This window comes from Poecilia reticulata, chromosome 2 (assembly GCF_904066995.2).
Source record: "Poecilia reticulata chromosome 2, P_reticulata-male-v2, whole genome shotgun sequence".
In the NCBI taxonomy this organism is placed as follows: domain Eukaryota; kingdom Metazoa; phylum Chordata; class Actinopteri; order Cyprinodontiformes; family Poeciliidae; genus Poecilia; species Poecilia reticulata.
In genome coordinates, this window is record NC_088831.1 from 40651443 (window position 1) to 40939800 (window position 288358).

Genomic DNA, 288358 nt, shown 5'->3' on the forward strand with positions numbered 1-288358 from the left:
TACTTGACTTCTAGAGACAGGAGAGTAACACAGGATTGGTATCTCTGTTCTTAGTTAAAGACGATGCAAAAGCAGCAGAATTCAGGGACAATATCATTTGAATAGTGACAGAAAACTCATAACACTTATAAAAAATAAATGCTAAGGTTTTGGTTCTGTAAATGTTGATGTGAATACAGTGTTTTAGCATAAACACCTAATTTATGTACATTATCGTTGGAGGGATTTTCTTGCACATTTTTCAAAATCAGCTCTGTGGATAAAAGAAACAATGAAAAAGAACTCAGAAAGTGAAAATGATCTTGATACAATATCCAAAATGCTGATATGATGGGCACTGTTAGTTTCAGTTTACTCCATAAATTCATATTCCTTTTGTTCAATGTCTTCATGACTCCTAATTCTTTAAATCAAATTCAAATTCTTTAAATAGCACAGTGGCACAGTTGGTAGAGCTGTTGCCTTGCAGCAAGAAGGTTCTGGGTTCGATTCCCGGCCTGGGGTCTTTCTGCATGGAGTTTGCATGTTCTCCCTGTGCATGCGTGGGTTTTCTCCGGGTACTCCGGTTTCCTCCCACAGTCGAAAAAAATTGCCTGTCAGGTTAATTGGCTTCTCCAAATTGCCACTAGGTTTGAGTGTGTGTGTGCATGGTTGTGTGTCCTGTGTGTCTCTGTGTTGCCCTGCGACAGACTGGCGACCTGTCCAGGGTGACCCCGCCTCTCGCCCGAAACGTTAGCTGGAGATGGGCACCAGCAACCCTCCTGACCCCACTAAGGGACAAGGGTGCAAGAAAATGGATGGATGGATGGTTTTCTCTGTGTTAATTAGTTCTGTGTTGTCACATCTACCCCTTGATTGTTTACAGCTGCCCATTTGTTTCCCCCTGATGATCTCCCTGTGTATTTAAATCTACAATTTTCACCATAATCTGGATCCACCGTGTCCATCCTCACCATCATTAAACCACAAATCTTGACATTTATTTTCATGAAAAGAGAATCTTTTATTCTATTGAACCTTGATGATCCTGATTTCTAAACTATCAGGTTCAAAAACCTAAACATTTAATCTGTAAAATGGCTGTTTTACACTGATGACAGAAAGCAATGTCATGAACAGATTTCTTTATAAACTGATATCCAGAATAGCATGTATTGCAAAATAAAAAGATTTTGTGAGTTAAATACTTCTGGAGGAGTTAATTGTTTTGTTTTGCCATAATCAGATCTATGAACAGAAATATGGAGCATGAAAAAGAGCTCACACTTTTATTTATATATATACATATATATAACCAAGCATTACACAGACTGAGCAAATATTTATTGGACCTGAGCAGCGAAGCACTGTAAAGACCTATTGGAATCAAAGGATTTCTTATCTTTCTGTCAAGACATAGCATTTTGGAGGCTTAACATATTCAAAAACTCATCACACTTCACCCAAAATTGTCCCCCAATTAAAATGTTCTGATTTCAGTGGAATCGCAAGTGGGCATGGCCAAACTGCTCTACATTGCCCCTAACGTGAGACAGGACAAACCATAGGTCGTAGAGATCTGAAACTTAGTACGTAGGTCGATCGCCCCCAAATCAAGAAAAAGGAGGCAATGCCTAAAATGCACATTTTATCCCAAAAGAGCAAATTTTGGCAACTTTTCAATTTTACTAGCTTCAAAGTTTAACAAACTTCTCATAGAAATTTTGACCTATTGGCTTTGTTCTTGATCAGGATGCAGTTAAGGGGTGGGGATTTAAAAGTTATCAAAAATATTGAGCTGCACCAAACTCACTGATTGATCCTTGTCCACCCCCCAACAAGGTTATGTCAAGATGCACACATGTACATCTTGACATTACTTTAAAAAGTCTATAGGAGCCATGGCCTTAAACCCAACACAAAGTCAGCCATTTTTGATTTTTATACATGTAGTATCTGAGCCCAATAGGTTGAAATTACAATTCAACTCCGCTGCACCCCCCGGGTTATTCCAACAGCTATGTATCTTTAATACATTAACTGCTCTGCACCAGATTTTCTTGTGCATTGTCCCGGACCATGAACACATCAGTGTGTATCACCTAGTGGACAGGTTCAGGAACTGCACAAGAGCATCGACTGTAGTGAAGGGGTGGCTTTATTGGAGTTCCCGTGGTTGCCAAAAGGCCAGAGCAGTGCTGAGCTGCAAGGGCCTCCAATGCTGCTTGCAGCTTTAATTTACCTTGAGTTAGTCCCTATGAAAAATCAGAGAAATCAATAAATCACATTCAGTCCCAAATTCAGGTTTAATCAAAACATTCTGTTTAAATTTCTGAATTTAGATGACACCGAGTTACTCGGTTGTCAACCATGGTTACAGTTTCACATGTTACTCTGCATAAAAAGCTGTCTTGTTGAAAACACAATTCATGAGTCTGTTTTCCTGTAAAGCCTTTTCACTAAAACTAAGATGAATACAACAAAAGACTCAAACTGGCAAAAATAATTCAAATGCATTTCCAATCCTGCAATTTTTCTATTCAGTACAGATTCACTCTATAGGAACATTTGAAGCTTAATAAAATATTATCACTTTAAACTGCAGCTTCAAAATCTAAGTCTTTAGATCAGATTGTTTATTAATTGCTTTACCTGTTGTTGCCTTTCAGTCTTCTCACTGTCCTGTTTTTGTCTAAGTGAATGTGTTGTTCAGGAGTCACATTCGTCTTTAAATAAATGTTGTCTCATTGCTGGGGGGTTGAGGATGAGTGGGGTTTCTATCTTCAGCTTTTTGCACTTAATTCATCATACTGTACCCTGAATCTGTCTCTCAGTGTCTTAGTTGGACCCTCAACACAACCAACTGAAGCTTTTCCTACGATGGGAGACTCTTTGATCATCGCTATAGACTTTGGGACTGCATACAGCGGCTATGCCTTCAGTTTAACCTCCAAAGGAGAGGAAATTGATCCTTATGTGAAGGTCTGGGGTGAAGAAAATGGCCTGGAAACCCCAAGGACTCCCAGCTGCATCCTTTTTGATAAACAAGAAGAGTTTGTGAGCTTTGGTTATGTAGCCAAGAAAGATTACCTTTCAAAAAGGGGCCAAGAAGCGAGAGACATGTTCTTCTTTGAATGCTTCAAGATGGCACTCTATGACAAAGTGAGTAAAATTCAATTAATCATTAGAGGTAAATGAGTTCAAATAAAATTTATTCTATATTACTTTTCTTTCACCTAAATATCAGGGAATACAATCATAAGGCAGAATTTGTGATTGATTTATGTTTCATTTTCATAATCTTGACAAGTGTTGAGATTAAAACACAAACACTAATTATAATCACAATGTTTTAGGAAATCAAAAGAGATCTGATGATCAAAGCAGCCAACGGGAAGTCAATGAAGGCATTGAAGGTATTTACAGAAGCTCTGAGATTCCTGAAGGATGACGCTATGGAAACCATCAACTCCAATGCAAAAGGGAGAAAGTTCATTCCCTCTGACTTCACCTGTGTCCTGACGGTTCCTGCCATCTGGGATCCTTCAGCCAAACAGTTCATGAGAGAAGCTGCAACCCAGGTAACACTAAAGCATTTCACTCAACAGAGAATAGAAATTAGATTGTATTCATTTGAATATTTTGGATTTGCTTATTCTAAAAGAGACATGTTATTGATTGCAGGCAGGCATTGTATCAGAGGGAAATGAAGATAAACTAGTGTTTGCACTGGAATCAGAAGCTGCTTCAGTTTGGTGTCAGAAGCTTCCAGCTGAGGGTTTTATCACCCAGAACATCAGCAGAAACACCCTGGATCAGTCTCCAGGAACTCAGTACATCATCCTCAATTGTGGAGGTTCGGCTCTTACCTCTGTTCTTATGACTGGATGTTCGTTTAAATACAGAATTTAAACTACAACTGTAAAATTTCCCTGTTTTATTACAGATGAAACTATTGACATCACTGTTCATGAAGTCCTCGATGGAGGAACCTTAAAGAAGCTGCACAATGCCTCTGGAAACGACCTGGGAGGACAAAATGTAGACAGAAAATTTAAACAGTTCCTCAGAGAGATATTCTGTGATGGAGTCTGGGATGAATTTGAACAAAACTACCCTAGTGAAGTTCAGAAAATAATGTATTTCTTCACACTTTTCAAAAAGCGGGATCAAGATGTAGACATCCCCTGCTCATTTAACCTGGGAAGATTGGCTCAGACTAAAAAGGATATTGAAAAGTTCCTTGAAGGAGTTCAAGGAGCTTCCTGGAATGAAGGATCGATCAAAATCTCCAAAGAGAAACTGAGATCTTTCTTTGACGAGAGTCTGCAGGGGATCGTAAAGAGTCTAGACATTATTTTAAGAAGAGGTTACAGAATTGGGTACATTCTGTTAGTCGGGGGGTACGCTGACAGCCAGATTCTACAGAGGCGCATTACTGAGGAGTACATTGGTGAATGCAACGTTCTGTGTCCATTTAGGCCACAGGAAGCCATCCTGAAAGGAGCTGTGATGTTTGGGAGAAACCCAGCAGTTGTAACATCCAGAAAAAGTGCCTTCACTTATGGACTTGGTATAGCTCAGAGGTTTGATGTGTCAAAACACAGAGCAGACCAGAAATACACAAACCAAGATGGTGAGTGGTGTGACGATGGTTTCATGAAACTGGCAGAAATTAATGAGGATGTTGGTTGGAACTAAATCAAAAGCTTTAGTTTGTTTCCAACAAGCTCCACACAAATAACCATGATCTATTATTTGTATCGTACACGACATAAAGGTCCAAAGTATGTGAATGAGGAGGGAGTAGAGAAAATTGGTGGCTTTTTAATTGACTTCCCAAACACAGAATGTGGCCTGGATTGTGAAGTCAAACTGAATATCAAGTTCGGCTCCACAGAAATGACAGCAACAGCCACCGACATCGATTCAAGTGCAACAAAATTAATAGAAATTTGCTTTGGGATGAGTTGAAATGTGTCAGGCAGCTGCTGTCTCCTAAATTTACAAGAACATCTGGTGGTTTTCATGGTCATTTATCACTCTCTGTCCAAACAGGAAACAACCTGTAAAACAGTGTAATAGAGAAGCAACACATTGTAAAGTTTATATTTTAAATCAAATAAATGTAAGCTCATCTGTGATTTTGACTGCTGATCACTATGCCTTTAAGTCTTCCAATAAACTAACCAAATCTGTACATCTAAAACCTCAATGTCCATGTGTTTCAATAATACGTTTGCATCAACCATTTTAGGACAATAAAAAACAATCATATAAAATAATCACGGAAACGTGAAAAAACTGCTGATAGGTATTTTTCGACAACCTACGTAAAAAGAACCACAGACAACTTTTGTGAGTTTTTACCAAGCTTTCATGAAAGGATAAGATGCAGCGGACCGCTCCAGCGACCTGCCCACCGTGCGTTCTAGTATCTTCCAGTTTGAGCTCGTCTTTTATTATCAAGGAAAAGAGGGAGGATGGGAAAGCAAGATGGGAGAAACAAACTCCTTCTGCACACAGACAGTTTCTAAGGTAGGGAGTATTCCGGTTGATAAGAAGGCAGCCTTGGAAATATAATTTAAGGTCTGGGAAACACACAGTTAACTGTTTCACATGAGGACGAAAAGGCAGATGTGGCCTCCAGGTCAGCTTATACACACAGAAGGAAGTTAGAACACTTTAAATAAGAATCACAATAATCCATCCATCCATCCATCCATTTTCTTTACACCCTTGTCCCTCAGTGGGGTCGGGAGGGGTGCTGGTGCCTATCTCCCGCTAGCGTACCGGGCGAGAGGCGGGGTACACCCTGGACAGGTCGCCAGTCTGTCGCAGAGAATCACAATAACCTATAACAATATAATGTTGGGGTAATGATCTAAAGTATTAAATGCTTGATGTTATAAATGTAAGAATGATAACACAAACTAGAAAATTCCTGAAGAAATTTAAATAGGGCCTGCTGAAATGTGCATGTCACTTCAGACTCAGCATTCTAGCTACAGCTCACAATGCTGGACTTCCCCTTTGTAAGTATCAGGAACATTTCCGTCCAATACTGTCATGGAGAACTTGCTCACCAACAAAGTGCAATGACTGAAGCATTTACCAGGTCCATCACCATAATGCTATGGCTAACCTGTTTCACTTGCACATTGAAACTTTGTCCCAGACTGACGACAATAAGTTTTGCACATATGGTTCTCACTCACGGTCCAAAATAAAAAACGGTGGGTAATTATTTATTTCTAAAAAAATATTTCAGCCTTCATACTAAGGATTTTAATTCACACAAAAATTCAGAGAAATAATTTTATCTAAGCAAAATATGAATAATTACAGGCAGGGGTGAAAGTAGTTTTAAATTATTGGGGGTATTATGACAAAAAAAAAAAATTATGTAAGGGACATATTCCTCCATGTAAAGTGAATTTTACAAATCCTACACTTCACTAGCAAGGACCACGCCACAAACCTGTACGTTTAAAGATTTATTTCTGAATGCATTAGGGATGAAGGGGTGAGGGAATGAGGGGATGGAGGGATGAAAGTATGAAGGGATGGACGATCTTAATTCAGTCGTCTGGGAGAATGACGGAAGGCTTGGGATGTGGACACTCTGAGTGGGGGTATGTCTTCGGGAGGCGGTTCCTCTTATTTATTCCCGAGCCAACATAGGAGCCCCAAAAGTGTCTGATTTGAATTGAGATGAGAAAGGAATGGGTTGTGAAAATCACTGAGGTTATACGGATGCATGAAAGGGCTTGTATGGGTTGAGGATGGAAGAGATGAAGTAGGTGAGAGAAAGCGAACTGATCGGTACAATATCAAAAATATACAACCTCTTAACATCCGATGTGACTCCCGGGTGTTGAAGCAAAATGACTATTTTTAGTGTTTAACACAATTTTAACCTTTTAGAACAAATTTCTTAATTTTGAACAGGTTTCTGTTAGTGATTTAAAACTTAAACTATTGCTGGGTAAGTATTGAATAGAGATCTGCAGGAGAGTTTCTGCTCAGACCCCTGGGGTCTTATCATTAAAGACAGGAGGTCATACATTAACATATGCAGGAAGGTGGGGGACAGTATCACTTGAATTACTCTGAGAAAGGGAACTTTGGTCGGTTCACGTAACCAGGATGAGAAGTCTTCTAAAACCAACATCTGACATGGTGCAAAAAACTGAATATAACATAAAATGTTTTAAATCACTAACATTTAATTTGTTAGATACTTTTCTTAGTTATTAATAATATGCTTTGATTGAAAATTTTATTATCTTGTTTTAGAATTAAGTTAGTCAATGATGAATGTATTTGAAATTGTATTATTTCTGACTATATTAGAATCAAATGAAAATGTTTTGTTTAGTATTAGAAAAATACTTAGGTTTATGGTGAATGAATGTTTTAATTCTTATTTTGAATATCATATTAGGTTAGAAACAGGAATTGTACTCCATTATTTTCTGTTGATATTATCTATTGCTTTTGGTTTGATATCAGGACTAAACTTTGGAGATGCTGGGTGCAGAAGAACAAATTGGGTTTTTGGAGAAAACTTTTCATTGAATTAAAATACAGTATTAAAGGTTTGTTCCTGGCAGAGCAGAAGAGAAACCAGAATTTCACAGCTACCTGTGAGGTTCATTCATCTGTTTCTCTTTGCCCAGATGGCTGTAGAGCCGCAGGAGGCCGGATAGTGCAGGCACTTCCCAGGCCCGAGGAGGATCACCAATTCCAGGCAGGAGTGTGGCAGGAATTCTTGCCATGACCACTTCTACTTCCTGGAATTTGAGGCTTAAAAGGCCCGGACAGGCATAATACTCCTGTTTCCAGTGTCCTTATGTTGAGAAAAGGAGATTGCACCCTCTCCTTAAACTCACTGTTATATTGGCACAATAAATCCAATTTTCAGTGAGCAACGAACACTGAGGTTTAAACCCGATGAGGAAAACGGGTACACGAAGGATCAAGTTACAAGAGGATCACCGTTAACACATCTTCTCTCTTTTGCGTATTTTCATCTTTTCTTGCAAACTCTTAATGAACTTTCGTTTCTTTTTTGCACGTAGTTTTGGATCATTTCTTGACGAAGAACTCTTTTTGTTTTTGAGGAATGTCAAAGAAGAAAAGGCACGGGCTCTAAGGCTATTATTGAGTTCTGTAAAAAAAGAAATTTGTAATTGATTTTTATGTGTTCTAATTTCTTTTTCCTCCACAGCTTTGCTTTTGGTGTTGCTTTTTACACTGTTGAAGAATTGTAATTGTTATGATCATTATTGACTTGGTGATTAGTGGCCATCTTTAGTAAGTTTTGTGTACCTCAGTTATTTTTCCATTTTATAATTTTTGGGTGATGATTTGTAATGTGTTTTGCTTGTTTTGAAATAATTAAGTTATAGGATTTTTAAAAGGTTAATAGGTATTTTTACATTCAAATAGAGATTGTTACAAATTTTTGGGATACTTCAGGTGAGTATTAAATTACTGGACAGAACAAATCTATCATCTACAGGTAAAATAAGGAGTTTAATTTGAGATGCATAAAACTGCTAAGGGTAGCAGAGCTTGAAGAACGGTAAGATCTGTGGACGTGATGCTAGCAAACCTAGCTGTACTGACTGACACACACATGTTGCATCTGTGATGAAAAAAAGTTGTCACTCATGCATTGTGTGGAGGTGTTGACTGAGGTGTCGCAAGACAATGCTGTGACCAAAGCCTGCATTGATATGACATTCAGGAACCATCCAATTCTTCTGGATGGATCTTTACTGATTAAATTTATTTTAGCTCTAAGTATTTAATATCTAGGTGTTTTATGGCAATTTTGATAGGTAAAACTTATTTTTTTGTGTGTCACATAGCGCAGGGTGCTGGTCTTGGTCTTGGGTTGGTGGTCTTGACTACAACTCTGTTACATGGCTCCTTGGTTGCATATCCTCCCCCACCCACCTTCTTTCCATCCCCTTTCTGTTGGATTTCTTTCAAAATAAATACCACTAGTGGCAAAAAAAGTGAAGTTCATGTTATGTTAGGACAGGTGATGATGTTTCCATCCCTGAAATTATGATGCATAGAATCACATATCTAAGTCTAAACTATGTTACAGAGAGTAAACACAATAAAAACATGCTTTATCTGTGGCGTTGTTCATTAAAATGGCACATTTCTAATGTATTAAAATTAAATACGGTCGGTACACTTAATGATATTGTATTAGGGATTAGGTAATGCATTCAGCAAGTACTTTTACTTTTAATACTTAAGTATTTTTAAAAGCCAGTACTTTTTTACTTTTTTTTTCCCAAGGTATTTTTATTAAATTTTTCTGTTACACAAACATACAAAAACACGCATACAAAAACATAAAAAGTAAAAAATATAAAAATTAACATAAAGTGCATTCCCTCCCCCCTCCCTAAAAGAACACTAAACCCCAGGGCTCACTCTATCTACACACATAAAAAGAAAAATTTGCTTTACATGTCACAGTATTTGATAAGATGTAGGAAGGGAAACCAAATATCCTTAAAGTCTTCAAGCTTTCCTTTTGTTAAATATGTCAGCTTTTCCATCGCCAGGTTGTTGCTCAATAATTTAATCCATTCATTTATCTTTGGTCTTTCTGTGTTCCTCCACTTCAGAGCAATCATATGTTTAGCCTGCAAAAGGCAAAAACTCAAGAGCTTCTTTCTCTTCATAGGTCCTTTAAATCCATCTGGAAAAATGTGCAATAAGCAAAGTTTACTGTCCACTGGAACATCCTGTTCGATCAAACGAGAGATGTACATGATAACCTCCTTCCAGAAAGTTTGAATCTCAATACATTGCCACATACAATGGAAAAGAGTACCCTTATCTATATTACATTTAACGCAGATATCAGGAATATTTGAATTAAAATGGTGAAGTTTTACAGGAGTGATATATGTTCTAAATAGCCATTTGTATTGTAATAGTCTAAACCTTGTGTTAATAGTTTGCGTTTGTGCCAATAGACATGAGTTATTCCATTCATTCTCAGAGATTTCGGTTTGCAGATCAGCTTTCCAGGCTTGTAAATATGCAAGACTATTTTCTTTTGAAGCTAAAAGTAAAATATTATAAAATTTGGAAAGTAGGCCTCTACTCTGATTATGGTGAACGGCTACATTCTCTATGGTAGTGAGTGGAGGTTCAGACGTAGATTTTAGTGAGGTGAAAATAAAACTTCTAATCTGTAAATACTTAAAAAAATGCTTTTGGGGCAGGCTGTACTTATTTACCAGTTGTTCAAAAGTCATCAAAACTCCTTCACTATAAAGGTCCCCTATTTTATTTAAGCCTCTATTCATCCATATTCTAAACCCCCTGTCTGCTCTTCCTGGTTTGAATCTGTTGTTTCCCCAAATAGGAGACAGGTATGAGATTTTGGACACCTCATCTAAACCCTTATGGGAGTGGTGCCAAACTGATATTGTGTTTTTGAGAAAAGGATTTTTGGTGGTTTTTAATAGATGTTTAAGTTCAGCTGAGTAAAAATAGGATGTCAAAGGTAATGTTACCGAGTTGTTTTCTATTTGTACCCAACAAGGTATGTCACCGGTTGAAAAATAACAGGAAGCAGCACAGAGTTGCGCAGCACAATAGTACAATTTAATGTTCGGCACTCTAAGCCCACCTCGATCGTAGGGCAGATAGAGAAGAGAGAGTCGCAATCTGGACCGTTTATTGTTCCATATAAATTTGTTAAAGGCTTTATCCATAGAAGAAAAGAAGGAAGCTGGAATGTGTAAAGGAATGGACTGGAAAAGGTATAAGAACTTTGGGAGAATGGACATTTTAATAATGTTAATACGACCTATCATTGAGATTGGCATCTCGTTCCATCTTTCTAGGGAATCTAATATTTTCTGCACTAAAGGATCGTAATTTATAGAAACCATTTTCTCTATATCTCGGTCAATCTTAATTCCTAGGTAGGTAAAGCCCTCGTCGGTATATGTGAATTGTGTTTGTATTGGAGGGTTATTTCTGTTCAGCATTAATAAGGAGCTTTTCTTTTGGTTAACTTTATATCCTGAGAATTCTCCAAATTCCTTCAGTATTTTATCAACAGCTTGAACAGACTCTTCCAGATTAGCTAAAAACAAAACAATGTCATCTGCAAAAAGAGACAACCGGTGCTCTACATTCCCAATTTGAATGCCGGTGATCTCAGGGGATTTACGTATTGCCATAGCAAGCGGTTCAATGGCAAACAAGAAAAGAAGAGGGGACAGTGGGCATCCTTGTCGTGTCGATCTACAGAGGTTTATACATCTTGACAGTTGATTGTTTGTGGCAACTTTAGCCACTGGCTCAGTGTACAGTAACTGAATCCATTTTAAATATTTTCCTCCTAGGCCGAATCTTTTAAGGGTATCAAAGAGGTAACTCCATTCAATCCTATCAAAAGCTTTTTCAGCATCTAATGACAGAAAGGCATGGTCCATAGCAAACTGTTTTGCATACAATATATTAAGTAATCGGCGGGTATTGTGAAAGGCTTGGCGCCCAATAACAAATCCGTTTTGGTCATTTGAGATTAAATTAGGAATAAGCGTTTCAATCCTTCGAGCCAAAGCTTTGCATAGAATTTTTGTGTCACAGGACATTAAAGAAATGGGTCTATATGAGTCCATTTCTGTTGGGGGTTTACCTGGCTTCAACAAAAGAGAAATAGTCGCCAAACGTAAGGATGGGGGCAGGGTGCCTTTTTCATAAGATTCATTGAACGCTTCGAGTAGATGGGGCAGTAGTTTATCTGGAAATTTCTTGTAAAGTTCAATTGGTAGGCCATCGGGGCCGGGAGCTTTACCAGAATTCATGTGGCTTAGAGCCATTTTAAGTTCTTCAACACTCAGCTTTTTATCCAAATCTTTCCTACTCTCTTCTGACAGGGTTGGAAACTGAAGTTGGTCGAGAAAATGCTTCTGTTTATTTGTGTTACCTGAATATTGTGACGTATACAAATTTTCATAATATTTTGCAAATGCATCATTTATACTTATTGGATCCGCCAGATTCTCACCATTATTTGATTTGATTAAATTTATGGCCCGATTTGTCTGTAACTTTTTAAGCCTCCAAGCTAAGAGTTTTCCTGCCTTCTCACCCTGATCATAATATGATTGTTTTGACCACAATAGATTAGTTGCTATTTTGCTGGTAGTGAGCTCGTTATATTCTGATTTTAATAAAAGAAGTCTCCTATATTTGTCAGTGTCATTGCAATAATACAACTGTTCCTGCAATTCTTTGATTTGTTTTTCAATGTTTTTTAATTTATTTAAATGGATTCTTGATTTATGCCTAGTATAGCTCATTATTTCCCCCCTTATATAGGCTTTAAATGCTTCCCATTTTATTGATGCACTAGTTTGGTTTGTATTAAAATTGAAATACTCAGTTATTTTCTCTTCAAGAAATTCCTCAAACCCTTCAGACTTAAACCATTTAGCTTGAAATCGAAATGGCATTGAAGACCGAGAATATTTTGGTAATTTTAATGATAGAATAACTGAAGCGTGATCAGAGAGTAGAATGGCTTCATACCAACATTTTTGAACTGTAGATAATAGACTAGAAGAGACCAGAAAAAAGTCTATTCGCGAGTAAGTTTTAAAGGTGCTTGAAAAGCAAGAGTACTCTGTTTTATTTGGAAAAAGTTGTCTCCAAACCTCCACTAAATTCAGGTCTTTCATATATTTCTTGATGGTTTTCCTGGCTTGTTGGTGGGACATAACAGAACTATTTGAACGGTCTACTGCAGGATTTAAAACACAATTAAAATCTCCTCCAATTATAAATGGACCATTATAAGCTGACATGGTTAAAAACAAATGTTGGTAAAAAGCAGGATCATCACCATTGGGGGTATAGACACACAAGGTTGACCATTGTAGAGATTATAGTCCCACTAAGAATAATAAATCTCCCTTATGGGTCACAGTATTTATTTTTTAGTTCAAATGGAATTGATTTGTGAATCAGTATTATGACTCCCCTAGCATGGGTTGTAAAGCTAGAGGAGAATACCTGACCAGGCCACCTAGCTCTAATTTTATTCACGTCTTTTTCGACCAAATGTGTCTCTTGCAAAAAGCATATTGTAGTTTTCATCTGTTTGATCCTGCCCATTACTTGTTTAAGCTTGACCATTTTGTTCAGACCTCTAACATTCCAACTAGATATGTTAATCACAGGACAAACAGACATAAATTGTGTAATTGGAGATGTAAACAAATAAAGTACATTGGCCCCTTCCTATTCTCTCATTCAGGTAGTGTAAAGTCCACAAAAATACAGTATCCAGAGTGAGCCCTATAACCCAAACCTCCACATATTTCCTCAAACGAAATGTGGCGTTAACCCCTTCTGAATAATGAACTTGGGTTATATGAAACGTTGCAGCCACTAAGTGGGTAACGTAAAAGTCTGCACGCATAGCGATGGTCATGTATAGGTTGGCTGGGCTAAACAAAAAAAAAATGCTCTGACCAAAATATCAATAATTAACGTGAGATTTGCCAACATTGCAAAGTTGTAATAAAGAAATATTAACAGTGTTCATGCTTGCACATACAGAAACAAAACGTTCTAAGAATACAGTTACTTTATGGAACCATGCCAGAAAAAGAGCGGCGAATACATACTAAGTCTTGGAGCTGTCCTCAGTCTGCGAGCTTATTCCATCAATATACTTTTCAGCTTCTTCCACGGATTTGAAGATCCGACGTTTGTCATTATGTGTGATGATCAAGTGGGCTGGATACAGGATGCCATACCGAACTTTAAGGGCACGAAGCCGGATTTTCACGCCATCAAAGCGCCTTTGCAGCTTGCGAGTCACGGCCGAGAGGTCAGGGAAGAAGGTGACGCGGTGGTTCTTGTAGTGTACCTCCTTCATTTTCCTGACGGCTTTCAGAGTTGCTTCCCGGTCCCGGTAGCTCAGAAACGTCATTAAAACAACCCTTGGAGCCGCAGGATTGGAGGCAAGGGGCCCAATCCTATGGGCTCTCTCCACGCAGCGGGCCGAGGTGAAGTCCTCACCTAGTGTCTCTCGGAGCCACTTCTCCAAGAAGCCACACAGATTCAATCCCTCGGATTTTTCAGGCAGCCCGACCAGTCTCAGGTTGGAGCGTCTGCTCCTGTCCTCTTGCTCCGCAACTCTGTCACAAAGCACCTCCACTGTTTTCTCCAGTGATTTAACTCTGCTTTGAAGGGAAGTAACATCATCCTCTGCTTGTGAAATTCGCGCTTCTGTTTCCCCAATTCTTTCAGTGAGCGATTGTATATCCCCTTTGATATCCTTAATTGCTTTCAGCATATCAGCGGAATGCTTGTTCATATCCTCCTTCAACAAACTGATTGCTCCGAGAATATCACTGTTGGTCGGCGCTTCTTGAGCCTCATCCAAGTTAACCGGCGCTGCCACGTTAGCATGAGCTACATTAGCCGCATTCACTTGTGGAGTCGTTTTGGTCGGTTGTTGAACCGGTTTGGCATTTTTCGGTGGCATGATGCCCAGTAAGCGTTTTCCCGTTAGCAAAACAGGCGAAATTACCAATACTGGTCTGATTTACGGATTAATTTAGAGGATTTAGTAGCGAGCCATCCGCACACGCACCTTTCACTGAGACGCCATAACCGGAAGTCCTCACTTTTTTACTTTTACTTAAGTGCAAATGTTAATGTGGTAGTTTTACTTTTACTTGAGTACATTTTTGTCTGTGTATTTGTACTTTTACTCTAGTACATTTTTTAAGTACTTTCTCCACCACTGCCAGGATGAGAAGTCTTCCAAAACCAGTGGTGGAGAAAGTACTCAAAAAATTTACTTAAGTAAAAGTACAAATACACAGTCAAAAATGTACTTAAGTAAAAGTCAAAGTATCACATTAACATTTTACTTAAGTAAAAGTAAAAAAGTCCTGGCTTTTAAAAATACTTAAGTATTAAAAGTAAAAGTACTCGCTGAATGCATTACCTAATCGCTAATATCATTAAGTGTGCCGATCGTATTTAATTTTAATACATCAGAAATGTGCCATTTTAATTAACACTACCACAGATTAAACATGTTCTTATTGTGTTTATTCTCTGTAACAGTTTAGACTTAGATATGTGATTCTATGAATCATAATTTCAGGGATGGAAACATTTTGTCTCCTGTCCTAACATAGCATGAACTTCATTAGTCACATTTATTTAGAAAGAAATCTAACTGAAAGGGGATGTAAAGAAGGTGCGGGTGGGGTGGAGGACATGCAACCAAGGAGCCATGCAGCAGAGTTGTAGTCAAGACCACCAAACCCGAGACCAAGACCAGCGCCCCGCGCTAAATGACACAATAACATTAGGTTTACCTATCAAAATTGGTTCTCAGATTGATCTGAAAGATCCACATTCCCATAAAAACACCTAGATATTAAATACTTAGAGCTGAAATATATCTAACCAGTATCAATTAAAACTCACTTCATTCTGTTTTGCTTTCATCGCTGTGCTACAATCCGCAGAGGTCTCCTGCTATTCCTAGAAAAATAAGCCGTGGGCGGTTGCCCATATTGCATATGTCAGAAACCACAACTGAAACATCGCAATTAACGGTAAATAACGTTCAACTACGAACACTGTCCAACGGCGCAACAAGTAACTAAGCAGAATGAGCACCGTGACTGTTCTCATCCTCCCTCCCACTGCATGTTTGTGACCATGACAGGAGACCAAATCAATCAATGAGCAATGAGCATGCTTTGTGTTCATACTTCAACTTTTACTTATTCAGCGATTAAATGAATGTCTACCGCACACTGTGTACCGCAGTGTACACAAGAACAAAGAACGGCTCTCAGTGAGGCTTCAGATCCGTCCAGAAGAATCGGATCGTTCCTGAATGTCATATCACTATATTGCAGACTTTGGTCACAGCGTTGTTCCATATATGCGACACCTCAGTCAACACCTCCACACAATAATTCAGCGCATGAGTGACAACTTTTTTTCATCAGATGCAACATGTGTCTCAGTACAGCTAGCTTTGCTAGCACAGATCTTACCTTTCTTTAAGCTTTCCTTCCAAGTGACGCTAAAAGTTGGACGAAGTCCCACCGACTGTGAAAGCGAAGCGCTGCTGATTTTACATGTCGCCATATCAATTTATGCAGCGCTATTATATTATAGACAAACATCTTCTCCCGCTCAGAGGAAACCACTGCGCATGTCTGGAGCTCCGCGTGCGAGTAAAGGTGGAGCCGATGGGTGACAACAGACACTAAGTCACGTTATTGCTCGGATTTTACGGCGCCACCTTAAGACCCTGAACTTCACATTTTAACGGAAAAAAAACACAATGCGACTTGGATGTAACGAGTAACGCGACAGTTTTGTAGAAATGTAGTGAAGTAGAAAGTACAGATACTTACTGTAAAATGTAGTGGAGTAAAAGTAGAAAGTATCCATTATTAAATCTACTTAAGTAAAGTACAGATACACGAAAACTGTACTTAAGTACAGTAACGAAGTACTTGTACTTCGTTACTTCCCACCACTGTCCAAAACTAACATCTGACATGGTGCAAAAACTGAATATAACATAAAATGTTTTAAATTACTAATATTTAATTTGTAAGATACTTTTCTTAGTTATTAATAATATGCTTTGATTGAAAATTGTATTATCGTGTTTTAGAATTAATTTAGTTAATGATGAATGTATTTGAAATGGTATTATTTCTGACTATATTAGAATCAAATAAAAATGTTTTGTTTAGTATTAGAAAATACTTAGGTTTATGGTGAATGAATGTCTTAATTCTTGTTTCTAATTCCTAATTAGAAACAGGAATTGTACTTCATTATTTTCTGTTGATATTATCTATTGCTTTTGGTTTGATATCAGGACTAAACTTTGGAGATGCTGAGTGCAGAAGAACAAAATTGGGTTTTTGGAGAAAACTTTTCATTGAATTAAAATACAGTATTAAAGGTTTGTTCCTGGGAGAGCAGGAGAGGAACCAGAATTTCACAGCTACCTGTGAGGTTCCTTCATCTGTTTCTCTTAGGCCAGATGGCTGTAGAGCCGCAGGAAGCCGGATAGTGTTAATAAAATAAATTTAAAATAAGTTAGTTTTAGAATTTATCATGACTTGATTGAAATACTCTAATATAGTTTTAAAAGTTATAACTAATTCTGGCCTATTGACCTTTATTTTACCTGTAGTTAAAGCAGATTGTTTGTCAAGATCTCTGATCTGCTCTTTGTCTGGAAAACAATCAGTAGGAAGTTCTAGCTTTTCACACTGATTTGTGAAAGCCATAAACCACCATGAATTCGGAGAGTCTGCTTCTACCTTATTTAACAAAAGGTGTTTGATCTTGTAACAAATTGCAGGGACTTTCAAAATGCTAAAAGGGTCAGAGATGCCTTCCAGTTGGTCAAGTAGAGATACGCCTTATTTGAATACATTAAAGAGGAAAACACACCTACAGGTATAAATGTTTGTGCACAAGGGAAACAATTCAGAAAAAGCTGATTTATTTTACTTCTGCACCAGCTCTTTCTCCAAGGACGTCCTTGATATTTCTCTGTCTTCTTGTCTCAGGTAACAATGTTTGTATCTGTGTTTCTCCAGTTTCCTGTACTATCTTATACGTTCTTCTGATTGGATTAAATTCTGTAATTCTGTGACGTCAACACGCATTGTTGTGTTTCTGTCCCCACACGTGGCCACGCGAGAGAACCCGGGATCAACAGGAAGAATCAGAGCCAGATTTTTTGCTAAATTTAATTGTATAAAAATTCTTCCTTAACACGGGCTTGGCCATCTTCAAGCTACTTGGTCTGATGATCTTAACACAGAGATTGATAATGAAATGTGGCAAACTATTCTAGAACGCATTCACACCTCATCAATTTGTGCCCGACATAGAATTATTCAGTGTAAAGTCGTCCACAGAGCACACTGGTCCAAAAGCAAACTGGCTTGAATCTTTCCAGACGTCGATTCAAGCTGTGTGAAGTGTGGTTTGGGCCCAGCCACTCTCGGTCATATGTTTTGGACCTGTTCCTCTCTATTTCAATTTTGGAAATCTGTTTTTGACTCACTTTCTGTAATCACCTCGACCACAGTACAGCCATCTCCACTCACTGCTTTATTTGGGGTTCTCCCCAAAAACCAGTTACTGCCACCCCAACATGCTGACCTCATGGCCTTCCTCACGCTACTGGCTAGACGTATCATACTGATGCATTGGAAGAATCCTCTCCCACCCTCATATTCTCATTGGATAAAAGATGCCCTTAAGTTCATGAAACTGGAAAAAATTAGGCATACTGTCAAAGGCTCTGAAATCACATTCTCAAGAATCTGGTCACCATTTCTGGACCATGTCAGGTCTTTGAGCCCTACTTTAAACTACTTATTGATTACTGTTTCAGATACCTAACTTTAAAGTTTGTTGTTATTCTGATGTACAGAGTGGCAGGAGATGTTGCTTCTTCAATCAAAACAGGAAAAGCCTTAACAAAGGTTAAGGCATTAAGCCTTAACCTTAACAATCCAGTTTGTAAACCAAAGATAATAGAATTATATAAAGACCTCAGAAGGAAATGGCCAAAAAACAAATCTAGTCTGAAATCAAAAGGGGAAAAGCTAAACTCATCTAAAATCAGAAATCTGATGGAGGTATTGTATTTATTGATAAAATCGAACCCCAAGTTGCTTTTTATTTAATCTAAAAGTTTTTTCCTAAAATAATACTATTTATCTATTGTTACGACCCTGGGCCTTGTAGGCTGGGTTGCAGGTGTCTTGTTGTCCGCCTTTGTGCTCCTCCCCTTTGCAGGTGTCTCTGATCTATTGATTGGGAATGCAGAGTACTTGAACCTGGCTGTCTACGTTGTCTGTGTCGCCCTAAGCGTCCACTCTGCCGCTGTGATGTTTGGTTGCCAGGCCCCAGCTCCCCTCCTTTTGCACTTTTGAGTTTGTCTTTATTTTTGCACTTCAACACTTCCATATGCACTCATACAACACATCCACACATTTGCATTACACCACTGATATCCACAATCCATTGTTGTTTTTGTTAATAAATATTCATTAGAATGCACTTTAACCGCAGCATGGTCTATTGTTTTTGTTACGACCCTGAGCCAGCCGTTACACTATGTTTGTAATTTCAATGAATTTCTCCAGAAAGTGTTTAGCGACGCACAAGTTGAAATGAAAGAAAAGGTGAAACAGATAGATGATGTATTTGAACTGAATAAAAAAAGTGATGCAGCAAATTCAAAAGTTCTGGACCAAAAATTGTAATGTTAAATCTAAGTCATTCGTGTTGCTGCTAATTCAATATTATGCTTGTTACAGGTTAAGGAGTATAGACAGGTTAAGGAGTATAGACAGTTAACTATTCAGAATCTGCAACTCACAATCTACAGTGAGAAACAACAGGAATTAAAGGTTTGTTTTACTAAAAATATTCTTATGATGCTCTACAAAAGGACACCCAACAAATAGTGATCCTAGATAAATGTAATGTTTATTTGGAATAATGTGAATTTTTTTGTGTGTTATTTTTTGTACTTCTTCACTATAAAACCTCACACCATTACATCAATAAAACCCCCTGTGGGTGTGGTGGATTATTTGAGACATGAATGCTTGATCCTCCTCTTGAACCTGATTGGCGCAGTCCTTCCACCACATATGACGAATGGTACCTTCTACCTCGCAGTATCATTAAGTGTCAAAAGGACCAACAAAAGATTGAATCATCTCAATGTTGAAAGCAATTAATTTTCATAGTGATTAAGGGTGATGTATAGTTTAATTGCTTGAAATTGTGCAAGCAATTAATTTGTGTAAAATGCTACATTAGTTGTCAGCTTCACTTCTGTAAATTCAAAGTTTTACTAATGTATAAAATAGCTTTGGCATGTTTTTTCAAACTTAAGGATTTAAGTAGATTATCAATTATTGCAATACATGATGTTTCTTTTTATTTTCTGTTGTAAAAACTTTAAAAACTTTTACCAAGTTTTCACTTTTATAATTTCCTGCGACAGACTGGCGACCTGTCCAGGGTGACCCCGCCTCTCGCCCGGAACGTTAGCTGGAGATGGGCACCAGGAACCCTCCCGACCCAACTAAGGGACAAGGGTGTCAGAAAATGGATGGATGGATGGATGGATGGATGGATGGACTTTTATAATTGCTGCTATTGTTGTTGCTCTTCCAATTTTGTAGTTTAATATTGGCTGCAGCTTCAGGCTACTTGAAGGCTCTTTATAGTTTGCTGTATAATCATCTCATCCAAAACATGGTGATATCTCTACTGTCTTTCAAATAAAATGAACACTTCTGATTTATATTGAAAATATATTTTGTATGTCATTCCATACAAATCTTAGTGGTTTATCTTTGTGTTGGAAACCAAAGAGAATACATCAACAATGTTTTAGTACATTTTACTGTAGTCTTCTTCACAACAGATCCACTTTATATAGAACAGTTCAATAATACAAATTCCAAATATATCACATAAATTTTAATTAAATCCCAATTATAAAACAATTCAGTCAATATTAATTGATTATGCCAATTTATTCTTTGTTTCTTGTGCAAATAAATTTCACTGAATCCATCAAGTCACCCAATGTGCAGCAATCCTTCTGATGAAGTGAACATGTGACAGCAGTGGACAAGAAAAACCTCCAGTAGGTTTGCCTCAAGGTGAGTAGCCATTTGTTGTGACTGCCTGAGGTTTTAAAAAGACAGAGCACACATACACACTGATCACTGAACACTGATCCAGGAATACTTTCTGTGGTTGTTACGGCACCTGGCCTCTTGAGACTGTGCAGTTTTCTTTTTGTTGTGCAGGTACAGCTGTGACAGAACACCTTCCTGATTGGGTGCCTGAAGACTGCAGAGAAGCAGCGACCTAATTGGACCAGCAGAGGATTGCCAAGCCAACCAGACACTGATGAGGTCCACCTGCTTCCTATAAAAGGCTCCTGAAACCATTCCTCCAGGGGGTAGCTTGTAGGCAGAGAATTTGTTAAGCTGTTCCCCCACCTTTTATGTTTATAACTGCTATGAGCAGTTTTGAGACTTTTTGGTTCTTGCTTGTCCTGCTAAACAGTTTGACTTTTAAGCAGTTTGTTTTAACAAGTGTTAAGGAAGAATTTTTATATTACTGGTAAATTTAGCAAAACTCTGGCTCTGATACTTCCTTTTGATCCCGGGTTTTCTCGCGTGGCCACGTGCGGGGACAAAAACACAACAATGCGTGTTGACGTCACAGAATTACAGAATTTAATCCAATCAGAAGAAAATATAAGATAGTAAAGGAAACTGAAGAAACACAGATACAAACATTGTTACCTGAGACAAGAAGACAGATAAATATCAAGGACGTCCTTGGAGAAAGAGCTGGTGCAGAAGTAAAATAAATCAGCTTTTTCCTGAATTGTTTCCCTTGTGCACAAACTTTTATACCTGTAGGTGTGTTTTCCTCTTTAATGTATTCAAATAAGGCGTATCTCTACTTGACCAATTGGAAGACATCTCTGGCCCTTTTAAATTTAGAAAAAGTCCCGCAGTTTGTTCACAAGATCAAACACCTTTTGTTAAATAAGGTAGAAGCAGACTCTCTGAATTCATGGTGGTTTGTGGCTTTCACAAATCAGTGTGAAAAGCTAGAACTTCCTACTGATTGTTTCCCAACAGACAAAGAGCAGATCAGAGATCTTGGCAAACAATCTGCTTTAACTACAGTAAAATATATCAATAGGTCAGAATATGTTATAAATTTTAAAACTATAATTATGGTATTTCAATCAAGTCATGATAAATTCTAAAACTAACTTATTTTAAATTTATTTTCTTAACGCTATCCGGCTCTACAGCCATCTGGGCAAAGAGAAACAAATGCAGGAACCTCACAGGTAGCTGTGAAATTCTGGTTTCTCTTCTGCTCTGCCAGGAACAAACCTTTAATACTGTACTTTAATTCAATGAAAAGTTCTCCAGAAACCCAATTTGTTCTTCTGCACTCAGCATCTCCAAAGTTTAGTCCTGATATCAAACCAAAAGCAGGAATTAGAAACAAATAAGAATTAAGACATTCATTTACCATAAACCTAAGTATTTTCTAATACTAAACAAAACATTTTCATGTGATTCTAATATAGTCAGAAATAATACAATTTCGAATACATTCATCATTAACTAAATTAATTCTAAAACAAGATAATAGAATTTTTAGTCAAAACATGTTATTAATAACTAAGAAAAATGTCTTACAAATTAAATGTTAGTGATTTAAAACATTTTATGTTATATTCAGTTTTTTGCACCATGTCAGATGTTAGTTTTGGAAGACTTCTCATCCTGATTACGTGAACCGACCAAAGTTCCCTTTCTCAGAGTAATTCAAGTGATACTGTCCCCCACCTTCCTGCATATGTTAATGTATGACCTCCTGTCTTTAATGATAAGACTCCAGGGGTCTGAGCCGAAATTCTCTTGCAGATCCTCTATTCTCCTTTGTACTTTAAATACTTAACCCAGCAATAGTTATTCGGGTTTTAAATCACTAACACAAACCTGTTCAAACTTAAGAAATTCGTTCTAAAAGGTTTAAACTGTTAAACACTCAAAATAATAATTTTTCTCAACACAAGCTAGCTGCTTGTGTTTGTGAGGCTTGGTGCTCCCTTTGTGTGTGTGTGTGTGTTTTTTTCTCTTTCTTTCTTTTGGGTTATTTGAGTTTACTTTAGTTTAGACTGACTTGTTTGAACATCCATCCATCCATCGACCCATTTTCTGTACACCCTTGTCCCTAGTGGGGTCAGGAGGTGGCATTGCCTATCTCCAGCTAACATTCTGAGTGAGAGGTGGGGTCACCCTGGACAGTCGCCAGTCTGTCGCAGGGCAACACAGAGAGACACACTCACACCTAGGGACAATTTGGAGAGGCCAATTAACCTGACAGTCATGTTTTTGGACTGTGGGAGGAAACCGGAGTACCCGGAGAGAACCTACGCATGCACAGGGAGAACATGCAAACTCCATGCAGAAATACACCGGGCCCAGAACCTTCTTCCTGCAAGGCAACAGCTACCAACTGCACACATGTGCAGCCTCCTTGTTTGAACGTTTGTAATCAAATTTGTACTTAACAGTTCTTCAATTTGTTGTCATTTTCTTTAGTTTTAATTGGGTTAAATTGTACTGTTTTAGTTCTGTTAAAGTGTCTTTTTGTAATAAATCATTTTACATTCCACTTGTTTCTCTGGACAGATCTTTGCTACATCCCCTGAATCCCTAGTCCACAGGGGGTGGTAACGGTGTTGAAGGGAAAAGTAAAGTGTTAATTATGACCACATCTCATTTATTGGTGGGATAAAAATACAGCTAAACGGATAAGCTCTGAGTCAGTAATTAAATGTATACCAATAAAAAACAATTAGTTGAAGCAGTAGTTACTTCAATTGCTGTCAAAGGGCAAAAAACTAATTTCCAGGTCTGTGAACACCTGCGAAAATTGTCAGTTTCCAGCTCCAAGTTGCAGCGTTCATGTTTCTGTCAGAACCTGCTTTTAACACATAATGAACACAAAGAAGTGGTGGGATGATTCTAATTAGCATTTCAATTGAAAATCCCTGAACCACGTCTTTACAAGAACAGCTGCAACAGGCTGAATCTGTAATCCTTAAAATTTTGTATTTAAGTTGAGAGTAAATTTGTCACCAATGGTCACACTGGCTCATTATTTTACAGATCTGTGTAAAGTCAAACCCCTAGCCTTCCTAAAATGCAATCTCTGATCCACCAACAAGCACAGAAAATGTATCTTTAATCAGTCTAATTGAATGCATACATATTGCAACATGTATTTAATAAATAGTCTTATTTGTGTGGGTCTCAAGAGGGTGGTTGAGAGTCATCTAATATTTGCAATAACTGCTGGTCCTAGAATTGTGCCATGGCTCTTGTCACGGCTCTTGTCACATTAATCTGATTTATTAAAAAACATATATAGTCCTCCTATTTGGCTTAAGACCTGAGTTTTTGGGCAATTATTTAATCTTTAATTTGTGTAATTATTTACTTTTAATGAGGGTTGCACAGTGGCGCAGTTGGTAGAGCTGTTGCCTTGCAGCAAGAAGGTTCTGGGTTCGATTCCCGGCCCCGGTCTTTCTGCATGGAGTTTGCATGTTCTCCCTGTGCATGCGTGGGTTTTCTCCAGGTACTCCGGTTTCCTCCCACAGTCCAAAAACATGACTGTCAGGTTAATTGGTCTGTCTAAATTGCCTCTAGGTGTGAGTGTGTGTGTGTGGTCATGTGTCTCTGTGTTGCCCTGTGACAGATTGGCAACCTGTCTAGGGTGACCCCGCCTCTCGCCCGGTACGCTGGCTGGAGATGGGCACCAGCAACCCTCCTGACCCCACTGAGGGACAAGGGTGCAAGAAGATGGATGGATTTACTTTTAATATTTTTATGTATGTCAATAGTAATGTATTTAACAACAGAGAATAGCTGATAATCATCTTCAAATACACATAAAAAGAAGGTAAACTGGTAATGTAGATTTATTTGAAATCAACTATACACAATTGAGATTAATCTAAATTGTAGAGTAGTGCAGTCAAATTTAATTTATTTTAATTGTTAAATAGTTTTCTTAATAAACTTTTGGTCATAAAAGTGCTGAACACTTTTATGACCTGACTGTACCTAAACACATTTGCTCAGACAGTTTTCTTTTTTTTACGCGGTTGTCTAAAGGCAATTTTAAAGTAACCAAAAAACATCTTGGTGTCTTTGGGTCTATTTTTTGGGAAATAACAATTTGCTTTGTAACCAAAGCTGATTAATTGTTGTTGTTCATCAAATGGGATGAAGGCAGAAGTCTTTGGTGTGTCCTGTCCAAGCTCTTTATACCATCTTTTCATGATAGGATCTATTGTTTCTCTGTTATATATCTACCAGAACCAGAAGGATCAAACTCCTGGTTCTGGTAGATATTCGGTGAAATTGCTTTTATTGTAAGAACACATCCAGCTGGTTGTGGTGATGAAAAACATTGAAATTAGTACTATTAGTAAAATCTTTTCATCACACTGTTTTGACTTTACTTCAATTCCAGCTGTTCTAAATGTTCAACTGAAGGCATATCAACTGTTGGTCAACTCCATAGCTATTTCAGACTTACCTACAAACACAAGGCTATAAAAACAGAAACTAAAATGCAAAATCTCCAGCTATGTTGTTGCCTAATAAAGGTGAGGCTGAGAAAAACCTTCCCAAGCTTGTTTATCCAGTTTTGAATAAAAACATGCTTGACACATTCTTTACCAGATAAAAACCCAAGACAATTATGAAACATTACATTTTGTCAGATTTTAATACAAGAATTATGAAGAATAATCATAAAATATACATCAAATAAATGAATCTATGTTCATGTTGTTCTTAATTAAAGGCAACTGCAATGTATGGTTCTGGTGATGCAAAGCAGACCAGAACCAGAACCAGAAGACCTGAGATGTCTGGAAGGTTGATACAACAACAGCAGATCTCCAATGTGTTGTGGTGCTAATGCTAAACTGTTCAGTAAGAAAAGTACAACGTGATGTCTGTTAATGAACCCTGATGAGCCAGTTCCTGTTAACAGGTTACGATGACATTCATACCGCTGCACTGTAGAGATCTGAGCCACTTTCTTCAGCCAGCCAGTGTTATGCAAAGCTACAAGACATCTTGAATTCTGCCAAAGCATTTTAAAAAGTACAGATTTACACAAAATCAAACAGATTTTGCACATTCAACAAAAGAAAATTCCCTGTTTGTCCTAGCCTTTTTCTTCAAACATGCAGCAGGAATAAAGTTTGTAAGAGTAACTCAAACAATGTGTGTATTGTCGCCTTAAAATGTCATTGTATATATAGAAAACTTTTATAAATATGCAATGTCTAGTCTATTAACTTATTATTTCTCTGGTCATTAAATGTATGAATAAGATGCTTTAAAAATGGTTGTGTTGAGTTACACAACACAATGGCTGAAACAATCTAAATGGAATAATTATTAGTCAATGCTCAAAATAATCGCTATATTTCTCTTTAGTCTCTAAAACTGAAGTCTCCTCTCTAGTTTTCAGTTTCTCACAGGAACATTCTCAGATTATAGCAAAGAATCTTACTTTGATTAAAGCCATTTTTATTTTACACAACTGAACTGAAATTCAGTAGGAATGTGTTTACAACAAGCAAGACCAAACTCTGCTGCATTTTTAAACTTTATTAATCTTTAAAAATAATCTTTAGATATAAAATAAAAACAGAATACCTTATTAAACAGTGATTTTCAGCCACTCTAGGTGTACATCTGGACAATATTTATACAGAATTAAATCAATGTGTAAATAAGTATAAGAGGTATAAATAACCTTGTCCATGCCATGTCTTAGAAAAGGTAAAAAAGTCACCAAGCAAACCAAAAGCATTACTTTAACTTAATTTGTACATATTGTTTGATCTGCGATGCAAATATCACATGTGTGAATATTCCCTTTGGTATAAAGAGTTACAAAGTGTTCACAATATAACATATATAAAAAACACTTTATGGTAATTGCAGTTAGCAACAATAACAATCAAATATCACCAGTAACACTATAATTTCTCCAGAAGATAATCATCAGTATCTGTTAGCTCAGTGTTTCAATAACAAAATACAGTAAAATATATATGTTCAAATCATAAAGATACAGCTCCATACTTTAGGTTACATGTGATACACCTAGCCTTTATTATATTTATTTTCTTTTCAACTCTTACATTAGTTATAAAAAAGCACAAGAAGTCTCAAGGCTACAGTTTATAAATTTCTCCAAATGTTCTGTTGAATTCAGATTATGGTTTTTGAAACATTTCATTTCCACATGAATTCAAACTTGGTGGATGACTCAGAATCTGAAGTTAAGTCTTTAGCTTTTATTTTCATGTTCATGCAGTTAAATGTGATTGTTAGCTTAACCTCCCGACTGCGTCCACATTCAGTGTTTGGTGAATTAAGAAATAAACAACCTATTTGTTCTACTCCCTCCTCAGTCACATATTTTGGGATTTTCTTTAGTGTGCGATAAAAATAGAAGTTCATCATGGTCTGATCTGCTTCTATTGGATAAAAGGTGAACTCCATGGTTTTATTCAAAACATGTTCACCAACTTCAACTAGTTTTATGAAAAGTCCTCCACACCATTCACCATCTTTGTTGGTGAATTTCCTTTCTTTGATGTGCTTTAATTCATCAAACCTGTCAGTGACACCGATTCCATAAGTGAAAGCACTTTTCTGAAACTGTAGCCATGACTGGTTAGTTCTACAGCTCCCTTCAGTACTGAGTCTCTAGGTCTAGATGGACACAAAACTGTACAATAATCTATAAACTCATCAGTAATGTGGCTCCTTAAAACTTGACACGCAGCGTATTCCCCCATTAAAAAAATGCAGCCAATGTTGAAACCTTTGTTGAATATTTCTCTGACTTTATGAGTGATTCCCTGCAGGCTTTGAGCAAAAAACTACCTCAGTTTATTTCTAGATATGTTGATTAATCCTTCATCCCAGGATGCTCCTTCTACTCCTTCAAAGAACTTTTCTGTGTTTTGGTGTTTACAAGCTAGTGATGACAGATTAAATGGACAGATGACCTGAATATCTTCATCCCCTTCCTTTAAACGGGAAAAGTCATGCATCATCCTCTGAACCTCACTGGGATAGTTTTTTTCATAGCAATCCCAGACTCCAATGAAAATTTCTCTGAGGAATTCTTTATATTTTCTGTCCACACTTTGTCCTCCCACATCATTCACAGAGCATCTATGCAGCTCCTTCAGTTCTCCTCCTTCCAAGACTTCATGAACAGCAAAGTTAATGTTTTCATCTGTAGCAAACAGAGAAAGTGATCAACACAAGATTAACACTCTCAGTTAAGACAGAAAAACAAAACAAAGCACATCATTTCTAGTATAAGAGAAGTTCAATGATCTGCAGTTGACATGAACAGATGGGTAACTGATCTGTTCATCAGTCAGGAATCAACTATAGGCAGATGTTAACTTTAGTCAGTAATAAGGGCTGAATTAAGTTTAGCCTCCATCTCCAGAGGGTTTTTGTTTTAACAAATCCATTCATTTGAATCGAATCAAAATTCTTTTATGTGTAAAAACAGGATTTGTTTAAAATAAGGTCAGAAAACAAACTACCTTCAGCAATAATAACAATGTGTCGTTTTCCTGGAGATCGGAGATCCTTCAGATCTATTCTGGTTCCTGTGATGAAACCATCAGCTGAAAGCTTCATACACCAGGCTAAAGCTGCTTCTGATTCTAGAGTGAAGACCAGTTTATCTTCATTTCCATTTGTTACAATACCTGCCTAAAAGAGAGAAAAAAAATTTCTAAACATTTGTAAGTATGTTTATTTATTGTCACTTCAGCTTGTTAACATTATGTTACCTGAGTCGCAGCTTCTCTCAAAAAGGGTTTAGCTGAAGGATCACAGGAGTCAGGAAGAGTCAGAACCCAGGTGAAGTCAGAGGCTGTAAACTTCATTCCTACAGTGTTTTGCTGAATGGTTTTCAGAGCGTCATCTTTCAGGAATCTTAAAGCTTCTGTAAAAACCTTCAGAGCTTTCATTTCCTTTCCATTGACTGATTTAATATGTAGAGTCTTGGTTAAATTCTGTACATTAAAAAAGTAAAGTAATTAAGTAATTATTAATTTCATAGTAAAGATTTTATTCTGTAATAAAAAAAACATCATACTTACTATCCTATAGAGGAGCTTGAAGTAGTCAAAAAAGAACATGTTTCTTGCTTCTTTACCGCTTATTGATAAATAACTTTGTTTAGCTTCATAACCAAAGCTGATAAATTGTTCTTGGCCATCAAACAGGATGCAGGTAGGAGCCTTTGGGGTTTCCAGTCCAACTTCTTCACTCCAACGCCTTAAACATGGGGCAATTCTCTCTTCACGGCTGGTTATATTGAAGGCATATTCAGTGTGTGTTGGGCCAATCTTTATGGCTATAATAAAGCCGTCACCCATTGTGGAAGCAGATCCTTCTAGAAAAGATGAAGATAAAAATGAATGGTTAATATGAAGCCCTAACATATTTACTGTCTGGTAGTAAGCTCTATTGGTAGTAAGCTCTATTGGTAGTAAGCTCTATTGGTAGTAAGCTCTACTAGATTGCATATCTAGTAGAACCAGCAGAATCAAACTGCATAGCTACGATGAATTTGCTTCTCATTGGAACATCTCCAGCAGGTTGTGGTTTGGAAATAAACTGAAGAGCAAAAAGTGAACTATGTATAATAACTAAGTAGGTTTTTAAGTAAACATTTACCAGAATCTAACCAAACCTTTTCATTCCACTGTTTCATCTTTACCTAATTTCCACTTGTTGTAAATTTCAAACTGTAGTTATATCAACTGTTAGTCTATAACTATGTTAGACTTACCTACTCTGATAATATTAAAGAAAGACAGAAACCTGAACTATAAAGCTTACAGCTACGTTGTTATCTAAAGGTGGTGAGGCTGAAAAAGAACTACCCAAGCCTGTTTGTCCAGTTTTGGATAAAAGCTATCTGACAAAACACAGCCAACCTGTAAGAAACAGGAACACAAGAATCATCAATGGGCTGCACAGTGGCGCAGTTGGTAGAGCTGTTACCTTGCAGCAAGAAGGTTCTGGGTTTGATTCCCGGCCCCGGTCTTTCTGCATGTTCTCCCTGTGTATGTGTGGGTTTTCTCCGGTTTCCTCCCACAGTCCAAAAACATGACTGTCAGGTTAATTGGTCTGTCTAAATTGTCCCTAGGTGTGAGTGTGTGTGTGCATGGTTGTTTGTCCTGTGTGTCTCTGTGTTGCCCTGCGACAGACTGGCGACCTGTCCAGGGTGAACCCCGCCTCTCGCCCGAAACGTTAGCTGGAGATAGGCACCAGCAACCCTCCCGACCCCATTAAGGGACAAGGGTGCAAGAAAATGGATGGATGGATGGAAGAATCATCAATAAAGAAAACATAAAAATGCAAATACACAAAAACTGTTTCAGGATAAAAGTGTTGTAGTAGAACATAAAGTACTGAAATGATGACCAAGTTTCTGTTAGCAGCTTACAATGACGTTCATATGGTTGAATGTACGGGCTGCACAGTGGCGCAGTTGGTAGAGCTGTTGCCTTGCAGCATTTAAGGTTCTGGGTTCGATTCCCAGCCTGGGGTCTTTCTGTATGTTCCCCCTGTGCCTGAATAGGTTTTCTCTGGGTTCTCCAGCTTCCTCCCACAGTCCAAAAACATGACTGTCAGGTTAATTGGTTTCTCTAAATTCTCCCTAGCTGTGTGTGCATGGTTATCTGTCCTGCGACAGACTTGCGACTCATCCTGGGTGACCCTGCCTCTCGCCCGGAACAATAGCTGGAGATAGGCACCAGCAACCCTCACAACCCCACGAAGGGACAAGGGTGTAAAGAAAATGGATGGTTGGTTGAATGTCTGAACATCAAAATCTGAGTCACTGGTGTTAATCTCAGCCAGTAATGTTATGCAAGCACAGAAAGTGAACAAAATAAGCAAATACATATTTGTAAACAAATTCTGGTGGAACTTTATATTTTATCCTTACTTATTCTCTAAGATTTAAAAAAAAAAACAAAGTTCACATTCTTTACAAAACATTTGAAATTAAACGTTTGTAGTTTTCTTTGTTGCTTAACAGAAGTAAAACTTCTCAAAACTTCTCACTTTCCTAAAGTGCTTCCCACTTTAGGAAAGCTCAAAAAAACTCTTAGATTAAGTTCTTAAGAGCAGGAGACAGAGAGAGAGAGAAGTACTTGCATTATCATTGCTGTTACCTGCATGGCTATAATACAGTAAAAGCCTAATAAGAGCAACATGTGAAGACAAGTTAAGGTTGTTTAATAAACAAAATGCTTACGATTTGCGCGGAGTGAAGTAAGAACCATAACCATGCAGAAGAGGAAGGTTCCAACAGTGCAGGTGGTAATCTGACTCAATCCAGCCTCCACTGCGGAAATGACAGCCAAACCAGTCCTCCCTGAAAATGTACGTGACATGCATAGTTCGCTTTTAAGCTGCTTGCGAGCGACTATTAAAGTAAAAGTCTCTCAGTTCAGTCTTTACATATGTACCGCTTCAAAAAGTTTACTGAACGGCAGTGTTACAGTCTGTTAAATCTACAATAGGTGCAAAACCTCTCCAGCCTGAACAGTCTTTTGTTTTAATATCTTCCTATCGTTCTCATTAAAAATAAAGAAACAATAAACGTCATGATTATGTCTGTTAGTTTTTTTCCCCCCTTTTAACTTTTCTGTTACTTTTGGGGGTTTGCAACAGACACAAAATGTGAATTGTAATGTGTTACCCAAAGGCCTTGCAACAATCCATAGCTAGAAACCTTATTTAAAGCACAAAGAAAAATATAAATTAAAAAAAACAAACCTAAAATCATTGATGTATGGATCAATTTTAACTTTATTGAAGCCAACAGTATCGTCACAAATCCAGGGAAGTTAATAGAAAGTAAGCCTGTTGTGGAGCATTGACTGCAACTTCCGGAGAGAAGACTGGACATGAAATCAGAGCCAGGAGTGGTGAAATTGTGATGTGATGCATTTCAGAGTCAGATTTCTTTAATAAATTCAGAATTTTCTTAAATATAATATTCATTTTATAAATCAAATGCAGGAGGGGGGCATTGGATATTTTATCTAAAGAGTTAATTTGCTGTACATTTTAATGAATATCCAGATATTTGTAGTGGGTTTTCTAAGGCAAAGGATGAACAACTTAAATCGATAAGGTAAATATTTTAGCAACATTCATTCATTCACTGTGAGCTGGTGTTCATTCTGTGTATTTCACTCCACAGATATAAACTTAAAAGAACAGCAAAGTGAAACTGAGGCCAAACTCTCTCAGCACACCTAGTTTGACTCAATGATTTGGATACAAAATGTTTTCTTCTCTGAATCATACATGGTGCTCATAACTAAGTTAAAGGAAGTGAATTTCCCATCCATTTTTATGATAGAAGAAGCTGAGATTTTTTTAGGGCAAAGTTATGGAATAAAATCAGACAAACCAGGAGATTCATTCAGCACATACATGTGCACATTAAAAACTCCACCATCACAAAAAATCTCTTATTTCTTAATGCTTATAAGACTTTGATATGATTTCATAACTATTGATGTGGATTTGATTGTCTTACCAACTGGCATCCTTTCCTTTAACATGCAGATGTCTTGCCTGCGCATGTTAAAGCTCTTGGTGCTTTTCCTGATATTGTCCACGGCTTGAATATGTCATGATTTGGTGGAAATGAGGTGAGGACTGATGCAGGCAGACTCAGGATGACATGAAAAAATTAAGATGTTTTAATAATACCCAGAAGTAGACTCAGGAACACAAAGTATTGACAGACAGTGTCTGACAGAACAAACAATGAGGACCAGACAAGAGACAAAGACAACAGGTTGGTTTAAATACACAAGGAGGGTAGTCAGGGAACGAGAAACACCTGAGAACAATCAGGACAGGATGGCACAAAGACTCACAAGGGAACAGAACTAAACAGGCACAGAAAAACCTCAAATTAAATACACAGAAAACACAGATCACCACAGGATATTTCAAAACCAAATACATAAAAGCTTAAAGCACTTTTTAGTTATTTCTTTATTTTTCCAAATTTGAACTCCTTTATTTTCCCAATCAGGGTGACCTACTATGAAAAAAACAACATCCTTTTCAGGTAAACGTGACCTGGAGCGTTCCCATTGCCCACTTCACGATTCAAACTTCACAAACAACAAAAATATTCCCCTACAATATTAACACAAAACAAAATGTAAACAAGGTGTGAGCATTATTTTATCCCACTCCTCTGGCCAGAGTTTGACTCCTGCATCAATTTGTTCCTGGTCTTTATATCTGTTCATCGTAGATTGTTTCTCTTGGAACAAAGCTGCTGTGTCAAAGTGAAGACAGCAAAAACTAACTGGAGTTCTTCTCTTCCACATCCTTACAGATTAGTATTTATTAAAAGCTACCATTGCAGTAAAATAAATCATACATTTTAAAACAGAGGTCAAATATTTTGTAGTGCATTTTATAATCACTTTTCAAAATGTCATGTATTTTTTGTTCTCCCTGTTTTCTATTGATGGCTGTAAAACCTGACAGGAAACAAGATAAGTTTGACTTATTTTTGCGCAGATTAAATTATGAAGTGCAACTTCAAGGTAAATATCTTTAATTTCTGTTTCTTTACTTTGTTTTTCTTTCAAGTTTGTGAGCTGATTTTCATTTTGTTTGACTTCTTAGATCAGCTCTAAAAGAAAAGGACGTGAAAATTAAAAATTGGAAGGACAAGCATTATGTGAAACATTGTGTTTTTTTATTTGGATAATAAAAAGTTTAGTCATCTAAAAAAATATTTTGTTGACCGAAGCTTGATTTTAGCTATTATCAGATGTGATTCATTTTAAAGATCTTAGCTGTGAACACACAACAACTCAGTTTCAGAGTTTTAAAAAGAGAGATTTGTGTAAACAAACATTCATGAATTCATTTATTTGTGAGAAAGATTGAAGACATAAACAGCCAATAAACAGAAACAACATCACTTGAGGTAAATATCTGACTTACATTAAATTCTGTAGAAAAAACACTCAAAAAGTGTTTATTGTTTTATCTAACTGAAACAGTGTTTGTTTAGCCAATAGGTTTTGTATTAATGTAGTGAGTTGCTCATTGTACTCTACAGCTCCGCCATGAAGGAAAAAGAAAATGAAAAGGAAAATGAAGACCTCAAACGAATGTTTGTCACAGTAAATGATTTGAAACATGGAATTTGTTTTTATTTTTCAATGACTGAGTCGATGGGATTCATCAAGATAAATATGTGTTGGTTTTAAACAGAATAAAGGAGAAGGATGAACAACTTAAATTGATATGGTAAATATTTTTGCAACATTCATTCATTCACTGTGAGCTGGTGTTCATTCTGTGTATTTCACTCAATATATCTATGCTTAAAGAAAAGCAAAAGTACTTCAAGATGTTAACAATAAATAAACAATTTCTAAACTTTGGGAGTCTGATAGGTTTAGGTAATTAAAAAGTTAACTGTGAAAGTTTTCAATTTTTCAAAGTAATCTTTTCAATCCTTGCCAAAATAGTTTTAATAACCATTCATACAACAGCATAGCTGACAGTAATGAGGACTCTAAATGATTTACAAACTCAGTTAAATTATTTACCCTGCAGTTATTTGTGTTTCCAACAACTTGTTAAAAGTAGAAGTTAAATTTACACAGACAAGGGACTAAAACATCCAGCATGAGGCCCACAAGAAAACTGAGATTAAATTGAGGTTCCAAGTAATATCAGGACAGCATAGTGAGTCAATGTCTATCCTTTTCATGCATAATGGTCACTGCCGTGGATGGCTCTCTAAAAGCCACTAAAAATCTTTGTAAAAAAAGAAAAAAAAGAAAAATATTGCCTTAAAAAAATCTAACACTTTGTATATAAATCCTGACATAAAGGATCAAAATTTATGCATAAAAGGGTTATAAAATAAAATGGACACATGGTGTTGAAATAATTTTGACCCACTGATTTCATGGCAATGGAAGATCTAAGTTCAAATCAATAATCAAATTTCTTTCCTGGTCTTTTCTACTCGCAACATCTTATTTATTATATCATTTGTAAAGATGTGGCATTTACTAAGATAAAAAACCCAGATTCACCCTTTAATTAACTCTAAATTCTGACAGAACAACCAGCCAGAGTAAAAAATATGTTGGTTTGTAAAAACTAAAATAAACTTGTAATTTTTGTAAGGATCCAAGACAAGGAAGCTCCTCAACAAGAGCAACATCAGTTGAAGTAAGTATTTACTTATTTAAATTTTAAGACAATGTATTCAACAGTTACTATCAACTGTAAATGAAGGCCAAACATGTTCAGAAATCAGCTAACCTAAACAATGTGGATGTTCAATAGTAAATTGAACATCCACATGATTAACTGAGCAGAAATAATAAATGATATTGATTATTTCATCAGACCAGTGTTTGTTCAGTTGATGGTTTTGCATTGATTCAGGGTGAACTGCTCATGTTATTCCACAGATCTCTGAAAGACAAAGAACAGGAATCCGAAGCTCTCAAACGAATGTATGTTACATTCAGTGGTTTTAAACATGAAATTTAATTTTCTTTTTCACACCTTAAGATAAATAACTGTTGCTTTTAAACAGAATAAATGAGAAGGATGAACAGCTTCAGTGAACAAAGTAAATAAATAAATTATTTTAGTCACTCATTCATTCATTCATGCACTGTGTGCTGGTTTTCATTATAATTTTACGTCACAGATCTGCATCAAAAGAAAAGCAAAAGGAGACTGAAGCCTTGCTGCAAAGGTACTTTTTTGACACTTTGTTGCTATGAGACCTTACTAACACCTGTATGAAGGTCTTATTTAACATCTATGTGATGGTAAATAAATTACCATCACATGGAGTTAATGGTCTTTTATTTATGTCTCTCTATTCTACTGTCTAAAAGCAAAGGAAGTGAAAAAAGCAATAAAGAAACCCAAGAAAACTAAAATTCTGTTGAGCTCTACTGTCTTGAACACTGAAAAAACGAATTGTTATGAATGTTGTTAACTAAACGAGCCAGTTGAGGTGGCTCGGGCATCTTGTCAGAATGCCTCCTGGACGCCTTCCTGGTGAGGTGTTCCGGGCACGTCCCACCGGGAGGAGGCCTCGGGGAAGACCCAGGACACGCTGGAGGGATTACGTCTCTCGGCTGGCCTGGGAACGCCTTGGGATTCCCCCGAAGGAGCTGGAAGAAGTGGCTGGGGAGAGGGAAGTCTGGGCCTCCCTTCTGAAGCTGCTCCCCCCGCGACCCGACCCCGGATAAGCGGAAGAAAATGGATGGATGGATGATGGATAAACAATTTGTCTTCAAAGTTGAATGATCTCTACCTTGAAAAGATTTTTAAAACAGGACTTTTCAAGAGTTTGCCATTTTTTTATTTTTCCCATTTTCTTGAATCATTGTGGTTACATGGAATACATTCTGATGAACATGTCCACTGCTTTACAGAGTTCATGAGATGGAAGCTGTCAAGAAAACACGAGCTCATCCCACTTCCCCATGCTGGAGATTTGCTGGAGGTTAACAGAAACCCTTCCTTGGAAATGAAGCAGGAAATCCTCAGGATGTGTTGGAGTATTTGGGCTCTGAATGTTTTTGGCTCGGTTCCCTGATGGCGTTGAACAACCCGCCTCTTCAGCCTGACTGGGAGAATCACCCCCATCAATGAATAGATGGGATATTTTCCCCCAAAATATCAGAACTGCTTCTGACAATGAGTGAAATGAAATTAATCAAGAAACATCGCTTTCTACATCTTTAAATCTGTAAAAAAAAACTTAAGTGTGACAGCTTTAACGAATCTTAAAGCTGCACCTTTTAAATTCAGTTGAAAATAGATGTTTGTGATTATTGTTGTTAAAAACTTAGTAAAACCTAATAAGTTTGCTTCGTTGTAATTTTTAATTTTCATACCTTTTCTAAACATAATAAATTTAAAACTATTTCACTATTGTATTTATTTTGTGTATTGATCTGAGTTCCTGTGAATCTGAACAAGTTTTTCTCTGCTACTCTTCATTTGCATCTATTGTGCAGCATGTTGTCCTGTAGTTCAACTTAGAAAATATTTTATTTTAATTGAAGGGCTGTTTTATATACTTCTCTGCTACTGTTCATTTACCAACAGGCCATTAATTAACAGGTTGATTTTAAGAGTATTGCAAAAACATCCAATTAATCTAAAAAAATCTGGTTTATTTTCAATTTAACAGTGTGAATTCTAGAAATTAAACATGATTAGATTCTTTGTATGTGTTTGCAAAATGTTGAATCCTGAAAAAGAAAGGCAGAATAAAAAGGTTTGAATGGACTTTTGATGAAAATAAAAACTAATTTCAGTGGGTTTTAACGTTGCTTTTTATTGTGTCTGCATATAGATTTCACCAGTTCTTATCTATCTATCTCATTATAACCAGCAGTAGCTAGATTTCAAATAAAGAGCAAATAATTTAAAGAAAATGAATTACAGGGCTTTCACATGTTTGTGAATATTTAATATAATTATATTGTGTTATATAATTGTCTTAAAATGGTCGAAGTAAATAGAATATCTAAACACATGGACATTGAGGTTTAGATGTACAGACACGATTAGTTTATTGGAAGACTTAAGACATACAGACATAAGTCAGTATCACAGATGAGATTAAATGTACTTGTTTTAAAATATGATCAATGTTACAATTTGTTGTTTCTGTATTAAACTCTTTTACAGTTTGTTCCATGTTTGGACAAACAGCAGTGAATGACCATGAAAGCCACCAGATGTGACTTTAAGAGACAGAGACTGAAACATTTCACCTCCTCATAAAGTTGAGCTTGATGGATTTTGTTGAACCTGAATCGATGTCGGTTGCTGTTGCTTTCATTTCTGTGAAGCCAAATTTGATATTCAGTTTGGCTTCACGATCCAGGCCACGTTCAGTGTTTGGTGAGTCAAGAACAAAACCACCAATTTTCTCTACTCCCTCCTCATCCACATACTTTGGACTTTTACATTGTGTGCAATAAAAATAATGGCTCCTGGTTGTTTGTGTGGAGCTTGTTGGAAACAAACTAAAGGTTTTGATTTGGTTCCAACCAACATCCTCATTAATTTCTATGAGTTTCATGAAAACATCGTCACACCACTCACCATCTTGGTTTGTGTATTTCTTGTCTGCTCTGTGTTTTGACGCATCAAACCTATTAGCTACTCTAAGTCTGTAAGTGAAGGCACTTTTTCTGGATGTTACAACTGCTGGGTTTCTCCCAAACATCACAGCTCCTTTCAGGATGGCTTCCTGTGGCCTAAATGGACACAGAACGTTGCATTCACCAATGTACTCCTCAGTAATGCGCCTCTGTAGAATCTGGCTGTCAGCGTACCCCCCGACTAACAGAATGTACCCAATTCTGTAACCTCTTCTTAAAATATTGTCTAGACTCTTTACGATCCCCTGCAGACTCTCGTCAAAGAAAGATCTCAGTTTCTCTTTGGAGATTCTGATCGATCCTTCATCCCAGGAAGCTCCTTGAACTCCTTCAAGGAACTTTTCAATATCCTTTTTAGTCTGAGCCAATCTTCCCAGGTTAAGTGAGCAGGTGATTTCTATATCTTTATCCCCCTTTTTGAAAAGTGTGAAGTCATACATTATATTTTGAACTTCAGCAGGGTAGTTTTGTTCATATTCATCCCAGACTCCATTACAGAATATTTCTCTGAGGAACTGTTTAAATTTTCTGTCTACATTTTGTCCTCCCAGGTCGTTTCCAGAGGCCTTGTGCAGCTCCTTTAAGGCTCCTCCTTCTAGGACTTCATGAACAGTGATGTCAATAGTTCCACCTGCAACAACACATGAACATTTTACAATTTTAATGTAAATTCTGTATTTAAACGAACATCCAGTCATAAGAACAGAGGAAAGAGCCGAACCTCCACAATCAACAACGATGTACTGCGTCCCTGGAGACTGATCCAGTGACTTTGTGTTGTGCTTCTGGTTCCAGTGCAATCACCAGTTTATCTTCATTTCCCTCTGACACAATGCCTGCCTGCAATCAATAATATTACCATATATTTAAGAATAAGCAAAGCCAAAATATTCAAATGAATATAATCTAATTTCTTATTCTCTGTTGAGTGAAATGCTTTAGTGTTACCTGGGTTGCAGCTTCTCTCATGAACTGTTTGGCTGAAGGATCCCAGATGGCAGGAACCGTCAGGACCCAGGTGAAGTCAGAGGGAATGAATTTTCTCCCTTTTGCATTGGAGTTGATGGTTTCCATAGCGTCATACTTCAGGAATCTCAGAGCTTCTGTAAAAACCTTCAGCGCCTTCATCGACTTCCCGTTGGCTGCTTTGATCATCAGATTTCTGTTGATTTTCTGAATAATGGTGATCATGATGTTAGTTTTTTTGTTTTAAACTCAAAGTCTCAAAGTCGCTTCAAAAGAGGAAAGTGGTCTACCATACTTGATTTGCCCTACAAAGTGCTCTTGTAGGAGAAGTGCCAACTAAAACATTTTAGGTTGAAGCTTCAGCTAATCTCCTCTGTATAGGTTTCAGCATTGATGATGGTTACTGTAACAGTGAGCCACTAGATGTACATGCATTTGAAGTTCGGGATCTGAAGCCGAACTTCAAAAATGCTGATAATGTATGAAGAAGAAGCAAAACCTCCCATGAACTCATGTCATTCAACAATAGCTGGCTAGAGAACCATTATGAGTTTTGGAGTGAATGGAAGACTGCTTCATGAGGAACGGAAATGAACTGAAGAGTGGAAGATGGTGAATGGGCTTCAGGGTGAACCAGGACAACAACCTAACCAACAACCTAATTGTGATCTAGTATGACAGGCAGTGAACCTATTTCTTCATTTGTTGCCATTGAACCAGTGGGAAATGTTCTGCAATGCCCTGGATCATTTCATCAGTGACAAAGTGCTTAAATATATGTATGGAGTTATGTAACACCCATGAGATTGATATAAAACAAAATGGACCCATAGTGCTGAAATAATTTTGACCCTCTGATTTTGTGACAATGGACGACTTAAGTTCAAATCACTATTATTTCCTGGTCTTTTCTGCTCACAACATTGTTATATCATTTGTTAAGATGTGGCATTTACTAAAATAAAAAACCAGATTCACCCTCGAATTAACTCTTTAAACTTTGACAAAACAAACAGCCAGAGTAAGAAATGTGTTGGTTTGTTAAAACAAAAAAGAATAAGAGAAGAGAAGGAAGTTGTTCAACAAAACCATAAATTGAGGTAAGTAGTTGGCCAATTTTAATTTTAAGATAACGTATTCTACAGTTACTATCAACTATAAATGAAGGCCAAACGTGCTCAGATATCAGCTATCCAAAACAATGTGGATGGTCAATAGTAAATTGAACATCCACATGATTAACTCAGCAGAAATAATCAATGATATTGATTATTTCATCAGACCAGTGTTTGTTCAGTTGATGGTTTTACATTGATTCAGGGCGAACTGCTCATGTTATTCCACAGATCTCTGAAAGACAAAGAAAAGGAAACTGAAGCCCTCAAAAGAATGTATGTTACATTCAGTGGCTTAAAACATGAAATTGAATTTTCGTTTTCACACTTTAAGATAAATAACTGTTGCTTTTAAACAGAATAAATGAGAAGGACGAGCAGCTTCAGTGTACAAAGTAAATACATTATTTTATTCATTCATTCATTTATGCACTGTGTGCTGGTTTTCATTATACTTTTACGTCACAGATCTGCATCTAAAGAAAAGCAAAAGGAGAGTGAAGCCTTCCTGCAAAGGTACTTTTTTAACACTTTGTTACTATTAACCTTACTAAAACCTGTAGGAAGATCCATCAGTCTATGAAACTGATCAAGTTTAATATCCATGTGATGGTAAATAAATGACCATCACATGGAGTTGATGGTCTTTTATTTACGTCTCTCTGTTCAACTGTCTAAAAGCAGTTTTAGACAGTAAAATTGATGGATAGATGGGAATTGTGAAACGAAATTAATCAAGAAACGACGCTTTCTACATCTATAAGAATGTGAAAAAGCTTAAGTGTGACAGCTTTAACAAATCTTAAAGCTGCACCTTTTTAATTCAGTTGAAAATAGATGTTTGTGATTATTATTTCTAAAAGCTTAATAAAACCTAATAAGTTTGCTTAACTGTATTTTTTAAATTTTCATACCTTTTTAAACACAAATTCAAAACTGTTTGGCTATTATATTTATTTTGTGTATTCAACTGAGTTTCCTGTGAATCTGAACATGTTTTTCTCTGTTACTCTGCATTTGCATCTATTGTGCAGCATGTTGTCCTGTAGTTCGACATAGAAAAGATTTTTATTTAAATTTTAATTGAAGGGCTGTTTTATATACTTCTGCTACTGCTCAATTACCAACAGACCATTAGTTAACAGGTTGATTTTTAAGGGTATTGCAAAAACATCCAATTAATCTAAAACAATCTGGTTTATTTTCAATTTAACAGTGTAAATTCTAGAAATTAAATGTGATTAGATTCTTTCTATGCGTTTGCAAAATGTTGAATCCTGAAAAACAAAGGCAGAATAAAAAAGTTTGAATGGACTTTTGATGAAAATAAAAACTAATTTCAGTGGGTTTTGACTTTGATTTTTATTGTGTCTACATACAGATTTCACCAGTTCTTATCTATCTCATTATAACCAGCAGTAACTAGATTTCAAATAAAGAGCAAATCATTTAAAGAAAATGAATTACAGGGCTTTCACATGTTTCTGTGAATATTTAATATTGTGTTATATAATTGTCTTAAAATGGTTGATGTAAATATATTTAAACACATGGACATTGAGATTTAGCTGAACAGACACAATTAGTTTATTGGAAGACTTAAGACATACAGTGATCAAAAGTCAGTATCACAGATGAAATTAGATTTATTTGTTTTAAAATATGATCAATGTTACAATTTGTTGTTTCTGTATTAAACTCTTTTACAGTTTGTTCCATGTTTGGACAAACAGCAGTGAATGACCATGAAAGCCACCAGATGTGACTTTAGGAGACAGAGACTGAAACATTTCACCTCGTCATAAAGTCGAGCTTGATGGATTTTGTTGAACCTGAATCGATGTCGGTTGCTGTTGCTTTCATTTCTGTGAAGCCAAATTTGATATTCAGTTTGGCTTCACGATTCAGGCCACGTTCAGTGTTTGGTGAGTCAAGAACAAAACCACCAATTTTCTCTACTCCCTCCTCATCCACATACTTTGGACTTTTACATTGTGTGCGATAAAAATAATGGTCTATGGTTGTTTGTGTGGAGCTTGTTGGAAACAAACTAAAGCTTTTGATTTGGTTCCAACCAACATCCTCATTAATTTCTACCAGTTTCATGAAAATACCACCACACCACTCACCATCTTGGTTTGTGTATTTCTTGTCTGCTCTGTGTTTTGACACATCAAACCTATTAGCTACTCTAAGTCCGTAAGTGAAGGCACTTTTTCTGGATGTTACAACTGCTGGGTTTCTCCCAAACATCACAGCTCCTTTCAGGATGGCTTCCTGTGGCCTAAATGGACACAGAACGTTGCATTCACCAATGTACTCCTCAGTAATGCGCCTCTGTAGAATCTGGCTGTCAGCGTACCCCCCGACTAACAGAATGTACCCAATTCTGTAACCTCTTCTTAAAATATCGTCTAGACTCTTTATGATCCCCTGCAGACTCTCGTCAAAGAAAGATCTTAGTTTCTCTTTGGAGATTCTGATCGATCCTTCATCCCAGGAAGCTCCTTGAACTCCTTCAAGGAACTTTTCAATATCCTTTTTAGTCTGAGCCAATCTTCCCAGGTTAAGTGAGCAGGTGATTTCTATATCTTTATCTCCCTTTTTGAAAAGTGTGAAGTCATACATTATTTTCTGAACTTCACCAGGGTAGTTTTGTTCATATTTGTCCCAGACTCCATCACAGAATATCTCTCTGAGGAACTGTTTAAATTTTCTGTCCACATTTTGTCCTCCCAGGTCGTTTCCAGAGGCCTTGTGCAGCTCCTTTAAGGCTCCTCCTTCTAGGACTTCATGAACAGTGATGTCAATAGTTCCACCTGCAATAATACAGGGACATTTTACAATTTTAATGTAAATTCTGTATTTATGTGAAAATCCAGTCATAAGAACAGAGGTAAGAGCCGAACCTCCACAATCGACAACGATGTACTGAGTTCCTGGAGACTGATCCAGGGTGTTTCTGCTGGTGTTCTGGGTGATGAAACCCTCAGCTGGAAGCTTCTTACACCAGACTGAAGCAGCTTCTGGTTCCAGTGCAATCACCAGTTTATCTTCATTTCCCTCTGACACAATGCCTGCCTGCAATCAATAACATGACTGTCTCTTTTAGAATAAGCAAAGCCAAAATATTCAAATGAATATAATCTAATGTATTATTCTCTGTTGAGTGAAATGCTTTAGTGTTACCTGGGTTGCAGCTTCTCTCATGAACTGTTTGGCTGAAGGATCCCAGATGGCAGGAACCGTCAGGACCCAGGTGAAGTCAGAGGGAATGAACTTTCTCCCTTTTGCATTGGAGTTGATGGTTTCCATAGCATCATACTTCAGGAATCTCAGAGCCTCTGTAAAAACCTTCAGCGCCTTCATCGACTTCCCGTTGGCTGCTTTGATCATCAGATCTCTGTTGATTTCCTAAAGCATTGTGATTCTAAGTGTTTGTGTTTTAATCTCAACACTTGTCAAGATTATGAAAATAAAACGTAAATCTACCACAAATTCTGCCTATAGTCATATGTTCAGAGAACATATCTGCCTCTCAGATATATTGACTTCAAATATAATTATTCAGGATAATTTTATTTGAATAATTTACCTCTAATGATTAATTGAATTTTACTCACATTGTCATAGAGTGCCATCTTGAAGCAGTCAAAGAAGAACATGTCTCTCGCTTCTTGACCCTTTTTTGAAAGATAATCTTCCCTGGCTACATAACCAAAGCTCACAAACTCTTCTTGTTTATCAAAAAGGATGCAGCTGGGAGTCTTTGGGGTTTCCAGGCCAACTTCTTCACCCCAGACCTTCAAATAAGGATCAATTTCCTCTCCTCTGGAGGTTAAACTGAAGGCATAGCCGCTGTATGCAGTCCCAAAGTCTATAGCGATGATGAAAGAGTCTCCCATCGTAGGAAAAGCTTCAGTTGGTTGTGTTGAGGGTCCAACTAAGACACTGAGAGACAGAGGTACAGTATGATGAACTAAGTGCAAAGAGCTGAAGATAGAAACTCCGCCCAGCCTCAACCCCCCAGCAATGAGACAACATTTATTTAAAGACGAATGTGACTCCTGAACAACACATTCACTTAGAGAAAAACAGGACAGTGAGAAGACTGAAAGGCAACAACAGGTAAAGCAATTAATGAGCAATCTGATCTAAAGACTTAGATTTTGAAGCTGCAGTGGAAAGTTATATTATTTACTAAGCTTTAATCTTCCTATAGAGTGAATCTGTACTGAATTCAGGATTCTTAATAGAAAAAATACAGGATTGGAAATGGATTAGAATTTTTTTTGTCAGTTTGAGTGTGTTGTTATATTCATCTTAGTTTTAATGAAATGGCTTTACAGGAATAAAGACTTTAATGAATTGTAAGAGAACTTTTTATGCTGAGTAACGTGAAACTACAACCATGGTTGATAACTGAATAAATAGGTGTCATCAGAATGTTTTGGTTAAGCCTGAATTAGGGACTGAATGTGATTTATTGATTTTCATGATGTTTTCAGGAGAACTTGAAAATGTCAGACTTTTCTAAACATCAAAATCAAAGTAAATACATGTTTGCTCTGTCTGTGTAAAGTGCAGCTCTGTTTCATGCTCCATATTTCTGCTCATAGATCTGGTCATGGCTGAGCAAAACAATGAATTCCTCCAGAGGTTTTTCAATCACAAAATCTATTTATTTTATAATACATATCATTTTGGATATCAGCTTATTAAAAAAAAATCCCCTTTTGCAATAATGAATTTAATAAGATTCTGTTATCTTAGACTAACATTTTTGTTTTGTTTTAAAGGATTGGGGCTCTTCAAGACATTGAACAAAAGGAATATGACTCTATCAGGTAAATTGAAACTGACAATGCCCATCATGTCAGCATTTTGGAAAATGTGTCAAAGTTATTCTCACTTCCTGAGTTATTTTTATTGATTTTTGTTTCTCCACAGAGCTGCTTTGAAAAATGTGCAAGAAAATTTTAAATCTCTCGACTCAAGGTAAAGTACATAAATTAAGTTTTTATGCAAAAACACTTTATCCACATCAACATTTACAGATCCAAAACCTTGGCATTTATTTTTGATAAATGTTATCAGTTTTCTGTCTCTCTTCAAATGTTATCTTCCATTAATTCTGCTGCTTTTGCATTGTCTTTAACTAAAAAACACAGATACTGATCCTGTGTTACTTGTCTGTATCTAGAAGTCAAGTAAAAAGACAGTTGAAGAGACTGACTTGTTCTAAAACTAAAAAAAAAAACTCACACAATTTTTAAGGATTACAGATCATTTTTCCTAATATTCCATATTAAACCAGTGATTTATGAAGTTGAAAAGGTTGATGAAGAAAACTGGAGTCTCTGAATATGATTGAGAAAGATGTTTCATTAATTGAACATTATAATGGATAACCTTGAGCGTCCCCTTCACAAGAGAGCAGTTAAACAACAGAGGCTTCTTCAAATCTGCAGCTACACAGACTGCTACAGGAGCCTGCAGCCATCACCACCTACAACATTTCCTTTAATAAACCTGGATAATCAGAGCTCCTCCAGCATCTAATGCTCTAATTTAATTAGTAAAATAAACAAATAAATAATAATAATAGTAATAATACTGTATTTTACATTTTTTAAAATTCAAACTCAAGTTACAGTTTTGTCTCAACATTTGTGTAATTATAAGCCTGTTATCTCAAACACATCTTACATTTAATGAGGGGATAGCATAAGAGTAATAGTAATAGTTTTGTTTTTGCTTTTCTTAGCATTAATCAGGCAAAAGACGTCCAATACCATCACCAGCTTGGGATAAGGTAAATAAAGATCTATTTTTACTTTTAAAATCCATTCAACCACCAACATGCTTATCCCTTGTGGGATTACGAGGGGAGTTGGTGTCTATCTCCAGTGGTCAATGGGTGAGAGGAGTTGTACAGCCTGGACAGGTCACCAGGGCATCACAAAGACAGATAGGACAACCTGAGGAGTTTTTGGACTGTGATAGGAGGCAGGAGTACCTGGAGAGAACCCATGCATGCACAGGGAGAACATTCAAACTGCATTTTGATAAAGAATTTGTTTAACGGTGTTCCACTTACACATCCAGGATGCTGTAACTGATTTTTTTTTTAATTGCTCCCCTTTCAGATTTGTTTATTATGTTAAACATACGGAATATATCACATTAAAGATGAGAAACTGCTATTTTTGCTCATCATGAACTCCATTTTCAACGTAAGAGGAGTGTGTGAAATATTAACATTTACTGTATTTCTGCATGTGTGTTTATGTTGAACATGCCTCATAAACTGGCTGTAGTACAGAGATGGATTCAGAGTGAATTTAAATGGATTCACTCCTTGAGATCCATTGAATCTTCTTTCTGAGCCCTGTTTTTGTTCAGTGTTCTTTTTGCATGTTTCTTTTCCACAGCCCTGATCTGGGACAGGCAGAAGAAATGTTTAAATCAATATGGCAAAGGTACAACATACATCTTTGTTTCATTTATGTTTAGGTTGTAAGTGAACATGGCTGCTAGTCTTTGATCTATGAGAAAAAATCATTTTATGAAAAAATAATGCGTGAGGAAAATAAGTAAACAAAACCAAGTATGTAAAAGAACATTTAATTTGTTTCCTTAAAGAATTATATAAAAATCTATTTTATATAAAAACAAAAACATTCTCTGTAACTGTCATGACTATATGTTGTAAAAGTATCAATGCTTCAAAGAAACAAAATGTTTGCCAACGGATCTAAACCTTTAATGACCTGAGATAATTAATTAAAGCTCAGACCTAAATTCAACCTTGTGTCCTAATGTTTACTTCACCAGTAATGTGGTAACAATAACTGATGCTTGATCTGATCTGATTTGTCAATACTAACATTAATCTGTTAAATTAGGTTCCAAGAGATGACTGGTTTTCATCAAAGTCAACATACAAAGACATGGTAAGAATTCATCTATTTCCAGTTCTGAGATCACATTGACTTGATACTTTATTAGTTATAACCTGCTAGTTCTGGTTTGGAGCCCATATTGCCTTTGAGCTGCACTAATCAATTCAGTGAAGGAGTTGGTGTCAAAAAATAACATTCAGAAACTTGATAGCATCTCACAGTTGCTGTAAATTTGTTGGTTGTCCAACATGATGAACCTGCTATTCCACCACGTCCCAAAGCTGCTGTGTTTACTTGAGATTTGGTGATTGTGGGCGTCATTGGAGTTTATTGAACATATTATCATGGAGGACTCAAAGTTCATTTAGAAAATATTCCACATGCTAAAACACCACTAACAGTAGCAAGGTTGCTACAAGGCGGATTAGATCAATCATTTTAAATTTATGCCCAATCTGACCCTGCTACCTGAACGCCTTCGCTGAAATCAAAGTTCTTGGTTCTTGGTGTCCTGTTCTGATCTGACAGGAGAAAAACTTCATCTTTAAGGTTCTATACATTGTGTTAAGGAATAATATTCTGCTTATCTTCTTTGTAACAAGTGGTGACTATCTTTACATCATCTTCAAGAAGTCACCCAGTCTTCCTGTTAAAGAAAGCATTTTACATAAAAGTAAAAAGTTCCCAAACATTATGCCTCAACAAAAGGTCTGAAGGTGCCAATTGTTTCAAGTGTTTACTAAGGTTGGTTCAATTCAGTAACAGTTTTTGTTATGTATTTTACTTTACAGTTCTGATCTCCAGCAAACGAGGGAACACCTGAAATCTCTGGGGGAAAGGTGCTTTGCACGTAATATTATTATATATGTAAATAATAATAGTAGACCAAGAAGACTTCGAAGTTTGTGCAACAGGAAAACTTCCAAAACTTCTAATGTTCAATGTGGAAAATATTTAGGTAACATGTGTAGATAATGAAATCTACTAAAGCACTTCAACTTAAACAGCAAAATTTCTCTGATTATTATTATTGTTTTTTATAATGCATGACTATTTGAATTTTAATTATTCAGAAGTTTAAACAAAAAATTTTAGACTCTTTAATGCCCATCCACCCTTGTCCCTTAGTGGGGTCAAGAGGTGCTGGTGCATCTCAAGCTAACATTTTGGGTGAGAGGCGGGGTCACCTGGACAGGTCGCCAGTCTGTTGCAGGGCAACACAGAGACAGACAGGACAGACCCCCCCTAACCCTTCACACACACACTTAGGTAGAATTTAGAGAGACCAATTAACACACCACTGTGCAGCCCTCGTGAAATGTCATTTACAAATTATTGTCTCATCTAGCCCAATCAGTGCATTCCAGTTTAAACCAAGAAATATCAAATCAGTTTTATTGTAACCTCATTAAGAAATATTTATCTTGCGATGTAAATTTATAAATGAATGCCAAGCCACAGAAGCCTTCACATCAAATCTTCATTTTCAATCAGTTCATCCTTTCAGAACACGACTGAGGCCAGAGAGGAAAAAAACAATTCACAATCAACAGGAAGAAACCAGAAGCAGAACCAGAGCCAGTCGAAGACATCATCCTTCAGGCAATTCTTCAGTCGACAGAAAAGAGGCACAAACACTGAAACACAGGAACAGAGGTAATTTCTTTAAAAGTGAAATGAAGACCTGGATTGTTGGTCTTTGATTTAAAGAAATTTATACAGACTAACATTTGTAGGATTTGTTTGGTTTTTTTTTGTTTTTTTTTTTACATTTTTTCAGTAACAGATTATTCCCCCAACAGATCTGATATGAAAATGGAAGAGGAAACACATTTATGTCAAAGGTACAATCCATTCAATGCCGGGGGCGACATTAGTTTATTTTAATGTAAAAACCAGTTAAGAAGTTAACAGCCAATGAGAAGGTGAAATAATCTTAACATTGTCTGAATATTTACTGCAACCTTTGAATTCTTGAATTTAAGTAAAAACTTCACTAAATAAGAAATTATTTATCTGACCAGGATTGTCTTGACTAAAATTTGTGTTCTGAACAGAATTGATATGATAGAAAAAATTCAACAAGAGCAACATCAAAACATAAGGTATGTTTATTGTTTTATTCAAGAACATTCAGGCTCTAATTCCTCTTCATGTTCATGATTTATCCTCTATTTGATCTGAATAGGAATCTGGATGTTGTTGTCTTAAACTCAGGGCCATTTTTCATGTTATGATTTAATCCACAGAGTTTATTTAAATCAAGTTGAAAAGGAAATGATGGAAGTCCAGCACAGGTACTGTACACCGTTCTTTAACACTCAGGCTCATAAAGTAGGGACTCATTACATGGATATGTTGAATTATGGACACAGAGCAGAAATTAAAAATTTATTTGAGCCTGAGTTAATGAGAATCAAATAAATAAATAAATAAATAAATAAATAAATAAATAAATAAATAAATAAATAAATAAATAAATAAATGTATTCACCCTTCATAAATTGACTGTAATATTTATTTTTTCAGAATTAATCGGATTGAAATCACTCAACAACAAAAACTTTTTGAAATAAGGTAAAGTGATTATTTGAAATCATCTTAAGTATATCTTTTTATTACACATTTGGTCATTGCATCGCATTAGAAAATGTTCAGGCAAATGGCAAAATTTGAGTTTTCCTGAATTGTCGTTTTTTTATTGCTAATCACTGACCTGATGTATTTTGTTTTAAACAGATTAAGAGAGAAGGCTGAAGAACTTCAAGCCACCAGGTAAACATTCATCATTTTAGGAGAAGATGACTAAAAAACTAAAATTATTTATACCTCAGATACCAACAATGGAAGCTCCAACAGTGTCCTATAAGGTCTATGTATCTTTTTCAAATAAAATCAAATGTAGTTCCAGAATAAATGAACCACTAAGCATAAATGTCTGATAACAAGGAAAAGGTTTTAGTTTTTCAAGAGTTATTTTTTCATTTTTAGGTTTGCTCTTAAAGGAAAAGAAGAAGAACTGAAATATTTAAAAACCAGGTAGAGTGCACAGATTTCAAAGCAACAGGCTGCAGCTGCTGCCTGAATTGTTTTTATGATTAATCAGTTACTTGATGTTTAACCTGATTTATTTTGCCTTTTATCAGACTAAGCGAGATGAATGAAGAACTTCAAACCACCAGGTAAAAAATTATTAATCCATTCATTTTAGGAAGAGATAACTCAAGAAATTAAATTTATTTATAACTCAGCTCCTAGAGTATCCTCATAACTTTTATGAATCTTATTTTAAAAATTTGAATGTAGTTCCAGAATAAATTTATTTAATCAACCACTAAACATATAACAAGTGTTTTTAGTTTTTAAGTGGTACTTTTCATTTTTAGGTCTGCTCTAAATAAAAAAGAGGAAGAACTGAAATCTTTCAAAGACAGGTATCGTACATACATTTCAAAACTACAAAAAAGATTTCCTAAAACAATTACCCGACTTTGGTTTTGGGTATTAATTGATAGAAATGTTAAGACAAGCTGGATTTTACCAATAAAAGTGTATATTATGAAGGTTTTAGGTGACTAATCATCATGTTTTCGTCTAACAGAGTGGCACTGGAAGTTGCTCCTTCAATTAAAACAGGAAACACGATGAGCCTCAACAGCCCAGTCAGCAAAAACAGAATAAGAGAAATGTATGAAACTCTGAGATGTGACTGGCCAAAAATCAAAGAAGATTTGAAGTTATCTGGGGAAAAATCTGATTCTGTTCAAAAGATGATTCAGGTAAAATGTGGTTTGATGATCCAAGACATTTCATGCTTTGGCTGCCATTGAAATGACTAAATCGCTTTTCTCCTCATCATATCGCCTGCTAACAGAAACAGTTTATCTCAGCAAGAACAGACATGGAAGAAAAGAATAAGATGATATCAAATTTTTTTGAGTTGGATAAGTTCAAACCTGGAACAGAATCACCAGAGGTAACGAAACGCAAAAAAACAGATTATTTATTGTTTTACTGCAGATGTGAATATAAAACTCTGTTTCAGGTAAAAGAAAACATGCTGTTAGCAATTCAGAATCTGCAGCTGGCGATCTACAATCAGAAATATGACAACGGTTCACAGGTTTGTTTAATATTAGAGGAATGATAAACCACAATATGAAGGTTTTTAAATGCATTTATGGAAGAAAATTATTCAGATTCCATGAATTTTATTATTTCTTCTCTATAGAAACCCTTATCTGCACATGAAGTCACAAACCATAAAGACATGATGGAGTATTTGAGCTCTGAATGCTACTGGCTTGGATGTCTGATGGCTCTGAATAATCCTCCCATTAATCCGGACTGGGAGAATCACGCTGCGTCAATGGACAAATGGGACATTTTACCCAGAAATATTACAGCTGCTTCTGTAAAGAAGTGAGGGAAAAAAATCATCTTCTGTCAGCGTCTTTGATTTTGTCATGAACTGTATAATCCTTTATGACTGAACTCAATGTATGAGATTTACATTCTTTTTGTGAGAAATATTTAATTAGGCAATAAAAAAACATAAATGTGACTTTCTGGAATTGAAATGAAGAAAAAAAACTCAGTTTGTAATCTGTGAAGTCAATTGTTATTTTTTTATTAATTAAGCCCCATTTACAGTTGCAGTATAGAGTATCACTAGTTTTATCCATCAGAGTTTACTATAAACTTTGGTAAAGTTTGAAAATGTTTACATTTATTTCAACATTTCGTGCATTTAAAATGTCCTAAATTGGACCAGGTTCAAAGAAGGATACCAATACACAACTTGATTAAAGAATGTCAAGGTTTTTAAAAAATGTGATGTAACATTATTTATTCTCGATCTTATGTTTTTGTAATAAAAGTTGGTCAGAAATATGACACTTTATTCTAACAAAGCTTTTAATTACTAAAAACATGCACTGTATAGATCAGAATTGTCTTCACCAAAGGACATATTTACTATTCCCTGTTTTACTTTTAGAATCTGATTTCTTCAGGGGATAAATGTGAATAAATGTATTATATATAACAAAAAAACATGAACCGATTAAGTAGAAGAGGTAATGATTTTAACAGCCTGTTGCAGTTTCAGGTTGTACCAAACCTTACCTGCAGAGGGCGCTGTTGACCTGAGGTCTTCTCCTGCCAGCAGACGGAGGACTCAGAGCAGATTTAGTTAACTGCAGCTGTTCACTGTCGACATCTGAGCCACCGGCTGGAACTGTTGCAAAACCCCCGAAACACCGAGACAAAATTGAATCACCCAGCAGTAACTGAAGCTACCCGCTCACACTCAGCGATCCGTGTCCAGAGGGTTTATCTGGTAGATACTGTGTTTGGGTCCTAAATTGCTAAATGAGTTGCATGTTGCAGTTTCTCGTTGGCAAGACTTAATAAAATGCTTTTAATTCCCCTCATCTTTGGTGAGTCATCAATCAATCAATCAAATTTTATTTGTATAGCACATTTCAGCAGCAAGGCATCTCAAAGTGCTTTACATAATTAAAATCAAAACAGCATGTGACATTGAATAAACAGTGAGGAAGAGAAAGATTTTTTTTAAAAAGTGAGAAAGAGAAATAAAAAGAAATTAAAAAGTAAAAATAAAAACTTTAACATTTAAAACTTCTTTAGTCAAACCGCCATTTGACAAGGACTCAAACCATTAAAACTTCTTTACATTAAAAAAAAAAGATTCCATGAATCTTTTTCAAAGGGGTGGATGAGTGCATCATCCAACAGCATCATCCAATTGCTGTGCTCCATCCCACAGCAACATCCTCCCCACCACCCTAAACTTCACACCTCTGAGCCAACACCCATCTGTTTCAATGGACTTCATCTCACTGCCTCCCTCTGGTGCTGCTCAGATCATTGGGTTAATGTTCAACCTGGGCCTGAGGCTCGGGGCAGTACCATAAGACTTCCTGTGTCATACCAGCGTCGAAGACGCCCTGAACTGACATCTGATTAATAAAATATTTCATGTTTTTGCTCCATCACTAATACAAAAGTTTATTTAAAAGAACACCATTGAGCCAACAGGAGTGACTGTTCAGTCATGATGGTTTGTCCCACTGAGTTTCTCATACTTGGAAAAGCAATTAAGATAAAAAATGGACCTTTCACTCATCTGATTTAAAAACATCTTAAAATCTGGATCTTGGAAAGCAAAAATGTCAACACTGAGTAAATTATAAGTATATAGAGATTTTAAAGGGTTTTTTTCTGCAGTGTTATTTTGTGTTTTTATTATTCCTGCATTTGTTAGTGGAATTTAGCATCAACTTGCCAATTGGGACAGCAGAGTGAAATTAGCCACCTGGCTATATTCTCATGTATAAAACCAAAGAGCTGGTGGTGGATTTTCACTCAACTGACAACAATAAAGATAAAGGGAACGGACATTGAGATCATGGACTCATAAGTACCTCTGTGTTCACCTGAATAATCAACTGGACTGGCCTCACGACACTGAGGTCACACAGAAACGGTCAGGCAGATGCTACCTGCTGAGGAGGATGAGGACTTTTGAAGTGCAGAGGAAACTCCTGAAGACCTTTAGCTTAGACAACGTAGGTTTTTCCTATAGGAAGAGTCTTTTAAGAGAAGACTGAGCATTTCTGCAAGAGAAAAATGCAAAGTACAAGAGAAATGGGTGCATTTTGAAAATCCTGCTAGCTTTGAGCATTGACATTCAAGAAGAAGAAAGTTTCTTCAACTGCAGCTTAAAACAACATGAATCTGTCAGACTGTAAAAGGAGCGTGCATTTATTTTCTGATTGGGTGATGAGTTATTGTAAGTCAAAGGGGCTGTTGCAACAAATGTTGATCTAGTTTATGATATTAATTTAGTTAGATTTTTTTCTCTAGAAAGTACCATAATACTCTGACTCTTAACTCCTAAACATAAACAGAGTATGAGATTTCCTTCATGTTCCATATTCCTCAGGTTTGGTATTTCAAAATCAACCCTGCTCAGTGCTTATTTTAAGAAACCCTTTTGTCTTTTTGTTTCTTAGTAGTTGTTGTTGTTGTTGTTGTTTTTGTTAAATTAGCTAACATTGGATTTGGTTATTGGATGTAAACAAAACCATGAAGAATCCAAAAGGTTAATTTTCTCACATTAATGAAAACAAACAAATCAGAGGCTTCTGCTGTAGATTCTTGGATTCTGGTTGGGTGACAGATGGATAGAAGATTAATAGATTAGTTACCAAACGGTGTTAGCAAACCCTGATGGTGGGACAGAACAGCTACTGGATCAGTTCTGAGCTATTGGATCAGTTCTGAGCTACTGGATCAGTTCTGAGCTACTGGATCAGTTCTGAGCTGAAGCTTTCTGATCGCAGAGCCTTTAAATCTTGGTTTGAAGCTGCATCAGTCAGACTGAGGATGAAGACAAACAGTTTGTTGGTGTGTTGTAACAACCAGCCGGTGGTGCTGCTGGATGGAGGCGGGGGGAGTTTGACTGACAGGGACAGCCTCTCTTCCTTTTTTTGTCAGCACTTATTTTATGATTCTGATGTTTGCAGAGATTTTTACACAGTTTAACTCTTCAGGGTTTTATTTCAGGTCTCATGTAATGCTTGACGTTCTGCAGTCAGGCGACTCCAGATCGATGGGAATCGTAGCTCGATCAACGGCTTCATGATGACTGGCAGACTGGAGGAGAGGAGGTTTCATAAATGGCTGCCATCTCCCATCATGCCCCCCTGGGTGTCCCAGTAGCCAATGGGGAGGCTCTGTGAGGTGGTGATGCAGGTTGCCCCCTTGGTATAAAACCCTAAAGCACCGTCTGGGCCCTCCTGAGCAGTTGGAGCATTCCCAGCCTCGCCTCGGGTGGAGGGATTGCGAGGAGGGAAAGCAAAACTACACGGCCTCTCTCTGTGTAGTTTTGTTTTTGTCAGGGAACATTTCGAGGCTCGACCGTTCTCACCTTGGATTTTTCTGCACAAACCTTTCTGGATAAGGGGGCTGCTGCCCGTTAGTCAGTCGGGCTCCGTCCCATCACTTCTAGGCACTCTTGTGGAAACAAGTGAGTAGTTCCAGCTCGTGTCCCAGTGCTCCCTAACTCATATGCTTTTTCCCGGACATGGACTCTGGTTTTTTGGTGAAGCTGGGATCAGATCTGGGGTCAGGATTTCAGCTTTTGGAGACGTTTGCTGAGGTGTTGATGTATTTTTGGCTGCAGAAGGAGGCCTCATGCAGCAGAGTGTGCAGTGATCTGTGGAAGGCCAAGAATAGCTGCTGAGAGCATCCGAGAGGCCTGTCAGCTGGGCCCATGGCTTTTTAAGGGAATCAGCAGCAGAGCTATCAGTGGCACCTCCAGCTATGCGCCACATGGTGGCTGTCAATCAAACTGTGCAGGGTCAGGGTGGGGGTGTCGAGGTATTTTTGGTTACTGCCATATCTGTCTCTCGGATGTTGATCTGTAAATACCAGCAGGGCCGGTCCGGTTTGATCCTAGCGGATCAGTTTGATGTTAAGCTATGTATTGATTATGGATTGAGCATGTTGAGATAATGTTGTGATGATTGGAACTGGGAATGTAAACAATGTGAGCTGAGATCAGCTGACAGCAGTGAAATGAAGCAGCAGGTGTCCTGGTGAGGTGTTCAGTGACTCATTGAAAGTGCAGGAAATCCTCATTTCACCCAGATTCTGATGCTAAAATCATCTGGACGTGTTAGAAAATGACTCAGGCAGAAATCCTCTCACGTCACTGAAGGGATCTTCTGATATCAGCAGGAAGTCTGACAATGAACTTGTCAGACTTGGTGTTTCTGGAGCTTCAGTGATAAAATATTTGATGAGTTTTTGGTTTTCTGCCTCAGACGTGATTAAACACAGAATCATATATTTGTGAGACTAAAAGAAGAATGTTCTGTAATTTGGGTCGAGCATAGTCAAAGTAAAGATGCGTCTCCAACAAATGATTTAAGAGTCTGATCTATTTTCATGTGAAGCTATTTTAGGTAAACATGATTTTAGTTCTGGTGCTTTTCCAGCTTTAATCAAATAATCCGCTTTCTGGCTGAATATAACGTTATTCAAAGCTGTGTTAAAAACAATGTGAATGATGACAACTATTGCTTTCACATTTTATGTAATTTCATGTTATCTGGTTCATGCTTCATGTAGATCTAATGAGTTTCAGTTCAGTTTTGTTTCCACAACATGAACAATCTGAAAACTGATGTTTCGGGTTTTTAATTTACAAACACAGAGAGTCATAATAAGCCATGATAAGCATATGAACATGACTTCTGATTTTGGTCATATTTACAACATTTCTAGAAAGGCAGCTCATTATTATTATTGCTGTTTTCTTTCTGTTTTTATTTTTAAGCTAAACTAGGATGATGATTGTTTTGCACTCTATGAATTAGATTGCATTTTGTTTTCAATTTAACTGCATTTCTCTAACATTATTAGAATAATCAAGATCGTTTTTTTCCACAGTAAAAGTAATGGTTTAAAGAAACATTTTCCATAGAGCGACACTTCTGACCTGTGGATCTATAAAGTAGTAACTGTGGTACCGAGGCAGTAACTGTAGTACTGAGGAAGTAACTGTAGTACTGAGGAAGTAACTGTAGTACTGAGGAAGTAACTGTAGTACTGAGGAAGTAACTGTAGTACTGAGGAAGTAACTGTAGTACTGAGGAAGTAACTGTAGTACTGAGGAAGTAACTGTAGTACTGAGGAAGTAACTGTAGTACTGAGGAAGTAACTGTAGTACTGAGTCAGTAACTGTAGTACTGAGGCAGTAACTGTAGTACTGAGGCAGTTACTGTAGTACTGCGGTTCGCGCAGCAGCACCTGCTGCTGTCAGATTATCAGAAACAGCTGCAGCTTCACAGAATCTGTTTAAAGTTTTATAAATACAAAACATATACAATAACCTCAAAGTAGAACAATAATAACAACATTGTAGCTTTATTGTCTGGTTGTCTAACATCAATATGTTTATGTACTAATGAGATCAGCATAAGAATAGGTAATAAATTGGAGGAAAATTGACTCTTTATTGATCCTGAATCTGAATAACATTGGATTTGGACAAGGTATTTTAATATTTTGTGATTTAGTGCCATGTAAATAACTGAATCACAACTAACAGACAAACAGACTTTAACATAATTAGAAAGAAATGTCTACCTATTGACTGCCCTGCACTGCATACGCGCTCATCACAGTTTCTGTAAAATATGAATATTTTCAGAAAATTATTCACATCTTTTCAAGTAGTCTTTTAATTTGACCAACTTGTTTCTTGTCACTGGAAGTAATGCTGATGTTTTGGGTTGGTCCAGGAAAAGTCCTAACAAGAATCTGATTCAGAATCTGTGTAGGGAGCTAAAGATTAGGGTGATGGCAAGGAGGCCTTCCAACCTCACAGAATTGGATGTCTAATGTAAAATATTACACTCAAAACACAAGTGGAAACAGGAAAAAGCCTGATCAGCAGTTATTACAAATGTTTGGTGGTTAAAATTCCAATAAATATGTTTCCATTGATTACTGACAACAGTACAAATCATTTCTTACATGTCAATTATCATCAAAATGCAGATGAAAACATTTTTCTCCAAAAAAGATACTTATTTTACATTTATTATCATGGGACTGCAGATATGTGTTAGTTTATGCTATAATCTGGGAGAGTGCATCAAATAGTTTCAATTATGTCTGAGCGGTAGACTGTTTCTTTCTAAATAAAATGTTTTATTATTTTTGAAAGTTGCTTTTCTCATTTCTTATGAAAAAACAAATATTTTGTTGTAATTTATTTAAACCTGCCTGAGAAATACATCTACAACTTTTGAAAAAAAATGTTAAAAATTGTTAAATCTTAACAGTTGTCAAAAACAAACAAAAAAATGAAAGTTGAATTTCAAAGAATAAAAATTACAAAAATTGTAGAGACCAAAAGAAAATGTTGAATATCAGTTAATAAGGTCTCGGTCTTGTGGAAGCTTTTTAAAACAACCCTGAGAAAACATAAATGTGGCAAACAGAACTGAACTGATGTCTGAACTGAACGGATCTGTGGTTAGATCATATATGCTGGATATTTCATACATTTGGAAAATGCTTGTAAAATTAACCATCAAGTGCATTTTGTGGAAAAAGCAGTGAGTGAAAATGTGAAACTTTATTCTTATTTTTGCTGTACAAACACTGCAGCGTGTAGCTAAATAGTCAGCATGAGTTAACTGAGTGAATGACAATAGAAATGTTTAGAAGCTAATGGAGGGGAGGAGACACGTTCTGCAGAACTCCAATGAAAGAAAATGAAGCAAAACCCAAACTGCATGAAAACTATATCTGTATATATTTGTGCAGAAGACATTTTAAAGCAGTCTGAAGAGTCTGTACCAGCTCTTTGTGAACCTTGAGTGTTTAAAAAATGTATCATAAACATTTGACTTTCTTTAGCATTTTGTGAATTTATTAGAAAAAAAGCTTCTTAGCAGCCTTTTCTTTCCAAAGTTTTAATGCATGATCTGGCGCCACCTGCTGGTGGTAAGATAACTTGACGTGTCTAAAGTGGCAGCTCTTCCTGTTTTCTTGTGGATGTTTTCTTGTGGATGGTTTGCACCAGATGAAACGCGCCTCACGCACTTGCTTCAGGGGCGGAATGTGTCTGTCTGCTGCGGGAATCTCAGGTTTAATCACTTGGTCTGTGTTTCAGGGTGCCGACCACCATGTCAACACAAGCGCCAACGTTTACACAGCCGCTACAGAACGTCGTGGCACTGGAGGGTAGTGCCGCTTCGTTCGAGGCTCAAGTTAGTGGTAAGAAAACATCTGATGGCAGCATCATGGTTTGGTTCTCAGGCAGGAGACAATTCTCCGTCACAAGCCAAGTTCACTGGATAATAAAAGTTTACAGAGTGGAAAAACTCAGTAAATGAAAATTTGAAACTTTTCCACATTTTATTTTTGCTCAGACACTCCACCATGCAGCTAATTAAGCAAAGTTTGCAGGATAATAAAAGTTTATAGTCATAACAAAATATGACTGTTTCACATCAATTAAAAAAGATTTGAGGATTGTAGACTTTTCACTTTTGAAATTTCAAAGATAAAAGTTTAGCTTCTGACTAATAGAAAAATAAAGACTTTACTCATCTTTATTTCCATTCTGATTTAAATACCGTTTTAACTCCAAAAAAATAAAACAGTTACTGTTTTAATATGATTTATTAAAACATTAATCAACCATATTATAATGGTTTTTAAATCATCACTGCTTTATAAATCAAACCATATTAAAGTGTTAAATTGTAAAAGCTTTATTGTTTTTCAAAAGCAACATTGATTGATATTCATACAGTGAAGTTCCTGTGTGTTTTGTAGCTGAGGTTCTGCAGCATGTAGTTCGTGCTTCCCTGACCTCTGACCTTCTCCTCTGCAGGTTTTCCAGTTCCTGAGGTGAGCTGGTTCCGTGATGGCCAGGTTCTTTCCGCCGCAGCTCTGCCCGGCGTCCAGATCTCGTTCAGCGATGGCCGCGCTGTTCTGAGGATCTCCGCTGTGACCGCCGCACACAGCGGACGCTTTTCTGTCAGAGCCACCAACGGCGCTGGACAAGCCACGAGCACCGCTGAGCTCCTGGTTACAGGTGAGACGCCATCAGTGGGAGGCAAACCAACCTGGTGTGGTTTTGTTGCTCTTCTTTAAATCTCTCTCTGGCTGTATTGAGCTGATAGTTACTTTTTTTGGAGTGGAGTTATGGAAAGCATTTGTTAGTTTGTAACTTTTGTTACATTTAGTAAAAATAATTTGGGGATATCTTGATGTGGGCGAGTTAAAATAACTTTGACTGATGATACAAGTTAAATCTTGAAGATTAAATCTAAAAGATACAGTCAGGTGTTGGAGTTTGTTGGTTTACACCCGTTGTCCCTGCTGCAGCCGAGACGGCGCCTCCCACCTTCCTTCAGAGGCTGCAGACCTCCACGGTGAGGCAGGGCAGCCAGGTGAGGCTGAACGTCAGAATCACAGGCATCCCCACACCGGTAGTCAAGTTCTACAGGGAGGGAGCCGAGATCCAGAGCTCTGCCGACTTTCGGATCCTGCAGGACGGAGACCAGTACAGTCTGCTGATTGCAGAGGCCTTCCCAGAGGATTCTGGGACGTATTCTGCAACAGCCACCAACAGCAGTGGACGGGCCACGTCCACCTGTGAGCTGCTGGTTCAAGGTGAGCTGAGTCAGCTTCTGTAGGTTATAACTGTTGAGTTGACATTATCTGAACCTGAACTGAACGTTTGTGCTCAGGAGAAGAACCAGTTCCAGCCAAGAAAACCAAGACGGTGATTTCAACTGCTCAGATTTCACAGACCAGAGTCACAAGAGTGGAAAAGGTACGCAAAATAATGTCTGATCTGGTCAGAACTCCTGTTAGGGTTCTAGTTTTATCTCCCTTTTTCTACTCATTGGAAACCAATTTTTACCTTAGTCATATTAGATTCTGGTTTATTGTGCCTTAATTTGATCTCTTTGTATCTTTCCTCAGAAGATGGAGTTCGAATTGACTCAGACACTTGGTCACAAGACTCCACCCAGAGTTCCACCCAAACCTTCGTCAAAGTCTCCCACCCAGCCCTCGCTGGTCCCCAAGGTGGCCGCAGGGCGCCAACAGTCACCATCACCTGTCAGACACGTGAAGGCTCCAACGCCCACAACCGTCAGGTGGGAGCATCACGTTGTTTATGCTGAGTTAAAGTAGCTACGTTACCTACAAGCTGAATGAGTGAACCTCGTCACTGCTCCCCACCAGGCCGGTAAAATCTCCCGTCACCACGAGGAAGCAGCCTGCCCCCGCCGCTGAAGTCCCCCCACCATGGAAGAGGGGAGATGATGGCATGAAACCAGTTCATCAACCAGCCACAGACTCCAAAGAGGTGAGGATTGTGTGTTTGGAGGAGGGTTTTATCTACCCTTTGGCTTAGCTGCTTCAGAGACATAAGAAAGGAGGATAATGTCAGCTCATGCTAACACCAGATGCTAAGAATCTGAAACCTTTATTACCAGAATTCCCCTCCTGCTGTTTGGAGTTGGTCATATCTGAGCATAGTGATGGAGCATGTACTGTACTGTACTGTCCAGTTCTGTTTGTGCCTCCATGATGGAGGTTGTTTGGTTTGTATGTTTGTCTTTCTGTGTGTCTGATAACAACATTTCATTCCCCTGGAAACTTTCTTAGACTTGGATGATGGTGAAAGCTGCAGATAAAATCCTAAACCTTGAATCTCTTCTTTACAGATGTTTCTGGTCTCCGTTTGAAGTTTACGCTTACATTTACAAAAAACTCTGTACCTTTTGTTTTTTGTAGTACATGTCTAAATCAAACTTATCAAAGACTAAGGCAGTTTCTGTTCTTCCAACTGGATTCTCCTATCTTATTATTAAATCCAATGGATAAATATTTTTAGGATTATTGCGAGAAGAGAATTCCTGCAGAAGAGCCAACATTCAACAATCTTTTTCACAGATTTCACTCCTGTCATTTCTTTTTGTGTGCTTTGGGTCCTTCTGATTTGTAAAACTTGGATTATGCTGATTTGTACCATATTTTCTTCAACCTGTTCATGTGGACAACTTTCCCATCACTGGAGATCAGCAGAGTTACTGGAATCATCCTCTTAGGGCTGAAATATGAGAACCAAATTCTGGAGTCAAAAATAATCGGAGACTCGGTTTTTTGTGTTTTTAATTTTTATTGTCTATATCCCTTCAGCACCAGTATCTCTAAGAAAACATGGCTCAGTACTGAGCTACCCACCGTCATCATGGCTGTGCTGCTGGAGGATTGATTATGCTAACACATTTTGCTGATAACAGCAGCTGAAACAAAGCAGTTTTTTTTGGTATGTAGTGAGGTTCTTTTCGAGTAACTGGTGAGGAATTTAGCTAAATGAATTTTTTTGGTGTGTTACTTTAGTCAGATTCCTCTGGTCCTTTCAGAACGTTGAAATATCCAGATGTTCCCAGTAGTTGTGTGTCTTGCGGCTTCACTTTCAATCAGATGAAGCTTAATCTGTGGCTTAATCTGGTTCATGTGAAAATGGATGATTCCTGGAATCTGTACATTATTTTCCATCATTTACCAACTGCGGGTCATTTTCTGGTCATTTTGCAAATCTTTCTAAGGTGAAGATGCTGGCATGACAATATTATGACAATATTATTATATATGTAAATGTTTATGTTCCTACATATTTTAATAAAACTGTATGAAATGCATCATGTGATCTTGGAATAACGTGGTTAGTAAAATTACTAGCTCTATTCTACTTCACCTGGCTCACTTGACTAACAGTAAAATGCAGTAACATCTTGTTTTACTTGATGCTACGCAGAAAGTCTGAATAAATTTCAGACGTACTATTTTATTTACTACTTTCTGTGTGTTGTTGTCTTGTTCTGAGCTCTTTGTGCTGCTGGTTCTATCTCCAGGCTGAGGGAGGGACAAAAGCTGGGGCGGTGGCCAAAGTGGTGGCCGCCGTTGACCTGGCTCGTATCCGCCAACCCGTGCATGTCGAAGGCGGTCGAGCTGCAGAGGTGGAGGCTGTAGAGGCAGAAATGAGGCAGCAGACAGTTGCTATGTCTGCCGATCAACAGTATCAGATTGGCTGGATGTCAACGAGAATGCAGGCTGGTCAAATGCTCACTGCTGCTCAGGAGTTCACATCTGACCTGCAGGCTCAGGTTAGAAGCTCTACATGTGAAGAAAAGAACAAGACCCTGATATGACACAAATAAATTATTTTACTCTGTCAGCCAGGTTAAATTTTCACTAGAAAAACCTTTTTATAATCTGAACAGTTCTAATAATTTTTGTGCTTAAAACTAAATATAGTTTAAGTTTTAATTTTAAACAATGTTCTGAAGAATGATTATTATTAAATTACTTTGAATTTGCCATTTTTTCCTTACTATTTTACTGAGCAGCTCTGAGCTTCCACTTGACATGCTAACGCTTCTGTGTTGATCACCGCAGATTCAGAGAGGGACAGAAATCTCCTCCAGAGTGGAAACTGGTCTCACTCCATCTCCAGTTCCACAATTCATGGTTTCTAAAGTTTCTGTCCCCAAACCAGAGTCTGTTGGGGAGGTAAGAGAGGCAGAACCAGGCAAGCAGTAGGACATAGCCAGAGTAAAAATGAGAAACTTAAAAAGATAACGACCAATGCGACCAATGTGTGAGTTACAACTGATAGGTAGTCGACTCTCTAAGTTCAGGTTTCTATTGTTCTCAACTTTATGGCAAAATGTTTGCAGCAAGCTGTGCAGCATCTGCCAGCCTCTAAAGTTTCGAGTCTTTCTAAAACAAAGTCTACAATCATACATGTTTCACGAACAGGTGTGATCACAGATGGCTGCAGAGGCCAACTAGTGTCTCGTGTTTAGAGTTTTTTAAAGTTCCACATTGATCAGAAATTCCTGCCTCTGATTTTCCTGGTGTCTAATTAAATACAGGCTGAGGGAGGGACAAAAGCTGGGGTTTATTTATATATATATATATATGCATCAGCTTAGACCCATTGGTTACGCTTTACTGTTTGACATCCAAACTCTTATTTTCCTGACACCATTGCTATATGGTAAATGTAAAATATTTCTCAAATGGTCTAAAATAAACCAAACACTCTGACTCTCATCAGGCAGCCTTTGTATTGTGTTAGTCTGTTAGTTTGGTTATTACTGCTTGCCTGAGATGCAAACCGATTCTAGAGGTGTTTGAACATCTTTAACAAATGAAGCCCTCTTTAACCTTCTTCTTTTTTATGCTCATGACTTAATTTATTAATCAGAAAAGAAATTTCCTTTTCTACCCATAATTAATCCTGCTTCATCTAAAATTCCCCTCATTTGATCCTGTTATAGTTCTAATAAAACTAACGGCCCATAGACCCTCTGTGTGCTGTGTGCACCTTAGATATGAATCCAGCACATTTCATTCATCCATTTCCTTCATTGCAATGGAACTTCACTCTTTTTTGCACTTTATAGTGTAAAATGTGAATGATAATAAAGTCTAGTCCAGTCTATGGCTGCTCTGATGACGGTGTGGCCTTTCCTCCTCTCTGGATTGGTCAGGTGTCCATCGCCGGCTCAGCTATCGCCACTCTGCAGAAAGAGTTTTCCTCATCTCCTTCTAGAAAGATCATCAAACCGGTCAAGTCTCCCAGTCCGTCTCTAAAAGTTGTTAGGACCAGTGAGATGCTGGAGTCCATCCCATCACCGTTCAAAGAATCCATTGAGTCGTATCGCTCTGGCACCCAGATTCAGACGGGGGTCGCCTACATGGTGGGGATGGACAGAGTTTATGAGGACTGGAGAGCCAAGGTTTGTTCTGTAGCTTCATGAGGTGGATCTGAGCAGAACAAGAAAACCTGATGTGTAGCAAGAAACAGATGGTTCTGAAAACTGCAGTTTGAAAACCCACACCAGCTTTAAAGGAAGGATTTCCCACAAAACTGTGATTTACTCCAGTCTTTCACCTCTCATGAGACAAAGACCTCAAAGCTTTGGGTTTTGTTTTCATCTTATCTTTAGGGACTGTCCTCCTGTTAGGTAGAGGTCTGGTTTTCTTGATTTCTGTGAAAAATCCAACAATAAATATTCTTCTAATAAAAACTTTAACAAGCTTCCTTCTCTGCATATTGATAACCTCATCCTCACCTCTTGAGCCCATCCAGCACCTTCTTCATTTTTCTGTGTTGTCGCCTCTTCTTCATCACCTCTTGGGCGTGAACATCACATTTTATGTCCTGTGTGTTGCATTGTTGTTTTAGAAATGGATTTAAAAGTCAGATTAGTCTAATAGATTTGTTTCTGTGACAGGTGCCAGAGGCAGCAGCTGTACCGTCTGCAGGTGGCGCTGTTGTCCCACCCACTTTGGTCTCTGTAAGTGGCCCAGTTGAGATTGTTGACCAGATTATCAGCTTTCCAGCAAAATGGGTATCTTCTAAACATATTATATCGACGTAGGGCTTGAAAAACTCAAACGTGACAGAGGGCGAGTCGGTGACTCTGGAGTGTCAGATCAGCGGTCAGCCTGCCCCCGTCATAATGTGGTTCAGGGAGGACTACAAGATCGAGAGCTCCATTGATTTCCAGATCAGCTACTCGAGCGGATTTGCTCGGCTGTTGATACGTGAGGCTTTCGCTGAAGACAGCGGACGCTTCACTTGCACAGCCACCAACGAGGCCGGAACCATCAGCACCTCCTGCTACCTGCTCGTCCAGGGTCAGTGCACACTATGAAACTACTGGTCTTACTGGTACTAATACTAAAGTTAGGAGAGACCCGGTCTGTCCCAACGTGAGTCTGATTGAGAATGTGTGTGGGCAGCTAAAGATTGGGGTGAAGTAAAGAAGGTCCTCCAACCCTGTCAGAATAAAAACCTGTAAGAAGCTCAACGGTTTGAGTGCTGCAGTGACATATTGTTTATTGATTATTGAGAAGGCTCAATAATCATTTAAGCTTACCAATTCTTAAAATAAAATGTAAATAAAAACACATTTATTTTCTAAATTAACAAGATGTTTGAGAGACACTTGTTTCATTTCCTATCAGAAACAAATTCTTGGTTGAGTGAACTTTATTTTTCCCACAGTGTCTGAGGACATCGAGGGCAAGCAGGAGGTAGTCTCCACCGAAGTTACTCAGTAAGTCAAGAATATTTTGTAAAGATTAAAAAATAAACCAGTATTTCTTTTTTTTTACTAAAGTTGTTCCTTGTTTTAAATCACAGAGTTACAGCAGAAGCTAAAGAAGAGACCGAAGTGAGTGTGGTGGAGCCGGATTCCCCTGCTGCTGCTCCCGTCTTCATTAAGACACCCGTCGTTCAGAAGCTGGTGGAAGGAGGAAGCGTTGTGTTTCAGTGTCAGGTGGGCGGAAACCCCAAACCTCACATTGTCTGGAAGAAGAGTGGCGTGCCGCTCACCACCGGATACAGGTACTGAAACCTCAGGGAGGGAATCTTTTCTCTTCTGAGGCAACTGTTACAATATGTGTCTGACTTGCTTAAATCCAGTTGATTTCCTAAAACCACCAAACTGTATCTAATCACCCACGGTATACTTTGGATTTTAAAATGAACTTATACCTTCACAGTAACGTTGTACACTCAAATACTGTTGACTATACTATATGTATCTGCTGCTGCTTCTTTCCTGCATCAAGCTTAAACTTCTATTAGCTAAATCATCATTTTAGTTTATGGAAAAGAAACGACTGAGGACATAATCTAATACTTCAGCTTATATAAAAGGAAACGGTAGCAACTGATATTGTTTAGACTTTAAAAGATGGAATTCAACCACTGACACGTCTTTTAAGTTATTAATCAACCTGAAACCAAAGATATATGTTGCCATAAAAGAATATTTATAAAATATTTAAGTCCAGCTAAATATTAAATAAACAATAATAACTCAAAAAACACCAAATTACAGTAATGACTTTTGAAGTCTTTAACGGCAGCTTTAACATTTTTATTTATAACTATTGTAGTACTTCACTTTCAAAATACACTAAAATATAAAATAAAGTGAATTTTTTTTTTGTATGTTCTCTTGTAGCCACTGACATTTTATTCTCATTTATAAAGTTAAATATGGGTTAGAACCTCAAATCTAAAATAAAAACAGTTAAACACATTCTCTCTCTGATACCATGCCCCACTAAAAAGAGCCAGGCAACAATATAATTATTAGGAAAAGTCACCAAAGGTCCTGTCAGCTGATGAATTATTTATCTAATTTTGGCATCATCATATCAATCTGGGCAATCTTTCATTACTTTAGTAACTCAATTATCAGTATTTAGTTTCATTTTATATTTACATTCTCATGACTTCTATGGCCTTCAAATAACTCCAATGCTAAAATAATCAATGTTACTACGGGTAATTTTATATAACTCACTGTCTGTGTTCATCAGGTATAAAGTTGCCTACAAGAAAGAGACCGGAGAGTGTAGATTGGAGATCTCGATGACCTTTGCAGACGATGCAGGAGAATATTCTGTCTTTGCCAAGAATCAGCTTGGAGAAGTTTCAGCCTCCGTCAGTCTTCTGGAGGAAGGTATGTCCACAAACAGCTTCTAAACAGAAAGAACAATATACACATTAAAGGGAAACTGGGCTTAAATATGAATTGTGGATCACAGTGACTATATCACAGACAAAACAAATGTTTTGTTTACAGAGGAATATGAAGCGTACATGAAGAAACAGGAAGTGACAGCTCCGGTGCAGGAGCCCAAACCTGGAGACATTCCCCCTATCACAGTGGATACAATGACCACCGTTATCTCCGGACAGGTACAAGAAACATTCATCAGAGCAGCTTTTAGCAGTTTGGCAATTCATCTTTGTTAGAATCTTTACATACATTATAATACAGTTGAAATCTGTGTGTTTAAGCAACTGTAATATACTGTTTATGCATTTATCAAAGCAGAAAAATTAAGCCACTGATAATTTTTTTCACTCAACTTACAAAGATCCGATATTTTTCATGAAACCTGCAGGAATTCCATTTGTCTGCCATGGAGCTGAGAATCATTCAGGAGATCGAGCTCACCATCATGAAGATCACCTACAGAGAGATTGTAACCGAGGATGGAGAGTTGATGGTGACCGCCACTGCCAATGAGGCGGTGCAGCCGGCCTTCGACACTCCGGTCAAAAACTACAGGATCATGGAGGGAATGAGCGTCACCTTCCACTGCAAGATGTCTGGAATGCCGCTCCCCAAGGTGAGAAATATTGAAATAAAAGGTTCTAATTTGGTTACTTCTATTAAACAACTCACCTGGAACAGACATGACGGAGACAGTCAAACAGGATTCACTGACGCCTTAACTTTGTGGCAGATTGCTTGGTTCAAAAATGGCCAGCGCATCAGGCCCGGTGACCACTACCAGATGGAGGTCCTCCAGGATGGACGCGCCAGCCTCCGCCTATCTATGGTCCGACCAGAAGATGAAGGCGTGTACACTGCCTTCGCCACCAACATGAAGGGAAATGCTGTCTGCTCAGGGAAGCTCTATGTGGAGTCATCTGCAGCCGCTCCTCAGAGATACACACCACAGCCTGCAGTGCAGAGAATCAGGTAAAATATGAGTCATAGCAAATTCTTCAAAGTCTATGATCTAAATGCTCATGACATTTTGAATGTTTCCTCAGATCCACATCACCTCGTTCTCTGAGCCGCTCTCCTGCCCGATCACCCAGCCGTTCGCCCGGACGATCTCCCGCTCGTCGGCTTGATGAGACTGATGAACAACAGCTGGAAAGACTTTACAAACCCGTATTTGTCATGAAACCTACTGCATGTAAATGCTCTGAGGGACAAACTGCCAGATTTGACCTGAAGGTTGTTGGCCGACCAATGCCTGACACTTATTGGTTCCACAATGGTGAGACACACATAAGAGGAATCTGCATTAAAGGTGTTGAGAAATGTAGAACGCTTTTTACTCAATCCAACTTCAATTATGTGGCCTTTGCAGGACAACAGATTGTTAGTGACCACACCCATAAGATAGTGGTTAAAGAGGATGGGACTCAGTCCCTGATCATTGTCCCAGCCATGCCCCATGACTCTGGAGAATGGACAGTGGTGGCTCAGAACAGAGCCGGGCGCTCATCCATCTCCGTCACTCTCACAGTTGATGGTACGACTTCATTGTACAGTTTCCATGACCTCTGCTTAAGGTTTTCTGCAAGACAGTGCTTTGGGAAATATGTTGACATAATGTTTCTATCTTTTTTAGCTAAGGAAACCTTGGTCCGTCCCCAGTTTACTGAGAAACTGAGGAACATCAGTGTGAAGGAGGGCACTCTGGTTGAACTGGCTGTTAAAGCCATTGGAAACCCACTGCCTGACATCGTCTGGCTGAAAAACAGTGACATCATCACCCCACACAAGCACCCACACATTAAGTATGTCTCATTTTAAAAGAAAAGTCTAATATCTGCTCTGGGTTTCCATGAAAGCCACAGCAGTATTAGAATGTTCTTATATTTAGAGCATGTTTTGTACTGAATTGTGTAAAAATAAGCCAATCATAATTGAGTTGTTCTATCTGTATGTGTAATGCAGGATGTCTCCTCCTTAAAAGACTGAGTCTTAGTAGTTAATATCCAAAGTGTCTGAAGTTGTTAATATGAAACTTTTCTGTTTTAGGATTGAAGGAACCAAAGGAGAGGCCAAATTCCAAATCCCCTCAGCAGGCGGACCGGACAGTGCATGGTACACTGCCACAGCCATCAACAAGGCTGGCAGAGACACCACCCGCTGCAGAGTCAATGTGGAGGTTGAATATGTTGAGCCTGAACCAGAGAGGAAGCTCATTATTCCCAAAGGAACCTACAAGGCCAAAGAGATCACCCCCCCAGAGCTGGAGCCTCTTCACCTCCGTTATGGTCAAGACCAGTGGGAGGAAGGCGACCTTTATGACAAGGAGAAGCAGCAGAAACCATTGTTTAAGAAGAAGCTCACATCTGTCCGAATGAAGCGCTTTGGTCCAGCCCACTTTGAGTGCAGGTTGACTCCGATTGGAGACCCCACCATGGTGGTGGAGTGGCTACATGACGGCAAGCCTCTGGCTGCTGCCAACAGGCTGCGTATGGTCAATGAGTTTGGCTACTGCAGCCTGGACTATGAGGCTGCTTATGCAAGAGACAGTGGTGTGATCACCTGCAGAGCAACCAACAAGTTTGGAGTCGACCAGACCTCTGCTACCCTGATCGTCAAGGACGAGAAAGGCCTTGTTGAGGAATCTCAGCTTCCTGAAGGCAGGAAGGGAGTTCAACGAATTGATGAAATGGAACGGCAGGCTCATGAAGGTGGACCTTATGGAGTAACTGCTGAAGAAGAAACAGAGAAAATGAAACCTGAGATTGTCCTTCTCCCTGAGCCTGTCAGGGTTGTGGAAGGTGACACAGCCAGATTCCGCTGTAGAGTGACCGGCTACCCGGCTCCAAAGGTTAACTGGTACCTTAACGGACAACTCATCCGCAAAAGCAAGAGATACAGACTTCGTTACGATGGTATTTACTACCTGGAGATTACAGATATCAAATCCTATGATTTAGGAGAGGTAAAGGTTATAGCAGATAACAACCTGGGTTCAGTTGAATATGTTGTGAAGTTGGAGATTCAACAGAAGGAAGACTTCAGAACTCATCTGCGCCGCGCTGCTGAGGGTAAAGCAAGCGAAGCTCCTGCTGAGTCAGGAAGAGTACCATTTGAGGTGGTGAAGGCTGAGCAGCCCACTGAAGACACTCAGCTGAAGGAGGTGGTCAAGCTTAAGAAAGCCCAGAGAATTGTCCATGAAAAATCTGTAGAAGAGTCTGAGGAATTGAGGAGCAAATTTAAGCGCAGGACAGAGGAAGGCTATTATGAGTCCATCACTGCTGTTGAGCTCAAGTCACGTAGGAGAGATGATTCTTATGAAGATCTGCTACGGAAGACAAAAGAGGAGCTTCTTCACCATGCAAAGGAAAAGGAGGAGGCTGAGAAGAAGAAGGAGGAAGAACGCCTCAAACTAACTGCGAAATCTCTGAAACCAGAAAGGATCAAGCTTTCACCCAGCATGGAAGCTCCTAAGATCCTGGAGCGCATCACCAGCCAGACAGTTGCGCTGGGAGATGAAGTCAAATTCAGAGTCAGAGTTGTTGGTAGACCAGATCCTGAGTGCCAATGGTTCAAGAATGGTGTTCAGCTGGAAAAATCAGACCGTATTTACTGGTTCTGGCCTGAAGACCATGTGTGTGAACTTGTGATCAGAAACGTGTCAGTCGAGGATTCAGCTAGCATCATGGTTAAGGCAACCAACAAGGCTGGAGAGACATCCAGCCATGCTTTCCTGCTGGTGCAAGGTACCGCAACAGTGAATTCTTCAAACTATAACTTGTTTCCTTTTGAATAGCATGTTCTCTAATAAAGCATGATGTGATGTTTTTGCAGCAAAACAAGTCATCACTTTTACACAGAAGCTTGAGGAGCTCAATGCCAAAGAGAAGGATACCATGGCTACATTTGAGTGTGAAACTAATGAGCCTTTTGTTAAGGTTAAATGGCTCAAGAATAACATGGAGATCTTCTCAGGAGATAAATACAGGATGCACTCTGACAGAAAGGTCCACTTCCTGTCTGTGTTGATTATTGAAATGAGGGATGATGCAGAATATTCATGCGCGGTTGTAGATGATGAGAACATCAGAACCAGCGCCAAGCTCAACGTTGAAGGTTTGTTGATAATGATGGTCAAAGTTTAAAAATCTTTAATGATCTCACTGACATAAAGATTTAATTTGAAGACTTGTTTTATATAGTAGCTCCTATTTGACAATAAATAGAAGTTGGTCAACAAAGCATTCGTTTCTTAAGAGCTTAATTTGATCATACCATCAACAGGAGCTCCTCTGGAGATGGTGAAGCAGCTGGAGAACACCGAGGTGCCTGAGACGTACTCTGGAGAATTTGAATGTGTTGTAACTCGTGAAGATGCTGAAGGCACCTGGTACTTTGAGGACAAGCTGCTCTCTCCCAGTGGTAAATACGTCATGACCTCCCGCCGTGGAAGACACAGTCTGTCTGTGAAAGATGTCAAGAAGGAAGACCAGGGCAAATATACCTTCAAAGTGGGTGAATTCACAACAACTGCCTCTCTAAAGATGAAATGTAAGTCATTAATCACTTTGCAAATTAGAGACCTGCATTTTGATCACTTTGTTCAACCTTACTTTGTTTTATTTCTTTCCATTTCTGAATACTTTTGTCTTCACGTCTTAGTGCGTCCCGTCACCCTGGTTCAGCCTTTGACAGACCTAACCGTTTGCGAGGGTGATATTGCCCAGTTTGAGGTCAAGTTCTCACAGGAAAATGTTGAAGGCAGCTGGAAGAAGAATGGACAACCAATTACAGCTTCTGACCGTGTTCACATTGTTATTGATAAACAAGTCCACAAACTCCTGATTGAAGATGCTATCAAGGATGACTTTGGAGCATATTCATTTGTGGTTCCTGATCATGATATCACAACCTCTGCAAAGCTGTTGATTCAGAGTAGGTCTCTCAAACTCATATACTTAAATAAACCAACATTCTGCCTCAAAATAAACATTTTTGAAATTGAATTCTTCTTTGTTGCAGGTATTGGCATCCTGGTTCCATTAAAGGATGCATCTACCATTGAAGGCACCAAGGCTGTCCTGGAGGCCAAGATCTCTGCTCAGGATATTAGCTCTGTCAAGTGGTACCACAATGACAATTTGTTGGTGCCCAGTGACCGGGTCTGCATGGTGGCAAAGGGAACCAAGCAGCGTTTGGTTTTCAGCAGGACCTACGCTTCTGATGAGGGTCACTACAAACTGGCTGTTGGCCGAGTGGACACCAGCTGCAAACTCTCTGTGGAGCGTAAGTTACCCACAGTGACTTTCCAACCATGTGCTTATTAATGAACAATGGCAAAATGTCCTACTGCTCAAAACCATACTTTTTCATAACTTTAACAAAAGAAACATACTTTGTATCATGTTTAGAAAAGTCTTCTTGCTATCAGATCAAGAACCTCTTTTTCATTTCATCAAAATATTTTTTTTATTATTCAAAATGTTTAAAATGCTGTTGTTTTTTAATCTTAAGCTTACCTTATACTTTCCAGTAAAAGTGTGTAATGTTCCCGGAATCTTATAGCACAGACATTACATTCTTCATTGAGTCTAAATAAAGTTGTCTGTGAAGAAACATCTCCACAGTCTTGATTTAATCTGAATATCAAGCTAAGTGAAATTCAGTAATGGGTAATCATACCTGTCATTGCTCCGTCTACAGGATACTTTGAGAGTTGCATATCTTGTGTTTTACTTGAACAGCTGTGCAGATCCTGAAGCCCATGAAGGACATGGAGTGCTCTGAATCTGAGAACGTCTCCTTCGAAGTTGAGGTTTCCCACCCAGGCATCGACCCCTATTGGACCTTCAAGGACCAGCCACTCAAAGCCAGCGGCAGCCACAAGATGGAAACCAAGAATAAGCACCACACCTTGACAGTCATCAACGCAATGAAGGATGAGGAGGGCGAGTACATGTTCGCTGCTGGTGAGAAGACGTGCAGAGCTTCACTTACTGTGACAGGTAAGCTGGATACGACTTTAAAAAGCTGAATGCCCTCTGTGACCATCTTTTTAATGATGATGTAACCATCCTGTGTCACCAGGTGGTGCCATCAAGAAGCCTTTGCGAGATCTGGTTGTGGCTGACTCCCAGACTGCTGTGCTGGAGTGTCAAGTCGCAAACCCATCTGCAGAAGGAAAGTGGCTGAAGGACGGACAGCCTGTCGATTACAGTGAGAATGTGCTGAGTGAGGTGGACGGTGTCGTGAGACGACTTGTTGTTGTTATCACAAAAGCCACGGATATCGGAGAGTACACCTACCAAGTGGCCACGTCCAAGACCACCGCCAGTCTGAAAGTTGAAGGTATGAGTGGTTTTTATAAAATGTACTCAGAAAATTAGCTGTAAAGTGTGTGCTCAGAAACGAAAACCTGTTGAGGCTTTGTTGAAAGTTTTTTCCAGCTCATTACAAACTGAGCTGAAAAATAAAATAAATGTTGTATATTGGTTAACTGATTAATAGAAAGATATACTTACTGCTGATTGATCCATGCAGAATATTTCCTAAAATAATGAACTGCAACTTTAGAATGAGACACTTCTGAATCACTTTAACGTCATAATTCGATGCTGTTAAACCGATAATTACATTTTCCTGTGCAGCTGTAAAAATCAAGAAGACCCTGAAGAACTTGAATGTGGTCGAGACTCAGGAGGCCGTATTCAGTCTGGAGCTGACCCATGAGAACGTCAGGGGAGCACAGTGGATCAAGAATGGTGTTGAGATCCAGCCCAGTGAGAAGTTTGAGATCAGCATGGAGGGCACAGTTCACACACTGAAAATCAACAACTGCTCCACACAAGACGAGTCAGTTTACTCCTTCAAACTGGGAAAGCTGTCTGCAAACGCCAGGCTTAATGTTGAAAGTGAGTATAGCAGTCAGTTGGGATTCAAAACCAGATTTTTTGAAAGCGTTTTTATGAATGTGAACTCTCTCCCAGCCCTTAAGATCCTGAAGAAGCCAAAGGATGTGACATCACTGCTGGGTGCAACAGCAGTGTTTGAAGTGGGCATCTCTGAAGACAACATCCCAGTTAAATGGATGTTCAAGAACACTGAGCTGAAGCCAAACGAGCACTACACCATGCTGTCTGAGAAAAGGACGCACAAATTAGTTATCCATGATGTGGACAGCGGCAAAGAGGGAGAATACACTGCGCTGATTGGTCACCTGCACTGCAGTGCTCACCTGACTGTTGAGTGTAAGTCTTAAAAAAAATATATATTTTCTAGTATTAATGGATTACAGGAAGCAAACCATTTGAGCCTGTGTTGTTTCTGCAGCTCTGCGGGTAACCAAACCCCTTAAGAACGTAGAGGTCCCTGAAACCCAGGTGGCCACTTTCGAGTGTGAAGTTTCTCACTTCAACGTGCCGTCCACCTGGCTAAAGAACGGTGTCGAGATTGAGATGAGTGAGAAGTTTAGGATCGTGGTTCAGGGGAAACTCCACCAGCTGAAGATCATGAACACCAGCCGGGACGACTCTGCGGAGTACACCTTCGTCTGTGGGAACGACAAAGTGTCAGCAACGCTCACTGTCAACCGTAAGATCCAGAGAAACAATGTTGTAAAAGAGTTCTTCTTAAAAACTGTTGCCTCTTTCCCTATAAGCATCCTCATCTAAATGATTGGAGTGTAAAATCTTTTCTTCAGTTTTTTCTCTAAGGGTGAAGGAATTCCTGAACGTAACCCGAGGACTCTTTCTTTGCAGCTATCCTGATCACAACAATGCTGGAGGACCTGAATGCTCAGGAGAAGGACACCGTCACATTTGAGGTGAACGTCAACTACGAAGGAATCACTTACAAATGGCTCAAGAACGGCGTGGAGATCAAATCCACAGACAGATGCCAGGCTCGCTGCAAACAATTCAATCACACCCTGAGCCTCAGGAACGTCCACTTTGGAGACAGCGCCGAGTACACCTTCACGGCCGGGTCCGCAGCTACTACAGCTAAACTCTATGTGGAGGGTAAGACATGGAAATGTCCACAACTGTGGTTATCAAATACTTCTTAACTGTCCAACTCTCAGAAACACCAAAAAACAACAAAGACCCTAATAACTTGGCAACAGTTATTACTTGTGTTTAAAGTGTAATATTTATATCCTGCAGCTCGTGTGATTGAATTCACTAAACACCTGAAGGACCTGAAGATCACTGAGAAGAAGAGGGCGACCTTTGAGTGTGAAGTTTCTGAGCCGAACGTCCAGGTGATGTGGATGAAGGACGGCCAGGAGCTGGAGATGTCTGACAGGTAAATAAAGGTTCTCATTCAAACCAAAGAACCTTTTAGATATTTTTCCAACATTATCAACAACTTCTGGCTTTTCTTTATTTATTCATTTTCCTGCAGGTACAAAATGACCTCAGACAAGTTTGTGCATCGTCTGGTTCTGCCGTCTGTCCGCATGTCTGACGCCGGCGAGTACACGGCTGTAGCCGGGTCAAGCATGTCTGCTGGACACCTGGGAGTTGAGGGACGAGATGTTAAAATCTCTGAACCTGAAAGCAGAGACATTACAGTGAGTTCCTGTTGTGTGGAGCTTCAACCCAATCAGAGTTTTGATTCTGCTCTTTGAACAGCTCCTTAGTTTCATGTGTTAGGCTGAGGAGATCATTTGTTTTTGCAGGTGGTGGAGAAACAAAGAGCAACGTTTGAGTTTGAGGTAAACGAGGAGGAAGTGGAGGGTCACTGGCTGAGGAATGGAGCAGAGATTCACTTCACAGAGGAAGAGAGGTTCAACTACGCCACCATCAGGAAACTGCATCGCCTCACTATCTCTGAGACGTTCAGGAGCGATGCTGGAGAGTACACATTCATCGCTGGCAAAAACCGCAGCACCATGAACCTTCATGTGAGATGTAAGAGATCCTTCAGTCAGCAGTTTGACCCATTTTTCCAGAACAAATATATTCCTTACTTACTGCAAAAACATTTAAGAACTATTTACCATCTGTGCTAGAGAGAATGTTGCTCATCGGTAGTTTATTGTTGAGAGATGTTCAAAGGAAAAATATTATTTTTGTTGAATGTAAAAGGTATTTGCATAAATTCAGCTCTGCTTTTTTTAACTGAATGTTTGGTTTTGTATGTCCAGTGCCAGAGCCGCCTCAGATCGTACGCCACATGGAGGCCCAAACGGTGATGTCGGGTCGGTCTGTGCGCTTCTCGGCGCAGGTGAGCGGCCTTCCTCAGCCTCAGGTGACCTGGTACAAAGACTCCCAGCTTCTGTCCACAAGCTACAAATGCAAGTTCCTCCACGACGGAGATGAGCACACAGTACTGCTGCTGGAAGTCTTCCCTGAGGACGCAGCCGTCTACAGCTGCCAGGCCAAGAACGACTACGGAGAGGCAACAAGCTCCGCCCCTCTCACTGTGGAAGGTCAGACATAGTTTATGGTGAAGCATCAAAATGTTTGGTTTCACATTTTTCTTCTTCTTCAGGAAGAAGAAGAAAACAAATTCTGGGCCAAATAATTGCTTAGAATAATTGCCTTATTATTTGAAGCAATTATTTTAATTTATTGAGGGATTTAATAATTTATTATTTAAGTAAATAAAAATATCAGTATTAAATTCTTCATGAAGTAGAAGAAAGCATCAGGTTAAGATAACGTTAGTTTTATTTCATGCCCTTGTTTTAAACTTTTTGTAATATAAAAAGTTTTATTTTATAGTACAATGACGTTTATTTACTAGAATAGTACACCACCCAATTTTGTCTTGAGAGATTAGACTCCCCTCCTCCCCCATCATGTTAAATAAAAAAAAAATTAAATATAATTATTCAGTTCATAGAAAATATTTAGATAATCAGTGTGGATGAGCTGAACGAAGTCATCTTTAGCTTGTCAGTAAACTGAACATGTTATCTTTCAGTTCCTGAGGTGATTGAAACGGTTCGGATTTCTCCTCCGGTTCTCATCACTCCCATGAGGGACGTTCTGGTCTCAGAGGGACATCCTGCCCAGCTGAAGTGCATTGTCTCTGGGGAAGGTATTCACCTCTCATCAGCTCCCCCTGGTTGATAAATAAAACTAGTGTTGGATCTGCTAACCTCAGGGATTATCAAGGCTGATTCTAAACACGTCAGGTGATGCTGACTTTCTTGAACTCCATGTCCCCAGATCTGCAGATTTCTTGGTTCTGTAAGGACAAAGAGATCCGGCAGTCTGACATCTTCAGGATGTCTCATTTGGATGAAATCTGCCTGCTGGAGATTTCCAGAGTCCTCCCTTCACATGAGGGAGAGTATTCCTGCATTGCCACAAACATAGCAGGAATGGTCACATGTTCTGCCACTTTGAACCTTGATGGTGAGTTTGAAATAATATCAACTGGCATGCAGTGTTTTTAAAATAAAATGGTGTGAGTGAGGGCACCACTTACTGCATGGTCTTCAGACGCTAATCTCAGAAAGCATGACATCTACCTGCCAGGTCTTCACAGAGCTGCTCTGATTTTTAGCTTCAGTAGCAAATAAAATGATCATCTTCTTGGATATTTTTGCTCCAAGAGTCTGTATTTAGACATAGTTTTAGTGGTATCTTGATGACATTAAGGAGGAAATACCTTATTCTCTGTGCATGTAGAGAACTCAGTAGCTTTGGTTTGACCTATTTCTTGCTATAAGTCTTATCCTCCAGGATTTTCTGCTGTGCTGCATGATGATATCTCTTCCTACTTCTGCAGCTCCTAACAGTGTTTGTTGAGACACAAATCTTTGTTTCAGAGTAAATCAGCATGGTCGAAACAGCTGGACTGTGGAAGTTCAGCTTTTCGGATTCCTTACACTCACGGACATAATCCACATCTGTCTCGTAAATTTGGCTCCTGTCAAGTTTGCATGATTGACTGTGGAAAACAGCCACTGTCCAGTCTTCACTGAGCCTGACTGATCCTCAACACTCCAACCCAACTGCACTTTGGCAAACAAATAACCAGGAAAAATCACCGGAATTGTGCTGTGTTGACCTAATTCTTCTATTCTTTTTTACTGCCCAGATGAAAAAGCCTTAGATAGTGTGTCGAGTTCTGAGACTAAAGTAACTCAGACACTGGAGGCTCAGACAGAGAGTTTCAGCTCTCTGTCACTGGGTCAAACAACCCACAGTTTTGAGTTTTCCGAGGTTGTCTCTGAAGCTTCCTCCGTGTCTTTGAGGACGTTTGAGATTCAGATGGAGAGTGTATCCTCAGTGGAGACGAGCTCTCACAGCCGCTTTGATTTGAAACTCTCAGCCAGCCCCCAGCTGCTGATGGAAATGAGCGACATCAGAGTGAAAAGTGGTGATATGGCTGAGTTCAGCTGCTCGTTCGATGGACAGCCCTTCACTGGAGTGGTATGGGATCATAACGGTCAGAACTTGGTGGACACGGACCGGGTAAGGAGCTGTCAGAGTGGGGGCCTGTTGTCTCTGGTCATCCACAGTGTCGACATGGCCGATCAGGGAATGTACTGCTGCACAGCCACCAACCAACACGGTCAAAACTGTTCTTCTGCCAGGCTCACAGTTGAAGGTGGTTAATCTTTCTTTATTATGATTTCCAGCTGGTCCATTTCACTTCTCCATCTGCTCTCCCTGCTTCGGATCCCCTTTTCATAAAGTAATATTGCCTCCTAGTTTATAATCTGTTAGAATAATTTAATAACAACCTCTGTAGTGTAGTTTTGCTCCCTCCCACCATATCGGCTTCACCTCACTAATCTCATTCTCCATCCTACTAACCTTTTATTGATTATAGCCATAGCCTTTTACTCTCTGACCCCTAATTACTCTCCCTAACTTTATTCTCACTCAGCTAAAGAAGCAAACCTCAAAGCAGAGACCCCCATCCCCACCGATTCTGTTCGTAAAGTGTCTCAACCAGAAAGAGAAAGCTCTAGAGATCTTTCTGAGCAAGAGAAGCAGGAGTTCAAGACCAAGCTCCAATCTTTGCCCAAATCCTCCCAGAGACCGTACCACCTCATCAGCCAGTTGTATTTCCCAGATGTCATGCCTCAAGATGAGCGGAGTCATCGCCTCTCCAACAGCCCAGAGTTTCTGATCAAACTCCCCCCTGAGTTGCTGATCCAAAACAAAGACAGTAACTCCCTGTACTGCCTTATGAAGGGCCTTCCCACTTCATTTGTCATTTGGCTTTACAACCGTCTGAATGTCAAGGATTCTGTTTGGTACTCTCTGAAACAAGACAGCTCTTTTTGCTGTGTAAATGCTAATAATGTGGGAGCCAGACCAGGGGGCTCTCACTATTTCAAAAATCTAACCTCAGCTGGGGATGCTGAGTGCAGCACAGTGATGAAAGGTTGGCATTTGCATGCTTTTGGTCCTTCTGCTCACTCTGACTTTCTGTGGCCCGCACCCATGCACATGGTTTTCCACCTGCACAGCCATCATGAACACACTTCTTCACAGGGCAATTCGTCTTCTACGTCTTTAACAATGTTTAGGCAAGATCTCTGACTGTGTCTTGCATTTTGACTAAAACATTAGTAAAGATATGAAGAGGGACAATCACAAAACTTTACCAAGAAGACAGATGTGCCACCCACTAAAAAGAACAAATGGAGGCATGAAAGAACAGGTCAAAGAAACAAACCAAATGGATCATATGGCTGCACGACTCTTCACAGTTTCTAACCGTCTTGTGCTTTGATTTCAGCTGTGAAAATGTACTTAACTGTAAACAATCTGTGTCTTCACAGTAACCGAAGTGGAGAAGGAACCAGTGGTAAAGGAGGAAGTTAAAGGTAAATACTGCTTCAACACTTCTATATTTTTATGTTCAACACTTCTATATTTTTATGTATAGTAGCTTGAATTATCTTTATTATATCTTAACTATTGTTGTCTATGCTAGAAATTACTCTGTTTTGATATGGTAGTTTTGCTGTTTTTTAATTTAAATTTAATGCAAATTGTCTCCATCAGTGTGAATTTATTTTTAAAATCTTGTGATTTCATTAACAGAACACACAATGTTTTTTAAATAATTTTACTGGAAAGTATTTTTGAACAAAGATAGTGTTTAGTGTTAGCTTGTTTTAACGATATGTTTGTATTACATCAGCATCTCATCCTGAAGTCAAATACAACTCGTCTGTAAATGAAAAAAAACTTTGATTTGAAACACTTTGATTTCACTTGAGCTGATTGATGCTGGAATGTGCGATTTACCTTCAACTGTCATTACTCCACTCAGCCTTTTCTAGCTCAACGATCACGGTGGAAGAGGAAACCCAGGAGTCACACTACACTGGCTTAAAATTAGCCGACAAAACCAGAACACTTGAACTCAAACCAGAAACTAAGCGCTTCTCCAGCTCTTTGGAGAGGAAAAAAGAAAAACCTGTTTTCCTTAGCAAACTTTCTCCAGCAACTGCAGTTGTTGGACAAACTTTTGCCTTTACTGTCAAAGTGTCTGGATTCCCAAAGCCCACTGTTCAATGGTTCCACAATGGGCAGACAATAACCAATTCATCAGTTTATACGTTTATTCATGAACAAGATGAGTACAGTTTAGTTATTAACAAAGTTCAAAGAGAATTTGAGGGAGAGTACTCCTGCACAGTCAGCAACAGATTTGGCCAGTCAACCTGCTCTTCTTATCTTCATGTTCAGTTAAAGGAGCCAGGAGGAGAGAAAAGAGTTGATGACAAAGCACCTGCAGCAACTGGTCAACCTCCAAAGTTCATGAAAGCTATAGAGTCAGTTCAGTTATCAGAGGGTGGGCAATGTTTTTTCAGGTATATGCTGACTGGAGAGCCTCTCCCTGATGTTCAGTGGTTCAAAGGAAGCATCCATATTGAGCCTGCTGGCTTTAACATGATGGTGAACAACCCAGATGGATCAGGCTTTTTCAGTATCATGAGTGTTAAACAAGAACATAGTGGTATCTACACATGTAAGGCATTCAACCCATATGGAGAAGACTCTTGTAGTGCTGAGCTGCTGGTACTCAATGAAAAATCTCAAGAAGAGCACCAGTTCATCCAAAAAACTAAAGGCTTGAAGATATCACTAACCGAGCAAAGCACAGAGTCTCGGGTGTATCATGAAAGAAGCCGGTCTGATCAGATGATTTATACCATTAGCACTGAAGACCGACAGATTATTCCTAGCGAGGAGGTGGAAACCCTCCAAGAGCTGAATATCTCTGCTGCTACTCTTCAAAAAGAGCAACTGACCCACAAAGCTGCCCTTCTGCAGTCTCATGAAATTCATGAGAGTGTTTCCTTGACTCCAGCCCATCCCCCAGAGGTCTTGGCTGTTCCTACAAAGCAACTTCCCAAGGCCTCTTTCTTATCTTCAGTCCAGGAGAGACAGAATATAACAGAGCAGCACTCAGAGAGAATCCTGAGTCCTGAGGTAGTTGAACTAGAGTTCTCAAAAGAACAACAATCTAAAATCCTGTCAGCTACATCTGAGGAGGTCCTTTCCCTGACCACTGTGAGAGCCGAGCCTTTGACGGACCGGACTCCAGAGCACATGCAGACCACAACTGAGCCCAAGCAGCTTGTCAGCAGCTACCAAGTACAATCTGCTTTACCCATCCTTGCTGATGTGTCAGATTCTGTGGAGCGACCAAAGGAGGAGAGGGGTTTTAGAGTTCAAGAGGGGGTTAAGATTTTATACTCTTCTCAATCTGCTGAGCAGTTGTTGCTTACAGAAACACACTCTGAGGCTCTGCTAGCTTTAGAACCTGCCGTTAAACCACAAATTGAAAAAGAACAATCTAAACCAGTGCTAGCAGCAGTGAGTGAAACCAGGGTGGCTCTATCTAAAGAGCAGAAATATGAAACAAAGATAACAGAGCAAGAAAGCATCCAGCCAAGTAAAGATAAGATATGTAAATCTGCTATAGTAACTGAGGAGAAATATCAGGTTCAGGGTGAACAGACAGTACAGGTGGCACCTCTACAGACTCCGACGTGTCTGCAGACTAGTTGTGAGGATAAACAAGTTTTAAATTTGCAAGTTATCACTGATCAGGGTGTTTTAGAGTCTGAGGGAAGACTCAGCAGTGAAAAGCCCCCAATGGAGCTGGCAGACATGGCTAAGAATCCAACTTTGCTGTACTCTGTGACTCAAGAAGAACAGAGGACTGTGGTATGTGAGGCAACTTCAGAGTTCACAACAGAACCCGACTATGCATCTGTTCAGCCAAAGAAAGAGCAACCACAGCCAAGATACCTCCAGTCGAGCCATTCTGTATCAGTTTTACCAAAAGAAGGCATCATTGCCTTTACTAAACCTGATCAGCAGGTGGCATTACCAAAACAGGAGCGGGCTCGAAGCCATGCTGCATCCTCAGAGACACACAGAGAGATAAGAGCAGAGTGTCATAAAGACCTCAATGTATCTGTGGATGGGATTAAGGCACAGTATCAGACTGAATCTAGACCTCCAAACATTCTTGGTGTGTCCTCCCAGCCCCTGCACCTTCCAAAGGAGACCCCTTTCACTGAAAGCTTCAGAGAGCAGCGAGCATTAGTTCAGAGAGAGGATCAGTGGAATATTATGCAGTCCTTGAGCGTCACAGACACTCAGATTTTAGAGGAGGGTCACACTGCCAGTCTTCACACTGATGAGAAATTCAAGCCTGAATCAAAAGTTGAACCAAAGATCCCAAAGAGACCTGTATTCATAGAAGAAAAAGCAGTTGCAACTGAAAGGTGTGCCGTCTTAGAGGCTGCTGAGCAAGATTTTGCAATGCAGATCCAGGAGGGACAATCAGTCCGGCAGTCTGTGTTGTTAGAGGAAAAGCGGGTCCTTCTGGTAGAACAATCAAGTGAGATACATAAACCAGAAGCTTCCACTGTCAGTGTCAAGACACAACCTAAAGGTGTTATTTTTATTCATGAGTCTCAGGGCGCTCATGCTCTACCTAAAGAACTCAACTTTGTTCTTAATATCCCAAAACCATCAAGTATGACTATTCGGCGTCAGCTGAGAGAAGCTCTTCAGTCTGCTGTGGCCAGTGATCAACCAGTCTTACTAGCAGAAGTGGTGGGGAAGTTAGAAACAGTGGAGATACAGGAGGTCAAAGTTCAACGAGAGCCCAGGCGGACCACATTCACATATCTGATCACGTCGCCTGGTGTCCCACTGGAGATCACACTGTCCTTCCAAGGAGAATATTCTCAGAAAGCTGATCTTAAGTCTGAGCTGCAGGTAGCTCTGCAGGCTATGGTTTTCCAGGAGCAGCAAAGTCTTTCATCAGAACAGCAAGGCATATTGCTAATTGACAGACCTCAGAAAGCTCAGGTCAGCTCAGCACCCTCTAAAGAGATGTTGTCAACCATGATGGACTCAGTGGTGGTGGCAGAGAGTGTTGTTGTGTTTCCTCCAGAAACATCTCATTCTGCAGAAGTCAGAACTGAATTGATGGGTTCTTTCCAAAGTGCAACAATTGAGAGCCACACTGAGACCCATGAATCCAAGAAAGTGAGTCGGACAGAATTTACATCAGAGAGGGACATTACTGAAGTGACCACCTTGACAGCTGTAGAGAAACACAGAGAAACCAGAGAGGAGTATCTTTCAGAGGCCATCCTAATCAGTGAGTCCTCTGACAGCCGTATTGATTATCCTGTTGTTATTGAGTCTCTGGAGGATGTTTGTGCTGAAATAAATGATAAAGCTGTTTTTACCTCTACTATCAAGTATGCCACCAAGGTTAACTGGTTTTTCAATGGCCAGCTAGTGAAATCTGGTAAAGAGTTCAAGTGTTCTGAAGACCGTGACACATACACACTAATTGTCAACAAAGTTGTCAAGGAGAGGCATCAAGGAGAATATGTCTGTGAGGCTGAGAATGAAGTCGGCAGGACTACAACATCTTCAAGACTCACTGTGGTCTCAAAAGGTTTGATGATGGACAGTTCTTTGTTATCATCATCAACTAACTTCACACATTAGCTTATATCATGTTCTGCTGTCTCTAGACCTCCAAAAAATGGATTTAAATTAGGAAGTTTGAGGTTTTAATCAGAGACCAGAACCCTCCTCACATTTCCTGTCTCCCATCTGCACTTCTCCATAAACATGCCATCCTCACATCCATCCCTCTTTCCTTCTAGGAATTACCTTCCATGTTGTTCAGCACCTGCCATTCCTCATCCTCGGTCCATTCCTTGCATGCATACCTTTTTTCCCCTCAACCTAACCCTGAGACAACTTTCCTCCTCCACAGTCATCACTGGATTCATTTCTTTGAGTCACTCTTCATTCCAGGGCTACTACAGCTCAGCTGTTCAGAAAAATAGTCAGCTTTGTTTCCATTCAGACTGCTTTACTCACTTTGTCATTTCTTTTTCATTTCTCTCCCCAAAACACAGTGAAACCTGTGTTCAAACACAGAATTGTTCCTTTGGAGATCAACATCGGCAACTCTGCCAGATTTGAATGTGACACAGAGGATGCTCCAAATGTGAACTTCAAGTGGTTCAAAGATGGTCACCCCATCAAAGAGGGTGATAAATATAGGATCATCAGTCGCTTCACTGCTTCTTCCCTGGAAATTCTGAGCCCATCGAAGGATGACAGCGGAGAGTATACCTGCAAGGCATCCAATCAACATGGCAGTGATGAATGCTCTGCTTCTCTCGGTGTGACGGGTAAGACCAATGCATGTTTCCTCCTTTTTCGGTGTTTGACTTGGGGCGTTTCCAGGAGTTTATCCATATTTTGAGCTAAACAGATTTGTTTTTGTACTTTTATACTTTTTCCCCCCTCTTGGTTTTCGTGGTTCTACTACACAGTATGACATTTTACCACTAACATCTTTTCATTCTTAATCTTTGTAGAGAAACTTCCTCCAGTTTTTCAAACTAAACCTGACAACCAGACTCTGTATGTTGGAAAGAGGGCACTCATACAGTGTGTAATAGGAGGATCTGTTCCTCTAAATGTTGTGTGGCTAAAAGACCACCAGGTTTTGCCCTCTGTGTCAGAACACTACCAAACCGTTTGTGAAAAGAACAAGCACACTCTTGAGATCAAAACGCTTGAGCCAGCAGACCGTGGGCTATATGTGTGCAGGGCATCTAATAACGTTGGGATGGCTGAGTGCAGCATGGAGCTGCGTGTTGTTGATAAGCCCAACTTTGTAAAGCCCCTGGGTTTGGTTGCTGCCGTGGTGGGAGCTCCTCTTCACCTGGAATGTCAGGTGGATGAGGACACAGGAGTCACCGTTACCTGGACCAGAGATGGTAGGAAAGTCCACCAATCTCCAGACTGTAAACTGTCTTTTGAGAATAAGACAGTAAATCTTGATATACTAAAAACCACTCTGAAAGATTGTGGGAATTATGTGTGTATGGTGGCAAATGATGCTGGAAGTGCTTCTTGCTCCGCTTCTGTCAAAGTACAAGGTAAGTTATTTATATTCCAGTCTTTTTAGTCCTTCAGAAAACCAAGAATACAAACTTAGTTTTTTATGTTCTTGGTGTCTCATGTGAAATAGATTGTTTTTCTCATCTTATGAGTTTTGTTTTCAATGCTGGTTTCTTGTTTTTAAACTACATCTTCAACTCCATATAACGGTTCTGACTAACCATACCCCTACAGAGCCGCCAGTCTTTGTAAAGAGACTGGAGGGTACAACAGTTTGGAAGCGAGGTAGCACAGCTCGGCTGCAGTGCACCATCAAAGGATCCCCCGAGCTTCACACCACCTGGTTCTTCAATAACAGTGAGCTGTCCAGCGGTGGCAGATACGCTGCCAGCTTTAAGGACGGTGTCGCCACTCTTGAGATAAACAATGTCACGTTGAGTGACGGCGGGAGCTACAGCTGTGAGGTTCTGAACGAGTCAGGTTGTGAGAGCTGCAGCACCAAAGTGACAGTTAAAGGTGTGCAGCATTTGAAATTATTTTTCATTTAAAATACAATATGGCATATACATTTGTCTTTACCAAGCTGTTCGTTCCCCATTAGAACCTCCATCGTTCATTAAGGATGCACCCTCCATAGAAGCAGTGAGAGGATCAATAGCTGTGTTGGACTGTGAGATTGCAGGTTCTGCACCATTTGAAGTAACTTGGAAAAAGAACAAGAAACGCTTGTCCTCAGATAAAAAGTACAGAGTAGTGTCACAAGGATCACTGACCTCTCTGGAGATCCACACATTTGAGAGCGCTGATGCCGGTGAATATGAATGTGTTGTTTCAAATGAGGTCGGCTCAGTGACCTCTAACTCCATGGTTAAACAGAAAGGTTAGTTTTAAAAAAAACATCAGCATGATTTTGACTTTAGGTTCCTCAGTAGCTATTAAAGTTTGCTATAATTGATGCCATTTCAGAGCCACCTGTCTTCTCAAAGAGGATTGAGAGTTCTACAGTGTTGTTGGGAAATACGGTGAAACTACAAGGAGTAGTGAAAGGCTCAGCTCCAATTTCTATAAAATGGCTGAAAGACTCTAAGTTGTTAATAGATGATGACTCCAGTGTCACAACAACATTTGAGAACAACATCCCTTGCATTTCCTTCACTTCTGTTGGGATAAAACATGGTGGCAAATATACTTGCATTGCTGAAAACGAGGCAGGGCAGCAGAAATGCGAGGCTGTTCTCACCATTCAAGGTTAGAACTCACTTAAATTTACTAGCTATTCTCCCAGTTAATCTGTTAGTTTATAAAGCCTAAACCTTGTGTTATGTTTTAGAACCGGCTAAGATCATAGAGAAAGCAGCGTCCATCAGTGTTACAGTTGGTGAACCAGCTACACTTGAGTGCACCATCTCTGGAAGCCCTGAGCTCAAAGTCAGATGGTTCAAAGATGGCAAAGAGATGATTAGCAGTCGTAAATATAAGATGACTCTGAAGGAGAACACCGCTGTTCTGAAGATACTTTCAGCAGATAGAGGAGACACATCTGAGTACAAGATGGAGGTGTCCAATAAAGTCGGAAAAGACGAGTGCACATGCTCAGTCACAGTTATAGGTTAGTTTCAGTCAGAAATACATAATTATTTCAACTCAAAAACAGACCTTTTGTCACAGTTCCGTGTTTGGCTTGTCCTTCCACACAGATCGTGCGGTTCCACCGTCCTTCACTAAAACTCTAAAAAAGATGGATGGAAGTATTGGTAGTAATTCTACCTTGGAGTGCAGAGTTGCTGGATCACAGCCAATTGTTGTTTCTTGGTTCAAAGACGACAAAGAAATTCACAGTGATGATAAATACAAGCTTGATTTCAGTGAAAGTGCAGCCTCTGTGACAATTACACGTCTTGATCAAAGCGATGGAGGAGTTTATACGTGTCGGGCTTCAAACAAGGCCGGAGAAAATGAGACCAGTGGAACACTGACAGTCAAAGGTTAGAGAAGTTTCAATGTCTTAGGTCTACTAGGAAATTAACAACAGATACAACTGAGCAAAGGTTACTGATAGGCTTAAAACATGAATGTTGTTTTACAGAACCTCCAGCTTTCACAGTAAAACCCGAGTCGCAGGATGTTGCACCAGGAACCAACGTTGTGATAAAAACAGCCTTCACTGGGTCTGCGCCTCTGGTGGTTAAATGGTTCAGAGAGGAGAAAGAGATTTTCTCTGCAGGAAAGTGTATCATAAAAAAAGATGTCTCCTCAAGCTCTTTAGAGCTTTATTCTGTAAAACCCAGTGAATCTGCTAAATATACCTGCCAAGTATCAAATGATGCCGGGAAAGTGGATTGCACCGCCATCCTCTTCGTGAAAGGTTCTGCTTCCATCTTTCATCTGCCAACTTGTTAACTTCCTAACACTAACCATTTTTCAAAGTTTACTGTAATTGCTCTTGTGTAATTTACAGAGGCCCCCACGTTCACAATGAAGCTTGAGCCTTCACGGCTCCTAAAAGCTGGACAGCCTCTGAAGCTGTCCTGCAAAGTACAGGGAACTCCTGTAATTTCCATCACATGGATGAAAAATGGCTCAGAAATCATTTCTGACCACAGACACTTGATGTCCTTTGAGAGCTCAGTAGCCTCTCTGGAGGTGGAGAACAGCTGTATAAAAGACAGTGGGGAGTATGTGTGTTTGGCTTCTAGTGAGGCCGGGAGAGATCAATGCAGCTGCTCAGTAACCGTCAAAGGTTAGTGCTGTCCTAAGAAGCTGTCCTCTACAAACTGATCCTACTGTCTGGTCCACATTGTTCCATCTTTCAAGCCTTAGTTATCTTTTGTTGGATGAATGAATTAACTCCAGTGTGAATGTTAATATATGTAACAACCTATGAATAGAACTACCAGTGTAGACATGAAAACATGACAGCAAATGGCTGTAGAGGTAATAGCAAGCTAAAAGCCAAAGTAAAGCATAATATAAAGGAAGGTACGTTTTCTGAATGGTGCTGGAAGATGTTTTTAGCAAAAAGTCCCTTGATGGATTATGTGGACCAGATTTGCCTCGTCAGATGAAGCTTTCCTTTCAGATATTATTGTTGAATGTTACTTTTATTATCTTTCTCATAGAGCCTCCAGTGTTTATAAAGCCTTTTGAATCAGCTGAGTTTGTGAAGGGATCTGACATTGTCCTGACAGGAACCGTTTCAGGTTCCCCGCCATTTGAAATAAGTTGCTTCCTCAATGATAAGCTGATCAGAAGCAACAAAAAACATCAGATCCATGTTCAAAAAGACACAGTCACTCTTCAGATATCTGACTGTGACAGCAGGGATGATGGGACGTACCGCTGCACGGTTGCAAATGATGCTGGGGAGACTACTTGTTCTTGCCAGGTTTCTTTGAAAGGTTAGTCAAACGAATGTCTTGTGCTGTTACCCCAAGTTGTCTGCTGCATGCTTCTCAGTTTCATGGAAAGCTTTGTGTATGATGAAATGTCAGGTGATTTATTTGCTCATTTTCCAGGTTTCCAGAAAACTGTTTTCTTTATGCATTGTTTAGATCAGATAATTAACAAGGTTTCGCTTCAGCCTAGATTCTTCAGTCTCACTTGTGGTCTTCTTTCACTAGAACCACCATCATTTATTGAAAGACCACAGGACATGTCCTGCATGGTGGGCTCTGAAATCTCTTTGAAATGCATGTGTTCTGGAGCACTTCCCATGACGTTCCGATGGAACTCGGATGGTCACGAGCTCGCTGAAGACGAGCATGTTAAGATGTCCTATGAAACCAACAGTGCTGAGTTGAATTTGAAAAATGCCCAGTTATCCCACAGTGGGAAATATGTGTGTGAGGCTGAGAACAAAGTTGGGACTCAGAGATGTACCGCCATGGTCACGGTGACAGGTTTGTCACATTTGTTTGAAAATCTCATCTTAACTCTTTGCTTAAATGTTCAGCTTTAAGCTTCATTAACACAGTGGGTTCAGCTGTGTCCTGTGTTGGTGTCGTAGAGCTAAAGTCTGTGCGTGTCAATGTTGGTTACCCAGTAAGACTTGGATGAATGGCTATGAGACTTTTTGGGATTTAGTTTGATATCAGAACGGAAATTCAGGAATTCAATCTGCTTTGGATCCATCATATATAGGCCAGTTAAGGATGGACTTGTTCTGTACTTTCGGATTAAAATTTTGTTTTCAATCGCAATGTTTTGTTTAGGGGATGTTATATTATATAAAAGCTGAAACGTTTGGTTTTAACAAACATAATTTATCAACAATGACTGTTTTATGCGGTTTTATGCTGTGATTTCATGCATGCCACCACTGATCACCATAAAATGTTCTATGATTCTAAATGTTATTTGTTCAAATGCAACACCTTGAATTTAGGAGCAAAACAGAATTATCTCATTTTTCCACTGGGTTTTTTCTTTATGCTCTGGTGATTATTCTGCTTTTATTTCTTCTGTTGTCAAGTCCAATGATTTTTACTTAAACTAAAGACTCAGTTTTTGTTGAACTCATAGACACAAAGGTTTCTGATTATGCAGAAGTATATATGGTTTGTCTTTTAGCTGAAGCTCAAGTTTGCATGTCAAATACAATATGTTGTTTTGATGGTATGTTAACCCACAAAATAGCTCTGTTAGTGCATCTGATAGTGGCTGAAGTTACGGTTGAAGGGTCTGATCTAATCCTGTAAGATAGTGTTGTAGATAATTCCTACTTTTTGTCTGTGGAAACTGTTTTGGGTCAGTACCATAAGTATTTTGACAGTAGAAATATTGCATCATGGGTCATTTTACATTACAAACATAATTTCTCTCTCTCTTTGGTCCTGCTTTGGGAGAACCTCCAGTCTTGTCTTTCTGTGGAAGATTCTGTTAGTTCTTTTGTTGGTTATTCATTTGCTCACAAAAATAATTTCAAGACTAAGCATGCCAGTGAGTAGAAGCTCTTAAAGTTTTTTGCTGCTGTTTTGATTTGTGAAGTGAAATATCATTATGTAAATAAGGCCCAGTAGAATAAATGTTGTCCCACTAATTATGCACAAGGTTTTTATGCTTAAGATTTAACATACACTCATCTCACTGCTCCTGGGTTATAAATCCACTGTAAGGACATATAGAAGCAGAGGTACTAAAGACAGCTTAATATTAATGTGCTGGTTAATATTAAATTCAGTTTGCTTGAGCTTCACAGGTAAGTGTCAAATTGCTCAAAGATGGTAGAAATTTTCAGTCAGAAATCATTTAGTTGTCAATGAGAACTACCTCAGTCCATGTACAATTCAATCGTTTCAGCTGGAAGAGAGCCATGCAGGTCTTCTAAGTTAATGTAGTGTTGCAACGTTGACGATGGTCTTGGGTAAATCTTCATAGATACACAACTAATTATAGACCAATGTTGTTTGAAACAGATGCTGTGACTCCTCCTACATTTGTTAAGAAATTATCAAACATCCAAGCAGTGATGGGTTCAGTGGTCACGATGGAGTGCAAACTGTCAGGCTCTCTTCCATTTGTTGTCGAGTGGCACAAAGGAAAACAAAGGATCAGCAAGAGTTCTAAGTACAAGCTTGTGCACATTGGAAGCACTGTTTCCCTGGAGCTAAAACTGACTGAAGGTCGCGACACAGGAGAGTATTCCTGTAAAGTCGCAAATGAAGCTGGCAGCTGTGTATGCAGTGGAATTCTTACAGCTAAAGGTTAGCTTTCAGATTTAATATTATTCTTTAAAAAGTAGTCATAGACATAGGTGTCATAATAACTTCTCTGTATGGGTTTTAGTGCCACCGAGATTTCTGGTGGACATCAAGCCTCAAACGGTTATTCCACAGTCAACGGTGACCTTCAGAGGAGTCTTTGAAGGGACTCCCCCATTTACAGTGGAATGGTTTAAGGATGGCATCAAACTCGTTGCTGGATCCTCGTGTACAATCAGTTTAGAGAAATACTCTTCTTCATTGGAGCTCAAGTCAGTCGAGGCCATGCAAAGTGGAGTTTATTCTTGCCAAGTTAGCAATGAAGCCGGCACAGTGACAAACGCAGCAGAGTTGTTGGTGAAAGGTTGGACTATTCTTTTTTTTGTCCAGCAACATCTTTCATTTAACCCATCTTTTTTCATCATTTTTACCGCTCCTTTGTCTTCATTCTGAACCATTTATCGTCTCCCAGCGATATTTGTGTTGTCTTTGACATCGCCTTCCTCCCATCGCAGCATTCAGTCGCCTGCCTGCATTCTGCATCCATCCCAAAGGTGCTCGAGTGTTGCTTTATGTTGGCAAAAGTAACCTAATCTTTTTTTGACTTCACAGAGCCTCCTCGGTTTATCGTGAAACTGCCTCCCACAACCTTTGTGAAGCTGTGTGAGGGACTCCGTTTAGAATGCAAGACCAACAGCGCACGCTCCTTGAAAATGTGCTGGTACAAAAATGACCAAAAGATAAGCGACGAAGGCAATTATAAAGCCATGTTTGTTGATTCGACTGCATACCTCCAGCTACACTCTGCAAAGCTCGAGGATAATGGAGTCTACACATGTGAGATTCATAATGATGCTGGCAGTGCAAGCTGCAGCACCACTCTCACAGTTCAAGGTCAGCTATCGAACAGATTTCTTGGTGATATGTTACACTGTGGATTTGCCCCCTCTGAAGTTCAGAAGCATGAAAGAGAAGGAATGAATGTCCTGTGATGCAAATTTTGTTTGAGTGTGTCATGAATATCTTTAGAACATAGTTTGAAAATGCCAGCATGGAAACCATCAAACCTTCCATGTGTCATATAGCATGAGTCTGAGAGGTCTCCATGTTCAATGACATGCTTTTTCTCAGTTTTGGTGGAATGATCTTGGGTACATCCCATTTTAATTACATTAAATTCTCTTTTTTGTCTAAAGAAGCTACAGTGTGATCATACAGTAGCATGAACATTATTTAAGTGTTGCCTTACCATAGAGGATTGCTTTTGTAAAGACCAGGAAGGATCCCTCAAGCATGGACTGAACTTTGCCATAAGCCTGATCATGAAATTGAACCCAGTGCTTGGATAAACTGCTTGTCATAAAGGTTTGCCTGTTCATGAAGATAAATTCTCTTAATGTATCAAAACATATTTTCCAGAGTCTCCATCCTTTACTAAAACTCCCAACCCAGTGGAGGGAATTCAAGGGAAAGATGCCAGTCTTTACTGTGAGATGTATGGCACTCCACCATTCCAGGTTAACTGGTACAAAGACAAACGGCCCTTAAAAGAGAGTTGGAAACATAAGATTGTTAGTGTGGGCAACTCTGCTACTCTTCATGTCATGAAACTTGAGCAGAATGATGTTGGCCTGTATGAGTGCAAGGTGTCAAACAATGTAGGAAGTGAGTTCTGTTGGACTTCTATCAAACTAAAAGGTTTGTACCAAGTTAGTGGACAATTTCTAAAACTCAATTTACAGAGGATCCTCACCTGTGATCTTTTTTTAAATGTTCAGAACGACCAGCGTTTGTCACAAAGCTCATCGACCAGTCCGTAAGAATCGGCCAGCAACTGACACTGACAGCCACAGTGAAAGGCTCTGAGCCTTTGACTGTGTCCTGGGTCCAGGACAAGGACCATGTCCTTAGAGACGGTGATAACAGGAAGATAACCTTTGAGAACAACATAGCCACTCTTGTAGTTCCAGAAGCTGACTCAGCAACAGCCGGTAGATACACCTGCCAGCTGAGTAACGACTCAGGACTGGTGGAGTCAGTCTCCCAAGTTACTGTTTTAGGTGTGTAGAACTTTGCACACAAGTTCACTACAATGCTACTATAGCATTAGCTCTAAAGTTTTCTTTCCACAACTTTAGAACCTGCTGCCATTGTGGACAGTCCAGAATCCATGAGTATCACATCAGGAGAAAATGCTTCTATTGAAGTTACAGTGTCTGGTTCACCAGAACTGAAAACAAAATGGTTCAAGGACAACAAAGCACTCAGTTCTGGTGCCAAATATCAGACATCTTTCACAAAGAAAATTGCTGTTCTGAGGATCCGTTCTGCTGACAAAACGGATGCTGGAGAATATAAACTAGAGGTTGCAAATCACCTTGGTACAGCTTCTTGTAAAATCAAGCTCTCAGTCTCAGGTTGGTGAACTTTATGGAAATGCTCTCTTTATCCTATGAGAAAATGTATCCAACAGGTAGTTCAAAAAAGTGGCTCATAACATGTTCTTTGACTACAGATAAGTTGATTCCTCCAAGTTTCATAAAGAAGCTGAATGACACCCACTTTGTTGTGGGAAGGCCTGGTGAGATGGAGTGCAAAGCTTCTGGATCTTCTCCTTTAACAATTTCCTGGTTCCATAATGGCAGGGAGATCAAGAGTAGTCCCTCCTATGACATCAGCTCCACAGATAATAACTACAGACTGCGAATTTCAACTGTCGGCATGTCCGATTCTGGCAAATACACCTGTAAAGCAGTGAATGCTGCAGGAGCCAGTGAGACCAGTGCCTCATTTAATGTGACAGGTTAGTACAGACCTGCAGCCTTTAAGGATGGAATCCCATTGTTCTGGAAACCTATTACTTATCCCACAATCAATCTTTTTTTTATCTTAAACCAGAACCTCCTTCATTTTTGGAAACTCCTGAACCCAAAGAAATCTTGCCTGGCAAAAATGTAACTTTCTTAGCTAAAGTAAAAGGCAGTGCCCCGCTACAAGTCAAGTGGTTCAGGGGAGCCAAAGAAATGCAACATGGAAGAGGCTGTGAGATCTCATTTAAGGCTGATGTGGCCACCTTGGTGCTTCATAGAGTTGATAGATCCCATGCAGGAGAGTACACATGCCAGGTCATAAACAACGCAGGAAAGGAAAGCTGCCCTCTCCATCTTTTTGTGAAAGGTTTGTCAGCATGAAACTCTTCTAAGCATCTGCATTTAAAAGTGATTTTGGTGTAACTGATTATTGGAATTACCTCCCTTAGAGCCAGTCCACTTTGTGAAGAAGCTGAGAGATATTTCTTCTGAGAAGGGTAAGCCGCTGAGGCTTGAGGTCACTTTCTCAGGAACACCCAAGGTAAATGTGACCTGGAAGAAAGATGGGAAACTCATCTGGGCCTCATATGAGTACACGGTGATCACCACAGACACCTCCTGCATCCTAGAGGTTCTTAACTCTGACAGAATGGAGGCAGCTGGCACATACTCTTGTGAAGTAGACAACGGAGTAGGAACTGACAAATGTGAAGCACATATTTCAATTCTAGGTAAAAACAAAGGAACCCTTGCATGTTATGAGTTTAGTTCTTTATCTTCCACTCTAATACATATTCTCTATCAATCTCTAATGATCTCATTCTTTAAGATATTCATTTGCAGCTTAACATTTGTACTAAAACCATCATCCTCATCTTTCATTTAGAGCGACCATACTTTGTTGATGGGATGGAGCCGGTGGAAGTAACAATGGGTGATGCAGTTACCCTGAAATGTCGTATTGCAGGAAGTCCTGATATCTCAGTAGCTTGGTTTAAGGCTGGTGGAAAACTGAGGAAATCCCCCATTTGCTCCATGGATTTCTCAAATGGTATTGCCTCTTTGAGTCTGGTCAAGACAGCTAAGTCTGATGATGGTGAATACACCTGCAAGGTTGAGAACAGGGTCGGTTCCGCCTCTGCCACTTGCAGCGTTACAGTGAAAGGTGATGCTCGCATTTTATGCTCCATTTTCCAGATTAAAATAGTTTTGCGTTAAAAAAAATTATTCTTATGCTCAATGTGAATGTAGTAAAGGTGACTTTTTGGAAAAAAAAAAACACCTTTCTTGGGATAAATCTCTTAAATCATTATTGCCTTTCTTAGAGCCCGTGTGCTTTGTCAAGAAGCTGGAAGACACAACTTTTGTGGTTGGGCAGCCGCTGAAACTAGTCTGCACATACACTGGGAGCCCGAGGGTGTATGTGACGTGGAAAAAGGACAACAAGCTGATCTGGGCCTCTTATCAGTACAACGTTAAAACCACCGACTCTACCTGCATTCTGGAGGTTCTGAACAGTGACAGGCCTGAAGCAGCAGGAATATACACTTGTGAGATTTCTAATGGAGCTGGGAGTGATGTTTGCCACGCTCATGTCAGTCTAGGTAAAGTCAAAAACTGTTAACACTTGTGGTTTCACTTAATTTAACTAACTCCTCCAGCTACAGTAGCTCAAGAGGCTTTCTCTGCTCTTCAAAGAGTAATGCTATAATCATAACTGATTCAAACTACTTCTTTCATCCTGTCTGTTTGCATTCTCCACACAACTAACCCAAGCATTACCCCTCTCAGAACCCCCTCGCTTTGTGAACAAGCTGGAAGACACGTATTTCAAACTCCGGGAGCCTTTGACCCTGAAGTGCACATACACTGGGAGTCAGAGAATACATGTAACCTGGAAAAAAGATGACAAGTTAATCTGGGCCTCATACAAGTACAACGTCAAGACTTCTTATGATACATGCATCTTGGAAGTCCTCAACAGTGACCGAGTAGAAGCTGTGGGAAGATACACATGTGAAATTTCTAATGCAGCAGGAAGCGATGTCTGCCATGCTAATGTGAAATTAGGTAAACTCTTAATTCACTCACATGCATATTTCTTTGCAGGAATAACAAATCCATTTGTGTCTTCTTCGTAGTCTGTCATGTAACCAGCTTGCTTCAAAGACTAATTATCATCGTCATCTAACACTTCCATTGCTTACTGATTTTTTAGAACCTGTTCGGTTTGTGAAAAAGCTGAGAAACACTTTCTATAGAATTGGTCACTCTTTGACGCTGGAGTGCACATTCACGGGCAGTCAGAGAATTTATGTCAGCTGGATGAAGGACAGCAAACCTGTCTGGGCTTCATATAAATACAACGTTAAAATGACTGACTTCTCCAGCATCCTGGAAGTTCTAAACAGTGACAGACGGGAAGCTGAAGGACAGTATTCTTGCGAGATTTCCAATTGTGAGGGTACTGACATCTGCCATGCTATGGTCAAGATAGATAAAACCACTACGATGTCCCATCATCATTGCTTTACTAATGATCAAATCATCATTGCCCACTCATATAACCAGTTATTTGCTAGATGTTAACATAAATAACCCAAAACATTGGCTCTTGTAGAACCTGTGAGCTTCATCAAAAAGCTTCATCGAAAAGGAAGACACAACGTTCAGGCTCGGGGAGCCGCTGTTGCTGTACTGTGGTTTCAATGGCAGCCCCAGGGTCTATGTGAGCTGGAAGAAAGATGGCAGACCCATCTGGGCTTCTTTATAAGTACAACATAAAGACTACAGATAATTCCTCCATCTTGGAGGTTCTCAACAGTGACCGGCTAGAAGCAGCAAGAAGATATTCTTATGAAATCCCTAACTGAGAACAGTGCTATCTGCTCTGCCCAGGTCAAACTAGGTACAATACAAACCACAAAGGATAGCAGGAATGGAACATTGTTTTCAGTCTATCTTAACCAGATAGACTGAAGCCTTAGTTTGGGAGATGCTCAGCAGTACCAGCTCAGTGATATTTGGTATTAATCTCTTCTAAAAAAAAAAAATGTAAAAAGGCTTTTAATTTTTAGTTTTGGGAAATTTAATTTTTTTTGACGACAGACAATATTTACACAAAAAAACTAATCACTTAAATATTTGGCTAAAATATTCATTAAAATGCACACTCTTTTGGAGTTTTCCTGTTTTCTAGTCTTCTTTGCAACATCAAATCTTTATCTATAACAGCAGAGAACATTGTTCCAGGCCCTAAAGCAGTCAAAAGAACATTATTTTGACTATTATAGTCAAATAATAATTAAAATTGTTCAAACATGATGCCTGCTAATTGAATAAAACACTTACCTGAATCTGTTAACCGGCAAACTTTGTGCATATTTTCAAGTTTGTACACATAGTTGTCCATACGCGGAAAAGCAATGCAACACAAGAAAATCGAAGAATGTTCAACTTTTGTCGTTGCCATTGCTATGGCGTCCCTTTGCTATCGCGTCCCGTTGCTATGACGTCCCTTTGCTATCATGTCCCTTTGCTATCACGTCCCGTTGCTATCGCGTCCAGTTGCTATCACGTCCCGCTGCTATTACGTCCCGTTGTTATTACGTCCCGTTGCTATCACGTCCCGTTGCTATCACGTCCCGCTGCTATCGCGTCCCTTTGCTATCACGTCCCGCTGCTATCGCGTCCCTTTGCTATCGCGTCCCGTTGCTATGACGTCCCTTTGCTATCATGTCCCTTTGCTATCACGTCCCGTTGCTATCGCGTCCCGTTGCTATCACGTCCCGCTGCTATCGCGTCCCTTTGCTATCGCGTCCCGTTGCTATGACGTCCCTTTGCTATCATGTCCCGTTGCTATTACGTCCCCTTGCTATCGCGTCCCGTTGCTATTACGTCCCGTTGCTATGGCGTCCCTTTGCTATCGCGTCCCGTTGCTATGACGTCCCTTTGCTATCATGTCCCTTTGCTATCACGTCCCGTTGCTATCGCGTCCAGTTGCTATCACGTCCCGCTGCTATTACGTCCCGTTGTTATTACGTCCCGTTGCTATTACGTCCCGTTGTTATTACGTCCCGTTGCTATCACGTCCCGCTGCTATTACGTCCCGTTGTTATTACGTCCCGTTGCTATTACGTCCCCGTTGCTATCGCGTTGTTCTTACGTGCCATTGTTATTACGTCCCGTTGCTATCGTGTCCCATTGCTATTATGTCACGTTGCTATTACGTCCCGTTGCTATCGCGTCCCGTTGCTATTACGTCCCGTTGCTATTACGTCCCGTTGCTATTACGTCCCGTTGCTATTACGTCCCGTTGCTATCGTGTACCATTGCTATTATGTCACGTTGCTATTGCGTCCCGTTGTTATTACGTCCCGTTGCTATTACCTCCCGTTGCCATCGTGTCCCATTGCCTTTACGTCCTGTTGCTATTATGTCCTGTTTCTTTTACGTCCCGTTGCTATCGCGTCCCTTTGCTATCTCGTACCATGTGTTGGATTTATCCCCAATGGTCGCTCTCCGTGCGTCGAGCCCATTAGCCAAAGCTTCTTCAAACACGTCAACAGTTTTCACAAATCCAAAGATCCACAGATGTTCTCAGGCACATACTATAGTCTTTGAGGTGTCTAAGATTGATTGCAACATTGCTTCTCTCAGAACCTGTACGGTTTACAAAGAAACTACACTACGCCACACATCAGTTGGGCAACTCCCTGAGACTGGATTGCACCTTCACCTGACGCCAAAGGGCTCATGTCACATGGAAGAAGGATGACAAGCTAATATGAGCCTCTTACCTATACAACGTGAAAACTACAGGCTCGTCCTGTGCTCTGGAAGTCCTCAACAATGACAGAATCGCTGCTGCAGGGAAATACACTTGTGAAATTTCCAATGCAGAAGAAACTGACACATGTCATGCTCATGTTAAAATAGGTAACCCACTAACCAACACATTTCACCCCCTCTCTTTGCTGTAACTGCTACTAACATGCAGTCCAGTTGATTCCTGTGGATTTATGGGTAACACTCCGTGCACTTTGTATCGTCAGAGACGCTGAATGTTGTCATCGTAGGATTTTGGGATGGTTGGTTCTGTGTAAGGCAGGCTTGGAATCAGACATGGTGTTACAGAGTCACTATCAGCAACATATCTACTTTTGTGGATCAGTGATGGTTAGTTGGACTATTTGCTCATAGGTTTGATATTGTTCATTTCTGTTGCATTTGTGTCACAATTTGTGCTCCTGTTGTCTTGTCATCTATGGTGGATTTTATTTCCTGGTGCTGTGACCCAGTGGCCTGAAGAAGGATACATGTTAATTGACTTGCTTACTCTTCCAACATGACCTGATTCTCTGAACTTTATCCCCCACAGAACGTAAAGTACCTCCAAACTTCACTAAGAGGCCATCTGAGTCCATCGTGGATTCAACTGGTAAGGTAGTAAAGATGGAGGCTCGGGTGTCCGGCTCCCAGCCACTGACCATCACCTGGTACAAGGACAACCAAGAGATCTATGCCTCTGGAAAATATGACATCAGCTTCAAGAACAACATGGCTGTGCTGTGTATCAAAGACTCTGCGGTTTCTGACAGCAGTGTCTACACCTGTGAGGCTTCCAACGAAGCAGGGAAAGTGTCATGTCAGGTGTCCCTGACAGTTTCAGGTAGGGAGTGCAACCTTAACATTACCAGTATCAGATTGGCCGAATGTTGTGCAGAGTTTTCTGGTGTAAACTGATGTTTAACTATTCTTTGGTTTAGATAAATCTGCTAGTCTAGCAAATCTAAATTGTTCTGTATGACATTTCCTTTGTCTCCTAAAATCTAGAGGTTAGTCTTCCGGAACATGACCTATCATACAAATTTATCTTAGAGTGTCCTCAAAAAGTTTTTTTTTCAACTCAAATGGGCAAGCTCACTTATTTTAAGCGTTTATTGCTGTATTTGTGGATGGTTATGACTTGCAGGTAATAAGAAACATGATCAGTTTCTCAGAAAATGAAAATATATATTTTTATTAATTCTCTTTACAAAGCGGTAAGTCACAAAAGGTAATTGCTGAAGACATTGTCTATTCAAAGAAGGCTATATCCAAGCATATAAATGGAAAGTTTAGTAGAAGGAAAAGTGATAGAAAACAGGTACACAAAATACATAGGATTGTGATAGAGAGTCCATTCAAGAGTTTGAGGGTTATTCACAAGGTGTGACCTGAAGCTGGAGTAAGACCTTCAAGAGTCAGCACAAACAGAAATACCAAGGACATGAGCTTCATGAGCTACTAATGTGCTGCTTAGATAGATTCTCTATGGACTACTGTCAAGAGAAAGATGAGAGACTATTTTAATTTTAACAAATACTGTAAAAAGTATTCTGTTATGTCATTATGTTAAAGGCAAGTATCTTCATTTATTCAGCCTCTTTCTTACCTTCAGAAACTGGTCAGCCTCCCAAATTTGACGTGACTCTGGAGCCAGTCACAGTGAACGAGGGGGAGAAGCTGAGCCTCAAATGCCATGTTAGAGGCTCCTCTCCTCTGACTGTCCAGTGGATGAAGGACAGGAGGGAGCTGAAGTCCAGTGATAAAACCAAAATCACATTTGTTGGTGGAACGGCCTCCCTTGAGGTCAGCTCCGCATCAAAGGAAGATGCAGGGGATTATCTGTGCAAGGCCAGCAATGCAGTCGGTAGTGACTTCTGCAAGTCCAAGGTCACTGTGAAGGGTAAGCAGTTGAACTTCCTGTAAAGTGTAAACAAGTCCAAGGTTTGATGAAAAACTAACCACTATATTTTAATCTACGTAAGTGTTTCCTACTAATGGTGTGTTTTGAAAGACCGTCAGATAGGTGTCCAACCTCATAAAGACCAGACTCAACTTGTTAAAGTAACTCTTCACTCACCGTCTCAGTTTGGTTTCTATGTATCTTCAGACAAAGGAGCCAAACCTTCACCCACCGAGGCACCGACCCCCGCTGCAGCTGCCCCAGTCAAAAGGCTCGACAACCTTTTCTTCATTGAAGAACCCAAAAACATTTCAGTCACAGAGAGTAAGGACATTCCTCTTCTTCCTCAAAACACTCCCATTTTAAGGTAAGGCTTTGCTTATATCTTTACATCTGCTTCTCTTCAGAGGGCACTGCAACCTTCATCGCCAAGATTGGAGGTGATCCAATCCCCAGCGTGAAGTGGATGAAGGGCAAATGGAGGCAGATCACCCCTGGTGGTCGTATCTCCATCGAGCACAAGGGCCAGGATGCCAAACTGGAGATCAGAGAGGTGACCAAGTCCGACTCTGGTCTCTATAGGTGTGTCGCCACTAACAAACATGGAGAGATCGAATCTGGCGCTGAGATGGAAGTCACCAAAAAGGAAGAAGGGGAAGGCATTGGAGATATCAGAACAAAACTCAAGAAGTAATACAAGTTCATTTCTATATTTCACCACTGACCACTGAAATATCCCTATCTGCTCAATGACTTCATGTGTGATATTTTCAGAACTCCCTCCAAGCAAAAGAGCCCAAAGAAACTTGAAAACATCAGTATTGTTGACTTGCTCAGAGGTCATGACCCTAAAGACTATGAGAGGATCCTCCGGGAACATGGGATCCATGACTACAGGGCCATCCTGCAGGCCGTGGAGTTCCTGAAGAGGGAGAAGGAGATGGAAACTGGAAAAGCGGTACTGGGGAAAACTGATTGTAATGGTGAAGCTGGATTGGTTTGTAATAGTACAGATTTGAAGGACGAATCTGCTCCATATTTTACTTGTATTATCCGTTTTCCTTAATTCAGAAAACAACCTTTCAACATCAACAATTCTAAAAAATATTCATTATATCTTAAGGTTTAGCTTAGAAAACTAAAAGGATTTTGCACCTTTCAGGTTAAATATTATGACAATGTAATATAATTGATTATCTGTTTCATGTATTACCAGTCAGGAGGTGGAGCCTACAGTATCTGTACCATTTAGGGTCTCTGCATCTCACAATAGTGTCTTTCTGAAGTGGTTTCAGATGATCAAACTGTTGTTGCTATTGTGGGAAACAATTTTTGTCGCAACAAGATAAATTGGGATGTTGCATATCTTTGATATTGACAACTGAAATATTGTGAAGGTGTTGCATTAATAGCCTTATACCCTGTGGCAGGAGGTGGAACATGGTGGTCGGGTTGAAGAGGAGGACATGGCCAGACTGATCCAGCAGCTGGAGGGACGTGTCGACACAGAGGTAAATGCCAGAACTAATTTCAGAACAAATAGTTCTTTATAGTAACACAGCTGTTTTACTCCACTACATGACCAACGTTCCATGTAGAAGAAAAAACAATAAAAAATATAAATGATCATAATTGATGTTTTTGTCCTTAGCCTGTGTCTGTGATGGAAGACATCTCTGACCAGACAACCACAGAGAACCAAACGGCAACTTTTGAGTGCGAGATCCAGATCAACTACCCAGAGATCTCTCTGACCTGGTACAAGGGAACGCAGAAACTGGAGAGCAATGATAAATACGAGATCAGCAGTGTGGGCAACCGCCACTACCTGAAAATTAAGAAATGCCAGGTCAAAGATGAGGGCAACTTCCGTGTGGTGTGTGGTCCTCACATCTCCAACGCCAAACTCACCGTAACAGGTAAGAGCGTTTTCCATGTCCTGTCCTTGCTGGAGCCCATTCTATGTGTTTGTAGTGTGTCCTTATGCGCCGATACTTTATCTCCTCATCAGGAGCTGATTACAAACCAGGTGAGTCAAACACAACTAGACTAACCTCTTTAAATCTGCCGGATATCCTGCAGTTTTTCTTTTCTGTGTTGTCTTGTTCATAGTATATTTTCCTTCAGAGAAGAAGAAAAGATCAAATGTGACACTTTGATAACTTCAGACAAAACACAACTCTTTAAAATTAAATGTCATCTTTAATTGTCTGATTTTAGCCGACCAAATTCAGTTTACTAAACGCATCCGAAACATCGAAGTCAGCGAACGTCACTCCGCCACCTTCGAGTGTGAGTTGTCCTTTGACAACGCAACCGTTTCGTGGTACAAAGACTCGTGGGAGCTCAAAGAAAGCCCCAAATATAACTTCAGGACAGAAGGCCGACGGCACTTTATGACGATCCGCAACGTGACAGCAGAGGACGAAGGTTTGTCAAAAAGATTTACCTTCTTTTTCCTCTGGAAGGACGTTTCTGACAAACAGAAATACAGAAGTTTCTTCTGTTCGTACCTACTCAATCAGAGCCAAGAATTCTTATTAAACCATGTTACAAAACACTGTAGAAAGTACGCAATCTGTATGCAGCATTAAACCAAAATTGTTTGAATCAGTTGTTGAGCCTTAAATAAATCAGAATAATGTCTCCACCTGCCAGGCGTTTACTCCGTGATCGCTCGCCTGGAGCCAATGGGAGAAGCTCGAAGCACCGCCGAGCTTTACCTCACAGGCAAAGGTCTGTTTTAGCCTACAGCAGCTGTCAGAGACGTTTACACCCATTCACAGATCTATTTACATCCGTCTACCTGTTTTTTCGCAGACGTTGGGTTAGGAAAGGTTCCTCAGGGTGAGTAGTTTCTTAAATCTTGGCAAAGCTCATAATGCTCAACCACATCATTCTGGTTATATAGTCTTATGGAAAAATGTGTCCTCCCACATTTAAAAAATAAAATCCAAGTTAACTTGAAATTTAATCACAATTTCATTAATGCACCTTCAGACATCCCAGATTCATCAGTTCAGCTCCCAGACATGAGCTCCATGATCATTTCCCAAGGTGAGTCTGGGACAAATAGGAATATTATTCACTTAGCATCTGTTTCGCCTACTTCGTTCACCTTTTTCTTTCTCTGTTAAAAGAATCATCCGAATTTTATCACCACGAGGAACGATCTGAAGTCAAAGGTACAACAAAAACGGACCTTTAAATGAGCGCTAGTGTTGTTTGAATCTGTGAACCTTCATCAGTTCCATCAAAACATTTCATCGTTACATTTAACCATCAAAATCATCATCATCTCCATCAACTCCTTCATCTCCATCCTTTAACTTTCCTCCCAAATAACAGTGTGATCCCGATAAACTCCCAGAATATTAACTATTTCACTTCATCCTCATGTCTGAAGTGCCGTGGAATAAATTTAACTCGCAAATAAATAAATAAATACATCTCGAATTCAACTGAGAACAATCTGTTGTGCAGAGGAGAATCATGGCTGAGTTAAAAAAATCTGCAGATTAACCTTGATATTTGCAACAAAAATGAGTTCAATTCAATTCGGTATCATCAATACAAAGCCAAGTCAGTAAGAAGATAATGAAGTACAAATCAATAAAAAGAAAGTATCAAGTATTAACTGTTATCAGATAAATTTGGATTCATAAATGTAGTAATTTGAGGTCAGACATTAAAAATAAATTATGTGATTTTTAAAAAATATATAATTATAGGGATTACACAAAACTATTCAAAACTAAAGCTTGAATCATAAATCCCAGAATTGCAAAAAACATTTAAATTAGTACAGAAAATGTTTGCCATGGTTCTGATCTGCACAGAAACGCCTCAGTGAACAAACCTGTGATCTGTAACAGCTGATTATCATTTAATGGTTTCCTGTAGAGTTTAAGAGTCTGACGGTTGAAGAAGAAACGGTTTCGGTTCGGTACTCCTCCGTCTCAGGTATCAGCGTTGTTCACTCCTTCATTTATACATCAGCCATCTTCTCACTGTTTGTCTGTTTTCAACTGGTTTTGGTCTTCATGTGTTGTGCCATTTTGTTACTCTGTTGATTTTTTTTTATCAATAATGTCGTCTTGTTATAATAGCCAGGTCTTGTTTTCTGTCTAAGTTCCCTTTTCTCCTCTGCCAGAAGAGAGAAAAGCTGTGGAAGAATATATTGACCGGACTGAAGTCAGAGAGGAAATCACTTCAGGTATAACAGCTTTAAAGCTATTCTGCAATGAGCTCTGGCTGAACCAACAAAACAAATCAAAAGCCGCTAACCCCAATGTTCACCTTATTAAACCCAGCTGCTGCTTGTAGAGGCTTTTCTTCTTCTGTAGATCTTAACTGTAGTTTTAACATGTGGTCTGTGGTGTTTGTGGTAGATCTTTAGTCTGTTTTTGTCTCCTCTTATCAATGTTTTGTTCTTCTTGACACGCTTCTCCTCTTATTCTCTTATTAACCCAAACTGAAGCTTTCTGCTCTGTAGATAGCAGAAAGCAGACTGCACAACCTAACTGTGTCTGGCTTTTAATCCAAACTTTCTTGATCTTTTAAAGTTCATGAGGTTTACAGGAAGCCAGAAGAGAAACCCTCTGAGCGTAAAGCTCCACACCCACCTGCCGTCACAGGTATCTGTAAATACCAAACTCTTTATTCATCATTGTTGTATCTTATTTCTGTTCTGTGTTCTCATGTTGGTTTATCAGACTTCTTTAGTTGTTTGTGTGTTCATGAAAAGATCTTCCTGTTGGTGTTTGTTGTGGGCAGAAAACTTAACTTCATAATAATGTTTTAAAGAACCTGAGGTAAAGAAGCCATGGCCTGATACTTTCACAACTCCTCAGCGAGAAGAACCGACAGTTCCACAAGGTAATATTTATGGCTGTGTTTTCTTATAAAGCTACTTGTATCATGTCTGGATGAGTCTTTATTGGCTCTAATTCTTCATTTTTAGGATAAAAATGGCTCAGAATACTCTAATTCTACAAACGTACCAAAAACAAACCACATTTTAAGCACAATAATTATAGACATGATGATTAAACATAGCACATTTCATTAAGTAAATTACTTCCAGCACTTTTGGAATTACTGATATATTTAATTTCTTTAATTAAATGAGCCATAATTTTAGATGTTTTTCTTCTTGACTCTTTGAATACATTTATTCATTGTTCTTCCAGTGCTTGAAGAGCATTGTGCTCTTGATATTGTCCATCACACAACTGTTTGTTTGTCTGTATTTCATGTGCTTGATAAATTGTCTTTTACTTCTTTTACTCTTTAAACTCTTGAATTAAGGGTATTTTTCATGACTTAAGTGTTTCTTTGTTAAATCTGAAGTATTCACCAAACCAAAGGCTGAACCCAAGCCAAAAGAACCAGAAAAGGTTCCTTCAGAACCAAAACGGCAGCTTCAGAAACCAGAGGTACCTGAACCTAAAGTGACCGAAGCACCAGAAGTAAAACCTGCCAAGAAAACTCCTGCAGTTCCTGAACCGAGAGGTAAAGGAGTGAATGTTCGATCAGAAAAACTACGTAACCCATGTCTTGTTTCATTTTCATATTGCTCTTAACATGATTTTGTGTTGGATATTATTTGCTGCTAACCTCTTGATTAGATCTTTAACATCTTCTCCAGTGTTGTCCTCTCATGGGTTTTCAGATTTCAACAAAACAAATCTTCTTCCTCTCTTTGAAATACTCTCTACTTGGTTTAAACAAAACTTTTATAATTAACTCTGTGTAAAGATGGGAATATTATTAATGTTCTCCAAAGTCCCAGCTGTAACCAAACCAGTGGAGGCCAAAGTCCATCCAGTCGCTGAGAGGATTGCTCCTCAAAAGACTGAGGAGATCTTACCAAGAGGTACTGGAACCACAATGTCCTGTTTGAATTTCGTATAAATGTGTTGAGATGGGAATCTTGTTTTGTGAAACTGGCTGTCCTGTTGGTGTCTCTGCTTACTGCACTCAACAGAGTGTACTACAGTCTTTAAAGCTGTTGTTTACATGTTCTTTAAAGCACCAGTGCTACCAAAGGCAGAAGAACCTTTAGTCCAGCCATCAGCAGCTGTGGTTACACCATCAGCACCAGAACGCCGACCAGCTGAAGGTATTCACCTCTGACCTTTTCTTCTGCCGTTATCTCCTCTTGTGTTTAGGTCTTTGAATTCACTCGCTTAGAGTGTAATCTTTGACAGTCTTGATTGTTAAGTTTGTACTAACCAAGAAAAATGTTCTTTAAGTAAAAGATGTAACCAGACCAGAGAAAGCAGTCGTCCAAACACCTGAATCTAAAATCCTTCCAGTCTGGACTGAAGCTGCTCCAGTTAAAGGTACTGCAGAGGTCATGTAACAAACTGCTTGTTAAATGATCTGCTAGTTTTCTCTTTTACTCTCTTTTATGGTAGTTTCTCTGGAACACATAATCTTTCAAAATGCTTAGCACTCGTAAGAGTGTGACTTAAACTCTTTAAAACATTTCTCTTGTAATTACTGTTCTTCTAAGTTGCCTCAGAAAGGAAGGAGCTTGAAGTTACTGGAAAACCAGCCCCATTCATTGCTGAGAGTGAGCCAGAGGTACTCAAGTTTACGCCTCAAACAGAAGAAGAACCAAAGTTTGGAGAAAAAACTAAGAAGGCTTTTGAAGAAGTGGAGAAGGTCATCAAGTTTCCTAAAACGGTTGATGAAGCCAAAATGCCAAGAGAAATTGAAAAGTTACCTGATGCAACAAAAATGGTTCCAGAAACACAAACAAAGGTTCCAGAAAAAACAAAGATGATTACTAAAACACCAGAGGTGGTTTCTGAAGCACCAGGCAAATTTCCAGGAAAGTCAAAAGGAGAAATAAAGAGGGGTCAAGAGGTTCCCAAAAAGGTTCCAGAAACACAGACGAAGGTTCCAGAAAAAACAAAGATGATTACTGAATCACCAAAGGTGGTTTCTGAAGCACCATCCAAGGTTCCAGAAAAGTCAGAAGAGGAGATAAAATGGAGCCAAGAGCTTCCCAAAAGGGTTCCAGAAACACAAAAGATGGTTCCAGAAAAACCAAAAGAAAAGAAAGTTTTACAGGAACCAGAGAAGATTTTGATGGTTCCCAAAAAAGTTCCTGAAACACCAAAGAAAGTTATAGAGGAAATGAAGGTTAAGGAGCCACCAGCAAACCTAAGGCATACAACAGAAGCTTCACAGGTTGAAATAGTGAAGACCCCTCCAGGTTACAGAGCCCCACAGCAACAAGAGAAGGTTGAAAAACCTCAGCAACAAGGTAGATATGTCTACTTGATGGTTTCAAAGATCTTATCAACTAATCTTTGCTCATCTTGATCTTCTAATGTGTTATCTTGAGGTTTCTTGTCAGAGGTTTGTTAAATTTGTGCCACATCTTTTAGCTGCTATGTCTGTAAAGCTCATGGAAGTTATCAAAAAACTAACCACACCCAAGCATAAGGTGTGAACAGTAACCAAAGACGACAAAAATGTTACCTGTTAGGTTTAAGTGAAAATGCATAGTGAGACATTAATATACTAATATCTATGTGTTTCTGTCCTGATCTTTTTTATATGTTTGGTTCTTCTTGGCCACCGCTTCATGGTGCATTTCTTCAATCTTGGGTGATGTCTCCAAAAATATCTCAGTTTGTCTGGAGAATGACCTAAAACAACAAACAGTTGTTGAAGACATTAAGAGGTTTGTTCCTGAAGAAAGTTTCACTCCAACAACTGTTGAACTCAAGCAAGAAGTTCAAAGATCTGAAAGAAGATTCAACCACGAGGAGTCAGTTGTAAGAGATCACAGAACTTCATATCAGGGGGAAGAACAAATAGAGAAAACAGAAGTTCTTACAAGGTTCAGAGAAGATCATGAAGTGACAGAGTCTAAATATTTGAGGTACACTGAAGAATATGAGTATGAAAAACTGGAAGACGTTAAAGTTTCAAGAGAAATGAAAATTGAATCTGTGATCTCAATTTCTCCACCTCTAACTGAAACTGAGCTTTCATCAAAAGAGCCCAGAGCCCAACCTGCAGTTACTCCAACAGACATAGATGTTTCTCTAGTTAAAGATGATGTTCCATTTAAAAAAGACTCTTTCAAGAAAACTCAAGACATAATAGAACAGAAGCCTAGCTTTTATTCAGCTGCAGAGGATAGAAAAGACCCTTTTGTTTCAGCAAAGCATCTAGAAACCAAAGAAGAAATTACAAAGAAGTATGATGAATCTCTTTCCAAAATTGAGAAAGTACCTAAAGAGAAAGTATCAGCAGAAATTGTGATCCAACCTGAGAAATCTCAAGCTGGACCTGTGAAGACATCTGGAGTCCCTGAGCATCAAAGTCTGTCATCTCCAAAGCCATCACATTCAAAATCAAAAGAAATCTTTTTTGAGACCGATTATTCAGAGGAAGCTACAACCACTGAAAGAAAAACTCAAAGAAGAGAAGATATGAAAGAGGAAAACCTTACACTGAAGACTCTGCAACCTCTTGAGAAAGGTATTCTTGTAAATTTGATCGCTTAAGATCAAACTCTTGAAATATTATATTTATCCTAGTCCAGCATAATGTTGGAACAGGAAACCTGTTACACTAATCTAACCCATAAAGGTTAGATTAGTTTGTATGTCCTGCTTTTTGTGTGTCCTGTTTTTGTATTGTTGAGAATGTATGTCTTAGGAAAAACTCTTTTTTGTTTAAATCTTTAGTTTTTTATTTTTTTTATTTTACACATTCTTGCTGGTGCAGATTGGACTTTATAATAACTGCACCATCTCCTTGTCTTAGTCCTTTGTGAACATCATCATGCCTTAGTTGTGATCTTGGTATCTTTTATTTTAAAGTGTCTCCCCCTGAAGTGAAGAAACCTTCTGCACCAGCACCAAAGCCTTCATATCCTCCAAAAGTTACTCCTCCTGCAGGTAGTTCAATTGGTTCTTGCTGTCATTTATGAGTCAGCCATGTTTGTCTTGTATGTGCTTGTATAAGCTTAATGTTTTCTTGATCATGACTTGGGCATATTCCCAAATTATCTCCTTCAGAGGCAAAGAAACCTTCTGAACCTGAACCAAAGCCGACACATCCTCCCCCTAAAGTTACTGCCCCTGCAGGTAGTGCTCCATTTATGTGTTTCTTGCTGCCATATATGAGTCACCCATGTTTGTCTGTATGTCCCATTGTGTTGAGGCCATCTCTTAACCTGTTTGATGATGGCCAAGCTTAATGTTTTCTTGATCGTCATGATCATGACATTCCCAAACTATCTCCTTCAGAGGAGAAGAAACTTTCTGCACCAGAACCAAAGCCTTCACCTCCTCCTCCTCCTAAAGTTACTCCTCCTATAGGTTGGTTTGTTCACGTGTTTCTTGCTGGCATTCATGAGTCAGCCATGTTTGTTTGTATGTCCCTTTGTATTGATGCTGTATCTTAATTAACGTCCATGGATTATCATGTTTTAAGTTGTGCCAGTACATGATGTCCAAGATTAGTGTTTTCTAGATCATAATGGGTTTATTCCCAAATTATTTCCTCCAGAGGAGAAGAAACTTTCTGCACCAGAACCAAAGCCCTCACCTCCTCCTCCTCCTAAAGTTACTCTTCCTCAAGGTAGTTCTTGGTCCATGTGTTTCTTTTTCTTGCTGGCATTCATGAGTCAGCCATGTTTGTTTTCGTGACCATTTATGTTGAAACCATGTCTTAATATCCCCATGGATTATCACATTTTGAGTTGTGCAGGAACATGCTTTACAAGCTTAGTGTTTGCTTGATCATAATGGGTGTTTTCACAAATTATTTACACCAGAGGAGAAGAAACCTTCTGTACCAGAACCAAAGCCCTCGCCTCCTCCTCCTCCTAAAGTTACTCCTTCTGCAGGTAGTCTAATTTATTCATGTGTTCATTTTTCTTGCTGGTTTCATGAGTCAGCCATGTTTGTCTTTATGTCCATTCATGTTGATGCCATCTCATATTATGTGCTCTAATTGTCGAGTTTAAGTTGCGCCAGTTTCTGCTTTCTGAACGTTTTCTTAATGATGACTCGGGTGTATCCCCAAACTATCTCCTTCAGAGGAGAAGAAACCTTCTGCACCAGAAGCAAAGCCCTCACCTCCTCCTCCTCCTAAAGTTACTCCTCCTGCAGGTAGTCTGATTTGTTGACGTCTTTCTTCTTGTTGACATCATGAGTCAGCCATGTTTGTCTTTATGTCCATCCATGTTGATACCATCTCTTAACATGTCTTTGGATTGTCGTATTTTAAGTTGTGCCAGTACAGGCTTCCAAGGCTTAATGTTTTCTTGATCAAAATGGGTCTACTCCCACATTATCTCCTTCAGAGGAGAAGAAACCTTCTGCACCAGAAGCAAAGCCTTCACCTCCTGCTCCACCTCAGAAAGTTACTCCTTCTGCAGGTAGTTTAATTTGTTCATGTTTTTCTTCTTGCTGACATCACGAGTCAGCCATGTTTGTCTTATGTCCATTTATGTTGATATAATGTCTTAACATGTCTGCAAGTTGTCTTTTAAGTTGTGGCACTATGTGCTTTTCAAGCTTAGTTTGTTCTTGATCATGACTTGGGTGTATTCCCAAATTATCTCCTTCAGAGAAGAAAGCAGCACCAGAACCAAAGCCTTCACCACCTGCTCCTCCTCCTCAGAAAGTTACTCCTGCAGGTAGTGTGATTGGTTTGTGTTCATCTTCTTTGCTGACCTTAAAGGTCATCCATGTTTGTCTTTATATACGTTGGTGTTGACACTGTCTCTTAACTTGTCAAGTATTTTTCATGTTTTTAGTGGTTCCAGTATTTTCTTTACAATCTTAATGGTATTTTTATTATGAGCTGGATGTAATCCCAAATTATCTCCCCCAGAGGGGAAGAAACCATCACCAGAGCCAAAGCCTTCTGTTCCTCCTCAAAAAGTTTCTCCTCCTGCAGGTACTTTTTTTCTCTCTTATTATTTATGTTGTCAGCTTTTTTCTGTGTCTGGTTCGTTTCTTGGTTGGAGGATAAAAAGACTCCTGTTTTTCTTTGGTTTCATTGTATTCGTTGTCTTATCTTATGCAACCTTTCACTGCTTTTGTCAGTGTCCTTGTGGCCTTGCTATTGTCCTGGTCATGATCTTGCATCTTATTTATTATTTCCTCCAGAGGAGAAGAAAACATCTGTATCTGAACCAGCAGCTCCTTCACCCAAAGTTGCTCCTCCTGCAGGTAGTTTATTCAGTCTTGGGTCTCTGAATTATTTTCTTAACTCTTGATATGTCAGTTTTTGTAATGTGTTGTCACCTTTGCATCTTTTGTCATGTTGGTCTTTACGTTTTTTTGTGGTATCTTGTACTCTCAAGTGTCTCCTCCAGAAGAAAAGAAGCCGTCTCCAGTATCAAGACAACAACCAGCAGAAAAAGTAGTTTCTCCAGAAGGTAGTTTCTTCTGTTTGCCATTCTTATCTCTGTCTCTCTTCGTCCTCAGTCAAATCTGTTGGTCATAGCAGCAGTGACATCTTTAAGACAGTCTGTTTTATTCAGTTGTTGTTTGTTGAGTGGATCATTGTCAGTGATTTAATTGAGTTGGCGTTCTTGTAGCTCCAGTTGCGCCAGTGGAGAAGAAACCTTCTGAGCCCAGTGTAAAGGCTGAACCTACCACCGTTTCAGAAAGAATTTCTCCACCTGAAGGTAAAATTTCTTTTCTTCATCTTCCTTTATGTGTGTTTGACTTTTTCCTCTTTTGATTCTAAAAAATGTTATTGTTTGATTTGTTTACCTTAATGTCTTTACTGTTTGATGTTGTCTGCACAACTTTTTTTACAGTCCTTCACATCATAAATATCTGTTGTACGAGACGAATTTATGTAATAAACAGGTATAAAGTGCATTTATATTACAGCAAAAAAGGATGTTCAATGGACCAAAACTGAGATTGTTTTTGTCTTTCTTTGTCTTTGGCTTTAAATGTGGCTTTTGTTTGTACAGTGTTTGCTTATAATTGGTCTTGTTTAAATTTTTGCAGACAAGGAACCAGTTTCAGCTCCTGGACCAACTAAAGGTATAAAAAAGTGAATTTATCTTAACAGTAAAACCATTTATCTTGTTATTTTAAAGGTTTTACTCATAAACCTTTAAAAACAATCTTTTTTGTGTTGTTGTGATGTGTGATCTTTGTGTTGTTAAAAACAAATGTTTCATCCAAAGGATGTTTCTACATGTTCAAATGTGAGTGTCATAAAAGATGTTTTTACTCCCTCAGCCACAGTGCCAACTCTTAAGCAAAAGGGTAAAATTCCCATTGAGGAGGATAAAACTACTGAGGTTCCTAAACTAAAGAGTAAAATGACCATAAAACCCAAAGAGAAAGAGCCAGAAATGGAGACCATTCAGTTGAAGAAGGTTCCGGTAAAACCTCCAGAGCCCGAGAAACAGGTTGTAACTCATAAAGCAGAAATGATAAGACATCATGATCCAGAGCTATCAGTGCGAGGACTTCATGATAGAGAAGAACGGGAGATCATCACGCTTGGAAGAACTGAACGAGTCTTCATAGCAGAACAGGAAACAATTCAACTGAGTCAAATTGAGGAGACTGAAACAATTAAAATTGTCCAAATAACAGAGAAAGAAGGTTGGACACGAACCACAAAACCCAGGAAAGAAGAGGAACCCGAGGTTCTCAGTGTAGATAAGAAGAAAATAAAGAAACTACCAAAGACAGAGGAACAACAAGAATCTGTGAAACTAAAACCATTTGAAAAGCCTGGAAAGTTAGAACAAGAGCAAGAGAAGATCAAACTGAAACAGGTTCCAAGTAAGCCTAAAGAACTTGAAAAGGAAATTTCAAAGGATAAACCTGAAACGACAAAACAACGTGACACTGAACCGAGAGTCCAGAAACCTCAAGCGAGAGAAGATCGAGAGATAATCCCACTTGGAAGACCTGAAAGAGTCTCTGTTCCTGCCGAGGAGCCATCTAAAGGTGGTCAAACAGAAAAACCTGAACAGCCAGAGGAAGATGAGAAATCTAAGTGGACCAGAACCACAAAGGCACCAAAGGAAGGAGACGCTGAGCCAGATGTATCAAAAAAGAAAATCAAGAAATTACCAAAGAAAGATGAAGAACCAGAAGTTGTGACATTGAAGCCTTTTGAAAAACCCACAAAACAAGAAGCATCCGAACAAGCTAAGACTAAAGATGAAGGTCGGGCAACGACAGATACTGAGCGCTCTCCTTTTAAATTGGGTGAGATGTTGCTCAAAGATCCACCTACATCGGCTCTAAAAAACAAAGAAGACAAAGATGTTTCTTTGACAAGTTCTGACACAAGTCCGGATATTATCAAATCCCAACCAGAACCACCACAAAAGAAAAAGGTTGATCAAGTACCTAAGGATGAAGAAACTACAGCAGCTGATAAACCTAAAGTTAAACCTAAAGTGATTCCCAAACCAGAGGAAAAGGATGAGCAGGTTGTGTTGAAGCCTTTCACCAAAGTCACTAAGCCAGAAGAAGTCCCTGATGAAGAGATAAAGAAGCCTGTAGACACAAAGATGCCAGACAAGACAACCAAAGACAGGAAAGATACAGAGAAACAGAAACCTGTGAAGAAGGAGGAACTGTCTGTTCCAGCCAAGAAACCAAGTCCTACACATCTTAAAGAGAAGATCTCACCTACTGAAGCAGAGAAGGTCCCAGCAAAACCATCTGATGTGTTAAAGAAAGATGTTGAACTCAAAAAGACTCCTTCTCCCACGGTCAGCACAGAGAAAGCAGAAGACAAAAAGCCCACAAAGCCTGTTGAGGAGCCGAAGAAGGCTGAGCTAAAAAAGACTCCACCGTCTAAGGTGGAGAAGCAGAAAGATGTGGAGAAAGTTCCAGCTGAGAGAAAGCCAAGTTCAGAAAAAGTCAAAGAGATCCCAAAAGCTGTTTCCCCCAAAGACTCCGTTGAAGCCGTAACACTCAAAAAAGTTCCCAATAAGCCATCAGAGGAAGAGGTCTCAGAATCAGAAAAGCTTGATAAAGGTCGGATCCCCCTTTCGAAGGAGATTTCTCCTGGAGCTGTGCAAATGAAGAGGGTGACAACTCAGCCTGAGGAGGAGGTCTTTGAAAATGAGCCTGAAGAAGGCGAGGTTGAGGAGGAATCCTGGGGCTGGGATCTTGTTCCCTCAGAGGACTGGGAAGGTGAAGAGGTGGATGGGGCCGTTGAGACTCCGGGTATGCCTGGTGCCAGACGAGGTGAGACGAGCGAACTCTTCCAGCTGATTCTGGAGCCTCTTCATCCCATCCCAGACCTCTCATCTAATCCTCATCACATCTTCTTTGATCACTTTATCCATTTTCTTCATCTCACGCTGATGAATTCATCTGTGTGTCTGTCAGTTGTATCTATCCATCATCCCATCTGCTGTATTGTTTCCATCTTTTCATTCATCATATCCAGTCTTCCCAGTTGCAGAACAGATGTTTGTCTTCACTGCTGTGGATTTGTCTTTGTTGTCTAAGCAAATGTCCTTTCAATCATCTCATCCCATTATGTTTCCATTTCATCTTCCAGGTCTTTCAAGTCTCTGTTCACATGTGACGTCTCATATTCCCATGTTTGCTCTTTGAATTGTTTACATGTTTTTTCCTTGGTGTCTTCTGGAACTGTACTCTCCAATAGGTGATCAAGAGATGGTCTTAAAACTTGTCTTATTGTTTCTTGTTCAGATGGGAAACCAAGTGACGAGCCTCCGAAAGGCAGAGGCAGAGGATTTGGGGGTGAGGATTTTACTGATAAAAACCCCATCGGTGCAAAAAACTGCATGAGCTGATGTCTGGAGCAAATTGTCTTTGTTCCCTCTGCTGCTGTTAACCAGTTTGGTGTTTTGTCTCAGTCATTGTGTCCAATCATTATCGCTTTCTGATGACAAGAAAAATGGCTGGAAATTAAACTTGCTTTTTTTCATATGCAAATCAGTCAGACAGGGAACAATCTGCAGCTCATAGTTATTAGGGTATTGACAGATGATTGATGGAAAGCGACTGCTGGTGTTGATAGGTAAAATAAAATGCAATTAATTCAAAGTATTCTGTAGCTAAAGGTAAGTAAATGAGGGCATATTTGTTAAGGTTCAGGTGAACATTTTAAGATTTCCTTCATCCAGTGGCTTCACCTTTCATTTAAGGAAGATGATGCATAGAAATCAGCTGTTGGGTGAACTTCCTTTAATACGTTTTGCTATCTTTGTCTGTGCTTTGGTTGACTTGGTTCTGTCCTTCTGTGTTTGGACTCTTCTCTGAAATCTGTTTGTTCTAAGTGATCCTGCTTCAACAAGTCTTAACAAGTACTTTTCTGTGATGTTCTAACAGTAGGACTTTAAACCTACAGCTTATTTTATGTCTGAAAAATGACTTTGTGTCAAATGTTTTGTCTTGTTCTTCATCCATTTGTATACCTGAAACTAATTAATTCTGCTTCATCTTAGCAAAACTTTTTTTGTGCTCTTCTAACAGCAGAACTTTAAATCTACAACACATTTTATGTCTGGAACATGACTTTGTGTGAAATGCTTTGCTTCGTTCTTCATCCACTCCAACACCTGAAACTAATTGAGTAAGTTTTTATTTCTGATTCTGCAGCAAGACAAACTCCCTCTCCTGGTGATGGTGGAAGGGGTCGGGGCATGAAACCCGGTGGAAAAGGTCCAACACCACCAGAGGAACCGTTTGCAGGCTTCAAGCTCAAACCTGTGGCTTTGAAGTTTGTGAAGAAGATTCAAGACATTGTGCTGCAGGAGGCCGAGTCCATCGGCTCATCGGCCGTGTTTGAGTGTGAGGTCACACCCTCTACAGCCGTCACCTCCTGGATGAAGGATGACAGTAACCTGCGTGAGAGTCCCAAGCATAAGTTCACCTCTGATGGCAAAGATCGGAAGCTGCACATCATTGATGTCCAGCTGTCCGACACTGGAGAATACACCTGCGTGGCCAAGAATGCAGGAAAGGAGATTACCTGCACTGCTAAGCTCATAGTTGAGGGTAAGCTAAAACCTGTTCAGACTCGGGTGGCTTGAAGAAATTGCCCTCATAGCATTGGAAACACTTTCCTCTCTCCACAGAGCTCCCTGTAAAATGGCTGAAGGAGTTGGAACCTGAGAACTCATGCATAAAAGGTCAACCAATGTACCTGATCTGTGAGCTGAACAAAGAAAGAGACGTGGTGTGGAAGCGGAATGGAGAGCTACTGAAGAAAAAGGCTGGAAAAGTGGCCATTAATGTGATCGGTATGCAGCACGCTGTGACCATCCAGAACGTCACTGATGAGGATGCAGGCCTCTACACCTGCGAAGTAGATGGTCAGGCAGACGTCAAAACCTCAACCAACGTCAAAGTGAATGGTGAGCTATCAGCAGCATGAAGGAATCTTCAGACACGAACACAACAACTGCAGACAATGTTATTACCAAACTAATCAGACGATTTGTGTTTGCAGGTAATCTTTCATGCATTAATATGACAGTTGTAGGAGAAATATATCATTTACCATAGAAGGCTGGTGGTTAAAGTATTGGACAAAAAATAAAAACCCTCCATACAAACAAGCGAAATCAGAGAGATTTCTGTCTTTATAAAAACAGATTGTAAATAGACTGAAACCATAAAAAGTAAAAAAAAAAATCTAATCAAGCAATCACAAACCTCTAGTTCTTAGTACTCTTTTACTAGAAGGTTTGCTCCATACATTATCAGATCATCGTTTCTCTCCATACAAATTGAATGTAGGTGAAATGCAAGAATCGTTTGGTATCCAAACGAAGGAAAAGCAGCATGTCTGTGAATGAAAGAGTCTAAACTAATCCTAGAAGCACTAAAATATAAAACCATGTGTTTTAACCGTTTTTGTTTTTGTTTTAGAGACAAAAATGTCTTCTGTGTTTCCTGAATTCAACATTTGAAATTACAGGTCGAACAGGTTGCTAAACTTTCCAAGACAGAGTTTTAACTCCTGTGAATAATTAGTGTTTTTTCAGGTTTCACACAACAAACCTGGACGTCGTCAGCATACCAAGGAATGGCAGTAATTATTCCAGATGATTTTAAATACTGGACACACAAGACAAAAACAACTTATCCAACATGATTGTCTGAAGTCAATATGTTAAAATTGTCTTTTTAAATGTGGGCGTTTTTAGGTATGACCTAGCTTCCTATAAGGTGACCCTTCCCTTTGCAGAAATCATCAAAGACTGGCTGGTGAAGCCTCTGAGGGACCAGCATGTGAAACCAAAGTCCAAGGCCACATTCAAATGTGAGCTGTTCAAAGACACTCCCAATTGGAAATGGTACAAAGGCGAGAACGAACTCGCTCCTTCTGACAAAGTTGAGATCGACAAAGATGGAAAGGATATGAAGCTCACCATCAACAACTGCCAACCTGATGACGTGTCAGATTACACCATCGAAGTTGAAAATCGAAGATACACAGCCAAACTCACCCTGGGAGGTTTGTTCACGGAATCAACATTTGAACAGTTTGAAAGTTGTAAATGAACGGTTTTGTTGAACATTTAAAAACTTCTACATTTACAGAGCGTGAAGCTGAAGTCCTGAAACCTCTTGCCAGTGTTGAGGTGGTTGAGAAGGAGGAAGCTCACTTCGACACTGAAATATCTGAGCATGATGTTCCTGGTGAATGGAAACTCAGAGGCCAGGTGTTGACCAGGTCTCCGGTACGTTATTTGAAAAAGGTTATATCGTTGCTTTCAATAAAAAGCTCTCCAGGATTTTTGATGTGAATACTTTTCTTTCCTCAGACATGTGACATTAAAGCAGAGGCCGGAAAGCGCTTCCTTACACTGAAGAACGTGCAGCTGGATCAGGCTGGAGAAGTGTCGTACCAGGCTCTGAATGCTGTCACCAGTGCCATGCTCACCGTTAAAGGTACAAACCCGTCTCAAACACACTGACTCGGTTTGTCTATGTTTGTTTCAAGTCCCTGCATCTATTTGTCTTGTGGAATGGAGGCACTGCTGGAAAACCGTCTGTGTTTTGCTTTTGTCAATAATGGCTAAATTATTCGCATCTCCCAGAGATCGAAATGGGCTTTGTTGAAACGCTGAAGGATGTGTCTGTGCCTGAAAAGAAACAGGCTAAGTTTGAATGCACCGTCACTAAGGATATACCAAAGGTCATGTGGTTTAAGGGGGTGGAAATAATCACCCCGAGCCCCAAATATGAAATAATTGATGATGGGAAGAAACACATGCTGATTGTAAACAGCTGTGAGTTTGATGATGAGTCTCACTATTCAATAGAGGTATTGGACAAAAGGTCAACGGCTCAGCTGACGGTGGAAGGTAAGAACGGCCATGCTTCGTGTCTCCTCTGTGTGCTCATTCCATGTTTGTGGCTTCAAAGTGTTGGATGGCATCAAACGCTCCTGTCTGTGTGCACTGACCTGCTGTATTCCAGGCATGAGGCTCAAATTTGTGCAGCAACTTAAGGACCAAACGATCAAAGAAGGTAGCTCGGTGCACTTTGATATCGAGTTGACTCACGAGAACGTGCCGGTGGTTTGGTACCGAAACGAAGTCAAACTCCACGTGAGTCGAACGGTGCTGATGCACGTGGAAGGAAGGAGACACACTCTAGAAATGAGGAGTTTGAGTCTAGATGATACCTGCCAGATAAAGGCAGAAGCCAAGGGAATTTACTCCTCAGCCAAACTGACAGTCATAGGTAACAGCATGCTCTCCTTTACTGGGTTTTCTCTCACTGCCTTTTATTTTACTGTTTATCAGATAGGAGCTATACAAGTCTCTTTTGAGTGATTGATGTGTAAATATTACAGTTTATTGCAGGAACCAAAATTTAGAATAATGACAAAATCCAAAATCTTTAAAATATTATTGAACAAGTGTACAGTTAACTAACACCATAAAACAGTAAAAAGCTGTTAACAAAATGTTCAATATGCTTGTCAGAGGGAGATGCCATCTTCCTGGTGAAGCTGCGGGATTACACCGCCACAGAGAAAGACGAGGTGTCGCTGGACTGCGAGCTCAGCAAAGATGTTCCTGTGGTCTGGTATCACAATGAGAAGGAAGTCGTTAACTCCAAGTTGGTGGTCATGAAGTCAGAAGGCACCCGCAGGTCTCTGGTCCTGAAGAAAGTGGCGCAAAACGATCAAGGAAAATACGTATGTGACTGTGGAACAGACAAAACATCGGCCAACATAATGATCGAAGGTAAAGGAGGAGCTGCTTTCTGCTCTGATTTATTAAAGAGAAAGAGCATGATCAGATATTTGAGGTTTTAATTAATAAGAATATCTTTACAAAGCAAACCATTACAATTAATATTTTCTGTTGTATTTTAGTCACACATATGTTCTAAAATCTGTGAAAACACAGCAAAAAATATAGGTTACGTGTGTAACCCAAAGTGCCTGTATCCAGAAAAAATAACAAATAATTCTAATTTCAGGATAAGTTTCTTACTTCTATAGTTTTATTTTTAAAAAGTTTGCACCAATATTACTAGTTTTTGTTTAGTTTATAACAAAGTTTTTACTGTGTTGTCACTCACTACTTTTAATGTATACATACTCCTTTTTTACTGTCACTGGTTTTTGACTTATCCAGATGATTTGCAGTACTAGCTGGCAATTACACAGGTGTTGCATTTGTAAGTGCGTAATATCAGGGCATTGTTACATATTTATTATCCAACAAACACAAGTTAAATTTATTATAGCTACTTTTTTTTTTTACAAACCATCAATAAATATGGCATGAAAAGACTGATTTCTAAATTAAAGATGCAACAAGGAGATCACTTTTCAAAAAAATGTAGAAAACATAAACTAAATTAACAACCTCTCCTTGTTGTTTTATTTTGTTTTCTCTGTAACTTTCCTCCCCACCAGCACGTGACGTTAAGGTTGTGCGGCCGATCTACGGCGTGGAGCTGTTTGATGGTGAAACAGCTCGTTTCGAGGTTGAGATCTCTGAGGATGACGTCCACGGCCAGTGGAAGCTGAACGGAGAAGCGCTCAATCCTTCCTCTGTGAGCATCACTGCTGCTTCATCTCCTCAGATGTTTTAAAATCACCCAGATCCCATCTTGACATCAGTTAAACCCTTCTCATTTGACAGGACGTGGACATCATCGAGGAAGGAGGCAAACACACTCTGATCCTGTACAACTGTAAGGTGTCCATGACAGGAGAGGTGTCTTACTCTGCTGCCAATGCCAAATGCTCTGCCAACTTGAAGGTCAAAGGTGAAATAAACTCACATGTTTTTCTGATCCATCTTATTTGTTCCATTTTCCATGTCCTAAAAACGGAACCATTACTCAGACATTGATTCTCTGTGTTTTCATCCAGAACTTCCTCTGAACTTCCTGACGCCCCTGAGCGACGTTCAGGTGTATGAGAAGGATGAGGCCCGGTTTGAGGTGGAGGTGTCGAGACCTCCAAAGAGCTTCCGCTGGCTCAAAGGCTCCCAGGAGCTGACAGGTGACGACAAGTACGAGATGATACAGGAGGGAAATATGTACGTTCTGGTGATCCGATTGGCGGCGTTTGACGATGAGGCCAAGTACATGTATGAGGCAGAGGACAAGAGGACCACCGGCAAACTCGTTATTCAGGGTAATCATGACATGTTGGACCTTTTAACTAAATGAAGCTTAATTAGCCTTAATAATTATTTTGTAGATATTACTGCCAGAAAAAGTTAGGATAAAAATGTTTGAATATAATTTTTGGGAAATAGATTGTGTGGCTTTGACTTCATATCACTGACGTCAAAGTGACACAAACACAAATATTATTTTCAAAATAAAAATCATGAAAGTTACCCGCTAATTCTCTTTAGCATTCAACTTTGTTGTAATTTATTTTTTGGCTTTTTAGAAATAAATTTTTGAACATCCCACTAATAAACAGATGCTTTTTTTTTTTCAGGTATTCGCCTGGAGTTTGTCAAGCCCATTAAGGATGTAACAGTGAAAGAGAGAGAAACAGCCGAGTTCAGCGTTGAACTGTCTCATGAAAACATCTCAGTGGTTTGGTACAAAAATGACGTCCGGCTGCTTCCCAGTAAGGTGGTTCACATGTCGGATCATGGAAAAGTCCACACTCTGGCCTTCAAGGAGGTGACGATCGACGACACCTCTATGATCAAGGTGGAGGGAATGGACAAGAGCATGACAGCCATGCTCACTGTCATCGGTCGGTGTCACAAAAAGACATTTTCCCATCTTTGATTCAGTGGAAATGACTACTTTAAATACGTGTTTCACTTTTTGTGTGTGTGCAGAGGGTGACTTGTACTTCACCACCAAGCTGCAGAACTACACTGCTGTGGAGAAGGACGAGGTGAAGCTGGTCTGTGAACTTAGCAAGGCCGTTGCTGATGTGAAATGGTTTAAGGATGGGAAGGAGATCACTCCGTCCAAGAACATCGCCATCACCTCGGACGGAAAGAAGAGAACCCTGATGGTCCGGAAGGCAGAGAAGGCCAACATCGGAGAGTATACCTGCGACTGTGGCTCAGACAAAACCACAGCAAACCTCAACATTGAAGGTAGCATTCTGAGTCTGAAAAATAGATATGATGCTAAGAAAAATACAAATGGAGTAAGTGTAGGCTCATTGATAATATTTCAAAAGGTTTAGGGTATGATCCTAAAGGTTTATAATTACTAGGTTGCCACTTCATAGTAGTTGAGCTATATTAGCCTATTGGAGAACTTTCTGCTTAAGTTGCTGAAAGCACAAAATGTCATTACTGGGAATCTAAGAGACATAAATGGTTGGATGAGAGTCTCTCCATGGGTGCAGCTCTTTGGGCTGTTCACATCTGCAGGGGTCAGCAAAACTAGTTTTATTTTTTAAAACTAGGGGTCTTAAAAAATAAAGCAAAAGAGTCACTGACAGTCAAGTAGATTGTCAATGGTGTTTGAGTGAAAAACTTGAGGGACAGACTTCTGTGATTTAATCTTAGTTATAAACACATTTTAGAAAAAAAAAACTTGGGCCAAAATTACAGAGGTATATAGATTTTGAAACTTATAAAAACTGTTTACTGTGTAAAAGTTTAAAAATATGCTGTTGCCTTCTCTCTAATAGTTTGCTGCTCTCTCTACAGAGCGCGATATCAAGGTTGTCCGTCCCCTGTACAGCGTGGAGGTCACTGAGACAGAGACAGCCAAGTTTGAGACTGAGATTTCCGAAGAGGATGTCCACGGAAACTGGAAACTGAAGGGAGAAGCTCTGCACCAGTCAGCGGTAAGGCTTCAGGAACTGAGCGGAACTTCCCTGGATTTTACAGATAAAGTTTCTGACTCTGTTGTCTGTTTCTTCTTTTCCTTCAGGACGTGGAGATTAAAGAGGAAGGAACCAAACACATGCTGATCCTCTATAATGTCCGTATGGACATGGCCGGAGCTGTTGACTTCTCTGCAGCCAACGCCAAATCCAACGCTCAGCTCAGGGTCAAAGGTCAGACATTGTTTTTCCATGTTTTACAGCTGCTTGATAACAGCAGCTCTTTTACTGATCTTAGTGATCACAATCCTTTACCGTCCTTCACCTGCTGTAAGTTTAAATAAAATATATGAAGTGATTCATGTCATCTGCGACATGCCTCATGGTTTCAGACCTCAGCCAATCAGAGCTTGGGGTTATTTTCAGCCTCAGAGTTTATCTCTCTGAAACTAACTGTCCTGCTCTCTAACTGGCTTCTACTTTGTCCGGTTGTCCTGCTTCTCCTCCTCTTCAGCTCGCTCCATCACGCTGATGCATCCGCTGAAGGATGTGACAGTGACAGCCGGAGAGACGGCTACCTTCGAGTGTGAGCTCTCATATGAAGGCATCGAAGTGGAGTGGTTCGTTGGAGGACAGAAGATGGAAGCCAGCGACCGGGTCAGTTACAGCCTCTTATTACTCATTATGGACAAGAACAGAACTAGAGTAAACTAGAGTAGTTTATTTCATTCATTTCATTTCATACAGGTCAAAATAAATATGTCACATGTTGACACGAGAAAAGGATTAAATTAAAAGGAAGAAAAAAATCTACCCCTTCTCTCACAACATCAATTTATTAAAACAATTTACTGAAACATGTTCCAGAGATTAGACCAACATTTCTACACAAAAAACTAGAATGTTACAAACTTAGCTGAGTGTTACAGGAACATTACAAAATATTTTTAATGAGTTTAGTTTTTAATTTTACAAAACAAAAGTGAAAAGTTTCTAAAGTTTTTTTTTTTTAAATTATCATGGTTTCTTATTTAGTTGTACTGTAAGATTTTCACAGAATATTTTAGGATTATCTTTTTTTTGTTTTTGTTTTTTTTCCAGAAGAAAAGTACATTTTAAAATGAAAAATATAAGAAACAGTAATAACAGAATCATAGCCATACTTACTTTATTTTAAAAATTACCAGTTTTGTTTGAGAAATATGGCAAGTAGTTTTGAAAAAGAACAATTTATTGTCTTTTAAAAGTTGTTTTTTTGTTGATTATAATAAGAAAAATAACTTATTTTATTTGTCTAGCCAGTTTAAACTACACATTCCCTTCAGCTGTGTGGAGTTAAATGTCCCACAAAGCTGACCTTTTACAGCTGAGTTAAAAATAAAATAAGATACAAGAGCAGCTACTCTTATCTTCAGCCCTCCAACAGTCCCAACAGCTTTATCTGCACAGGGACTCAGTTTAATCACAGCTCACAGACAACATCGCTGGAGGAATTCATGAAGTACCTAAAACCAAATAATTTCCTTTATCCTGAGTATAAACAGCAACTGAAAACAAAAACATAAAATATGCATAAATTAAACTAAGAAATTAGAAAGTATATGATGCTTTTTTGTCAGAAGTTCTAAAGTGATTTTGAATAAGACAAAAAAAAAGATATTTTGGGTGTTTACTAAAGAAATTTAATAAATGAAAGAAGCTTTGTTATTGCTTAGCATACATTGGAAAAATTAAGTTATTTTAACCTCTATTTATTGTTGTGTGATTGAGCTGCTTTAATTTTAAATCTGTAAGGGAAGCAAAGTCAATCAGTCAAAAACTGAAGGAAAAATAATTAAAGAACCTGCATCTTTTATTTACTAAGCAACAAACAGGATTGTGAACTCTACTCATCCTGTGAGCTACAACAAGGTGAGCTATCAATAAATCAGAGTTTTCTGGGTTTGCAGGTAAAGACTCGGGTGGCAGGTAAAGTTCACACTCTGACTGTCCGAGATGTGAAACTGTCAGAGGCCGGGGAGGTCAAAGTGACGGCCAAGGATTTCCTGACTCAAGCTCAACTCTTTGTTGGAGGTAAAACACTCAAACATACAGGGGCAGCAGTGAACACATTAAACATGTTCAGTCATCACCTGATCAAATGGTTTGGGTTTAGAGCCACCAGTAGAGTTCACAAAGCCTCTGGAAGACCAGACGGTGGAGGAAGAGGCCACCGCCACCCTGGAGTGCGAAGTGTCAAGAGAGAACGCCGAGGTGCGCTGGTTCAGGGAGGGTCAGGAGATCAGAAAGACCAAGAAGTATGACACCATCGCTGACGGTCGCAAGAGAGCACTTATCATCCATGACTGCTCTCCAGATGATGCCAAAATGTACACATGTGATGCTAAAGAGTTCAAAACTTCCTGCTTCCTGGAGGTTACACGTAAGGAGGAGCTTTAATTTCAGTCTTTCAGTCACAAATTGCTCTTGGCTTCAGAATAAGGAATACAGATGGTTGGATGAGATTTGTTAGCAATAAAAGATGTAAAATGTTGGAATAAATGAACGTTTGTCTTTGTATCCACAGCTCCTTATGTGGAGTTTACAAAACCACTACAGGATGTGGAAGTCGGAGAGAAAGAATCAGCCAGGTTTGAATGTGAAGTGTCCCGCGAGTCTGCCAAGGTAAGATGCTCAGTCTTTTCAAGGCCTGTTAAAAAGAGTTTATTCTTAAAAAAATGCACTTTGGTCACATCTGAAGTGATGTACACATCCTTGTTCTGGTTTAAGGTTCGCTGGTTTAAGGACGGCAGCGAGATCAGGAAGGGAAAGAAGTATGAAATCATTGCTAAAGGAGTGCAGAGGATCCTCATCATCCACAAGTCAGTGTTTGACGATGAGGCAGAGTACGAATGTGATGCCAGAACCTTCAAGACGTCTGGCATGCTCACTGTCATCGGTAAGGACCACTGGGACATTTAAAACTGTCCCAGTTTTAAATATCTTGTAAACTTTGTTGTCTTAATTTGACATAAACTGGAAGCTCCAGATTTATTAGTTTACTCTGTGTGTTAAAACAGAGCCAGAGTGGCAAAGTAAAAACACAAATACATAACTCTGTTGCTCTGTGTTTGCTCAGAGGAAGCAGCCACATTCACCAAGAACCTGTCCAACGTGGAGGGAACGGAGACAGACAGCGTAAAGATGTTCTGTGAAGTTTCCAAGGCCAATGCTGAGGTTACCTGGTTCAGAGGAGATGAAGAACTGCCAGAGGGCGGACGCTACGATCAGACCATGGACGGTCGCAGGAGGATCTTGATCATCCAGGACCTGAGGATGGAAGATGCTGGAGAGTACAACTGCAGGCTGAGTCCGACTGTCAGAACATCCGCCACCCTGAAACTCAATGGTAAAAAAGGAGATGAGATCATTTAACATTTAGTGGCTTTTAACTTAATCTCTTTACCCTTATCCTGTTCTTTCTGTCTTAATTTCTTTTTCTGCTCTGAAGAACTGGCAGCGGAGTTCATCTCTCGCCCTCAGAACCAGGACGTGGTGGAGGGTGAGCAGGCTGAGTTCTCCTGCACCGTGTCCAAAGACACCTATGAGGTGAAGTGGTTCAGAGGTGAACAAGAGATCCAAGCTGGAGACAAATACACAATCATCAGTGAAGGAAAGAGAAGGGCTCTGATTGTGAAAAAATGTGACCTGAAGGATGAGGGTGGCTATGTTGCTCACATCGGCAGCGTTAAAGCTTCTGCTAATCTCTGTGTGATAGGTAAGATTTTCATCGTCTTCTTAGCATCTGGTTTTCATGACCTTCCAGCTGGTATTAACTGGTTTCTGTTCTACTGCAGAAAAACTGAGGATTGTTACACCAATTAAAGACACAGAGGTGAAGGAGGGAAGCGAGATTGTGTTTAACTGTGAGACCAATACTGAGGGAGGCAAGGCCAAGTGGCTGAAGAATGAGGAGACCATTTTTGAAAGCAGCAAGTACATGATGGTTCAGAGAGACAACGTCTTCTCTCTGAGGATCAAAGATGCCCAGAAGGCCGATGAGGCCAATTACACTGTCTCTCTGACTAACAACAGGGGAGAACAGGCCAAGTGCTCTGCCAGCGCTAAAGTTGCAGGTAAAAAGATTTAAACTATTTGTCATCTGTGTTGGTCTTCTTCATGAAAGGTTGATTCTGTAATCTTCCACTGACCTTCACAGAGGAAAAACTCAAATTCCTGGAGCCCATTGAAGACATTGAGACTCAGGAGAAGAAGACCATCATCTTTGTTTGCAAAGTGAACCGGTCTGAGGTGACCGTAAGATGGATGAAGGCCGGCCAGGAGGTGACCCTCAGCAAACGCATCGTGTACCGAGCCGATGGACTCAAACACACCCTGACTATCAAAGACTGCACAATGGAAGATGAGGGCGAGTACACTGCCATGGTTGGAGATGACAAGTGTGCTGCTGAGCTGATCATCAGTGAGGCGCCAACTGACTTCACAGGACAGCTCAGAGACCAGACTATTACCGAGTTTGAGGATGCAGAGTTCACTTGCAAACTGAGCAAGGAGAAGGCTGCTGTCAAGTGGTACAAGAATGGACGAGAGATCCGAGAAGGACCGAGGTATCGTTCCTACTTTGCAAGCCATGTTATGTAAACAGAGCAGCAGTCAAACTCATCAGATCAGAGGCAAACTAAGCTGCAAACCTTTCCATGTTATTTTTGCAGATATCATATGGAAAAAGAAGGCAAAACATGCAGATTGATCATCAAGGTGTGCAGACCTGATGACGAGTGTGAATATGCCTGTGGTGTGGATGAGAGAAGGAGCAGAGCCAGGCTCTTTGTTGAAGGTCAGCTTCCTGATTCTGTATCTAGTCATAGAAACTCAGAGAAACTGTCTAATACTCACAATGGATCTGTCTTTATTCCCTGAAGAGACCCCAGTGGAGATCATCAGACCACCACAGGACATGTTTGAACCTCCAGGTTCAGATGTCGTGTTTGAGGTGGAGCTCAACAAGGACAGAGTGGAGGTCAAGTGGATGAGAAACAACATGATCATTGTGCAGGGTGACAAGTACCAGATGATCAGTGAGGGGAAGATCCACAGGTTACAAGTCTGTGAGATCAGACCCAGAGACCAAGGAGAGTACCGCATTGTGGCCAAAGACAAGGATGCCCGGGCCAAACTGGAGCTGGCAGGTAAGTCCAGCCTGACAAAACCGTAAGACATTGCTGGAACAATATGACATTAATCCATTTTAAATTATATCAGGGTTTGTTCTAATCTATTTTATTACCTCTGCAGCTGTTCCAAAGATCAAGACCACTGACCAAAATCTGGTGACGGATGCTGGGAAACCCTTCGTCATGACGGTTCCTTACGATGCCTACCCTCGTGCTGATGCAGAGTGGTTCTTTGATGGCAAAAGTTTACCTGTTCAAAACATTGATACTTCACTTGACAAAACCGAGTACCGTCTTAAGAGCCCTACCAAGGAGGAACAGGGCCGGTACAGAGTGGTAATCAAAAACAAACATGGTGAGGGGGAAGCTTTCATCAACCTGGATGTGATTGGTGAGTCTGTGGGTCATAGGAGGCAAGATAATCTGCAGACTGGGGCTATAGGATCTCTAAGTGTTTGTTTTTGCGATTTTCAGATGTCCCTGGACCTATTAAGAACCTAAGAGTGGTTGACACTGCTGATGGTGAGGTCAGCTTAGCCTGGGAGGAGCCTGAGAGTGATGGTGGCAGCAAGATTATCGCTTACGTGGTAGAACGACGCGATGTGAAGCGGAAGACCTGGACCCTTGCTACAGACCGGGCTGATACTCCAGAATACTGTGTCAGTGGTCTCCAGAAGGACTCCCTGTACCTGTTCAGAGTCTGTGCTCGTAACAGAGTTGGTCCTGGTCCCATTGTTGCCACTGTCGATGCCGTTCAGGCCAAGAACAAGTTTGGTAAGCAAACACTAATAGTTCTTCAACTGTTTTTACAACCTCCACACTTTGTAATAAACTTTTTCTTCTATTTGTTACCAATCTCCAGATGTTCCGGATGCTCCAGAAAATGTTGGCATTGGTGTGGTGAACAAGTTTGGAGCCACTGTCAACTGGGAGCCTCCTAAGTTTGATGGGGGCTCAGAGATCACTGCATATGTGATTGAGCTCCGTGACAGAACCTCTGTGAAATGGGAGGCGGCCCTGGTATGTGGAGCTAGTGATCGATCGGCTACACTGAATGACGTGGTGGAGCACAAGGAGTACATCTTCAGAGTCCGAGCTGAAAACAAAGCCGGAATTGGACGGCCTAGTGCTGCAACCAACCCAGTGAAGATAATGGATCCCATTGGTGAGTGGAAGTCAGCTGCTCAAATATTTGGTTCATTTCTGTTCTGTCATGTATGGGAATGAAAAAAGTCTAGCCATAACAGAGTTTGGTACAAACAAAATCATTCAACACAATGCCTGAAAATATAATGTTAGCTTAAGAAAATCAATGAACTGCATTATTTTCTTCAAGTCAGTCATCGGGTTGTGAATAATTCCACATCCTGTAACGTAAGATTAGGGTTATACTGAGAAATATTCTATGTCCTGCAGAGAGGCCAAGTCCACCTCTGAACCTGAACTACAATGACCAAATCAACACCGCTGTCACTCTGACCTGGGAAACCCCGTTAAGCAACGGTGGCAGCATGATCACCGGGTACATTATTGAGAAATGTGATGAGGGTTCAGACAAGTGGTTACGCTGCAACGCCAGACTGTGTCCTGACCTCTCCTACCGGGTACAGAGCTTCCCAAAAACTCACTCAAGCTTTACCAAATAATCCTGTTTATCTCCCCAGTGATCTCATGTTTAGCTGTGAAAATTCACACTCTGTGTGGTTTAACTCAGGTTTCTGGACTGAAGCCTGGTCAGAAGTACCTGTACAGAGTGTGTGCTGAGAATGCTGCTGGTGTCTCAGATCCAACAGAGAAGCTTGGACCACTGCTTGCCGACGACCCACATGGTGAGACACATTTGGCTAGTTTGTCTCGAAAATATTAAATGTCAAATTCTGCACTGAACAACAAACTGCTATAGTAATTATTGCTATTGATATTTTGAGGCAAATTCTTCCAAATGTCAATGAAGAAAACATTTGTCTTTCCACAGTTGGTCCAACCTTTGATCTAAGCGGCTTTAGGAATGGCCTGGAAGTTATTGCCCCTCAGCCTCTCACCATCAGGGTCCCCATTACCGGATACCCCACTCCCACAGCGAAGTGGAACTTTGGAGAAAAGGAGCTGACCAAAGCAGAGGAGCGTGTCTCCATGGTAACAAAGCCAACGTTTACAGAGCTGACAATCTCTCCAAGTGTCCGTCCAGATAAAGGCACATACACCCTGCACCTGGAGAATGATGTCGCATCCGTCTCTGGAGAGATCGAGGTCAATGTCATCGGTAAGTTCAGCCCTTATGTGTTCATATTGAATTAGGTAAACTGTGTTTTTGAAGGAGTACTGAAATGTTTTTCTCAAACCCTGTTTCTTGTTACTTTCCCAGCATGTCCAAGTGCACCCAAAGACTTTAAGGTAGCTGAGGTAACTAGGCTCCATGTCCACCTGATGTGGGAGCCACCAGAACATGACGGAGGAAGTCCAGTTACCCACTATCAGATAGAAAAGAGAGAGGTTTCCCGCAAGACCTGGGCCAAGGTACATCTGAGAAGAGTATCTGATATTATTAGGAGAGTTAAAATCGATGGATTAGCTGATGGCTTAATGCACAACATAACATTTTCTCCAGGTTGCTACTGGTGTCATGGATCTGGAGCACACAGTAACAGATGTGATTGAGGGAAAAGAATATCTGTTTAGCGTTATTGCCTGCAACAAGTGTGGACCTGGAGAACCAGCCTACATAGATGAGCCTGTAAACGTCTCCTCACCTGCTAGTAAGTATGATCCCTCTTTGCGCAAAGAAACAACTTTTAACATTTGATCTAATTCTTTAGGTGTAATTCTTGCAAATGCATGTCACTCATATTCTTACATTTGATCAAAATCTGTTTTTCTTCTAGCTATTCCTGATCCTCCTGAGAACCTGAAATGGCGTGATAAGAGTGGCAAGAGCATCTTCCTTTCCTGGGAGCCTCCAAAGTATGACGGTGGTGCTCCTGTTAAAGGTTACGTGGTTGATAAATGTCAACGTGGGACAGACAAGTGGGAACCCTGTGGTGACCCCATTCCTGAACTCAAGTAAAATTTAACTTTTTAATTGCAAGTGTCATCAATCTGATCCGGGTAACAGGATACAATTTGAGATGTTTTTGTGACCACAGGTTCCAGGTGACAGGGCTGATCGAGGGCCAGTGGTACGCCTACAGAATCAGAGCAGTGAACAAGTTGGGGGCCAGCAGGCCCTGCAGGGCCACTGATGAGATTCAGGCCGTAGATGCTCGAGGTGCGGTGGTTTGTTCATCATGCTGATTCTGCTAACTGAGATTAGTAAACACAAACAGGAGAAATCATCCCACAGTTTTAAAGATTTTTATAGTTTTTCAAAGCACAGATTATATTACTAAAAAAAAAAAACAACTGACTTGACTATTTTCTTTAAAAACCTTATACAGAACCTCCAGAGATTCAGCTGGATGTGAAGCTGCTGGCAGGCCTGACTGCCAGAGCAGGCACCAAGATTGAGCTTCCTGCAGACGTTAAAGGACAGCCTGATCCTCGTGTAAAATGGACCAAGGCTGACTTGGTCCTACGGGCTGATGACCGTATCACCATTGAGACCCAGCCGGGACACTCCAAAGTTTCCATAGGCAACACCACCAGAGAAGACACGGCCACTTACATCATAGAGGCAGTCAACATCTGTGGACGCGCCACTGCCACCATTGATGTCAACATCCTAGGTACAGTCTTCAAAACTTAACCAACAGAATTTTTCTGAGTTCTTTCTGTGAGGGTTACTCCTCTATAGAAAAACTGAGAAAATTATTTCTCATTCTTGGTCAAATAGTTCATGGCAGCCTTGCCTCTAGGTACCTGTGGCTACAATCCATTAGGATGCCACCACTCATTGGGGTCAATGATTGAATGTAGTCTTTGGGGTCTTCTGGGCTTGATAAGCGTTATACAAATAAATGCCATTTACCATTTGTTTTTCACCTCAGATAAACCGGGCCCTCCAGCTGCCTTTGATATCTCAGAGATCACCAATGAGTCCTGCGTTTTAGCCTGGAACCCTCCCAGAGATGACGGTGGCTCACCCATCACCAACTACATTGTTGAAGCTCGTCAGACAGACAAAGAGGAGTGGGTCAAATTGTCAGCCACTGTGAAGGACACCACCTTCAAGGCCTGCAAGCTTATTGCTATGAAGGAGTACATCTTCAGGATCAGTGCTGAGAACCAGTATGGCATTGGCATTCCTACAGAGCACACACCAATCATTGCTAAGTACTCTTTTGGTAAGTTGTCTCATAGCTCAACCCATCACTCAACAAACTGAAGATGTGACTCCTGAATTTTTGCATAAATCATTTCTCTGTCCAACTATTTCAGATCCACCTGGTCCTCCAACCAGAGTCACTCCTTCTGACATTGCCAAGGATGCAGTGACACTGACCTGGTTTGAGCCAGATGAGGACGGTGGCAGCCCTATCACAGGATACTGGATTGAGAAGTTTGATCAAGAGAGCGACAAGTGGATACGATGCAACAAACTCCCCATAAAGGACACAACTTTCAGGTATTTAGCTCAGCCATCAGATTTCCAAAGTACTGAGAAGTATTAATCTGAAGATTTTTAAAATACTACTAATCTTTTTGGTTCCAGGGTAAAAGGTCTTCCCACCAAGAAGAAGTACAGCTTCCGTGTTTTGGCAGAGAATCTGGCTGGACCTGGGAAACCAAGTGCAGAGACAGATCCTGTGCTTATTAAAGATCCCATTGGTATGTCACAAGTCTATCAGCATCATTAATCTGTTACTTTTGAGGGTTTAAACCACTAAATCATCCATCCATCCATCCATCCATTTTCTTTACACCCTTATCCCTTAATGGGGTCGGGACGGGTGCCGGTGCCTATCTCCATCTAACGTTCCGGGCGAGAGGCGGGGTACACCCTGTACAGGTCACCAGTCTGTCGCACCACTAAATCATATGACAGTAATTGTATCTTTTCATTTGGAAACTGGATTTTCTAAGATTCATAATAGATACAAGAAAACCTTCCAAAATCAAGGTTAGGGTTCAGTTATTACTAACAGTCAGCAATATAACAGTTAGCAAATGATGCTTGTTAAAGGACTTCCAACTAGAGGTGCTCAGATAAGGTAGTAATTCATACCCAATTTGTTTCCGATTTCCAGACAAATTGAATTCACCTTAAATAATCAGAGTTATGTGAAAATCATAAAACACTGAACTCTTTGTTAGATCCTCCATGGGCACCCGGAAAACCTGTTGTCAGGGAAGTTGGCAAGACCACTGCCTTGTTAGCGTGGACACGACCGGAGCACGACGGCGGGGCAAAGATCGAAGGTTACATCATCGAGTTCCAGAAGACTGGAAGCGAGGAATGGATCCGTATTGCAGAGGATGTTCCTCAGACAGAGCACCAGCTGCAGGGTCTGATGGAGAAGCAGGAGTACTCATTCAGAGTTAAAGCTGTCAATAAGGCCGGTGAGAGTGAACCCAGCGAACCCAGTGACCCTGTGGTCTGCAAGGAGAGACTCTGTAAGTCCTGCTCAGACACTGGCAGCAGAGGATTCTCTATCGAGAGGAATTACATTCTGGACTAACATTCTGTGTTTTCCATTTGCAGACCCTCCATCTGCTCCTCAGTGGCTGGAGGTCACCAACATCACCAAGATCAGCGCTGATCTGAAATGGCAGGCTCCAAGCAGTGATGGAGGTTCACCCATCACAAACTATGTGGTGGAAAAGAGGGATGTGAGGCGGAAGGCTTGGCAGGCTGTTGACACCACCATCAAGGAGCTCAAATACTCAGTGACTCCTCTGAATGAAGGATCCCTCTACGTGTTCAGAGTTGCTGCTGAGAATGCCGTTGGAACGGGAGAGTTCTGTGAGCTGGAGGATGCAGTTCTCGCCAAGGACACATTCAGTAAGATTCATGAATATTAGTTACCCTCAGTTAACTGTTCTTCACTTTTTTTCTAAGATAACTCATTATGTGTTTATTTGCAAAATATCACACTAATATAGCGATGTTCCTTAGAAGATATTAAAACAAAGCCAGTTCAGGAAAAACAACTTTTTTGAAGAATTTAAAACTCTGTTACCCTTTTACAGCAACTCCTGGACCTCCATACGCCCTAACAGTGATGGAAGTCACTAAGAGACATGTGGAGCTCAAGTGGGAACCTCCAAATAGCAATGGTGGAAGACCCATAACCAAGTAAAATGACTCTCAAATATAGCATTTAGTAAACGACTTAAGGATAACATTCTATTTAAGTATTACTTGAGGCTAAGCAGGATTTTTTGTTTTCTTCACAGGTATGTGATTGAAAAGAAAGAAAAGGTTGGAACTCGATGGCTGAAGTGCTGCAAGACTCCAGATAAACAGACGCAGTTCAAGGTGACAGATGTTGATGAAGGATCAGAGGTGCAGTTTCAGGTCAGAGCTGAGAATGAGGCCGGAGTGGGAGACCCGAGTGAGCCCACTGTCATCCTCACCATCGAGGATCCAACAAGTAAGAAACCTTCACGTTCTACTTAAAGCAAACCATCCAGTCAATCCCACTATTATAACTGAATCATTTTCAGAATGTTGTTTTTTCTAAAACTTAAAAATGATAAAGGATTTGTTCAGGGAACAGGGGAGAAAAATGTCCTTCATGGAATATTTTCAATTTAACACTGAATTAAATTTCCTCCAACTAATTATCTTTGAACCGAAAGGAACAAATTTAAATTTTGTCTTAAACATTGCATAATCTCTGCCCAGGTCCTCCATCTCCTCCTCTGGAAGTGGCCATTGTTGATGCCAGCAGGGAACACATCAATGTCACCTGGAAACCACCAGCCAAAGATGGCGGCTTCCCAATAACTGGATACCATGTTGAGGTGGCAGAGGCTCGTCCAGAACTCAAGTGGCTGAGGGTAAATGCCCGGCCCATTAAAGAACTGAAGTTTAGGATTGACGATGGAATCAAACCAGAGAAAAAGTATGTGATTAGAGTTCGTGCCATCAACTCTATTGGTGTAAGCGATCCCTCTGAAATCTCCGACAAAGTTGCCACCAAAGATCCTGACTGTAAGTATTGACAGACTTTTCATTTTAAAGCGTTACAGAAGTCAGAATGAATCCTCAATAATTAACATGTCTTCTGGCCTGCAGGTGCTCCAACCTTGGATCTGGATGGACAGGATGTGATTGTGGTTGAAGGCGAGAAGCTGCACCTGAACATCCCCTACAAAGCAATCCCAACTCCCAAGATGGTTTGGCAGAAAGACACAGTAGAGTGTAAAGCCGACGACAGGCTCTCCATGACCGTTGAGATGAACAGCGCTCACCTGGAGATGCTGAAGTGCCAGCGTGCCGACGCTGGTGCCTACACCATCACTCTGGAGAACAGTCTGGGAACTGCTACTGGCACCATCAATGTCAAAGTTATCGGTATGATACTTCACCTCACAGTATACACCAGTTCAATCATTATCAACATGTCAGCTGTGATTAGCAAAACAATTATTTTTATTGAAAAAAACTTTAAATACATTTAGAAAGCCTATCAGGTTCATTGTCTCAGTCATTTTTTCTGGCCTCCTGAACCTCGCAGGGCTCCCTGGTCAGTGTAAAGACATCACCTCCAGTGACGTCACTAAGAATTCCTGCAAGATCAGCTGGGAAGCTCCAGAAGACGATGGAGGCACACCTATTGTCAGCTACACTCTGGAGCGCCGAGAAGCATCCAAGAAAACCTACATGCCCATCATGTCAGGGGAAAATGTCCTCACCTACAACACGAAAGACCTTTATATCAACTGTGAGTACTACTTCAGAGTGAAGGCTGTCAACAAGGTCGGAGCAGGAGAATATTTGGAGCTACGCAATCCGGTTCTCACCGAGGAAATCAAACGTAAGTTCTTGTTTTTAATAAATGTCACCAGATTTTTTAAAATTTGGATGACAGTTTGGGATTTTATATTTATATCTGTGTTTATGGTGACCTATTAATGAACTGTGTTAAACTTAGCCTGGTGGAATCATGGTCCTTATGTCTGACGATCATCAAACATTGTAAACGTATGTTGTTTAACACACAGAGAAACCAGACCCTCCCATCCAGGTTGAGGGTCATGACCCCACATCCAAGTCCATCACAGTCACCTGGAAGGCTCCAGACTACGATGGTGGCTGCCCGATACAGGGTTACATAGTGGAGAAGATAGAGAAAGACGGTGATCGGTACGAGAAGGTCACCCCAAATCTGGTTCCCGGGTTCTCCTATGTGGTGACTGACCTGAAAGAAGATATGGAGTATCAGTTCAGAGTCCGAGCAGAGAATGCTGCTGGGCTCAGTGAGCCTTCACGCAGCACGCCGCTTATAAAGGCTGCAGACCCTGTTGGTACGTAAAACTATCTGTTTTGACTGAAGGAAAAGTTTTTCTGTTAGATACTACATCACTTTCTTTTTACTTTCAGACAAACCAACAGTCACACTTCACGCACGTGTGCAGTCCGGCCTCTGCATTAAGAAGGGTGAGGAAATCCGCATCGATGCTTACATCTCTGGATCTCCATATCCCAAAGTCACCTGGCTGAGGAATGAGGAGGATGTGACCAAGGAACCTGCCAAAAAGATTGTTCCTTTGTTAAAAAAGAAGAAGACCAAAGCCAATGTTTGTTTCCTTTCAAAAAAAAAAAAACTTCAGTGGTTTTCTTCTATATTTGAAATTGTTTATTTACTCTTCACTTTACTTTCGGCAGGTTCCAGAACCAGAGGAGGAGTTTGTGACTCCTCTGCGTGAACGTCTTGGTCTGGATAAAACCACCAAAGGCCAGTCTGCTCTGATGATTCGTGACTCTGTCAGGATTGACCACGGCAACTACACAATCAGGGTGGAAAACACACATGGTGTTGCTTCTGCCACCTGCTACGTCAATGTCCTGGGTAAAGATAAAGCTTTTTAGCCTGATCCTCCTTGTTTCTGGTTTCCTCAGTAGAAACCTACAGCTTACAGATGTTTCTGTGTTGCTCTTGAACTTGAAGACTAATTTCACTTACTTGTTCAACAGACAAGCCTGGCCCTCCAATAAACTTCACCTTTGATGAGATCAGGAACACATCTGTCATCTGTAACTGGGAGCCTCCGGCGGATGATGGAGGCAGCGAGATTCTGAACTACATCCTTGAGAAGAAGGACAACAAGAATGATGAGATTGGCTGGATCACTATCACCTCCACCCTGAAGGGCACCAGTTTCCCTGTCACCAAACTCATCGAAGGGAAGGAATACATCTTCAGAGTAACAGCTGAGAACAAATATGGCTGCGGTTTGCCATGCATCTCTGATCCACTTGTCGCCAAGAACCAATTCAGTGAGTAAAAGCACAAAAATGTATTTATTTGATGCACAAATTAGACAGTAATATTTCAGTGACATTAATTGCATTACTAAACTCATCCTTCCCAATCAGATCCTCCTGATGCTCCCAACACTCCCAGAGTGCATGAGGTGACAGCAAGCTCCGCTCACATCTCCTGGCACGAGCCAAAGGACAACGGCAGCCCGATCCTGGGCTACTGGATTGAGAGGAAGGAGGTGAACAGCAAACACTGGACCAGAGTCAACCGGGCCCTCCTCAATTCTCTAGATGTGAAGGTCACCGGACTGATGGAGGGACTCACCTATATCTTCAGAGTATGCGCAGAAAACCTGGCAGGCCCCGGGCCCTTCAGTGAGCCCACTGAGCGCATTGTGGCCATGGACGCCATTCGTAAGTTCCTGTCACAACAATCAAGTGAAAATGTGGGAAAAGGATTTTGTGATAGTTTGAAAGTTTTTTTTTTTTTTCAGCTTGAGATATTGACTTTAGCAGATGTCAGACTGGTAATTTTTATATCATGTTTTTTGTTAAACAAGAATCCTGTCTGTGTTACCACAGTTCCTCCTGGGCCCCCCACTCCACGGGTTGTGGACACTGGCAATGATTCTGTCATCTTGGCCTGGAAGCCACCATTGTACAATGGTGGAGGCGAGATCCTGGGATACCACATTGAGAAGGTCCTTAACAATACCCAACTTTCTACATTTACAGCCTTTAATGTAATACTAAGGTCTTACATGCTGAACTTTGGTCATATAGGTTTTGGTCGGAGAGAAAGAATGGAGTCGCTGCACAGAGTTCAGGTGTAAAGAACTAACATTCACAGTGACGGGCCTCACTGAAGGAGCAGACTATTACTTCCGGGTCCTTGCTATTAATGATGCTGGCCCTGGAGCTCCTGGTCTCACTGAACCTGTAACCGTCAAAGAGCCACAAGGTATGATTTGTTCTCATATCACCACTGTAAATTAATGGCTGAAAACTGAATTTTATGTGGGTGTGTTATAGAGAATATTTTAAGGCATTGCTTTAATAATTCTTTGACTGAATTAGTTAAAAATCTATTTAAACTTTCTTGAAATTATTTCAATTCAAAGAGTTTTACAGTTGAGGTAAAATGTCAGAGCTTTTATAAACATTACTGTCATTTCTTCTTTACTGAACGTGTCCTACAGAAACTCCTGTCGTGGAATTTGATGACTCTGTGAAGAACGGCGTCATGATCAAGGCTGGTGACTCCCTGAGACTTCCTGCAGTGGTGACGGGCCGACCTCAGCCAGAGGTCAAATGGGCCAAAGACGAGGCAGAAATGGACAAAGAGAGAATGATTGTGGAGACGGAGGGCAAGAAGAGCACTCTGTTCATCAAGAAGGCTGTGAGGGCAGATCATGGAAAGTACCAGATCACTGGCACCAACAGCAGTGGCACCAAGACCGCAGAGACCAGAGTGGACGTTATGGGTCAGTAATTCAAAAGTATATCATGCAACATGTCAATATTCTTGCCATATTGGAAGGACAGTTAAAGCTGAAACTTATCTCCTTCTTTGTTTCTGAAGATGTCCCTGGACCAGTGGTTGACTTGAAGGCTGTCCTGGTGACTAAGAAGAACATTGTTCTCACCTGGTCAGACCCTCTGGACAACGGAGGCAGTGACATCATTGGCTACGAAGTGCTGAGGAAAGACACCAAGATGAAGCTGTTCCGTCAGCCCATTGAAATCGCGTCCTGTAAATGTGATGTTCAGGGCCTGCTGGGTGGTGAGGAGTACGACTTCAGAGTCATCGCCAGAAACAAGTACGGTGATGGCGCACCAGCAGATCTGGGACCCATCCTGGCTGAGGATCCTAAAGGTGAGATATTAATGCATGGCCTGGGACAAATCCTAATGGAAACTCAAAGAGGTACAGGTTTATACTCCATAAAATCTTCCAGGGACTCCATCTGCTCCTGAGAAACTGCACTACACTGACCGAAGCAAGTCCACTATTACTCTGGCTTGGCTGCCCCCTCGCACTGATGGCGGCAGCCCCATCAGGGGATACTACGTTGAGAAGATGAGATCAGATAGCACAGAGTACGAGGTGGCCAATCGCAAGATCTTTACAGAGTGCTGTGGAATCATTGAAAACCTCTCCGAGAACCAGGAGTACCAGTTCCGTGTTAAAGCTGCAAATGAAGTTGGAGAAGGCGATCCTTCCAAACCAATAACTGCCAAGATCCAGGACGATGAAGGTATGTACAAGAGTCAGGGAAGGTTGATTAAAAACTTTGAGACCAGCTTTGCTGATTTGTTGTTTGTTTTTGGCCACAGTTGCTCCAGTTATTTCAATTCTGAAGTATTTCAAGAGCAATGCAATCAATGTGAGGAAAGGAGCAGCCATAGACATCCCAGCAGAGGTGATTGGACTGCCTTTGCCAACATTCCAGTGGATGAAGGATGATGTGGTGATTGAGAATCCTGACGAGGAGAAGATGACCATGGAGTCAGAGGAGGTGAGGAGCAACTTGTGAAGTAGGGTTTTGATTAGTTGGTCTGTAACCAATAAGTGATAAATTCAAATTTGGATTGACGATGAATTTAACTGAAGGTTTGAGAAAAAAATGAAAAAAAATCTTTGCAGAACTTTACCTATGTCTTCACCATTATATATCAATAGTAAATCTGAAATTTTAGGAAACACAGAGAATCTGGCTCTTTGTCTTGTGGTGTACCTCAATGATCTGTACTTGGACCTCTTCAGTTAACTAGCTACCTCCTCCCTCATGGCAATATTTTGTGTAAATAGGGCACTGATTGAAATTGTTAAGCAGTTGATACATAGCTCTACCAGTTAACAAAACTCACTTACTTTCTCCCACTAACCTTCCTCTTTGATTGACTTCAAATTTTACTTCTCACACAACATTCTTAAGCTTAAAAGTAACTAACCAGGAGTTTTTCTTGTTGGTATCTAATCCACCCTGGAATAAACAACTTTTCCATTTTCATTTATAACTTCCCGGTTTTATCTTCACCTCACATTTTGAAAGCACTTAAATCTAAATTTATCTTGACTATTTTCCTTTGCCTTACAGTTGGAGCAATTGCAGGTTTCAGTAAAGAGTCAAGATATCAAGATGAATCTAAAGAAGCATTCAGTTGTGAGATGATGAGGTCACCCACCTGATCTCTAATCTCAGACTGTTGGTTCTTTTTTTCCAGGTGAACAGGACAACAATAAAGACAAAGATAGCTATCCCAGTGACCGTCCGACAGGACAAAGGAAACTACAAGCTGGTAGCTGAAAACTGTCATGGAAAAGCTCAGCATGTGATCGGAGTTGAAATCCTCGGTGAGAACCAGAACAGCTTTTCGTTAATCTGTTTCACAGTTTCAAGTTTGATGAAACTTCCATTTTGTTTTCCACACTAAGTAATCCAACCATGCATTTTCAGACCGCCCCCTTCCACCAAGGAATATTGTTGTGTCGGACATCAAAGCAGACTCTTGCTACCTGACTTGGGACGCTCCGGAGGACAACGGAGGCAGTGAGATAACCAACTATATTGTGGAGCGCAGAGATGCCAGCAAGAAGAAATCAGACTTTGACGTTCTGACCATCAATCAGATCGACAGAAGATATGGGGTTTGTTGATGCTGCTATCTTTTAAAGTCTATTATGTAGGAACATAATTGAAGATTAAAACATGTTGTAGAATTACAATCTCCTGAAATTGAGATAGTAAATTAGAGAGTGTATTGGTCTTAATATAAATATTGTGAAAATAACCTGAAATTCAACTTTACTTCATTTTCCATAATATGTTAGTTACCATGCAATAATATAATGAAGCCACATTGGTCAGACAATAGAGACACGTAATCTAACAAGTAATCAAAGAAACAAGTGTTTAACTTTTTATTGTGTTTTGGTGCATCAGGTCTACAAATTGATCTTGAATGGAATCTACCAATTCAGGATCAAAGCTGAAAACAAGTATGGTGTCAGTGATGGCTGTGATTCAGAAAAAGTCCAGCTTAGGGATCCGTTTGGCCTCCCTGGACCTCCACGTAACCCTAAAATCATAGCTGCAACAGCAACCACTATGACCGTCACCTGGGATCCCCCTCTGGACAATGGCGGCTCCACCATCCAGGGCTATTGGCTGGAGAAGAGGGAGCGTGGTGCCGTATACTGGGGTCGTGTTAACCGAGCTCCGGTCACCAAACCAGCGGTTAAGGGCCTGCAGTACACAGTGTTGAGGCTCATAGAAGGAACAGAGTACCAGTTCAGGATTGCGGCCTGCAACGCAGCAGGAGTCGGACCACACAGTGAACCCACTGAGTGCCGCTTCGCCACCGATCCATGCAGTGAGTGATTCTGTCATCCGGAATGGTTCTTTGCTCTTTTATAAACTTTTTAACTCCACAAACTATGTGACCCTTATTGTTTAGTCATCAACACTCAACAGATACTAGCTTGATTCTTTAATTTTTAAATAAACTGCGTAACCTCGAGACAGAATTGCAAACAGAATATTATTAGCTTTTCTATAAAGCAGAAAGACATTTAGTCCTTCTTTCTCCTGTTCCTCAGATCCTCCAAGCCCACCTGGCAGCCCAGAGGTTAAAGATAAGACCAAGAGTAGCATCACACTCACCTGGACTCCTCCAGAAAGAGATGGTGGAAGCCCAATCAAGGGTTACATTGTTGAGGTTCACGAGGAGGGCTCTCCAGATTGGAGAAGAGTCAACCCAGCCGACAAGCTCCACCCATCCACTGAAATTACCGTCCCTGACCTGAAAGAGGGCAAGAAGTGCAAGTTCAGGATTTATGCAGTGAACGCCGCAGGAAACTCAGAGCCTGCTAGGACAGGCGATATCCTGGTTCAGGACATCCTGAGTAAGAAATGTTCACATTAGTCAGACTTTTAGACTTATATGATTTAATGTATGTAGTGTATGAAACTACCTGCAGTTATTTTTATCATTCCTTCTCTGAACTATGCAGCTAGAAAGAACATTTTATTGTAACATGATACCAAAAACTGAACTTCCTCCATTCCACTGAACATGTTTAATGTCATGTTCTGCAGTCGAACCCACAGTGACTCTGGATGTGAGTGCTCACGACCTGCTGAACTGCAGAGCAGGAACCACCGTCAGAATCCCTGCCACCATAAAAGGACGACCCATTCCCAAAGTCACCTGGACCTTCGTTGATGGAACTGCCGAGACTGAAAAGAAGAACGACCTTCACACACTGCCCATTGACTCAGAGGTCATATTTCAGAAATATCAACAGATTAGCCTTTATTGCACAGCTGACTTATTGTTTGCAAATGAAAAGTGGTTCTCAAAATTATTTTACCAAGTAACACAAATAAAAAAAATAATTAAACGTATGAATTATTCGTAGTAATTCTGACAGAACTATTTTGGGTTATTAATTAAGACATGCCTTAATTAGGCATGTCTTACAAGTTAAAATAAAAATATTCTTGTGTATCCATCTTTAGAGGTTTAAAGCACTCTTAAATGAAGCATTCACACGTGTGAATCCATATCAGGTCAGACATGTGATCCATCAGGTCACCGTTGTTTGCCTATTGAAGGGTCCATAAAGGTTTCAGGGAGGGTTGTCATGAGTCCATAACAAAACAACAAAAAAAGAAAATATTATAATAATGGATTCATGCCTTTCATGAATCAGTGAGTTATATTTTTCTCCATATTGCTGTTTTATTTTAGGTCCATTCTACTGACACAACGTCATTGGTGGTGATCCCAGAAAGCAAGCTGAGCCACACCGGTCGATTCATCCTCAACGCAGAGAGTCCAGCTGGACACAAAGTACTCAAAGTCAGAGTCAATGTGCTCGGTATGTAGAGGCATGGTGTTATTTTACAAGATTTCTAAAGGAATGTTAATTAAAAATAAAATAAAACCCATATATATAACATCGATATGTTAAGGTGGATAATTTATTGTTCCCAACCCTTTCATTGATCTGCAGACCTCCCTGGACCTGTTAGAAATCTGAAGGTGAGTGACGTGACCAGAGGAACCTGCAGACTCACCTGGAAGCCTCCAGAAAGCGACGGAGGAGAGAGAGTGAAGAGCTACTTTATTGAGAAGAAAACTGTGGAAGGCAAAGCCTGGACCAAGGTAAAAACTTTGGCCTTCAACTCATTCATCACAAACAACGTGGGCAAAAGTTCACCCTGACTTTGTTATTTTAGGTAAACCCAACCTGTGCTACCCAGTCTCTGGTGGTTCCAGACCTCATTCATGGTGAGGAGTACATTTTCCGTGTCAAAGCTGAAAACCGCTTTGGCTTTGGCCCATTTGTCGAGACTCCTGAAGGAACCAAAGCTAAAGATCCCATCCGTATGTCTAGATTTTCTTCATTTAGTTTTTTAAACTTCTCAGTAAGATTCCAGGCAAACACTCTTACTCTGAGCTCATTTTAAAATCATTTGTATATGCAGATCCTCCGGATCCTCCAACAAGGCTCAAGATCCACAACATAAGAAAGGGCACTCTCACTTTGACCTGGAAGGCTCCGAAGAACGACGGAGGTTCGCCAGTCACGCACTACAGCGTCGACCTTCTCTGCTGGGATTCCAGCGGTGCCCAAAAGGAATCTTGGAGGAGGTAAAGCTTTACTTCTCTGTTTATGCAGACTAACCATATGAATCAAATCCTGTCGGATTCAAATTCTAACCTTACTATTATGGATCACATCAAATATTTAACTTTTGAGGCTTTCAGTTGCTTTGATGAAGAACTAAAATATGAAAATTTCAGGAAAACAGCCTTTAAAAGATCACTGAACTTTAATTGAGCTAGATAACAACTTCGGTGTATTGCAGGTTTTTTGTTTGTTTGAATTTGATTGGTGATTTGTTGTCAGCTACTGTTTAACGTTTATTGTTGTATCTCTTAGATGCAACAGGAGAGATGTCGACACCACAAACTTCAAGGTGGAGGACCTGACAGAGGGAGATGAGTATGAGTTCAGAGTGACGGCTAACAATGAGGCCGGACCCAGCCGACCATCAACCACTGCTGGACCCGTCATCATCCAGGACCAGACCTGTATGCACAACACTTTGAGTAGTTCAGTTAAAGAAATGTGGGACCTAGGTCTAACATCTAACTAAAATTATATTTTGCTCTATGTAGATAAATTGTAGATACACAATGTCATGGTTAAATACACTTTTGCTTTTTATTTTTAGGGTCTGTATCAACACAGAACTTTAAAAGTAATACCAAGCGAGTTTCTTCAAGAATAAGTCACAAACATTTTTTTTTTCAGGTGCTCCATCCATTGAGCTGGAGGAGTTCATGGAGGTGGAGCAGGGCTCTGACATCAGCATTGTGGCCAAGCTTCGTGGCTGTCCCTTCCCAACACTCACCTGGTACAAGGCACCTCCCCACAAGCCTGACGACAAGGTCGAGGTCCAGTACGACGAGCACATCAACAAGATTGTGTCAGATGACAGCTGCACGCTGCTCATCCAGCAGGGCAAACGCCACGACACTGGGCTGTACACTCTAGTGGCCTCCAACAGTCTTGGCAAAGCATCCAAGGAAATGAGGCTCAACGTTCTCGGTAAGGACACATCTAACTAACTGAACTGCAGAAGTAATTGGGATTTATTGCAGTCCCCTTAAAAGTATCTTTCATTTATTTATTTTTATTTATCTTCGTGATTAAGTTTTATACTCGGAGTGTTTTCTTATTTATATATCCATTCATTCCATTCATTTGTGCCTTTGAAGCACTTCTAACTAATACATGATACATGATACATATCATGTATTAGTAGACTATCAGTTTTGTGCACCAATAAGTTAGTTTTAGGTAAGGCCAACAACAACAAAGACTAAAAAAATGATATGTAGATGGAACATTTTAGGCCTTTCTTTAAGCAAAAAACAGATTCAAATTCCAAGTGTTACCGTTGCAAAAGGAGTAGTATTTCTGAACAATTTCCAAATTATTATAAAATAAATATACAAAATAAAATGCAATGGTATTCTTACAAAAAGCTAAATAAAATAAATAAAAATAAAAGTATTATATATATGCAAAAATATATATATGTAAGCACAAAATGTTAATCTATTACTTTTATGAAGAAGAGATGTAATACTTACACAAACCAAGAATACTAAGACAGTACAGTCAAATTTTATAATTATCACACAGTAAACATGGCAGCAAGCAGGCAAAGACATACACCAGTCATTAATGGTGTGATTATTTCCTGTTTTAGCATTTCAGGCATACCATATTGAGAAAATAATTGCTTACATGAACTGTGGCATATTTGCTTCATAAGAAGGGTATTGGAAGATAGCATCTTAACTGTGCAATTGACTATTAAATCAAAACTGCATCCAGCACCAAAGTAGGCAGGTAACATTGATGTAATACTAACCCATATTTGTTCTTCAAACCTTTGGATCATATGAATGTCGGTGGTTTGTGTGCATCTATCATGAACAAGTAGTTATTGCTATAAATATATGATATTTATTATTTTACAGGTCTAAAAATGAAAAGCGTGATTAAAAAGGGTCTTGAGGGTAGTAGCCATGGATATTCAGTGTTTTTCTTTAATTTGTTTTTGGGGGGGTTTTGTGCTTGCAGGTCGTCCTGGTCCTCCCTCAGCTCCTATTAAGTTTGAAGAAATTGGCGCAGAGAAGATTACTCTGTCCTGGCTACCACCAAAGGATGATGGTGGCTCTAAAATCACAAACTATGTCATCTGGAGGCGTGTGGCCAATAGGAAGACCTGGGTACCTGTGACAAACGAGCCCAAGGACCGAATCTGGACGGTGGAGCACCTCATGGAGGGGCATGAATATGTCTTCCGCATCATGGCACAGAATAAGTATGGAGTTGGCGAGCCGCTGGACAGTGACCCTGAGGTTGCCCGAAACCGTTGCAGTAAGTTTCAATTTCTGGTAATGATTTAATCAAATAATTTGTTACCTTTCCAGCTGTAGAACATGAAAAAGAGTAAGCCGATATATCTACATTAACCACTTCATTCATGTTCTGAATTGTGGTTAAAATACTGACATAAACTGTGAACTGATTCTACAAAAAAACTGTTTAACGATTCTTATTTCTGGAGTGAGTTAGACCAATAATGATGTTATTTCTTGGTTATTTCTGTTCATGTTCAGCTGTTCCTGGTCAGTGTGAGAAGCCAACAGTAACCAACATCACCATGGATTCAATGACCGTCAACTGGGAGGAGCCTGAGGATGATGGCGGCACCCCGATCACTGGCTACTGGCTGGAGCGCAAAGAGACCACAGGCAAACGTTGGGCTCGTGTTTCCAGGGACCCTCTCCGTCCCATGGGCCTTGGCGAGTCCTTCGTAGTGAGTGGACTTGTTGAGGGGTCTCAGTATTTATTCAGAGTTTCTGCCATCAATGCTGCGGGTCCAGGACTTGCTAGTCCTCCAACAGACCCTATCTTTGCCAGAGACCCTATCTGTGAGTATCATGCATGTTTATGAAACATTTAAAGCACACAGACCAGGTTAGTAACCAGCTATCTGTTGCTCTGTGAAGCTCCCCCATCTCCTCCGACCCCGAAGGTTTCTGATTGGACGAAATCCACAGTAGATCTCGAGTGGATTCCGCCCTTAAAAGATGGAGGATCCAAGATAATCGGCTACTGGGTGGAGTACAAGGAGGAGGGCACTGAGGCCTGGGTTAAGGTGAGAAAAAATGGTTACTTAGTCTAAACATGATGATTATGATTATAGCGTAATTTATATAAATTTGCATGAATTTGCATATTATTTTCCAGGCTAAGGAAACTGAAATCCGAGGGACACGTTTTGTGATCAGTGGTCTAAAGACAGGTGGTCAGTACAGGTTCAGGGTGATTGCCTTCAATGCTGCTGGTAACGGTGAGCCAGGTGAAGTCCCAGAGGTGCTTGAGGTCAACGACAGAGCCAGTAAGTTAAACATTGATCATAAATGGGCACCATAAAGACTGAAACTGGGTGTAGCAGACAGGCAGTAATGAGAGCCTTCTTCCTTCAAGTTGCTCCTGAGGTGGATCTGGATGCCTCGATTAAGGAGAGGATGGTGGTCCATGCGGGTGGTGTGATCCGTCTGATTGCCTATGTGTCAGGGCAGCCGACACCTGAGGTCACCTGGACCAGAGATGGTGCTGGACTGCCACCAGAAGCTAAAGTGGAGACCACCGCCATCAGCTCTTCACTGGTCATCAAGCCCTGTACAAGAAAACACCTTGGTTTTTATACCCTGACCGCCAAGAATGCCAGTGGGGAGAAAACAAAGAATGTCACGGTAGAAGTCCTAGGTGAGTGATAGTTTCATGATAAATGATAAAAATTTGTATATATAAAACACCTGTTTGATTTTATTTTATTTTTTCACGAATTCTATTTTGTTTTAACTTAGATGTTCCCGGACCTGTTGGCATCCCATTTCTGGTTGAAAACCTGAGCATCGACTCCTGCAAGCTCAGCTGGTTCTTCCCTGAAAATGATGGAGGTTCACCGATCAGCAACTACATCATTGAGAAACGTGAAGCTGAGCGTAAAGCCTGGACATCACTGTCCTATAGTGCCAGCAGGCAGAATGCCATTGCTCGCAATCTCACCCTCGGAAAGGCCTTCTTTTTCAGAGTGGCCGCCGAGAACGCCATTGGCATTGGACCTTTTGTCGAGACAGCAGCTGAGATTGTTATCAAGGAGCCGATGAGTGAGCAAAAAAAACTTTTATGTTCGCTTTAAATAAAGGGGTTTGGTAGATGGTAGTAATGGGACTACTTACTGTAAAAACCCTACTTTCCATGTTAAAACATGTTTTCATCTTTTTTAAGGTGTACCGGACCGTCCTGAAGAACTGGAAGTCACTAAGGTTACCAAAAATTTGATCAGCGTCACTTGGAAAGCGCCCAAATATGACGGTGGCTCTGAGATTACCATGTACATTCTTGAAGCACGTATGATTGGCAAAGACAAGTTCACCAGACTTACCAAAGACAAGTTGATGGACATGAAGTTCACATACGATGGTCTCAGAGAGGGAGACACCTATGAGTTCAGGGTGATTGCCGTAAATGAAGTTGGACAGAGTAAACCATCATTCTGCACTAAACCAATCACTTGCAAGGATGCACTCGGTGAGTCATTTTCCAAACTTTAATTCAGCTGTTAATCAATAGCAAAGGAAATCAGAGTAGCTTCAGATTTAAAGTTTAACATTTGAGGGTCCGAATTTAACCATTTTAAATTCCAAAACACACAGGAAATTATTTTTTGTGTATTTGCAGAACCACCAACCATTGAGTTGGACTTCCGTGATAAGATCATTATACGTGTGGGAGAGAGCTGCCTACTTCAGGGACGCTACACAGGCAAACCAGCTCCATCCATTGTTTGGTACAGAGATGACGAGGAGCTGAAGGCTGACAAACACGTAGTATTCAAGAACACTCCAACCATGCTGTCGCTTGGCCTGGTGAAGGCAGAGCGACAGCACAGTGGCAGATATGTGGTGGTTGTGGAAAACAGCACCGGATCCAGGAAGGGCGTCTGCAACGTCACGGTCGTAGGTATGTAGTATGTTGAAAAAACTTGTGCCAAGACAAGCAGAAATAATCATGAGTGCTAACTATTTTGCTGTTTCTTTATCCAATCAGATCGTCCAACTCCTCCTGTTGGCCCTGTGGTGTTTGAGGAGGTGCACAGGGAATACATGGTTATCTCCTGGAAGCCTCCTCTGGACAATGGAGGTGTTGAGGTCTCAAATTACATAATTGAGAAGAGAGATGTCAACAGAGAGATCTGGACCACAGTAACATCTGCCTCAACCAAGACCACATGCAAGGTAGTTTTGGTTCACTTATTCATGTTATCTCAAGATCTTCAGACCTCCACCTGATGGAGATTGGCAAAGCTTACAGATGATTTAAATATGATTTATGTTCTCAGATTCCAAAACTAACTGAAGGCAGGGAGTACATCATGAGAATATCTGCAGAGAATATGTACGGTATCAGCGATGCTCTGGAGTCTGAGGAGATGAAAGCTAAAGATTTGTTCAGTACGTTTTCCCTATCATGTTAAAGATCCAATAAATTATATGTCCAAATAACTGTATATATGTCATAATTTTTCCAAAATAAAGGAGTCCCTGAAGCCCCCGAAATGCCAACAGTCAGAGAGGTATATGGTACCAATGCTTTGGTTCTGTGGAACCGGCCACGTGATGGAGGTAAACCCATCACCAACTACATCCTGGAAAAGAAGGAGCCTGGAGCCAAGAGGTGGTCAAGAGTCACCAGAGACCCACTGTACCCAGCCACTCAGTATCGTGTCCAGGACTTGGTTGAGGGCTGCGAGTACGAATTCAGGGTGATGGCTGAGAATGAGTTGGGAACTGGAGATCCTAGTCCCCCCTCCAAACCAATCCTTGCCAAGGATCCCATTGGTCAGTGTAATGCTTCTTAACTCTTTTTTGCTGCTTCAAATTTGAATTTCATGATGTTTTGTTGTGTTTTTGTATTTTAGAAAAAGGCCAAAATTATCAAAATGTTTATACGTATTATGTTTCTAGGTAAAAATTTTATGATTTTCAGTGTTATGCTTGCTTCCTCTAATCTGAGCACTATCCCCTCACAGTGCGTCCAAGTCCTCCAGTTACCCCTGAAGCTTATGATAAGACCAAAGATTCAGTCAGTCTGAAATGGCAGATGCCACGTCACGATGGAAAAGGGCGAATCTTTGGCTACCTTGTGGAGTATCAGAGTCCTGGTGCCGTAGAGTGGATTCAGGCCAACACGACTCCAGAGCAGTGTCCTGACCTCCATTATGTGGTGACAGGTCTGACTGATGGACAGGAGTATTCCTTCAGGATCTTTACAGTAAATGCAGCAGGAAAATCCGACCCTGCCTTTGTCAAACAGACCATCAAAGTCCATGACAGGCTAGGTAAGGAGATCATTTAAGAACAAAAAGCGTTTTTGCCTCATATTGAACAACTTGACATTTTTCTGTTATTGGCTTTTTTGTCCCAATAATCATAACAACCAGTTTGCTTTTCCATTTATGTTTCCACAGAGGAGCCAGAGTTACTCTTGGATGCCAACATGGCTCGTGACCACTTAGCCATGCTGGGCACTGATATCACACTTAGTGCCACAATTAAGGGTGTGCCGACACCAACAGTCTCCTGGAAGAAGAATGATGGAGATGTTCCTTCTCACATCACTGTTGCAGTTACGGCCACTGGTAGCAAAGTCTTCATTCCCAAGTGTGTCCGTGCAGATTCTGGCAACTACACTATTACAGTTGAGAATGCTGGTGGAAAGAAATCTGCGACCGTTGCCGTGCTTGTGCTGAGTAAGTGAAATGTAAACTAAAGCAAATTTGCTTAACTTCTGAAATTTGAATTATGTGAATGATTAACACATTGTTTCCATCAGATAAGCCTTCTCCTCCAAGAGATCTTGTGGTGTCTGAGGTGACCAGTGAGTCTGCTTATCTGACATGGAAGGCTCCAGAGGACAATGGCGGTGCAGTCATCTCCCATTATGTCGTGCAAAAGAAGGATGTGGCTGCAGATCAATGGGTACCAGTTGCTCCAGCCAATAAGAAGCTTAGTCTTATGGCGATGTACCTGATGGAGGGAATCCAGTACTTATTTAGGGTGGCTGCTGAAAACCAGTTTGGCAGGAGTGACTTTGTCGTGACCAAGACACCTGTCAAGGCTGTTGATCCTCTTTGTGAGTAAAGGTTATGTAACATTATTGCTGTCTAATTATATATTCAGCAAGACATAAATCATTATTATAACATGGTATTTCCAGAAAATGGTTGGCTATTTAAACATTTGTTATGATTTTTTTAAATACATAAATGATCAGAAATTAATTTTGCTTTTGTTAACATCTTTAAGATCCACCTGGCCCACCCAAAAACCTCCACCATACTGATGCAGACAAGACAGAGGTGTGGTTGGCCTGGCAATGGCCCGATCGCACTGGTGGAAGTGAAATTACTGGGTTCATTGTAGAACACCAAGAAGAGGGCCAAACTGACTGGGTTACCTTCAAAACTGTGAGCAACAACCATAGCCATGTAACAGGTCTGGTTGAAGGCAAGACTTACCGCTTCAGGGTCAAAGCTCAGAATGCTATTGGTGTTAGCCGCCCTGACACCAGTATCCCTATTACTTGTCAGGAGAAGACATGTAAGACACATTGAGTATTTCTCACAACAATCTCTTTCATGTGCTTAGATAGATCTTAAAAACATAATACATTGTTGGTGTTTTCTTCTCTTTTAGTACCACCTACTATTGAAGTTGATGTGAAGCTTATTGAGGGTCTCGTAGTCAAAGCTGGCAGTACTATTACTCTACCAGCTAAGATGACAGGAATCCCTCTTCCCACTGCCAAATGGATTAGTGATGGCAAGGAGATCACTCCCGAGGGCCGACTTAAAATTGAGTCTGCTGAATCTTCAACCACCCTAAGCATCACAGAGTGCCAGAGAGGAGATACTGGAGAGTACATAGTCACTGTGTCAAATCCTGCAGGTAGTAAGACCGCTGCCCTACATGTCACTGTATTGGATCTACCAGGACCACCAATCGGACCCATCAATATCTTGGAGGTCACCCCAGATCATATGATGATACAGTGGAGGGCACCTAAAGATGATGGTGGCACACCTATCACTAACTATGTGGTAGAAAAGAAGGATGTCAAGAAGCCATGGGAGCCCTGGTCAGTGGTTAGCTCTAGTGGCACCAGTACAAAGGCCAAGGTGACAAGGTTGGAGAAAGGTCGTGAGTACATTGTCAGGGTTCGAGCAGAGAACAAGATTGGGATTGGTGCTAGTCTTGAAAGTCCTCCTACTATTGCCAAGCATATGTTTAATCCTCCTGGACCTCCAGGCTTTCCTGAGTGTTCTGATATCACAGAAAACGCTGTAACAGTGGAATGGGCCCTGCCTGACCATGATGGAGGCAGCCCCATTAGTGGCTATGTTGTTGAACGCAGGGAGATGACAGGAAAGTGGATTCGTGTGAATAAAACCCCTGTGCTAGACCTAAGATACAGAGTCTCTGGTCTGTTTGAAGGCAATAGCTATGAATTCCGAGTGTTTGCTGAGAATATTGCTGGCATCAGTGAGCCTTCACTCACATCTGACCCAATTAAAGCCACCCGTGCCATCACAAAACCTGGACCTCCTGGTAACCCCAAGCTTAAGGATTGGAGTAAATGTTATGCAGACATCTGCTGGACCAAACCCACAAGAGATGGAGGGAGTCCAATTCTGGGCTATGTCATTGAGATTCAGAAGTCTGGATCTGCCCAGTGGGACAGAATCAACAAGGATCTAATCAAGATCTGTGCTTATAGAGTGCCTGGGTTGATTGAAGGAATGGAGTACAGAATACGTATCAGAGCTACAAACAAGATTGGAGACAGTGAACCCCGGGAGGTACCCGAGACTGTTTTGGCAAAAGACATCCTGGTGCCTCCTGAAGTTGTGGTTGATGTCTCCTGTCGTGACTCTGTGACAGTCAGAGCAGGACAGATAATAAGTTTGATTACTAGAGTAAAAGGCAGACCAGATCCAGAGATCACATGGACCAAGGATGCCAGAGCCTTGTCTCAAGAAAAGCGCCTTGAAATGAATAACAACTACCCTGTTTGTGAACTAATTATCAGTGATTCTGTCAGGTCAGATTATGGAAAATATGGTATTGTTGCAAAGAACAGCAGTGGACAGGCTCAGGCCACTATTTTGGTCAATGTCTTGGATACACCAGGAGCTTGTCAAAATTTGAAAGTGGCTTATGTGACAAAGAAATCTTGCATGGTCTCCTGGGAAAACCCTGAAGACAATGGAGGAACAGAGATTATTCAGTATACAATTGAATGCCGTCAGCCAAGTCAAAGAGGGTGGACAGTGGTCTCCAATGACTGGACCAAGCGCTTGATAAAGGCTCCTCTTACTGAGGGCTGTGAATACTTCTTCCGTGTGAGTGCTGAAAATAAGATAGGAGTTGGTCCATCCACAGAGACAAAGTCACCTGTCTTGGCAGTTGATCCTATTGAAAGCCCTGGGGAACCCATAGATTTCCACATATCTGAGATCGGAAAGACCTTCTGCTTCTTGAAGTGGAAGAAACCTGATTACGATGGTGGTAGTAGAAACATAGCTTATCATATTGAAAAGAAACCAAAAGAAGCTGAAGAGTGGGAGAGGCTTCACAAGGGTGCTATCAAGGAGACCTACTTCATGGCAGACAGGTGTATTGAAAATCAAATCTATCAGTTCAGAGTTCAGACTAAAAATGAGGGAGGCGAAAGTAATTGGGTGACAACAGGAGAAGTGCTAGTTAAGGAACAGCTGGTAGTGCCTGAGGTTAAGATTAAACTGGATGGAACCCTTGTTGTTAGAGCAGGAGATTCTTTTGCAGTAGAAGCAATAGTCAAGGGCAAACCTCAGCCAGATGTCAAATGGACAAAGGATGAGACCACAGAGGAGATTAAGAAAGGCCCCAGACTGCAACTTGAAACTGGTGCAGACTTTTCCAAAATGTTGATTACTGGTGCTAGACGCACAGACAGTGGCAAATATGTTGTCACAGCCTCCAACAGTGCAGGAACCAGCTCCGCTAAATGCACAATTAATGTATTAGACAGACCTGGTCCCATCAGGGACCTCAAGGTGTCTGATATCACCATTGACAGGTGCAACTTGGCCTGGGAAGTTCCTGAAGATGATGGTGGCTGTGATATTTACAACTACATCATCGAGAAATGTGAGACAAAGAGAGGGGTTTGGTCTGTACATTCTAATGCTGTCATTACCAATAAAGCGAAAGTAACACGACTTATTGAGGGTAATGAGTACATCTTCAGGGTTCGAGCTGAGAATAAAATGGGCCCTGGACCTGCAGTTCAGAGTGAGGCTATTGTTGCTGGCACGCAGTTCAGTGTACCTGATGCCCCTGAAGCACCAGAGGTCACCAAGATCGGAAAAGAGGAGATGACTGTACAATGGTCAGAGCCTGACAGAGATGGAGGAAAACCAATCATAGGCTATCTTCTGGAGAAGAGAGAGGAGCATGCAGTCAGGTGGTCCCCTGTCAACAAGGATCCAGTCCCTGGAACTCGTTTCACAGTCACTGGACTATTACCTCTCCATGATTACCAGTATAGAGTTAAAGCTGTGAATGAAATTGGTGTTGGTACTCCAAGTAAGGCTTCTCGTGCCATCACTGCAAAGGATGCAGTTGGTAAGTGCCTCAAAATAATGTGTTATATATGCAATGTTTTTTTTCCATAACCAAGTCCACTGCCTCATACTTCATTATATGCACTTACAGAGCCTCCTGCACCACCTACCAACTTAAAGGTTGTGGACAGCACAAAATCCACAATTACCCTGAGCTGGACGAAGCCTGTGTCTGATGGGGGAGCCCCTCTCATTGGCTATGTTGTGGAAATGAGGGCACAGGGGAGTGCAAAGAAAGGAGATGATGGTTGGAAGAGATGCAATGTGGCAGCACAACTTATTGTGTGCGAGTTTACAGTCACAAGTCTAGATGAGAATCTAGTTTATGAATTCAGGGTGTCTGCTCAAAACCAAGTGGGCATGAGCCTGCCCTGTAATCTGGAGGGTGCTGTGATTCCAAGGGAAATTTTAGGTAATGAACACTGTATGGAGTTTGTAACAAGGTTTACACAAAAAACCAAAGCTGGATTTCATGTTCATATTTAACAAAAATAACTGTTTATCCAACAGAGGCACCAGAGATTGACTTGGATGCCAACCTGAAGGAGGGCCTCACAGTTCGTGCTGGTTGTCCCATTAGACTTTGCGCCACCATCAGAGGGCGACCACATCCAACAGTCACTTGGAGAAGAATGGGTATTGACAACGTTATTAGGAAGGGGAAAGTTGACCTCATCGACACAATGACCTTCCTGGTCATTCCTGACAGCACACGTGATGACTCTGGGAAATATTGCCTGACTCTACAGAGCCATGCAGGAGAAAAAGCTGTGTTTGTCAATGTTAAAGTTCTTGGTAGGTTTTTTAGTAGTAGATTTTACTGCCTGAAAACTATAAATATGCTTTTCCAAGCATCCAGAAAAGAAGATCCAACTGAAGGGTAACAAAAATAATAATAAACTGCAATGTCATTTTTCCATATAGATACTCCTGGACCAGTGCTAAATCTTGAAGGTACGGACATTAAGCAGACCTCAGTCATGTTGTCTTGGAATCCTCCAGAGGTCACTGGTGGCAGTGAGGTGACACACTACATAGTTGAAAAGCGAGAGATTGACCGCAAGACATGGGCAACTGTCAAGACTGAAGTTCAGCCAGATAAGATTCCTCTCAAAATCAGTGGTCTGATACCTGGCACTGAATACTACTTTAGAGTCATAGCTGTCAATGAGTATGGTGCTGGAGTTCCCAAAGTGACACCTACTTCCTACCTGGCTTCCGATCCTGTCAGTAAGTATCATTCAATAATCAGAACTTCACAAGAGAAATGACATTTCATTTAGAATCAAAGATTAGCTCTATCTTTATATACCTTTTCATTAGAAATTAGAACATATTCACACATTGAACTCATTTTTTTAGGCAAACCAGACCCTTGCCAGAAGATTGAAATTCTGGAGATAACCAAGAACAGTGCAATGATTGGCTGGGTGAAGCCTGAAAGAGATGGTGGTGCCAAAATTGATGGCTATGTCATTGAATACATTGAAGTCAAACCTCCACCGGAGAAACCAGTCCCTGTTGAGGTTTGTAACCAAACTGTTGTTTTGCTGCATTTATCAGTTAGATAATTCAGAATGTTGAAATATAAGTTTCAACAATTACACTGGATATACCCAATCATACTGTTATCTTTACAGATATATGATTTTGGAATTCAGACTATATGTACATATTGAGAAATTTACTAATTAATATGTTCTTATTGTTGTTCCTACTACTCAACTACAGGTGGTTGAAGGAGAGGGAGTTCCTCCACCACCTCCACCTCCACCAGTAGTAGAGGAGGAAGAAGAAGCTGAACCAGAAAAAGAAGTGTGGAATGCCTACACAACAGTTAAAGGTTTATCAGTCAGTGTCAGTGGCCTGAAGGAGGGAAAAAGGTACAAGTTCAGAGTGGCTGCCAAGAACATCATGGGGATGAGTTCTTTCACTGAGACTAGAGAGCCGTCCGAGATCAAGGAACAGATGAGTATGTTTAGATGCATGCCGATTGTTTTTAGGATTGTCTTTCTACAGTTTATCCTTTTAATAGCACCATGTGTTTCACAGCCTTATTATTTTAAAATTGACTGTTATTAAAAGAGCAAAGGAACTCAGTTCAAAGATTCAACATGACCACAGTTTGATATTAAGAATGTCTGTGTCTAGATTGACTATTTAAAAAAAATAATGATAATCAGCCAATTTTGTTTTTGGAACCACAGTTGAGCCAAAGATCGTTATGCCAGAGACTGCAAGTGCTAGAGCTGGAGCCAAGCTTAGAGTGGAGGCACTGGTTTCAGGAAAACCTGTTCCGACATGCAAGTGGATACGTGGTGAGAAAGCAGTGGTCCCATCCAGTCGCTTGGCTGTGCATCAGTCGGGCAACTTGTGTGTCCTGATCATCAAAGATGTGACAAGGAGTGACAGTGGAGATTATAGTCTTGTTGCTGAGAACAGCACTGGACAAATTTCCCAGGCAATAAAGATCATCATTAGAGGTGCGTAATACTATGTTTTAATTTCTGAAGAAAAAATATGTTACACATCTTTCATCTGACCAACAGCAAAATGACTTGGTAAACTGTATATTTCAGACATCCCTGGTCCCCCCGAAGGCCCTGTGGAGATCAGTGACATTGATTCTGATGCTTGCTCTCTGTCTTGGAACAAACCTCTGGAGGATGGCGGCAGCAATATCACAAACTATGTCATTGAAAAATGTGATGTGGCCAGAGGCGATTGGGTGACAGCCCTTTCCTCCTGCGCAAAAACCAGTTGTAGATTGGGAAAACTTATTCCTGGAAAAGAATATGCATTCCGCATCCGTGCTGAAAACCGTTATGGTGTGTCAGACTCCCTTCAATCAGACAGAATGGTTGCAAAGTTTCCTTTTGGTAAGTGTGGGTAAAATATGTCCAAGACTGAAGCCTGGTTGGCCTTGGATGCTAGTTAATAGAAATTCAATAACAAAGAGAGTGTATTTATTTCAGATTATGAATTTTTTTCTTTTTTTTTCCACTAGATGTTCCAAGTGAGCCCCTAAATTGTCATGTGAACAAGACCAACAAGGATTGTATGTTCATTAGCTGGGATAAACCAGAGAGTGATGGCGGGAGTCCCATCACAGGGTATTACATTGAGCGCAAGGAAAGAAACAGTCTTCTGTGGGTGAAAGCCAATGACACCGTGGTCCGCACAACTGAATACCCCTGCGCCGGTCTTATTGAAGGCTTGGAGTATACTTTCAGAGTATCAGCCATTAACCGTGCTGGTCAGGGCAAACCAAGCAAGAAAACCGACTTTGTAACAGCAAGAACACCTGTTGGTAAGTTGAAAGCCAATGCCTATATATAAAAGGGTTTTTTTCCAGCAAGATTTCTGCTATCACCCATTTCTATTCTTGTTTTATAGACACTCCCGGTAAACCTGAAGTTTTGGATGTAACCAAAAACTCTGTCTCTTTGATTTGGGCCCGTCCTAAAAATGATGGCGGAAGCAAGATCATAGGTTATTATGTTGAGGCTATGCGGGTTCCAGGAGACACTTGGATACGTTGCAACACCAGCAGTCAGAATGTTCCCAGGGAGGAGTATACGGTGACAGGACTTGAAAGAGACCTTCAGTACCAGTTCAGAGTTATTGCTAAAACTGCAGTGAACATGAGCAAGCCTTCAGAACCAACAGATCCAATCCTGGTCTGTGCTGAGAATGGTAAGACATAATTCCTCAACACAGACACGAAGATGTTAAAAATAGTGGGGGGAAAAACTACTGTATTTGATGTTTACTGAAAGTCTTTGGCCAGTTAAAATGTGTAATTATTTATGTTTTATTCAATACACACAGTTCCTCCAAGGATTGAACTTAATGCCAAGATGCAAAAAGCTTTAACAGTTAAGGCTGGAGCCACAATCTTGCTGGAAGCAGAAGTGTTTGGTAAGCCTACGCCCAGAGTCACTTGGAAGAGAGGTGATGATACTCTGAAGTCAGGTGAAGGCCAGGTCATTACACAGCAAAGACAACATTTCCAATTAGAGATACCAGCTGTCACCAAAGAACACACAGGAACCTACACTGTGTTGGCTGAGAATGCAAGTGGCTCAAAGACTGCAGAAATCCAGGTCAATGTGCTAGGTAAGGATTTACATTTTTAAATGTAAGAATTGAAACTCACCCAAAGCTGAATTCACATTTATTCTACATACTCCTTTTCTGTTTTTTATCAGATGTGCCTGGGCCCCCTGCAAGTGCCACATATACAGACGTGTTAGCCTCCAGTATCAAGTTGACATGGCAGCCTCCTTTGAAAGATGGTGGTGCCCCTGTCAGTAACTACATTGTGGACAAGCGTGAAACCAGCAGAACTAACTGGGCACAGGTGTCAACAAAGATAAAGGGTGACATATTAGAATTTAATGTGGAGAAACTAATCGAAGGTCATGAATACCAGTTCCGAATTCGTGCTGAAAATACATGGGGAGTTGGAGACCCACTTATCACAAACCCAGTCATCGCTAAGAACCCTTTCAGTAAGTCATCATATGCTTTTGTTCAGATTCATACTTTAAATTTGTCATTAGCGCTGCTGTATAAATCCAACATGCTACTGTGTGTTATGTGTTACCTCACAAGCTGAGTTCAAATTTAGCAACAATAAAAAAAAAAATTGAGGCATGATTGTAGTTTCTAATGCAAGATATTTACTTGTGTACCACTTTCAGCTGTCCCCGGTCCTTGTGAAGCCCCTGTAATCACCAATGTGACCAAAGACAAAATGACTGTGAGCTGGAAGGAGCCTGTCGATGATGGAAAGTCTACCATTCTGGGCTACATGGTGGAAAAGAAAGAGACCAAGGAGATGAAGTGGACCAAGATTAATAAAAAACCCCTAATAGAAAGGTCTCTTGAAGTAACAGGTCTAACAGAGGGAATTGAGTATGAGTACCGAGTCATTGCTGTCAACATAGCTGGGCTGGGAAAACCCAGTGAACCCTCTGAAGGCACCACTGCACAGGATCCTATTAGTAAGTTTCAAACACCAATACACATAATAAAACTGACTATTTTTTTGGTTAGCCCAAAAATCAAACTTCTGCATGCCGTCTAAAGTTAATCACTGTGGTTATCTCCAGCTCCTCCTGGACCTGTTATAAACCCGACCGTGACAGATACCACCAACAGCACAATCAGTCTCACTTGGACTGTACCAGCTAACAATGGTGGAAGCCCCATTATTGGTTACTTGGTGGAATGCAAGAGAGCCAACACAACAGACTGGATCCGCTGCAATGTCCCCAGGAACCTACAGGACACCAACTATGTCATTCAGAACTTAATTGACAAAGCAGAGTACCAGTGTCGCATCACTGCTGTCAATAAAGTAGGCTTCAGTGAAGCAGCTGAAGTCCCAGGCAAACATGTCGCCAAGGATATCATAGGTATGCTTTGCATAATTTTTCTGTACAAAACGTACACATCTGTTCAATAAATTAGGATACTACTGAAAAGCCCAATCATTTCAGGAACTTTATCATTAAGTAACAAACATTATTAATTAAACACAGATTGTTGTTTCTGTTAATTATGATGATTTTCCATGTACAAGAAATTGTAACATGACATTTTGAATTAGAATATTACACGTACATTAGGCCAGGCATGAAGTAATTTGTATACCAATTCATCAAGCCCTTGCAAATGTCTACCATATTAGGCTAATAGAATTAATCAAACCAGATAGAAACTAGTAAGCAAATAAACTATTATGTTTTGTCTTCAAAATAAAATAAAATGTTGAAATTAGATTTCCAGCACTGCCAATGATAAATACACCTTTTGTATTTTGATTCAGTTGCTCCTGAGGCAGAGCTAAGTGCTGAACTGAAAGAGCTCCTTGAACTTACTGCTGGCAGCAACATGAAGTTGTATGCAACCATCAAGGGTCGTCCCACTCCCAAGGTCACCTGGGCAAAGATGAACACCAACATTAAGGACCGCCAGGGCATTGTCATCAAATCTAGCAACATTGACACCATGGTCATGGTGGAGAAAGTCAACAGATATGATGCTGGCAAATACATTCTGTCTCTGGACAGCTCGGCTGGCATGAAGATGTATACCATTGTTGTCAAAGTTCTTGGTTAGTACAGAAAATACTGTCATACTGAACATCCATCCATTTATTTGGATGGATCTGCTTACATCCACACACCAATCAATCCATCCAGTCACCCACCCATCAATCCATACATACATATATCCATATATATACTCTATAAACACCATAAATATAATGTGCTTGATCATTTCAAATTTAAGGTCTTATTTTAAAAGTATTGTTCACCTTCCAGATACACCTGGTCCACCAGTAAACCTGATGGTGAAAGAGACATCCAAAGACAGTGCAGACATCCTCTGGGATGCTCCTCTGATTGATGGGGGTTTTGAAATCACCCACTACATAGTAGAGAAACGTGACACTGAAAGAAAGGCCTGGTCTATTGTCTCAAACAACTGCACAAAAACTTCTTTTAAGGTTCCAGACCTAGAAGCTGGGCGGTCCTACTGCTTTAGAGCGTCAGCAGTCAACAAGCTTGGTACTGGAGAATCTTGTGAAACAGCTGATTCTGTCAGAGCAACAGGTGGGTTAAACATTAATTGATGTATTAATTGATTAGTTTTATTGAAAGAAAATGTTCACTGTTTCATTTATTCCCTTTCAGAGGAGCCTGGGCCTGTCATGGACTTCAAAACCTTGCTGGTGACCAAAGACTCATGCACTCTAAGCTGGAAGAAACCCCTCACTGATGGAGGCAGTCGCATTATCTGCTATGTCCTAGAGGTTCTCAATGGTGAAGACAAATATAAAGAACTTATGAGGTCCAAGAACATGCAGTACAGTGCCAAGGACCTTGTGGAGGGTAGAGAGTACAAGTATCGGGTCAAAGCTGTAAATGATTCAGGAGAAAGCTCTGCTAAGGAGCTGACTGTGATTGCTAAGGACCAAATTAGTGAGTGCACACATTCATAAAACTTTCCTGTAAAGGAATTTTTGAACTTGAGTGTTCAAAAAGAGATTTTAAAATTCTTGTTTTTTTTCTCTGAAGTTCTGCCAAGCTGTGACCTAAGAGAGTTGCCCAACATGTGCTACATTGCCAAAGAGGGCAGTACCGTTCGTTTAAAGATTCCAATTGTTGGGAAACCTACACCCAAGGTCACCTGGAAAAAGGGAGATGATGAAGATTTGACAGATACTGGCAGGGTTTGTGCCGAGTCATCTGCAGTCAACACCACCCTCCTAATCAGGGACTGCCAGAGAACTGACGCTTCCAAGTACACCATCACCTTAAGGAATAGTGCTGGCACCAAAGAATCCACCATTTTCATCAGGTAAGTCACAACACTGTTTAGAGATTTAAGTAATAATAAATCATTGGCAATACATAAATGAAGGTTAAAATGTTTTGTCTTTGCTGTTTTAGGGTCGTAGGAAAACCTGGTATCCCTGTTGGACCAATAAAATTCAAGGATGTTACTGCTGATGGTGCTACACTAAAGTGGGGTGTTCCTAAGGATGATGGCGGCTCTGAAATCACAAACTACATCCTGGAAAAAAGGGACTCCATCACCAACATGTGGGTGAATGTTTCATCCACTGTGGAGACAAATACAATGAGGGTGACTGGTCTCCATGAGGGCACAGAGTATATCTTCAGAGTCAGTGCAGAGAACAAATATGGTGTTGGGGAGGGACTGAAGTCTGACCCTGTTGTTGCAAAACATCCATTTAGTAAGTCTTTTTTCTTTATAAAAAAATATTATTGAATCCAATATTTTACTTGTGCTAACTGTAACACTGTCCTGTACTGTTTTGTTTCACAGATGTACCTGATGCACCTCCTCCTCCTCAAATCATGAGTATGCGGCATGATTCTGCATATCTTGCCTGGTCTGACCCCAGAAAGACTGGAGGATCTCCTATTACAGGTGCAGTTTGCTTAAGATTTAATCAACACCATTTTAACAGTTCGATTATTTTTATCAATATGTTATCTGAAAATTAAGTATTTTCATTAATGTAAGGTGATCTTACACTGAATTTTGTTCCCAAATTTTGATGAAATGTTCAGGATACCATGTTGAATTTAAGGAGAGAAACAGTATGTTGTGGAAAAGGGCCAGTCCATCTGCCTTAAAGATGAAGGAACACAAAGTCACTGGACTAACTGAAGGCTTGGAGTATGAGTTCAGAGTAATAGCCATTAACTTGGCTGGAATTGGTAGACCAAGTGCTCCAACTGATCCACAGGTAGCCCTAGATCCCATCGGTAAGTTTACAAGAGGTGAAGAAGCACCAACATTGAAAACCCTGAGCATATTTATACCCAATCATGGATTGTTTGCTTTGCCCCATGCCAACAGATGCACCTGGTAAACCGGAAGTAATCAGCATTACTAGAAGCACTGTGACCCTCCAGTGGACTGAACCTCAATTTGACGGCGGCCACAGGTTGACAGGATACATCGTAGAGAAGCGTGATTTGCCTTCCAAGATCTGGGTGAAAGCCAACAATGTGAATGTTGTGGACCCTGCATTTACTGTTGCTGATCTACAAGAGGGCTGCAAATATGAGTTCAGGATCAGGGCAAAGAATGCTGCCGGTGCCCTCAGCCCACCTTCTGAGCAGACAGATACCATTATGTGCACAGATGAATATGGTGAGACAAAAATTAATAACTACTCTGAACACTTTTGCAAGTCAACATGACAAAAGTGCTCATGTTAAATGTGTAGATTTTCTGTGTCATGCAATAATATAATTGCAATTTTAGTAAATCCTGTTTTTAGTACAGTGAGATTTTTCTCAAGATTGTGGAAACATTGGTGTCATCATTTATTTGTGACTCAGTGAATGTCATGTTTTTTATTTATTTTTATTTTATTTTATTTTTATTTTATTATTTTTCTCTTATTTCCTTTTTTTATGGACCTTTTTGGTCTGGAATAAAGATTGATTGATTGATTGATTGTTTCTCATTTTTTCCCCAACAGCTGCACCAACCATTATCATTGATGCTCAAGTAAAGGAAGGTCTGACTGTCAGGGCAGGTGATACGATTGTTGTGACTGCAACGAGCATTTTAGGAAAACCTGCACCAACCTCATGCTGGTCAAAGGGAGGAAAATACTTCAAACCCTCTGACCTAGTTCAAATTGAAGCCACTTCAACATCATCCACTTTATCTGTAAAATATGCTAGCAGAAAGGACTCTGGAGAATATATCATCACAGCCACCAATCCCTTTGGTGTAAAGGAGGAAACGGTCAAGGTCAAAGTTCTGGATGTTCCTGGTTCTCCTGGACCCATTGAATGCAGTGGTGTATCCTCTGAAAAGGTGGTTCTTACTTGGACAGCCCCTACAGAGGATGGAGGCTCTCCTATCAAATATTACACTCTGGAAAAGAGGGAAACTAGCCGTCTGCTCTGGACAGTCCTGGAAGAGAACGTCATTGACTGTCACTATGTGGCCAACAAACTCATTCAGGGCAATGAATATTTCTTCAGAGTATCTGCTGTGAACCAGTATGGTGCTAGCGAGCCATCTCATTCTGAAGCTGTCAAGATGGTTGACAGATTTGGTACGTACAATTAATTTATTTATTCAGGCTATAATCTTTTATCTGCTGTTCATCTATATGCATAACTGTCTATATATACTGCTCAAAAAAATAAAGGGAACACTTCAGTATTCACTTAAATGTTAAAGTGTTCTCTTTATTTTTTTGTGCAGTGTATATTATTGCATTTCAAATTACATAACATTCCATTATTCCTTTGTTTTTTTATTCTTTTCTTTTTAGGTCCCCCTGGTCCGCCATCTAAACCTGAAGTTGAGAAAGTCGATGGACATTCAGTAACTTTGACTTGGAGAAGACCTGCTGAAGATGGAGGAAGTGACATTACTGGCTATAGTATTGAGAAAAAGGAAAAGAAAGCGATGCGCTGGGTTAGGGCATCCAAGAAAACCATTGCTGAGCTCAGTTTTGAAGTCACTGGACTCACTGAGGAAGTTGAATATGAGTTCCGTGTTCTTGCTGAGAACAAAGCTGGTTTTGGAGAGCCAAGTGAGCCATCTATGCCTGTCAAAACAATAGTTGCTGCCTGTAAGTAAAAACAACTTACAATCTTTTCATGACTATAAAAAAAATGTTTATATATATATATTTGTAGTTCTTGATTATTTTTTTGTTAAATTGTAACATTTGTCTTTCTGCCAGATGTTCCAGGACCTCCTGTCAATCCAAGAGTAACAGACACAACCAAAACTACTGCTACTCTGAACTGGGGGAAACCTTTGGATAATGGTGGGCTTGAAGTCACTGGATATGTAATTGAGCACCGAAAAGAGGGAACAGAAGAATGGATTAAGGATACCCCTTCATCACCACTCAGAATCACAGAGTTTGTTGTCCCTGGCTTGGAAACCGGTGCCAAGTACCATTTCAGGATTAGTGCTGTAAATGCCAAAGGAGCTGGTGAACCTGGTGAAACGCAGGAATTGGTTCAGATTGTAGAACATGCTGCTGAGCCTGATTTAGAGTTGGATATTGAGCTGAGGAGAACCCTTGTTGTTAGAGCTGGTTGTTCCATCCGTCTGTTTGTGCCAATCAAAGGTCGTCCTACTCCCAAAGTCACTTGGAGTAAAGACGGTGGCCCTGTTCCACGTGCAGTCATTGATAGCACTGAATCTTTCACAATGCTACTTATTCCTGAAAGTTCAAGGATTGATGCTGGTAAATATGAGATTACGCTTGAAAACTCTGCTGGAAAGAAAAGTGCTGACATTTATGTGAGAGTTTTGGATTCACCTGGACCTCCTCTTAACCTCAAGCCGGTAAAGATAGACAAAGAAAGTATTACACTTCAGTGGGATAGTCCTTTAATTGACGGAGGAGCCAAAATCACAAATTACATAATTGAGAAAAGAGAATCAACACGCAAGGCTTTTGCTACTGCAATTACAAAGTGCCCCACAACATCAGTCACAATTGATGACTTGGGGGAAGGCTGTGAGTACTACTTCAGAGTGTCTGCTGAGAATGAGTTTGGCATTGGAGAGGCAGTTGAAACTACTGATCCAATCCGTGCATCTCAAGCACCTACGCCTCCGGAAAGCATTATTCCCACTGACATCACAAAGAATTCTGTGAGCCTGGCATGGACCAAACCAAAACATGATGGTGGAAGCAGAATTTCAGGATATGTCCTAGAAGCCAAGAAGAAGGGAACAGACCAGTGGGCACATGTTACAACAGTGAAGACCTTGGACTTCACAGTGAAGAACCTTAATGAGAATGAGGAATATATTTTCCATGTCATGGCTGTCAATCAATCTGGCAGAAGTGCTCCACGTGAGAGCAAGCCCATTATTGTCAAAGACTCTACCTCACTTCCTGAATTTGACTTGCGTGGTGTATGTCAGAAGACTGTTATTGCCAAAGCAGGGGATGACATTAAGGTTGAAATTCCAGTTATGGGGCGTCCTAGACCAACAATTTCATGGCAGAAGGATGGAGCAGCCCTAAAACTCACACAAAGAGTCAATGTAGAAACTACTGCAGCTACTGTTATTATCAGCATCAGTGAATGCACTAGAGCTGACAGTGGTGTTTACACCATGACCGCCAAGAACATTGTTGGATCTGTGACTGAGAACATAATCGTCAAAGTGCATGATATACCTGGGCCACCAAAAGGACCAGTGAAGATTGTGGAAATATCACGCACCTATTGTATCTTTTCTTGGGATGCTCCTGAGAATGATGGAGGTATTCCAATTAATAACTATGTGGTTGAAATCAGAGACACCACTTCCCAAACATGGACTGAACTCTCATGCACTGTTATTCGCACAGTATTTAAAGCTATTCGACTAACCACTGGATCAGAGTACCAGTTTAGAATAAAAGCTAAAAATAGATATGGTGTTGGACCTCCCATCACCTCAGAGTCAGTGGTTGCTGCCTATCCATTCAAAGTACCTGGGCCACCAGGAACTCCAAGTGTAGTTGCGTTCACCAAAGACTCAATAACAATTGGCTGGAATGAACCTGTCTCTGATGGTGGAAATGAAGTTATTGGTTATCATGTTGAGAGGAAGGAGAGAAGTGGCATTATATGGCATAGGATCAGCAATAGTCTTGTGAAAGGCAATGTTTTTAAGTCAACAGGACTTGAAGACGGAGTTGCCTATGAATTCCGTGTCATGGCTGAAAACATGGCTGGAATTGGTAAACCCAGTAAAGCTTCAGAGCCAATACTAGCCTTGGACCCTGTGGATCCACCTGGTCAGCCTGTGCCAATTTTTGTTAACAAGAACGCCATCACAGTTCAGTGGACAAAGCCTGCCTATGATGGCGGCTTTAAGATCACTGGTTACACAGTAGAAAAAAGAGAATTGCCTGCTGGTCGTTGGATGAGAGCTAACTTTACCAACATTATTGAAACGGCATTCACTGTCAGTGGACTCACTCAGGACATCTCATATGAGTTCCGTATCATAGCCAGAAACTCAGCAGGAGCTGTGAGCATACCATCCGAACCATCTGACCCAATTACCTGTAAAGATAACATAATTGAGCCGCGTATTATGGTTGATGCCATCTTTAAGGACACAGTTCTTTTGAAAGCAGGAGAGTCTTTTAAGCTTGAAGCTGATATTGCTGGTCAGCCAATCCCATCTATGGCTTGGACAAAGGATGGAAAGGAGGTTGAGAACACAATGAAACTGGAGGTTAGGTTTACCGAACTGACAACTATTCTGACTAACAAGGACTCTGTTAGATCAGATGGAGGTGAATTTGTTTTGACTGCTACAAACGTTGGTGGATTTGCGAAACATGTCTTTAACGTAAAAGTGCTTGACAGACCTGGACCACCAATTGGCCCTCTGAAAGTGTCTGATGTAACTGCTGACAACTGTGTACTTACATGGGCTCCACCAGCAGATGATGGTGGTGCCAAAATCGAAGGATATGTAGTTGAGAAACGCGAATCAAGTCGACTGGTTTGGACCAATGTAATTTCAGATTTGCAAGTTACACAGCACAAAGTGACTAAGCTACTCAAAGGAAATGAATATATATTCAGAGTAATGGCTGTGAACAAATATGGTCTTGGAGAATCTCTTGAATCAGAACCCACTATTGCAGACAACCCGTATGTGAGACCTGACCCCCCAGAAAACCCAGAGGTGACAGCTATTACTAAAGATTCGATGGTTGTCATGTGGCAAGCACCTAAGAGTGATGGTGGAACTCCCATCACCAACTACAGTATTGAAAGGAAAGACAGAGCTGGCCTTCGATGGGTTAAATGCAATATAAGAAAAGTTAAGGACCTACAGTTCAAAGCAACAGGGCTTACTACCGGACATGAATATGAATTTAGAATATTTGCTGAGAATGCTGCTGGAGTGAGCGTACCAAGTGTACCCAGTCTATTTTATAGAGCCACTGATGGACTGTACAAGCCAGGAGCTCCATGTAACCCCAGAATCCTGGACACGACCAAATCTTCAATTACTGTTGCGTGGAACAAACCTGTATATAGTGGTGGCTCTGAAATCACTGGTTACATTGTTGAGACATGCATCCCATGTGAAAAAGAAGAAGAGGAGGAATGGACCATTGTTACTCCTAAGGAAGGTCTTCTCGCAACTTCATTTACCCTCACTAATCTTAAAGAAAACCAGGAGTATAAGATTAGTATTTCCGCCATGAATAGCGAAGGAGTTGGAGAAGCAGCATTTATTCCTGGAAATCCAAAAGCTGAGGACAGACTCCTTCCTCCTGAGATGGACGTGGATGCTGAGCTCCGCAAAGTGGTCAGTCTAAGAGCTTGCTGCACACTCCGACTGTTTGTTCCAATAAGAGGCAGACCAGCTCCTCAGGCTAAGTGGTCTAAAGGTGATGGTGAGCCTATGGAGAGAGCAACCATTGACAGCACGTCATCATACACATCACTTGTAATTGAAAATGTAAACAGATTTGACAGTGGAAAATATAACCTCACCATTGAAAACAGCTCTGGTTCCAAAACTGTGACAGTTCAGGTAAGGGTCCTTGATACACCAAGTGCGCCACAAAATCTAAAAATGACCTCTGTCACAAACGAAGCTGTCACATTAACATGGGATCCACCAATGAACGATGGAGGAGTCAAAATTAAGAATTATATAGTTGAAAAGCGTGAGTCAACACGGAAAGCATATGCCACAGTTAAAGCCAATTGCCATAATACTTCCTTTACAGTTGACCAACTTCTAGAAGGCTGCAATTATTATTTTAGGGTTTTAGCTGAAAATGAATATGGCATTGGCTTGCCGATCGAAACACCTGAATCAGTTAAAGTGTCTGAGAAACCACAACCACCTGGCAAAATCACTCTTAAAGATGTCACCAAAAACAGTGTAACTCTATCATGGGAAAAACCAGAACATGATGGTGGCAGCAGAGTAGGCTGTTATGTTGTTGAGATTCAGCCTAAGGGTGTGGATAAGTGGACCCAAGCTACGATTGTGAAAGACACAGAAGCTACTATAAGTGGACTAAATGCAGGGGAGGAGTATATGTTCCGTGTAGCAGCAAAGAATGAGAAAGGAACTAGTGATCCTCGTCAAATTGGCGTCCCTGTGATAGTCAAAGATCTCATCATTGCTCCAGTTGCTAAAATGTTGTTCAATACATTTAGTGTGTTGGCAGGAGAAGACTTGACAGTGGAGGTTCCATATGTGGCACGTCCAAAAGCAGCTGTTAACTGGGTAAAAGATGGTCAGCCTCTGAAAAGAACTACCAGGGTCAACTTTAATGCATCAGACACAGTGCTGGACCTCAACATTAAAGAGGCAGCTAAAGATGACGTTGGCCAGTACACTATTACTCTTGGCAATACAGCTGGAGAGACAACAGTAAATATTGGTGTTGTTGTTCTAGACAAACCTGGCCAGCCCAGAGGGCCAGTTAAGGTAGAGGAGGTTACTTCTGATAGTATAACAATCTCCTGGAATCCACCTGAATATGATGGTGGATGTACCATTAAAAACTATGTCGTGGAGAAAAGGGACACATCCACAACGAACTGGATGGTTGTAACTCACAATCTAGCAAGAACAAAAATTAAGGCAGGCAGACTGAAGACTGACTCTGAATATCAGTTTAGGATTGTGGCTGAAAACAGATATGGAAAAGGCCCAGCTCTTTCCTCAGAATGTATTGTTGCTCAGTACCCATACAAGCTTCCAGGACCACCAGGAACACCAAACATTGCAGCCTGTTCTATGGACAGCATGGTTGTAGCCTGGAATGAGCCTGTGAATGATGGTGGAAGTACTATCTTAGGCTATCATCTTGAACGTAAAGAGAGAAATAGCATCTTATGGGTCAAACTAAACAAGTCTCTCATTACTGACCAAACATTTAAAACGACAGGTCTAGAACCAGGAATGGAGTATGCATACAGAGTTTATGCAGAAAACATTGTAGGAATAGGCAAAGCAAGTAAAGTGTCTGAAGGGCATATTGCAAGAGATCCTTGTGATCCTCCTGGCACTCCAGAAGCAACAAAGATCACAAAAGACTCCATAACAATTGTTTGGACCAAGCCTGAATATGATGGTGGTGCAAAGGTAACTGGTTACATTGTTGAAAAGAAGGAACTTCCTGAGGGTCGTTGGTTGAAGGCCAATTTCACAAATGTGATTGAGACAGAATATGTTGCAACTGGACTTGTGCAAGATAACCAATATGAGTTTCGGGTTATTGCCAGAAATGCTGCTGGTGTTTTCAGTTTACCCTCATACAGCACTGGCCCTATAACTGCCAGGGATGAGATTGAACCACCACGCATCAGCATTGACCCTCAATATACACAGGCTCTTGTGGTTAATGCTGGAGACAACTTCAAAATTGATGCTGATGTTCATGGCAAACCACTGCCCTCCATTCACTGGCTGAAGGGAGAACAGGAGCTTGGCAATACAATTCATAGAGAAATTAAGAACACACCCACTAAAGCTTACATATCTGTAAAGGAATCTAAACTTTCAGACGGAGGACAATACACACTGTTGCTGAAAAATCCTGGAGGAGAAAAGGCTACACAAATCAATGTTGTTGTCCTTGATAAACCTGGAGAACCACAAGGACCTCTTGTTGTTACAGGCATCGCCAAAGATCATTGCTCTCTTGCATGGAAACCACCACTTCAGGATGGTGGCAGCAAAATATCTCACTATATTGTTGAGAGAAGAGAGACAAGTCGGCTTGTCTGGACTGTTGTTGATCCAAAAGTAAAGAATGTTTGTCTCAAAGTAAATAAACTTCTTGAAGGAGATGAATATATCTTCAGAGTTCATGCAGTCAACCAGTTTGGAGTGGGTGCACCACTTGAGTCTGCTCCTGTTCTAATTAAAGATCCATATGTCCTACCTGGAGCGCCAAAGAATGTAGAAGTTTCCAATGTTAAAAAGGATTCAATGGTGCTCAGCTGGGAGGCTCCTTCTGAAGATGGCGGTAGTCCCATTACTGGATACATAATTGAGAAACATGACAAAGAAGGAGTGAGATGGACAAGATGCAATAGACAAACAGTTACAGATCTGACCTTTAAAGCAACTGGATTACTGGAAAGCCATATTTATGAATTTAGAGTTGCTGCTGAAAATGCTGTGGGTGTTGGGGAGCCAAGCACCTCAACCGTTTTCTACAAAGCTCTTGATCCCATCTTCCGACCTGGCCCACCACAAAATCCTAAGGTCACTGACACAACAAAATCATCAGCATTTTTGTCATGGGGGAAGCCTGTATGTGATGGAGGCTGTGAGATTCAGGCGTATATCGTTGAGTGTTGCATTGCCACAGAACCAGTGGTGCAACCTGAAGCACCAGATGCATCAGCCTCTGCCACAGATGCACCTGCTGAGAATTGGATCATATGCACACCCCCAACAGGTGTGAAGACAACTAAATTTGAAGTTGGAAATCTGAAGGAAAACCAAACATACAAGTTTAGAGTTTGTGCTATCAACAAGGTAGGAGTTGGTGAGCATGCTGATCTCTCTGGAGCTGTGGTTGTGCAGGACAGGACAGAGGAACCAGACCTTGACATTGACCCAGAACTTAGAAAGATTGTGTCTATCAAAGCTGGTACTTCCCTTAGATTGTTTATCCCCATTAAAGGAAGACCCAGTCCTACCATTAAGTGGGACAAAGATGAAGAGACTCTCAAAGAAACTGCTCAAGTTGAAATAACCAGCAGTTATACATCCCTTGTAATTGATAAAATGAGCAGAAATGACAGTGGAAAATATACAGTTACTGCTCAGAACTCCAGTGGTACCAAGTCTGCATTTGTTGTTGTCCGGGTTCTAGATACACCCAGCGCCCCGGTTGCTCTTAAAGTGAAAGAAATTACAAATCAGTCAGTGACACTGGCGTGGGAACCACCTCTTTTAGATGGTGGATCCAATATTAAGAACTACATTATTGAAAAGAGAGAAAGCACACGTAAAACCTATGCTGCTGTTGTGACAAACTGTCATGCTCTTTCATGTAAGATTGAACCCCTTCAAGAAGGCTGTAGTTACTATTTCAGAGTCCTAGCTGAAAATACTTTTGGCGTTGGCTTGCCTGCATCAACAGTAGACCCTCTTAAGGTTTCAGAAGTGCCTCAGTCTCCAAAAACTTTGATTGTTACAGATCAGACAAAAACAAGCATCTCTCTGGCATGGGAGAGACCAGAATATGATGGTGGAAGCAGAGTTCAACAATATCTGCTTGAGGTACAGTTGAAGGGCCAGGACAAATGGTCTGGTGTAAATACATTTAAGACTATGGAGACTACAGTGTCCAATCTGAATCCAGGACAGGAATATCTGTTTAGAGTTACTGCAATCAATGACAAAGGAAAGAGTGACCCAAAAGCCCTTGCTGGTCCAGTGATGACCAAGGATCTGGTCTTTGAGCCAGATATCCGGCCTGCATTCAGCAGCTACAGTGTTCATGTTGGCAAAGACATGAATGTTGATATTCCCATCTTTGGTCGCCCAAAGCCAACTATTGCATGGGCGAAGGATGGAGCCCCATTGAAGTTTACGACCAGAGTAAATATTCACAATACAACTACACATACAACTCTAAGCATTAAGGAGGCAGCAAGTGACGATATTGGTATGTATACTATAACTGCCACTAACTCAGCAGGAAAGAAGGAAAGTGCAATTGAAATTATTGTTCTGGACAAACCTGGACCTCCATCTGGTCCAGTGAAATTTGATGAAATCACAACACAGAGTGTCACAATTTCATGGAACCCACCAAAACATATTGGTGGGTGTCAGATCTCAAACTACATTGTACAAAAAAGAGATACTACCTCAACAACATGGGAGAATGTGACCACCAACTGTGCTAGAACAACCATCAAGGTCACTAGACTAAAGACGGGAGCTGAGTACCAGTTTAGGATCATTGCCCAGAATCGCTATGGAAAAAGTCAAGGTCTAGATTCATCAGCTGTAGTGGCTCAATATCCTTACAGAGAGCCAGGCCCACCAGGCACTCCCTTTATTACTTCTCTCTCCAGAGACCACCAAATTGTTGAGTGGCATGAACCTATAATAGATGGAGGAAGTCCTGTTCTTGGATACCATCTTGAAAGAAAGGAGAGGAATAGTATTCTCTGGGTCAAGATCAATAAGACACTTATTCATGGGACTAGTTTCAAGAGTCATCCATTGGAGGAGGGTATAGAATATGAATACAGGGTCTATGCTGAAAATATTGTTGGCATTGGAAGAAGCAGTAAGATTTCAGAGGGTTGTGTTGCCCGTGACCAATGTGATCCCCCTGGCACACCAGAAGCTGTCCATGTGACCAAGGATACAATTGTCATTCAGTGGACTAAACCAGAATATGATGGAGGCAGTAATATTACTGGCTACATTATAGAAAAACGTGATCTGCCGGAAGGCAGGTGGGTAAGGGCAAACTTCACGAATGTGATTGAGACTCAGTTTACTGTTTCTGGTCTCACAGAAAATGCACAATATGACTTTAGAGTCTTTGCGAAAAATTCAGTTGGGACAGTCAGCAAGCCGTCATACAACAGTGGACCTATAACAGCAAGTGACAAGGTTGAGTCTCCTAAATACTCAATTGACCCTGCTTTTACCAAGACTGTCATCATAAATGCTGGAGAGACATTCCGGTTGGATGCAGATGTCCATGGCAAGCCACTCCCTTCAGTCCAGTGGTTCAAGGATGAAAAGCCAGTTGAGAATACAATCAGACTAGAGATCAAAAACACAGAAAATCATGCAATGATCATTGTTAAGGACTGTGTTAGAGTTGATGGTGGAATTTACACACTTCTGCTGACAAATGAGGCTGGCAGTGAAACTGTTGCATTTAAGGTTTTGGTAATGGATAGACCTAGTCCATGTGAAGGGCCTCTCCATGTCACTGGAGTAGCTGAGGATAGATGCACACTGGCATGGCGGGCCCCACTACATGATGGAGGTAGTCCTATTACACATTACATCATTGAGAGGAGAGAGACAAGTCGCCTAGCTTGGACTGTTGTTTCTAGTACCTGTAACACCACATGCTACAAAGTTACTAAATTACTGGAGGGCAATGAGTATATGTTCCGTGTAATGGCAGTTAACAGCCATGGAGTCAGTGAGGCACTGGAGTCTGCTGCAGTTACTATGAAGAATCCTTTTGTTCCACCTGGTTCACCTCACATTGAAGACATATTCAACATTACCCATGAAGGCATGACAATAACTTGGTCTGCCCCTGAGACTGATGGTGGTACCGAGATTATCAGTTATATAGTTGAAAAGAAGGACAGGGCTGGAATCAAGTGGACCAGATGTAACAGACAAAAAATAACTGATTTATCATATAGAGTTACAGGCCTAACCACAGGTCATGAGTATGAGTTCAGAGTATCTGCTGAGAATATTGTTGGTCCAGGAGAACCAAGCCTTCCTAGTTCATACTACAAGGCATCTGACCCCAAGTACAAACCTGGTGCCCCAGCATATGTCAATGTAATTGACTCTACAAAATCCTCCATCGCAGTTTCTTGGGGAAAGCCTCTGTCTGATGGTGGTAGTACCATCCAAGGATACATTGTTGAAGTATGCAAGGCTGAAGAGGAAGAATGGAAGATGGTTACACCCCCTACTGGTCTGCGTGTCAACAAATATGAAATTCCTAAACTTACTGAGGGCCAGGAATACAAAATTCAAGTGTGTGCTTTGAACAAAATGGGAGTTGGTGAACCAGTTGTTCTTTCTGGAACGGCGAAGCCAGAGGAAAGGATGGATCCACCACAAATTCATCTTGACTCCGAGCTGAGAAAAGGCATCACTGTAAAAGCTGGTGGATCTGTTAGAATCTATGTTCCTTTCAAGGGCAGGCCAACACCTGAGATTAAATGGACAAAGGATGATGGAGACCTTTCTGAAAAAGCTGTGGTTGAAAAAGCTGTGAACTTCACACAGCTCTCTATTGACAGTTCAGACAGACATGACTCAGGAAAATACACTCTAACCTTGACAAACAGCAGTGGCTCAGTCTCTGAGTTTGTTTCAGTAAAAGTCCTGGACACACCTGGGGCTCCACAGAACCTTGTGGTTAAAGATATCAAAAAGGATTCTGTTACACTTGTATGGGATGCACCAGCAATTGATGGAGGTTCGAAAATTAAGAACTATGTCATTGATAAGCGTGAATCAACAAGGAAGGCATATGCAAATGTGTCCACAAAATGCACCAAGACCACATTTAAAGTTGACAATTTAATTGAAGGAGCTATGTACTACTTCAGAGTCATGGCTGAGAATGATTATGGAATTGGTCTGTGTGTAGAGACAAAAACTGCTTCAAAAGCCTCTGAAGTGCCCCTGCCTGTTGGAAAAGTGTTTCTTACAGATGTCACAAAAACAAGTGCCACACTGGCCTGGGAGAAACCTGAGCATGACGGTGGCAGTAGGATTGGTGGTTACCTGATTGAGATGCAACCTAAGGGCACAGACAAGTGGGGAGTTGCAGGAAACCCAAAGACTTGTGAAGGAACTGTTACAGGCCTGACAGCAGGCTCAGAATACTTATTCCGGATCATTGCTTACAATGAGAAAGGAAAGAGTGAGCCAAAGGCACTTGCTGCACCAGTGATTGCAAATGATATGACCATAGAACCAAGCATCAAGTTGCAATTTAATACTTACAATGTGTTAGCTGGAAAAGATCTTAAACTGGAATTCCCTGTACTTGGAAGGCCCAAACCTAAAATCAGCTGGGCAAAGGATGGTCAGGCTTTAAAGGTGACCTCTAGAGTTAATGTTTTTAACACTCCATTAACAACTGGAATTCAGATTACTGAGGCATGTAAGGAAGACTTTGGCAAATATTCTATTACTGCAACAAGCACTGTCAGTACCATCACAGAAGATGTGACTATTATTATCCTCGACAAGCCTGGCCCACCGAAAGGTCCAATTAAAGTGGTGGAAGTAAGCAACACTTTTGTCCATCTATCTTGGGAGCCCCCAGCATACACTGGTGGTTGTCAAGTTAAGAACTACATAGTAGAAAAGAGAGATACCACAACCACAACATGGCAGCCAGTTGTTACACAGTTGGCTAGAACAGCTTTTAAGGTGACAAAACTGAAAACTGGAGCAGAATATCAGTTTAGAATTATAGCAGAAAACAGATATGGAAAAAGTGCATCTCTAGACTCCAAGACCATTGTAGTGCAGTATCCTTACAAACCACCTGGGCCTCCTGGTACACCATATGTTAAATATGCAACTAAGGACATGATGATCATTGAATGGAATGAGCCAGTCAGTGATGGTGGGAGTGCAGTTATTGGTTACCACCTTGAAAGTAAAGAGAGAAGCAGCATCCTCTGGAACAAACTAAACAAAACTCGAATTACAGATACTCAATTCAAGATCTGCAATCTTGAGGAAGGCATTGGTTATGAATTCAGAGTTTATGCTGAAAATATTGTTGCCGTTGGCCGATGCAGTAAAGTATCTGAGTCCTTTGTTGCTCGTGACCCATGTGATCCTCCTGGTGCTCCAGAAGCTGTATATATTACTAAAAATCTAATTAAAATTCAGTGGACCAAACCTCAGTATGATGGTGGTAGTAAAATAAATGGATACATTGTAGAAAGAAAAGACCTCTCCTCCCCTGATGGTCGCTGGGTAAGATCCAACTTTACTAACATAATTGAGACAGAGTACACAGTGACTGGTCTGACAGAGAGTGAGCAGTATGAATTTAGAGTTATTGCAAGAAATGCTGCCGGAGTCTTCAGTGGGCCATCAGACAGCTCTGGACCTATCACTGCCGCAGATGACATTGAAGCACCAAGGGCCTCAATGGACCCCAAATACAAGGATATAATTGTTGTTTGTGCAGGGGAGAGTTTGCTTTTCGATGCAGACATTTATGGAACTCCACAACCTGAGGTTGGGTGGCTTAAAGAGGGCAAAGAAATGGAGAAAGCCTTGCGCATTGAAGTTAAAACTACACACAAATGTGCAGCTATGACCATAAAGGATGTTACCAAACTAGATAGTGGCCACTATGACCTTGTTCTCAAAAATATTGGTGGTACAAAAACCTTCCCCATCACTGTTAAAGTCCTTGACAAACCAGGTCCACCAATCGGTCCCATTAAAGTGTCTGAAATCATGGCTGACAGGTGCATCCTTACCTGGTCTGAACCAGCTCTGGATGGTGGAGCTAGCATCAGTCATTATGTTTTAGAGAAGAGAGAGACCAGCAGATTGTCTTGGACTGTAGTTGCACCAGATGTAAAAAGCCTGTACCATAAAGTAAAAAATTTGCTTCCAGGAAATGAGTACATTTTCAGAGTCAGGGCTGTGAACAAATATGGGGCTGGTGATCACCTTCAGAGTGAACCTATTATTGCACGTAATCCTTACAAGCCACCAAGTGCTCCTGGAACTCCTGAAGCAAGTCAAATCACAAGGGACTCCATGGTTCTGTCTTGGACAGCTCCAGAAAACACAGGTGGAGTTGACATCCAAGCTTACCATCTTGAAAAGCGTGACAAAGATAGTGTGAGGTGGACAAAATGCAACAGGCAAAAGTTGACGGAAACAAACTTCAAGGTCACAGGTCTTATGCCAGACCACTTTTATGAGTTCCGTGTTGCTGCTGAAAATGAGACTGGAATAGGAGACCTCAGTGAATTATCCCTTTTCTATAGAGCATGTGACGCTACAACACCACCTGGACCTCCACGCCACCCTAAGGTGACAGACTACAAAAAGTCTTCTGTGTCCCTCTCGTGGGGTAAACCTGACTTTGACGGTGGAGCCTACATCAAGGGATACATTGTTGAAATGAGGGAGTATACACCACAGCCTGAATTAACTGAGGAAGCAGAAGTAGCGCCAGCAGTACAAGCACCAGTTGAAAAAGAATGGACCATGTGTACTCCACCAACAGGTATTCAGGTCACTAAACTCACTATCACAGACCTGAAGGATGGTGGAGAGTATCAGTTCCGTGTCTGTGCCATTAACTCAGAAGGAGTTGGGGAAGCAGCTAATTTCCACGGCACAGTACTAACTTCTGACAGAGCAGATCCACCAGAGATGGAGTTGGATGCCGACCTCAGAAAGGTGGTGTCTGTGCGGGCTGGAGGAACTCTGCGCTTGTTTGTCCCTATTAGAGGGAGACCTGAACCTTCTGTGAAATGGGAGAAACTTGAGAGCACTTTAACAGAGCATGCTGCAATTGACACTACTAGTTCATACACCATGCTTGTCATCGACAATGTTAACCGCTTTGACAGTGGGAAATATTCTTTAACACTGGAGAACAGCAGTGGTACAAAATCTGCAGTTATTTCAGTCAGAATTTTGGACACACCAAGTGCACCACAAAACTTCACTGTTAAGGAGCTCAAGAAAGATTCAGTAACTCTTGCCTGGGACACACCACTCAATGATGGTGGTGCAAAAATTACAAACTATATTGTAGAGAAAAGGGAATCTGTGAGAAAGGCCTATACTACTATCACAAGCAATTGTACTGCCAGCTCATTCAAAATTGAAGACCTCCCTGAAGGTGGAATATTCTATTTCAGAGTGTGTGCTGTCAATGCATATGGTCAGGGACAGGCAGTTGAAACTAAAGAAACCAAAGTGTCTGAGGTGCCTCAACCACCAAACAAGGTAACTCTTGTGGATGTAACAAAAACCAGTGCATCACTGGCCTGGGAGAAGCCTACTCATGATGGTGGCAGCAAAATAATGTGCTACAATGTAGAATTCAAACCTAAGAGTGGTGACAAGTGGGGCACAGCATGTACAGTCAAAGTACCAGAAGCAACAGTTCCTAATCTGAATCCCAATGAAGCATATCTCTTCAGAGTTCTTGCAATAAATGAGAAGGGAAAGAGTGAGCCAAAAGATCTTGGATTGCCAGTGGTGGCCAAAGATGTTGCAATAGAACCATCCATAAATCTACTGTTTACAACATATAGCGTCAAGGTTGGGGATGATCTCACTCTTGAAGTGCCTGTGAGAGGCAGACCAAAACCTGTTGTATCATGGAAGAAGGATAGCCTTCCTTTGAAACAAACATCATCAATAACAATCATAAATACAGCAACGTCATCTAAAATTGTTATTAAAGGAGCTAACAGAGAACATGTTGGCAAGTATGAGATCACCTTGGCTAACACTGCTGGAACAGTATCAGCTAGTATTGGAGTTGTTGTCCTGGACAAACCTGGTCCACCTAAAGGAATTAAGGTGGATGCTGTGACTTCAGACAGCATTACACTGTCTTGGTCCCCACCAGAATATGATGGTGGCTGCTCTATCAGCAACTATATTGTGGAGAAGAGAGATACAAACACACAGGAGTGGCAAATAGTGGCAAGTAATGTTGCCAGAACATCTTTCAAAGCTGGCCGCCTTACACATGGAGCAGAGTACCAATTCCGCATATATGCAGTTAACCGTTATGGAAAGAGTAGTTTCCTTGATTCCCCAGGAATTACTGCTCAATATAACTTCAAACAACCTGGACCTCCATCAACGCCTATTGTCAAACTGGCTACTAAGTCATACATGTTGGTGACTTGGAATGAGCCAGTCAGTGATGGTGGTAGTCCTGTTCTGGGCTATCATTTAGAAAGGAAAGAGCGTTCTAGCATTCTTTGGACAAAGATGAACAGAGGAATGATCAAAGACACAGAATACAAAGTCACTGGTATTGAAGAGGGAATGCTCTATGAATACCGTGCCTATGCAGAAAATATTGCTGGCATTGGTAAATGCAGCAAGGCCTGTGAACCTGTTGCAGCAAGAGATCCATGTGATCCTCCAGGCACACCTGTGGTTACTGCTATTACAAGAACATCTGTCTCATTATCTTGGGATAAACCAGAGTATGATGGCGGATCCAAGGTTTCTGGCTACATTATTGAGCGGAGAGACCTTCCTGAGGGTAGATGGACCAGGTGCAACTTTACCAATGTTCCAGAGACGTATTATGATGCTACCGGCCTTACAGAGAACAGCCAGTATGATTTCCGTGTCATTGCAAAGAATGCTGCTGGACAGTTCAGTATCCCATCATTCAATACAGGCCCAGTTACTGTCAAGGATGATGTAGATCCACCACGCATCATGATGGATGTCAAGTTTAGAGAATCTGTGTTTGTGAAAGCAGGAGAAACGCTGAAGATTAATGCTGACTTTGCTGGACGTCCTGCCCCTGTCATCTGCTGGACAAAGGATGGCAAAGAGATTGAGCTGAGAGCCAGAATTCAGATTATTTCAACAGATACAAGCACTTGTGTTGTTGTAAAGGACTGTGTCAAAAGAGATTCTGGACAGTATATGCTAACTCTCCAGAATATTGGGGGAACAGTCACTATGCCAATTAATTGTGTGATAATTGATAAACCAGGGCCCCCTGCAGGCCCTCTCCAGATCACTGGTCTTACAGCTGAGGCCTGCACTCTGTCATGGGGTCCTTCTCAAGAAACTGGTGGTGCTAAAATCACACACTATGTTGTTGAGAAGCGTGAGACCAGTCGTTTGGCATGGACATTGGTAAAAGGCGATGTCACAAAGACCTACTTTAAAGTGACAGGTCTGCTTAAGGGTAATGAATATCTCTTTAGAGTTCTAGCTGTTAACAAGCATGGCGTTGGAGAGGCTCTGGAGAGTGAAGTTATAAAAATTACAGATCCATACACAATTCCAACTGCTCCTGCAGGTGTTGATGTCACTGATATAACTGGAGATTCTATGACCCTTACCTGGTGTAAGCCGGCCAATGATGGAGGTAGTCCCATTCCTGGATATGTAATTGAACGTCGTGAGAAGACAGGCATGCGCTGGATCCGGGTGAACAGAGATCTAGTTAAAGATGTTACCATGGTGGTGACAAAACTTCGCAAGGGTTGTGAGTATGACTTCAAAGTCTATGCTGAAAATGCAGCTGGCCTGAGTCCTGCCAGTGAACCATCTGCAACATTCAGAGCACTAGATCCCCTGATTGTTCCTTGTCGTCCAACCAAACCAAAAATGATAAATTCCACTAAAGACACTGTGTCTATCCTCTGGAGGCCACCAGCAAATGATGGTGGTGCTCCCATCTTAGGATATAGTGTAGAATACAGAGAATTTATTCGCAAACCAGAGCCAGACATTGAGGATGAAGAGGAATATGAGGAGGAAGAAGTACCTGAGTCACCTGAAGAACTAGCCAGATGGGTTGAGGCAATACCTCTTACCAAAAGCTTGGAGTTCACAGTCACTGGATTAAAGACAGATGTAGAGTATGAATTCTGTGTAAAGGCAATAAATAAAGTGGGCAGCAGTGTGCGTAGCCCATACTCAGATCCAGGTGCAGCAGCAGACAGAACAGCAGAGCCATCATTTGATGCTGCTATGGAGATGCGCAAGGTTCTCATTGTAAAACATGGTACGTCATTCACTCTTAGTGCACCATTCAAGGGAAAACCAGCACCAACAGTTCAATGGAGCAAAGAAGGTGTTGATCTAACAGTAAGAGGAACCATTGAAGCAACAGAATCCAGCACGTCACTGACTATTGAGAAGTCAACCAGGAATGACTCTGGAGAGTACTGTGTCACAATTGAATCACCATTGGGTAAAGCAACTTTGCCCATGGTAGTGAAGGTGCTTGACTCTCCTGGACCTCCAATCAATGTCAAAGTTTCATCTGTGACTAGGGATTCTGCAACACTGATGTGGGAGGCTCCAGAAAATGATGGTGGAGATGCAGTAAAGGCCTACCATGTTGAAAAACGTGAGGCAAGTAAGAAGGCCTGGGTGTCAGTGACAAGCAATTGTCACACTTTGACTTATAAGGTGGAAGACTTGCAGGAGGGTGCTGTCTATTACTTCAGAATTATGGCGGAAAATGAGAATGGAGTGGGTGTACCTCAAGAGGCGAAGGGAGGAACAAAGATTACAGGTATACTAAGACTGAATAATCAATGATGATTGTACAATTTTTTCATACCGATCCTAATATAAACACAAATGTCTTATTGTTTTTTGCAGAAGTACCAAGTCCACCACTGAAACTTGGAGTTGCAAATGTCACTAAAGACAGTGTTACACTTGCCTGGACAAGACCAGAATATGACGGTGGAAGCAGGGTCACTGGTTACCTCATTGATGCTGTGGAGAAGGGTCAGACCAAGTGGGTGAAATGTGCAACTGTGAGGACCTTGACTCATACCATTAAGAGCCTGAGAGAAGGGGCTGAGTACTTCTTCAGAGTTCGTGCTGAAAACCATGCTGGACTCAGTGAACCTAAGGAAATGATTGTTCCAGTTATTGTCAAGGAGATACAGGGTAAATTGTCTTTATTTACTTTAAAATTTCCAAAAACATAACTTGTTTTTTGTTTTAGTAAATTTTATGATTTTAGACATATTAAAAGTTTGGTGTTTAATCAGTTAAGTGTGTATTAATTTTAAGGTATATTTTATCATTCTTCATAGTCTTGTACTGTTTTTTTTCTAACAGAGGCTCCAGAGTTTGACTTAAAGAACTACCCCAAGAATACAGTATATGTAAAAGCAGGATCTGACCTGACTTTTGAGATTCCTCTTACTGGCAAACCCATGCCAAAGGTGACAATATCCAAAAACAATGTTGTCATCAAAGGGTCCAAGAGACTTCTAACAGAAGTGACTCCTGATAGCCTACTTATAACTCTAAATGAAAGCATTTCAAGTGATGCTGGAAAATATGAAGTCACTGCCTCAAATGCAGGGGGAACAACCAAGATTTCTCTTATTTTCATTGTACTGGATAAACCTGGACCTCCAGTTGGTCCAGTTCAGATTGGAGAGGTTGGAGAGACCACAGTATGTCTAAAGTGGGATCCTCCAGAATATGATGGTGGAAGTCCTGTTACCAACTATGTTGTTATGAAACGTGAAACAAGTACTCCCGCTTGGGTAGAGGTGTCAACTAACATCGCCAGAAGTGCTATCAAGGTGACTAAGCTAACCAAGGGAGAGGAGTATCAGTTCAGAATCAAGGCTGAGAATCGCTATGGTCTAAGCAGCCACATTGACACTAAACCAGTCATGATCCAACTACCTTACAGTAAGTTATTGAGTCAATTTGATAAAGATTTTTTATCTGGTTTAATAACTCATTATTTTTCTTAACTGCTTTAACAAAATGTTGGTGTCTTACAGTAATCCCGGGTCCTCCATCCACCCCATGGGTTAGCTTTGTTTCCAGAGAGAGTTTGACAGTGTGCTGGAATGAGCCAGTCAGTGATGGCGGAAGCCCTGTAGTTGGGTATCACCTTCAAATGAAAGAGAGAAGCAGCATCATCTGGCAGAAGGTTAATAAAACAGCAATACCAGGAAACCAGTGGCGAGTTACCAATATCTGTCCAGGCCTCATCTATGAATTCAAGGTAGCAGCTGAAAATGCTGCTGGTATCGGAAAGATGAGCAAGACATCTGAAGAGGTGCTTGCGATTGATGCCTGTGGTAAGTCTTTAATTTCATAGTTCAATTTTACCCTTATTAGACATGTTCAACATATACATAATTTTATATGAAATGTTGGCAGATTTCTAATACACATTAGTATTAGTATTAGTATCCAAAGCTACTTTTAATGTATCCATTTTTTTCCTTTGACTTGGATGTTTTTCACATTGATGTTGTAGACCCCCCAGCAAATGTTCGTGTCACAGAAGTCACAAAGAACTCTGTCAGCCTGACTTGGCAGAGACCAGCATTTGATGGAGGCAGCAAGATAACTGGCTACAGTGTGGAGAGAAGGGAAGCTTCTAATGGCAGATGGGTAAAGGCCAACTTTACAAACATCATTGAATTGGGCTTCACTGCATATGGACTCACTCAAGATGAATCTTACGAGTTCAGAGTTTATGCTAAGAATGCTGTTGGATCTGTCAGCAACCCTTCTCTTATTGCTGGCCCCGTCACCTGTGTTGATGCATGTGGTAGGCTATGGATTCATTTTTGCATATTTATGTTTCGTTGATAACTGTGGTTGATATTTACAATTATTTTTCCTTACAGGTGCCCCAGCTATTGATCTTCCTCCTGAGTATCTGGATGTGGTCCAGTATAAAGCTGGGGCTTCAGTAAAACTGAGAGTAGGAATTATTGCCAAGCCTCTGCCAACTATTGTGTGGCTCAAGGATGGAAAGGAGCTGGTATCCTCTTCTACTGTGTCTGTTGAAAGCACAACAGACTCTTCCGCTGTTCTGATTAAGGATGCAACTCGCTTTGACACAGGCTCATATGAGATTAAGATCAAAAATGTTTTGGGATCAGCTTCTGCTGCAATCAGGATTGAAATCCTTGGTATGTTGTGCACTTAAATGTCTGCTGAGATCTCCTTATTTTATGAATCATCCAGTTTGTCAGAGGTTGATACAGGGATATACAGTTGATGATCATGTGTCTTTTGACTCTCTTTTTAGACAAACCTGGACCCCCCTCTGGCCTTATCAATTTCAACTCCATAACAGCAGACCGGATAATCTTCAGCTGGGAACCAGTTCCAGAGTCTGACCAGGGAGGTTCCAAAGTTACCCACTATGTTGTTGAGAAGCGTGAAACCAGCAGAGTGGTCTGGTCAACTGTTTCAGATAGACATGAGAATACACACATCACAGTCGGAAAGTTGGTGCATGGAAATGAGTATGTTTTCAGAGTGATGGGAGTTAACAAATTTGGAGTTGGAGAGACACTCGAGTCTGAACCTGTCATCGCTAAGAATGCCTTTGGTAAGTTTTTTGTTCAATTACAATAAAGTTAATCCTTTCCTCATTAGTCATTACTAAATATCATATTTTTTCATCTGTTTATTCTCACATTTATTTCATTATTGGCTGTCATTTTCATTTCATCTGCCTTAATATTTAATTTTGTCTTTTTCTAAAGTAACTCCTGGCCAACCTCATACTCCGGAAGTAAACACGACCACCAAGACCACGATGCTAGTAGAATGGGACAAACCCGGAGTGGATGGTGGTAGCCCTGTGACTGGCTACTATCTAGAGAGACGGGATAAGAAGAGCTTACGCTGGATCAGAGTGTATAAAGATCCCATTACTGACACCAAACAGATGGTGTACCACCTGACAGAAGGAAATGAGTATCAATATCGTGTCTGTGCCATTAACAAAGCTGGGGAGGGACCATTCTCTGATGTATCAGACTATTATAAGGCTGCTGACCCAGTTGGTATGTGAAAAATAACTTTAAAAACAAATCACACTTAAGCTACTCCCCCTACTAATGATTTTAATTTCACAGATCCACCAGATGAGCCTTGCAAGCTAAAAGTTGTGGACTCAACAAAGACATCCATCACCCTGGGTTGGTCTAAGCCTGAATGGGATGGAGGTAGCGAAGTTACCAGCTATATGGTGGAGAAGCTTGTTGAAGGAGAGAAAGACTGGGCCATGGTTACTTCTAAGGGTGAGGTTAAGACTACAGAGTACACAGTTCACGATCTAAAACCAGATACGAACTACTTCTTCAGAGTCTCTGCTGTGAACTGTGCTGGCCGTGGAGAACCTTTAGAGATGACTGAGCCTGTGCAGGCCAAAGATATCCTGGGTAATGTAAAAAATATATTTAAAATTGCTTACCTTTTTTGTTTGTTTTTTGTCAATCTGTGTAACACTGTAAATTTGTATGCCCTTCACAGAGGAAGCACAGATTGACTCAGATGTTGCCATGAGAACTCACTATATTGTCAAGGCTGGTAAAGATGTGGAGTTGTCTGTTCCATTGAAGGGCAGACCTGCTCCCACTGCTTCCTGGAGCAAAGGAGAAGAATGCATAGATCGCAATCCCAAATATGAGTTCCATCACTCAGACACGACAACTGTGCTCATCATGCGTGAAGTGACCAGACTTGACACTGGAAAGTACACAGTCAAGATAGAGAATGGCGTTGGACAACCAAAAACACTATCTCTGTCTGTGAAGGTACAGGATACCCCAGCTCAGTGCAGAAACTTGGTTATGAAGGATGTTACCCGTGGAAAAGTCACCCTCTGCTGGGACCCTCCACTCCTTGATGGTGGTGCTGAGATCACAAACTACATTGTTGAGAAGAGGGACTCCTCTAAGAGATCATACTCCGCAGTGACAAACAAATGTACAAATACTACATACACTATTGAAGATCTCTCAGAAAAGACAACTTTCTTCTTCCGTGTCTTAGCAGAAAATGAGAATGGTATTGGTGATCCATGTGAAACTCAGGAACCTGTCAAGGCTACAGAAACTCCAGGACCAGTCAAAGAAATTTCTATGAAAGATTCATCTAAGACCTCTGTGACACTACAGTGGCTAAAGCCTGATTACGATGGAGGCAGCATCATCTCTGACTATGTCATTGAGAAAAAGCTTAAGGGTGATGAGTGGTCAATGGGAGGAGTCAGCAGACAATGTGAATTTGAGGTCAAGAATCTTAAGGAGCACTCTGAGGTGTTCTTCAGAGTTGCAGCCAGAAATGAGAAGGGGCAGGGTGATTTTGTTGAGCATGGCCCTATCAAGGTCATTGAATACATCATCACTCCTGAGGCAGACCTCAGAGAATACGCAGGTGGTAGCCTCAGTGTGCGTTTGGGTCATAATGTTCATATTGAGTTGCCATACAGAGGCAAGCCCAGACCTGCTGTGCAGTGGTTAAAGGACAGCCTGCCTCTGAAGGAAAGTGACCAAGTTCGATTTAAGACAACTGAAAACAAAGCCACTCTAATGATTAAGAATGTAAAGAAGGAGAATGAAGGTAAATACACCCTGAGTCTTGACAACAAGATCAACAGGAAATCCTTCCACGTCTTTGTTGTTACTCTTGGTCCACCATCAAAGCCAGTTGGTCCCATTCGCTTGGATGAAATCAGAGCTGACAATATCATGATCTCCTGGGATGAGCCTCATGATAATGGTGGTGGAGACATTACTTGTTACACAGTGGAGAAACGTGACACCTCACAGTCTAACTGGAAGATGGCTTCCTCCCATGTTGAGGGTACTCAGTTTAGAGTCCCCAATTTGATCAAGGGTGTCCAATACCAGTTCAGAGTGTGTGCTGAAAACCGATATGGTGTGAGTGAGCCTCTAATCTCACAAATGGTTATTGCCAAGCACCAATTCAGGCCTCCAGGACCTCCAGGAAAACCAGTTGTTTACAATGTTACTAATGATGGCATGACAATCCAGTGGGAAAAACCAATCTATGATGGTGGAACTCCCATCCAGGGATACCATGTGGAGAAAAAAGAAAAGAATAGCATCATGTGGCAAAAAGTGAACACTGTCCTTATAAAAGAAATGGATTACAGGATTTTGGAACTCATAGAAGGTCTTGAGTACTCTTTTAGAGTCTATGCTCAAAATGACGCTGGCTTTAGCCGAATGAGTGACGAAAGCAAGCCAACAATGGCTGTGAGTCCTGTTGGTAAGTCTTTGTGAAGATAATGCAAAAATATTTTGTTGGAATTATGTATTTAGCATGATAGCTTATTAAATCTAATCTAAATGCAATGTCTTTTAGACCCACCTGGCCAACCTGATTACATCGATGTAACCAGTGACTCAGTAACACTAAAATGGGATGCCCCTAAACGTGATGGCGGTAGCAAGATAACAAGCTACAGCATTGAGAAACGTCAAGGACATGGTCGCTGGTTCAAGGCCAATCTGACTGAAGTACACGACTGTCAGTACACTGTCACCGGGTTGACAACAAATGAGCGCTACGAGTTCAGAGTCATTGCTAGAAATGCAATAGGCATTGTCAGTCCCCCATCCAACTCTTCTGGTTTTATTGCTGTACGAAGTGAAAATGGTGAGTTGCAAAAATTCTAAATATATTACACTAAAACTAATAGGTCTAATGTATGCACAACAGTTTTTAGATTAATATTCAAAAAACAACGTACTATTTTTTACTGCTGCACATTAAAAACTAACATTAATTTTCTTCAATCAGCTGCTCCAAATATTGAGTTTGGCCCTGAGTATTTTGAGGGTTTGACAGTAAAGGCAGGAGATAACATCCGGGTCAAAGTGACCGTCACTGGACGCCCAGTTCCGAAAGTTGTCTGGTTCAAAGATGATGTGGAGATAACCAAAAAGATGATGGACATTATTACTGTTCCTGGATCCAGCACTCTGTTTGTCCGAGATGCTGACCGCACACATCGTGGCCTATACACTGTAGAAGCTACCAATGGATCTGGAACCAAAAAGGAGACTATTCTAATTCAAGTACAAGGTAATACCAATATTAATTAGTCTGGTGATTAAATGCTTTTTGCCAGTGTGCTTTTTATTTATTCTTCTAGTCTGTTTTATTTTAATTATCTCAATGTGATTCTCTGTAATACAGACACTCCAGGGGAGCCAGTAGGACCAATCACCTTCACAAATATTTCAGAGGGCAAGTGCACTCTGTCTTGGAACCCACCAGAAAATGATGGCTGCTCTGAGATTACACATTACATCATTGAAAAACGGGAAACTGCCAAAATTTCCTGGGCCTTAGTGTCTGATGAATGTAAGGAGTGTACATTTAATGCAACCAAGCTCATCAAGTCCAATGAGTACCAGTTCAGGGTGTCTGCAGTTAACAAGTTTGGTGTTGGTAGACCCCTGGAATCCAGTCCCATCATTGCACAATTGCAATACAGTAAGTGGAAAATTCCTAAAGCCTTGAAAATATACAAAATATTTTCTACATTTTCTAGATTCTACTTAAATTGTTCATATTTATTTGATTATTGATCTCCAAAATGTTTTCTCCCAGCAACTCCTGATGCCCCAGGAACTCCTGATGCCACTGAGGTGACAGGAGAGAGCATAACACTGTCCTGGACTTCTCCAACATCTGATGGAGGCAACCCTATTCAGCACTATATTCTAGAGAAAAGAGAAAAGAAAACCGTTCGGTTCTACAAGGTGATCACCAAAAAACCTATCATCGAATGTGCTCACAAGGTGCTTAACCTATCAGAAGACATGGAATACGAGTTCCGAGTCATGGCTGTCAACGACGCTGGCGTTGGGCCTCCAAGCAACATCTCTTTGCCAATCAAGGCTGCTGAACCTAAAGACATTCCATGTGCTCCATCTGTGGTTTGTGTGTCAGACTCCACAAACACTTCCATTAGTTTGGAATGGACCAAACCAGTTGATGATGGAGGCATGGAGATCATTGGCTACATAATTGAAATGGTGAAGGGAGAAGGCACTGAATGGAAGAGAGTAAATGAGGAACTTGTGTCAGAAACTAATTATGTGGTGAAAGGTCTACAGACAGGAGCAGAGTACAAATTCCGTGTTGCCGCAGTTAATCATATAGGCAGAGGTGAAGACAAGGAGATTCCAGAACCTGCTCAGGCTGTTGATAGGTTAACACCACCACAGGTGGACATTGATGTCACATTTAAGCAGACACACATAGTCAAGGCTGGAAGTTCTATATGTTTGGGCATTCACTTCAGAGGAAAGCCTATTCCTTCTGCTACATGGGTGAAGGAGGAAGGAGACCTAAGCGGAATGTCAGAGATCACAACTATTGATGGCTACAGCTCTTTAAGCATCGAAAACTGCTCTAGATATGACACAGGCAAATACACAGTTAACCTGGAGAATTCCAGTGGTAGTAAGGCTGTTAACTTTGTGGTAAAAGTAATGGATACACCTGGACCACCACAGGACGTAGCTTTCAAGGAAGTCTCCAGAGGATCGGTCACACTTGTCTGGAAGCCACCTGTCAATGACGGTGGAGCTCGTATTCATCACTATATTGTTGAGAGGCGTGAGGCTAGTCGACGGACATGGCAGCAATCTGGTGGCAAATGCACACAGGGTATTCTCAAGATAGAGGACCTGCTGGAGGGAGTTCCTTATTTCTTCAGAGTCTCAGCTGAAAACCACCATGGTCTGGGTGAGGCCTTTGAGCTAACTGAACCAGTCATTGCCACAGCAGAGCCATCATCTCCAAAGAGACTGGATATTATCGATACCACAGATAATTCTGTGTTACTAGGCTGGTTGAAGCCAGAACATGATGGTGGCAGCCGCATTCAGGGTTACCTTATTGAGGCTAGACCAAAGGGTGGAGACAAATGGGTAGTGGTTGGAAACACCAAGAATCTTACCTTTGCTGTTGAAAAGCTCAATAAGGGTGATGAGTATGACTTCCGTGTGAAGGCTAAAAATGAAGCTGGTTATAGTTTACCAAAGAAAACTCTGGCGCCTGTGCTGGTAAAGGAGCCTCACATTGAGCCTGCTGCTGACCTTAGTGAGATACCCAACCAGCTTATCACATGCAGGTCTGGCAGCACATTCACCATTGATGTTCCTATCAGTGGTAGGCCTGCTCCTAAGGTCTCATGGAAGTTGGAAGAAATGAGACTAAAGAACTCAGACAGAGTCTCCATCAAAGTAACTAAAGACAGAGCTAGTATCTCAGTCAAAGAAGCCATGAGAGGAGACGGAGGAAAATACTATCTTACGCTGGAAAATGTAACAGGAACCAAGACATTTACGGTTGAAGTTAATGTTACAGGTAGACCAAGTCCTCCATCTGGACCAATTGAAATTTCCTCCATCTCCTCTGAGTCCTGCGTTGTTAATTGGCAACCGCCTGAGGATGATGGTGGCACCGACATCACCAACTACATTGTGGAGAAGCGTGAATCTGGCTCCACAGCCTGGCAGTTGATCAACTCCAGTGTGAAACGTACATCTCTTCATGTTGGTCATCTGACCAAATATATGCAATACACATTCAGAGTCTCAGCTGAGAACCGATTTGGGGTCAGCAAGTCCACTGAGTCCGAGACGATCGTTGCAGAACATCCCTTCTGTAAGTGTTACCCTCAACTTTTTTCTTTCTTTGAAATTATGTGGTTTTATACTACATTAATAAATATCTCAAATGTGTGATCTTACAATCATTACTATACTGTAATAACCAAACTCTATTTTTAAATACAGCACCTCCAGGACCCCCAACAAAACCTTCAGTCTTTAATGTCACAGCAAACACAATGACCCTAAGATGGGAGGAACCCTACCATGATGGTGGAAGCAAGGTGACGGGCTACTGGATTGAAAAGAAGGAGAGGAACAATATATTGTGGGTTAGGGAAAATAAGATCCCATGCTTTGAATGCTACTACAAGGTGGAAGGCCTAGTTGAAGGCCTGGAATACCAGTTCAGGGTTTATGCCATGAACAGTGCAGGACTGAGCAAAGCCAGTGAGGCCTCTAAGGGAGCAGTTGCTCAAAATCCAGTTGGTACGTTTGGCCAGTAATATGTTACACATAGTATGATGTTTTTCTGCTATCTGACAACAATCTTTTGACTGGCATTTAGATCCACCAAGTAAACCTGAAGTCACCAAGGTTACAAGAACCACTGTCTCCTTGAAATGGTCAGCTCCATTGAATGATGGCGGTAGTCCAATTGTTGGCTACATCATCGAACGAAAGCCCTACACTTTGACAGGCGAGGGCCGCTGGCTTAAGTGTAACTACACCAATGTAACAGATCATTTCTTCACCGTTACTGCCCTGGGAGAGGGAGAGGCCTATGAATTTAGGGTGATCGCAAAGAATGCCAACCAAGTCTTCAGCACACCATCTGAATCCACAGGGTCTGTGCAGTGCAAGACTGATTTTGGTAAGAGTTTATTCCATGGAAATCTTCAATACTCTATTTCAATACTCTATTTAGCATAACTTCAGACATGATAGTTAGATACAACTGCAATGATTTTATTTTGTGCAATGTCTGTTTGAACATACCAACAGCCAGACCATGACCAATACCATACCTGAATATGAGAACAGTAAAACTGAAGTGACGGTTGATAATTTTCAAATTTATGTCCACTTAACAGAACCACCAAAGGCCAACTTGGACAGCAAACTTCTCTCTGAAACTGTAATGGTCAGAGCTGGTTCAGATCTGGTTCTGGATGCTGCAGTGGGAGGTAGACCTGATCCAAAGGCTTTCTGGTCCAAGGGCAACAGGGAACTGGAGATGTGTGAAAAATATCACCTGCAGTACACCCCTACCAGAGCTATGGCCATTATAAAATTTTGTGACAGAGATGATACTGGAAAATACATCCTAACAGCCAGAAATGTGAGTGGAACCAAGACTGCAGAGGTCAATGTCAAAGTGCTTGGTAAGTATTTTGTTTTTTACTATCTGAATTATTTGTAATTTGATAACTCATGGCATATTTTTGCAAAGTGACTTACTCTAAATATGTCTGTTTTTGGCTAGACACACCTGGAGTGTGTGAAGGCAACATTGAAATCAGCAAGATAACAGAAGAGTCATGCACTCTAAGCTGGAAACCTCCTCTTGAGGATGGCGGGGATGACATTACACACTACATTGTGGAGAGGCGTGATACCAACAGGCTGAACTGGGTGATCATGAATGATGAGTGCAAGGAGCTGACATGGAACATCACTGGTCTGTTCAAGAACACAGAGTACTTGTTCAGAGTTCGTGGCGTCAATAAGTATGGTTCCGGCGTTTACCTCCAGTCACAGCCGATGGTGGCCAAAAACACATTCAGTAAGTACAAGTGAAACTATTGAAAACAAACATCATATTGCCAGTTTAATTTACGCAGGATTATGTTGTCTATTCTATTGTCTCAAGGTATTTAAACTACAATCAAAAAGACTAATCTTACCAAAGAGGAAGGCATGAAACAAATTAGCTCATTACCACTAAAGTTTCTTTTTGTTATCTGTTCCTTAGCTGTGCCCACTCCTCCTGGAGCCCCAGAGATCCTAGTTTCAGGAAAGGATTTTGCCACTATAGAGTGGCTAAAGCCAGAAAATGATGGTGGTAGCCCAATAACTCATTACCTGGTTGAAAGACATGAGAGAAAGAGTGCCCGCTGGGTAAAGGTGAACAAGGATGGTGCTCACCTGGATACCACTCTAAAGGTGGCTGGTTTGACTGAAGGCAACATCTATCAGTTCAGAGTAACAGCCATTAACAAGGCCGGCGAGAGTGAACCCAGTGAGGTTTCTCTGTATGTCGTCTGCAGAGTGCCAACGAGTAAGTATCATCATTGCCTTGAATAACGTTACTTAAGATGTCAGAATTTACCTTCATATGAACTTTAATCTGTAAGTGTCATGATATTTTCGAAGACGGTAGTAAAGAGCAAAACCATATGTTATTAGTAAATAATTTAGAAGAGCTCATATAAACTGACCTACCTTTTCGTAGGCACTCCCGCACCTCCTTCTATTCCTCGAATCATCGACACCCATGCTGACAGCATTAGCCTTGCTTGGTCTCGACCTGTGGAAGATGGAGGTGCTGATGTGATTGGCTACATTCTGGAGATGCAGGAAGCTGGGGCAGAGGAATGGAAGAAGGCCCATGAAAAGACTTTGCGTGCTGCAGAATATGTGGTGACTGGACTTTCTGCAGGCAAGAAGTATTGTTTTAGAGTGGCTGGTATCAACGTCAATGGAACAGGAGACTTTAGTGAACCATGTGCTGAGACTGAGCCAGTGGAAAGAATTGGTAAGTGTTTTAACAGGCCTCAGAAAATAAGTCTAAATATCAGCTGATTTCATTGATTTGTTTGCATTTGTCCCACAAAAGAAAATTTTGTGTATACTAAAAAAAGTTCCTTAGACCTGAATTTTGCAACACATCATCTATCTCTTACAGAACCTCCTGATTTTGAGCTACACGATGACCTCAAAAAGACAATCTGCTTGCGTGCTGGTGGCTCCCTACGCCTTTTTGTCAGTGTCACAGGTCGTCCTGCCCCTACCATAACATGGAGCAAACCTGGTGTTGACCTCCATAATAGAGGCTTCATTGAGGTCACAAACAAATCCACCACTCTCATAATTGACAAGGTTCATCGCTATGATGCTGGCAAGTACACGCTGTTGGCTGAGAACACAGCTGGGAAGCAGGAAGTCAGTATTCTTGTCAAGGTTTACGGTATGTTAATATTACTATATATACATAATATTATTTAATTCTTTGATTTCCATCATATATTTGATATTGTTTTTATAAAGTTAACCCGATTTTTGAAAGTTTGTATTTTGACTAGAGACACTTTATATTCTTAGACACACCTGGACCAACTGGGCCAATCAAGATGAAAGAGCTCACTAAGGACTCTGCCACCATTTCCTGGGAAGCCCCAGCTGTGGATGGTGGTGCTCCTGTTAATAACTACATCATTGAAAGACGAGAGGCCTCAATGAGAGCCTACAAGACAGTAACTTCCAAGTGCACTAAAACTTCCTATAAGATTGATAATCTGATGGAGGGAATGCTGTATTACTTCCGTGTCCTCCCTGAAAACATTTATGGAATTGGAGAGCCCTGTGAGACTCCAGACGTCATCCTGGTTTGTGAAGTTCCTCTTCAACCACATAAGTTTGAGGTGTCAGATGTCACTAAGAGCACAGTCACTCTGTCTTGGGAAAAGCCAGAGCATGATGGTGGCAGTAGGTTGACAGGTTACATCATTGAAGCTTGCAAGTTTGGTACTGACAAGTGGATGAAGGTGGCAACACTGAAGCTCACAGACTTTGAGCACACCGTAGAGAAACTGAATGAGAAAGAACAATATTTGTTCAGAATTAAAGCTGTCAACAGCAGAGGAGCCAGTGAGCCAAAAGAACTTGTTGCTGCTGTCACTGTCCAGGAACAGAGAGGTAACAAAAGAACAAAGCTCTACTACCCTTATTTTCATTTAAATCATTGCATAATTGAGATTTAGTGCAACATCCTGGCTGTTAATACTTCCCACTGAGGCAATTTCTTTTTTTCTTTTAGTGATGCCTGCAGTAGACTTGTCCAGCATTCCTCAGAAGGTTGTTAATGTTTTGGCTGGTAAGACATTGGAGCTGGACCTGCCAATCATTGGCAGACCTCCTCCTGTTTCATCCTGGTATTTTGCGGACAACAAGTTAAAGATAACAGATCGGGTGAAGGTCAAGAGCACTGGCAAGTTCTCCAAGCTAACTGTGTCTGACACAACCATTAACGACAGCGGTGACTACATAGTTGAAGTCAAGAATGCTGTTGGAGTCATCACTGAGGTCATCAAGGTCATCATTCTCTGTAAGACATTTTCCCAGCTATCATTTATTTATTTATTTATTTATTTATTTATTTATTCATTCATTACTGTATTAATAGCCAACTCGGCACCAACCATATAACTGACATTTGCTATTTAGTTAACGATCCTAGTCCACTTGAACTTTGTGTGTTATGAAAATATTATCATAACCTGCAGGACACGTGTAAACTGACCATTTCTCTTTCTTCACTTTTTCAGCTAAACCAGATGAACCTAAAGGGCCTATTCGATTTGATGAGATTGATGCCACTACTGTCACCTGCAGCTGGGATCCCCCAGTCAGAGATGGTGGAGCTCCCATTAGTGGTTATTTAGTAGAACAGCGTGATGCTCACAGGCCTGGCTGGGTGACTGTTTCTGACTCTGTGAGCAGACCGTTGTTCAGGTTTGAGAACCTCATTGAGGGAGACGAATATGTCTTCCGCGCAGCTGCTGTGAATCGCTATGGTACCGGAGAGTTCCTCCAGTCTGAGATTGTCACTTGTAGGAGCTTGAAAAGTAAGACTCTTAACCTTAGCTATACATTATACTCTTGCTGTAAAATGCAGACCAGTATTATATGACAGCAACAAAATGGTAACACAAGCTTCCTCCACAGATGTGCCTGGACCTCCTGGTCGTCCAATTACCTTTGATGTGTCTCGTGATGGAATGACTGTTGCTTGGGAGCCACCAGATGAAGACGGTGGTCTTGAGGTTTCTGGATACATCATTGAGCGCAAAGAAGTGAGGGCTGACCGATGGGTGCGTGCAAACAAGAACCCTGTCACTATGACCAGGTACAGGTCAACTGGGTTGATTGAAGGCCTGGAATATGAACATAGAATCACAGCCATTAACGCAAGAGGCCTGAGCAAACCAAGTTTGCCATCCAAGCCAGCAGTAGCAACAGATCCTATAGGTAAGCAAAATCTAACAAGACATAAATACTTAATTAGTTAAAGTGAAAAAAAAATCAAATCATTTAAAACGTTGTCAAAACGAGAAGTAATGTTAAGCACAACGTAAGAAAGTCACAACATCTGGCATATGTTTTTTTCCTGTGCAGATCCACCCGGCTGTCCTCAAAACCCAAGAATCACAGAAACTACCAAGTCATCTGTGTCACTTGCTTGGAGTCCACCTGATGATGAGGGAGATGCTAGAGTAGATGGTTATTTGATTGAGATGCAGAAGGTGGGTTCTGCGGCCTGGATCAAGTGCAACACCACTCCATCTCTTATATGCGAGTACACGCTGACCAACATGCCACAAGGAGAGGAGTTCAAATTCCGTGTAATGGCTTGTAATGCTGGTGGTTCTGGAGAACCTGCAGAAGTACCAGGAGCGGTCAAAGTAACAGAAATGCTGGGTAGGAAACAACATTTACAACTGTGCAATCAGGTTTATGATATAAAACGAGTGCTCAGATCAAACTAAGTTTTGCAAAATTATTGTTTTTCAGAATCTCCTGATTATGAACTGGAGTTGAAATACAAAGATGTGTATGTTGTCCGTCATGGAGGAGTGGTTAGACTCTCTGTACCCATTAAAGGCAAACCCCTTCCAACTTGTAAATGGTCAAAGGATACTGGAGCTATCGCTGTGAAGGCTATGATTGCCTCCACTGAGGACTCCAGTGAGTTGGTGATAAAGGGAGCAGAGAGGAGTGACTCTGGTCTGTATGAGCTCCTGCTGGAAAATAAGGTTGGAAAGAAGAAAGCCCAGATTAAGGTCAAAGTCATCGGCCGCCCAAGTGCTCCAGAGGGACCGATGGTCTTTGAGGAAACCCAAGCCAACTCTGTAAAGGTCTCCTGGAAGCCACCCACGGATGATGGCGGCTCAGAGATTCTTGGCTACATTGTAGAAAGGCGTGAAGCAGCCAGAAATGCCTGGTACACCGTGGACTCTAGAGTAACTGAGACCCAGCTTGTTGTTAAGGGCTTAAAAGAAGGAACAGAATACCACTTCAAAGTTACAGCTGAAAACTCATTTGGCATCAGTGCATCTCTAAAATCTGAACAGCCGCTGATACCAAAGACTCCTCTCTGTAAGTTTTGTTTTCTGCAAATCAAATGTCTTTGAAAAGCTTTAAATTATGTATTTTATTTACAAAACTTTATCTGCTTTCAAAATTAGGTCCTCCTGAGCCTTCAACTGCACCACCTGAGATAATGGATGTTACCAAAAGCTCAGTGGCACTTGCCTGGTCCAGACCAAAGGATGATGGAGGATCTGCCATCAACGGTTATTTTGTTGAGTACAAGGAGGTTTCCACTGAGACATGGATCCGCCACGAGACCAAGATCATCTCTACTATGTTCACTATACATGGACTTACCCCTGATACAGACTACCAATTCCGCATTATTGCTGTTAACAACATAGGTGAAAGTGAGGCTGGTCCAGCATCTGATCCTGTCACATGCAAAGATCCATTTGGTGAGTATTGTGTGCTGATAAAGTTCCACTCAGGATTGATGTAGTCATTACTATTTAGCAATTACAATAATTAAAAAAAATCAATTAATTACTTAATTAATCCCTAATGCCTAGTGTTACGTCCAAATAATGTTCAGGACTAACAATGTTTTTATTTTGGGAGATAAAAACAACGGTTAATGGATATAATAATTAGTATGGGTACATTAGCATAGTCTCTCCTTTAGTTTTCCTTTTTGAGAATACAAAAGAATATAGACAAAATAAAGAACAAATTTGACTTAATGTTTTTTCACAGACAAGCCCAGCCAACCAGGAGAGATTGACACAGTGAATGTGAGTAACAACTTTATTACTATTTCCTGGCAACCTCCTGAGTGTGATGGTGGAAAGGAAGTCCTGGGCTACTGGGTTGAGTACAGAAAGTCCGTTGAGAGCACCTGGAAGAAGTGCAATAAACAGAGGGTTAAGGAAAAGGAATTCACCATGGTAGGCCTGGCTGAGGCCACCGAATATGAGTTCAGAGTCTTTGCTGAGAATGAAACAGGAATGAGTAGACCCCGCAGGACTGCCACATGCATCAAGACGAAACTAATAGGTGAGTGCAGCTAAATGCAGTTTATAACATTATTAAACACGTGATGTTTCATTGTTTCATTAAGTTGTTTCTACCAACAGCTGAAAGTAAACCAAGCCTTAGGAAAGAAATGGATGAAACCACTGCCAAGCTTGGCCAGCCTGCTGTCATGAAATGCCAGATTGTTGGCCGACCTGTTCCAGAAATTAAGTGGTATCACGCTGGCAAGGAAATTGTTGAGTCCCGCAAGTATGAGATGAGCTCTGATGGCCGCAACCACTCCCTGTCTATCATGACAGACCAGCAGGAAGATGAAGGAGAATACACCTGCAAGGCAGTGAATGAAGCAGGAGAAGTTGAGACCACTGGCATTCTAGTGTTGGAGGCTGCTCCATCCTTCCACCCCGATTACCCACTTAAGGAAACATATTATGCTGGACTGGGAACAACTCTACGCATCCATGCCGTTTATATTGGTCGTCCTCAGCCAAAGATCATGTGGCTGCATGGAGCTAAGACACTGGAAAACACGGAGGACATTAGCATTGAGACCACTGAGCACTACACACACCTAATAGTAAAGAACGCCCAGCGCAGAGTGAATGGAGGAAAATATAGGATCAGACTGCATAACCACTTTGGCAGGGCTGACATTGCATTCAACGTTGAAATTTATGGTATGTGAATTAAATTGTTTTTAATACTGTACAAACACCTGTAGTGATAATAAGAATATTATCAGATTTCTGTACAATAACATATTATACCTTTGTCCACAGACAAACCTGATATACCTCAGGGACCCATTGTCCTGGATGCTCTCCTTAAGAACTCTGTCATTATCAGCTGGAAACCTCCCAAGGATGATGGAGGCTGTATGATCACCAACTATATTGTAGAAAAAAGAGAAGACAAAGAGGGCACGGAGTGGGAACTTGTGTCTTCCTCCATTAACAGCACATCTTGCCGTGTGCCCAACCTCATCGACAGTGCTGGATACTTTTTCCGTGTTTATGCCCAGAATAGATATGGCAACAGTGAGCCACTGGAACTCATATCACCCATCCTGATCAAGAGCCAACTGGGTAAGACAGTGTCACATTTTACTTCACAAGGAACAAAGAAATTGTTTTACAACCTAAACGTTATTGCAAAAGAGTTGACAAGTGTTTCCTTAATATATTTCCACAGAGAGACCATCACCACCTTTGTCACCAGTTGTTTCTGGTATCACTAAGGATTCCTGTGTGGTTTCCTGGAAACCTCCACTAAGTGATGGGGGATCTAAGATCAAGAGCTATTGCCTTGAAAAGAAACATAAAAAAGATAAGAAGGAATGGACTGAATGGACTCCAGTTACCACAGATGAGATCAAGCAAACTGTGTTCTCTGTCAAGCGCTTAACTGAGGGCATTGAATACATCTTCCGTGTCAAGTGTGAAAACCTTGGAGGAGAAAGTGATTACAGTGAGGAGACCCCTGCCATCATACCTGCAACTGCCATAGATGTCCGCGCTCCTGCCTTCAAGGAGGAGCTGAGGAACATGAGTGTCAAATACAAGAGCAATGCTACCCTTGTGTGCAAGATTACAGGACAGCCTAAGCCTGTGATTAAATGGTTTAGACGAGGAAAGGAGATCCACTCAGATGGAAAGAAGATCAAGATCCAGGAGTTTAAGGGAGGATACCACCAGCTGGTTATCACTGAGGCTGATGAGGAAGACTCCACTGTTTATCAGATCAGAGCCACCAACCAAGGAGGCTCAATATGTGCTACAGTCTCTCTAGATGTTGAAAGTAAGCTTAAAACACTTAATTTAATCAATTAAGTTAATTACGTATTGAATGTTAAAGTGCTGTTTATATATCTAACTCACTGTAAAATGTAATTTTTTTTCTTTTTAGTCCCTGCCAAGATCCATTTGCCAAAGAACCTGAAAGACAAGGAAGCCATCCCAGCTTTACGTGGGGAAGTGGTCAATATCAAGATTCCCTTCAGTGGTAAACCAGATCCTGTTATTACATGGCAGAAGGGACAAGATCTTATTGACAGTAATGGTCACTACCAGGTGATCGTCACCAGATCGTTCACTTCCCTGGTTTTTGCCAATGGAGTGGAAAAGAAGGATGCAGGTTTCTACATTGTCTGTGCCAAGAACAGATTTGGTATTGATCAACAAACCGTTGAATTGGATGTTGCTGATGTGCCTGATCCACCTCGTGGCATCAAAGCCAGTGATGTGTCCAGAGACTCAGTCACACTGAACTGGGTGGCTCCAGCCAATGATGGTGGCAGCAAGGTTGTAAGCTACATCATTGAAAAATGTCCGACCACTGCTGAGAGATGGGAACGTGTTGCACAGTCCCGTGACACCCACTACACCGTAATTAATTTGTTTGGAGGTACAAGCTATCAGTTCAGAGTTATTGCTGAAAACAAATTTGGACAGAGTGCTCCATCTGAAAGCAGTGGGCCTGTCATGACTAAAGAAGACAAATCCAGAGTTTTGCTTTATGACAGGGAGGTTGGTGATACTGAACGAGTCCCCAAGGGCAAAGCTCAACACTCCGACACCAAGAATCTGCACAACAAATATTCCATTGCAGAAGAACTGGGCAGAGGCCAGTTTGGCATTGTTCACCGCTGTGTTGATATTGGCTCTGAGCAGACCTACATGGCCAAATTTGTCAAAGTGAGAGGTGCTGATCAGGCAATAATTAAAAAGGAAATTGCAACACTCAATTTGGCCAAACAAGCTAACTTCCTGCTTCTTCATGAGTCCTTTGAAAGCCCTGAGGAATTGGTCCTGATCTATGACTTCATTTCTGGCCATGACATCTTTGAGCGCCTTAATACAGCAGAGTTTGAGCTCAATGAACGGGAGATTGTTAACTATATCAGGCAGATCTGTTCAGCTCTGGAATATCTGCATTCTGAGAGATATGGGCACTTTGATATCAGACCTGAAAACATTGTATACACAACTAGAAGCAGCTCAACTGTGAAGATTATTGAACTGGGACAATCCAGACACCTGACACCTGGAGAACAAATCAAGATTCAGTACACTACTGCAGAGTATGCTGCCCCTGAGATCCACCACTGTGACATGGTTAGTACAGTTACTGACATGTGGTCTGTGGGTGTCCTTACCTACGTGCTCCTCAGTGGTCTTAATCCATTCACAGCCGAAACCAACCAACAAATGATTGATAACATTTCAAATGCAGCCTATGGCTATGATGATGAGTCATTTAAGCAAGTCAGTGTAGAAGCCTTAGACTTTACAGATCGTTTAATGACAAAAGAACGCAAGCACCGTATGACTGCAGCTGAGGCTCTGCTGCATCCATGGCTAACAAAACCTGCAGAAGAGATAAGTGCCAGGGCAATCCCAGTAGGTAGACACAAGAGATACTACCAGGCAATGGTCAAGAAAGAATGGAGCACTGTAGTTTCTGCTGCCCGGGTGGCTAGCGGTGGTTCAATCAGGTCCCAGCGTGGTGTCTTTGTCTCTAAAGTAAAGATTGCTCCATTTGAACATGGTCCTCTTGCAGGCCAAGTTAGCCATGCAGTGGTCAATGAAGGAGATAATGTGAAGTTCATCTGCAACATTGAAAATTATGACAGCACCACTGAAGTTACATGGTACTGTGGTGTCAGGCAACTTGAAGCTGGAGACAAGTATGAAATTGAATATGAAGATGGTCTGGCTGTAATTACCATCAACAAGATTACTAGAGCAGATGATGGCACTTACAGATGCAAGGTTGTGAATGAGTATGGTGAAGATAGTGCTTATGCAGAGCTTTTTGTAAGTGGGGTTAGATCCTACCGTGACTTCTTCACTACTCGTGTGGTTAGAAGAACAAAGCGAAGAGTTGACACTGCTAGAATGCTTCAGAAGCCACCAGAATTTACTCTTCCTCTGGTCAACCGCACAGCCTATCTTGGTGAGGATGTGCGGTTTGGAGTAACCATCACTGTTCATCCTGAGCCTCGTGTTATCTGGCATAAATCTGGACAAAAGCTTATCCCTGGACAGGATGACAGGAAATACACCTTCACTACTGACAAAGGCTTGTACCAGCTTATAATCCACAATTTGGAAAAAGAGGATGATGCTGAGTACAGTGTTGTAGCCCGTAACAGGTATGGAGACGACAGCTGCAAGGCCCGCCTCACTGTTGTTCCTCGTCCTAAACCAGCAGATCTCACTTTGAGGCCCATGTTCAAACGGCTGCTTGCAAACATTGAGTGCAGGGAGGGTCAGAATGTTCGTTTTGAGATTAGAGTTTCTGGCCACCCAACACTGAAGTGGGAGAAAGATGGCACACCTTTAGCCTTTGGACCATCCATAGAAGTTGTTCATGAAGGCTTGGACTACTACATCCTTCATGTAAGAGACACTCTCCCTGAGGACTCAGGTGTATACAGAGTTACAGCAACCAACTCTGCTGGATCTGCCAGCTGCCAAGCAACTCTTAAAGTGGAGAGAGTAACTCATGTAAAGAAGGAGTATGAGCCCAGTGAAAAGGAGAAGCAAAAGATAGCTGGAAAAGAGGAATTGGATAAAAAGGTTAGACTGGCTCAGATTTTGTCAGGCACTGTTGTTACACCTCTCCCACCCGCTGCAGTAGAAGCTGTCAGGGAGGCAGCCACTATGTTTAAACCTGCTGTCACAACTAAGAAAGGTGAGAAAACTGAGGCTGAGATCAAGAAAGAACAAGAGGAGAGAAAGAAGAGAGCAGATGAGAAAAGGCTTCGTATGCCGTATGTTGTTCCTGCACCTCGGGTCATTAATCCAGCTGTTCTCGAGGAAGATGTGGAAATTAAACACTTCCAGCCACTGTCTGACATGAAATGGTACAAGAAGCTGCGTGATCAATATGAATTCCCCGAGCCAATGGAAAAAATCAGGCAAAAGAGAATGAAACGTATCCGTCTGTCACGGTGGGAACAGTTTTATGAGGTGCCCATCAGGATCAAGGAACAGTATAAGCCTAAGTGGCGCATCTCTTCTATGACTCAGGACGACTTGGAGACTGTGAGGCCCGCAAGGCATCGCACTCCTTCTCCTGAAATGGAGGCCTACCGCAGGCTCAGGAGACGTTCTCTGGGAGACCTCTCAGATGAGGAGCTGCTGCTCCCTGTAGGTGAATATCTCTCTATGAAGAGAACAGAAGAAGAAAGACTCCGTCTGGAGGAAGAGTTGGAGCTTGGTTACTCTGCTTCTCCACCTAGTCTAAGTCCAGTTCGCTTTGAATTGTCTGCTTTGCGCCCAACATCTCCAAGGAGAGTCTACAGTGATGAGGAAGAAGGAGAAGAGTTTAAAAGATATGATTCATACAGAATTCCTTCTAAATATGAGGCTGGCCCAAGTTTTGTTGATCTCCGTCAACGTCATGACAAGACAACCTACAAGCCTCCGAGACAGAAACAACGGGTGTATGAAGAAAGAGAAGATTTGGAGCTGCTGCGTCCACATGCAACCACTCAGAGAATCTCTTCTTACAAGAGTCAACTCAAGCACATGGAATTTGAGGAGAAGACACGTACCTCTAAAAAGGAAGCCGTTACAGTTTCAACCTACTCTGAGAGCACTGAATCTGAGCATTTAACAACTTTTGCAACAGAATATATTCCTAAACCTATAAAAAAGATTCCATTACCTGAACCACAGGTAGAAAAATCATATGAAGCAGAAAAGGCTCTGAAGACAGATGTCACACTTCCAAAAGTGGACTTTATGTCCAGGTATGAGGAGAGAAAACAGGCACTCAGATCAGAGAGAAGATCTGTAGAGAAGAAAGTTGAGGTTGTAACACAGGCTCCCTTCAGCCTGGACCACGCCCCACGTATCACCATCAGGATGCGATCTCATCGTGTACCCTACGGTTCCAACACAAAATTTACCCTGAATATCCAAGCCAAACCTGAACCTGAGATCAAATGGTTCCACAATGGGAAGGAGATTCATCAGAGCAGCAAATACTACATGACCAACATCAGTGGAGTTTTAACTCTCCAGATCAACAGCTGTGTGACAGAAGATTCAGGTACATACCGTGTAGTCTGCAAGAATGCTAAAGGAGAAACTTCTGATTATGCTACATTAGATGTAGCAGGGGAAGAGTATGCTGCTTTTTCAACACTCCGCAAAGATGAGGAACCACCATCAGCTCATCTGCCAGAGATGACACGAACAGAGGTGTATCATGTTTCCTCATCCAAAACAACTGTAGAGGAAACGGTCACTGAAACTGTAAAAGAGACAACTACTGTTGTTGAGAAGCCAAGGGAGAAACCAGGAGTCCCTGCCGCAATCCTGACTAAACCACAGTCCTTGACTGTGGAGGAAGGAGACAATGCCCGATTTGAGTGTGATGTGGCTGGTGAACCAGCACCTTCTATGTCCTGGCTTCGCGAAGGTACCACCGTTGCGCCTTCTGCCCGTCACCACATTGTATCCACTCAGTACAATTCCACCTTTGAGATTTCTGCAGTTGAGGTGTCTGATGAAGGGAGTTACACCTTGCTAGTAGAAAATGCTAGTGGAAAGCAGGAAGCCCATTTCACTTTAAAAATAAAAAAGTCTGAGTCAAAGGAGAAAGTAGTTGCTACTCCCAGAATTACTTCTCCCGAGGCTAAATCACCATTACCCAAGTCCCCTGAACCAGTCAAATCCCCTCAGAGAGTCAAGTCACCTGAGCCAGTCAAATCTCCCCAAAGAGTAAAATCTCCAGTTTCCCCAAAATCCCCAACACCGAAGTCCCCAACACCGAAGTCTCCTACTCCGAAGTCCCCAACTCCCAAATCCCCAACTCCATCTGAAAGGGAGCAAGTGATCCCACCAATCAAGTCACCCAAGAGGGTGATGTCACCAACTATTGAAAAGAAGCCCTTTTTTTCAACAGGACTCAATGATGTCACTGCATCCTGTGAGTCTATTGTCAAACTGTCTGTGAAGGTGACAGGAGAGCCCAAACCTACTGTGTCTTGGTCAAAGGATGGAAAGGTAAAACGTATAAATGCTCAAAATATTCAAAACATTTCATAGGATTTGACAACCATAACTATCTTGTTTTATGGGTTTTCAGGCACTATCTCAAGGTGGAAAGTATGAATTATTTGAGGACCAATGTTCAGCTCATCTAGAGATCTATGAATCAGAGGTATCTGATAGTGGTGTCTACAAGTGCACAGCCATAAACTCCTCTGGAGCAGTATCAACAACCTGCACAGTCACTGTGAAAGGTAAGAAAATACGCTGTGGTGAAAGGATTTATAGCTACAAATGTTCTAATGTTATAAATAAACTCCTGAATGTTTTTAATTTCAGAATTAAAGAGCCCCGTTCCAATCTCTGAGGAAATCCTAAGAAAGAAAATGGTGCATGAGGAAATATTGTCTTGCGTGAAGGATGTGAAGTCCTCTGAAATCCAGAAATCCATCAAAGAAGGTCAATCTGCGACTCTTAGGACCAACATTCATGGGGCTTCTGACATCAGATGGATTCTGAACGGGCAGGAACTGGACAACTCAGAGCAGTACAAATATGGAGTATCTGGAAACGACCAGACTCTGACCATCAAGTGTGTCAGTCAGCGAGAGGAAGGGATTATCACCTGTCAAGCTCAAACAGAGCAAGGCCTGATTCGGTGTCAGTTCAACATCAACGTCACACTCAAGAGCTCTGATGCTCCCTACTTCCTGGTGCAACCAAGGTCTCAAAACGTGAACGAGGGACAAAATGTTATGTTTACCTGTGAAATTGGTGGAGACCTTTCCCCTGAAGTGGAGTGGTTGAAAGACAACACGGTTGTGAGTAGTTTTTGGTTTAAATAAATGTTCTTTTTTTTCTTTTTGCCTTGACAATTTGTGATAAGAAGTTGTCAGTAGGTATTCCAATAAAAGGAAACATGTTTTTCCAGATTTGTGTCACTCCAAACATCAAACTGAGCCGTTCGAAGAACTTATACACTCTGGAGATTTGTGAAGCCACAGTGGCAGATAGTGGGAAATATACAATAAAAGCCAGGAATAAGTTTGGACAGTGCTCTGCAACATCATCGCTCAACGTCCTTAGTAAGTTACATCTGTATTTCAGCTTAATTCAATTTACTGCACCTTTGTCAAAGGGCTTGCATGAAAAACTTTATAATAATTTAGTCCTGGAATGCTTAAAAATGCTTTAATGTTAAAGTTTGCATTAGATATGTTCCCTTCTGTATGTATTTATTGATGAAGCTGTTACAATTTTATCACTTCAAGATATTAGTTGATGTATTCTTTCTGAATTAGTTTTTTTTATTATGTTGGCAACTCTGTGCTTTAATTTCGATGAAAAAAGTTAAATGAATTTAAATCAATTGAATGGGCATTCAGAAATACAAAGCATGACAGGAACTTCGGCTTACATTCAGTCTCTGCACTCAACACCTCGTCGTTTGTGATCTCAGCCATCTGCTTGTCATTTGCATTTTCACAGCTCTTGTTGAGGAGCCAGTACAAATGGCTATTGTGGAGCAAAGAGCTTCTACTGAGGCTGCTATGAGCATGCAGAAAAGTTTCTTAGCCTCGTCAGTTCATGTGGAAGCTTCCTCAATGCAGGCCAGCAGTTACAGCAGCAGTTCCCACTCTGCTGTTGGCCAATATTCGTTTGACAGCATGTCTGCAACAAGCATGTCTGCCATGATGGCTGAGTCAGTGGTTTCCATGAGCTCCAGCAGCAAAACAATTGGAATGTCTCCCTTTTCGCATGTAAAGGCGTTTTCTACCGGGGCGAAAGCAGGTGAGACTTTACTTGCACATCTTTCTGGTAAATCCAGGATGTGAATTCTAACACCTAACTTGTTTTTTCTCTGTCTTTGCAATCTAAAAATAACATTTAAGATGCTTGGTGTGATGTGATGTTCTTTCTCTGTCTTTGCAACCAGTAAATAAGATTTAAGATATTTGATGTGATGTCATGTGGTGTGGTGTCTAAGAATCAGCTAACAGAGAAAATCCTGGTCATGTTTTTCTGTGTGGCATGAACAGTGAAAAGAGATTACTTAACTTTTTTTTTCTTTCATTTTCAACCTAAGCACTAAACTGTAAGTTGTATTTTAATTTCAAGAGTTGTTACCACAGCAATACAATCTAAAACGGCTTTTAAATTCCGATTTTATGGGCCAGAAATCTAAAATATGTAAAATCTAAGACATGTTCACTGACTTCCTCTCTCCGTCCACAGGCACTCCACCAAAGATCGAAGCTCTTCCACAGGACGTTAGTGCAGAGCCGGGGAAGTTTCTGACAGTGGCAGGCCTGTTCTCTGGAGATCCTGCCCCCTCAGTTCAGTGGGTCCGCTCAGGTCGGACCCTTCCCAATGGAGATGAGCGGTTCCACGTGGATAACACAGCAGATCTCTCCACCCTAATGATCTCTGGGGTGAAGGAGGACGACGCCGGAGCATACACACTCCGACTGTCCAACAACCTTGGCTCTGACTCTGCAACTGTCAACGTGCACATCCGGTCCATGTAAAAAATGAGAAAAAAAATCATATCCCCTATTCCCTTAGTCCTCAACTTTTTATTTACAATAATCTTACTTGATAAAGATCTGGAATATTCTTGTAAATAGGAACTATTTTTGTACCAAACTTGACGTTAATTTATGCCAAACTAGACTAAAGTCTAAAGTTGTAAAATGTGCCATATTGGATAACTATGACTCAATTTTTCTGTGACATGTACATAATGTATATAGCCGAGTTTACCGGTTATGGGAAATGTATGCATTGTTATTTATGACAATAATATTAACTGAAACTAAAAGAAAGTAAAAGTAGCTAACAGGAGAAAGTTTCCGCTGGAACGAATACCCTGTTAAACTCAGAAACTAAACTCTGTGCCTCAACGATAAGTTGAAGTCTCAAGATCGCCTCAACAGGTAGAGAGGCTCCCTGTTGATGTTACAAAGCAGAAACAAAAAGACGAAGCTCGTGTTTGGACACGCGTCTGTGCGTGTGTTATTACAGTTTAATATGAGTTGTACCATGAGCATAAGACCCTGAGTGCTGTTTGCATCACCCTCATGTAAGCAGCATGAACCGGCCTTGTGCTCAGACTGACTGTGTCATACCACCACGATTTGATGACCAGCAAAGAGGGCGAGCGGCCTGCTCTCTTTGGGTTTAGATTAGTTTTGATAAAGAGCGCTGTTTCTGGCACAGGATGGCTGGATTGGCTTCACTAAAGCAACATCTCCTGGCCATAGGAAAACAGGGAGTCAAAGCCAGTCCTGCTGTGCAGAAGCAGCGCCGTCTCTTGGAGGATTGTAGCTGATGTGTTGTTGTTTTTGAGTGTGAGTGTCTGTAGTTTGTAGATGTTTCACCTTGTCAGTAGTCAGGGTTTTTTTTTTTCTTTATTCACATCACTGAGCCCATCTGTGGTGAGAAGAGAAGCAGTTATGGTTTTACCCTGCACTTTGACTTTATTGATCTGCTGATGTAGAACTTATGTATCATCCTCCTTGAGTTTTACTGATTTAATAAAGCATGATTTCAGCACTACTAAAGCTCTGTGCCTCTGACTCTTCTGTGTCTTTGGTTAGTTTTCCTGTCATCAGATTGACATCAGAGGCATCACTGAAGTATTGAGGTTTCACATATATGATATTGTCTTTGTTGGATTACACACCTACTTCAGTCTGGGTGCGTTGAACCCAAATGAAATGTAACCACAGTCATGTTTGTCAGAATGGGTGCTGAAGGTTTCTGTTTCCTCCAGGAACTTCCAAATGAACAAGGCAGAATTATCTCACTCAAAAAATGTCCTAACATTGCTGATTTTTAATACAAAGATTTAAAGAGTTTGTTTCATTTGATCATCTACCTCAGTCCTTCACGTCCTTACAAACTGTAATTTTAAATATGGAATTGTAGGCTGGAAGCAGCCAGGTTTAAACACCGGATGGTTGTTCGGATGTTAAATCACATTTATTTGTGTTGTCTTAAATTGTTAACAGCAGGAAGCACTGCTGAGGATTCAAACACTCCAGAAATTATCCATTTATTCTTCTGCTGACCGTAAATAGAAGTAAAACTGTTGATAACAATTAGCACCGCTTGTTGTTTCTTGATATAGTTTTGGAACCTCATTGACTTCATCAGCCTCCATCCAAAAAAAGTTCCTGGGTTTATATCACATATAAAGCTTTTCAGAGTTTGTATGTGCTACCTGTACATGTGCGGTTCTCTCTGGGTATTCTCGTAGGTTAGCCACCATAATTGCTGATAAAATAGTTTAACAACCAGTCATCTAAAAACATCTCAAGTTCGAGTCTTACTCGAGTCTTCCAGGTCAGCTGAATGAGTCCAGCTTCTGGATTACAGGTTATAAATCACGTACTAACTTCAACCTAAGCCTCTTGCTAACGCTACACTGTATCCCAAGGACAATGGTATAAAGATTAACATTCATCCTCAAACACTTTCCATTGTGTAATAAATCCATTCTGACAAGAAAGCACATACATAAACTAAATGTAATATTTGTACTTACTCTGGTTCAGCATCCTGCATCGGTGAAATTCATTTTACGGTACATGATCGACAACTATGGGAATCTACAGAAACTGCAGGTTCAGAGATGATGGTCACTTCAGGATGTCTGACATTTAATAAAATATTCCTTCAAATTTATCTTAACAATCCAAAAGTAAACTTGTTGATAAATACAGTAATGTACCGTGGAATAAATAAATGTTTTAACTCCACAAGCTGGCCGATGGAGATGGACACCAGACCAGACCCCCGACGCTTTTCAATTTTTATTAAAAAAATTAAAACTACCACCGTATTTTATTTTTATTGAGATGTCAAAGCCAAACTAAAACAATCTGATTTTATAATTTTGAAATTTCTGTTTTTCTAATTTCGTTTTAAAAACGAAAAAACAAAAAAAACGGATTCTTGTTTTGTTTTTCCAATTTTATTTTGAAACGAAAAAACCAAAGAACGAACCATACACGGATTTTTTCACTACATGTTGCTAAATCGGAATCTTTGTCAGCTGCAGTGTCTATATTTCACCGCACGATGGCAGTATTGCTGTTGGTACAGCAATACTGTCACTCATACCAGTTTATTATGATTTTCCTGCTAACTGATATTATTTAAAACATAAACATCATGCAGGACTTTCCCTTTGCTTAATTTGAGATCTTTTATCCTTTCCCCCTGATTTACTAATTTCCTAGGTATAAAAATAAAAACAGAAAAATGGAAACCAAAATAAAAAATGTGATAGCAAACCTTGATGGCAAAAATAGCAGAGAGAAAGAATGTGCATTTTATCAATACTTTAAAGATAAAAACAGAACTTGAAAATAAAGCAGCATATTAGTGATAGTGAATACATTTACGGTTGCTGTTGATTGTTTTGCCATTGTATCACATTTTAACTGACTCAATAAAAATTATTGCATGTTAAACCAAGAATTTGGGTCACAAGACTTTTACATTTTTATTTTGTGGATCAAAAGGTGTAAAGTTAGGGAATCATTTGGATAATATCTTATTGGATACTCTCAAATACTCTGAACTTCTTCCGAATCGCTAAATTCCTCATCTTTTCCCCCACATTATGGAAAAACAACCTGACATGAAGAAACACTCTGAAACGTTTTCTTTTAATTTCAAGATGAACTCAAAGCTCCAATATTTTTATTTCAGTCTCTACATGAATATATGAGATGCTGGGATGAACTTTGCTAAAGAATGGAGTGCAGGACTGGGCAGCATGCAGTGAAGGAGATACAACATGTTCTAACTGTGAGCAGCTCAGAATACAACACTAACCGTATACAGCTGTGCTACTTGGTCCCCTATGGAAGCTTACAGTGAGTATTTACACTGAAGGAAACATGTTGGACAGAAAAACACAGAAACACACAACAAGTTCAACAACAGCTCAAACATCCCTGAACCATCAGAGGACATACAGTCGGTACATATCGGATTATATCTACATCATCAGTCACACGGCAAGCAGGACATGATCACAGGGAGGCTTAAAGAGGCCGCTTCTGTTCGGTTTTTACCCAGCTGACCAATCAGACGGCAGCAGGCATCAAGAGGAGGGCTATTTAAAGATGGTGGAACTGAAAGGGTTTGTTTCGATGAAGATGGAAAGTCCAGGAGCAGAACCGAACCAGAATCAGCCCCATTAAACCTGCTGCGTTTACAACAGAAAACATTTTACTGAGCTGATGCGTCATGCACGAGGCTACATTGGTGAATATATTAACTCTGAATGTATTTCTACAGATGCAGATAAGGATTATTAAATACAAATATGAGAGCTACAGTAAAGACTTTAAAGGGAAATTCAGCAGCAACCTGTGATTTCAGTTCAGTATAACAGCTAATAAACAAACTTCTGAAAAACGTCATTTTTACAGTTTTTTTTTTTTTACATTTTGCAATAATAAAACTTAATGCACACACTGCTTGGCTGCTATCTATTTAAAATGTTTGTTTTTTCCTCTAACATACAGAATTAACTAACAGCACAGTGTGACAGTTACAGTCACATCTCAATACTGTAGAATATCATGGAAAAGTTACTTGATTACACAAATTTATAAAAGTGAGACGATACATTCATTTATACACATATGGATATATTTGAAGCATTTTATTTTTGTTCATTTTGACCACTATGATTATTATTACAGCTAATGAAAACCTCAAATTTAGTGCATCAGAAAAGTAAGCTAAAAAGCACAACTGATTCAGAATCAGTCTGTTCAGAGTGATGTATCCAGGAACGATAATGCAAAGTGTAGTGGAAGAAAGAAATCTACTAAATGATGGAAAAGCAATAATGATAACCAGAGCATTGAGAGGATATAAAATGAAGTTCATTAAAAACCTAAGATGTGATTTTCATGGTCCTGACACTCAGATGTATCCAAGACATGAGTGAAAACTTTGTGTTGAACCACTCCTGAACCAACGTCAGGAGAAAAGGACTCGACTTTGCCTCACTCCTCTTTTCAGATGAAAGAAAATGTTACATTGAATTTGGAAATCGAGGTCCTAATTTTCAGAGGAAGAGAAGAGACAGAGCTAAGAACACAGATGAGCTGATGGCCTCGTTTGAGACGCATTAACACCTCAGCAGAACCGCAGGCTGCTTGTCTCCATGCCACATCCCACTGAGGCAGCACTTAATGCAAAAGGAGCCCAAACCACAAATTAGAATCATTTACTGTCTCTCAAATAGACAATGGTTTTCAGTAAGTCAACATTACTGTGTATAAAATCCTTTATGGTATTTTTAGACCAGCAGAATTTTGTCTTTTCATTAGCTGTAAGTCATAAACCTCAAAATAAACAGAAACAAACACTTTATACACACATAACTGTGTATGAAACAAATATATGGGTTTCACTTTTTTATAGAAATAAGCAAAGTTCCCAGTGAGATTCTAATTTACTGTGATGAAGATGTAACTTAACTTTCTTTCCAAGATCCAGCAAATGAAAGATCAGTTTATAACGTTCAGTCATCCATCAGCAGAAAGAGCTGTACAGAGGGAGGCTACAAAATTAGCTGCTGAGTCTTTTAGTGGGAGGAACATGATGACTGACGGCTGCAGCAGCTGGACAGGTGGACTCATCCTGGACCAGTAAAACCAGTAAAACCAGAGCTCCTTCACCATCGCTCCCATGAAAAGTCTTCTTTCATTAAGTTCTATTCCTCCTGGATGAAAGAACAGCTTCAGTTCTCCAGGAACTAATCTGGCCCTGAAGTTCAGCTCAGTCTATTAGCAGACCCACCGATGCATGAAACAGGAACAGTTTCTCAGAATACACACACATTCACACACACATTCAACACACACATTCACACACACACAGAGCATCTAAAAACAGTACAAAGTGTATAAAATACAAAAATAACCAAACAGAACTAAGAAGGCATCTTCAGATCTTAAATAACAGTTTGACACCATTATTAAATGCTAAATGCTGCTAATTTACTGCAAGTGCACATTTAAATATAGATGAAATGTAAATAAATGTAACATATCGCTGCAGGCATTTCTATAAAAACAGCCGCAGTCTGCAGAAGAAGCTCCTGCATCTGCAGAGCTTCTGTTATAAAAAGCTCAAAGAAAACATGAAACTGGACTGAAACCTGTTTCATGTTCTGCTGTTTTTATATATATATATATTTTAAAAAGATCTAACTCCTGTTTTAGAAAAATGGACATTAAAAACTTCCTGCTGGAAACCAGTTTGTCTTTTAACACCATAGAAAATGAGATCTGATAGAATCTGAAGGATTCAAGATTTTAACCTTACAGACTAAAACTATTTAAAATCACATTAAGTCTGAACTCTAAAGGTTTTTAATGGATCATCAAGGAGAAGACGATGTTGATGGGGCAAGACAGCAGCTGTTTAAAGGTCCAGTTCACCAAAAAGATTACATTTTTTCTTCTGTCTTCCAACAGCTCTGATGTTTTAATTTCCATTCAGTTCCGCTGTGATCTGAGCCGTAACCTGAACCTGCCTGTCGTTTTCATTCCTCTGTCTTCAGACTTCAGTCCTGCTTCGATATGGTTCTTTATACCCAGTTTTTAAAAGTGAAAATAAAAGAGATTCTCCAACAGAAGGCTTGTCAGTCTGTTGACCATCTGATCCGACTCTAAACAGGTTAAGACAGAAGCTGCAGATCAACATTTTCTGTTTCAGTGAGAACTTTTTAAATCAGTTGCTCTTTGTGCTAAAACTGAACCACATACACAATACATTAGTCTAACTCTGTGCTTAAAGTGCTTAAAGAAATAAAACATGATTGGATGAAAGCCTCTCTGTTCCCACTAACTGAGTCAACAGGGAGGTTTTGATCTTTTCTGTGAAATCATCATCTATAAAATAATCTATAAATAATAGATCTATAGGTTAAATCTGATCCAGTTTTATGTCTGAAAATCTGTCCAGAGCGTCGACTCGTCTGCAGGCTCCTTTCAGAGTAATATCACAAATTATTTTATGTTTTATTCTGGGTAGAAAACTCAAATACAGGTATAAAGACCTGCATTTGAGCAGAACCTCTTCACTAACACCAGGTAGATCACCTGGTGATCAAAGATCTGATTTACATCAGAAGTTAAATTGTGGATCAGAAAATGACATCACACCCAGATTAACCAGTTCCTCTTTCCGTACAGAAATCTTGAGGGATTTGTTATTGTGCTTATTGATTTGGGCCTGAAGATGAGAAAAATGTGCAAATTAGGACACATATCAAAGTGGCAGCCAAACATTTAAAGTGTGAATGTGACTAATATTTTTTTTACTGTTGGACATCAGAGAAAGTGAATCTCGGTGCTATCCAACTGTTTGAAATCATCTTTATGAACACTGTTCAGTCCATAATGGTGGAGATAATGAAATATGTCTGACCGGCTGTGTGTCCGGTGTGTTGCCATGGTGACAGACATAAAAAGGAAAATGCTTTGACTCAGGCAGGTCACAACCAACCAGCTGGAAGGTTTATCTATCTAAAAGGGGCTCTACCATTTTGTCTCATCTCAGCACCAAGGGTTTAGGATTAGATTTTTTTTCTATAAAGTAACCTTTCAAAAAGATCCTAAAATGCTCTCAGACACTATTTTTTTTAAATGGGATATCCAGGGAAACATTTGAAGAACTTGTTTCTGCTTCCAGAGAATAAAAATTCCTACAAATTACAGAAGAAAATCCTGTAGATTTCGCTCTATGTATCCTTCTGCATCTGGTTGCCCTTTTTCCTATTCATTGTAGGATGTGGTGCACAGCGCCCCCTGCTGAGCACACAGAGTAGATTATTCCAGTTCCTGTTTTCCATCTGAAGAGTTTCACAAATAATGCCCTCTAAATGTACAGCATCAGTTCCATCAGGTCTGTTCCACCTCAGATGTTTTTTTTGTTTTGTATTCAGAATAGCTAACTGCTAAGAAGCAAAGTTAAATTATTAAAAAAAGAAGAAGACAACATCTCCACTGGGTGCAGCAGGCTTCTCAGAACTGGGTCATCCCATCCGGCTCTGAGGTCGTGGTCGCCGTGGTTCCTCCTCCGACCAGAAACACAGCCATGCTGGACTTGGACTGGTTGATTCTGGGCACAGCTGCTCCTCCTGCTCTGAGTGGGCCAGACGACACCTGGACCTGACCGCTGCTGAACTCAAACTCCAGGTCCAGATCGTTATCCGAGGAGACCACCCAGGAGGCTGGACGCCACTTCTTCAGGGTGTATGGAGTCTTCACGCGGCGCTTGATTTTCTCACCTGTGGCGCTCAGACTGCCGTGATCCATCACAGAAACATCATCTGAGGAGAAGAGAGCAGGAAATAAGGAAGCAGGAGGAGAAACATGGACTGTTCATAATAAGTGAAGGTATTAACTTTGGGCCAGAGGAGGAACGATCTAGAGTCAGGACACAGCTTCAGTTACTGCAGCTAGAAACTAGTGAAATCTGGACTGGACCTGAACCTTCACACCTTTATGTGGTTGGTACTTTATGTGAAGTCACATAAAGTACCAAAGTCTTCCGGAAAACTGCAAAACAGCCGAAACACTGAGTTCATTTAAACAGAGGCTAATTGCTTTTGATTCATAATAACTGAGTCATTAATATATTTGATGTGTATGTGCTTGATGATTTTGATGATGGATAAAAATGTAATGTTTATTGCTTGTTTCATAATTGGTGACTGTATTATATTTCTCTAGTGTAAAGCACTTTAACTACCTTCCTGCTGAAATGTGCTGTACAAATTAACTTGACTGTTTCCTGCATATCTGGAACAAGAACCACAAACTCTGAGAAGTGGGTTAGTTGGATCTTCTGCACAGACAGCATGCTGACCCACCTGAGGAGATGCAGGAGGAGGACAGGTCCAGGGAACATGGACGCTCCGGCCTCCTGGTTTTCGTCGGCCTGAGCAACAGACCTGCTGTTTGAGCTTCTGAAGGTTGATTCTGCAGCTCTACAGGCTCTGATGCCAGACTTTCTGCAGGAGCAGGATCCAAATCTTTAGTTTCCAGGGTGCAGATGTCCAGAGGTGGAGCTGCTGTAGCTGTAATCTCTACCAACGACGGGTTCAGAGGAGCTACTGATGCTTCTGAGGCTGAGTTCTGTTCCTGTTGGCCTCCTTCTGCTGGAGTTTTCATTTCTTTCTGATACGTTTCAGAATCTGCGGCTTCACTTCTGGCCTCAGGATGAACCGACACCATTTCTAATGCAGGATGAATAACTGAGCCTGCAGGAGGAGGTTCACTGTTCCTGGTTTCTGCTTTAGGAACACTGACCTCTGCAGGAAGATGGAGCTCTGAGCCCAGCGGGAGGCGATTGTTGTTGTTGTTGGAGTTGGATCCTTGTCCTCCTGCTCTGCTCGATGGACCATGATGATGATGATGAGGAGGAGGAGGAGGGTCGCTCTCAGCAGGAAGCTGCTCTCTCTTCAGCAGAGGTTCATGTTCATCAGGACTGAAGTTCAGATTCAGGTTCAGTCGGCTGTCCCCGTCTCCTCCTCCTCCTCTTCGTCCTTCATCCCCCTCATCCTCCTGCGGCCCTGCAGGGTTGGTTCTCCCTCCTCCTCTCGTCTTATTGGTCACCAGAACAGGAACGCCGGAGTTGTGGCTGCTGGAGGCACAGAGGACCTCGGTCCCGTTCGCAGCGCTGCCCCTCATGTTGGTAACCGTGGTAACCAGGTGTGCCTCCACAGATGGGATAACTTGGTTCATCTTAGCCACACCTGTCTCCACCTGGAACAAACGAGATCCATTCTTACTGGAGGAGAACGAATCACACAAACCTGTACAGGAGGTTCATCTGATGTAGGGCTGCAACTAACAATTATCTTAAATATTTAGAAATATTTATTTTGCAGATCAGCATCTTACTGATTTATGGTGTTAATCGTCAAATTCGTAAATTTGATGAGGTTCTCATCAGGATTCCAGCAGATTCAGCCTCATCATCTCTCTCTGCTGTCTGGATACGGATGAACCTGATTGGTCCAATTGATTCTCTCTGACCAATGAGATCACAGGGTGTCATACCTGTCGGTGGGTGGACCTGAGCCTTCCCAGCTTCAGCCGGGACTCGCTGGGTTTGGGGAGCAGGTGGAGGCTGGTGGGCCTCTGGGGGACGTTCTGCTGCTTGGGGAGGGGCTGGACAGAGAAGGAGGGTCCTGCTGCTTCCTGATTGGTCGCCTGCAGGACGAACAGGAACAGGTGTTACAGAGTTCAGTAACAATTCCTCAGGTACTGAGAGAAACTGAGAAGTTTTACCTCCACACTGTGATGCAGGTTGGAGGTTTGTGGTGTTGATCCAAACTGCTTCTGAGAATACTCCATCAGGTTTTCCTGGGAAGTTTCTCTCAGGTTTTTCTGAACCTGCAGACACAGATGTTTATAGATCCTGGCCTTGTGAGGAGGAAGACTGAAGACTAAATAAACAGATAACCTGTTTAGGGTCCAGTTTGGAGGCCTCCAGGTCTTCCTCTGTGAGCTGCAGACAGACAGGAATACTGGGTGCAGCGCCCCCTGCAGGACAGGAGTTCTAGTTAAAATTGATCTGGATTAAAGTTTTCTAATTTGAGCTTCAGAGTTCAGTGAGTTACCGTTTAGCTGAGAGACGCTGCAAAGGACAGAGTCCGTCCTCAGGGTGCTGGAGGTCATCATGCTGCAGTCTGAGGAGGCTGAACGAGGTTTAATCTGTAAGAGGAGAGAGAGGGTGGGGGAGTTAGACAATCAGAATTTATTTCTATATGGGTTCATATTTAATGTGTCGCCTGTTGAGCTTCTACCTGTTGCCGCTGCTGGTTGATGCAGTTCCTGTTCTTTTCTCCAACTTCTGCTCCACTCATTGCCGTCCTGATAACCGACGCCGAGTGCCCATCTCCCTGGAGGTTTTTAACCACGCCCACTTGGAGATCCTCGATGTAGCAGGAGGCGGAGCCAACCTGAGGAGTCCAGCGGCTGTGAGTCAGATTCCTGAAGAATAGAAAGCAGAAACGCAAGATTGTTTCACGAGTTTATTGCTGTGGTGGGATTGGAACTATAAACCAGTTCGTTAGAGAAGAAAAATCCTGAAATGGTGTGATATTAAAATTAACACCAAATAGCTACTGTTGTGTATATCATGATAAGTGAAAGGTTCGACTTTTGTTTCAGAATGAAAAAGCAATATGTGGGTCTAAGTCAGTACACAAAGGGTTCCTGAACCCAATCCTGAAAAGCTTCCATCCTACAACTTTTCGATGCCTCCCTGCTCCAACACACCTGAATCAAATGAATGGATCTTAACCAGACGTGAGAACAAGAAACCAGGGGAAGACAAGTTTTTGAATTGGAAAACACAATTTGCAGAGCCAAAGTATTGTGACGTTAATAGCAGTGACAAATCCAAATTAGCAAGGTTAATATTCTTAGACTGTTGTAAATACTCAGATGGAAGAAAACATCTGCTGGACCAAATATGTAGCAACACCACTACCAAACAATGTCTGTTTGAAGAGCTTATTGGACTGGGGATCCAGTTAATGTAGATGCAAAAACTTTGTGTCCTTCCTGTTGGTAATGGAAGATTCAAAAACTCATAGGATCGTATTCGTGTAGGTGGTGGTAATACACCTTTCCACAGAAGAAGAATGACTGAATAGTGATTTCTAGGGAGAGCTAAACATTTTCCTGTTCCTGTACCTCCTCTGGTCCAGGTGTGATCTCGGTCTCTACCTGTGGTTGTGCAGCGCTGTATGGGGGCTCAGGAGGACGAGGTCAGCCAGGCGTTCCTCAGCACACTGAGCCGTGAGTCGAGCCTCGGCGTCCTGGTCCCAGCAGTCCTCCATGGTCTCCTTCAGAGCCCGCAGAGCCTGTAAACACATCAAACTGAGTCGGTGACAAACAGCAGCTGCAGGCCCTAAACAACCAGGCAGTTCTAAAACATTATCAGGTATCTGATCTGTTTTAGTCATTTTAAACAGAAATAATAAATCAGATGTGATGATGGGCCTTTCAATCCTGAATCCATTCTGTAAGAAATAATAAATCAGATGTGATGATGGGCCTTTCAATCCTGAATCCATTCTGTAAGGCCCATCTGTAAATTTTAATTTTGGGCCACATCAATATCTTGAATGTCCTCAAAGGGCAGGTCACGGCAAAATATACTGATAAAATGATCTGTTAAGCTGTTAAAGTATTATAGCTTCCTCTGCATTCACTGAGTACTTCATAAAATGAAATATTTTACATCTTTTCACAATGAAGTTTGACAATATGCAAAAAACTGATTTGATTTAAGTAAACAATATTTAAATATTGTTTATTTTGAACTAATATTTTTGTGGCCCTTTAGAATCTTGAGGGCCACAAGACTCCAGAGGGCCACATGTTGTTGGCTGGATTTTGACCTACAGGCCTTCAGTTTGATAAATACTGTAAGTGATGAAAGACAGACAGTGTTTGGGATACTGACCAGGCTGTTCTCCTTCCAGGCTTCTGGGAATCTGGGTCTGTGTTTCTCTCGGACCACCAGGATCTGCATGTCCTCAAAGCTCGGATGATTCCCGACTTCGACCTGGAACGCCAGCTGGTACTCTGGAACGGCTTCCCCTGAACACACACCGACCCCTCAGTGAGGCGGTCTGAGCACCTGGTGGTCAGACAGTGCAGGCGGGGTCAGGATTTACCTGGGAACAGGTCGCAGCACCTCCTGAAACTCTCCCAGTACAGCAGACCCAGGGCGTACACGTCCACCTGCTTCAGAGCCGACTCACAGTCTCTGAGGTTCAGCGCTCCTCCCAGGACCTCCGGGGACATGTACCGGACCGTCCCCACCTGCAAAAGCAGCCCATTAACTCCGCCCACTCATCTGATTACAGCTTAATCACATCTCAGGAAAAACCATCGGTCCAGACCTCAGATATGGCCATGGTTTCATCTTCTCCGGGCCGACAGGTTCTGGTTCCAGTCAGCTTCATTGACAAGCCAAAGTCGGCGAGGACACAGGACAGATCGGATCGGACCAGAACGTTCCTGCTGGTCAGGTCTCTGTGGGCCACGGGGGGCTTGTACTGGTCTGAATGGGAACAGACACAACAGGTGAGTTCAGGTCTGAGGATAAAATCATTTATTTTCTAAAGCAAGACTTTTCTAAGAAAATCCCCCATGACAGATGAGAAAATTATTTAATCTTTAATTTATGAAAAAATATACAAAATATTCTGTTTCGTACAGCAAGTTGAAAAGTACCTGCTGCAAGTTAAGGGTTACACTTTTCATCCCGACTGAAAATCAGTTTTTACTTTTATAGACAACCAGATAAAAACTGACATGATGGTAAAAGCTGGACTCAAAAGGCATGTCTGCATCTGCATGAGCTTAGTGGAATCTGCTTTGTGAATCTAGAGTAGAAATACACCAAACAGAAAGCAAAGCAGATGGAGGAGATGGTGCTACTCTGTGAAATCTCCCTCCTGCATGTTGTGTGTGAGAATGAATCGTTTTTTCATCTGACGCTGAGCGGCGTTTCGTCCAAACCGTCAGAAAAAATTCTCACACTGACTGATGTCTGTTTTCATCACTATGAAAACACAGATTGTTTTTCTTCTGACTCCCACACAAACCATCCTGCTATCCCTGATGCTCCTCACAAAGATGCATCCGCCAGAGAAAATAGTTCCCAAACCCTCTGTCAGCTCAGTGGAAGCTTTACAGTGAATCACTGACAGTTTCCTCCATGAACCTGTGATAACGACTTCTTACCTCCTCTGTAGAGCTCAGTGTGCAGGAAGGCGAGTCCTCTGGTGACGCCGTGGGCCATCCTGCAGCAGGTCAGCCAGTCCACAGTGTGAACAGACAGGTACTGAGACAGACAACCCTGAAACGGATCCAAACGTTACAAACGTTACAGGAGACTTTTATTTAGTTTGAGACTGAAATTCAATTAAAACATTTTATCTGCAGCTTCCAGGTCTTCAAACCGACTAAAACAGTCTGAATAGTTTATTTCCAAAAAATTTTGTAACTATAAAAATGATTCTCTTTCAGTCTGATATTTTAAAATAACATGTTTCTTTTGGGTCAGTTCTATGTCGTTAATTCAGGATTTCTCTGGTTGTTTCCAAACAAAAACCTTGTGCTAAACATATTAAGATTGAAGCAAAATGTCTCATTAGAAAACAGATTTCATGTCCAATATTGGAGGCAAACAGTCATGTAACAGTACATGTAACTATGGACAGTAACTTCTGATATATATGCAGTCCATAACTTTTTTTTGGCTTTTTTTAAGGCATCAAAGAAAAGTTTTAAAATCTAAAGTGTAGAGTTGTCCAGGATTTATAAGAACCGGATCACTGTTAACTTTCTACCAGCAGAACTCCAGTATTACTGGGCAGATTGGATCAATGTGAGGAAAGGAAAAACTGCCAACTCTCTCTGAACTGAGGCAAAGATTTTTTTTTTTTTTACTGGATTTGTTCCCAGAAAACAGTTTTCTGATCTCCCTACATGAAAGACCTGTATACTTTTACTAATTAAAGTATCTTTTTTTTAATTTAATATTATTTTTAGAGAAATAAATGTCAGAACTTAGCTGGCTCTTGCTGTGCTGTTCAGTTCTATTTAAGAACAGTTTATGGTGTTCGGTTATTCAGTTGTGAAAACTATAATTGTTTTTAGTTCAGCTTTAAGCAGTGAGATGAATAACAGAAACCATAATGAAACTAATCTAGTTGAAAGAAAAATCAGGTGCAGGAACCAGTTTGAGATTTGTGTAAGACCAGAAGTGAATCTTTAGTTGTTGCTACATTTTCAGGAAGAGAAGAAGGTTAAAGTTGTCTATTAAGGGCAAAATATCCAGGAGGATTGATCCCCTCTGTTTAAGTGTTTATGGTTTAATTTCCAGCAGAATTTCTTCCTTTAAAAGCAACAGATTTCACCAGAGTTTGTGTTATGAACTAATATATATAAAAAAACATGTAAGTGTTCCTGTGCTTGTTTTTTACAGTCTGGGTTACAGTTTGTGAGCAGAGTTGTTAGTGAACGCCTGCCAGCTGTAAAGGAATGCAGAAAAACACCACAGACACGTCACACCGCCTCACAGTGCAACCAGCACAAAGAGCTGCCATCCTGTTTATTTCCACTCTCCATTTTCTGTTAGTGTTTATGAACAAACATACTGATAACAGTCTGAGACGGATTTAATCATGTTGTGGGGACTCAGCCTTCCTAAAGTTACAAATCTTGAGGAATGATTTGCAAATATATGGGTTATAAAAATAACATAGTTTCAGCCCCTGTAAGTAATAAAGACACCTGCTTCTGTTTTTAAGTGATTAACATGAATAGAACTTATTCATGTTAATCTGTATTCATGTTACAGTTCAGTAGGTTCAGTTTGATGATTTAAGCTATTTTTTTTAAAACAAAGTTTGTTTTTATTCACTCTCACATAACACTTTATGTGATTTATGATACTCCTGGTGAAACTGGTTTGTATAGATTTGTTTTTAAAACTGTTTCCAAGCAAGTTTAGGTCAGGTTTTTGCTTCTAGTCCTGGAAATATGACATTTAAACAACTGCCCTTACAATCACATAAAGACAAGTATGCGCGCGCGTGTGTGTGTGTGTGTGTGTGTGTGTGTGTGTGTGCGTGCGTGTGTGTGTGTGTGTGTGTGTGTGTGTGCGTGTGTGTGTGTGTGTGTGTGTGTGTGTGTGGCTGGCGGCTCCAAGCAGGAAACAGACGGGACGGCACCATCTCCCTGCACAGAGACTGGAGGAATGGAGAACCACAGACATGTTTCCATGAGTGGGAATAGAATATCTGAAACACAGCACCCCTACAGGCTGCAGTGGTTATTGCATGCCAATAGGATTGATTTATTTATTGATTTATTTAGGATTTATGGGATACAAAGTGTAAAAGATATAAGATCAGAGCAGTAATGGTTAGCACCAAACCTTCCACTATTTTCAAACAGGAAATTGTGCCAGCAGGACACAGGAATTTCTCTGGTTCCAATCTATAGAGTGAATTTAAATTATTTTTTTCCTCTGCTTTTCTTTTTCGTTGTAACTCCATAAATGACCAGGATTTTATTAGAAGTTTATCCGGTTTTAATTATAAATTTTTATGTGTTTTAGGAAGAAAATCTCCTATTTCATCAATAAAATCTGACTGAATTCTGTGGAGATTGAACAGTTTTTATTTATGTAAATATGAGAATTTCATTTAAATCTAAAGTTTAGACTGTAAGTCTAAACTTTAGACTTTAATGTTCCCCCATATTATGTTTGCTTTTTCAGATTTTCCTGATATTTGTTTTTTTTTCCACTTGTTTGTAACTCACATGTGGGTAGTACTCCATGAGGATCAGGAACTCTGGTCGCCCGTCGCCTGTCGTCTTCTCGTCGGCGGCCAGGTAGCGGGCGATGTTGTCGTGCTGCTGCAGCAGAGGCAGGCGGTAGATGGAGCGCTCGTTGGAGAAGTTTGGGCGGTTAGCAGAGCTGAAAACTTTAACAGCAACGCATCGCTCATTCAGAGAACCACGGTACACCGCTCCATAACGGCCTCGACCAATCAGCTGCCAGAGAGGAGGAGGAAGAGGATCGTTTAAAATTTACATATTTTCTCCAGTGCTGATAAGAAGTTCATCTTTGATCACTATCTGCACATAACATAATATTTTCTACATGGGAAATGTTTATGTTCCTAAAAAAACTATTTAGCTCACAATAACTGAAAATAAAAATACCTCCAGCAGTTTCAAGTTGTCCAGGTCCACAGCTGAGTCAGAGTTTGCTGCTTCCATTGCATTCACAGCAGACAGACCATGTTTATGCTTCCCTGGATCCACACAACAGAAGAAGATCAATTATCCATTATTATACATAATCTGTATATTCTAAATGTGTCCCTATATATGCAAACATTTTCAAGACCTATTAGGGGATTTATTTCAGAAATCATAGGGACACATTCTAGAACTTGATATTATGAACCCTGAAATATTTTTTCTTTCTTTTTATATTGTTGATATGTTTTTTTAAGTAGTAACACACGGCATATTTTTTCCTGGTTGGTGCTTCTGCTTCTTAATAAGTCTTACTTCATAACAAAAGCATTTTTGTCAAACACAGCAGCATCTGCAATCTGTGATCTCTACACATTGTTTTCTTTGTCCTGTTTATTATAAAAGATGTTTCAGTGTGTTTACTTTTCATCATCCGGTATCCCAGGAACAGCGCCATGATGAGGAGGGCTGCTATAGCCACAGTTGCCAGGGCAACGAGAGCCGTCTCCTTCGCTGTCATCTGACGATCTGTGGAAAGGTGTTCATATAAGTTCATGTTTGACATCTGTCACTTCCTCTGATCTTAGGTTTAGAAGACCCTGAATAAACCAGTGGTCAGAAAACATAAATATGAACAACAGTCTGTGTTTTCAGAGCTGGAGGTAAAATCCATCCAGAATGAGCAGAGGTTAGAAAAAATATTCTCAATTTAGGGCTTTAAAACTTGATCTTCAAAGGTCCAAATGTGATTCAAACACAGACGAGGTCAAAGATTTGGACAGCTAATAAATCTTTTTCACTAAATTTGCTTCCAACTGACCAAAAAAATAAATAAAAAATAAAAATTTGGCTCTTTGTGTTTGCAACTGTAAAACTAAGTCACTCCAATATTTGACAGCTAAAGCACAAGGAGTCCTCTAAGTTTTTAGGATTTATTACTTCAACTGAAAGTGTTATCTTAAACTTGATAAATTTACTGTTTTTCATGCTTCAACAAATAAACAGCCTTTTTATACCAACAAGACTTTAAATAGCAAATTTGTCACTAAAATATTAAAGTAGACGCCTGTTGGAACCGGGTCAGAAGAGGATTTTTACAGAAGAACATTCCACCAGACATTTATTCAAACAAATGCAGTGAAAAGTTTCTGTTTAGATCAGAGCATGTTTCAGTCAGTAGTGATGAACACTGTGACTTGTCTGATCGGATCTCACCTGTGGGACTGAGGATGAGGTCGTCCCTCCTCATCGACCTCAGGCTGGGCGTGTCATCAGTGGGCGGAGCTTCAGTATAGTTACTGTTGCAGAGGTCGTGGCTGCAGCAGCAGAAATGGTAGCTGGCTTTCTGCATCTGAGATGGAGCCATCGTCACCAGGATGCAGCGGTCACCATAACACTCCTGGTGGTGGCCCACATACATCCAACAACCTGGAGGGAATCACACCCGTTTATTCAGTTGGACTGTTAAAAATGGCTGACCTGCTCGCTTTCTATCGGTCAAATGTTGAGAGTTTCAGTGAGTCTCAGTTTTACTGGAGGCTGTGAGCAGATTTGCTGCTGAGTAAAGGTTAAACAAATGCAGAGTGACAAAACAATTCCAAAAAAAATCAAATCTGACATTAAAGTTTCATGTTTTATACCAGATAAAGTCCAGTAGGAGAAGAGGGTCTTTAATAAAACAGTTCTGACAACAGGAGCTGGTTAAATGATGGATTACATCTTTATTACTGATCAGATCCTGAAACAGCTGCAACAGCATCTACAGTTCTATGCAAAAATATTTAACTGCAGTTTCTGAAACCGTGATAATAAACTTAAGTGATAGAAATGTTATGTGAGGTCAACACAAAGATCTGAAGAATTGTGAAAGGAAACAATAATGATGCATGCCTTAAAATATTTATGTTTGTAAATAATAGCATAAGAAATTATGTGTGCATTTCTGTTCATACTCCTTAATCTTAGCTAAAACTAAGTGCAACAAACTGTCTTTACAGATCACCATGGCAACAGACATCCACAGGCAAGACCATTTTTTTTTTGGTGGGACAGATATTAGTCGTGCAAATAGCAAATCTGGCCTTTATCAAAGATGAAAGGCAACACTGAAAGAAAATGATGAGAAGCTCAGTTTGTAAATTGGCAAGCAATTAGGAGACACAACAAATATATGGAAGAATATTGTCTGGTCAGATGGGACAACTGTTTTACTTTTTGTTGGACAGGCTAAATGCCATAACTGCACATTACCCTAAACACATCATCTCTGTCCTGTATGTAGATAGAGGCTAAATAGAGGCTGTAAAAGAGACGGGGCAGAGGATTATTTCTAGCAGAACAACCCAACAGATGCTCCACTCAGTCTGACTGGGCTTGATTTGCTAAATTAAATTAATAAATGTCTGTTTCTAGATGTGCCAATCTGGTCGGGATCAACCTCAAAAGACTTACAGCAATAATGTCAGTGAAATTGTCTTGGTATATTTTTTTCAGAATTTAATTGAAACCCATATATATGTTTCTTTCTCTTCAGTGTAATTCAATTCTTTGTTTTAGTGGTGAAACTTGAGTAACATTTTTAAACCAGTTAATTTCAGGGTCTTTAATATTTTAACAACATTTTCTATTCAAAAACCATTTTTGCTGCTAAAGTGTTGAATAAGAAGACAAGTCAGCTCAGAAATAAAGATATTTATTATTTTTAACCAGGTGTTAAGGATATTCACTCATTGAGTCTGAGTGAATAGCACCTATATTGAGTATGGGTGCTGTTATACATATACTCAATAGAATCAGCTTTGTTGTCCATCACTGTTGTTTGTGCGTCAGAATCAAACAAATACTAAGGTTCTGGCTGCCAACTTTGTATATTAAAATAAATGGAATTAACTTCAATAAAATGTTTGATGTATGTAATTAATTAATTGAAATGAATGCGTTAAACTCCTGGGATTTCTTTGTTTCTGTCATGCACAATCCAAATAAAATACTTTTGATGTTTGTGGTTGAAACAAAGCGAAATGTGTACAGGTTTCAGGGATATGAATATGTTTGCTGTACAACTCGACAAAAACTGAGTGAAATGACCTGGAAGTTCCTAAACGCCAGCAGAGATTTCATGCAGCTACAGTCGTTCTCTCATTATCTCCTTTGTTTCCTCCACAGGAACACTGGAGCTTCCTGAATGAGAGGAAACCAGATTACTCCATCCCATAATTCCTTTAAATGTGAGTAAACCTGAGGTCAAGACTCTGAGCAGCAGCTAGAAAGACTGTTGAGGTTTGATAGCTTTTTCTTTACTGTCCAGTTAATTTCCACCACTTCTAATAAAGTTATATTTTACATGATATCTTATTTTTGTGATAATAATAACAAACTCTACTCCTGATATAAATAGAGGAGTTCAATCACATTAGGATCACACAGCAGCTTCAGCATCTGTAGCTTCAGAGCAGCAGATAATTGAGAGTTAGAGGCTTTTTCACCTGATAAGATTCACCTCTAACTTTTTTAAAGTTTGAAAAGGAGGTGTATATATTTACAATATGCCTAAACTGTAATATTAAAATCAGATAAATCAGAAGAAAAATAATTTTCTTTTTCTTCTTTTCACTTTGTGGCTTCAAAGGCTTGGATTTTATAAACTGCTTTCGTCGACGACACACAGATACATCAGAAAACACTAAACGAGATGTTTCAAATCATAAAAACTCAGAGGAACAACTGACTGTGGGTTAATCTAATATTCAGAGGAAATGGGAATTACATAAATTGTTCGTTTGTTTCCCAAATTCTATGTTCTGTTACTGAAAGACAACAACCTTCTGGGCCAACCAGCACACAGTTTGGACCAGACCTTTTGGTTCAAACTCTGAATGGAAAAACGTTCCTGACCTTGGTTCAGCAGCTGCATCTCTCCGTCTGCGCGTCTTTCCCACAATCCATAGCAGCGGGAGCCGCGACTGCAGCGTATCGTGCCGTTCTCCTGAACCTCTCCTCGTAGCTCATTGGTGGAGACAGGCTCCGCCCCCTTCAGGCTGCTGGCAAACGCACAGATTCTCTCCTCTCTGTCCTCCGACTGCAAACCTGCAAGCAGAGGATGATGCCAGTTAGCCATAACATTATAACCGTTAAAAACAGCTAAGGCTAGCTGTTACTGGTCTTTAGGCTGATCCGTGGTTTCCAGACAAAGAAGATAATGCTAGTTGTCATATAAAGGTGTTAGAGAACACAGTGCATCATAGATGGCTGCATATTGTTCTTAAAACCAGTCAGGGTACCCATTCTCACCACTGTTCCCAACTTAACACACCAACAGAATTAACACTGGTGTGCCAAATCACTTAACTTGGAAGCAATGAGTTATGCCAATTTATGCAGATGTGGCTTTAAGAAGCACCACATACTTAACACATGAACTCTCTAATAAAAACTGTACTTTCTGATGGCAGTGTGCTCTTTCATCAGGATTATGCATCCATAAATTAAAAGCACAAGAACAAATTTGAGATGTTTGAGCCTTCATATTCTACCAACTTCAAACCAATCAAGAACCTGTAGGATGTTTTGGACAAACAAACCTAATGGAGTTTCCACTTTTAAACTTATATTACCTGAAGAACCTGCAGCTGACTTAGTGCCATATATAACAACACATCTCCAGGATGCTAGTGAAGTCATGAAGGGATGATAGTCTTAGTGGGACTAACAAACTATTCGGCCATAATGTTGTGATCAATATCTATTGAAAGTTATATTTAGGAATCAATAAGGAATCCTCCAGGTTAACTGTTTTCATCCTGAAGTTGCTATTGTAAGATTATGCAATTATGTTTATTGATGTGGCTACATACAGGGTGAGTTATTTACTGATGTTAATCTATGGTTAAGAAATCGTGCTGTGCCTCTAAAAGAAGTTGTTTTGTTTCTTCTTCGGTGGTTTTCGTAAGGGCTAAAAACTGTTGTACTACTGGATGAAAGCTATATAAATAGTCTGGATAGCCACATTCATCTCTTTCATTGTGTTGCTCTTTCTCCACTCACATTCTCCTACTTGGTGGTAACACATGTATTTATCCCTCATAGCAGTGTTACAATATCAAGGACCAACAGGAACTTTGACGATCGCCAAACACTCTGAGTTCTCAGCGACTATAAACACTGACAGCATCAGAGAAAGAGTTTGAAGAGCGAGCGGGAACATCGGAGGCCTGAGGCTGCTGAGGTTACGTTACATCAACATTGTTAATCTGATGATCCAACTACACGTCTCACTGGACACTTTATACGGCGCAACAATTTATACCGAGCAACAATCCCTACAGAGAACCACTTAAACAGAAACTGTCAACTGCACAACCTACTTCTCTGTTCCTGAAGTCATTCCATCAACAAAACCGCAATAAAGTTTTACAACTTTCCACAAAGTAAACTTACAAGAGCAGCAGAATGAGAAGGCTGGGAGACCAGTGCAGATTTGCAAAGAAATCATGTTACTCGATGAGTTTATTACAGCAAAATGACATAACTGAATGGGTTAATTACCTTGAAGAACAATGTGTTGTGTTTTACTGCCATCCTGTGGCTAAAACTACAAACTACAACAAACTAAGTCAGGTTCTGTTGAGGTTCCTGGAGGAACATAATCAAGTGTGTGTGTATCAGCTCTCAGCAGTTCATTAGAGCCAGCATAGTCTCAGTGTTTAGTCTGCTGGGAGTCACAATGAGCCGAGGGTGGAGGGTTCTTATCAGCACCATCTGCTCAACAACAGTACCGGCCCAGACCGCCCGACGTCTCTCTGAACGTCAGGAATCAGGAACAGACAGGAAGTGAGGCGAAGCACGTTCATCAGGAGCTACAGGAACTGAACAAACACTCCAGGAATGTGGGCCTGAAGAAAAAAACGCTCCTGCAGCTTCAGACGCCAAACATCAGGGTCTGTTACAGAGACTGATGTTGAAGTTTGTTACAAAATCAACGTGTCAGTGAAGAAAAACAGCAAAAATCTCACAGGGTCACAACAAGTCAGGGCATGGCAGAAACTCATCATCTGATCTGTTTTTGCAGGTTTTTATTCAGCAAGAAACAAAATCAGTTTAAAGAGAACAACTGCAGATATTATGATCTAATCTGAAACTCGGATCTCAGTTGAACAAACAACAGAGATCAGAAAATTCAAGAAAGTTATTTTTTCTCCGGACATTAGGACAGAATATTAGGGTTAGAAGAAAATTTTTTTTTTTTTAAATTAGAAGAATAAAGTCATAACATTGTGACTGAATAAAGACAATGAATTGGTAATTTTGTGAGAACTTCCACACAAAAATTAAAAAATGAAACGAGAAACGTTGATCATCTTGTGACGTTTGGTATCAGTTTTACAAATAAGGAAATACTTCATCTTTTAACACATCTGCATCAAATTATTAACAGTACCAAGACTTTGAAATGGTTGTGTAAATGACCATTTCTATTTCTATGTCTATTTTAAAAAAAGAACAAGTCAGATCCTAATAACTTTATCAAAGCTTTTTTTTTTCCTCATTAAAACTACATTCATGAAATATTACCACTTTGATTCTAGTTATATGGCGTCTTTATTCTGATAATGTTATGACTTTATTCTTGTCATTAAAAATATAGATCTAGGATGTGAGGTTAATAGAGCTGTTAGCTGATACAGACCAAACAGTCATGTCAGATCTATAGATGCTGCATGCAGTGAGTTCAGCTCCCTGTTGTTCTGTCTGCTGCTGATGATGAAGATGATGATGATGTTGTGCTTCAGACTGACCTCTGATCCCAGCCAGCAGCAGGATAAACACACACACTGTCAGCGCTGAGGCAGCCATGTTGGATCGCTGCAGAAACTGAGCCCACATCACTGATCCTGGATCAGTTTAATCAAGAGGAACCAACAGGATGTTCTCATCTCTGCTGACTCTGAAAAACAAGCATTTACTTCATGTACAGACAGGAAACACACTGCGGACAGAACATCATTTCATTATTTCTACCTTTAAATCTCTTCTCTCCACATCATGTTAAACAGAAAACAGATTCAAATACTTTAGATTTAAATGGAAAGTAGCCGTCCAAGAAATTACTCAAGTAGGAGTAGTGATACTTCATAACAACATTACTCAAAGAAAAATGTACAAAATAGTAAAAAAAAATTCTAAATGTATATTTTTCCAAAAAGTTACTCAAGTAAATGTTACAATTCGAGTCACTAAAAGTCTGGCTTTAAAAGAAAACTGAACACATTTATTTAAAATCCTTTACATGTATTTTTCTTTAAATATATTTCTATTTTTACTCATTTAGTTTCATACACTTCCTTTATCCTTGATTTTAAGATCTACATTTGTTTTCACTTAATATTTCTTTTAACCAAATAGATTTATTGTGACCCATAAATAAAAAAGAAATATGAAAAATATACAAACAGAAATATAATCTTCTGTTTATCCACGATATTATCGCTGATTTCTTAGGAAAGTGGCTCTTCTGCTGTATTAAATCCTAACAAATGCATACCGTGTTTATTGGAAATATACTGTTTTTTTCTCTCTATTTGGCTCTTTAGGCCCCAGGTCACCACATGAGGCTGATTATTGATCATCATTCATACAGGCTTTGATTTACAGCTGATTTTCACGGATTTCGCTTAAAATCCACTAGATTTTTCCATTATACACACGCACATACATTTACACACACACATGACCTCACCCCGTGTGTTTAGGACACACGTGTGTTTCCGGTCAGATGAAGGATGCTCTGGTCACCTGACCAGTGCGTCTGCAGGTAGAGCAGATGAAAGGGAGTGGCCCACACGCGCACACAGACACGCGCAGATGGGTCAGACCACCAGAATCGGTTCGTACCGGTGAGGAAGACTCCGCTCAGTCTGCAGAAGGAGGTGACGCCGCGTCTCTGTTTCTGTCTTTATTCTGGCCTGGCTCAGCTCGGCTCAGTTCGGATCAGCTTTATGGGGTCCGGTTCGGTTCGGCCTGGTCCAGTATCTCCTCTGCGGTGTTGATCCTGGTCCAGCAGCTGGTTTCTGGGGCAGGACCAGAAACTGCGCAGGGATGAAGCTGCGCTCCGTTTCTCTGCGGCTGAATCACTCCGTCAAGCTGAAGAAATCACTTCCGGAAGATTTTATCAAAATAAAAGCCTGATAATTACTTCAAGATCTTCAGCAGACAAAAAAAAATTTTTAAATAGTATTTTAGCATATGTCCATTATTTTTTGACATTAACACAAACATTTTTTCTGAATTTTATTCTATTATAAACCCAGAAGAACAAAAATATTGAAGGTGTTGAAACACAGTAAACCTTGTAAAATCTTGGAAGAAATTTTCACTGAAGTATATAAAATATTATTGAAAAATATTTTCTTAATTAGTAATCATTTTAAACATAATCACCCCAATGCACAACATCAGGGTGCTGCTTTATTATTTAGATAATTAAAACATTTATTTTCTGCTTTGAAGCCACATAAAACATCTTAGCACCCGTTTTTTTCAGATTACTGTTAATATGCTTATAACTTGAATAAAACACACTTAAAACAACAACAAAATGCTTCCTTGTATTAGAATCCTGGGATGTTTTGAGGTCTGTTTAATTTTTTGTATTTGTTAGTCTCTTTCTTCAGTCTTGTTTCTGTTTTTTGTCTCTAATTATTCCTTGTTACTCTAGTTTATGTTTTGTGGGTCAAGTTATTCAGATTCATTTCCAAGTCTCTTATGTTATTATATTAGTTTGTTATTTTCTTGCTGAATCTTGATGAGCTGCCTCATTAGCACAACTGCTACACTGCTTTCATAGACGTAAGCTTTTTTTGTCAAAGGTAGCAAACATCTCATTCATATTTAGCTCTTTAACTTTTAGTTAATTAGAAGAGTTTGAAACGGGAGGGAGGGGCTGAGGAGTGGACCCAGTTCTGAGTGTGTGAGTTGAGAACAGAAGAGAGAATGGATATTAAAAAAAGAAAGTTATACCTTTATTTTTTACTGTCTTTAAACCTTTAAAACCACAAAGTGAAATCTGAATTTTTTTCTATATAAACCCTGGTGCTTTAAGTGTTATCTTTAAGTTATAATACCCCCAAAATATTCACCCAGGACATGGCAAAACTAATAAAAGGGTTACAAATAAAGCAATTTAAGTTATTTAAATAGCCCGTAACCTGTTTTGGGAGCCATTTCAATATATCAATATTCATGAGGGCTGCACAGTGGCGCAGTTGGTAGAGCTGTTGCCTTGCAGCAAGAAGGTTCTGGGTTCGATTCCCGGCCCCGGTCTTTCTGCATGGAGTTTGCATGTTCTCCCTGTGCATGGTGGGTTTTCTCCGGGTACTCCGGTTTCCTCCCACAGTCCAAAAACATGACTGTCAGGTTAATTGGTCTTTCTAAATTGCCCATAGGTGTGTGAGTGTGTGTGTGCATGGTTGTTTGTCCTGTGTGTCTCTGTGTTGCCCTGCGACAGACTGGCGACCTGTCCAGGGTGACCCCACCCCTCGCCCGGAACGTTAGCTGGAGATGGGCACCAGCAACCCAGCAACCCCACTGAGGGACAAGGGTGCAAGAAAATGGATGGATGAATATTCATGAGGAATTTTATTAAGAGCAGTTACTAATTAAAGCTTTTATATTTAGAACCTTACATTTTTGTAAAGGTGTAGCAGAGATTAGATCAATGAGACTGAACAAAACTTGTACATAAGCAACATTTGAGTTTTAGTTTTATTGCTCAATAGTTTGCTTACTGAGAAAAACATGTTTAATATGCACTAGTCATTTGTGGTCCTGGAGCTTCTATGTGATTGAATTTATTTTTTATCTACATTTTACGTTACATTTCTTTGTAACTTTGCCGACTCCCCAAAATTGGTTCTAAGAAATTTTCCTGTTTATGGTCCCCTCCAATAATGAGATGGAATCTACGCCCGTGATTTCAGTTTCTATTGTTGGCTGTAGACTCAGAGAAGGATATTAAAAAGACGCTAAGTATATAATAAACATTGAAATAAAGAAAATAAAAAATTGAAACTTGAAGAATCATACATTACGCTACCAACATTTTGAAGGTTTTCTATGAGACAGACCTTTATGTTAAAGTAAGTTACAATTACTTTGCCCTCACTGTTTTTCATACATTTTATTGTTGCATTTTTAAAATTTGTTATTGTGGCACTATGAAAGAGAACCAGGCATGAAAATGCAATGTGTGTTTACTGTAGTGCTGTATGCAACAGCGGTTGACGCTCTGGCAGGCTGGAAGAAATCTGCCATTGCTGAGAAAACAGCTTACAGAAGGTATTAGGAGCAGCTACTGTAACCGCTGTGTTTTCTGTTCACAATTTGAAATAAATAAATATGCTACACAAGAAGTGACCAGGCCCATCATTTTCTACGGTGTAACATTATTTACTCACTAGTAGTATATACCTCACTATACAACCAGTGACATATAAACAGTAAGGTAAAGGTAAGAACGTAATCTTGAAATAACTTTTATTGTGAAAGGATCAAGAATTTCCTTCCTATGATGTGATGACCATGTCAGCAGCAGAAACACGTCTCCTGATATTAAAGCTTGTGAATCAGACTCCTGCTGCTCAGATGTTAAAGCAGGTCGCTGGTTGATCTTTAATCAGACATGAGGAAGTAGAAACTTAAACAAGCAACAAAAACTGAACTAATAATCAAACTACGGCTCCTACAGCATATTTAAAATAAAATGATTGACCAAAATAACAGAAATTTGACACTTCTTGCATCTTGACAGAACTAACAGAAACAAAATTGTTTATAGATTTGTATTGCAGAGAATTGATCAAACATCAGTTTTGTCTGTTCTGATTTAGAGCCCGTCTGTTTCCTCATTCTGGTTTAAGGCAGGATGACATTCATCTGCTGAGCAGTAAAGATTTTCTGGCAACAAGTGAGGATTTTTTAGATGACAGGAACGCCTCTTGCTGAAAGTGTAAAACTGATCATTTGTTTCTCTGGTCAAACATGCAGTTGGAGGTTTTGGTACACTTTGTGAAATTATTTTCATATGAAAAAAATAAATGGCACTGTTTTCTGGTCAATAAATGCATGAATAAGGTGCTTAACAAAAATAATGTGTGTTACACAACACAATGGCTCAAATAACCTAAATAAATTAATGAGTAATAAATCGTCTTAATAATAGCTATAATTTTCTTCAGTCTCTAAAACTGAAGTCTCATCTTTCTGCAGTTTCCAGTTGTAACACTTTACTTTTCTACTGATTTTCAGTTGTGTAATCAAACCAAGATGCTTTGTTTTGTATAACTTGGAAAACAAACTCTGCTGCATGTTTTAAACTTTATTGATCTTCGAAAACAATCTTAGATATAAGATACATACATCAGAATACCTTAGTAAACACAAAGTGATTTTTAGCCACTGCTTAGATGTACATCTGTATAATATTAATACAGAATTTAATTATTTTGTAAATAAGTGTAAAAAGTATAAACAACCTTATTCATGGAAGATATGATAAATATGTTATGTCTTACAAAAAGTAGAAAAGTCATCAAGCAAACCAAAAGCCTTACTTTTAATTCATTTGTACATATGTTTAGATATGAGATGCTAAAATCACCTGAGTGAATATTCATTTTCTGAATAACAACTTGCAAAGTGTTTATAACATAATATACTTATAGAAAAAAATATTTTGGGTTAATGTTGTAAATATTATCACTGAGTTTGATGCAATGTTGCAATTAGAAAAATCATCATGACAACCTGAACTCCTGACTAATTGAAAAGAATAACAGATAATTACAATTATTTACATGAAAACTGCCTTCCTCTTTTTTCTATTGACACAGATTGTATCAGTTAATGACAATATCACCAGTAACACTTTAATTTCTCTCGAAGATCATTATCAGTATATGTTAGCTCAATGGTTCCCTAAGAAATACATATAAAATATCTAATACATCTGAATCATAAAGACACAGCTCCATATATTGGTTTACATGTAATATGGCTGAATTAAGGTTTGTGCTTTAATTCATCAAACCTGTCAGAGACACCAATTCCATAAGTGAAGGAACTTTTCAGAAACTGTCTCCATGTCTAATGTTGTCCTAGCATTACAGCTCCATTCAGGATTGATTCTCTGGGCCTAAATGGACACAGAACTTTACAAACATCCATAAACTCATCAGTAATGTGTTTCCTTAAAATTGCACATTGAGCAAATTCCCCAACTAGCCAAATGCAGCCAATGTTGAAACCTTTGTTGATGATTTCTCTGACATTATGAGTGATTCCCTGCAGGCTTTGAGCAAAAAACGACCTCAGTTTATGTTTAGATATTCTGATTGATCCTTCATTCCAGGATGCTCCTTCTACTCCTTCAAATAACTGTTCTATGTCTTGGTGTTTACAAGGTAGTGATGACAGATTAAATGGACAGATGACCAGAATATCTTCATCCTCTTTCTTTAAAAGGGAAAAGTCATACATCATCCTCTGAACCTCAGTGGGATAGTTTTTTTCATATTCATCCCAGACTCCATCAGTGAAAATTTCCCTGAGGAATTCTTTATATTTTCTATCAACACTTTTTCCTCCCAGATCATTCACAGAGGATCTATGCAGCATCTTCAACCTTCCTCCTTGCAGGTCTTTATGAACAGCAAAGTCAATGTTTTCATCTGTAACAGAGAAAGTGATCAACACAAGACCAACACTCTCAGTTAAAACAGAAAAAACACATCATTCCAGGAACAAGAGAAGTTCAATGATCTGCAGTTGACTTGAAGAGATGGTAACTGTGATCTGTTCATCTGTCCATCCATATTTTGTATCATTTATTGATGTTTAACTTTAGTCAGTATTAAGGGCTGAATTAAGTTTAGCCTCCATCTCTGGAGGATTTTTGTTTTAACAAATCAATTCATTTAAATTGAATCAAAATCTTTTATGTGTAAAAACAAGATTTGTTTAAAATAAGGTCAGAACACAAACTACCTTCAGCAATAATAACAATGTGTTGGACTCCTGGAGAGCGGAGATCATGCAGATTTATTCTGGTTTCTGTGATGTAACCATCAGCTGAAAGCTTCTTACACCAGGCTAAAGCTGCTTCTGATTCTAGAGCGAAGACCAGTTTATCTGTGTTTCCATCTGTTACAATACCTGCCTGAGAGAGAAAAAATGTCTCTAAAAGTTTGTAAGTATGTTTATTTCTTGTCACTTCAGCTTGTTAACATTATGTTACCTGAATTGCTGCTCCTCTCATGAAGGGTTTAGCTGAAGGATCACAGGAGTCAGGAACAGTCAGAACCCAGGTGAAGTCAGAGGCTGTGAACTTCATTCCTACAATATTTTCATTGATGGTTTTCAGAACATCATCTTTCAGGAATCTTAAAGCTTCGGTAAAAACCTTCAGAGCTTTCATTTCCTTTCCATTGACTGATTTAATATGTAGAGTCTTGATAAAATTCTGTAAGTACATTGAAAAAGTTAAGTAATTATTCATTTCATAGTAAAGATTTTATTCTGTAATAAAAAAAATACTCACATTCCTATGGAGGAACTTGAAGCAGTCAAAAAAGAACATGCCTCTTGCTTGTTGACCCTTTATTGACAAATAACTTTGTTTAGCTTCATAACCAAAGCTGATAAATCCTGGCTAACACTAATCTAAGGAATCCTGGTACAAAAATATATATATATATATATATATATATATATATATATATATATATATATATATATATATATATATATATATATATATATATATATATATATATATATATATATATATATATATATATAAATATAAATTAATAAACTAAATTCATTATTAATATAGCAAGACCTAAGGTAATAAACAAGCAAATAATCAAAATAAGACTGACATATCCATATTCAAAGTAATTTGAAAATAGATGTTTGTGATTAAAGCTCATTAATAATTTAATAACTTTGCTTTGTTATTTTTTGTTCTTCTGGTGTTAAGGGATTTAAAACATCACTAATTTAAAACTGTTTGGCTAGATGAGGAGTCAGAGGTCAGCCCTCTGGTGAAGTTATCCATCTGAATATTTGGATATTTTGCAACCCCAAAGTGACCTGAATGCATACAAGAAGAACTTAGATGTCACACAGCAGCGCGGTTTATGGATCAATTTTAAAGTGATGGAAGCGAACATTATCGTCACTAAATCATAACACCAAGGAAGTTAAGAAAGCACAGCTAATTGTGAAAGTATTAACCGAAACTTCTGCAGAGAAGTCTGTTCGGACATGTAGTTAGACCCAGGAGTGGTGAAATGGTGATGCATTTCAGAGTCAGATTTCTTTAATAAATTCAGAATTTTCTTAAGTCATTTTCTTCATTTTATAAATCAAATAAAGGATAGAGGCATTGTGGATATTTTATCTACAGAGTTAATTTGCTGAACATTTGAATGGGGATCTAAAAAAACAAAAAAACATTTGCTTCTAGTATTTGTAGTGGGTTTTCTAAGGCTCATTTTTACTTAAAATGTCAGCGTTTTAAAAGACAATAATCATTGTTATGTAATTTAAAAGTTTTTGTTTGTTTGTTTGTTTGTGGTTTTTTTTTTTTTACAATGGATATTATTTTTAATATTATTCTTGTCTATGTGTAATTTATCTTTGTCTGCATTTGCTACGAACTTCCGGGAATAAATTACGTTTGGTTTGATAAGCGACGCCAGAGCTTTTCTTGGTGTTATACGTTTTGGACGCTAGATGGCGCCAATTAAACGCTTGCTGATGTTTACTAAACGTGTAGTGCTAAAGCTGCAGCAGGTGGAACCTTTGACGGCTTTTAGAAGATTTCAGGTGGATCATGTGGATTGATTCCAATTCGAACCACCATAGTTACATTAATCACAGCTACGTCATTTTTAATAACAAAAAGCAGAAAAAACGCATTCATTACTCTGTTTTGACATGTTCCTCAAGCTTGTCTATTAATATGAAGCAATTTTACCAAACAGTAAACAAAGCTTGATATATTTGTAGATTAAGAAATTATCATTTTGACTTATGAAATGTTTAAAATTGATTTTAAGTAAACATATTAAATCAGAACACGTAAATGAGAATTTTCAGAATGCACTTAGAGCTTTTCTGGTGACTGAGTCTAAAGAAGAATAAGAAAAAAATAAGACAAAATGGCATGACAGTATACAACTTAATTAATGTAGTTAATTAAATTTCAGTATCTATAGGAAACTGACTGAGGTCAGGCACCACAGTGAAAGTGATTCAGTCAGTAATTAAAGGGTAGAAATTGTAAAAGAAAGGAAAGTGCAACACTCTAAAAAGAAAATAGTTGAACCAACTTAATTGAATTGCTTCTGTAGGTAACAAGCAATTCAATTAAGTTTATCGAACTGAATTATTAAATTTATCCAACTTAATTTATTAAGTTTAACCAATTCAATATATTATAATCATCCAACTCAATTTGTTAATTTATTTTTAACAAATTAAAAGTATGTTTAAGATAACAGATTTAAGTCAGTCTTACTCAAATCATTTAGTTTACTTCAAAAATGTTAAGTAAACTTCTATAGCACTTTACCAGTCATTTTGACCACTGAAAGCACTTTACACTAGTCACATTCACACATTTATTTAATGCACAGATCAGTTGGGGTTGGGTGCCCAGGGGGTCACATTGACATGTGGCAGGAGGGAGCTGGAATTTAACCTTCAACCTTCTGATCACAAGACAACTGCTCTAGCCACAGAGCCAGGGAATCTGTCCCTGGTTAGCTTGAGTCATTGTGTCAGACGAGGGATACAAACATCGAACTTAATTATTTCAAGTAATGTCAAAGTGAATCCAGTGTGTTTCAGCACTGGTACTCCAAGCCCTGCAAGTTTTAGGCATTTCCCTAATTCGGCACACATGATTTTAATTGATGTCTGATCAACGGGGTTTTGCTGAAATGAAAACAGGTCAGTTTGCCTTGAGGACAAGTTTTGGGGAAGAACTTGTGATCTAAATGTTCAATCAATGTAAGCTGTTTTTCACACCCTTCTACACAAACCCCTTTCCCCCCACCCCTCACTCACCTGGGCCCATCTACCCCTCAATCTCCTCCCCCTTTCCACTCTCCTCCCCTCCTCCGGGTGAAACAATTTTAATTTTAGGTGAGGGTTTTAAATTTTCACATTTTATTTTGTTAAAGATTTTTTTGGCTCTAGTGGCCTTTATTTGATAGTTAATTGACAAGAAAGGGGGTAATGAGAAAAGGGGGAAGACATGCAGCAAAGGTTGCCAAGGCCGGGAATCGAACCTGCGACAGCTGCGTCTGGGACTGGGGCAGGGATGGGCAACTCCAGGCCTCAAGGGCTGGTCTCCTGCAACTTTTAGATGTGTCTCTACTTCAACACACCTGAGTCAAATAATAAGGTCATTAGCAGGTCTCTGGAGAACCTGCCTGAACAGAAGAGGTGATTCAGCTATTGGATCCAGGTGTGTTGGACCATGGAGACATCTAAGAGTTGCAGGACACCGGCCCTCGAGGACCAAGATTGCTCACCCCTGGACTAAGGCCTCCATGTGTGCAATCTGTGCAGTTTGTTGCACCCTCATCACCTTCTCATCTCCCCCTACTCCCTCCCAAAGCTCCCCACACCCACTTGCTCCTCCCAGCCTTCCCCTCTTTACCCCCTCTCATCCCTTCTTCCCTCCTCCCATCCTTGAGCTCCGGGTCAGAACATTTTATTACTAGGTGGGGGTTAATCATGTTTCAAATTAAGAACTACATGTTGAGAACATTGGGTTGTGATTCCTTTATGTACATTTTCTTACTTGTCTGTAAATATTATTACTGACTGTACATAATGTGTTGACACAAAAACATCTACAAGTCTCTACTAGGAGTTGTATAGTCTGACTCCCCCTTTTTACACTAGTGGTTTGTCCCAACCAAACAGCCATTTTGCTGCTGGTTTGTTTGCAACCGGCTTCTGAATTGAATTATCCTCTGAGCAGCTTTACGGTAAGTTTTTCAATATTACTTTGTTCTTAAATGTGTTTATTGAAAAATAAGGGCATTGTTTTGTGCCCATAGTAATCCTGGTTATTTTGGGGCAAAACAGATATTTTTAATGATTCAGGTCATGTCTCATTTTGTATTATTTTCATCCTGCCCACCACTCCAGGCCTAAGTATGAAATCCTGTGAGATTTTGTGAGATTTTAGTTTTTAAAATAGGGCGGGGCCTATTGTTTAGTCTGGGAGAGCATGTGGTGGACAAGGAAGTGTAAGGCTGGCTGCTGCAGGTGGGCTTTAAATTGTTGTGATAGTAATCACTTGTTTTTCATTTTTTATTATGATGTGCTTAGGGACGTGCTTAGATGTGCCTCTGTTCCAGAACAACTGAGTTAGATGATTGCATGACCGTCTGCAGCCATCAAGAAGTGCAGAAGGTTGTTAATCATCCACAGATTAAATCCAGGTGAGGCAGAAAGGAAACACTTAAAACATGTAAGGCAGGTGAAACACTGAACTAATGACTGATTCAGTCTGTTAATTCTTGGATTGGTAACTGGTTAAACTGAACTGGTCTATTACTGGTGTGGGATCTTTATCAGCACGTGGACATTTTGTAATGAATTTAATAAACTTATTTGGAAATATTTGTAGTTGATTGAAGATTAACCAACTATTTGATGGAAGTTTATTCTGTATAAATTATAAATATTTTTCAACTACAGTATAAATCACCTTTTGCTCTATTTATCTGTCTCTACTGTGTTAAATAAACCCTGATCCTCTGAGTTTTAGCTTTGTTTTCTGATAAACAGCCTTTATTTTAAATATTGATTCCCTCACTTTAAGATGAGTGCAGCATCATAAATCCTACACTAGACTGCGGCTTGATTGGTAAATGTAATTGTATACATAAACATTAATGAACGATTAAGATAAAAATTAATAGTGAGTGTACATGGGGAACTATATGGCTTGTATTTGTTCTCAGACCTGTAACCAGTACACTGTTTAATCTTTCAATGTCTTTCAGATCTTTTCAAATGTTTATTATATTTCTAACCGGCACCTTCCTCACTTTTATTTTTGTGTTTTTCAGCCATTGGTCTGCAGTTTGACTGAAAGCTGACTCTTCAGGACTGCAGTAAAACTGTCAAGAAGTGGCTTCATTACACGCCAGAATGAGAGGAAAACATCACAAGGAATCAAAGTAACGCCAACCAGAGTTGGCGTTAAGTAGGATTATTGACAGCTTTCTGTTTACTTGCCTTGATACATTTTTGCTTGTAATTAACCAAAAACTGAATCATGACATCATTACATAGTGGTTAATCTATTACTCTATTGATGCCAACATAACTGATTTAATTTAAAGATTGGCTACCCTTGAAATCTGATTGGCCACTACCACCACAGCTATAAATCAAATTTGTTCATATCATATTGTCCCTAACATAGGCAGAAATCCCAAGGGACCTCAGGAGTCAGGACACCCAAATCTTGTAAAAGTGTATATTTGTCCCCCGCAAATAAATCTTAAAAGAAACCTATGTATTAACCTCTTAACCCTCGCCCCCAAAATCACCAAAAACGCCTAAAAAAAAAAAGACAAGACCCCAAATGAAATCAGTTGGTGTTCTTGAACAATTTGGAGTACATACAAAAGTTTGGTCTCTTTATGAAGATGGCAATCTACATTTTCTATTTTTGCAGTCAAAAATACTTTTAACTGTAAGTAGTAGTAACTAACTATTACGTTTGTAACAAATTGTTTTTAAAACAATTTGATTCATCCAGATTTTTCACTTTTATTTCTTGTAAATACACATTGGCTGTTGAATGTATGGACTGGAAAACACAATAAATATGTAGAATAAAGTATTCTGCTCATGGATTTCTAGACTGATCAAACTAGCATAAAAATAAATGTAATTTTGGACATATTTATTTTTGAGAATGTACAGGTGTTGTCTAAGTGTGCCATTCAGAGTCTCCATTTGGCGTCTGCAAATGGCACACTTGGACAACATCTGATAGACAAACTTCTAATGACTCTAACTACTCAGTGCTTCAACATACAGGTACCTTAAGCTTTCTATAAATAAGAATTAACATGTTGTCTTTAATTCAAGTCAAATATTTTCAATATTATTTATTTATTTAAAGATCATCATTCTACTTAAATATGCTTCTTCAGTTCTGTTCATAGAGCACAATATGAATGAAACATTTTTTTGGATCGGCATCGAATCCATTGATGTAGAAAGAGAAAAAATATGTATGTCAATGTTTCTTTTTGAAATAAAAATAAACATCTCTGTCTAAAACAAATGTCAATGTAGAGCACAAGCAGGAGGTGTGGTTTAGAGAAACACAGAAATGCTGCTTGACAGCTGCTTATTCGCACAGTTGCATTTCTCCCTTGTCTTGACTAGTAGGAGTTTCTTCTGCAATGGGAGAACAGTTTGTCATAGCGATAGACTTTGGCACAGCATATAGTGGATATGCCTTTAATATCACACCCAAAGAGAAAGAAAGTGATCCACACGTGCCAAGGTGGGGAAATGAGTATGGACTTGACACCCCAAAGACTCCAACCTGCATTTTGTTTAATGAAGATGAAAAATGTCTGAGTTTTGGCTATGAAGCCAAAATGACATACAAGGAAATGAGCGGAGAAGAAGCAAAGAAGCATTATCTCTTTGAAAACTTCAAGATGGAACTCCACTACAAAGTAAGTATGAACAAATTCTTCATAACTCTATAATGTAATGTTATAATGGATGTTTTAACTATAATATTAAGTCTTGTAATCACTCCTCACATTGATAATTTCTGTTGGCTACAACTTCCCCAGATAGGTTTTAGTGAAGATGTGTCTCTTAATAATATTTGGATATTTAAATTGTATTAATTATAAGTGCCTGTTTTTTGTTTTTTTTTACTTGAGGAGGACGGGTCCTCAGAGCAGAAAATTCACTAAACTAGAAATTTAAACAACAGTGAATAACCATTTAACATCCATCCATCCATTTTCTTTACACTCTTGTCCCTTAGTGAGGTTGGGAGAGGTGCTGGTACCTATCTTCGGCTAAAGTTTCAGGCGAGAGCAGGGTACACCCTGGACCAGTGGCACAAAAAGTGGGTACGCAGTGCATGCAACGCATAGGGGCGCAGCACCAGAGGGAGCGCCAAAACTCCGTCTGGAGGGGGTGGCGTGCCGATGATGTTTTCCCATATACTTCAGCGTGTGTTACGCTGCTTCACCTCGCGCACATAACGAGGTGAATGTAGCGAGTTTTTATGAGGGGCCGTTTAGGACAAAATTATGTTTTGTCTCTCACACACTACAAGAAACTCACGCACACTCAAAAAAACATCACGCACACTCAAAAAACATCACGCACACTCAAAAAAACATCACGCACACTCAAAAAAACATCACGCACACTCAAAAAATACTCAAATTGCGTATATATACTACTAAAATGTCTCACGCACACACATTTTATCTTTCTTGCACACATACACACTACTAACAACTCGCACACGCACACAAATGCTATCTTTATCGCTCACATACACACTACTAACGTCGCACACACACACAAAAGCTTTATTTCTCGCTCACATACACACTACTAACATGTCGCACACACACACAAATGCTATCTTTCTCGCACACATACTCTACTAACATGTCACACACAAATGCTATCTTTCTCGCACACATACTCTACTAACATGTCGCACACACAAATGCTATCTTTCTCGCACACATACATGGTACTAACTCGCACACACACAAACGCTATCTTTCTCGCACACATACACTACTAACTTGCACACACACAAATGCTATCTTTCTCGCACACATACATGGTACTAACTCGCACACACACAAACGCTATCTTTCTCGCACACATACACTACTAACTTGCACACGCACACAAATGCTATCTTTCTCGCACACGTACATAAAAGCTACCTTTCTCGCACACATACACTACTAACAACTCGCACACAAATGTTTCTCTCACATACACAAGACTAAAGTTGCGCGCACACACTCACACACACTCGTTTTATGTATGTGTGAGAGCGAGACTCTTTTTTTGAATGTGAGAGCGAGACTCTTTTTTTTTGAATGTGAGAGCGCGAGACTCGTTTTTTGAATGTGAGAGCGAGACTCTTTTTTTTGAATGTGTGAGAATTGTCACGGAAGAGGCGGGGCATAATCTTTTGATCAACTGCGCATGCGTTGATCCTAAACTATAAGCTTCGATTGTTGACTCACTGTATGTTCTATTACTTAGTATATTTGTGCTTTTAAATATATATAGAACTTTAAACTTTCTTGAAGAAAGAGTCTGCTATACCGAACATGGCTAACTCTAGTTCAAAACGAGGCGGTATTGGACCGCAGTGAAGTTAGTTTCAAGTTGGATATTCGATATTCGAGCTCCGGGCACTAGGGGCGTTTAGCACAAGGTTGATCCGATTTATGAACGCTAATGTCGGCCGGGGGTTCTCCACAACTCCCGGCCGCAGCGCACCAAGGTTTACTCTTTCTTCTTCGGCACTAGTTGGCGCCGGTTAATAATTCCTGTAATGCTGGCACCCAGTGGACAGATTGTACCACAGCAATTTTGCTATTTCTAATCAATCAATCAATCAATCAATCAATCAATCACATTTATTTAGTTCTATAGTACATTTAAGTTACAATAAAGTTTAAAGTTCTATATATATTTAAAAGCACAAATATACTAAGTAATAGAACATACAGTGAGTCAACAATCGAAGCTTATAGTTTAGGATCAACGCATGCGCAGTTGATCAAACAATTATGCTCCGCCTCTTCCGTGACAATTCTCACACATTCAAAAAAAGAGTCTCGCTCTCACATTCAAAAAACGAGTCTCGCTCTCACACATTAAAGAGTCTCGCTCTCACATTCAAAAAAAAGTCTCGCTCTCACACATACAGAAAACGAGTGAGTGTGCGCGCGCAACTTTAGTCTTGTGTATGTGAGAGAAACATTTGTGTGCGAGTTGTTAGTAGTGTATGTGTGCGAGAAAGGTAGCTTTTATGTACGTGTGCGAGAAAGATAGCATTTGTGTGCGTGTGCAAGTTAGTAGTGTATGTGTGCGAGAAAGATAGCGTTTGTGTGTGTGCGAGTTAGTACCATGTATGTGCGAGAAAGATAGCATTTGTGTGCGTGTGCGAGTTGTTAGTACAGTGTATGTGTGCAAGAAAGATAAAATGTGTGTGCGTGAGACATTTTAGTAGCATGTATACGCAATTTGAGTATTTTTTGAGTGTGCGTAATGTTTTTTAGAGTGTGCGTGATGTTTTTTTGGAGTGTGTGTTATGTTTTTTTGAGTGTGCGTGAGTTTCTTGTAGTGTGTGAGAGACAAAACATAGATTTTGTCCTAAACGGCCCCTCATAAGTTTTACCTTTCACGTATCGTCAACCCGGGAGTTGGGGGGACACGAGGTCCTCAGGTCCTTAGCCCTGACCTAACGTACCTTCCTTGCGGGGAGGGGTGCGATTTATGTTTTCGCACATCCACCTGAATAATGTGTAGTTGCGTCATTGCCCTGGACAGGTCGCCAGTCTGTCGCAGGGCTAACCATTTAACAGTCAGAAAAATATTAATGTCTAGGTGAAATAAGTGTCTGGGCAAAATGTTTAAAGCTAGCATAGTTGAAACACGCCCATGAGCTTTATTCTCCTTCAACCCTATCGGATGTCCTAATATTGTCTACTTTCTAAAACTCTGCTTGTAAACAGTTTAAATTGTTTGTAAGCTACATTTTAGAAATCTGACTATCCCTTTTGAAGGTAGATTAGAAAGAATTTACAAATATACCAACACTTTTTGGAGTTTATTAAGTCCTGGCAATTGTTTATAAAACACATCAAATGATGTATCAAGAAAATAAAAAGACCTTTTTGCACTCCAGGGCCTTGCCCAGCCCCTTGCACCTATTGTACTTTGGTCCTCGTTATTTTTACACTGAGTAGAGTGCAGCCTCAAAGGCTGCTGGGAACATGGAAGCTGCCAAAGCGGTCTGCCCACAGACCATGGAACACCATCCATCCATTTTCTTACACCCTTGTCCCTTAGTGGGGTCGGAAGGGTTGCTGGTGTCTATCTATAACTAATGTTCCGGGCGAGAGGCGGGGTACACCAGACTGGCGACCTGTCCAGGGTAACACAGAGACACACAGGACAAACAACCATGCATGCACACATACACACACACACAAACACACGCACGCACGCACACAGAGACACACAGAACACACAACCATGCACACACACACTCACACCTAGGGGCAATTTGGAAAGGCCAATTAACCTGACAGTCATGTTATTGGACTGTGGGAGGAAACCGGAGTACCCGGAGAAAACCCACGCATGCACAGGGAAAACATGCAAACTCCATGCAGAAAGACCGGGGCTGGGAATCGAACCCAGAACCTTCTTGCTGCAAGGCAGCAGCACCGTGGAACACTTGTTTTTTTTCATCCCATTCAGATTCTTCTGAACGCATTTGTAAATGAAGAATCTGAGGAAAATAATTACCTCTGCTTTACCTCTTAACTAAATTATATTTAAAAAATTCATCTGCACGTCATCTCTGAGCTGAATTTGGTGCAGCTGAACTACTGCTGCAGCTTGCAGAAATTTCCCCACTGGAGCGGAGCAAGATCAAGAAATCCACTCATTCAGAGACTCTTGCCAACTTCTGATCACTTTAATTAGAGAAATGCTCTCCAATTTAAAGAACTTTGGCTGAAGTGGAGTTTCCAGCGTAGTACAGATGCACAGATTCATCATCCACATCAACATCCATCCTTGAGCCATTTGAAAAGAATTAAAATAATTTTCCATTGAATATGTAATTATTATAATTTCAAAACATATGGGTAAGAATGAATTATAATGGGAATTTCTTGACAAAGTTAGTCAAAATGGCAGACACTGAGAAAGGCTAATCCTCATCTCTGTACTTGGCCACAGAGCCAATGCACCAATCAATAACTGAACTCAAACCAGCCTTGTCCGACCCGATTGGACCCATAGCTCTCTGTGTTCCAAGAGGACTGGGACTAGGCTGGAAGTGCTAATATCAAAATGCTGGATCAAGGTTTAAAGCCACACCGTGCGGAGCATTACTAATTAATGCCAAATATAATTAAATGATCAAATAAATAATGTAATTTCAAATGGAAAGGAAGACTTCTCATACTACTAAGCCGCTGTATCTAATATCTAAATGAACATCTCCAGAAACTCAGCAGTGATCTGAAGATTAAAGCCGCCAATGGAAAATCTATGAAGGCATTGAAGGTTTTCTCAGAATCCCTGAGATTTCTTAAAGAAGATGCACTGAGAACAATCAGCCGAAAAATAGGGGGCATAAAGTTCATTCCCTCTGACTTCACCTGGGTCCTGACTGTTCCTGCCATCTGGAATCCTTCAGCTAAACAGTTCATGAGAGAAGCTGCAACCCAGGTAACATCAGATTTTACAAAGATAAAAGGCAATTCTCCCTTAAGGACAAATAAAATACATTATATTCTAATGACATTGTGGGAGCTTCAAAGTGATGAGAATCTTTTTTTTGTAGGCAGGTATTATAACTGAAGGTACTGAAGATAAACTGGTGATTGCACTGGAACCAGAAGCAGCTTCGATCTGGTGTAAGAAGCTTCCAGCTGATGGTTTCATCACACAGAACCACAACACAAAGTCACTGGATCAGACTCCAGGAACTCAGTACATCGTTGTCGACTGTGGAGGTAACGAGTCTGTGATTGTGATGCAATGTGTTATTGATTCATTCACAAAGCACTTTTAAATTCCAACATACAAGAACATTATAAAGCATAATGTTTTGGGGGAAGGGATTGTAGACTGCTGTGAAACTAGAATGGCTCAAACTTCAATGGATTTGTTATTGTTATTATTAAGCCAGGCATCTGTATTATTCCCTCTGTTTATTTAAGGAGGAACTATTGACATCACTGTTCATGAAGTCCTGCGTGGAGGAGCCCTCAAGGAGCTGCACAAAGTCTCTGGAAATGATCTGGGAGGACAAACTGTGGACAGAAAATTTAAGGAGTTTCTCAGAGAGATATTCCCTGAAGGAGTCTGGGATGAATACAAACAAAACTCTTCCAGTGCAGCTCAGAGAATTATGTATGAGTTTACCTACCTAAAACAGGTTGATAAAGATGTTCAGATCAGTTGCCCAAGAGCACTGGAAAAGTTAGCTAAAAAAGAATCAGGCTCAGAAAACTTTATTCAGTCAGAACTTGGTGCTTCCTGGGATGGTGAATTCATCACAATTTCAAGAGACAAAATGAGGTCTTTCTATGATGGAAGTCTGCAGGGCATCACTGAGAATATCCAGGAAATCTTCATCTATCGTCCCACCATCAAGTACATTCTGTTAGTGGGCGGTTACGCTCAGAGTAAAATACTGCAGCAGCACATTACTGACCAGTTTGGACAACAGTGTAAAGTTCTGTGTCCTTTCAGAGCTCAGGAGGCGATTCTGAAAGGAGCTGTAGAGTTTGGTAGAAACCCAGATGTTGTTGCTTCTCGGAAAAGTTCCTATACTTATGGATTTGCTGTTTGTGAAAAGTTTGATGAGAACAAACATAAGAAAGGAAAGGAATTTACAGCCAAAGGTGTGGAATGGAGTCGAGATATTTTCAGGAAACTGGTGGAAGAAGGTGAAAATCTTGGTTCAGAGGAGACGAGAGATTTCCTTTGCACTCCAGTAAAAGCTGATCAGAAAGAAATGAAACTGAAATTCTACAGCACATTAAAAAAAGATCCAGTGTATGTAGATGACTCTGATGTAGAAGAGGTTGCTTCATTCACTGTAGACTTGACTAAAAGTAGTAAAGTAAAACTGGAAATTAAGTTTGGCTATACAGAGATAACAGCTACTGGGACCAATCTGACTACGAGGGAGAAAAAAAATCTCAAAATTGACTTCATGACCACAGACAGAGAATCTTTCATTAATGATGATTCAGAAGATGCTGTCAGTGTTGGATCCAGTTTGCAATCAGAAGAACATATTTTAGATGGTGTTGATGAAACTTGTGGCCCAGAGGCTTATGTGAATAATGATTGAATCAATATAAGCATTTTCCAATGAATGTTGTAAAGTTAAAAAATATACTCTATGGTGTCATTGATTATGTAATAGATGAATCCTCGCCATATGGTGGTGGAAAGTAAAAGACATATTTTCTGAGATATGTCAACAGTTGCATGGAAGGGATTACTAAAAAGCAGAATAAATACTTTTTTAACCCTTTTTTGCAGAAACAAGTCTAGAAATTATTCTTATTTTGTTTTATTAAAATAATACAATTATACAAAATAAAAATAAAAAATAAGGTGGAATATTTGCTGTGGTGGGAATACTTCAATTTTCAGTTAGCAAGATTATTATGGTGTAACATTTTATGTCTTGTAATATCAGCTGAGTTTAAATACTCAGCCTTCTTGTCCTTGAAAAAATAATTAATCACTGTTTGTGGAATTTGGCGCATATACTGGATCCTGATGGTGCATTTAACTGCTTCTAAGAAATGCATGTGACCACTTCTGGTTCACAAAGGTTGTTTTTTTTTCTTTTTAATTGGTGTTTGTTTTATGTATTGGTGAATAATGACCAAATCAGAATGAATTATTACTTTTAAAATAACCTCACAAATTTATTACAGCTATAGTTCTGACTTTTTTTTATTTTACTAAATATAATAAAGAAATACTAAGATTACATTTTCATGTTTTCATTTTGGATTTAAATAGAGACAGTGCCTAAATGCCAAAATAAACAAACACTATAATAATAATAATTAATAATAAAAACTCAATTGGCACACAATTTATTTGGGTAGGTGGTTTGCTCGAATTAAATAGTGTGCCGTGTATTTAAAATTTTAAGTACAGTTAATCATTAAATATATTAATGGGTTAATGAGCTAACTTGCTCAGCTGTAAAATAAGCATAAATTACCTTAAATAAACCACCATTCTGCCGTTTAAAATAGCAGTCTCCCATTCAATAAACAATTCAGTAGTAATGGGTAAATGAGGTGTCGAGGCGTTTCAACTCATAGCAACACTGTATTGATACTGTGTCGATACTGTGTCACTCAATACTGACACCTGCTAGACATTAAAAATTCCAATAGGCAACGCAGTGATTTGATGACCAAGTCTATACAATAAGATTTAAGTCTTTGTATTTTATTGAATATTATATGTTGTATTATGTCATATCTTTAGTTACATTTAAAATATATTTGATATACAGTCAATAAAGAATGTGAACATGAACCATAAAGTGAAAATTTAAGTGAAGGTGTTTGGAATGAGGATGCATGAAAAAATAAGGATACAAGCTTATGTCAAATTTTAATTAATCGAGTTTGATGGATTAAAATGCCACGCCCAAATCAAAAATCGATAAATCGATACTATCGCACACGAACATCTGTTAAATCTACGTCATAAAACGCTTATCGTATAAAACATCTGTTAAATCTGCGTCACATATTGCTTATCGTATAAGACATCTGTTTTAATAAGGTTTTATAAAGTCCTTATCATATAAAAACATATGTTTTGATTTAAATTAAGTTCTTATCAAAATAAAACAGAAATAATTCTGGAACTTTCTCTGTTGCATCATATAAACATTCTGAAACTTTATGCTCTATTGCATCATATAAACATTCTGGAACTTTCTATTGCATCATATAAACATTCTAGAACTTTCTCTCTGTTGCATCATATAAACATTTTGGAACTTTCTCTCTGTTTCATCATATAAACATTCTGGAACTTTCTATTGCATCATATAAACATTCTGGAACTTTCTCTCTGCTTCATCATATAAACATTCTGGAACTTTCTCTCTATTTCATCATATAAACATTCTGGAACTTTCTATTGCATCATATAAACATTCTGGAACTTTCTCTCTGTTTCATCATATAAACATTCTGGAACTTTCTCTCTGTTGCATCATATAAACATTCTGGAACTTTCTCTCTGTTTCATCATATAAACATTCTGGAACTTTCTCTCTGTTTCATCATATAAACGTTCTGGAACTTTCTCTGTTTCATCATATAAACATTCTGGAACTTTCTCTCTGTTTCATCATATAAACATTCTGGAACTTTCTCTCTGTTTCATCATATAAACATTCTGGAACTTTCTATTGCATCATATAAACATTCTGGAACTTTCTCTCTGTTTCATCATATAAACATTCTGGAACTTTCTCTCTGTTTCATCATATAAACATTCTGGAACTTTCTCTGTTTCATCATATAAACATTCTGGAACTTTCTCTCTGTTTCATCATATAAACATTCTGGAACTTTCTCTCTGTTTCATCATATAAACATTCTGGAACTTTCTCTCTGTTTCATCATATAAACATTCTGGAACTTTCTCTCTGTTTCATCATTTAAACATTCTGGAACTTTCTCTCTGTTCATCATATAAACATTCTGGAACTTTCTCTCTGTTTCATCATATAAACATTCTGGAACTTTCTCTCTGTTGCATCATATAAACATTCTGGAACTTTCTCTCTGTTTCATCATATAAACATTCTGGAACTTTCTATTGCATCATATAAACATTCTGGAACTTTCTGTTGCATCATATAAACATTCTGGAACTTTCTGTTGCATCATATAAACATTCTGGAACTTTCTCTGTTTCATCATATAAACATTCTGGAACTTTCTCTCTGTTTCATCATATAAACATTCTGGAACTTTCTCTCTGTTTCATCATATAAACATTCTGGAACTTTCTCTCTGTTTCATCATATAAACATTCTGGAACTTTCTCTCTGTTTCATCATATAAACATTCTGGAACTTTCTCTCTGTTTCATCATTTAAACATTCTGGAACTTTCTGTTGCATCATATAAACATTCTGGAACTTTCTCTCTGTTTCATCATATAAACATTCTGGAACTTTCTGTTGCATCATATAAACATTCTGGAACTTTCTATTGCATCATATAAACATTCTGGAACTTTCTCTCTGTTTCATCATTTAAACATTCTGGAACTTTCTGTTGCATCATATAAACATCCTGGAACTTTCTGTTGCATCATATAAACATTCTGGAACTTTCTATTGCATCATATAAACATTCTGGAACTTTCTCTTCAATAAAGGAACATGTCAGGGCAGCCCTCTCTTGCATCATGTAAAATATAAGTTCTTATCATATAAAAACAGACATGATTCTGGAACCTTCTCTTAAATCAAATGGTGACCCAGCCCACATTTACTAGTTTATGTCTGAATGAGCCAATAAAGATAAAGGGGTGGGGTTTCTGTTTTTTCTGCTTTAAATATTTTCAGAGGGCCTGTCATTCTTCTTGTTGCATTTGGTGAATTAAGAACCACTTTGCTCTGACAGAAAAAAAAAATGGTTCGCATTAAAAGAGAAAAGCCTCAAAAGAGAAAACATCAGGAAACCAATCAACTAGCATGTGGCTCCTCTGCAGATGGACAAACCATCACAAGACCCTGCTCCATGGCTGATGGCTCATCCTCTACACTCCTGGGTAGAAATCTGATCTTACCTCCATCAGCAGCGTTCGAATCCTCGATTCAGCACGAGATTCCCACCTTCCAGGAATCTCCGCCTGATTCCTCTGGATTACCCCCTGCGTCTTCTGAAGCTCCTTCATCCGGCGTGGGAAAAAAACAACACCGCACAGTGTTACCCAGTGGGACATCGCTTCTTTGTGAGACTCCAGTCTCTGTGTATGAGAACCCAGTCCATGCATTGGGTCCACCACGCAAGTCCACCTTTTATCTGTGCCGAGTGCAGAATCCATCATGCCATGTTCTGCAACAGGAGTGGTCATTGAAACCTTATGGAATGTCTGGAAAATGGGGATACCTTTTTCGTTATGAAACAGGAGAACTCTCTGTGTACCAGCTCGAGGAAGAAAAAGAACAACTTCAGTGACATGCAATCTGACCTACAACGACTGGGCAGTGTTAAGGTTGGCAGTTCCTCGCAAGAGAAAATCAACCCCACAACCAGAGGATTATAAAGAAAGACAAGAAGAAGAAAGATAAATTAATGTTTCCCCTCCACCTTTCAAGCAAGTTAAACTGCAACCCTTTCCCTCTGATCCTGAACTTGCTAAAGGTAAGATTATCTTTAGTGCTGTCTGGAAAAGCAAAACTACTCCATCTGGGCGCTGGTTTTTACGCGCCAGCATCCGTGAGATGAACTTGGACACTACCTGTGACCTGTTTGTGCTGGAAACTTTCAATTCAGACACAGGAATATTCAGGACCATGCTGGCTGTCCTGTTTCAGGTATGGTCAGATAAAATCTGGCAAGTTGGAAATCTGATCTCCAACTTGTTCCGAAGCTCCCGCACTTGGTTGGATATTGTAAGAAAAGATTGAGATTTTTAGCTCCGCCTCCGGAGCCAACCTCCTCTGAGGACCCGCCCCCTCCCCACTCTATATAATGAGAGGGTTTCAGGGGGGGAGGCCTGCCACAGACCATCTTTTGGCTCATCAGGGGGGAGAGCTGGATTTCAGATCTTCATCACCATGAAAGGAAAAAAAGACAACCAGCGAACTTTGGATGCATACTGGAACCCTATCAAAAAGGTCTCACAAGGCTTCAACATGGAACCCTATCACCCACCCTCTCCAGCCTTCTACTCATCCCCTTCCTCATCCTCATCTCTGGCTATTTCTCCATCCCAGTTTTTAGAAGAGCAAACTCAAGCTGAAAACTGAATGGTAGGTGGAACTCTTGAGACCATCCCTGAGGAACCAGAGGAGCAGCAAGAGTGCTATTCTCAATCATCAAAAGGTTTTGACCCTACTCCAGTCACTCCTCCACCATCACCTCCTCCTGCTCCATCTCCAGTTTCTCCAGAGCAAGATGGTGAAGCAAGAACTGATGGATGGATTGCTACTAAGTTGATTGGAACTGTGAGAACTGCTGTGCTTCATCTATTGAACCTCATTGCTGCAAAGCTCCTACAAGAAAACTGCAACGGATGTCAAACCGGACATCCTAGCCAGCGACAGCACGAATGTCTGGAGCGATTCTACCAGGACAACTACCACAACATTATGCCTCTACTATTTGTGCCTCAGTTCATTCCAGCAATTAAACATTTTCTGACTAAACGCAAAATTCAAGCAAGTGACTTGACAGTCAAGATAATGGCAGAAACAATTTTACACGAACTAAGGTGTGATGACCACTTTCATTCTGCAATTTCTGACATGTATGAGAATCTGAGGTCTAATCAGCTCAAACAGCTGTGGGGGGTTTCAGAATGCTACAGTCCAGTGAAGAAGTGATCTGCAATGTTTGTCTTTTCATTATTTTTTTTTATTTTTAAAAACAACAAAAAAGTTTGATAATTTAAATGTTTGTTTTTTAGCTAATATGTAGTTTAAGTGATTTAAAAGTGTGACAAGTTTCACTGAGTTTTCTTTTTCCTCTAAGAAAAACAAGTGCATTTAAAAAAAAAAGCTTTCACTACTTATTTGAAACTATTCTGCTTGCAATGTTTTGTTTGAGTGAGATCTTTAAAAATAATAATAATAATAAAAAAATCTGAAATACTTAAATTTGTCTGTGTTGTTTTTGTTTCTCTCATTACTCAACAAGTGCTCAGAAGAGTGTCAAGGCAATGGCTGAAGAGGTGCTAATGAAAAGGGTCTATTTTGACCCATCTAATCCTGGTAGCTTTGGAGGTGTTCAAAGATTGAAACAGAATCTTGAAAATGAAACTGGGAAAAAAGTCAGTGTTGACAAAATCAAAGACTTCCTTTCAGAGCAAGAAGCATACACCTTACACAAACCTGCCAGGCTGCATTTTCAGAGAAACCATGTGTTTGCATCTGCACCTTTAAAACAATTTCAAGCAGACCTTTGTGACATGCAGTCCCTGGCTGAGTATAATGATGGGTGCAATTATCTGCTTATATGGAGGAATTCAAAGGTGCTAAACTCATGAATTAAGAGACGATACACAAAACTCCATTCTCTCCGGCTCACTGACAACCAGGAAGACATTTAATGCACATCTGCGGAATCACATATTACATTTTCATCATCTCATTTCATCGTCTCAGAATCCAAAATGTCTTCCCTTTTGCTTCTGGCTTCGAGCATTTATACCGTTTTCAGTCTGCTATTGTGTATTGGAAACCATCTGACCAATGGCGTTCTGAATCTTGCTTCTGGCTCTGTTTTACATTGAGTGTGTGTTGGAAGTTCCGAGAATTCTGGGCCGACCTCGTGGAAGTTAAATCTGCTCCCTCAGAGGACCATTAGTCAGATTGTTAGTTCTTATCTGTCCAAACAGAGACTCTGGCTGAGTCCCTTGCCTGCCTGGAATGTCTCGTACAACTCCTTATTTGGTGTTGAACCAGCACAACATAACACATTCCTTTTCAGTAAAACATATCTTAATGTGAATTAACACAACCTTTAACTATTAACATAATTATATTCCTCAACAGCTGTCATTGATATATTTTCTAAAAAAGCTTTTGCTCGAGTTTTAAAAAGAAAATCAGCTGGAGAAGTGGTGAAAGCTTTTGAGTCTGTATTTAGAGAGAGTCAAATACCAAAGAAGATTCAGACAGATTTGGGGCGAGAATTTTTAACAAGAGCTTCAAAGCCTTAATGAAAAAACATGGAATTGTTCACTTTGCTACAGCCAGTGGCAAAGTAAGGCCTCCATTGTGGAAAGGTTCAACCGTACCCTCAAGTCCAGAATGTGGAAGTATTTTACTGCAAATAATACACGCAGATACATTGATGTTTTATATTGTCTTCTTTTGAGCTACAATAATAGTTTTCATTCTAGCATAAAAATGAATCCTGTGGAGGTCACTGCAGAGAATTCCCTTCAAGTCCTGCAAAATCTCTATGGTACTAAACCCCGAAGGAAAAAAAAACATGAAAAAACAAGCCAAGTTTAAACCTGGAGATTTAGTCAGACTTTCAAAAGTCAGAGGGGTTTTTCAGAAAGGTTATGAACAGACGTTTACAGACGAGGTGTTTAAAGTCACAGATGTTATCCCACGCATTCCTACTGTTTATAAAATCCAAAATTATGATGGAGAGGCTATAGAAGGCTCTTTCTACCAGGAAGGATTGTTAAAGATGGGACAAGAGAGAGTTTATCATGTTGATAAGATCTTGAAACGCAGGACTGTGAGGGGTGAAAAGCAAGTGTTTGTCAAATGGAAGAACTGGCCTTCAAAATGTAATAGTTGGGTCAGGCTCAGTGACCTTTCAGATGTGTAAAGAAGGCCTACAGTGTCAGACAACACTATGTCAGCAGGAGGAGAAGACAGAGCAAGAAGGCTTCTATGTGACCCTGCCTTCTAATGCTTGCAAACAGCTTGTAATGGCGATTGTTTGTCAAACCAAACATCCAACAAAGTTCCATTAAGCCACTAAGGCACTGGGTTCAAGCTTCTTTAACGCAGGCAAAAGAAGGTTCAATATCCAAACGTGTAAGTTGTTCTTCATTATTTATTTCTTAACATCTTTGCAAGAAAAACAATTACAGAGAGCAACTTTCCTTCTACCTCTCTTGCACTGGTAAAAACCATAGGCCTCCAAACCCAAATGCCTGCTGGTCCTTTACTAGGCCCCTACACTTATAGAAAGTGGACCAACCCGCCTCACTTCCTGTTTGCTTAGAAAAATAAGAAAAAATAATAAAACAAAAGATAAATAAAATCAACAATTATTAACCTACAAATAAGTTCTGTAAATAATACAACAAATATAAATTTAAGAATAAACTAACAAAATTCAAATGGATAAAGAAAATAAAGAATAAATAGCTCCAACACAGCTCTTTAAAGACAATTCAAGCTCAAACTTTAAAACAGAGTTGGCCAAAGCTATTGATTTAAAAGGTCATTGGGTTGTAGGTCTGTGTGAAGTTATAATACCACATACCTGGTACAACCTGCCACCTCACTTGGCCTATTTTGAGCTCCGTAGAGTCTTAATTCAACCATCAGACAAGACTGAATTGACTGACCAGGATGGAGTCGATATCTACATCCAGAAATTTGGGGCTAGAGGCTATTATGACAAACCACAAGACATACTGGAACATTTTGTGCCTGCGCTGAAAAAGTACAGCAATACTTCAGATGTGTCTTACAATAATGTGACAAAGCGCTTCGAATTTAAAGGAAATGGGAAATTTCAAATCAAAGTGGGGACTCCACTCGCCTACATTCTTGGATTGAAAGTGAACGAATGGTTTACGGTGTCCAACAGGAGCGCAACATACCCCTCAGGGGCCGGCATGCTAGCAAATTTGTTTATGTACTCTGACATTGTGCATCATCAAATAGTTGGAGACAGCTTCTCACCGCTGCTGGGTGTTGTGACAGTGACAGGGAAATTTGGTGATATAATTAGCATAAGATACAGCACTACGCATTATATACCAGTGTCAAAAAGTTACATCAAAACAATTTCCATTCTGATCAAAACCGATCGAAATAGATTTGTGGATTTTGTTTATGGGAAATCAATAATAAAGCTGCATTTTAAACCTGTGTAACCCCCCCAACGCTCCATTTAGCAAGATTCAAATGGCATTTTTTCCGCAGGCACACATTGTCAGTGACCCAAACAGATTTGTTCACTATTATGTCAGCCAAACTGGACATAATAGTGAACAAATCTTTCGTTTTTCCAGGGGGCACCTGTCATGTATGGCAGGGGCCTTGGGTCATTGTTTTCCAGACTTTTCTGATTTGTGTCCCCACTTGTTAGAAAAAGATTTTCTATAGCTCCGTAACTGACGTGATCAGTTCAGCTGTTAGAAAAATGACCCGTCCTGCACAGAACAGAGCTGAGCAAGAAGGCTCAGGGATAATGATGTTATCTAAACGGGGAAAAACCAGACCCCGGGTAAACGCATCTGGGTGGCTAGAAAACAAGCTGCAAAGAAGAAGAAAAAATCAGATACCACCAGAAGGCAGCGAGGAAAGAAGCGCTCCGGAACTTCTGACATATTTTCATAATGGCTCTCCTACACAACAAATCTGCAGAATGCACACTGACTGAATTGGATTTATTTTCAACTCCAATGACTCAACTCTCCATTGAAGATAAGATCTACACAGAAATCCATCCTCTGTCTGCCATCAGTGACTCATCACCTATTGAATTTTACATCAGCAGTGAAGGTGACTCATACATGGATCTGAATGATCTCAGAGTTAAGATTACTAATGCAGATGGCTCCAACATTGCTGATGATGCTGCCGTGGGATTGATTAACTGTCACACTTGGTGATCGTCTGATATCTCAATCCAGTGCAACACATCCATACCGGGCGATCATTGAGACACTGCTGAACTATTCCGAGGACTCTTTGAAATCCCAGTTTAGTACGGGTCTGTTTTACAAGGATACAGCCGCACAGATGGATTCCATTGTCATCACAAATGGCCCTAACCTGGGTCTTAATCAGAGAGAAAGCTGTACAAAACAGTCCAACCCATGTTCCCTGCTTGGAGTGTTGCATTTTGACCTGGCATTTTCTGAAAAGCTAATCATAAATGCAGTGGATCTAAACATTAAGCTTACGTGTGCAGATGACACATTCTGCCTCATGTGTGCCAGAGACTCGACTTTCAAGCTCAAGATTTTATCTGCGTCTCTGTTTATCAATAAAGTGACTGTGTCCTCAGCTGTGCGGCTCGGACATGCATCAGCTTTACTCAGAGGAAATGCTTTGTACAACCTCTCCCGGGTTAATGTCAAGACTTTTTCAATTCCAGAGCGATCTAGAATTTGCGCCCAAGAAAATTTGTTTCTGGGTTTGATTCCAAAATATGTGGTACTTGGAATGGTGGATAACGCAGCCTTTACTGGTGCTAGAGAATTAAACCCCTTTCACTTTAAACACTATGACCTTGAATTTCTGGCCCTGTGTAAGAATGGAAGGCAGATTCCAGCCAAAGCGTTACAGCCAAACTTTGAGCAAGGTGATACTGTGAGGGAATACTATAATCTGATAACAACAACAGGGAGACATCTTAAGGACCTACCCCTGAGTATTTCAAGAACAGACTTTTCTCGGGGATATTCCCTTTTCGCATTCAATTTATGTCCTGCAGGAGACACGGATGCTCTGTCTCCACAGTCAAGACTGGAACTGAGATTTCGGGGACCTCTTCCCACCACAGTCACATTGATAATCTATTCTTCCTACCCTACGATCCTGGAATTGGACTCGAAGCGGAGAATTTTGGTAGATTATTTTTGAGTCTATTTTTTTTTTGAGAGAGAGAGAGAGAGAAAAAAAGAACAACCAGGAAATTGAAATATTACTGGATCACCTGCTAGGGAATACATTTGGTGGGGTTTTTCCTTGTGACCATCTTTCATATTTACCTCTCACCTTTCCAAGACCAAAATTCCTGATTGTCAATACGGATCCATCAAATCTCCCTGGACAACAATGGTTAGACATTGCACTGCAAAGACATGACAGGGCAGTTTTCTTTGATCCCTATGGTTTTAGCCCTGAATTTTTATATTACCCAGTAAGCATCTTGAATTTTATGAAGGCCCGAGCTTCTCACATAGAATTCCACACTCGTCAACTTCAGAGCATGGAGTCTATGGTTTGTGGACACCTGAGTGAAGTTGGCCCCCCCACCTTCTTCAAATCAGACAAAATTGGTGTCAAACGTTTGTGCTACGTATGTGCTGGTTTGTGCAGCAACATTTTTTGTTTGTGCCGCTATCATTTTAAAGATATAAAGAAATGTTTCTAGAGGTCATTCTTCAAATCAGTCAAAATGGGTGTCAATCAACTCAGCTACGTTTGTGCTGGTTTGTGCAGCAAAAATTTTCGTTTGTGCTGCTTTGGCTTTGAAGATATTAATGAAAGTGTAAAGGTCAAAAGGTCAACCAGCCCCCCCACTTTTATGAAATCAAACAAAATTAGTGTCAAACGTTAGTGCTACGTTTGTGCTGGTCTATGCAGCAAAAATTTTCGTTTGTGCCGCTATCATTTTAAAGATATAAAGAAAGTTGGATTTCATAAAAGTTGAGGGGCTGGTTGACCTTTTGACCTTTACACTTTCATTAATATCTTCAAAGCCAAAGCAGCACAAACGGAAATTTTTGCTGCACAAACGTAGCACAAACGTTTGACACCAATTTTGTCTGATTTGAAGGTGGGGGGGCCAACTTCACTCAGGTTTTGTGGACAGCATTGTGTGTTTTTGGTAGCCCACAGTGCCTGTGGTATGAACTTGGAGCAAATTTTATCAAAGTACTCTGATGATGTGGAAAAAAATGATAAGATGGTTTATAATTTTGTCAAAAAATATCAGAAATGTATCACCGGTGACAGTCTGTGTGTTTTCACTCACTCAGCTTGTTCTTTTAAGATGTTTAAAGAAATGTATGGAATTAAAAAATAAAATGTTTGTATTTTTTTCCTATTAGAAAAAAAAGATTATTTTCAGTTTTTTGCCTTTTTGTTTGTTTGTAAGAATGACAGAAACAAAGAAAATTGTTTGATCAATAAAACATTTATTGAACAATCACAATACATGTCATGTCTTATTTTTTTTTGTGTGTATCCTTCTGCTATGGGGAATATGTGATCCATTTTGGAGGATGTCTTATTTTCCTTATTTTCCTGCTTTTTTTTTCATCATCATCATCAGTTGTTGTTCAACTGGGAGACAAAATATAATCTCTTTTTTTTTCCTTGAAAGGATCAGAAAGTGGACTCTTTTCAGAAGCAGAAGTCTCCCCATGTATTTGCAGTTTCTTGTACTGCTCACGAGCATGTGGGTTTTTCACAAAAGATGAGGGGATATTTATTTCCCTCAAAGATCCTAGAAAACTTGTCCAACCCATAGGTGGTGTGGCTAGGCTTTGTTTTTTAAATGGAAGCAAGAGATGTTTCACTAAGTCTCAGATGTGTGAGCCACAGATGACACTGCCTTTATACAGAAATTCACCTTTTGGTGTCCATCCGTCACTATTTTGACTCAGTTTTGTTAATATATACCCTGCATTCCTGTGTGTTTGTTTTGGCATGCCGATCAATACCTGATAGGTATTTTCTAGAACCTACATAACATAACCACAAACAACGTATATGAATTTTATGACCAAGCTTTTGCAAAAGGAGAAAACTCTGTCAACTGCTCCTCTGAGCCGTTCACAGAGCGTTCTGAAGATCTTTGGGTACAGCTTGTCTTTTATTATCAAACTTCAAAGAGGGAGGATAGGCACGATAGACAGCAGAGGAAAAACAGCAAAGGTCGTAAAACATTTTACCCAAACACAGCAAAGGTCGTAAAACAATTTACCTAAACAACTAGCAACCCAGTTCCAGATGTGATATCTGATCTACGGTCTGAGCCCGGTTCAAATCTTGGTCAAACTGTTTCACATGAAGATGAACAGACAGTTGTGACCTCCAGGTCAGTTAATACACACACTAAAGAAGAGAACACTTTAAACTGACTAACATTAGACTGAATATGAACTAAAGTAACAAGAAAATGATAATACCAAAAAATCTCTATCAATACCTCTGACACTTTATCTTGAATTGCAGTAGCTTGTGGCCCTGAGGCCTCAGGTTGCTGACTCTCTGCTTGCTGTGTTTCTGCTGACTCATCTGGGGCCTGCTTTCGGAGTAAAATTGTCACCCGTTCTTCTTCGGCCTGGCCTTGTTTCGTTAAGGTCAAATAGCGCTGTAAAAGTGCATCATATTTTTTTATCTTTTCATAAGAGGACATGGTGGGATGGTCTAAAATCAGCTTCATTTCTTGATCCAGGTTCCATTCTGCATTGTCTCTTATTGTAGTGTTTTTTGATTGATTCAGATGTTGATTGAGTTGGTCAGGAGATATTAAGTAAATTTTTTGTGCCATGTTTTATTTTCTAATTATGCCAGACAAAATTTCACCAAGAATGGGAACAACCGTAGCAATTAATGGCAGGAAACCTCCGCTCTGGGAGGACAGGATTTTTCTTTTTTGTTTTATTCCAACTTTTTTATCCGCCAGCAGTCTAATGTTGTTTTTCTGTCTCTTCAAGGCCTTGACATGTGAAGGGGAAAGATGAATGTTGCCTTTAAGGACATTCAATGCCACTTCACACAGGGTTTGAATAAAGTCTGCAGAGCAGGTTTTCAGGAAATCCTTTCTTTGCTTAGAGCTGGACTGGGTGAGCGCTTTAAGAAAATGGGCATTGCGTTTTATACGTGCAGACATTGCATAGCTTTTCTTCTTCTTCTGTGGCAAATAAATAGTGGTGAACTGACCTGGAAGTAGTCCGGTGCGTAACCTGCAGTGGTGGAGAAAATACTCAAATTTACTTAAGTAAAAGTACAAATACACAGACAAAAATGTACTTAAGTAAAAGTCAAAGTACCACATTAACATTTTACTTAAGTAGAAGTAAAAAAGTACTGGCTTTTAAAAATACTTAAGTATTAAAAGTAAAAGTACTTGCTGAATGCATTGCCTAATCACTAATATCATTAAGTGTACCAATCGTATTTAATTTTAATACATCAGAAATGTGCCATTTTAATGAACAATGCCACAGATGAAGCATGTTTTTATTGAGTTTACTCTGTAACATAGTTTAGACTTAGATATATGATTCTATGCATCATAATTTCAGGGATGGAAACATCTTGTCTCCTGTCCTAATGTAGGACAGTGCTTAAATATGGTGGCGCATGTCACCAAAGTGTTGAATCTGCTCTTTGGGTTGCGGAACGTTGTAAAGTGTGTCCTTTGAAGAACGCCGTACTTGGTGTTCATTACTGTGTGCTGGTGGTACAACGGTCAGTATTTGCTCTGAATTCTAAAGGGAGGCAATGCTGACCGCCAGCTCCTCAATGTAGCCAAATGTTACTTTTAATGTTCAAGTAGTTAGTTTTGTATGATTTTGTCTTTTTCTTCTTTTTTGATGTATGCTGTATCTGTAAATCAAAAATAACTGCGTTAATGAAACATGTTGACATGGAGTATTTGCTCTGAATTCTAAAGGCGAAGCCGCTGCGCTGTCGGGTGGTCCGAATAAACAGTCCCAACCACGATTTCAACCGCCGTGTGTGTCAGATTCCTGTCTTGTTTTCTTCCGACAAAAACCTTTAAGACACAACGCAGAGTCCAGGGAACAGCGAGGACTCATCTCACACGGACAGGGTTACATCTTTGGTGCCGAGACCCGTGATTGTGGTGCTTCAGGATCACCTAGGCAACAACGCCAGCAGCCCCGTTACTCAACGGTTTCTTTCTGGTAGTTTGCTGAGTGTATGACAATCTGAGTTAACGTGTGGAGCTGAAGAGGCAACTTATTATTTTAGCGTCACTTTTAATGTGAAAAAAAAAAAAAAAAGTTAACTACAATTTGTTTGAAATATTTATTATATTGTGATTATATCCTTCTTTTGTGTGTGTAATTAGAATTTTGGAAGTGCGTTAAGATAACTGTGCCACACCTTTATTTATTTATCTTTGATTCATAGCGACAAAAATAGATAATTTCATTGTGTTTGAAATATTTATTATATTGTGATTCTATTCTAATAATTTATATAAGCTTAACTGGAATTTTGGGAGTGATTTAACATAACTGTACCAAACAATTTATTTATTTATTTATTTATTTATTTATTCACAATTAAACATAAAATGGGAGAGTTACACATACAAACTTACATTTTATTTGATTTGGCTGTCTACCTTAGAAAAATAGATCTTTGAAAATAATGAATGACTATGCAGTAACCCCAATGAGGCAAATGCCCTCTGCAGCAACATCTGGCCACCTACTTACCCCTGAACCAGTACTGAGCCACAGATTCGACTCCCCGGGGGTACCACACACCTACCTACCTGGAGGGGGAGCAACAGCTGACGCCAGCAACCAACCACCAGCAGTGAGGCCAAAGTCAACCAACCAACCCACAGGGTTTCATGGTCAGCAGCTACAGTACACCCCAGTTCCCCAGCCCCATGATGGAGAAGTAAACACACAGCACACCCCCGCAACCCCAAATCTGTCAACCTATGTGGATCAGTATACTTCTACGCCTTGGACTGGCATGCATATGTCTGCAGCTTCCCTACCACCTCAGGCTATGACAGGTAGCCAAATTATGCAGCAGCCTGCTGCTTCAACCATCTATCCACACCCAGCAGAGCTTTATCAGCCAGTGAGCCAGCACCCCGCAGGATATGCTGGCTCTCCCACTGTGCCCCAAGCTCCACTGTATTCATCGGCCAGTGGTCCATGGGGTGTTCATCCAAACAAGTTCACACCCATATCCAGACTGCATCAGGCAGCAGCCCAACTGTGAATGTGGAGACCACCCATGCATCAGAGTTGTCGGAGCTCACAGAACTGGTTAAAAAGTTAGCTCTTTGCCAAGCAGAGCAGATGACTAAATTGACCTACCTTGAATCAAGAGTTAATGCTCCGTTGCCTGTCCCAACACTACAGGTCCAGGCACCCATAGGGCCTCCAATCCGAGCCCAAATCTCAAATGTGACATGCCACAGATGCGGTAAACAAGGGCACATAGCCAGAGTCTGCAGAGCAGTGTTACCAGACCCCAGTCAAGTGAATGGGAACAACCCCCACCCAGCTCAACCTTTAAACGGGTAGAGCCCGTGGTCACCGGGGCAACCATGGGCGAGCAGTCAGACCCCCAGCCACAAGACATAAAGATGACTGATGGAGGAGAGAGCACTCCACTAGTGGGCCCTAGAAACGAAGGTGAGGTGGAAATCAGTGGAATGAAGTGCAGAGCGCTCATTGACTCTGGCTCTCAGGTAACCAGTGTTACCCGCAGCTACTGGTGCAGCCATCCCATCCTTCAAAAACAGAAGTTGCAGCCCTCTCTGATACCTATAGAAGGTGCAGCCGGTCAGAGTGTAACCCACCATGGTGTTCTACGCATTAACTTGAAAGTGTTAGAGAAAGAGTTTAAGAATGTGCCAGCTTTTGTGGTTGAGGACTCAGAATATCGCCTATCTGTCCCTCTGCTGATAGGAACTAATGTTCTCCGCGCCTCCAGAACCCATCTTCAAGCAACATATGGCCAACAATTTCTCCAGCATGTCAGAGAGAGTCATCCAGAATGGTACACCTCACTCCTGGAGGTGGGTGACACAGAACATTATAATGTGGAGGACAGAGTGGGTCCGGCTGTGTATACAGGCCACAAAATACATATTCCTGGGGGAAAAGAAATTGATCTAATGTGCAAGGTGACTGTCGGCCCGAAGAGAAGGACCTATACAGCACTGATTGAAAAGAGGATGTGCCCCTGTCAGAGTAATGAACATATCTAAACATCCAGTCACCATTAAGCCACACACACACACCTAGCAAATGTGTCTATGGTGGATGGTGGTGTGGATTGCTAAGACAAAAAGCAGGGTCAAAGCCATGAAAGCAGGTCCAAAGACACATGTCTGAGTCTGATTCAGGTAATATCGAGCTGTTGTGTTGACCTGAGTAAAGCTGCAGTCGAGGACGAGGACCAGCGCTCCACTCTTGAAAAGCTGGTAGAGAGGAATGTTGATGTATTCTCCCAACATCCTCTAGATTATGGTCACACAAAGATGGTGCAACATGAAATTCCATTAGTAGACTCTAAGCCATTCAGGCTCCCCTACCGCAAGATTCCTCCATCACAGTGGCAAGATGTCAGGAATATGTTGATTCAGATGGAGGTGGTAGGGGTAATAAGGCCCAGTAAGAGTCCTTATGCTTCCCCTGTAGTGGTGGTGACAAAAAAGACGGCTCATTACGGTTGTGTATCGATTACCGTAAACTGAACTCCTGCAGCACAAGAGATGCATTTCCCCTACCAAGAATAGAAGAGGCCCTGGAAGCATTGGGTCAGGCCAAGTTTTTCTCTACGCTTGACCTCACTTCAGGCTATTGGCAGGTGGAGGTGGCAGAGCAGGACAAACACAAAACAGCATTCAGTACACCAATGGGTCTGTATGAGGCCAACCGAATGCCTTTTGGGTTGCAGAATGCTCCATCAACCTTCCAGAGGCTCATGACTTGCTGTTTTGGAGACCTGAACTTCACCCAACTTCTAATATATCTGGATGACCTTATCATCTTTTCTAAAACCTTTGATGAGCATCTAAACAGACTGCAGTTGGTGTTTGATCGGCTCCGGGAACATGGTCTAAAACTTAAACAGACTGCAGTTGGTGTTTGATCGGCTCCGGGAACATGGTCTAAAACTTAAACCCTCTAAGTGCCAGCTGATGAGAAAAGAAGTGCACTACCTAGGTCATCTGGTATCTGCTGGGGGAATCCGGACTGACCCAGAGAAGATTCGCAGAGTGAAAGACTGGACGAGGCCAACAAACCGCAGGGAGGTGCTGCAATTACTCGGGTTTGCTGGCTACTACAGGCGGTATGTCAGTGGGTACTCTGTCCTAGCAGCTCCCTTATATCGGCTCACAGGTGGTGACCCAAGAATGAAGAAAAGGGGGAAAAAGGCCTGGCTTCTGACCCACCATTCTTATGGACAGAGGAATGTGAGGAGGCATTCCTGGCCTTAAAGCACAGACTTACGACTGCGCCAGTGTTGGGTTACCCAGACTACAACCTACCGTTTCTGCTTCAGACAGATGCATCAGGGGAAGGACTAGGTGCTGTCTTAGTCCAGGTTCAAGATGGCATAGAGAGAGTCATAGCCTTTGCCAACCGAGGGTTGAGTCCAGCAGAGGCAAGGTACCCCGCCCACAAGCTAGAGTTCCTTGCCCTGAAGTGGGCGGTAACAGACAAATTCTACGACCATCTCTATGGGCGCAAGTTCTCTGTCCAGACAGACAATAACCCCCTCAAGTACATCATGAGCTCTGCAAAGTTAGATGCCACAGGGCAACGGTGGGTCTCCCGTTTGGCTGCTTTTGACTTTGATGTCCAGTACCGGAGAGGACAAAGCAATGCGAACGCCGATGCTCTCTCCCGTATGTCCAATCAGGAGGTCACAGAGACTCTGCACTCATGCCCTCTGCGAGTGAGCAACAAAAAGCCCGAACAGGGTGCAGATCAGTCCATACAAGATCCAGACAACTCCTCAAAGCAGAACACAGTGGTCTCAGCCAAATTGGACTCAGAATCACCAGGATCTAGTGAGCCATACAGAGACATGGGTATGGAGTCACTTCCCGCCATGACAAAGCAAGAGATCCGCGCAGGACAAAAAGAGGATCTTGTTATAGGCCCTGTCTGGCACTACAAAAGTCGGAATGTCAAACCCAGTCGCAGTGAGAGGGTCAGTGGTGGCCGACAGGTCTGTCTTCTCCTGAAAGAGTGGAAGAGGCTAGTGATCACAGATGGTATCATGTACCGTCGCAGCCGTGATCATCAGAGAGGAGTGGCGGAACAGCTGGTGCTACCAGAGAAGCTGCGTGAGGGAGCTTTGAAGGCTCTTCACAATGACTCTGGACACCTGGGTTTTGAGAGAACAGTTCAGCTGTTAAGAGAGAGATTTCATTGGCCTCAAATGTTCCAAGAGATTAAGAACTGGTGTGAGCAGTGTGAGAGATGCTGCCTCAGGAAAACTGTAACTTCGGGAGTCAAGGCCCCATTGGTCAGTGTTCACAGTAATGCCCCCATGGAACTAGTGTGCGTAGACTTTTTAACTTTGGAGAAGTCAAAGGGTGGAATGGAGAATGTCCTTGTGGTCACAGATCATTTCTCACGCTATGCACAGGCATATCCCACTAAAGATCAAAAGGCCAACACTGTAGCCAGGGTGCTGTGGAGAAACTTCTTCTGCCGGTTTGGGCTTCCTGCTAAGTTGCACACTGACCAGGGGCGCAACTTCGAAAGTGCTGTAGTGAAGGAGCTGTGCAAATGTATGGGCATCACTAAAACCCATACAACCCCCTACCACCCACAGGGCAATGGCATCACTGAGCGGTTCAACCGCACGCTCATGAATATGCTAGGGACATTAGAGCCACATCTGAAACCTCGGTGGCACGTGCACTTAGATGCAGTGACACATGCATATAACTGTTCACGGCATGACTCTACCGGGTATACGCCATACTTTCTGATGTTCGGCAGACATCCAAGACTCCCAGTTGACATCATCTTTGGGCTCCAGACTGCTAATGAACCAGGAGAATACAGTGCATATGTGCAGAGACTTCATGACTGTCTGTCACAGGCATACGCTCAAGCAAACCAGACCTCTCACCAAGCCAAAAGTCAACAGAAAAAGTACTATGACCAGAAGGCAAAGGGTCAAATTTTCAACCAAGGGGACAGAGTCCTAGTCAAAGTCTGCCATGTAGAGGGACGGCAAAAACTAGGGGATAAGTGGGAGTCGCAACCTTACATTGTGGTGAAGAAGCAACCCAATATACCTGTGTATGTGGTGCGACTGGAAAACGGTGATACTGAGAGGGTGGTCCACCAGAACCTTCTGACACAATGTATGTTCCTCCCAGTAGACCAGGAAGAGGCAGGCACAGCAGAAGAGGTAATGGAGAACACAGGGGATATGACAGGACAAACCTCTGGAGTGACCGTGCAGGGGATGGAGGACTCGGAGCCCGAAAAGTTGGAGGAAAATGTGGAGGAAGTTGCAGGCAAGACAACAAATAAACGGGTTGAGCAGCCTGAAATGGAAGGAGTGAACATGCCAGACAGAAAATCTAAAGGATGGACAGAACACGTAACAGATGGGGGCATCACTTCAGCTCCTGAACCCAGTGCTCAAAGAAGGAACATGCAGAGGAATCGGCACCCCCAAACAGATTTTCCTGTGAGTCACAAGTAGTGGAAAGTGAAGACACTCAACAGAAGATAAAAAGAGGACGGAAGCTGTGGGAGAAAGCTAAAGCCAGAAAAAAGCAATAAACACTTAGAAAATTCCACCTAATGAAGCACATGGCAGCAATTCACACACCACACAGTCTTTTTATTTATTTATTGATCTATTTATTTATTTATTCATTCAATGTTGTTTTGTATTTAGTCTGATGACTGAGATGCCATCAATTAAACAAGGGGTGGATGTAGGACAGTGCTTAAATGTGGTGGCGCATGTCACCAAAGTGCTGAATCTGCTCTTTGGGTTGCGGAACGTTGTAAAGTGTGTCCTTTGAAGAACGCCGTACTTGGCGTTCGTTACTGTGTGCTGGTGGTACAACGGTCAGTATTTGCTCTGAATTCTAAAGGTAGGCAATGCTGACCGCCAGCTCCTCAATGTAGCCAAATGTTACTTTTAATGTTCAAGTAGTTAGTTTTGTATCATTTTGTCTTTTTCTTTTTTGATGTATGCTGTATCTGTAAATCAAAAATAACTGCGTTAATGAAACATGTTGACATGGAGTATTTGCTCTGAATTCTAAAGGCAAAGCCGCTGCGCTGTCTGGTGGTCCGAATAAACGGTCCCAACCACGATTTCAACCGCTGTGTGTGTCAGATTCCTGTCTTGTTTCCTTCCGACAAAAACCCTTAAGACACAACGCAGAGTCCAGGGAACAGCGAGGACTCATCTCACACGGACAGGGTTACACTAACATAACACGAACTTCACTTTTTTGCCACACATTTATTTTGAAAGAAATCCAACTGGCAGAGGACATGGAACCAAGGAGCCTCGTAGCAGAGTTGTAGTCTAGACCACCGAACCCAAGACCAAATCAAAACCAGCACCCTGCGCTACATGACAATAAAATTAAGTGCACCTATCAAAACTGCTTCTCAAATTGATCTGAAAGATTCACTTTCCCATAAAAACACCTAGATATTAAATACTTAGAGCTGAAAGCTGAAATAAATTTAACCAGTGACATTTCAAACTCTTCTTCATTCTGTTTTGCTTTTATCTCTGTGCTACAATAAACAGAGGTCTCCTGCCATCCCTAAAAAAAATAACACCCTGGGCGGTTGCCCATATTGCCAATGTCAGAAATAATAATTGTCTGCACCATTAAACATAGCAATTAACAACGCTCAACTATGAACACTGTCCAAGGCCCAATAAGCAAGAAGTAACCAAGCAGGAGGAGCACCGTGACTGTTCTCATCCTCCCTCCTGCTGCAACGTCTGCCACCATGACAGGTGACGAAAACAAAGAGCATGTTTTGCGTTCTTATGTTCTTGTTTTATTTATTCACCAATTAAATATACAGATATTTTAATGAAATAAAATAGCTACTGCAGTGTACGCAGAGCATTACAAGAACAAAAAACGTCTCTCACTGAGGCTTCGGTACTATAGGACTTAGTCAAGATCCGTCCAGAAGAATCGGATCGTCCATGAATGTCATATTACTATATCGCACTTTGGTCACAGCGTTGTCCCATATATGCAACACCTCAGTCAACACCTCCACACAATAATTCAGCGCATGAGTGACAAACTTTTTTTCATCGCAGATGCAACTTGTGTCTCAGTCAATACAGCTAGCTTTGCTAGCATCACGTCCACGGAGCTTACCTTTCTTTAAGCTTTCCTTCCAAGTGACGTTAAAAATTGGACGAAGTTCCCACCGTCTGTGAAAGCGAAGCGCTGCTGATTTTACATGTCGCCATATCTTATGATTTATGCAGCGCTATTATATTACTGACGCTCAGAGGAAACCACTGCGCATGTCTTGGAGCTCCGCGTGCGAGTAAAGGTGGAGCCGATGGGTGACAACAGACACTAAGTCACGTTATTGCTTGGATTTTACGGCGCCACCTTAAATCCCTGAACTTCACATTTTAACGTAAAAAAAAGAGCAACGCGACTTGGATGTAACGAGTAACGCGACAGTTTGTAGAAATGTAGTGAAGTAGAAAGTACAGATACTTACTGTAAAATGTAGTGGAGTAAAAGTAGAAAGTATCCATTATTAAATCTACTTAAGTAAAGTACAGATACACAAAAATTGTACTTAAGTACAGTAACAAAGTACTTGTATTCGCCAATTAGTACTTGTACTTCGTTACTTCCCACCACTGGTAACCTGTATTCATCTGGGCAGTCTGGTGTCAAATCGACAATTATGTATCCGTACGGAACGCTGGTGGCATCTCGAAAGCTTTCCAGAAAGTAAGATTTTTTACAGGGATTCATTTGGTGAGCTAAAATACTGATTTGCAATTTATCCCTTGGATTTTTGAAGAGCACATAGTAGGTGCAGTTCAGATTGATTGTTTTGGTGTGTTTACCTTTAAGGAAAAGGTTCTGGGTCAAGAAAAAAATCACTGATTCTTTTATGATGCCGATATTGTTTAAAAATCTTTACTACATCCGGATGTTCAGCAGCATTAAACATAAAGTCGTCAACAATAACTAGATGAGACGATGCCTCTGGCGGAAAGAGAATACTGTCTTTCATAAAATCATCTGGCAGACCTTGTACGAGTTTTACATTTTTATTTGTTTTTTTCAGTTCCATATACAAAGGTTGCATAGAAGCAAAAAAGTACACAACATTTTCTGGTTTTGTAGTCATAGTAGACACAATTTTCAAGAACATTGATTACAAAGTTTGTCTTACCAGATCCACTTGGGCCCACAATCAGACATACAAAAGGAAACTGCAATTTTGGATCAAAGTTTTTCACCTCTTGTAAATCCATAATTTTGAGACATTTTATTTTTGTTTGTCTCTCTCTCTCTCTCTCTCTCTCTCTTTCCCTTTTTCAGTACCCAAAAGGGAGGGTTTTTCCATCAGCCAAGAGTCTGAGTTTGTCATACACTTCTCTGAAAGTCTTTGAGAATGACTAATTTTTCAAATGGAAACCAGCTTTATTTTTTCTGATGGTTTGCTGAGGAGTTTGCAACTGGCCTGTGTGGTTTCCATCCAGATACCCCTGAACAAGATTAACAATACTGTCAAAGTTGACAGTCTGACTGGATGCTTGTTGGATAAATGTTATATTATATTTTTCTACTTATTAGTTTTCATTCTAAATAATGTAGTTATCTATAAAAGTATCTCTTCTGTTTATGAATAGTGTGTGGATTTAGTAGAAACTTGTGTCACATATTTGTTTCATGTGGTTGTAAAACCACCCCCGCTCCAGGACGCCAGCAGACAGAGTTTCTGGTGTCAACAATGCATGCTGACCATTACCATATAAGGAGAAGAAGGCCAGTTGGGGGCATCTGGAGAAGGAAGAGGAATGCATATTGTAAACCAGTTTCAGCCTGTTTTCTCCCCCACCTTTAGAAAGCATTTGTAACCAGGGCTTTTCCCCAAATAAAAAGCGGGGAGAGCGGAATGCAAGCCAGAGTTTGTTTGGGGCATGTGACTGGTTGCATCTCCGAACACCTCTCCTCGCAGCGAGTTGAATTCTAATCTCTGTCTCCGTGTTTCTTTTGCAGAGTTATATACTTATGTCAGGGGTTAAACCTGACATATACTTTGGTCCTTCGAGCCGGAGCTCGAGACACCTGAAGGTTGGTCCAGCGCGCAAGGGGATCCAGGTGAAGTCTGTGGCCACAGCTTAAAAAATCATTTTCCAGGACTGGTTGCCCTTGTGGGGCTGGACCCCGGACGGTTGACGAGTGATCCAGGAACACGGGAGACAGTGAGTAGTTTTCTGTTAAAAAAAGGCCTGTATGAGACGTGTAGAGCACGTAGAATTAAAACCCTGAGAATCCTAGGCACTATCAGGTAAACTGAGTAGTTAAATTCCGCAGGGAGGGCAGACTCCTCTAACTGATAGTTAGTTAAATTCTGTACGGGACGGCGGAGTCCCCTACTGCAGTTAAGAGAAAAGAAGCGCGTTCTAAAAGTGTGAGTGTGTGTGTGAGTGAAGACTTCTGTCTCTAGACAGAACTCTTATACCAAAAACAATAGGAACCAAGTGATGAGATTTTGTGGATGCATGCAGGCAAGAAAGCTCCACTCTTTTTGAGTTGAAGTGAGCTTTACCACAATCTAAATTATCATCACCCTATTGTAAAAATCCCAGTGTTTAGAACACAGTAGGTGTTGAAACCACACTGGGCTAAATTTAGTTCAAAATGGGAAAAGGGGCAAGGAAACATAAACAGAAGGTCTTAGAAGACCTGTCCTGCAAGGACTGGAAAATAGTTGAAAAAATGGACAAAGATGCATTAAAGCCACTTTGTTGCTGGATAAAACAATATGAATTTAGTGGAAAACTAAGCGTAACACAGCTGAAAGAACTGCAGGACAAAATTAAAACAAAATGTAATGGAAAAGAGAAGCAAATGGCAATGGAAGGTTATGAGCAGATAAAAGTCTGGCTCCAAATAGCAAGAAAGAGAGAGGATGGAGAGAGAAGGGCTGAAGAAAGGAGAGAGCGGGAGGCAGAAGGACAGGAGAAATATAAGGCAGAAAAGACAGGTTGTAAGAAGGAACCAGGGGAAAGTAGCAAAGGTACAGTTATGTTTCATAGGAAAGAAGATGACAATGAAAGCACGGTGTATGCAGCTCTAATGAGAGAAGCAAGGCGTGCAGTACAGGAGGCTGCAGCTGAGCAGCACACAAGGAGCTACTGCTCCTCCCCCACCAACACCAAGCACCCCCGCCACATCATATATAGCAACAGCACAAGGCAGAGGCTTGCTTGATAGACCACCCTCATATGATTCGAGCCCAACACCCACAAGGACCAGATCACGGGGATCAGTGGGGGGATGGTCTCATAGGTTGGGAGGGCTATTATCACCTAACCCACCTCAGATGCCCAACCTCCATGCAGGAGATGAGGACTTATTTCCCATGATTGAAATGCCAAACCCAAGGGCAGGCCAAGATGGAGCTCTCCCAACTATAAGTGTTTATAGAACATGGACAAAGGATGATATAAAGAGAGCAGTAGATGGCATTCCACACCCTAAAGAAGACGTAGAGCAGTGTGTGGAGGATATGGAAAATCTTAGAAGAACCTACTGCTTAAATGGTGCTGAGGTACAACAGGTCTGGATGCAGTTAACCGGTCCAGACTGGTATCATGTTAAAGGGGATTATGACCCAATGAATAGAGTAAATGACCCCCTGGTGGCAGAAGAGCAGGGAAGTGACACTTTAAACACTAAAGTGGGACATTTGCTCACCAGGATCAGAGCTAGGTATAGAAGACAGGCAAACTACACTGAAATCAGTAGGTGTAAATAAAAACCAGAAGAACCTTTTGATGATTTCCGTGTTAGAATGGAAAAAGTGTTTAAAACACACAGTGGATTACAGGAGGACGGTGCTGACCATGGGCCATACTGTCAGCAGTTAAAAAATGCACTACATGCAGGCTCTAGACCCGAGATAAACGGGTGGATAAATAAACATTATATAGGAATGAGTGGAGGAACACTGGGAGACTATGTGACACATGCTTTGCATGCAGAAAAAGTAACAAAAGCTAAACAAAAATCCACACCTGTCTCCACCTTCTTCCAAGACACTGGAGATGAAATGGAAGTGTACTACCAAAGGGATAAGAACCGAGGAAGGGGTAGAGGAAGAGGGAGGGGCCGGGGCCGTGGATTTGGACCCCGCCAAGGAGGGGGTCCGAGGGTCTGCTGGACATGTGGAAAAGAGGGCCACATTGCCATAGAATGTCAAAGTGGAGCACAGGGGAAAGACCAACATCAAGCATGACTAGATTTAGGTCCAGAAGTCACGCTCAATTTAGAAGAATTATTTTTTGAAGAAAAAGTTAGACCAGAGGTTGAATTAGTAGTGATGGGAAAAAAGATTATCTTTTTATGTGACTCAGGGGCATGCAGGACAACTATAAGACACAAAATACCAGGAATGAGGTTGGGCCCTGAAAAAATAATGGTCAGGGAGCTGTTAATAGCATACCAGAAACACAGCCAATCTGGATAACAGATCCAGAAGGAGAACCTCATGACTGTGAAGCTTTAGCAACCACCAAAGCTAAATGTAGAGCTGACCTAACTGATACACCATTAGGGTTTGGACAAATAGTATTTGTAGATGGATCCTCTAAAAAGGACGCGTATGGAAAAACTAGAACAGGATACGCTGTGGTAACATCCGAAAAAGTACTGAAGGCAGAAGCTTTACCACAAAATCTATCTGCACAAGCAGCATAACTGATAGCATTAACAGAAGCTTGCAAACTAATGAAGGATAAGGCTGTAACAATCTTTACTGATAGTCAATATGCATTTGCCACGATACACACTTTTGCCCAGTACTGGAAAAAAAGGGGAATGATTACATCTACGGGTAAACCAACAACTCATGCTGACCTGCTAAAAGATTTAATTAAAGCAGTACAGCTACCTAAACACGTAGCAGTCTGTAAATGTGCTGCACATACATCAAACACAGCCTTTGTATCAAAAGGGAATGCATTTGCAGATAAGCATGCAAAAGCAGCAGCAATGAGAGAAATAAAGGTTTTATGGAATGCTACTGAATCATTACAACACGATGTTTTAAAAGACATGCAACAACAGTCACCTACACAGGAAAGATAATCTTGGTTAAAAAAAGGGGCAAAAGAAAAGAATGGAATATACACTTGACCAGTAGGAAAACCAATCCTACCAAAAATTTTATACAAATGGGCTGCAATATTGAGCCACGGTAATACACATGTCTCAACAGGGGGATGGTAGGACTAGTATCTAAATACTTTACTACTTATGGATTCAATACTTATTCAAAAAATATTTGCAGAACGTGCCTCATCTGTGCAAAACACAATGCACAGGGAAACTTAAGACCAAAAAGGGGACAGTTTCCCAAACCAGAATATCCTTTTCAGCACATACACATGGATTTCATAGAATTAGATGCAGAAAAAGGAAATGAAGGGAAAAATATTGTCTGGTAATCATAGACTCCTTTTCCAAATGGGTTGAGCTGTTCCCAACAAAGACACCTGACGCATTAACAGTAGCTAAAGCACTATGCAAAGACATAATACCAAGGTATGGGATACCTGAGAGAATATACAGTGACAATGGAACGCATTTTGTGAATCAAATAATAAATAACATAGGGAAAGCATTTGAAATAAACCTAAAACACCATTGTGCTTATCACCCACAAAGTGCAGGCCTGGTTGAAAGAATGAATGGTACTATAAAAAACAGGTTGAGGAAATGTATGGAAGAAACAGGTAGACCATGGTCAAAGTGTGTAGATTTAGTCAAACTGCATATTAATATTACTAGCACCAGTGGGCTAACTCCCTATGAAATGCTGTTTGGAAGACCATATAGATTACCATATTTTGGAAATTCCTGGGAAACAAATGATGAGAGTAATCTAGCTGACTATATGAGAAAGATGTTAGAAAACCAGAAACAACCACCATCTGATGATGAATTCCCATCTGTCTGCCCACAGGAAGCCTCACTAGTTGAACCAGGAGAATGGGTACTAGTGAAAAGTATAAAGAAGAAGCATTGGCACTCACCTAAGTGGGAAGGACCCTACCAAGTATTGTTGACTACTGGCACTGCATTAAAGATAGCAGAAAGAAATACTTGGATACACTTAACACATTGCAAACTGGTGATACGGAGAGATGACTAAAATTACATTTTTAATAATAGTGTTCAACTTGTAATAGTAATAAGTGTTGTAGTAATAGCATTTTTTTTTACTTAGTGTAGTATTGTGAGGATTTCAAAGACCTCCAGAGAAAAGTCCAGCTACAAAGGGAGTTGCATTTATAGTATACAACTGTCTCAAACCTGGTGAAGATTGTCCACAACTCTGCCGAGAGGTGCTTAGGAAATCATCATAATCTACAATGTTGACCAAAAGAAATAAAGTCCTACTGGGACTAGGGATACTGATCCTAGCCATTGCAATAACAATTATTTTTAGTTTTAAGATAAGACCACGCCAGGTAGCGAAAAGGAATGATGCTAGTCTTGATGGACAGGGAATGACCTACCGACCGACTGAACCAAAACATCCATGTTCAAAACAATACAGACAAGCAGATTGGGAACAAGAGATAAACTTGTGCTACAATACCACCAGATTAAGAAAAGTAGTTGTTATACCCACATCCACCTTCCAAACTAGGTACCGAAAAGAAGATCCTTCCCAGTATGCAGGATATGATTTTTATCTGGATAGTCATGTAAGAAACACCAGGGATTCGTGGTGGGGAGACACTTTTATCACTACGTCTCGCTCATGGAAGCCAGACTCATATGGGTGGACGGATTTAGCAAAAACATGGAGGAAAATTGTTACAAATTTAACAGTAACCACAACCTCAGTGTATCTCACCATCAACTCAACGGCAATGCCCCTAAATGAAAAAAAATGTTCAAGGATTAGATTATGCGCATGGGCACCAGGTACTGACCCATGTTGGGAGCTAAGACTGTGTCCTTTGTTCATGGCCAACATGGCAAAGGCATCAAACGAGACTGGAGGAAATTTAACTCCCGCAGGGGGACAAAAAAGAATTAAAGCTATTGTTGTAGTAGACTATAAATTGCCTATTGATGACTGGTTTAGGGTAACCACAGGTATATCTGCAGAAAGCAATAACTGGCTTTTAATGGCTGAACAAGCTGCAATTGCAGTTAAACAGGATTGTGTAGTATGCATGGGAGCACGTCCAATTTTACGTGTAATACCAGCTCCCATTATACCAGGATGTTTAGTACCTGTCATGACTCAAACAGTACCACCACCAAATTGCACTGAATCGGATACAGTGTATCCCTTGTCAGTACCAGACAAACAGAAACCTGTGTTTTTAAAGAAAATAGCAAAAGGAAACTTCACCTGTATCAGAAGACTTGGAAAAGGGCAAGAGTTAGGAAAACTAAATAAATCTCAGTGTACAGACATCGTGAATGTAACTGATTTCAAACCACTGTCCAGGGCTGACATCTGGTGGTGGTGTGGAGATGACAGGTTGTTTGACAGACTTCCCCACGACACAACAGGACTCTGTGCAGCAGTGACTCTGTTACTGCCCATTACCATTGTTCCTATAACAGTGCAGGAATTATTGCAGACTACTTTAAGCATTATTCCTGGCCAGTGGAAAAGATCCAAGAGAGCATGGAAGGATGCTGATGATCCTACCTATATAGATAGTATAGGTGTGCCTAGAGGAGTACCAGATGAATATAAATTAGTTGATCAGGTTGCAGCAGGTTTTGAAAATATACCGATAATTTCAGCGCTTTTTCCTATAACACCAAACAAGAATGTAGACAGAATCAACTACATCCACTACAATGTTCAGAGGTTAGGCAACAAAACTCAGGAAGGATTTGAGGCCGTACACGCTCAGTTGTCTGCTACCTCCCTCATGGCTTTCCAGAACAGGATTGCGGTTGACATGTTGTTAGCTGAGAAAGGAGGCGTCTGCAGTCTCTTCGGAGCTGAATGTTGTGTTCTAATTCCAAACAACACAGCGGCAGATGGTACCTTGACCAAGGCTATTGATGGCCTGAGAAGCCTGAATAAGAAAATGAAAGACCATTCAGGAGTGGACACTGAGATGTGGGATGCATGGGCAAATATGTTTGGAAAATACAAAGACTTGGTAGCCTCAGTCCTAATTTCCATAGCTGTCTTTGCAGCAATCTTAACAATGTGTGGATGTTGTTGCATTCCTTGTATAAGAGCACTTCTAAATAGATTGATCACAACAGCAATAACTCCTATGGAAAAGCAGCTTTATGCACTGTTGCCATTGGATGACGAAGAACTGGAAGAAGAAGATGCAGCGGACCCTGATGGAGAAGAACTGTCACTGCATCTGCCAGACTTGTATCCTGATCCTAATGACTTTTAAGAGCTAGATGTAAACAATAATTGTTGACCCTTTTTCTCCTCTGAGTGTGAATAAAAGTACTTATAGTGAACTGGTGTTTGAAAATCTGAAACAGAAGAGGACACTAAGTGATTTGAGAATAGATACTTTTATGATAAACAGGAGGGAAATGTTGGATAAATGTTATATTATCTTTTTCTACTTATTAGTTTTCATTCTAAATAATATAATTATCTATAAAAGTATCTCTTCTGTTTATGAATAGTGTGTGGATTTAGTAGAAACTTGTGTCACATATTTGTTTCATGTGGTTGTAAAACCACCCCCGCTCCAGGACGCCAGCAGACAGAGTTGCTGGTGTCAACAATGCATGCTGACCATTACCATATAAGGAGAAGAAGGCCAGTTGGGGGCATCTGGAGAAGGAAGAGGAATGCATATTGTAAACCAGTTTCAGCCTGTTTTCTCCCCCACCTTTAGAAAGCATTTGTAACCAGGGCTTTTCCCCAAATAAAAAGCGGGGAGAGCGAAATGCAAGCCAGAGTTTGTTTGGGGCATGTGACTGGTTGCATCTCCGAACACCTCTCCTCACAGCGAGTTGAATTCTAATCTCTGTCTCCGTGTTTCTTTTGCAGAGTTATATACTTATGTCAGGGGTTAAACCTGACAATGCTACAGTCTGAGTTAAACCTTTAGCTTTCAAAATGACCTTTACATTTCTGGTTTGGTAAGCATGGGTTTTTGGTCCCGCAGAAACGAACTCAAGGATCGAGTCACCTGCCAGTTCGTCTGACAGATCTCCCAGGTAATTGCCTGTTTGTAATACAGTGCCACCTGGTGGAACTTTGTAGATCACACTGTCCATGTCAAAGTACAGAACATTTTTACTGAGTTGATGAAGGTATTTCTAAAGCTTCAAATGGGCATATGAAGTTGTAAAAGCTGCCAGGAAAACATTTGTGGTCTTATTTGGAGGACATATGACATTTTTACTGTAGGTCCACGGAATTAGATCCGAATCTGGAGACAGGAAGTGAACGAATTTGATTGTGTAATTTCCTGAAAAAAACCAAGCTAAAGAATTCACTCGGATCTCATACAAAAGTTGTCTGTGTTTGTTCGTCCCTCTGTCCCAGCTTCTCCCATAGTGAATTAAGGAAAAGATTGTAGGTCTGTCTTTTTGCTGGATTGTACACGATTTTTTGTGGGTCGAGTTGAATGCCTTCGAACGTGAGGACTTGGGAAATGTAGTTTTATCTCGCGTCTTCCTGGTCTATGCCGGAAGGAAAGCCGCTAGCTTCCTGTTTTAGTTTCAGAAATGTATTGATGTATTTGACAAAAACCTCATTGCTTTTCTCTTTAAAGTGCTAGACTGCAATTATTTTATCCACCTCATAACCATGTTCCAAAACTTTTTTAAACTCCTCAGTGACCCAAACGCCTGACAAAGCTCTGTCCTGTCTGTTGTGTTTACATGACTCTGTCTGCTGGTTTTTTTGGCACAAGTGCGGTGTTGAGGAAAAATGACTATTTTTAGTGTTCAACACAGTTTAAACCTTTTAGAACTAATTTCTTAATCTTGAACAGGTTTGTGGTGTTGATTTAAAACCCGAAGAACTATTGCTGGGTTAAGCATTTAAAGTACAAAGGAGAATAGAGATCTGCAGGACAGCTTCGGCTCAGACCCCTGGGGTCTTATCATTAAAGACAGCAGGTCATAAATTAACCTATACAGGATGGTGGAGGACAGCATCACTTGAATTACTCTGAGAAAGGGAACTTTGGTCGGTTCACGTAACCAGGATGAGAAGTTTTTCAAAACTAACATCTGACATGGTGAAAAAATTGAATATAACATAAAATGTTTTAAATCACTAACATTTAATTTGTAAGACATTTTTCTTTGTTATTAATAGCATGTTTTGACTGAAAATTCTATTATCTTGTTTTAGAATTAATTTTTCATATATTTCCTCATTTCTGATGCCCCTCATCAGGCAAACAACCGGCTGAGAAAAGCATTGCGGACATCGGTGCCAGGCGCAGTTGAATTTTTAGACTCCCATGTACATTTTTCACCGTTCACTTCTGCATATCCATCCACAAAATATTGACCAATTTGTTTCTCCCCGAGATTCCGAGCATGTTAAATAAATGTGTCTGTGGTCTGGGAGACATATTCAAACCATTCAATTGAACTGTTTGAATATAATTTTGTCTGATGATTGTAATTGTTTGTAGAGGCAAATTTGGTTGCAGAAAGTTGGCGAGAAATGTTTTCATGCAGGCCGATGCTAGTGTTACACGAGAAAACAGATCTACTTTGGCTTCCTCGAAAAATTCCTGTCGGAACCTTCTGCAACCTGCAAGAATGAGCACATCGTTCCTGCAGTAAAAGACAGATTCTGTTTTGAATCAGAATGTCCCCTGACTTGCCTTTTTATGCCAGGCATAAAATCTTTCTCTGTCAGATTGATTCATTTGCTCCAATAAATAAAATTCTGGGGCCGGTAAAGGACCGAGATAAGCCAAATGTTCAGCAGATGAGAATTTGTGAGGAAAATATCCTGATCCTGGAAACCTAACGCCTTTGGCATATTGGATAGTGGCATGGGTAAAAAAGATAGACTGTCTATAAATCAACTTGTATGCAGGCTGCATAAAGGAGAGAATCCTGCCTCCTTGCATAATAATTTTGGGTGAAATCCCAAGTTTAATCATAGCATTCAACACAAGGTAGAAATCAAAACCGCGTCTGTTATGTGCTATAAAAGTGAAAGCACAAAACGAAACTTGGGTGCTCTAAAATGCATTATGAAGTCATTTATGCAGTTTAGACCAAATGAGTGCCATTCCTGATCATTCCAAAAGATGGTGTAAGTGAGAAAGGGAACATGTACGTCAACAGTGTCAGTAAACGTTTCAATATCAAAGTAGACTATGTTTTTGGACAGTTTTTTATCTAACTGGCAAGGTTGTATGTAACACTTGTGATGTTTCACCGCCACTTCTGAGTCTGAGGGTAGATTTTGTTTACAAATTGAACATTTTGGCAGCGGGCAATTGTGTGCTTTTTCTGGTTTTGTCAAGGGAACGAGGTATCGCCTTTTACATTTTAAACACTTCTTGACACTGTCACATGCACTGACAAACAATCTAGCACGGGGTCTATATTTAGGCTTTTTGTGGTTTATATAACATTTTCTATTTTGGCACATCTTTTTACAGTCTGAGCAGAAGACGGGGTCAAAGCTGGATGGAGGACACACAGGTTCGTTGCAGACAGAACAAAAACCTAGGCAGGAATGTAAATGTTTTCCATGACAAGGAGTGAAACAATATTCACAGAGAAAATTAACTCCCAGAAACCTTTGAACCGATTTTATACCATAATAATGATGATTTACCAACAAAACAAAAACCGTTCTTGTTTTGTCTGTAAAACCGGTCTGGAATTTTGACAATGTTGTCTCACCCTCTGGACGAAAACCCCACACAATTTTTCTCTTTAAAAGTTGTTCAAACTTGGGTATGTCAGAAAAGTTGACAGGAGTTTGGGGTGTCAGCCCCGTCTGGGTCTGCCAGTCAGACGCGAGAGATAATGCCTTAGAGCTGCTCAAATGCGGAAAACACAGGTGTGCCAGTGAAGCTGCAAAATACAGCTGATCTGTACAGTTATTTATAATGAATAAATGCTTACTTTTCTTTTTAATTAACTCACACGTTAATGTGTTTTCAACCTTTAGCCTTTGTCCCATCCCACCATAGGGGTTTTGATTAATTTGCACAACAAATTCAAGATCTGTACTGGCCGCTATTTCTGAATTTGATTGTGCAATTGTTTCTAAGAAGTTTTCAAATTCTTGCAAAATATTCTCTCCATGCTGATCTACTGAAAATGTTACATGATGGCTCTGTGTTTCAGTTAACATTTCTAACTGTACAAGGTTGTTTTTTTTGAATGAGTGGAATAATTCTTTCTGTAAGATTGTAAAAAAATTGCATAACTTTTATATAGAACTCGGCTAGGTCTGGTGGACCTTGAGGCGGAGTTAGTCTCAATGTTTGTCTAATTTCAACATTATTAAACCTTGGACGGGCTGTTGTTTGAATATTAGAAACACAATCATTTCCACCACCGACCTGACAGCTCGCTCTCAACTCGGGGCTTGGAGGCGGGGTTGGCTCCTCGCAGGAAGCTGACTCTGGATGCGGGGTCGGAGGCACGCATGGGGGTGTACTCTGAGAGAATGTTGGTCCTGAAGACACGCTTCTGGCTGGTGACGTAACCCTGGAGCAGTCTTGTTCTTGCAGATCATATAAGGCTGTTTCTAACGGTCTAAAAAAGTTTTCAACTTCCTGTTGTATTTCTGGTGGGAGAACCTGTGGTCTGCTAAGTGCACGGACTGCATTTTCCAACATGTCAAAATAATGAATTTGTGGTGAAAAACTCTGATCTAAATTGTTTACATTTTCATCAGACATATTAACACAGTCACTTTTTATTCAGCTTTATTGATTTTTTAAGAGAAGGTAGCAAGCCTTGGAGATGCGGCCAAGGACAGACAGGGTCTTAAGCTTCAGCTCCTGAGAATTGTTGTCCAGGATGGCTGCGTTGTCAAACTCAGATCCTTCAGGCGAGTTGTTACGAGAAGGGAAGGGCGTTGCAAGTCTAGGTACTCATAATGGTCTCCGTTCACGCACAGGTTGTTAAATTTTTTTTGTTGTTGTTTGTGTAACCTGGTTGTAATTATCTTTTATTATAATTACACAAAATGTCTTCTTTTGGTTATTTGTCTTGTTCCTTATCTCACTGAAACACCTCTCATTGTTTTAACCGAGTTACTTTAAGATCTGAAGCCCCTCCCTTTTATTTCTTCTTTTGTGGTATTGTCTTTAAATTGTTTGCGCCCCTTAGCCCCTCCCCTTTTGACGCGTTGTCCTGCGGGAGAGGTGTGTGCTTTTCATTTTTCCATCTAAATACATTCAGTTTATTTATAGATCTATTAAGTAAATTTTTGTTACATACTTTTGTTTTGTGTAGGACTTGGAACGGGCAGCCTATAACACGGTTGTTTTGTCTGTATTTTCGTCAGGTATGTTGTACAAACATGTTTATTTAGTTTTTTTTGTAAGTTGTGTGAGGTGTTCGCCCTTTTTGACGTGTTGTCCTGCGGGAGAGGACTTAGAACGGGCAGCCTATAACACGGTTGTTTTGTCTGTATTTTCGTCAGAAATAAACCAAGAATCATCCGCTTGAAAGAAACTGTGTCACGGTCCATTCACTCAAAAACCAGCACAACGCAGAAAAGGATCCGGTTACACTTGGTGCCGTTTGACCCGCTGCTGCTCCGCTGCGCCTTTCCCGCCTTTGAGGTCTTGGCTCCGCCTTCGCTGCACCGCGCGCCTTTGCCCTGCGCTTTGACTGGCAGGCGTTGGTTTGCTGTATCCTGGCAACAAAGTCAAGTTTCTGTTGCTTTGTTTTGTGTACCCTGTTTCATAAAAGGGAAATACATGAAAACCAACATATTTTTAATTTTGTAAATTTTTTTTATTGTTTTGGGAAAATAAAACTAATTTTAAAACAATACATAATCATACAAAAAAAATTTTTTTTTTTGAAGACGAGAGACCAGTCTGTTTATTACCCTTTGCCTGTAGATAAGTTGTGTTTTTTTCTGACTGATGCATTGTTCTTTTTCATGGTGTTTATCTGTTACTGTTCGATAAAATGTCTGACAATGAGGTACCTTCTAAGGGTGATGAAATGAACGGGAGGGTCACTTTTAGTCTGGGGAGGGGCCAACACTACATGTCATTTGGAAGGGGTAGGCCTATGCCTTCTAGTGCATATGAATGTTCTGTTGATGAGTCTGAGCTGAACCCCCCACCTGTCCCTACTGCTGCTTCTACACCCGTTGGCAATGCAAGGTCTGACCTTAGCCAACTTGTTTCTACTGAGGCTCTCAGTGGGGTGATTGCTGATCTGGCTAGGCAGATTGGGGATGCCATTACAACAAACCTGAGTGGGCTAAACAAACAAAGTCAATCACAGTCTCAGGTTGCTGACAGCCAACCCAGTGACCCGACCGATCAGTCACAAATGAGGTTTGTGGTTCAGTCTGATATCAGGGCACCACCATATTTCAAAGGTGACCACACTGACACTTTCTCGATCCAGGAATGGGAGGGTTTGATGAGATCTTATCTGTCAAGAATAAGATGTGTGAACCCTGCAGAAATGTGTGAGATCATCACATCCAGACTTATTGGGAAAGCTAGAGATGTGGTTCAGGTGTCGCTTCTAGATGTCACTAGATGACAGGCTGCCATCCTGTCATCTAGTGACAAGTTGGCAGCCTGTCACTAGATGACAGGCTGCCAGCCTGTCATCTAGTGACAAGTTGGTTTCTACTGTTTTTGATATTCTGAAACGCAACTTTGGTGAGCTGATCTTCTCCAGTTTACCAATGAGAGACTTCTATAACATCCTGCCTGCTGATGGGGAGACAGCCATGGACTACTGGATTCGACTGAACAAGTCTATTGAAGTGGCTGATGAGTGTTTGCGTAGAAGAGGGAAGCAGGTGGAGGATCCAGGAGTTGAAGTTGTTACAATGTTCATCAACCACTGTCCTGATCCTGGTCTAGCTCTTTCCATCCAGCTGAAACCTGTTGAGGAGTGGACTGCTGCTGAGGTCCAGAGCCGCCTTGATAACCATGTTGTGAGTCTTAGGAGGCCAATGGTTACTACGAACAGGCCCTGTAAATCTACAGGCCCTGTTCTCTCCTGTCTTCCTCAGCTTGGTGCTCAGTCACCCAGTGCTGCGTTGCCAGCCGATGCGGCACCATTTGCTGTCTGTTTTCCCCAAGCTGCTTTAGCATCTGATTGTTCTTCAGCTTCAGGGCCCTTGTATCAGCAGCCACAGCAGCATGTTGCTCCACGACCGACTCCCTTTCAGAATGCAGATTCACCCAAGCCAACCTTTTCCTCCAGTTCAGGAGTCGAACCACCTCATCAGATGACAGAGATGTTTGATACAGTTTTGTCTCTGTGTGCAGCTTCTCTTGCTACAAAACAACGTGGCCAACATATGGGGAGTTACACAAGTTACAGACGTAGTTCTAAACATCCTCAGCATGCTCCATGCAGGGTTTGTTGCTCAGAGGAGCATACAACACATTCACACTGCAGACTGTTCAGACTGGGTCTCAACTGCTTCGGCTCAGGACACATTAAAAGGGATTGTCCTCAGCCTGCTCATCAAACACCGCAGCCATCCTCCCACTACCTTAGTTTAAACTAGAGAGCCCGTGTGATGAGAGGGGCAGCATGGGCAGTGTGGATAATACCCTCACTAATGCACTAGATGCACACTCTATTTATACTGAGTGTTGTAACGCTTCACCTGAGAACAGTGAAGTGGTTTTCTTGGGGTCACAGAGAGTTTAGAGGGCTAGTGATTTGTTTTATGCCTCAGTTTCAGTGAGTGACCGATCTACACTGAGGGGTATGTTGGACTCTGGGAGTATGTCATGCACATTGAGCGTGGAGGCAGAGAGCAAACTAAGAGCCGCGGGTGTTGATTTGATCCCTCTTGCAGTCCCAGAGAATGTGGTGCTCGTCGGGTGTGGTGGCCTTCTCACGCGGCCTCGATGTATCTATGAGTTGAACATTGAGATCTATGGCTTCAAATTTACGGTACCAACATTTTGATACCTGGCCAACATGATGAATTCATCATTGGTAGCAATGTGCTCCGGCCCCTTATTCAAAGAATGAAAACTGATTCGAGACACTGGAAACTCATTACATCAGGCACTGCAAACCCAGAGTGTGAGGAGTTTTTGCAGCTGCTGAGTTGTGTTTC

The 288358-nt window shown here is 40.4% G+C and overlaps 6 protein-coding genes, 5 long non-coding RNA genes and 3 pseudogenes across 38 annotated transcripts; 5 read left to right on the plus strand and 9 right to left on the minus strand.

Moving 5' to 3' along the window:
- The first annotated feature begins 2755 nt into the window (after positions 1-2755).
- On the plus strand, positions 2756-5011 carry LOC103461771 (heat shock 70 kDa protein 12A-like). The gene is made up of 4 exons (XM_008404123.3): positions 2756-3141; positions 3336-3560; positions 3664-3835; positions 3926-5011. The coding sequence occupies exons 1-4, from the start codon at positions 2860-2862 to the stop codon at positions 4678-4680; spliced, it is 1434 nt and encodes a 477-aa protein (XP_008402345.3). The 5' UTR covers positions 2756-2859; the 3' UTR covers positions 4681-5011.
- Positions 5012-25204: 20193 nt separating this feature from the next.
- On the minus strand, positions 25205-29143 carry LOC103461770 (heat shock 70 kDa protein 12A-like; annotated as a pseudogene).
- Positions 29144-37423: 8280 nt separating this feature from the next.
- On the minus strand, positions 37424-39199 carry LOC145550859 (heat shock 70 kDa protein 12A-like; annotated as a pseudogene). The gene is made up of 3 exons (XR_014086645.1): positions 38942-39199; positions 38715-38833; positions 37424-38624 (listed from the first exon to the last, which is right to left on the minus strand). The product of XR_014086645.1 is annotated as a heat shock 70 kDa protein 12A-like (transcript).
- A 2444-nt stretch (positions 39200-41643) lies between these two features.
- LOC103461769 (heat shock 70 kDa protein 12A-like) lies at positions 41644-44048 on the minus strand. Its single transcript, XM_017309373.2, has 4 exons — positions 43698-44048; positions 43264-43488; positions 42984-43155; positions 41644-42893 (listed from the first exon to the last, which is right to left on the minus strand). The coding sequence occupies exons 1-4, from the start codon at positions 43977-43979 to the stop codon at positions 41866-41868; spliced, it is 1707 nt and encodes a 568-aa protein (XP_017164862.2). The 5' UTR covers positions 43980-44048; the 3' UTR covers positions 41644-41865.
- Positions 44049-44127: 79 nt separating this feature from the next.
- LOC145550860 (uncharacterized) lies at positions 44128-47852 on the plus strand. Its single transcript, XR_014086646.1, has 8 exons — positions 44128-44202; positions 44694-44733; positions 44874-44921; positions 45025-45072; positions 45842-45889; positions 46509-46556; positions 46983-47030; positions 47771-47852. It is a non-coding gene; the product is annotated as an uncharacterized LOC145550860 (long non-coding RNA).
- A 649-nt stretch (positions 47853-48501) lies between these two features.
- Positions 48502-52414, plus strand: LOC145550861 (uncharacterized). 2 transcript variants are annotated; one of them, XM_081604601.1, is made up of 14 exons: positions 48502-48635; positions 48782-48823; positions 49037-49084; positions 49229-49276; positions 49509-49556; positions 49719-49754; positions 49971-50018; positions 50126-50161; positions 50366-50413; positions 50581-50758; positions 50854-50955; positions 51025-51102; positions 51211-51401; positions 52084-52414. In XM_081604601.1, exons 2-14 carry the CDS (start codon positions 48789-48791, stop codon positions 52175-52177), a joined length of 990 nt encoding a protein of 329 aa, XP_081460727.1. In that variant the 5' UTR covers positions 48502-48635; positions 48782-48788; the 3' UTR covers positions 52178-52414. The 2 variants fall into 2 exon arrangements, with proteins under 2 accessions (XP_081460727.1, XP_081460728.1); XM_081604602.1 differs by having other exon boundaries at positions 51211-52414.
- A 2404-nt stretch (positions 52415-54818) lies between these two features.
- LOC103461768 (titin-like) lies at positions 54819-209269 on the plus strand. 25 transcript variants are annotated; one of them, XM_081604603.1, is made up of 234 exons: positions 54819-55035; positions 58699-58802; positions 59425-59628; positions 59922-60209; positions 60287-60372; positions 60525-60700; positions 60789-60912; positions 62468-62719; positions 63012-63125; positions 64112-64360; positions 64859-64921; positions 65006-65264; positions 65635-65686; positions 65773-65976; positions 66963-67105; positions 67229-67344; positions 67554-67781; positions 67899-68137; positions 68212-68444; positions 68538-68702; positions 68802-68970; positions 69215-70911; positions 71000-71281; positions 71450-71716; positions 71828-72100; positions 72188-72451; positions 72910-73170; positions 73253-73513; positions 73813-74076; positions 74152-74412; positions 74495-74755; positions 74923-75183; positions 75328-75469; positions 75569-75737; positions 75846-76077; positions 76314-76598; positions 77096-77212; positions 77344-77532; positions 79920-79964; positions 84555-84833; positions 85023-85589; positions 85786-86067; positions 86153-86431; positions 86518-86799; positions 86882-87160; positions 87249-87536; positions 87638-87916; positions 88010-88291; positions 88671-88949; positions 89172-89450; positions 99441-99731; positions 100503-100790; positions 100998-101114; positions 101198-101480; positions 101565-101748; positions 102221-102301; positions 102442-102709; positions 102802-102819; positions 103011-103220; positions 103449-103526; positions 103611-103637; positions 103791-103847; positions 103931-103975; positions 104694-104753; positions 104944-105006; positions 105356-105427; positions 105597-105668; positions 106143-106304; positions 106579-106668; positions 106825-106914; positions 107048-107137; positions 107311-108069; positions 108441-109298; positions 109643-109720; positions 109841-109909; positions 110072-110143; positions 110334-110405; positions 110602-110673; positions 110867-110938; positions 111133-111207; positions 111400-111468; positions 111666-111731; positions 111944-112006; positions 112141-112215; positions 112378-112467; positions 112802-112837; positions 113045-115018; positions 115493-115543; positions 116405-116803; positions 116884-117162; positions 117999-118268; positions 118355-118494; positions 118579-118705; positions 118855-119121; positions 119237-119503; positions 119749-120012; positions 120693-120832; positions 120922-121048; positions 121155-121421; positions 121737-122003; positions 122092-122358; positions 122923-123062; positions 123149-123275; positions 123556-123698; positions 124991-125114; positions 125197-125463; positions 125608-125705; positions 125811-125979; positions 126160-126429; positions 126532-126798; positions 126878-127156; positions 127240-127648; positions 127754-127878; positions 127964-128230; positions 128337-128606; positions 128690-128989; positions 129078-129380; positions 129632-129819; positions 129930-130044; positions 130191-130478; positions 130581-130732; positions 130824-130971; positions 131098-131275; positions 131359-131480; positions 131650-131937; positions 132199-132495; positions 132590-132776; positions 132864-132979; positions 133466-133765; positions 133854-134153; positions 134342-134447; positions 134549-134745; positions 135000-135308; positions 135393-135671; positions 135835-136134; positions 136322-136624; positions 136701-136897; positions 136986-137169; positions 137295-137597; positions 137697-137996; positions 138165-138283; positions 138366-138543; positions 138782-139066; positions 139165-139458; positions 139541-139840; positions 139920-140101; positions 140811-140940; positions 141044-141234; positions 141530-141959; positions 142186-142491; positions 142685-142869; positions 143340-143469; positions 143605-143756; positions 143831-143978; positions 144080-144245; positions 144538-144689; positions 144913-145209; positions 146254-146553; positions 146796-147110; positions 147189-147337; positions 147430-147580; positions 147670-147951; positions 148053-148355; positions 148477-148779; positions 148930-149211; positions 149299-149486; positions 149591-149702; positions 149787-150089; positions 150281-150589; positions 150719-151000; positions 151084-151383; positions 151557-151850; positions 151947-154916; positions 155007-155327; positions 155426-155710; positions 155840-156145; positions 156278-156441; positions 156647-156887; positions 157123-157398; positions 157495-157794; positions 157923-158225; positions 158312-158611; positions 158747-159034; positions 159127-159429; positions 159622-159924; positions 160033-160338; positions 160752-161039; positions 161251-161541; positions 161623-161910; positions 162007-162289; positions 162382-162689; positions 162782-162886; positions 163030-163227; positions 163322-163618; positions 163953-164540; positions 164763-165065; positions 165180-182483; positions 182573-182869; positions 183044-183631; positions 183727-184029; positions 184212-184508; positions 184588-184875; positions 184995-185300; positions 185458-185760; positions 185833-186138; positions 186230-187993; positions 188090-188383; positions 188528-188812; positions 188927-189226; positions 189344-191410; positions 191542-191844; positions 191924-192229; positions 192450-192740; positions 192842-193141; positions 193331-193636; positions 193811-194113; positions 194264-194545; positions 194680-195273; positions 195395-195682; positions 195903-196202; positions 196303-196605; positions 196753-197055; positions 197149-197733; positions 197823-198125; positions 198424-198723; positions 198804-199379; positions 199482-199787; positions 199894-200499; positions 200608-205721; positions 205804-205960; positions 206046-206527; positions 206638-206791; positions 207195-207497; positions 207942-209269. In XM_081604603.1, exons 2-234 carry the CDS (start codon positions 58712-58714, stop codon positions 208232-208234), a joined length of 86247 nt encoding a protein of 28748 aa, XP_081460729.1. In that variant the 5' UTR covers positions 54819-55035; positions 58699-58711; the 3' UTR covers positions 208235-209269. The 25 variants fall into 25 exon arrangements, with proteins under 25 accessions (XP_081460729.1, XP_081460732.1, XP_081460740.1 ...); XM_081604606.1 differs by lacking the exon at positions 207195-207497; XM_081604614.1 differs by lacking the exon at positions 113045-115018.
- Positions 64262-67026, minus strand: LOC145550866 (uncharacterized). Its single transcript, XR_014086650.1, has 4 exons — positions 66947-67026; positions 64697-64785; positions 64516-64612; positions 64262-64388 (listed from the first exon to the last, which is right to left on the minus strand). It is a non-coding gene; the product is annotated as an uncharacterized LOC145550866 (long non-coding RNA).
- LOC145550865 (uncharacterized) lies at positions 67034-67948 on the minus strand. Its single transcript, XR_014086649.1, has 4 exons — positions 67838-67948; positions 67523-67621; positions 67246-67303; positions 67034-67124 (listed from the first exon to the last, which is right to left on the minus strand). It is a non-coding gene; the product is annotated as an uncharacterized LOC145550865 (long non-coding RNA).
- LOC145550864 (uncharacterized) lies at positions 68014-97500 on the minus strand. Of its 2 annotated transcripts, XR_014086647.1 has the most exons (6): positions 97412-97500; positions 94501-94612; positions 71779-71930; positions 71441-71629; positions 68223-68323; positions 68014-68118 (listed from the first exon to the last, which is right to left on the minus strand). It is a non-coding gene; the product is annotated as an uncharacterized LOC145550864 (long non-coding RNA). The 2 variants fall into 2 exon arrangements; XR_014086648.1 differs by lacking the exon at positions 94501-94612 and having other exon boundaries at positions 97412-97496.
- LOC145550867 (uncharacterized) lies at positions 75373-77357 on the minus strand. The gene is made up of 3 exons (XR_014086651.1): positions 77274-77357; positions 75581-75717; positions 75373-75462 (listed from the first exon to the last, which is right to left on the minus strand). It is a non-coding gene; the product is annotated as an uncharacterized LOC145550867 (long non-coding RNA).
- Positions 209270-211377: 2108 nt separating the features above from the next.
- Positions 211378-232711, minus strand: LOC103461763 (bone morphogenetic protein receptor type-2-like). The gene is made up of 19 exons (XM_081604630.1): positions 232445-232711; positions 231349-231497; positions 228449-228640; positions 225770-225982; positions 224978-225082; positions 224516-224607; positions 224111-224344; positions 221522-221636; positions 220675-220835; positions 220447-220594; positions 220233-220369; positions 219491-219627; positions 218563-218749; positions 218377-218470; positions 218220-218299; positions 218045-218149; positions 217814-217966; positions 216622-217516; positions 211378-216078 (listed from the first exon to the last, which is right to left on the minus strand). Exons 2-19 carry the CDS (start codon positions 231434-231436, stop codon positions 215771-215773), a joined length of 3444 nt encoding a protein of 1147 aa, XP_081460756.1. The 5' UTR covers positions 231437-231497; positions 232445-232711; the 3' UTR covers positions 211378-215770.
- A 3832-nt stretch (positions 232712-236543) lies between these two features.
- On the minus strand, positions 236544-240195 carry LOC103461766 (heat shock 70 kDa protein 12A-like; annotated as a pseudogene).
- A 3835-nt stretch (positions 240196-244030) lies between these two features.
- Positions 244031-251407, plus strand: LOC103461765 (heat shock 70 kDa protein 12A-like). The gene is made up of 4 exons (XM_008404118.2): positions 244031-244344; positions 248915-249139; positions 249255-249426; positions 249634-251407. The coding sequence occupies exons 1-4, from the start codon at positions 244063-244065 to the stop codon at positions 250773-250775; spliced, it is 1821 nt and encodes a 606-aa protein (XP_008402340.2). The 5' UTR covers positions 244031-244062; the 3' UTR covers positions 250776-251407.
- The last annotated feature ends 36951 nt before the right edge of the window (positions 251408-288358 follow it).

Excerpts from the sequence above, each read along its gene's own strand:
- LOC103461771 (XM_008404123.3), top strand. The coding sequence starts at position 2,860 with ATGGGAGACTCTTTGATCATCGCTATAGACTTTGGGACTGCATACAGC. Across the intron at positions 3,142-3,335 it reads AGATGGCACTCTATGACAAA|GAAATCAAAAGAGATCTGAT; the intron begins GTGAGTAAAATT and ends ACAATGTTTTAG. Across the intron at positions 3,836-3,925 it reads CATCATCCTCAATTGTGGAG|ATGAAACTATTGACATCACT; the intron begins GTTCGGCTCTTA and ends GTTTTATTACAG.
- LOC103461769 (XM_017309373.2), bottom strand. The coding sequence starts at position 43,979 with ATGGGAGACTCTTTCATCATCGCTATAGACTTTGGGACTGCATACAGC. Across the intron at positions 43,489-43,697 it reads AGATGGCACTCTATGACAAT|GAAATCAACAGAGATCTGAT; the intron begins GTGAGTAAAATT and ends ACAATGCTTTAG. Across the intron at positions 43,156-43,263 it reads TGAGAGAAGCTGCAACCCAG|GCAGGCATTGTGTCAGAGGG; the intron begins GTAACACTAAAG and ends TATTGATTGCAG.
- LOC145550861 (XM_081604601.1), top strand. The coding sequence starts at position 48,789 with ATGAAAATGGAAGAGGAAACACATTTATGTCAAAG. Across the intron at positions 50,956-51,024 it reads CTGGAACAGAATCACCAGAG|GTAAAAGAAAACATGCTGTT; the intron begins GTAACGAAACGC and ends ACTCTGTTTCAG. Across the intron at positions 51,402-52,083 it reads ACAGCTGCTTCTGTAAAGAA|TTTCAGGTTGTACCAAACCT; the intron begins GTGAGGGAAAAA and ends AGCCTGTTGCAG.
- LOC103461768 (XM_081604603.1), top strand. The coding sequence starts at position 58,712 with ATGTCAACACAAGCGCCAACGTTTACACAGCCGCTACAGAACGTCGTG. Across the intron at positions 75,184-75,327 it reads AGCTAAACTCTATGTGGAGG|CTCGTGTGATTGAATTCACT; the intron begins GTAAGACATGGA and ends TATATCCTGCAG. Across the intron at positions 121,422-121,736 it reads CGGCAAACTCGTTATTCAGG|GTATTCGCCTGGAGTTTGTC; the intron begins GTAATCATGACA and ends TTTTTTTTTCAG.
- LOC103461763 (XM_081604630.1), bottom strand. The coding sequence starts at position 231,436 with ATGTGGGCTCAGTTTCTGCAGCGATCCAACATGGCTGCCTCAGCGCTG. Across the intron at positions 220,836-221,521 it reads CACTGAGCTCTACAGAGGAG|ACCAGTACAAGCCCCCCGTG; the intron begins GTAAGAAGTCGT and ends GTTCCCATTCAG. Across the intron at positions 218,150-218,219 it reads CCAAACTGGACCCTAAACAG|GTTCAGAAAAACCTGAGAGA; the intron begins GTTATCTGTTTA and ends CTGTGTCTGCAG.
- LOC103461765 (XM_008404118.2), top strand. The coding sequence starts at position 244,063 with ATGGGAGAACAGTTTGTCATAGCGATAGACTTTGGCACAGCATATAGT. Across the intron at positions 244,345-248,914 it reads AGATGGAACTCCACTACAAA|AAACTCAGCAGTGATCTGAA; the intron begins GTAAGTATGAAC and ends GAACATCTCCAG. Across the intron at positions 249,140-249,254 it reads TGAGAGAAGCTGCAACCCAG|GCAGGTATTATAACTGAAGG; the intron begins GTAACATCAGAT and ends TTTTTTTTGTAG.